Genomic DNA, 288358 nt, shown 5'->3' with positions numbered 1-288358 from the left:
AAAAATGCGTGGGTGGAAAACAAGAAAATCGTATCTGCTCATAGCGGTAACTAATACGTATTTATGTGAAAGCAAACACGAACAAAAAGTTATAAACTCTAAATGAATAACAGAAGCTTCCTGCGGAGCCAGAGATGACTACCACAGTTTCTGTGACGGGCGTTCCGCGATACCTGTTTTTGCGCAGCCGAGCGCGAGTGACGAAGTGTTTTCGCTCTGGCAGCTGAGCCGGCTTGCAGTCACGTGCCCGATAAACCGCTGGCTGACGGAGCACACAGCGCGGCAAATATAAGCTTCCGCGGCGCGGCTCGCTAGTCAGTTCTCAGTCAGCCGCTACTTGGTACAGAGACCTACAGGCAGCAGCATGAAGCTCGAGAGCATTGTACCCAACTTCACGGCGCCATCCACGCAGGGTCCACTGGACTTCTACAAGTGGAAAGGCAACTCGTAAGTCTGATACTATTATTAACCACACTTTTCGTTTTTGTTCAAATGTCTCTGAGCATTATGGGACTCAACATCTTAGGTCATAAGTCCCCTAGAACTTAGAACTACTTAAACCAAACTAACCTAAGGACATCACACACACCCATGCCCGAGGCAGGATTCGAACCTGCGACCGTAGCAGTCCCGCGGTTCCGGACTGCAGCGCTAGAACCGCACGGCCACCGCGGCCGGCTTTCCGTTTTTGGAGTCATCAGTCTTGCCACTGATTTGATGCGGTTTGACATTCATGTCTTGTGCCAGTCTCTTCGCCCGAGATAGGCAATTACACCAAACATCCTCACTTATTTGTTGTATATGTTTCAACCTCTGTCTTCCCCTGCAGTTTTTGTCCTCCATGGCTCCTACTTTCATGGCAGTTATTTCCCGATGTCGTAACACATGTCCCAGCATCCTGTCCCTTCTTTTGGTCCTTAGACAACGGTTGATGTGGACCGCGCATGATGTCATCATATTGAAACCAACAATTCGATCAGCTGACTAGTGGCAGCATCCATTTGCAGCCGATTTCCGGAATACTGATTCATTTATCTTTGAATTGTAGTAGTTTCAGTAAAGATTTCTTTATTTCAATGGTGAAATCTTTTGCGGCATTTAGTTGCATCTAAAGATATGATGTGAGAGTAAGTAACACTTCGTTCCACAGGTAAAGCTGTTTCGAAAATACAAGAAAAAGTTGCGAACACATTTCTCGAGATAAGTTAGTGAATTTACAGGCTGTCGATAAGAATGATAAGGGTCATTATATAACTATCTCGTAAAAATACATTGGTTCTCAAATGTAAATTTCGATGAATTGCGAAGATTTTGAGACGACAGAACGTTAATATCTAATTCACTACAGGAGTTTTCTCTGTAATGTTTTCTAATATACCATCCTCTTTACATTGATGTTGCTTCGGTACCTTCACTGGAATGAGCCAAGTCACAAAACATAAACGCTTATTTTGTGTAAAAAGCAGACATTACCGATAGAAATGTACCTCATGTCCAATAAACGCATGAGTAAACATTTCACAGTTATTAAGTGCTTCCCGCCAAACTGATATTTCGTTTTCTGCTTGTGTGGAAGCGGTGAACTAAATACCTCACAGTGGAAGGAAAACAAGAATTCAGTTAAGATAGGTAATTATGTCCCCTGTAAGAAGAAAGAACTGTCAGCATGATGTTCCAAACTGTCCGCTACTCCTTCAGCTGGCGAAATGTAACAAAGGTAGCCGTCGCATTAGTATTTGGAATTTCGGAGAAATTAGGTTAACTGTACAAAACTGTAAATGTAAGCTCTACTTTGCCTAGTGCGTAATGACAGAAATTCAGCCTTTTGTCTTCTGTCATAGTAAATACGCTGTCAGAAACTCTTATCTCAATTTAAAGCGTGTGTTTTATACTAGCATACCGCTTTTAGAGATGAATGTTCTCTTTTCCTATGCTGCTGTGCTTCTTGCTTCACCCATTAAGCGCTACTTTGATTTGGACGTAGCAGAATTCCTTTACTTTCATCTACTACGTGGTCCCCAACGTTACTTCCGTCGCTAATCTCGTTTCTGCTAACCCTCAATACTATAGTCTTTTATTCTTTTCACTACCAGCCTTCTGCGCTCAATAGACTGATCTTTACGATCAACAGACACTGTAATTCTATCTCAAGCTGTATTTTATTTCATTCTTTGGTTCTCCGATATAAAGATTGTGCAGTAGAGAAGAAAGGTTGCATCCCTGATTTACGACCTTTTTATCCGAGCAATTCTCTCTTCTTTTTCCTTTCTCATTGTTCCATCTTGGTTCCCGCACATGTTCTACGTGACTCATCTTTCGTAAAGTATATGCCTATTTTTCTAAAGATTCTAAACACATTATCCAGCTTTAATTTGATTCAGTATCTAAATTATAAGGTCAAAAGTAGACGATTTCAGCTACTTCTTTTTGTAATAATATTAATGTTAGCTCCTACACACTTGACGGTTGACCCCCTGCCGTAAGAAAAAAGGCTGTACGCATTAGAGCGCATTTTTTTCTTTCACTTCACACTTTTTGTCAACTAACCCTAAAATGAGTTTAATAAAATCTGTTGTTCCCTTTTTCACGTATCTAATATTTTAAAGAAGAAGTATTAGCGGGATTAAGTAATATCCGTTTACATTAGTACAAGCAAGTCGCCGAAGTGGCGTCAACTCTAAAGACTTGCACCAGGCGAACGGTCTACCCGACGGGAGGCCCTAGCCACACGGAATTTCCATTTCCATTGACGCCGCGCCCACATTACTGTGAGCCTCAATTTGATTAAGTCAAACACACAAATTCTGGGTGCTTTTAGCTTTTGTGGGGTAAATTGAGGAACAGCTTGACTGAGAAGTAGCAGTACCGTCACGAAAACTGACATCGGAGTGGAGAGCAGTGTGATGACCACAAGTCCCTCCTTATCCGCATCCAGTGACGCCTGTCGTCTGAGGACGACACGGCGGTCGGTCGGTACAGTTGCGTCTTCCGGGGCCTGTTCGGATGGAGTTAGTCAGAGAAATTAACACTGTTGTGGATTGGCAAGAGAGCCAACCCACTATGAGAGGAAGCCGAAAGGCACGCGTTTTAGCTCACGCAGGCTGGCGTGAGGTCTGGAACAGGTCAAGGAATTTAGACTAGCAAAAAAGGACGTAGCTGTGGAATACTTAACTTTAATCCATAAATGGTGAACATCGCTCTTGACGGTACATGTTTTACAGCATCTGTAGTAACTGGTAATGGCGCCTTGCTAGGTCGTAGCAAATGACGTAGCTGAAGGCTATGCTAACTATCGTCTCGGCGAATGAGAGCGTATTTTGTCAGTGAACAATCGCTAGCAAAGTCGGTTGTACCACTGGGGCGAGTGCTAGGAAGTGTCTCCAGACCTGCCGTGTGGCAGCGCTCGGTCTGCAATCACTGATAGTGGCGACACGCGGGTCCGACTTATACTAACGGACCGCGGCCGATTTAAAGGCTACCGCCTAGCAAGTGTGGTGTCTGGCGGTGACACCACAAACACCAGCAATACAGAAGGAGAGAAACTGGCGTTATGCTGCAAAGTGTTAATTAGATATTATCTCCCAATGAGAAAAAAAAGGATTTGTGTCTCCTACTTTTAAGTTCTAATTGACACACAGTACAAATAATCCACTGATAAATGCGTGATGTTGTTCACAGAAAACATGATATGAAAATTATCACTTTTGCGGTTCACTGACCAGAGGCTAAAAAGAAAAGAAAATTGTTAAAAGCAATCCCATGACATTGTATAACAGCTTCCTTGAAAACAATAAGATCACATAAAACGTTACCTGGGCTTGGTGGTGCAGTGATAAAAAAACTGAATTCCGGAGTATTGGGTACCAAGCAACATCAGGTCAACCTCAAACAGGTTTCACAGTCCCTCTCTAATCCCTCCACGAGTACGTTGCTATAACCACATTTTTCACCCAGTTGAATTTCTCTATCTAATGAGCTGTAGTTGGACAAACTGTTATACATCACCTGGCCTTTTCCTTAATTAAATAGCTCTTGCAACACACCGTGTGTATAAGGGACAGTCAAATGAAAACTGAACACCCGCCAGAACGAGACGATGGGATGGTTTCATTCACAAGTAGTCACCACACACGTCATTACATTTATCCCCATGGGAGACAAGAGCGCAGTCGGCCGCTGGCGAATCCACAACTGCACGCACTCTTGCATTTCCTCATCTGACTGATACCATCGTCCACGCATATATTTCTTTAGGTCACCAAAGACGGGAACATCACACAGTGAAAGATTCGGGCTGTACCGAGGATGTTGCGGTGTTTTCCAACCAAATCGCTGGAGCGTAGCCTTCATCTGATGGGCAGTGTGGGACACATATTTTAACACATGCAGTGGTTACTTTGGAATGGAACCATTTCATTGTCTCGTTGTGGCGGGTGTTTGGTTTTCATTTGACTGCCGCTTACAAATAGATGCGCTCTCAGGTTTCCTTTCTTAATTGATTAATACGGTATTCTTTTAGGTGTTCATTTAGTTGCTGTTTCCATGTTTATTCACAATCGTCCTCTATGTGCTGTCAACTTTGTTGTTACGTGTACTCACGGCCTGGACTGAGTGGAGTCTAATAAGAGAGTATACACCACCACAAAGCTTGTACCCTCCTCATTATATTTGTTTCTGTCTGAAATTTAGCCCAACTTTGCATTCCACTCTATAAAAGCCTCCGTATTACCAAAGTTAAGTATCCACCAAGTGTTATTCCACTTAAACTCGTATGTTAAACTGTGACTAAACAGAACATAATATGAACTGAACTGTAACTAGTCTGAATGCAACTGAAGTAAAACAATTATCTGGCTCTAATCAAAATTTCCACTTACCTCGCGTCTTGAAAATATTGTTCCAGATTTCTCGAAAGGACAACAGCAAACAGCAATCAGGCAGTGGCTAAGCTAGAATTCTATTTCCAAATACATATTCAAACTGTTGACAGTGGTAGTGCGTAATGATAAACAGTGTGGTTGACAGAATAACTGTTTCTATGAAATGATATTCCAAGACAACGATTTTAGAGATATATATATATATATATATATATATATATATATATATATATATATATATTCAAAACGACAGAGTAAAACTTCATGTGATCTTCACACATAATGGTCTGAGCAACAGAATGCTTAACAAAGTGAACAATGATTTGAAAAAGATACAAAGTCAGCAGAGAATTTCTGTAAAAATGAAACAACTTAATCAATTAATATATTAATCTCTAATTCAGGGAAGTGAGGTGGTCATTCTCTCAGCTCCGAGCAAATTAACTGTCTAACAGTAATCATTTCGAGCTGTTCGATGCTGTAGTCTTACCTCAAACTTCTTCTCTTAAAACAATGACATTATACAGAATATATATTGTTCTCACCTTTCAATGTGTACATCATATTCATCCTTACTGTCCTTTCTTCATCTAACAGCCGGCCGAAGTGGCCGTGCGGTTCTAGGCGCTGCAGTCTGGAACCGCGAAACCGCTGTGGTCGCAGGTTCGAATCCTACCTCGGGCATGGATGTGTGTGATGTAGTTAGGTTAGTTAGGTTTAAGTAGTTCTAAGTTCTAGGAGACTAATGACCTCAGAAGGTGAGTCCCATAGTGCTCAGAGCCATTTGAACCATTTTCATCTGACAGATACAATCACAAGTCCATACAGCACTACTAAATACGTCCGTCACCTACCGCACTTCAACCATGAATGTATCAGACAGCACAGAAGCAAAGACTGTGCCACGACAAGAACAAAGATGGTTTAACAGTAATATAACTTGCTCTCTCTCTCTCTCTCTCTCTGACTTGCATATCGATGACATACAAAACTCAAAATGACATGATCATCTTACAAGCTACAGGACCTGAAGAAGACGACTGGGTCGGTCGTTGAAATGTTGTGCATAAAAATGGAACCTACAACTCTGCTGAACATGTGAAAGCACATTATTAATGTAAAAAGATAATCCGCTACAATTTAGATGATTTAAAGAAATGCAGCGCTCATCTATAATACGTATCTTTGTTTCTCAGGTGGTGTGTTTTGTTTTCGCACCCGGCTGACTTCACGCCAGTGTGTACCACAGAGCTGGGCCGCATCGCCGTCCACAACCCGGAGTTCCAGAAGCGAGGAGTCAAGCTGCTGGCACTCTCCTGCGACAAGCTCAAGGACCACGTCGACTGGGTCAATGTGAGTGGTCCTCACTACTGGCTAATGCTGAGTGCATCATAAGATAAATAAGTTCCGTGATACTTCCATTTTACACCAGAGCTCAAGAATATCGCGCCTGTGTTGTCTACAGGACATCAAGTCGTACTGCAAGGACATTCCCGGCGACTTCCCGTACCCCATCGTGTCCGACGAGACGCGCGAGCTGGCCGTCAAGCTGGACATGATCGACGAGCGCGACAAGGACAACGTGGAGAAGGCGATGACGGTGAGGGCCATGTACGTCATCGGGCCGGACAACCGGCTGCGACTCTCCATGGTGTACCCAGCGTCCTGCGGCCGCAACGTCGAGTGAGTACCGCTGCCACACCCTCCACACCCACACACACACACACAGATACACACACAAATACATGTGCACTGCTCTCTGTGCATGGTTGATGACACGCGTGTCTGCTGGTGTTTCAGTGAGCTGCTGCGCGTGATCGACTCCCTGCAGCTGACGGACCGTCTGAAGGTGGTGGCCACTCCCGCCAACTGGACGCCCGGCACCAAGGTGATGATCCTGCCTCATGTGCCCGACCAAGACCTGCCCAAACTCTTCCCTGGCGGCGTCGAGCGCGTCTCCATGCCCTCGGGAAACAACTACGTGCGCACCACCACCGACTACTGAGACAACCCAGTTCTACAAGTCGTAATATTAATGTTGTTTATGTGCCAAATGTATTTGTTTTAAAAATACGTCTTTAATAAAAGTACTACAAATAGTTTTTCTTTTTAATTGTGTTTTTCTTTATTTTTGTGTTGGTTACCCTTGATTAATACTTATAAACTCACAAGGGAGGCATTAAAAAAATGGTTCAAATGGCTCTGAGCACTATGGGACTTAACATCTATGGTCATCAGTCCCCTAGAACTTAGAACTACTTAAACCTAACTAACCTAAGGACAGCACACAACACCCAGCCATCACGAGGCAGAGAAAATCCCTGACCCCGCCGGGAATCGAACCCGGTAACCCGGGCGTGGGAAGCGAGAACGCTACCGCACGACCACGAGATGCGGGCAAGGGAGGCATTATACCCAGTGTCACCGATTATGCTCATTGTTAATGCAACTGTTGGGGATATATACATCTAATAAATACTGCTCTAGTACAATTCGCTTCTCAACCATTTTCGATAGATCATTGCTCAAGGTGTCGTAAGCCTATAGAGTAGTATCTGTGAGCGCCAGGCGTCAACAATCGCCATTAACCCTGTCCCATGTGACTTACAACTCATGTCACTTTCTAGCGTCATAAGACAGTACAGAGTTGAATTCGTGCTCTGGCACCCTGTCTGTGTACCACTTCTGTAACACAGCGCACTCTTTGGGTGTGATAGCTCAGTCTCACTTCCCTCATGGGACAGAGAACATTGACAGATAGTTGCATGGTTGTGTTATTCATTTAGTCATAAGTATGGGCTCTGCTGACGTGAAAGAACATTGCTGTGAGGGTATTGACGGTTATAATCTTGTTTCGTATTGTTTTAGTTAATATAAACTGATATTACTATTGAATTAAGTAAATACCGTAACCTGATCTGATATCCTGACGGGACTCAAAACTCCCACTTTTATTTTGTACATAAATTGTAACAAATATATTAAAGAAATGTTCATATAACAATGCACATCCTGCTTTTTGTTGCTTTGATAACATTCTCATCAAATATTAAATCATTTGGTACAGTTTTTCATAGTTCGGACAGAAAATGGGTAATGGATGGGACCACGGCAGCAGACTAAAAGTGCCGTTACAGCTTTCGAGTCTCGTCATATACTTTTTTTATCTCCCAACAAATACTTGAACCGATACAACAAATCATGTTTCTTTGGAAAGGAACAGTAATGATAATCACAGTGGTAAATTCATGACGTAGTATAGTTGAGGCATAATAAGGAATTATGAAGGGATGATAAACTTATCCATATAAATTTATAGTTATTTCAGTGGCCATGACAAATATAGTTCCTCATCACTGGTAGGTCAGGAGGATTTGACGTGGATTTTATCATAAAAGCAGGGAAAACATAGCGCAGACTTACTACATTCTGCCATTTACATTTGATTTTTAATGATGATGGTTCAAATGACTCTGAGCACTATGGGACTTAACATCTGAGATCATCAGTCCCCTAGAACTTTTAAACCTAACGAACCTAAGGACATCACACACATCCATGCCCGAGGCAGGATTCTAACCTGCGACCGCAGCGTTCGCACCGTTCCAGACTGAAGCGCCTAGAACCGCTCGGCCCTTCCGGCCGGCGCCGGCCGAAGTGGCCGTGCGGTTAAAGGCGCTGCAGTCTGGAACCGCAAGACCGCTACGGTCGCAGGTTCGAATCCTGCCTCGGGCATGGATGTTTGTGATGTCCTTAGGTTAGTTAGGTTTAACTAGTTCTAAGTTCTAGGGGACTAATGACCTCAGCAGTTGAGTCCCATAGTGCTCAGAGCCATTTGAACCATTTGAACCTTCCGGCCGGCTTTTAATGATGATAGCAGAAGCAGTTCTCATTAAGATTTAACCCACTAGGGTCTGAATTTTTGCGCTTTGATTTTGACAAATATCAGTTTTTTTTATTTTTCTATATAGGTTGTAAACTCCTTTCGTAGAAATAAAACCAGAAAAATATATTTTTTTTTACTTCTATTTAGTTTTGGTAAAAAGGGACTTCAAAGTCCCATCAGGTCATAGTGGTACAGTCATTAACATTTCTTCACGAGAAGTAGTTTCTACGACTAGCAATAAAATCTGTCCATGAGCTCCAAGACTTTGGCTGCGAATATGATTTGAATGTGAAAACCCCCTTTTTTCTTCTTTTATTCTGAAAAGAGTTAGAAAATGTTTCTTGTTATCGCTACTATCTTCAAATTTAGTTCGTCCAGCTTCTGGAGAAGAAGTGGAAGTTTTCTGTGGCTTTTTTTTTCGTTTACTTTGTCCGTAAATTGTTGATTTCGAATGAATAAAGAAAATGTTTTGTTTCAGAATCACTACTTTCCTCATTTGACGCATCAATATCAAACGAAAAATGGTCCTGAGGTAACTCCCGTATCTCCTTGTCTTTCATTCTTCTAGCCACAGTCCACCATGCAAAAATATGAAGCTGTAGATCTGGCGTTACTTAGAAGTACCCAATTTTTTATACGAAAGGTTTCCAAAAATCTCCAATATTTTGTGGTTCTAAACAGTTACTAGCATAAATAGACTCACCACGAAATGAGGAAAAAATGAAGATTTGATTTTCACAGCAAACATTCCAAATGAACCACAGAATGGCCCGCTTCCAACTACACACAAACAAATAGGCTGAGATTCAGAGTACTATGGAACCATAGATAATACGTCCATGAAATTTCTGCGATGTGTTAATAATATACCAAACTAAGAATAAGCGGGACGCCGCAATCCCAGGTTATAGAAAAATACATCGCAACGCAGAGACAACAGTGTCACGATTCCTTATTGTACCCCGATTATACCTCGCCGGAAAGTAGTACTTTGAATGTTAGTGTTGTATGATGACTACAAATAAAGACCAATCTCAAACACAGTCTATCGCTTTAGCCAGCTGCGCTAAGGCTGCCGCTCCCATATCGTATTTCACAGGCTAGCAAAACTCTGGACCTCGATTTATTGAAAACGCTGGAGGAGCGCACCCTACTAGAGAAGCATACACTACAGTCTTGTGAAAGATGAGCAAAACCGGCGACCTGTAGGAGTATGCTTCCCTTGTGAGTGGCCGTAATTCGTGGGAAGGGTTGTCCTGTCTGAAATGTGCAGCGTATGGCGCCCGAATGTTGTGCCCAGATGTAATTTATGCCACGACACGATAACTGAGCAGTTCGTTACAGGCACGTGTGAACTGACATGGCAGCACATCACAAGTTAACAGATTTTCGACGTCGATGACAGTTGTTGCAATGTACACTCCTGGAAATGGAAAAAAGAACACATTGACACCGGTGTGTCAGACCCACCATACTTGCTCCGGACACTGCGAGAGGGCTGTACAAGCAATGATCACACGCACGGCACAGCGGACACACCAGGAACCGCGGTGTTGGCCGTCGAATGGCGCTAGCTGCGCAGCATTTGTGCACCGCCGCCGTCAGTGTCAGCCAGTTTGCCGTGGCATACGGAGCTCCATCGCAGTCTCTAACACTGGTAGCATGCCGCGACAGCGTGGACGTGAACCGTATGTGCAGTTGACGGACTTTGAGCGAGGGTGTATAGTGGGCATGCGGGAGGCCGGGTGGACGTACCGCCGAATTGCTCAACACGTGGGGCGTGAGGTCTCCACAGTACATCGATGTTGTCGCCAGTGGTCGGCGGAAGGTGCACGTGCCCGTCGACCTGGGACCGGACCGCAGCGACGCACGGATGCACGCCAAGACCGTAGGATCCTACGCAGTGCCGTAGGGGACCGCACCGCCACTTCCCAGCAAATTAGGGACACTGTTGCTCCTGGGGTATCGGCGAGGACCATTCGCAACCGTCTCCATGAAGCTGGGCTACGGTCCCGCACACCGTTAGGCCGTCTTCCGCTCACGCCCCAACATCGTGCAGCCCGCCTCCAGTGGTGTCGCGACAGGCGTGAATGGAGGGACGAATGGAGACGTGTCGTCTTCAGCGATGAGAGTCGCTTCTGCCTTGGTGCCAATGATGGTCGTATGCGTGTTTGGCGCCGTGCAGGTGAGCGCCACAATCAGGACTGCATACGACCGAGGCACACAGGGCCAACACCCGGCATCATGGTGTGGGGAGCGATCTCCTACACTGGCCGTACACCACTGGTGATCGTCGAGGGGACACTGAATAGTGCACGGTACATCCAAACCGTCATCGAACCCATCGTTCTACCATTCCTAGACCGGCAAGGGAACTTGCTGTTCCAACAGGACAATGCACGTCCGCATGTATCCCGTGCCACCCAACGTGCTCTAGAAGGTGTAAGTCAACTACCCTGGCCAGCAAGATCTCCGGATCTGTCCCCCATTGAGCATGTTTGGGACTGGATGAAGCGTCGTCTCACGCGGTCTGCACGTCCAGCACGAACGCTGGTCCAACTGAGGCGCCAGGTGGAAATGGCATGGCAAGCCGTTCCACAGGACTACATCCAGCATCTCTACGATCGTCTCCATGGAAGAATAGCAGCCTGCATTGCTGCGAAAGGTGGATATACACTGTACTAGTGCCGACATTGTGCATGCTCTGTTGCCTGTGTCTATGTGCCTGTGGTTCTGTCAGTGTGATCACGTGATGTATCTGACCCCAGGAATGTGTCAATAAAGTTTCCCCTTCCTGGGACAATGAATTCACGGTGTTCTTATTTCAATTTCCAGGAGTGTAATTCAGGCTTCTGAGGTCAACAGTATCTAGGGTGTATTTTCAGTATTGCAGAGACGATGTTTCCACCTACATAAAGTGGCGCACAAGACGACCACATGTGTCTGACGAACGGCCGTCCCCTCATACTGGCAGTTTACTTTGAATGAGATTGCTGCTTACTCGAGTCTGGGTCATGAGGAACTCGTTCTGTATGGGATTTACGGAGACAAATGCGATGCAAAGACTTAAGCAGCCGAAGATTGTCTATTGCCCCTGTGCCTCCCAGTTATTATTATTAAGCATATGGCAATTACACATCACTTTAGAAATACAATTAAAATATGTACATGATTTACAAATATACAGATGTACAGGGTGTTAAAGATATAAGTGCAGGTATTTCTGTTGATGACTTAGCACAGTATTCTGAACAACATTAGATCAGTATTTACTTCATTTTCAGACTACCTATTTCAAGTAGTACATTTCCAGGTTGGTTAGCACCTCGAAGTATGCCTGGCACAACCAAGCCATTAATGCTTATTTTCCCCTGAGCAGCAGGTCAGATATTGAATTGTGGACACAAAATGGGTCTATACAGACAGGAGTAGTCAACCTCACACCACATATACGATCATGCAGAAAACATCAGGCAGTAAATTATGTGATGTGTTTGCTGGAAGACAGAGGCAGAGAAAAAAACAACTAATGCACTAAAATGTGTATACAGGGTGAAGCGAAATTCGCGCAATCAGGCTTCGCGGCGCGACTCCTCGCATGCTAGCGATAAAAAAATGTCTCTCCCGAAATTTCGTCTGGCGAGTATATCCGGCAGAGAAAGGACGTTAAAGAGTGGCAGTCTGGCAACACTGCAACCACATGAATGGAGACTACATCTGTCAGCACATATTAGTCGTACACTGTCCAGTTGGTGCAGTGTATAAAGTTTTGGGTTAGCATGCAAGAGGTCGAGGGTTCGCCCTCGGTGGGGGCGCACTTTTTTTATTTGCTAATTTCATTCTGACATTTTATTCTGTAATATACACCATTTCTTAGGTCACGCATATCCTAAATTTTCAACATCTTGTAACGCTGAACATAACAAATACGTGGTTAGGCAAATAAGAAAATAGACAGTTTAAACAAATGTCCTGTCATAGGACAGAATAACTACAAAAACAATATCAGTTTCGAAATGCTGAAGATGACAGCATAGTACAATAACACAACATCTAATTGCCATTTATACTACATGTAATACGAGCGCTCAGACGTCGCACATTAGCAACCAGTGACAATAATAATGTCCACATTAACGACCGCATGACCTTCGCAACAGAATACGTTGTCCTCAGAACAACAGATGCTCAAAGCGACCTCCCTCCACGTCCAAACATTGCGCAACTCGCCGGATCATACAGCTCTGGTCCATACGCACCAAAGGTGCATCCACAGTGACAAGAGCAGCCTGAACATGCGCTACCAATTCTTCCATATTCGTCGGCGGAGAAGAGTACATGTGCTCCTTCAGGTGTCCACAAAGGAAGAAATCCAATAGATTTAGGTCAGGCGAAAGCGGTGGCCAAACAACTGGACCTCCACATCCGAGCCATTTCCCTGGAAATGTTTTGTGCAAATACTGTCGCACAATAATTCCAGAGTGTGGAGGTGCACCATCACGATGGAACCATATCCTCTGCCGAACATGTAGTTGAAAATCTTCCAGCGCATCAGGCAGATAGTTCGAGAGGAATGCACGATACCTTCGTGCAGTCAACTGGTCAGGCAACATGCAGGGCCTAACCACCTGTCGCCTAATATTCCTGCCCAGACGTTGATACCAAAGCGAACTTGATATCCACGGTTGTGGTGATGTCTGGGTTAACTTGACACAAATGGTGGGCATTGTGCATATTGAAGACACGCTCACAAGTGAATGCTGGCTCATCTGACGAAATTACGGTGTTCATAAAGCCATCGTTGGCTTCCTGTTGTTGTTGGAACCATTCACAGAATTGCATTCTCTGATGGTGATGTGCAGGATGCAGGTGTTGTGTGAAAGCATAATGATAGGGGTGCAGCCCATGCTCGTGCAGCATGTCAACGAACGTGCTTTGCAAGACACGCAGCTGTCTTGCTACGCTACGTGTACTTCGCTGAAGTTCTTGGTGTATGACCTCCAGAATAGCTTCCTCCGTAGCTGGGATAAGCGAGTCCGTGAACGACCTCTGCCACGCGAGGATGGAAGGAGACAATCTGACTACTGAAGGCGCAGCTCCAGATGACAAAACATATTTTTTCTGGATGGCGTAGACGAGGATATCTAGCAGCATATTCACGAGCGGCAACAGCAGCCTGGTTATCAAATGCACCAAGGACCAGAAGCATATCCACATATACATCGTTTTTCTATGCCACATGTCTGCCACACTGATTTAGAGATTTACAATGAGAAAATTCGATACGTGTACGCATATACATTGGAGTCTGTCACGGGCGAGTTAATCCGCTCGCAACTAGTTCCTGTCTGGTGGACAGCGCGTACAGTATAAACACGCCGTCAGTCCTGTGCGCTGTTCCACCTAATGCACATTATCCTTGTGACAGATGTTGTCCTGCATGATTCGTCCCGACACCGCTAATTATGAAATGTTCGGTTTCGAATTACACTGTTTCCCTAACGGCAATAGACGTGATGTTTGCACAATCCTATCGATATAATAATAATAATAATTATTATTATTATTATTATTATTATTATTATTATACATTGAGAAACGTACTAAACAGCATGCGGTTACCAGACTCAATGTTGAAAGGCATAATTAGTGGGACCATGGTGATAAGACATACAAATAATAACCGAGTTTGGACATTATTCTACATCTACATTTATACTCCGCAAGCCACCCAACGGTGTGTGGCGGAGGGCACTTTACGTGCCACTGTCATTACCTCCCTTTCCTATTCCAGTCACGTATGATTCACGGGAAGAACGACTACCGGAAAGCCTCTGTGCGCTTTCGAATCTCTCTAATTTTACATTCGTGATCTCCTCGGGAGGTATAAGTAGGGGGACGCAATATATTCGATACCTCATCCAGAAACGCACCCTCTCTAAACCTGGACAGCAAGCTACACCGCGATGCACAGCGCCTCCCTTACAGAGTCCGCCACTTGAGTTTGCTAAACATCTCCGTAACGCTATCACGCTTACCAAATAACCCTGTGACGAAACGCGCCGCTCTTCTTTGGATCTTCTCTATCTCCTCCGTCAACCCGACCTGGTACGGATCCCACAGTGATGAGCAATACTCAAGTATATGTCGAACGAGTGTTTGGTAAGCCGCCTCCTTTGTTGATGGACTACATTTTCTAAGGACTCTCCCAATGAATCTCAACCTGGCACCCGCCTTACCAACAATTAATTTTATATGATCATTCCACTTCAGATCGTTCCGTACGCATACTCCCAGATGTTTTACAGAAGCAACTGCTATCAGTGTTCGTTCCGCTATCATATAATCATACAATAAAGGATCCTTCTTTCAATGTATTCAGCCGGCCGGAGTGGCCGTACGGTTCTAGGCGCTACAGTCTGGAACCGAGCTACCGCTACGGTCGCAGGTTCGAATCCTGCCTCGGGCATGGATGTGCGTGATGTTCGTAGGTTAGTTAGGTTTAATTAGTTCTAAGTTCTAGGCGACTGGTGACCTCAGAAGTTAAGTCGCATAGTGCTCAGAGCCATTTGAATCATCTATGTATTCGCAATATATTACATTTGTCTATGTTAATGGTCAGTTGCCATTCCCTGGAGCAAGTGCCTACCCGCTGCAGATCTACCTGTATTTCGCTGCAATTTTGTAATGCTGCAAATTCTCTGTATACTACACCATCATCCGCGAAAAGCCGCATGGAACTTCCGACACTATCTACTAGGTCTAGGTCTAGGTCTGGTCCTACTGCTAACGTAACGCCCTAAAGCAGGGGCGGGCAAACGTTGCACGCGGCTCATGAGCGCACAGCGCTGCACGTGTGCTGCTCGCGTGCAATCGTCGACTGGAGCAGTGGCCACAGCCGGCAGGTTGCGGCAGTGTAGTACCAGGCTAAGCTGCGGACGTTGATGCGTAGCGACCACTACGTAGTCAACGTAGTATTTCAAGAACCGGAAAATGCAGAGTGAAACAAGGAAACGGAGAAGTGGAGATTTGCTATCATTTTTTCTTTGTGCAAAAACGTGAAAATTCAAAATGTTTAATATGTGGCAGTATTCTCGCTGGTCAGCGGAAGTTTAGTATTGAAGGCCATTATAACAAATTTCACAAGGACGAGTACAATTTATTGTCGGATTCTGAGCGGATGGGGAAATTGACTGAGCTTAAGAAGAGCGATCTGACGATACTAGATGAATCTGTCGTAGTTACTGTAGTCACGAGAGATCTGCGACTTCCTTTCGTCATGTCTCTCATGTAACTGATTTAACATTTTATGGAGCATCGTTTTCAATTTTTCAGGACGACAACAATAATAGCCCAGCGGTACGAGCTTAATATAGCGAGAGCTGGAAAACCATTTGCTGAATTAGTAAGTGTCGGTTAAGAGCAAACATCAGTGATGAAAATTTAAGTAGCTGCTTGCGTTTGTCTGTATGTAGAAATTTTGTTCCACTCCACCTGTGATAATTAAATAAAACGTACCGTAGGTAATAGGTACTCTTTCAAAACACATCTTTAAAGCACTCCTACTAACCTTATTTTGTTCCACTCCACCTGTGATAATTAAATAAAACGTATCTTAGGTAATAGGTAATCTTTCAAACCACGATATCTTTCAAGCACTACTACTACTAATCTTATTCCTACATTCAATAAAGCAAGCTAGGAAACAAAACGCATTGCAGAGGAAGGAGCGGACAGAAGGTATGGTGGGGAGTGGAGAGAAGCGCGTGGCCAGCTTGCCCCTGTGTGCACGCAGAACACCTGTTAACTGCACGCGTGCAAGTGCACCGCACACGTGCAGGATTCCTGCCCGCCCCTGCCCGAAAGGAATGTAATGGACCTGAACGAGGCAAGAATAATAGTTGGTACTAATCCATGGGACTATTGGAGGAAAGTACAAAGGAAACAGGTTTCGCATCTAGTAGATGAAGAGGTGCGAATAAACTCACGTAGGTCACCGCTACGTGAGGCTTGTTTGCTCTGTGAAGTAGGACAAATAATGGTGATCTGTGGCATCTCTGCCGAAAGAGCACAATGCTGGTGCACGCACAAGTGTTTCCGAGCACACCGTTAATCGTACTGCGTTGAACATGGAACTCCGGCCGGCCAGGGTGGCCGAGCGGTCCTAGGCGCTACAGTCTGGAACCGCGCGACCGCTGCGGTCGCAGGTTCGAATCCTGCCTCGGGCATGGATGTGTGTGATGTCCTTAGGTTAGTTAGATTTAAGTAGTTCTAAGTTCTAGGCGACTGATGACCTCAGAAGTTATGTCTGATAGTGCTCAGAGCCATTTGAGCCATGGAACTCCGCAGCAGACCACCCCTACGTGTTTACATATTGGTCCAACGACACCGACAATTACGATTGTAGTGGGCACAGGACCGTCGTGATTCGATCGTCGATCGGTGGAAATTTGTCAGCTCTTCGGGTAAATCACATTTTTGTTACACTAGGTCGATGGTCGTCCCCACAAACGCCGCCATCGAGGTGAACAGCGGCTCGAAGCGTGTAGCGCGCCATTGACGCAGGCTTGTGGGAGTAGTATTATACTGTAGGAGACAATCTCCTGCGCTTGCATGGGACCTGTAGTAGTAAATCAAAGACACGCTGACATCTGCGAACCACCTGCATCCCTTCATGCTTGATGTCTCCCCGAAGGCACTGTCATCTTTCAGCAGTATTGTCCGTGTCTCGGAGTCAGATCCGTGCTACTGTGGTTTGAGAAGCATTATGGTAAACTCAAGTTGAAGTCTCGGCGACCAAATTCGCCTGCTTTACATCCTATGGAACCGTTCCATCTGGGTCGCTGTTGGGCGCAATCACTGCGTACGCAAATCAGCGTCCCGTTATTTACGCGAATTACATGACCTGTGCGTAGACATCTAATGCCACATATATCCACAAACCTAACAACAAACTGTCGGATCCCTGATATGCAGAATCAGTGATGTATTTCGTTCCAAAGATGGACAAACAAGCTATTAAGCATGTGGTCATAATGTTGTGGCTCAACAGTGTATGATGAGCTCTTCCTTCAGGCTGAGTGCCTCCTCTATAGTCTCCGCTTCGCTCATAATATCGCCTACATAAAAATCTCTTTTGAATATGTGCGCAGACCTTTGGTATATTATTCTCTCACCTTCTGCTGGTTGTAGTAGAGATCTTACTGCTAAAAACAGCGCAGCTGCTGTCTGCGTGTGTTCGGAACTGCAGGACAATAGAATATAAGTCATCTCGTACTTTTGGTCCAGTCATCGAGATGTCACTGAAGGTAGGCGCTATACACCACTCGAAGTCTAGCAGTAGTGCGTCATTGTTTAAGCACTGCATGATGTGGCGTGTAATACGTGCGGTTTTCTGTATGTGTGCTTACCAGTTCCATGCGACCCAAATCTTCGTATGGCTCATAAAGCTAACTCATTGCGCCTTTAATTCTGGATGACGCTGTAGCCTGCTCTCTAGGCGCTGAAAACAGCATGTAGCATTGTTTATGGAATCTCTTAGTCTGTATGATTGTTTTTCACTAAAAGTTTGATCATGAATCCACCATTTGCTTTGCTCTGAATGGTTTTCGCAAAATGCGCCTCACGTTATCGCTCTTCTTCCTTGTGTACAGAGCAGACTTCATAATTCAGGAAGTGTTCGACCTGGGCGGTGATTGTGTGTGAGGCATGACAGACAGTACACTTTGCACATTGGACTTGATTAAGTGAAGGAGTATCTTTCCTGACACAATCCGACCGAACGCTGTATCCTGTGAGGTTGGGTGGTTCTCTCTCTTCAGCTGACTAGGCTTCAATAAGTCAAAAAATCGATGCTCCAAGCAAAAGCTCATTCTCATCAAGTTTATTGAATGATGGATCTGTTAACGTTATGTGCTTAAGAGGATGCCATGTGGAATTTTTAAGGGATACTGTTGGGAGTGGCCGTGTTCCACGTGGCAGTGATACGCCGAGAGCATGTGTGCGGAAGTCAGCAACTCATAAGGATATGTACAGCCTCGCAAATTTGCAACCATTCTTCGGTTTGAACGTCGCTGATACAAGTAACTGGTGTCGGGTGCTGGCTGAGCTGCAATCCCATCCGATCTGCTAAGCTACTAGACATGAAGTTCACCTGTAAGGCACTGCCAATAAGTGCTCGATATTGATATACCTTTCATTTTTGTTGGCGATGTTTAGAAGGGCAGATTCAGAGTCCTTTTCTATGTAAATCAATAATGAACTTGGAATTATTGTACATTTGAAGAATCAGATCCAGTGCAACCTTAAAGTTACTACCTGCAACCAGTAAGTTCTCAGTCTGCTTACGAGGTTCACCATAAGCACAGGACAGCAAATAATAATACCGCTGCACATAATTTAAAACCTCATCTACACTGCCGGAAAGAAAATTAGTACTCCTGGAAATACGATGTCGATTTTGATCCGACACTGGCATATGCCAGCTGGGGGATAGCAAAAGTACTGATAAGTGTGTGAACGTCGTCCGCCCACAGAGAGCGTAATGGCATAGTTACTAGAGCGCCATTAGTCTCTTCCCTGTAGGATCGGTGTAGTGCAAAAGTGTGAAGCAGCAAGCAACATGTCACGGAGACGCATTCGTACTTCCTGCAGCCAACTCACCAAGTTTGAAAGGCCTGCGGAGGGTGGGCTAGTCTTTTCGGAGAACTGTTAGGCAATTTGGACGTTCTGCGTCAGATAATGCTGGTATCAGTGGCCACGTGAACATTCTCGCACCCATAGAAGATGTCCTGGACGTCCACATAGCACAGATACCCACCAAGATCGTCCTCTTGTAAGGGCAGCAGTGGCAGATCGTACAGCTACCACAGCACAGATAAGAGGCTTGTGAGCCCAGATGTGTCAACACTAATTGTTGTAAAGTGGTTATTAGCAGTGGGACTACGGGCACGCACACCTCTAGCCCGGCTTCCACTCAGGCCACAGCATCGACGTGCAGTGCACGGCTCGACCGGTGCCGTCAGAGGATCACTTGAAAGATGGAATGGCGCGCTGTAATCTTCAGTGATGAAAGCAGATTCTGCCTGCAAACAAGTGAAGGTCGTTTGTAAGTACGACGTAGACCTGGTGAGCGCTGTCTCGTAGAGCGCATTCTTCCAAGACACACTCGTCCCACCTGAGATCTTGAGGTGCGATAAGCCACAGCTCTCGTTCACCTTTGGCGTTTCTGGAAGGGTCGCTAACCAGCGCTTGGTACGTGCAAAGTGTTGTTAGACCCGTTCTTTTGCCATTCTTGCAACAAGAAGGCGATGTATTGTTCCAACAGGATAATGCTCGCTCACACACTGTCCATGAAAGTCAACGTGCTCTGCAAGAAGTGCAGTAACTTCCCCGGTCAGCACGATCTCCGGACTTGTCTCCAATCTCCCACGTGTGGGATATGATGGGACAAGAAGTGACTTGTACGATTCGTACACTAACAATTCTTGCAGAACTACGTGAACAGGTCGGACAGGCTTGTCATAACGTATTCCAGGACAGTATTCGCCATCTGTACGATCGACTTGGATACCAGAGTCAGGGCCTGCATTGGCACCCCTGTAGGCTACGCCACGTACTAATTTTGGTGTTTCAACATGCTTCGATACCTGGTACCTCAGAAACGCTTGTGCTATTGATCTGTAAATGTAATCATTTCATGTACTCCGTATCCACTGTTGCAGTAATAAGTATTGGGTGAATTGGTAACCTCTGAAAGGATTTACTAATTTTTTTCAGTGTCTGTCCCGGAACCCAGGACTCACTACCAGTTGCAAGCTGCATATCTAACGGCCTCTACGGGCAACAAAAATTTTCTGTTCAATATTTCGCGTAACTATTGACTGAATTAGCAAAAATGTCGTGTGACCAGGGCCTCCCGTCGGCTAGACCGTTCGCCGGGTGCAAGTCTTTCGATCTTACTCCACTTCGGCGACTTGCGTGTCGATGGGGATGAAATGATGATGATTAGGACAACACAACACCCAGTCCCTGAGCGGAGAAGATCTCCGACCCAGCCGGGAATCGAACCCGGGCCCTTAGGACTGACATTATGTCGCGCTGACCACTTTTTTTTGCTTCTTTTTCTTTTCTTTCATTTTTTTCGTTGTTGTCGTTGCGGACGTCATATGACATCCGTCCAAATTCGTTTGTTGATCATTCAACTCAGTTTTTTCATTACTTTTTTTTTTAAATCTCATTTTGTTCGTTGCATTTGTTCGGTGCGGATGTCCCGTGACACGCGTCCAAGTTCAGTGTTCAGCCGTTGACTCAGTTTTTTGTATCACAGAGGGCAGCTAACCCTCTGACCGAACACGCTGAGCTACCGTGCCGGCTAACGACTCAGCTGCCGCGGGCGGACATCGACCGAATTTAAAATGCTATTGCAATCTGTTCATTAAGAGATATACTCCTATGTTAAAAGTTTAACACAATATGACAAGTATAACATCTACAAACTGTTTTTTGTCTTGAGGCAGCCTAACCGACAGCCCGCAAATACCTGGACTTTATTCACACAGTATTTGGGAATGAGAATACGTTGCGATTTCCAACAAACTTTACACATAATTTCAAACGTTTACGAAACATTTTCTCCCTGACACCCTCCCCACTACTAACTCTGTTCGCAACACACTTTGCAGACAGTTTCTACCTACGTCACTGAGTGTACCAACAAAATTATATCATTGTACGACACACAGTTCAGGAGATATGACGTCATAAATACTGAGATGCATGAAAAACTGGTTTTTACTTGAAATAGAACACAAATTACCCAGATTATATTCATCTAGTGTTTCATAATGAGAACATGTAGCGACTTTCAACTAACTTTAAATATAATTTCAAACCTTTTCAAACTTTTTCTCGCTTACATGCTTATCGTCAAATATTGAACACATTAACTTATCTGTGAAGTAATCAGATGTTTGAAGCTGTTGTATACATGTAATCTCGATTCTTTAAAGAATGGGTGGTTTACTGGTTGTTAATAACGAATGCTTTAAAAATATCGAATAAGTGCAGGAATTTTGCAACGCTACCATTGAACTTTGGCATTGAAATGGATAGTTTTTGAGACGCCCTGCTAAACCAGCAGGGCAGGACAAGTAGTTTAAGTTGTGGAAAGGGGCCAAAATAAGCGGCTGTCAGTTACATTCGAACAAACAACCTTTTATTTGATCAAACATTACAAGAGCCAAGAAAACTTTAAAAAAACACACACACACACACCTTTAGTTTTGGAACTTAATTAGCAGCTGAATGCGCCATATAGTTTTATGCCTTAACACCACTTTGATTTAAAAACGGCTGAAAGCCAATAACTTGAAGCACAACCAGAATCAGAAATTTAAAAGGTAGAGCCTTGTCTTAAAACAGTTCCTCAATTAGGTTGAAGGCCCAAAGAATCTGACACTTTAAGAGCAAACAACTTAAATTCAGAATCGGCTGAAGGCTCAATAACATTAATTTTAAAAATGCCAAAGGCTTTATGTAAAACAGTTCTTAAATTAGGCTGAAGCCCCAAACCATCTAACACCTTAAGAGCAGAACAATCTTAATCTAAATATCGGCTAGAAGCCATAAGAGTTCAAACAACAACAACAAACAAGAAAAGGCAGTACTCAGAAGGGCGCTCAGTAGTTCCGAGGACCGACCTAGAATTCAAACACTAACGCTCGCTTAGGCAGTCGGCCCAACCATTATCGATCCGACGACAACCAAATCAACAGATAATCAACGGACCCACCGACAAGATAACCTCCACTTCACCCGACCAGCACACAACAGGGAGTTCAATGGAACAACGTTGAAGGTATTGGCACCCACAACCAATTACACATTGAAGTGTCAAACTACACACCGTGCTGGTCGGCAACAACACGATGAGGAAAATACACTATCAGAATTTACGTCACTGGCCAGGGCAGTTAACTGGAACGTTAACGATCACAAGGCAGAAGATTCCGCTGGTGCACTTCAATTCAAATAACCAAGTACAGTTAAACTCCACCAGAAGGTGGCTAAAATTTGCCAACTTGAAAACACACATTGTTGCTCACGGAAATATGCCAACAGCCGACAACGAACTCCGACCGACACAATGTGACTGGTCGTGACTTGCTGGTAGATTAAGTCAAAACTCAAATTTCATGTCCAGGATCGGTGAACCACGAACCTCGTAGCAATGGGAACAGCACCACACACTCCGACACTACATAGAGGCTGCCAGTGGGCCCAGCAAAACTACACGCCGCAGAGATTTCCTCGCTGCTCCAGGCCAACCGACCATCTGCCAAGGCCCGGAAACGGTGAAAGGATCAAGTATACGTCGGCCGATGAGAAGATCAACCGAACGACCAACCAACGGTAGTCCCACTCCAATCTCCCTCCGTCGGACAGTTCATGTTGTGTTGCCAGCTGTCGGCAAGCACTGGCTGTCGGCGCCTCAACGACGCTCCGTCCCCGACTTCACAGCTGCTGCGTCCCGACTGCACTGCTGGGCCGTCTCCAACCGACTGCCAGACACACGACGACCCGGAGATACTATCGGTCCCTCCAGAGATGGTACGACAGTGCACTTATCAATAAGCGCTGCTGCTGCCGCTCACAGGCAAGTAAGGCACAAAGTTAGTGACGCCAGTAAATGGAATAAGAAAACGAGGTGGCAGTATCTACATCTACATCTACATCTATACTCCGCGAGCCACCTTACGGTGTGTGGCGGAGGGTACTTATTGTACCACTATCTGATCCCCCCTTCCCTGTTCCATTCACGAATTGTGCGTGGGAAGAACGACTGCTTGTAAGTCTCCGTATTTGCTCTAATTTCTCGGATCTTTTCGTTGTGATCATTACGCGAGATATATGTGGGCGGTAGTAATATGTTGCCCATCTCTTCCCGGAATGTGCTCTCTCGTAATTTCGATAATAAACCTCTTCGTATTGCGTAACGCCTTTCTTGAAGTGTCCGCCACTGGAGCTTGTTCAGCATCTCCGTAACGCTCTCGCGCTGACTAAATGTCCCCATGACGAATCGCGCTGCTTTTCGCTGGATCATGTCTATCTCTTCTATTAATCCAACCTGGTAAGGGTCCCATACTGATGAGCAATACTCAAGAATCGGACGAACAAGCGTTTTGTAAGCTACTTCTTTCGTCGATGAGTCACATTTTCTTAGAATTCTTCCTATGAATCTCAGCCTGGCGCCTGCTTTTCCCACTATTTGTTTTATGTGATCATTCCACTTCAGATCGCTCCGGATAGTAACTCCTAAGTATTTTACGGTCGTTACCGCTTCCAATGATTTACCACCTATGGCATAATCGTACTGGAATGGATTTCTGCCCCTATGTATGCGCATTATATTACATTTATCTACGTTTAGGGAAAGCTGCCAGCTGTCGCACCATGCATTAATCCTCTGCAGGTCTTCCTGGAGTACGTACGAGTCTTCTGATGTTGCTACTTTCTTGTAGACAACCGTGTCATCTGCAAATAGCCTCACGGAGCTACCGATGTTGTCAACTAAGTCATTTATGTATATTGTAAACAATAAAGGTCCTATCACGCTTCCTTGCGGTACTCCCGAAATTACCTCTACATCTGCAGATTTTGAACCGTTAAGAATGACATGTTGTGTTCTTTCTTCTAGGAAATCCTGAATCCAATCACAAACCTGGTCCGATATTCCGTAAGCTCGTATTTTTTTCATTAAACGTAAGTGCGGAACCGTATCAAATGCCTTCCTGAAGTCCAGGAATACGGCATCAATCTGCTCGCCAGTGTCTACGGCACTGTGAATTTCTTGGGCAAATAGGGCGAGCTGAGTTTCACATGATCTCTGTTTGCGGAATCCATGTTGGTTATGATGAAGGAGATTTGTATTATCTAAGAACGTCATAATACGAGAACACAAAACATGTTCCATTATTCTACAACAGATTGACGTAAGCGAAATAGGCCTATAATTATTCGCATCTGATTTATGACCCTTCTTGAAAATGGGAACGACCTGCGCTTTCTTCCAGTCGCTAGGTACTTTACGTTCTTCCAGCGATCTACGATAAATTGCTGATAGAAAGGGGGCAAGTTCTTTAGCATAATCACTGTAGAATCTTAAGGGTATCTCGTCTGGTCCGGATGCTTTTCCGCTACTAAGTGATAGCAGTTGTTTTTCAATTCCGATATCGTTTATTTCAATATTTTCCATTTTGGCGTCCGTGCGACGGCTGAAGTCAGGGACCGTGTTACGATTTTCCGCAGTGAAACAGTTTCGGAACACTGAATTCAGTATTTCTGCCTTTCTTCGGTCGTCCTCTGTTTCGGTGCCATCGTGGTCAACGAGTGACTGAATAGGGGATTTAGATCCGCTTACCGATTTTACATATGACCAAAACTTTTTAGGGTTCTTGTTTAGATTGTTTGCCAATGTTTTATGTTCGAATTCGTTGAATGCTTCTCTCATTGCTCTCTTTACGCTCTTTTTCGCTTCGTTCAGCTTTTCCTTATCAGCTATGATTCGACTACTCTTAAACCTATGATGAAGCTTTCTTTGTTTCCGTAGTACCTTTCGTACATGATTGTTATACCACGGTGGATCTTTCCCCTCGCTTTGGACCTTAGTCGGTACGAACTTATCTAAGGCGTACTGGACGATGTTTCTGAATTTTTTCCATTTTTGTTCCACATCCTCTTCCTCAGAAATGAACGTTTGATGGTGGTCACTCAGATATTCTGCGATTTGTGCCCTATCACTCTTGTTAAGCAGATATATTTTCCTTCCTTTCTTGGCATTTCTTATTACACTTGTAGTCATTGATGCAACCACTGACTTATGATCACTGATACCCTCTTCTACATTCACGGAGTCGAAAAGTTCCGGTCTATTTGTTGCTATGAGGTCTAAAACGTTAGCTTCACGAGTTGGTTCTCTAACTATCTGCTCGAAGTAATTCTCGGACAAGGCAGTCAGGATAATGTCACAAGAGTCTCTGTCCCTGGCTCCAGTTCTGATAGAAGATGACAAACATTAAATGGGATAAACGCGAACCGTGCACGGCTCAGTTTTGTTTCACGTGCACTGCATCAACTTTCAGAATGAGGAGCTAAGACAACATTTGAATAATGTCACTTTTTTTATTTAATGTCTAAATACAAGTATTCCAATAACTCATTGACTTCATGATGAGATTCTTCCACATCATTAATCTCTGAGTTTGAATGCCGGTGTATTCATATCTACTTGTGCGATGGGCTTTCAGTAAGTAACACAATACTTTTTTTTCTCCGCCGGTTTTCGTTGAAAATATGCGGAATTTGTTATGGGACACCGTGTAATATACCCGCTTCAACCCCTATAGTTCTAATAGGTGGCGGTGCTATACGTAGTCTTTAATATGGTGTCTGTAATGGAGGTGCGTTCGAAGCAGAGAACTGTCACTGAGTTTCTTTTAGCGGAAAACCAAAGCATCGCAGAAATTCATAGGCGCTTGCAGAATGTCTACGGAGACCTGACAGTGAACAAAAACACGGTGACTCGTTGGGTGAGGTGTCTGTCACCATCGCAACAAGGTCGCGCAAACTTGTCCAATCTCCCGTGTGTCAGCCTGCTGCAAGCAGCTGCGATCCTACAGTGTCGGAACGTGCGGACTCAGTCATTCGAGGTGATCGACGGATCACAGTCACACACCTCGCTGCACAGCTGGACGCTGGACATCTCTGTTTGTAGTTCTGACACAAGCGTTCACCAGTTGGAGTACTCAAAGGTGTGTGCCCGCATGACAGATACAAGGAAGGACCATTTGTCTGTGCACCGTTTGCTAGAAACTCTCCAAACCAATCACATAGTTGGTCTAACATCCCGTACGCTTCTACACTCCTGGAAATTGAAATAAGAACACCGTGAATTCATTGTCTCAGGAAGGGGAAACTTTATTGACACATTCCTGGGGTCAGATACATCACATGATCACACTGACAGAACCACAGGCACATAGACACAGGCAACAGAGCATGCACAATATCGGCACTAGTACAGTGTATATCCACCTTTCGCAGCAATGCAGGCTGCTATTCTCCCATGGAGACGATCGTAGAGATGCTGGATGTAGTCCTGTGGAACGGCTTGCCATGCCATTTCCACCTGGCGCCTCAATTGGACCAGCGTTCGTGCTGGACGTGCAGACCGCGTGAGACGACGCTTCATCCAGTCCCAAACATGCTCAATGGGGGACAGATCCGGAGATCTTGCTGGCCAGGGTAGTTGACTTACACCTTCTAGAGCACGTTGGGTGGCACGGGATACATGCGGACGTGCATTGTCCTGTTGGAACAGCAAGTTCCCTTGCCGGTCTAGGAATGGTAGAACGATGGGTTCGATGACGGTTTGGATGTACCGTGCACTGTTCAGTGTCCCCTCGACGATCACCAGTGGTGTACGGCCAGTGTCGGAGATCGCTCCCCACACCATGATGCCGGGTGTTGGCCCTGTGTGCCTCGGTCGTATGCAGTCCTGATTGTGGCGCTCACCTGCACGGCGCCAAACACGCATACGATCATCATTGGCACCAAGGCAGAAGCGACTCTCATCGCTGAAGACGACACGTCTCCATTCGTCCCTCCATTCACGCCTGTCGCGACACCACTGGAGGCGGGCTGCACGATGTTGGGGCGTGAGCGGAAGACGGCCTAACGGTGTGCGGGACCGTAGCCCAGCTTCATGGAGACGGTTGCGAATGGTCCTCGCCGATACCCCAGGAGCAACAGTGTCCCTAATTTGCTGGGAAGTGGCGGTGCGGTCCCCTACGGCACTGCGTAGGATCCTACGGTCTTGGCGTGCATCCGTGCGTCGCTGCGGTCCGGTCCCAGGTCGACGGGCACGTGCACCTTCCGCCGACCACTGGCGACAACATCGATGTACTGTGGAGACCTCACGCCCCACGTGTTGAGCAATTCGGCGGTACGTCCACCGGCCTCCCGCATGCCCACTATAGGCCATCGCTCAAAGTCCGTCAACTGCACATACGGTTCACGTCCACGCTGTCGCGGCATGCTACCAGTGTTAAAGACTGCGATGGAGCTCCGTATGCCACGGCAAACTGGCTGACACTGACGGCGGCGGTGCACAAATGCTGCGCAGCTAGCGCCATTCGACGGTGTGTCCGCTGTGCCGTGCGTGTGATCATTGCTTGTACAGCCCTCTCGCAGTGTCCGGAGCAAGTATGGTGGGTCTGACACACCGGTGTCAATGTGTTCTTTTTTCCATTTCCAGGAGTGTATTTTGTTCATTATGCGGCAGTATGGAACTGTATCGAATTCCTTCCAGAAGTCAAGGAACCCAACATCTACGTGGGTGCCTGTACTACCGCTCTCTTGGTATCGTGGACGAACAGAGGGAGTTCAGTTTCACACGACCGCTGTTTTCGAAACCCGTGTTGGTTCCTACAGGGGAGATTTTCCGCCTCCAGAAATGTCATAGTAGGTGGGCACAAAACGTATTCCAAAATTCAACAACTTGCTGACGTCAGAGATATCAAAGAAGGCCTATGGGCAACGCCAGTGCCACTGTGGACAACAACATCCCGTAGCCAGAGAAAAGGGCTTAAAGGTGTATCCTGTTCGACGACCCTTCATGGAAACGGGAATGACCTGGTTTTTTTCCACTCATCAGGAATACTTCACTTCTCCAAAGATCTACGGTACACTGCTGTTGGAAGAGGGGCAAGTTCTTTCGCAAACTCTGTGTAGAGTCGTGTTGGTATCCTGTAGGTCCAGTGGCCTTCCACTTGTTGAGTGATTTCAGTTGCATTTCAATACCATGGTCACTTATTTCGATACCAGTCATTCGTTCGTTCGAGAAACGATTTAAGAGAGGCACTACAGTACGATTTTCCTCTGTGCAACAGCTTTGGAAAAAGATGTTTAGTATCCCAGCCTTTTCTGCGTCGTCCTCCGTTTCAGTACCAGTATGGTCACAGAGGTTGTGCACAGATGGCTGATTTAACGGTTAAGACAAAAACGACTTATGATTTTCTGTTAAGTCGCTAAATAGAATTTTACTTTCGAATTCGTTGTATGCTTCACGCACGGCTCTCTTTACGCTAATTTTGTCTTCGTTTAATTTTTGTTTGTAACGCTTTGGGTATTTCCATATCTGCAGTGAAGCTCTGTTTGCTGTCGTAGCAGTTTTCTACCACGATTGTTGAACCACAGCGGGTGTTTCCATCCCTCCCAACTTTTCTAGGGACATACCTGTCTGAAGCATATTGCACAATGCTCTTGAACTTCGTCCATTGATACTCAACGTTGTTAGTGGTGGATATGAAATTTTCGTGCTGACTGCTCAGGTAATCTGGAACCTGTTTCCTGGCTCTCTTGCTAAAGATCTTGCCTTTCTTTGTATTCATATTTATAGTCGTATCCACTGATGACGCAACGGCCTTATCATCAGTGATTCCGTTTTATGCTAACTGAGTTGAAGAGTTCGGGTCTGTTTGTCACCAGCAGATCTAAAACGTTATGTTCACAAGGCAGTTCTCTGATTAGCTGCTCAAGATACTTTTCGGATAAAGCATTTAGAAAAATTTCACATGTTTCTCCGTCCTTACTACCTGCCATAATCACTTGAGTCCCGCAGTCTATAGTTCGTAAATTGAAATTGCCCCCTTAATACTACGGGGTATTCAAAAAGCCTCTCCGCAGTGCCGTATGATTGTTAACCGCGCGTGCCGTATGGCGCAGTGAATACACCGAAATGAAACTCAGTTATTCGGTTATTCAGTTACTGAATATTCATTTTTACTTACAAATTTTCACATTAAATGTTGAAAGTGTCCCTCCTGTTGAATACTCAATTCAATTCTTCTAATCAAGTTTCCAAACACAAGCTGTAACATTTCTTCTGTAACAGAAGCAGTGAAAGTGGATATTGCAGTTTTCAATTCATCGCTGCACCCCAGAAGAAAAAGTCAGGTGGTGTCAGGTCAGGCGATCGTGGAGGCTAAAGACCCTTTGAAATTATGCGATCACCAAAAACATCAGCAACCAGTGACATTGAAACGCGAGCTGTATGCTCGGTTGCGCCATCTTGCTGAAAATAACCGTTTAGTATTTCACTTAACACAAGTTCTCCAATGAACGGGTACAGAATATCAATGCAGTATCGTTGTGCGTTTATTGTTTCGTTGAATAATATGGGACCCGCAATCCGACGTCTAGAAATTGTAATCCAAACTCCTATTTTCACAGAATGAAGTGGTTCCTCATGAATACACAATGGATTTGCAGTACTCCACATATGAGAATTTTGCGAGTTCGTGTACCCGGATAAATGAAACCACGCCTCCTAAGTGAAAAATGTTGCATTAAAAATGTCCCTTCCATTTTGTTGAACGAAATTTTTGAACCATTGACAACAATGCAGTCTCTTGCCGTGATCAGTATTTTTCAGTTCTTGCACGACTGTAACTTTGTATGGGAAAAGTTCTGATTTTTTCCTTACAGCTGTATGGGCCGATCCGACACTAACATCGATTTCCTGGGCGAGTTTTCTTACTGACTTGTTCAGACTCATGGACATTTTTTTCGGAAATATCGAGTAGCTTATCCTCAGACAAAACGCTAGGACGACCACTTCTCGGTGCCTCTGTTACTGAACCCGTACATCGAAATTTGTTAATCAAATCTCGCACAGTGTTGCGATGTGGGAGTGTTGTCTCCGGGTAAACGGAATTAAATGTTGACGAACTGAAACTGTGTATTTACCGCCAGCTTTGAACGCTAGTCCGACTAAAAACCCACGTTCTACAATGGTTAGCTTTTTAACAGTGACAAGAACGAAACAAACGAACAAAGGAATTAAACTTTCACGTCAACACGTAACGACACACACTAACGATACTACTGACGATGGCTGAGATAAACGAAACAGTGGAATGTTGGGAGAGTCCACTTCAAGGGAAGTAACCCAGGCAGGCGAACAATCATACGGCACTGCGAAGAGACTTTTTGAACACCCCGTATAACACGACCAGGAAATTGATGCTATATGTCCTCCAAGTTTCCCACTCCATGTTGTGTCGCTGTATCGTTGAGAGTGCGCTGCTGTTGTGGTGGAATACGCCCGACCGGAACACGGCATCGAATGCAGGACCCTCAGCTATTATCTGCTTGGCTGCTGGCGTAGATGTCTCGTGTTGCGTCGTCTTGTTCACCCCTTGTGGTACTCTACTTATACAGGACAACTCGGACAGATGCGTGCATAAAATAAACACAGAATACAGCCTTGCACTAGCTTTGACGGTAACGGTGCGGGAAAACGCATCATGGTTAGTTATTATTGTCTAGCACAGGACCAGTTCTGAAACTTTTTATTGGCCTTGGTTGTCAAAGGTTCATAAGTCTTGTATATTGACATTCAGTAGTAAGTTTATCTCACGGTTCTTGATAATACTTTTGCACTTCGTGTATAAGAAATCAAACAAAAGAACAGTTTATACACACGTAGGCAGTCACTTAGCGTCTGTCTACTAGTGAGAGTTCGTTTGCATTTTCTATTTGGAAAACATCCAGAGCCGCGACCTTGAATTGTTTACGCAGGCGCATCTGTGGCGGGCGAGGAATGCTGACTGTTGACTGCTCCAACTCACAACTGTTGCAAAAGCACTGTCCATACTTATACGTTACGTCACTTCACACTAGTTTCGCACACCTTAAGTTTCAAACCCCGGTGTCCATTGTCATGTATTGTACTCATTTTGACGTTGCGACATCGTCTTAATTCTGTCCCAGAAAAAGTTCAATATCGCACCATGTCCACTAACCACTGTTTGTACAGTCTCAGGTAGCGCATATTTAACACGGTTCCGAGCCACTAATACACTTTCTTATAAAGTTCATGCTAGTATACTCTACATCCAAGTATTTAAAAGAAAGTGTACTTTGCAAGATTTTCACATAATATAGTGATTAACACGTTTCTGTATACAACAGTAGTGTACAATGTGTAATTCTTTTATATCACGCCATGTCAAATAATCGATCACTGTAACCTGCCTTACAGTCTCTGGCCTGACTTTGCAATAATGTTTTACTTTCATTTGTAGATTATTTTAAGAAATTGTTACTATTTATCATTTGAGATTACATGTCCAAGGACGGCAGCGCATGTTCCTACTGGTAAATCACAACACGAGCCCCAATCCTTAATTACGTAAGAGGTTTGTGTAAATAGGACTTCAGCAAGGAAGCTGTGTATGTAGAAGACATACACCAACCCGACGAAGTTTCAATACTTCATGTGAGGTACAGAAGACACCCGTGGCGCATTCGTTTCCAAATTCTTTCCATCAAGTTTGTTCTGATAAGTGGTTAGTCATTTCCCTCTCCACTATTATTACATGAAATGCAAAATAATCCATAAATATTTATTATAGAAACAAAACAAATTTAATAGAAATACATCTAATTTCTAAAGTTATTTGATTTTTAAGAAAATTACTCTCCAAATTGTATATTAGCTTCAATTTAATATTCAGTAGTGTACTTCAGAAGGCCGTGCAGACTTGTCTGCATAATCAGTACAGTTTGTTAAAACATTATATTGTATTGCATTGTATTGAACTGGGGACCTAGAAACGACGGACAGGCTTCGTCCCCGCCGATGCCTCAGAGGTACAAAACCCCACGAAAGGCTACAGCAGTCAACTCACCCCAACGCCGCCCCACACCGAATCTAGGGTTACTGTGCGGTTTGGTCCCCAGTGGACCCCACCGGGAACGTCTCACACCAGACGAGTGTAACCCCAATGTTCGCGTGGTAGAGTAATTATGGTGTACGAGTACGTGAAAACAGTGTTTGCGCAGCAATCGCCGACATAGTGTAACTGAGGTGGAGTAAGGGGAACCAGCCCGCATTCGCCGAAGCAGATGGGAAACCGCCTTAAAAACCATCCACAGACTGGCGCGCACATCGGACCTCGACACTGACCAGCCGGCCGGATTCGTGCCGGGGACCAGGCGCTCCTTCCCGCCTGGAAAGCAGTGCGTTAGACAGCCCGGTTAACGGGGCGGGCTTTATTAAAGCATACTGACAACAACATATATTCTCACATAAAATAAGGTTTGAGCGAAATAACGTTACTTGCAAATACTATGCATCAGGTTACAACTATTATGTACATATCGTCAGCACAAATACTCCTTCAAATCCTTGTATAAACCTTTGATTTTATTACCTTCCAAGTCTGCTAGTAAATAATTTACCAATGTGGAATACTGATTACCTTGCAAGGCCCTGCAGATAGCAATTGCCACTTCTTATTTTCTTGCTTAAGACTGACGATTTAGGGTGAGACCGCAGAGACAGCTCAGTGATTTCCTGCTCAACAAGTTTTCTTATCTCTTTAGTAACAGATTCATTTTTGGTCCATCGGACGGAGTATGTGGCGAAGCAAAATGTATGAGTTGTATTACCTCAATACGGTACGTATCCCCCTTGGAATAATGTTTTCTCTGAAAATGCTTCTAAATATTTAGTCAACACCTGATTTAGCTCAGATTGCTGGCTAGTGGTCAAATAAACTGATTCTTTCACCTTGGAGGAAATCGATTCATTTCCACCAGAAATATTTTCTTCCTTCGTATCAGTATAATAGAATTCTCCATTGTATACTTTATTGCTAATTTGCAATACTTGTGCCCCCCAACACGTTAACCTGTACTCTGACAGTATTTGCCATGTATCTCTTTCGTCTTTAGCATTACCAGTGAAATTCTCCTACCTGCATTCAAAAAGCTGGGTTTACCATTAAGAGGTCTATATTTGCTTTCCTTTGCGGAGAAACTCGACACTCAGTTAAAGGCCATCTCAATCTAACTACGAGAAAGGTGCATGATATCGCTTCCTTTCCGATCGAAACCTCCACCTATACCTGATGCTTAACTGTTTGTGACTGAGCGCCAATAACACCGGTCACTTTGCAGTTTTTTACTGGCAATTTTAGTAACTTACAGTAACTTACAGTCTCGCTACATTAACCGTAGCGCCCTAAAGTTATTAGGTTCACTGGTATTCCACAAATACTTGCTTCAATCACTGCTTGTACTTATTCAGTGTCTCTCTGTGGACAAGAACGAGATTTATTTAATAACTCTTGTTGTAATTCGATGCCTTCGTTGTACTTAACATTCGTATACTATTGCCTAATATATCGATGTTGCTACCAGTCCGTCCCGCGCCCAACGACAGAGAGCTTATTGCGGCCGAATCTCGTTTGACGTTCGAGACATCCCGGGACGAATATTGTCCGTTACGTCATCGATTCTCACGCTCTAGTGAATGTTTTGCCTTTGAAATCCCTTGTGCGGGACTTTGGCCAACATTATTTTGCATGCTGGTACTGTTTGGAGGTGGTCCCTGATTCTGTTGCCAGTGTCCGGGATAGCCACATCGTCTAAAATTCCCAGTGTTTCTCCACTTCGCCATACTATTTTGGCCTGAGTTGAATCTCCGCTGACAGGTGTCCAAGTAGGACGCATGCCCGTAAAATCGTTACGAGACAGGTTAAAACTGCTGCTGTTTCTTGTAACACGAAGGTTACTCGATCGAAGCAGGCCTGAAGATGACTAATGTATCGTCGAAACTGGTAGCCTAAAAATGAAACCTAAACAACGGCGATTGGTATTGTTTTATTGGATATTGACCAGCCGTAGTCCCACACTCCAGCCAGAAGATGGAGTTACATTCATGGAGTTGAATCCATCCTTATGCCCACGTTTCCTGTTAAAAGGCGGTTGATCATTTCCTCTCTGTGGTCTTCCATTATTATAATTGTACTCGTTTTTTCTTCCATTGCCATTGTTATTGTGATTTGGCGAATGGTTCTGCTTATCAAGCTTGCTCGGAGATGACTTACTATTCTCGTGCTCGAAATTCTGCTTTGTGTCTTCTTGCGTTAAATCAATAGAATCTAAACTGACATGATATGTTCTATGTCATGTTCTGGAACATTAGTAAGTTTCTCTTTGATGCTGTCCGGTAACCGCGCTTTGAGTACCCGAATCATATCGCGATTTGAGATTGGTTCATACCAGTAGCGTGTTTAATTTATGTATCTCTCGAAATATTTTCTCAATGTACTTTGTTTGTGATTATATTACTCTGTTTTCGCGACCGGCCTTGAATGCAGGGAGATCAAAATTTCGATAAAAATCTTTTTCGGATTCTTCCTGTGTATTGCAACTTTCTGCAATTTGCGTTGCCCATAATTCTGCTTCGCCTTGGATATGAGAGATGATAAATGGCGTATGCTGTCTCTCTGTCCGTCCACACACATGGCAGTATGTTCTTAACTCCTCTTACGAATACTACAGGATGAATCGATCTCTTTTAATCCGTGTAGGGTTGAAATTGCCTGTGTTTGATAAGGATTTCCTCTAGTAATATGTTCGATCCTGTAGGCACTGCCCCCATAACTGGCATTTGTTTTTCTTGGTGCAATAATTTACCGACACCCGTATGTATTGTAGAAATTTATTTTATTTTATGAACTTCTATGTGCTACGAGTTCCGGCATCAATAAATTTCTACAATACATACGGCTGTTGGTAAATTATTGCATCAAGAAGTTCATGCCAGCCGTCGTCCCACGATCCATAATGGATCAACGAAGACTGGCATTTGTTGTCTGCTAATCGGGCTAAGACTGCTTGAGTTACAAACGGAGGACTGATCACAAGTACCAGGAAAACTCTGCGCATTGCCGTGCATGTTTCCGCGGTGCACATTACTGTTTGTTCCTTGCTATTTCTTCTCTCCTTTTCATACACACACTCGGAATTGTTATTGTTCCAAGATGGTATGCTAGATTTTACTTTGTTGACTGAGCAGCTTGTGTCAGATGTAGTAAACTCTGTGTTAACAACATTGTTATATGGGAGCTCACTAATTATTCGTTGTATAGTTTCTCTACATGATCTGCAATTTCTCTATCTTTAACTTCTAACCACTGGCTGACCTCTCTTTCAGCTTTCTTTGTCTGTTCAGCCAAATGTTGATCTACGATTTTTTTCGTTTTGAGTTCTACGCTCTCTAAACATTCCGTTATTTTCTGTACATCTTGTTTCACTACATTATGCTCTATTTGCAAAGTTTGCAACTGGCTTGCTACCGGTAATGTACTGACTAATTCGGGTAAGTCTTTACATGCTTCTTTAAGCTCAGTAAATTCACCTTTTATTTCGTTTGGACTCCGCTCTAGTTTTTTATCACGTTTATCCTCTTTTTTCTCTGTCATTGTCTGTAATTGTGCTTGCACTTTAGTGACCAAAGGTTTGTCACGTTTCAAATCACCTTCCCTATCGCGCTCTTTTAACTTCCTTAACAATTCTGCAAATGGGTCTGGAATCGGAAAACAAACTGGTCAACCTTTCTGTTCCCAGAATAACATTCGGTTTCGTAGGCATAACTACCTTTGGTTCCTCCATCACATTACTATCAGTAAACGATATCGGTTCCACGGAACTAACGCCTTCTATTGCCTGCAGTGGAGGGTAACTTATTACCTTCCTCTAAATTATGAACAGTACTTCGTTCAGACATGCCTTGGCTGGCTTGTGATTCTACTGGTTTGCCTAACTTGACCATTCCTAACAATGTAGAATTATATTTCTGACCAGTAATTGCATACAACATTCTTCATTCGATAAGATACAGTAATGCAATATAGATATAAATAACTTTGCCTTAGTGTGAACTAAAAACTTTCTGTCCTAATTTCTGGCGCAGTCACTATTAAAACCACATGAAAGTAGGAATACAAGCGCTACCGTCCTTATCTTATATGTGAAGTTAAGATTTTTGTCTTCCTTTTTAACAGTAATCTTTCGAACATTGAGATCCTTTTCTCCTCAAATTCGTGAATATCTTATACCATTCTCTTCTTTACATCTTATTTTCACGTGGTTTGCATGTAAAAAAAATATATAATATAATTAATATATAATACATATAAATACAAATACAAAAATGAAATTTAGCTTAGTAATTTACGCGAGCCCTGAGTTACTGGGCGCCAAATTTTGATGTACCCGTACTCTGATTAAATTATGTTTATATATACCTTAAAAATATTATTATGTTAATTAAGTATTACTATTTCAGTGCAATTGTCTGTATGTGGCGTGATACGGCTACAATTGATGAAACAGTAAAAATAATCTAGCAAAGCTAATAAAATTATAAGCCACATAGATCGATATCTTACGAACACATTAAAACACAACCAAATGCACCTTTATAATTATTCGTGACAGCTTTTAGCTGTCATTTTTCTTTTCAACGTGCTACGTCAAATGTAATGTTCACTCTTTGTAATGAAAGCTGTCGTCGTGTAGACGTAGTACAGGCCAGGACCTAATTCTACACAATACCTTAAAATGACTGACAAATTCGTCAATAAAACTGTCTGGTCCAGGTCTCCAGCTTCGCTAGAAGAAAAATTATTAAACAATATGCGCTGATATTAATGCGTCTGTGTGTGGGGTGCACACAGGGTTTTTTTAGATTAGGCGACTCCCCATCCAATCCAAATAATGATAGCTATAGGAAACCCGGAAGTATCAGTGTAAAATCAGAAGAAATGCCTACCACAGATGAAAGTATTAAAATCCTAATGGTAAACTGCTGAAGCATTCGCAACAAAGTGCCGGAGTTTGAAGCGCTCATGAAAGGTAGTGAAGTTCCATAATATGTACTAGGTACAGGAAGCTGATTGAAACCTTAAATTGATAACATTGAGATTTTTGGGAAAAATTTAAGTGTATATCGAAAGGACAGGCATATGGGAAATGGAAGTGATGTATTTGTTGCAGTAGACAAGAAGCTCAAATCCATCGAGATAGAAATTGAAGTTGCATGTGAGATTGTTTGGGCAAGATTCAGTATCAGGGGTGGGCATAAAATGATAATGGGATCCTTCTATAGCCCACCAGACTCATCTCCTGTTCTAATCGAAAACTTTACAGAAAACTTCAGTTCACTTGCACATAAGTTCTCCAATCATATTGTAACAATCGGTGGAGACTTTAATCATCCAACAATCAATTGGGAAAATTATAGTTTCGTTGGTGGTGGGCTTGATAAGAGATCCTGTGAAACTTTACTAAATGCCCTTGTACTCTGAAAACTACTTAGAACAGATACACTCCTGGAAATTGAAATAAGAACACCGTGAATTCATTGTCCCAGGAAGGGGAAACTTTATTGACACATTCCTGGGGTCAGATACATCACATGATCACACTGACAGAACCACAGGCACATAGACACAGGCAACAGAGCATGCACAATGTCGGCACTAGTACAGTGTATATCCACCTTTCGCAGCAATGCAGGCTGCTATTCTCCCATGGAGACGATCGTAGAGATGCTGGATGTAGTCCTGTGGAACGGCTTGCCATGCCATTTCCACCTGGCGCCTCAGTTGGACCAGCGTTCGTGCTGGACGTGCAGACCGCGTGAGACGACGCTTCATCCAGTCCCAAACATGCTCAATGGGGGACAGATCCGGAGATCTTGCTGGCCAGGGTAGTTGACTTACACCTTCTAGAGCACGTTGGGTGGCACGGGATACATGCGGACGTGCATTGTCCTGTTGGAACAGCAAGTTCCCTTGCCGGTCTAGGAATGGTAGAACGATGGGTTCGATGACGGTTTGGATGTACCGTGCACTATTCAGTGTCCCCTCGACGATCACCAGTGATGTGCGGCCAGTGTAGGAGATCGCTCCCCACACCATGATGCCGGGTGTTGGCCCTGTGTGCCTCGGTCGTATGCAGTCCTGATTGTGGCGCTCACCTGCACGGCGCCAAACACGCATACGACCATCATTGGCACCAAGGCAGAAGCGACTCTCATCGCTGAAGACGACACGTCTCCATTCGTCCCTCCATTCACGCCTGTCGCGACACCACTGGAGGCGGGCTGCACGATGTTGGGGCTTGAGCGGAAGACGACCTAACGGTGTGTGGGACCGTAGCCCAGCTTCATGGAGACAGTTGCGAATGGTCCTCGGCGATACCCCAGGAGCAACAGTGTCCCTAATTTGCTGGGAAGTGGCGGTGCGGTCCCCTACGGCACTGCGTAGGATCCTACGGTCTTGGCGTGCATCCGTGCGTCGCTGCGGTCCGGTCCCAGGTCGACGGGCACGTGCACCTTCCGCCGACCACTGGCGACAACATCGATGTACTGTGGAGACCTCACGCCCCACGTGTTGAGCAATTCGGCGGTACGTCCACCCGGCCTCCCGCATGCCCACTATACGCCCTCGCTCAAAGTCCGTCAACTGCACATATGGTTCACGTCCACGCTGTCGCGGCATGCTACCAGTGTTAAAGACTGCGATGGAGATCCGTATGCCACGGCAAACTGGCTGACACTGACGGCGGCGGTGCACAAATACTGCGCAGCTAGCGCCATTCGACGGCCAACACCGCGGTTCCTGGTGTGTCCACTGTGCCGTGCGTGTGATCATTGCTTGTACAGCCCTCTCGCAGTGTCCGGAGCAAGTATGGTGGGTCTGACACACCGGTGTCAATGTGTTCTTTTTTCCATTTCCAGGAGTGTATATTAAAATGTGTAGACTTATGCCCTGGCCTGTACTCCGTCTAAAGGACGACAGCTTTGGTAATCATTGTTGCCACAATACCTTAAAATGGGTCCGCTGCTCGTGGTCTGGTGGTAGCGTTCTCGCTTCCCGAGCACGGGTTCCCGGGTTCGATTCCCGGCGGGGTCAGGGATTTTCACCTGCCTCGAGATGACTCGGTGTTGTTGTGTCGTCTTCATCACCTTTCATCCCCATTATAGTCGGAGGAAGGCAATGGTAAACTACCTCCATTAGGACCTTGCCAAGTACGGCGGTGCGGATCTCCCGCATCTTTCCCCTACATTCTCTCAAAGAGAGTGGGACTTCATCATCACCACCTTACAATGTGTGACAAATTCGTCAGTAAAACTGCCTGGTCCAGGTCTCCAGCTTCGCTAGAAGAAAAACTATTAAACAATTAGCGCCGATACTAACGCTCTAGTAAATCAGTAATGTAAATTTTAAATGTGTCGCGTAAAGGCGCCCCACACATAACTATATGCTTGACAAGCACGCTTGCGCAAGCGTGCTCCCCCAAGCGTACTTGAGAGTATGTAGGGTAAATATGTGCAAGCATCAGGACTGTATAAGCAGCTTGATGCTTGATCGAATTTCCATTATGCATATTTGTGCAAGCGTTCAGGCGTGTGTATGCTTGAGCATGTGTACCGACAATAGGGATGCTTGTGCAAGCATATGTCAGTGATCTGGCTTGATTTAATTTTCATTTGGTTCTTTTAAATTACATTCTTTACAAAGGTTGTACTGTACTGTAGGTCAAATTACATAGAGAAAGAGAAAAGAAAATCAACAGTACTGTGAGATAGTTTCCATAGCGTGTCTACCCCGAATAGTTAACATGGGAATAATGTTTTCGTTTCTTTACTCACTCTCCACTCCACATATCACATTTCCTCTCTCTCTCCTTTTCAGAGTGCTTGTCAAACAAGCAGTCATGTGTGTGGCCATCTTAATGGCGGCGGACTTCAACGCTCCAGCGATGCTGTTTGCGCTCTGCTGCAGACAATGATATCATTCTGAAACCTGAGATTATTTGACATAGGTTTCACACTTCTATAGGTAAAACTCAGTTGACATTTTCATTTATTATCTATTCCACATCAGCTCGGTAAATTACGTTACATTACAATTCAGACCTGAATAAGCATTATACGTGATAAAGCTTCGGAAGACAACCACAGTGAGAGAGAGCGACCTATACATACATAAATCGGTTGAAGACCGCAGATGAACACGTGCCAATATAGTGATATCGTTTATTTTTCAAATATGTAATTACTGTCTTTGTTTTTTAAACTGTTAATTTTCGTAATTGTTCGGGTAAAACACGCAGTCACACGACTTTGTTGTAGTTTTTATATATCTCATTTCACTTGCAAAAAATATTATTATTACATACTGATATGGGTACGCTATAACCCGAGAGCGTTGGTCGACAAATTTGCATCAGATACCGTCACAGAATTGTCTGAGCTTCTGGTTTAGACCTTTCACTCTGCTCCAAACCAGAGGACCACCACCGGTTCTCGGAACGGTACTGCAAAAGATAGCTCTGCTTCTACACCTCGGGCGAGAGTAGCTGTCACCAAAACCAGCTGCCAGTGGAACCGAGGATGGCCTCTGGAACCAGGCTGCAGACGTCATTCGTGCCGCCATGAGCCACGATTTGCAGTCAAGTGCACCCAGTGTGCTCAGTCACTGTCAGCAGAGTCTTCACATCTCCGACGAGGACCTAGTGGCAGCCAAACAGAGTGGATACTGGCCTTCTTTCCCGACATTTTCACTATTGTCCTAGCACTGGAGCTTCCAATGATAAGCAGTCCCACCCTCTGTGCTTGTCCGGGCCTCTCAGGAAGATCAGCCATAGTCCCAACAGGCGAGGCCTCCCATGCTGGCTCAGATGTACTTTCAGCAGTAGGCAATACCTCCAGCTTGTTTTTAAAACGTAAGGGGACAACCATGCGGCCGGTATCCAACCTCGCCATCTGCCCAGAGGTTCACGACACCACAACTATTTGCCAGTCACTGTCAGGTGAACGTCGACCGGCCGAGAACTCCAAATCTGAAGACGCATTGGCGTCAAGGATCCCAAGTGATGCTATAGGCTCCAGTAAGACTCCTATAACCTTAGCTGGACTACCCGCCAAGTTTTCACGGAAGTATAGGATATTCATACTTATTTACATATATGTCACACCTTGAATTCAGACTGCTAATTAAATGTATTCAAAAATTCGTCTTGAAAATGGGTGACCACTCAGCTGTGAAACGTACTATTGCAAAAATGGTTTTCCCATGTTTAGATTTCCAAGTGATCCCGAACGAAGAAAAAGATGGGTCATAAATTTCCCAAAAGACAACTTGGAACCGGGACTTGGTGCTCAATTGTGTAACTGTAAATGTACGTTAATAAAAGTAGTTATAAACATGAAACCAATTGTATACAATTACGTTTATTCCCTCAGTCGAAAACTGCTCAAGCAGTTCATCTCAAAATGTTTAGATTCCTGAGGTATTTTCGCAGCTGGCAAAGTGGAGAGCAATAATTGTGATGTATTATACGTCGTTATCATAAACATATAAAGGGCTATTACAAATGATTGAAGCGATTTCATAAATTCACTGTAGCCCCATTCATTGACATATGGTCACGACACACTACAGATATGTAGAAAAACTCATAAAGTTTTGTTCGGCTGAAGCCGCACTTCAGGTTTCTGCCGCCAGAGCGCTCGAGAGCGCAGAGAGACAAAATGGCGACAGGAACCGAGAAAACGTATGTCGTGCTTGAAATGCACTCACATCAGTCAGTCATAACAGTGCAACGACACTTCAGGACGAAGTTCAACAAAGATCCACCAACTGCTAACTCCATTCGGCGATGGTATGCGCAGTTTAAAGCTTCTGGATGCCTCTGTAAGGGGAAATCAACGGGTCGGCCTGCAGTGAGCGAAGAAACGGTTGAACGCGTGCGGGCAAGTTTCACGTGTAGCCCACGGAAGTCGACGAATAAAGCAAGCAGGGAGCTAAACGTACCACAGCCGACGGTTTGGAAAATCTACGGAAAAGGCTAAAGCAGAATGCCAGTTCGGCATTTCTCAAACAGGAGATTGGAAAACCGATGGATCGGTCATGGTGGAGATCATGATCAGCAATTCATGTCATGGCCTCCACGCTTTCCCGACTTAACCCCATGCGATTTCTTTCTGTGGGGTTATGTGAAAGATTCAGTGTTTAAACCTCATTTACCAAGAAACGTGCCAGAACTGCGAGCTCGCATCAACGATGGTTTCGAACTCATTGATGGGGACATGCTGCGCCGAGTGTGGGAGGAACTTGATTATCGGCTTGATGTCTGCCGAATCACTAAAGGGGCACATATCGAACATTTGTGAATGTCCAAAAAAACTTTTTGAGTTTTTGTATGTGTGTGCAAAGCATTGTGAAAATATCTCAAATAATAAAGTTATTGTAGAGCTGTGAAATCGCTTCAATCATTTGTAATAACCCTGTACAAACAAACTGAATAATACTTCACCCTGTTTCTTACATAGGCACTGCAGGATGAGTGATAACTACTATATTTTTGTAGCACATTGGTCATTATTAGGTAACCTGCCAAGTAACATGACCTTCAAAGAATAAACTTTTTACAACTCGGCAAGCAACAAACCTACCATGAAATACACAAAATGAATACTGGTTTGATGATAGATAAAACTATTAACAAAAATTCGTTTCACTGTAACATGAAACTATACACCTCCCTCATGAAACTATACACCTCCCTCCCCCTCTGTACGACAAAAATGCCGCATTTCTTAAAGTACCTACTTGCGATTAAAAAATAAACACCATTTTTACAAGTGTCTATGTATGGGTAAAAACTAATATACAGGCCCAGGTTGTTACTGCATAACATTCGGAATTGTAGGCAATGGTACCCAGTTTTCCCCACATTCCATTAAATGCATACAAATTACCACACTCATTCCAGGCCTACATTTCTAAGGCCGTGTAAAATTGCATTTCAGTTTTGTTTTTATATGAAATAAACTTTCTAAATACCTCTATGCATAGTAATTACTGTTCGGTACGCTTCTCACATGCAGTATCAAATATTTAGTAAGAAATTTTGTGAGAGGTTGCGTGAATAGGTTTTCCCACAAGGTAAACATCGCCGAATCCTCGGAGTTAGGGAAAACAAGGCGGACGATTCAGCTTATTCTACTGAAGAGCCAAAGAAATTGGCACACGTTCCTAATATCGTGTAGGACCCCTGCAATTACGCAAGAATGCCGCAACACGATGTGGCGTTTCACCGGATTCCTCATATTCACGGCACACTCGTGAAATGGTCGTACGGGAAAATCCTCACTTCATCGCTACCTAGGAGATGCTGTGTCCCGTCGCTCGTGCACTGACTATAAGTCCACGTTGAAACTCACTTAAATCTTGATCACCTGCCATTGTAGCAGCAGTAACCGATCTAACAACTGCGTCAGAGACTTGTTGACTTATATAGGCGTTGCCGGCCGCAGCGGCGTACTCTGCCTGTTTACATTCTCTGTATTTGAATACGCATGTTGTTTATACAGGTCGTTGCGCATTCCTATACCAGTTTCTTTGGCGCTTCAGTGTGTAAAGGAGCTGCCGAAACATTCGCCTGAGATGACCCAGCGTCACCCCAGCCCAGTGCAGCAGCCTGGAGCCCGCCGACCGTAGTCAACACAGCTTATGGGCAGATAGTGGCAAATTCCTGCCGCACCCACACACAACAGACGCAGTCACTATCCATCACTTTAATCAATTATTGTCCGAAGCACACGTAATGTAACCCAAACCCAGGAAACTGAACTCACTCAGCACAAAACGAAAACTAAATAGCACTACTAAAAACAGCAAAATAATGAGCAACTATTCACTTCTCCTCATAAGTAAGTGAGAACACCATTAAACTAAACGATATATACATCCTGTGTAACAACGATAAACTTCCGATGTTGCTGACTCCGCCGTCCTCTGAGGCTGGAGCTGTACCACAGAATAGAGAATATGCGGAATGAAAATTCATCTGAAATCTATGCCGCAAAATTTAGCGTGCATGCGCGATGTCTGCCATATTAGCACGGAGTAAACAGCTGTGTTTTAAGCTCAATGCGAGCAGATAGGTTTTGTTTGCTTCATTAATTGTGCATTTTAGCTGCTGGCCTTACCTACAAATAAACAGTTACTGGATGTACTGTAAAAGTAAGAAATATATAATGAGCAGTTGTAACAGAAGAGACCACACGGGAAAGTAATGAATGATTCCCAAGAAACGGCTGATAACATAAAAGGAGAAAAATCCGTTTTCCTATCTTTTTGCTGTAAACAGTAAGAACTCATTAAACTGTACAAAATATTGTATGTAAATGAAGCTCCTGCAGTCAGTTTTTTTGTACAAGTTCTCCTTTTCCTTTAAAAAATTAAGAATGACATGTTTCACATCCTCTTCACCACTGTTTATATCTCCCACTAGGTCCTGAGGAAAATAATCGGCATGTAAAATTGAGTTTTTTCGTATCTTATAGTTTCATATCACAGCTTGCTGATGAAGTGTTTATTTTTCCAATATGTGTTGTAGCTGATGTGGTAATAAATTTCCAAGTACTCTGTAGCACAACATTTGAAGGGTTTGCAGTGAAAAATGTGATTGCTGACTACTTTACGTTTGGTTCATTTTAGGTGTACGTTGGTTTGTACTAAATGCAGTTGACATATCTTAATTGTTTTTAAAGTTGGAGGGAATACCACATCTCACTACAGTATGAAAAAAATTAAAGTCAATTTTATTTGTGTGCACTGCCTGAGCACGTCATGCACGTGCTCACAAGAGAACAGCACCCACCAGTCATCATCGATTTTGTCCAAATTTACAGTGGGGAGCTTGGTTCCAGACGGTAGTGCCATATTATCCAAGAAAAACAATCACTCAATGAGACTGTTTAGTTCAAAGGGAAACTGGACAACAGTTGTTGCAATGAACTGACACATTCCTGATTGGTGTATTCCTCATCATTAAAAAATAATAATAATAATGATAAATATCATCATTTTGTTTTTGTTGCCCTTTGTCCTCCAACTTGGATCCCTGATCTCCTTTTGAGCAAGGGTACAGATTTATTCAGCAAAAAATGGAAAGCACCTGAAAGAAATGGGCCCCCACAAAAATGCAAAAATTCAACACAAGTGCTTCATACAATATAAGATGTTACAGAAACATTTTGTTGAAAATAATTAACTGATTGACAGAAAACTTCAGAAAGAGAACAAAGATACAAAACGAAAAAGTCATATTGTTTTAAAATGGGTTTCTTCATTACATAAAATTACTAGCAATGAAAAATTTAATTTTGCATGGGAGTACAGAGCAACGTAGAGGAGACAACAGCATACATACAAAATCAAGTATGTAACCACCTTAACCAGCCCAAACTTGTTCAAAACGAGCTAATTCATGTGATGGTATCCCCTGTTCATTGGAGTGTGTGCAGCAAGATACATAAAGCCAAATACTCTGATGTTTCATGCAGATCAACTGCCGACCAGACACTTTATAAGCAGATATCTAAAGCTTTCTGGCATGTACAACCATAGCTTTATGAGCCTTACCTTTGTTACATTGAAATAAGTCAGAAAGATGCCAAAAGTCTAGTAAATTATCTCTTAGTGCAACTGGTAGAGGATGGAATGGATATTTAAAGTTGTAAGTCACAGCAGTACCCTTCAGTAGAAAGAAAGAGTTCTACGGCATTGTAGGCTGGGAGACCTCAAGTAGTACAGGGAGAGGATGAAACCCATTACTGACACACAGCTTACTCTGCTCAAACAGCACCAATAGGCTCACCCAGCTTAATGCTTCCATCCGACCACAAGATCACAGACAACAGTGTCATGTGGCCTCAATCCATGAGACACTTCAGAGAAGTTTGAAATTTAATCCAGGACACTGGGAAAACACGCACTGATCAGGAACCTTAGGGCACCACCTCCTCTTGCCAGCTGTATACCGTTGGGCAAAACTTCTTCCATCATCACAACTCAAACAGTCTCCTTCTGAGTCAAGCACCAGCACACAGGTGAGTGTTAACGAGACTGGCTACGGAAGCAGGTAATATTGCTGTGATGGGTGGTCACAAAAGTAGAATTAGTCAATGGATTGTGGCCTTGATTAATTTTGATTGCACTGTAGACTGTGATAAGTACTCTCCAAATTTGGTGGCAATGCGTTCAGTTAACCACAATGTGATGATGGTATTGTTCTTTGTAAATATTCAAGCATCATTCCCACAAAAAGCTTAAGCATTCATCCCACACAATATGTCAGGTAAAATGCCATCTATGCAGACCAGCTATTAAGTTCAAAAAATTATGGCAGATGAACAGAATGGCAGCCAAATATACGTACAGCTAAAAGTAACAGTTGCCTCTGCCTATGGCAGTTTTCGTGACTCAAATTGATGGGGCTGGACTTTCATGGTTCTTGCAGGTGTGATACCAAGAGTGTGTATTGGATCTGAGCCAGACTGAGAGGGAGGGAGGGAGAGAGAGAGTGAGGGAGGGAGGGGAAGGTAAAATGTAAAGGTAAAGGTAAAGGTAAAAGTAAAAGCAATGTTCCCCATCCTGGTCCAACACCAGTCAATTGGGCCCGACCAATTGCTATGTCATCCTCTGCCTGGGGCATGATTGGATGCAATATCATTTTGTATTATCGCAAAATAGGGGAGACAATGTCATGAAAATGATACACGAATTGAGGTGGCAACCATTAAAACAAGATGTTTTCATTGAAGGAGGCTCATTTAATGAAATTTCAATCTCCAACTTTCTCCTCTGAGTGTGAAAACATTTTGTTGGCACCCACCTACACGTTGAGAAATGATCATCGTAATAAAATAACAGAAATCAGGGTGCACATAGAAGATTAAAGTGTTCATTTTTCCCACAAGTTGTTCGAGATAGGAACTGTGAGAAATAGCTTGAAGGTGGTTTGATAAACACTCTGCCAGGCACTTAATTGTGAATGGCACAGAAATTATGTTGATGTAGATGATCGCACAGCACTCTCCTGATCAGTGTCATGTTTCTTGACCCCAGAACAACTACCACTTGGTTGAGTAGCTCCTCACTTGGCCTCATGATGCTGATTGTGTCCGCTACCAGTCCTCCCACCGAAGAAAAATCCCTCCATTGGAGTTAGCCACGTTGACTGATCAACTAAAGAAGTGGATGGAGGAGTAGGGTGGGGGGAGGGAGGGGAGGAGGACTGAATGACAAAATAGTTTTAAGATTTCATGAAGTGTGGTACACTTGCTAACAATCAATATGCACCTGTATATTTTCTGACTTTCTTGAATATGATAGTGGACTGATACATCTGTCTGCCTGCCTGTCTGGGCAAGATGCTTTGAAAAGATTTTTTCCTATAGTGGGAAGGAAATGGGTAGACAGCTGTGCTGTACTGTGCTGTCCTGTCCTGCCCTGACCTGCCCCTTCCTGAAGGTGGCTTTGCATGATGCTACATGCTTTCAGAGGCTAAATCCATGACAGTCTGATGAGGTTTCATGGATGTTGATTGTGCACAGCATTTGCAACAGTTGCCTGAGGATGCAATCATTTGGCACAAAATTAACTGCATTTTAAACTCAATAATGAATCAAAGAATGTTCCCTTCCAGCCAATATGTGGCTGATGAAAACACCCAGGATGATGATGATAAAATCAGGACATTACAAAGGAATTCAGTGACAATTAGTACGATATCAAACATAAATTTTATTTTAAAAATAAAAACTCAACACAAGAACTAACAATGGCTGTATCACACTCTTGCACACAAGGCAGTAGTCTGTTGACTCATCTTACACAGTATTCATCATCTTCGAGCAAAATTTTTGTCCATTGCCATTCCAGACCTCTGAATGTTGTTCATATTTGATCGAATACGGCCTTCAACAGTCTCTTGGGATGCAGCAATTGAAAGTTGCTTCCTGTGAAAATAATAGATTGGTAGATTTGTGTAAGAGAAACACATCATAAAATATGGAGGCGATTTGAAAGAAAGAAAGAAAGAAAATTAATTTGAAAAGTATTGACTCCCAGATTAGTAAGCAAAACATCAAATTTAAAAAGAATATATTTTGTTATGAAACAACTTTACCTTATAAAATCTTTATCAAAATCTTTCATCTGCTTTTTCTCATATTCTTCCTGTGCCTTATTTCTGGCTATGTTCTTGTCCCGTTCTTGTTCCCTCCATTTGGCGTTATCTAACATTTCTGCCCTTCTGCGTTCAATTTCTTCCTCAGTTAATTTCTTTTTTTCCGGCTTCTTCCAGTTCCTGTCAGCCTTGTATTTATCTGTATAGGTTGGTTTATGCTGATTCCTTGAATCAGTCTTTGGGTTATTATGCTCCGTTCTGTCCCTGTCCTGATGTCTGTCCTGTAATAAGTGGAAACATCACTACCTTGAAATCTTTGGTCTGCCTCTTTATGTGCAACAAACAGGGTGTGATAAAGAATGGACACTTGCTCCCACCAAGTAAATCCTGTGTCACTGGAGCTTGTCAGTTCAAAATCATTCCGGCTGTTATGATCCCTTCAAACGTGTATACATGCAAAATGTAGCACCTATACTGACCAGGCACAACATTATGGCCAGTGTCCTAATAGAATATGGGGTCACCTTTGGCATGACATTTGGCTTTAATTCATCAATTCATGAATTCTATATGACATTGAAACATGCCAGCAGACAGAGGACACCAGTTATACAAACTTTCAGCAGACTATGAGGTTGTTTAATGACTTACAGATGATAGAGAGAGTTTGTACCTGACAATTTTGAGGAAAAATTGAGAGAAAATAAAATCAATAAAAAATTACAGGAAATGAAAATAAAGTCCAAACAAAAGGCCAAACAGAATATGAAGGCAGAGATAAAGAGCAATGAAGATGAAATGTCTCGTGAAGCTGCACAAGTTAACAATAGGTGAACAGTGAGGGTGAATATGCTTTGGAGTTGCCATACTTGCAGTATGGAAGCAATGGTGTTGGAGGCAAAATATCCAACAGACCAGAGAGGCAAAATAAATATCCAGGTCCCTACCATTACAATTCAATTCAAAGAATGTTCAGCTATATGAAGTGGGATGTTCTCAGAGAGTTATTTTGTGACAATTCATTGTTCCTAAAAGTTTGTTATCTCCTACAAACTGCTAGAATTACTAGTCACCTGATACAGAATGCTGGCAGTGATTCTGTACATGTTAAGACTGGAAAAGTTAGAATGCTGATGTTATGAGTCCATTGGTTTTACAATGTGGATACATATAAGAAACACTTGGTAGGAAAGCATGTTTAGAAATAATACAACAGTGCCTGACATGTTTGTTACTGAAATACTATGTGGCATACATAGATGGTTACTGTGTGAAGTGTGGGAAACATTTTGTACAGCATTGATCCTATTAAATCAAAGCACGACTGACTAAAATTACAGCCTCAGAATAACAGCCCTTAACTGGTACTAGTTCACAAGAACTATTCAAAATGACGAAAGCTTTTCTCTTATTTTGCTGAAGGGTAATCAAGATGCTTTTATACATCTTTTGGACAAAGTTCTTATAGGTAATTTGGAATGTGAACCTGTCCATTAAATGTTTCACCACAAAAGTCAGTAATAGATCTATATCTGATTAAGGATCATAGCAGAGAGAGAGGATTTAATAAAGACACTGTGGCTGCCATCCAAATTATGATAATGTTGTGCAGTAATAGATATAAAGCAGGCAGAAATGTGCTAAGCTCCTGGAGTTAGGCATTCTTTTTCATCAACAGCGTTTTGACAAGGTCAAGAGAAGCATGTCCCTTTTTCTGAACAAAAATAATGACAAATTTTTGTGTGCACTCAACAGTAAAGATCTTTGTTGTTCTACTATATTTTGATAGCTGCAAGTGCTACTAAAACAGATGAAAGAGTCTTAAATATTCTTTCAAATGTTTCTAAACCTGATGACACACATTTACACAAGCAAATTAATACAATTATAAAATTATTCTATCCAAAAAAATATAGTATAATCAATCAGAAAATTAAGAAAAAATCTAAAAAAGAAGAATGTGGACTGTTAAGGGTGAGCTAACTATTCTACTATACACTCGAATTTCTAGCTTAAATGCCGGGGTCCAGATACCATGCAACATCTTAAAAGCCAGAACAAACTAAATGTCACATCAACAAAAATTAGGAGGCATATCTACACCTAGGTTTACCATTAACCACCTACCAGACTACGAACTACACTGTTTTAAGAATGGAGTTATGGGGATCCATACATCACAGTCATTCAGGGGAAGGAGAGTAATTTTCCCTTGCTGTAGTATAAGGCAATGCATAATTACACTGCCATATAAAGTGATGTCAGAGTGACAAGTGTGTTGTCCGAGTGACCATAGAGACAGATGCCATGGTCCATACAGCTGGTAGCTCTGAAAGCAGCTCACTAGCCCCCACTATTAGCTACTGTTTCAACCACACATACAAATGACTCAAGGGCACAGTAATAACTTGTAGAAGAATGGCACACTGTGTTCCCTGCATGCCTACTTGACTATTATATTGGCTACCTCATTTCCCAAGATTTCTTCATGCGCTAGCTCGTAGTAGAGTAAGATACACTTCCCTACTTCAGCAGGAAAAAGGAGTGCTATATATTTTGCATCATTATCTTTGTTAGGTACAGTTTTGTATTAATTGTAGAGCACTTAGGGAATTAGAGTAGATGAAAAATTTCTTCTTTCAATTATACCTTTTCTACTGAATTGCCTTCAAGATTGCATGCAGTTCACCCATACATACTGTCCTGGAAATTTGCATATTATTTACACTGGGAGTAAAAATAACTGGACAGCAAAAGCTGTCTTTTGGTTTGAATTGGCATTGTACACAATAGTAAAATTGTGCTGCTTGTCTAAAATGTTATAAAGACTTACGTGTGGCACACAATCAGTTTCTAGTGCTGTGAATTTACAAAACAATACTGAAAAATAGAAATGGTTACTTCTTCTATTTTTTACACTGGACAAGTTTCCCATATATGAACACATCAGAATACAACAAACTCCCATTATAATGCAAACATTCACTATTTCAAAAGAGAAAAAACCTTTGCTAAATCATGCAGGCATTCAACAAGAGGCATGTTTGAAAATTTAAATGTCCCCTCCCATTTTATTTTACTTTGTTTATTTATTGTTTCAATTACTACTTTTCTCTCTCTCTCTTCTATTCCCCCATTAGTAATATAGCTTTAATTTTATTCTTTACAGTCCTCAGACATTATATGTACCTTCTTTTGATGATAGTCTTCTTCATCCATTGAACTTCTGTCATGTTTTCTTTTCTTGGAATCTTTTGGCTTGGAAGACAGTTTTTTGTCTTTATCAGTATCAACACAAATAGTTTTCAATACAGCTAGGTCTGTTTCTTTAAGCTTCTCTTTCAATTTCTTGTACTTGTCTAAAAGAACAGCATCAATATCACTATCGCTGTCTTCACTGTCGCTATTTTTCTTCCTTTTCTTCTTTTTCTTTTTTTCTTTCTTTAATTTTTTCGGTTTTGATGAACTACGGGAACTTAGCTGCATAAAAACAATTTTATTTTAGTACTTCTATGTGTTACCTTGGTGATACAACAGGAAAATAGGTTATTAAAGATTAAACGAATACGAAGTAGGTAACAATGTCTTTTGGCTAGAAATGCAAAAGAATAGTGTCATCTTTTCCTCCTTTACACTATCATTAATATAGCATTAATATAACATAGTACAAAATACCAGCTGCTGAAGCTTCTTTAGCTTCACAGGATTTTTTAGTATCTGGCTACGAGTTTCAAGCTCTTTCTTTCGAATAGCAAACAAGGGATCCTCCTGTAGTTTCCTCGCTAGATCAACTTGAGGCGCAAGGAGACTAGCAAATGAAGAATGCTCACCACCTGCTAACGAGAGAAATAAAACATTAACAATCTCTACATCAGCTTCAAAAATTTATAAAGCAAAACAAGAATCAGATTTACCTTTCTCAGCAAGATTAATATCAACTACTGATGAAGATGATGCTGCTGCTTTTTCAGACTCCTGAATTTGCTCAAAGGTTTTGTCAATAGATCTGCCAAGAAGGTACTCTTCTCTGTCCACTAACTCTCCAGGTTTCTTGTACATCCATTCCAGTTTATGTTCATTTTTCTTCCTGAGAAATAAGCAACAAACTAGGTGAAACACTTTCCTAAGTTATCTCCACTACTACTGTACTGCATAACCCACCAAAAAATGAGTGTAGAATCATTTGCCCTTGCCATTTCAAATAGAACTGAATGAGTGACTATTGGTATGCACCTCCATCATTATGAATTAATTTATCGAAATTAATTCACTGACTGTGCATTCCTCAATATCAGCCATTTTATGTGCAGGTCTACTATCTAACAGTGACACAAAAATCTGTGCCAGACAAGGACTTGGACAATCATTAACAACACTGGTCTTGATTCCTCCTTGCCTCATACTCCCTGTTGCAGCGATCCAAGTAATGTTGTAAGCACTAGGAGATGAATTTATTGAGCTACAATACACAGATGTAGACTGATGACATATGGAAGTCTGGGTTGATTGGGTAGAGTGTAGTATAGCCGAATTGGTTACGGTGACTGCTCGTGATAAGCGGGAAATCCAGGTTCGAGTCCTAGCCCGGCATACATTTTAATGTCACTTTGGATAGCAGATTTATGCAGCTGATGTCAATGAATTTGCAATCAGTGAATTGATTTCAAAAAATATTTCATACAGCTGTGGATTGTCAACAATGTCTGTTCTTTCAGACATGCATGTAAGTAATTACGAATTAACTTATGGCCGTAATGTTACAAGCATGTGGCAGTAGGTATTATGTTCCTTGATTTAGTAATCTTGCTGGACACATCTATTGATCACTCAATATAATTACGCATATGCCCTGCAAGGTCGCTAGGCATGGTATGGTACGATACATCTGCCAGCACTTTTCCTGGGCTGTGATTTGGACTTAATTGTTACCTACCAACTATATTTGGCCACCACACAAATTTGTCGGCTTGCCTACTTTGGGGCTGTCTTTGCTTCCCATTCAACGGGTGGTTGTATTTTCAGAAAATGTACTGATGGCATATTGTTGCACCGAGAGCATAGTTCATATCCAAGTGTTTCCCACCCAAACCCACAAACAATGCTCTCAGCAATAAAGTATGAGTTATTCAACAAACATTCAGAATACAGTATTAACCATGAGGTATTCAGCGCCAGAATACTGGCAATGCACATACATCCTGCATACTTGTGTTTTTATTTAAATTGTTAATTGACACTTTCTGACCTGGAACTGAGTTCCTCTGATCATAAAACACACACACACACACACACACACACACACACACACACACAAGAAGAAGAAGCAACACCTAATGGCTGGTTTCCTCCATGTGCTTTATAAGTAGGTTTACATACAAATTTAAGACATTTGTGTAAGTATTAAGTGAAGAATCTAGGTTGTTTTTCTTATACTTATATTTAGTACTAACACATCTACTTGGGGAACTAAAGGTTTTAAGTTCCATCTTTTATCTGTTTTCAAAACATATATGTGCATACGCGATCTTAGGCCTAATTTTTTAGGTCAACAAGTTTTGAGTTTTAACATTATTTCAAGTGCATTACGTTACTATATTAATAGTATACATGTATATTAGTGTTCTACATAACTTTAGTGACTCCTGTGATCTGTAGCTAATAGAATATTACTGTTATTGTCTACATAAATTTTGCAAAAATATTGTAAACAACCATGAACAAGAAGTGTTTGAACTGCCATAGGAAAGTTAGCTTTGGGGTTCTATGCAGCTGTTGTGACAGATGGTTACATTGGAGGGGGGGAGGGGGGGGATGTAGTGGCATGGGAATGGGGACGTAAATGAGTCTCTTCCATGATATTGCAGAGTATGTTCGAGGGACAGGAAAATAGCTGAACAGGGAGGGAAGATTAGAGCCCTTAACGCTAAACTGGATAATGCTACAGAAGAACTCATGAACTTAAGGGGGGAGAAGGGTGAAGACAGGTGGAAATTGGTAGCAAGGAGGAAGGGCCACAGAAAGAGAACTTCTGATAGTTTCATCATTGGCACAAACAACAGATTTGCCTTGCTACCTCAGTTAACTAAGGAAGAGGCTCAGGTAGATGTAAGTGTAGTTAATACTCAACAGACTTTCACTAGGAAACAAACTGTTTCAAAAAAAGTAGAATGTAGGAGGAAAATTCAGTTGTTAAGTAGTAGCCATGGAAGAGGTGTAGGCCAGATCTTGCAGGAAAAATTAGGTGAGAGGTACCAGGTCACAATTTTTTTCAAGCCCAGTGCATGTCTTAGCCAAGTGATAGAAGATGTAGGATCACTATGCAAGGGTTTTTCAAAGCAAGATCATGTTGCAATAGTGGGTGGATCAGAAAACAGTACTGATAGGGATCAGGGCCACAATACTGAGTATGAACTTGTGAAAACAGCATCTGCAACAAACCATACAAATGTCAACTTGATTCCTGGTTTCATGCGGTATGATCGGCCCCAATTGAACAGCTCTGTCAGGAGGGTTGACATGGAGCTAGATCAGCTGCTTCAGGCGCCAACTTTATCAGACATAGGTTTGGTCCCTGTTGGTGCTATTGGCAGGTGGGACTTCACAAGGCATGGGCTGCAGCTCAGTAGGAAACGGAAGGGTAAACTGGCTGGGATGACAGCAAAATATTTAAGGGGGGACACTGAAACTCATGGGACTACCTCTTTTTTAGGCTAAGATCAGTGTCTAATGATTGAACATTGAATGAAGTTAATAAGAAGCTCAGATAGGCAAGTACTAGAGATGTTAAAATATCACAAGATTCTCATAAAATTACAGTGAAAAATAATGTTAGTAGTTAGTATATTGCATCACAGTATCGAGTTTCTTGTTTGTTTAGAAGATTTAGAAACCAAGGGTGGAATAGACATACTATGCCTGGCTAAACATCATATAGTCACAGATTATAGAAAAGGTAAATGTAGGTGGATATAAGTTCTCAGCACATGTAAGTAGAGACACTACAGAGAGAGGAGGAGTTGCCATATATGTTAAAATTTATCACTGTGTGAAAAATTTAGAAACTAAAATATTTTGCGTACAGCAACATATAGAAGCATGTGTGTGTGAGCTAAAGGGCTCCGAAAAGGTCCAAAATCATGAAATGTTCAATTTTTACTTTTCTGCATTTTAAAAATCTACAGATTTTTCCCTTTCAATTGATATATAATTTATTCAGTTCAGAAGACTACAACTATTTTTTAAATATTTTTGAAATATGTTCTGCATGGGCATGGCCCACTGTGACACTGTTAAATTGCTGTCAAATGACTCATGAATCTACATGCTGATCATATACATTTTAGTGATCTGGGAGAAAATAAGTGTTACAAAATAGGTGTTATGGCTAACCTGTGATAGTTCAATACACATCGCTCGTAATCCTGAAAATTTTTGAAGTGAATTCTGTTCACTGAAGTCTCTGGAAAGCCAAAGGTACTTATTATTACCGTAAACAATATAGACGATAACCCTGTGATAGTTCAATACACATCGCTCGTAATCCTGAAAATTTTTGAAGTGAATTCTGTTCACTGAAGTCTCTGGAAAGCCAAAGGTACTTATTATTACCGTAAACAATAAAGACGATAACCCAGTGTGTGAATCTAACCTTGCTGGTACACCTGCCCACTGCAATGAAAGAGAGAAAGAAAGTACTTCGCAGAGGAAGCTTGGTTCAGTTAGTGAAGTGTATGAACGTTTTATGGGTGAATCAGATGTGAATGAAATACTTGATATGTCAGTTCTCAATCAAATTTTTGCAACCTGTGTAAGATGTATTCTGTGTAGTGAAGTCAGCCTGGAACACACTATATAAAAAATCATGTTGGACTTGACAGTGAAATGGATGGTATGTGTTCATACATGACCACTTTTTGGAACAGTGTTGCAGTAGCTCCAAATGAAGAAAATGGTAGCAAAATCTATGAACACAAGATTAGATTTGTTTATGCCTTGCATACACCTGGTAAAGGTGCTACTGCTGGTGCAGTTTTCTGTGGCATGATGACTCTTCCAAATCGCCAGATTAGGTTTATGAACTACAACAGATTTATAGGGTCTAAAGTGGAAGATGTCTGTATGGAATCTATACAGAGAGCTATGGAAGAGGCAGCAATAGAAAACAATGCTAATAGAGACTTGACTGCAGCATTCAATGGTACCCAGAGACACACATCTCTTCATGGTGTAGTATCTGCCACCAGTACATGTAAAGGGAAAGTTTTCAGATGTAGCAGTAATATCTAAATACTGTAGATGTCCACAAAAAAATAAAGGTACACATGAAAATAATTGCACAGCTAACTATAGTGGCAGTAGTGGTGGAATAGAGGTGTCTGGTGTTGCTAGTGTATTTCAATGTTATGTTGCACGTGATAAAGTGCGATATGTGAATTACCATAGTGACGGTGATTCAAACATATTCAAAAACTGAAGTGCTTTGGTGATAATTTTATAGTGCAGAAATTTGAGTGTATTGGACACACACAAAAATGAATGCAATCAAGACTTCAGTGATTGAAAGCTTTGTTCAGAAAACAAAAACTGATTGATGTTGAAGGGTTGGATGGGAAGGGAAGGTTAACTGACAGTGTAATTGACAAAATACAGAACTATTATGAAATGGCTATTAGGCAAAAGACACACAGTGTCATTGAAATGAAGATGGCTGTTTGGGCTCTCTTTTTTTCATACTTTTTCAACCAATGAAAGTCCCCATCATTACTTGTGGCCCAAAAAAAAAAAAAAAAAAAAAAAAAAAAAAAAAAAAAAAAAAAAAAAAAAAAAAGAAAAAAAAAAAAAAAAAAAGAAACAGTTGGTGTAAGTACAACAAGGGATTGCCAACAGGTGAAATGTACACTCATAAACATAAGTCTGCCTGATGCGGTAATGGAGGTGATAAAACCTATTTTCAGAAACTTAGCAGCACCTGAGATGTTGAAAAGGTGTGCTCATGTAAAAACTTAAAACTCTGATGAAACTTTAAATAGTGTTGTACGGCCAAAAATCCCCAAGACTGTGTTTGTTGGAATAGAAACACTTCACTTTGGTGTGTATATGCTTTTGCTACTTTCAATGATGGCAATGTTGTACAGTGCAAAGTATTTCGAAATATGGGAATGAAGATAGGTTTCAACAAGGTGTGAACGATGCTTGCTTTGGACAAGGAAAGTCTTTGGGCTGCTGACAGGGCTGCAAATAGCCTAGAAATACAAGCCAGAGTAAACAGGAGGACAAAGAGGAAGCTGAAGGAGGAGTCTGCACAAGATAAAGATAACTCATCCTATGGTCCTGGAATGCACTAGAAAGGTGATCCAAACTTTGCTGCTCGATTCCCAAAAGTTTTATTTTTTCATACAAATTACATGTTTTCTCAGGATTGAACACATCAATTTGCTTCAGATTTTCAGGAAATGTTACACAATCCCTTCTGCATCATTCAACACAGCCTTTTTCCAAAAACCTGTATATTGTTGAATTTATAAACAAAAAATGGCACAAAAAGGTAGTGAATTTTCATTACAACAGAAAAAATTAATTTCTAGCAACTGAATTCAAATTTTAAAAATCCTTGTCTAGCCTATACTCCAATAAATAACCTTGATAAATTTAATCTTTCTAGCGCAAACACTTTCCTAGAAAACATGTAATTTACAAGTGTTATTTTAACAGCAGGAAGACAGTGTTTCCAGAGCCCTTTAAACTAAAAAATAGTACTTTTGTAATTGTAGCTGTGTATAGGTCCCCATTGGGAAATTTTCAGCTACTTTTGAAAAAATTTGGATTCTTTGTTGTGCTATCCGTCAGACAGAGGGAAGTAAATTATTGTTTGTGGGGATTTCAATGTAAATTTTCTGAAAGAGTCCAACAAAAAGCTTGACCTTGAAGTGTCACTTGGTTCTTTCAATTTGACGTCAGTTATTGATTTTGCTACTCAGGTGGTACAGGAAAGCAGCACACTGATAGGTAATGTTTTTTACAAACCAAGATAAATTTAATCAAATAAAAGCTTTTCCGGTTAAGAATGATCTGTCTGATCATGACACACAGCTAGTTACAGTATATGACATAGCGTCATACAGTAATGCAAAACAGTCTTCCAAAGTAGTGCATTCAATTAACAATTTAACTGCAAACTTAAGAGAAAGCTTTTGGTGTACATCCTGATAGAAGGAGGAAATGAATTGATTCGACATCAGTGGAAGCAGTGGCCACAGCAATATATGAGGAGATGAGTGGTGATGAGCAAACTTGGAGTGCATGGAGAACTGCCCATACATTGGAAATAAACGTGAGCATGGTGCATAAAATCCTACAAAACATCTTTCTTTGTATCCATTCAAAATTACCCATGTGCACGAGTTGCTTCCTGTTGACCTGGTGGCAAGAGAGACCTTTGTTTTAGAATTTCTTGCTCGCATGGAAGTGGACAATGATTGGCTGTGGAAGATTTTGTGGGCAGATGAAGTTCACTTCCATCTGTCAGGATATGTCAATACACAGAATTGTTGAATATGGGCAACGGAAAATCCACATGCAAATCAACCAGTACCACTACATCCTGAAAAGGTCACTGTGTGGTGTGGGTTTACGGCATCATTTATCATAGGGCCATATTATTTCGAAGAGACACATGCTTCCTATTACCTGTACCATCTCTGGTAAGCTCTACGAGTGTCTTTTGTGCAACCATGTCATTCCAGCTCTCCAAAAGCGTGTATATGTGAGTGGGATCATTTTTATGTAAGATGGCGCACACCTGCACATTGCAAAGCTAATTAAGCAGCTGCTGAAGCACCATTTTGGAAATGCTAGAATTATTAGCCACCATTTCCCTACAGCCTGGCCATCCCAATCACCTGATCTAAATTTGTGTGACTTCTGGCTGTGGGGATATCTGAAAGATAATGTGTTCAGTGTTCAAATTGCAAACTTAGCTACACTGAAGGCACGCATTGCGCAACACATTCTGAATGTGATTCTGGAAACACTTCGATCAGTTGTGGAACATGCTGTTTCTCAATTTTAATTTGTTGCAGAAAACAGTGGACAGTATATTGAACATGTTTTGTACCAACATGGAAATTAATAATCTGATTTGATTTTGATTGATGCTTTTTATGCAGTTTTTGGCCTCAGGACAATTAAAAACCGATATGAGTGATGCTTTTTATGTGGTTTTCCTTCTCAGGGCAATTAAAAACTGATGTGAGTGATGCTTTTTATGCAGTTTTTGGTCTCAGGACAATTAAAAACCAGTTTTTCCCATCCAATGTGATATGACCTTGCCGAGGTGGGTGGGCTTACGTAACTAACAGTATCACATCTGTACACCCATGTACACTGAGTAGTTCAGTTTGTTTAATGTCAAACATACACCTTAGGCATTGTTGTACGATTCATTTATCATTTGTAGTCAACCACTATTAAATTATGATGCTTACAGCACCAGCTATTGCTTAATTTTGTAACTACTTATTTTTCTTCTGCCATACCTTTTCCCCCTTCTCCGATGATATTCCGTTGCAATTTGATGTCATTCTGACGAGTAGTGTTATTTCTACAGCAGATTGAAAGTTTAACTTACTCAATTACGCATGCTCGATCAAGGTGGACAGTGTACTTGTGGCTTTAAAGGCTACATTACTGTTCGTAAACAGTTATTAGACCCAAGCTGCAGATGGCTGACTACCATGGGCTGAAACCTGCATTCTGCCCTTGCTGGCAAGTGCATCTTCGTTTGATTGAGCATAAATAAAGGTAAAGCAGAGAGCTGATATGGTAATGCTCTACTGACACATGGCCAGCATCATCTAACAAGTAGCTACTTTAATTTGACTGTGACCCTCAATACAGATGATGTGTTTAGTTGCGAATGAGAAACAATATGCTCTGTAATTGACTAACTTGCTAATTGGATGAATGTGGTATAATTCTTATCACACTATGTTTTAAAGCTGACTGTCTTACTCAATTACGCCCTTATCTTCAGCATATTTCTTTATATCTTCCTTGTCCTTTTCTGCAATTATTTCACGACGCAGATCATTAATTCTTTTTTGCTCCTCATCATGTCTTTGCTCTGCTTTCCATACTTTCTCGATATTTCTTGTAGTAGATGGATGCCATGACTTCTTTAAGTTCTGAAAAAAGCACATGTTGATAAAGTATACAAATATACAGAGAAGTAAGTACAGTATTCCATATGTGATACATATCACTATTTCCTTAAGAAACTGAAAGCCGTACAAAATACTGTTCTGTGTTACTTCTTACTGTTTTATTTTATCTATCAGACACTGCTGATGACACAACTTTATGAGACATGTCATAACATGGCAATAATTTTTAAAAAAAGAAAAATATCATGATATTGAAGTATAAATATGACAAAAATATGCTATCATAATAACAATAAACAATTAAAAGTATATAAACTAATAAATGCAGCCAAAAATAATTAACATATTGTATAAAAGGGAAGGTGTCATGTGTGTCATATCAACAGGTACTGTTCTGCAACAGTATGGAATAATTCAGGAAAACAATGAAGATCAATAACTGAAACTGAAGTCTTCAAATTGGATTTGGAAAGTTGTGTCTTCTCACTGCAAGGTTTAACCTCTCATAGAAATTACAATGCTTAAAGATGCGCTCACAATCTAGTGATCATTCCTTTATGTTTCAGAACAGATGATATTGTTCCTTTTAAACAAGTTCATTTTGACAACCACAAATGACCAAGCTGATGTACTGTGATTACTGTTAATCATCATTTTTAAAACATTTATGCCAGTTAATTACAAAGATTAATTCAGGTGTTGATAGACAAGACTCTTAATAATATATAACATTCACATTGATAGCATCGCATTGAAAAGTAGGCCAATGAAATCTTTTTAAGCAATTAGAATTAGTTGAGATTATTGCTGGTAGTCAATGTTAGTCGGTAGCATAGAGGAAAAATGGTATCAATACTTATTTATATTTGTTTCTGATATTCTAGATTAATCTTGTGATAAATTTGATAATCACCACAGATGATGTTCACAGCAGAATATTTCCACATGAATTCCTTTCAAAATCACTGTTGCAGCACGCTATAAACATCTAGCCATATTCCTGAGAAAGCTCGAGAGTAGTTGCCTACAATCCGTGTAATGTCAAATTTGTTTCGTTAATAACTGTTAATGTGCGGGTAATAATTCTAATCACTTTCTCATTCCTCAATTAAGAATTTCATTTGAATCACTTACCAAATCTCCTCCTCCCATTACAGGTTACTGACACTTTGCGTACACTACAAGACACAGGACTGTTTATTGTTTACAAACTTCGTCTGCAAATCAACATTAAACAATCATCTCTGGTTACAGATGTTGTATAGTGTATCAATATGTTTGATTACGTAAATTAATTTGTGGTATGTATGTGCCATGTCCACTGATGTAACTCCGTCCAACACTCGGGCAAGTTTCGCATATCTTTCGCAGAATAACCGAAATATCCTATTCGATTTACTCTAACAGAAGCACTTCATGTTTGTTCTGCAGAGTAACTTCAGAAATGCACAACTTCTTCCATACGTGATTTTTCCCCGCGAAAGTTTAATATTAACATTTTCAGAGATGGCTTTCTTAAACGTTAGGGGGGAGGTCTGTTTCAGACAATTATCGTGCTCTCAAAATCATTCCCTACGATTTTTCGAATGTCGTATACTTCGATGTAAACTGCTAAACCCCGGAGATCATTACCTAAAAGGACAAATTCTAGCCATGGATAACAGAATATTAATACATTACAATTGACATTATCTGAATGAAAATAGTTACAAGGTGATATTCTGTATCTCTTTGTTTCAGCTACCACGATTTGTGGCTTCATCTCTGAGAAGTGAGAACAGAGAAATGCCAGCTGACTGAAGGAAGGGGAAGTGTTTGTTTTGGGTTGTGTTTATGGTTAGGTGAAAAGGGAAACAAAAAGTAAATTGATTTTAAAAATATCTACGGTCATACGAAATTTGGTACATTTGCAATCGACGAGATTTTATTAAATGTTCTTCTTTATTGTCAAGGTCAGTTTAGATTTGCAGTGTTGCGTGACAGTATTCTGTTTCCTTGCATGCTATGACTGATTTGATACTTTATAATGAGATGTACTGCAAAAAATGCATGTATACGTGCCAAGACAATAAATAACTGCATTCGAAAACATTTGAGTGTTGATTATTTTCACACAAAAGCATTGTGACGTCTCCGAGTTAATTCGAATTTGTAGAATAGGAATGCGTCGGCGTAGAACGTATGAGCCGTTGTACCTTTGATTAACGCATCATAATTAAGATGGACAAAACAGACAGAAAAAAAATATCACAGCGCTCTATAGAAATGCGGACTTAACTTTGGATTTAAATCAATCGTTGGAAACAGTCTCAGTGGGTTGCCGCAAAGTAGTTGAACCCCTGTCTGGACTTTCTACAGTAGAAGTTAATTGTCGAAAGCAATTCGTTACATATTAGCCTTGAGATACCATGTCTCTACAGCAAATAGGTACACAATTATAAGCTTTAACTGTCTCTCCTGTAATAATTGCATCAAGGAAGCGAAAAGTTGTAACTGCTGAAACTAAACATGTTTAGTGTTTATGACCAGAAAACACGTAAAGTGTACAACTTTGGTTTTGATGAATGGCGTACACATTTGAGCCATCGTTTTCTTGTGTGTCTGCTGCCTCTCGTCCCCCCCCCCCCCCCCCCCGGAAACGTATCAGTTCCCAATGCGAAGACTGCTAATTGAGTGACGTTACCTCCACCTTTTCAGCTAGTTATGTGAAACATTTCTTCTTTTTATTATTTTCTATTGTAATGTGATTCTTCATTGTTTAATTACAAATTTGCAACAAAATTAATTAAAACTGAAAATAGCTCATTGATTACTGTCAAACCCCCCCCCCCCCCCCCCCCCCCCCCGGAAACGTATCAGTTCCCAATGCGAAGACTGCTAATTGAGTGACGTTACCTCCACCTTTTCAGCTAGTTATGTGAAACATTTCTTCTTTTTATTATTTTCTATTGTAATGTGATTCTTCATTGTTTAATTACAAATTTGCAACAAAATTAATTAAAACTGAAAATAGCTCATTGATTACTGTCAAAACTTCTGTAAGGAATGTAAAATTGCTACCAAACTGCATATTCGAAGCATGCCTATTAAAGAAATTTTCTCATGAACAGCTTCTGCAGGCTGACTTCTTGGTATCTTGTTTCTACACCTTACCATTACTTCTTGTTTATCTCCTGAATAAAGAATTGTTTTTCTTTGCGTGATCCCCTGGTTTGAAACAGTGCATTGCAATTGACTATATTATCAGTCTTTTATAATATTCTCACATCTTAATTTACATTTCAGTAATGATAAAACTGCCCATACATTTTGAACAGTGATGGACTTGTAATTTAGTAAATATTTTAAACTCAGAATGCAGAATTTAGCTACGTCACCTCCGATTTGTCATATCTGGTGAAATATCTTGGGAAAGAAACTTGAGTTGTGGGTATTGGTGATTCTGATGCCACACTAGTGTTATGATTGGCTCCATCTTTGACCTATGCAAATGTCCTAGGTAAATTTGTGTAAGTTGCTAGTGTGGAAGATCAATTGCTCACCAATGAATTGGGTGCATCATAAAGGACATTGTGTGGGCATAATTAGTTTCCTAAAAGTCTAAAGACTGACCAAAACAATTTCAAATCCAAATGATTTAGGCCTATCGTGTTTTTGCTGGCATCTGTAGATTAAATTATTTCAAAAGATTATGCTAAAGAGCAACAACTAGCGAAGTAAATCATTGCAGCTTGGTTGGAAGTGTTAATATGAGTGAACACTCCTTAGTGTATTCCAACAAAATAACTGCTTCAAAATGAAAAGATTGACCTGCTGGTAAAAAATGATTGGATGGCATACATTGATCGTGACACTGCTTGGAATTCCGGATTTTGAACAGAAACCTGTAGGTAGGTACTAGATAATACTGCAGGCACAACATAAAAAACAACTACATGTAAGTGTGCTGGGAATGTTGTAACTGAATATTGCTATTAATTCAGCCCAAACATCCCTGGTAGCAGAAAAGTGCTTTTACTGCTGGAGTCCTTTCAAGGTGGCAGATTTCAAGCTGTAACTATCAATTTAAACCCCTGCTTTCGACAGAGTGGCTTTAGAACAGAAATGTGTCAAAGAAATAAATGACATAATTATTAAGAGTATATCCTATGTGTAATACAACAACGTCTAAATAACTTTGCTGCCTCTTGGCATCTTTGATATTGTCACTATAAGTGAAAAGAGTTACGCAGACACCCTCGGTTGTTCATTTGCTATGTAGATAGAAACTAAGTCTGAATGTTGTATTCTTAACAGAACTCATAGAATTGTGCTCCATAGCATAATTGCAGGAGCTGTACTGAAATGGCTGCAGGCTCTGAACTAAACGGACTGACTGCTGGACGTGAACTGTCTGAATGCGTGACCGCACTGTGTTTTCTTTTGTGCCTGTCAATGAAAAGATTTCCACCTCCACCAGGACAAGGCAGAAACAATGCAGTCCACAGTTAACAGTGTTCCCTTTGGCAGTTGGCGGTGCTGTCAGCACATGAGTACGACATGCAGATGGATGTGGCACAGGAGCAGAAAATGGTCCAAACTTGTGTGTACCATCTGGAGGCTGCTGCCCAGCACCGAGAGGTGGCAGGTGATTGGTTGTAGAGAGAATAAATGTTATTCTTTTACCATGTTAAAAATCAGTTCTGTAGAGCATAAACTCGTAGCAAGGAAAGGAAACTAATCCCCTGATAAGGAAATTAATCCTCTCTCCCCCCTGCAGGATGATATCTTGTCACCATAATAGAAAGGAGAGTATCACATGAGCAGATTACATTACAGGAATAAGAATATAATGAGAATGTGTGATATCAAGTAAGGCTTCCCTAAAATTTTTTAGGTGCCATGCATCCCTTCATGGCCTTCATAAGTAACAATTAATTGCATATTAACCAAGACCCAAACTCAACCACACCAGTCATAGCCAGTACAATAACTATAACTGATTCACATCAAACCATTTGATTCTTGGTTTCAAAGTTTATGTATTTACAGCTGAGTTAATGTTATAATTTTCCTTCCATGGTATTCCGACAACTTTCGTAGATGTTGTCATCACAGACAAAGTGAGAGAAAGGTTTTCTCCCAACATAGTGATTGGACTGAACATCGGGTGAGGACCCATCTACTGCCAAAGATTTTCCTTAGTGGAAGGACTGAAACTATAATCAGTCATCTTCATGAGCACAATCAAGGAGCTAGAAGAAAAGAACCGCAGTTCAAAGAGTGACACAAATGGCTTGGAGAGCAATGTGCTAATCATATGCAGCTGCATAACAACATAAAAAGGTGCCATTGATACAGGATGGCACAATGATAAGTCATAAGCTCATCATGGGTCTGAGCTTGGAATTGTATTTTATTATGACATGATTTGACTTATTGCTTTGCTGATTTCTCCACTTCTTTGAATCTTTTTGTGCCACGTATATCCTAAACTTGATTTGTTTGTGATGATTCATTGATTATAATAAATCGTTAAATGGTAAATCTGTAATTGCAATATACTAATATATTCCTTGATTCAGTATGACACTGTGAAGTCCTGGGTGGATTAGAAACAGTGGTATGAGAGAAGACAACCACTCACTGACAGAGGAAGTTTTAAACAGTAGACAGATACATCAGTAAAACATGTCCACCTGTGTTTGTCTGATGTCTTGTTAGATTCAGCTGCTGAGAAAATTGTGTGTGTGTGTGTGTGTGTGTGTGTGTGTGTGTGTGTGTGTGTGTGCGCGCGTTCTCATGCAAATCCTATCCTGAAGGACAGCATTCTGGGATGCGGACAGAGTCACCACAACCAGATTTTTTTAGCTTTCCCCTTTATTGGCTTCAACAACTCACAACCAAACTGTAACATTCCAACTTAATTATGGCCTCATAATTCATGACATACTTGGAAAAAAAATAAAATAAACAGTCAAATATTTGTGATGACAGCCAAGAGGAGAATACTTATTTTGATGCTAGAAATTGGTTGCCTCTTGCCCCATCTCTTATTGGTTTTGCCATCCAATTGGCAGAGCAAAACAAATGTATTGCCAACCTAATGGCAGTAGAGAAATACCACCGTGACTGCAACTGGTTCTGAACTGGACTTTAGCTGGATACCTCTGTGAAGTATTCTAGCAACAAATTATGACTAGTGTTAATGTAGTTATACAGATAATTAAGTGAATTACTTCTAAATTCTTCCTTAATATGTGCACTGTGCTTTGTGATGGAAGACAAAATCCAGAAGTGACTAATTGGGGGGCTTGGGGATTTGAGTGACAGCAGTCAGAGATGAAGGATTTTTGAATGTAGATTGTTTCAAGGAAAAAAGAAAAGAATCATATGAATGAGAAATTTTTGTCTGCCATTAGGATTGTATTTTGATAGTATGTTCCATCTAGATGGGAAGTGTAAGTAGAATCAGCCATAACAATATTATGAAAAGGAAAATAGCTATTTACTGTATAGCGAAGATGCTGAGTCACAGATAAACACACCAAAAAAGACTGTCACAAATAAGCTTTTGGCCAGCAAGGCCTTTGTCAAAAATTGCCCCCCCCCCCCACACACACAAATTCAACAAACACACACACACACACACACACACACACACAACTGCAGTCTCTGGCAATGGAAGAGACAGTGGCTATATGACTCCACTACATGGTGAGTAGCAACTTTCCTTTTCATAATATTGTTACATTCCAGCCTGAATTTTCCACTGTTTGATTTAAAATCAACCATATGTATACCAGAAGCTAAAGAAGACAAATTTATTATAGTCTCCATGTATTAGGAAGGTCGTGGTTTCAACATTTAAAAAATGCTGAGCAAAAATCTCTTAATCCATTGTTCTATGCTTAGTGCCTTGATGTGCTCCTAGTAGCCTTCCTTTAGTGTGGTATAAGTTACGTGTGGTATAAGTTAGTCTGCATTGCTATTCTGTTTTCACATCCATGAATAATCATCCTCTTTTACTCTGTGTACCCTAGATTATGATTTGCAAGATAAGTTGTTACAAACTGCTTGGAAGTTATTTTTTTCTTAATGATGGTTAGTATAAGAGCAGAATAAAAAATTTCACCATAGAAGTAAAAGAATTGAAAGTAAGATATTAATACCTAGTGTATCAAAAAATACAGTACAATTTCAATGTGTTGTGGCATCCAAACTAATAAAGATATTCACACCGTGTTTGGCTTATGTGACAATCTATCTCACAAAGTTTTTATGTCACACAATCAGTTGGTACACATACACCTTTGGTGGCACACACAACATCCAGTCTGTATTCAGACTCTATCCACTCTCGGTGCAACATCTTTGCGTCAACTGTGACAATGGTAGCAACAATTCAATCCTTTAAATGACTGATGTGGTTGAAAGTCGTTTGGTAGACTCTGTCCTTGACCCATCACCACGGAAAGAAGTCCAGTGGCGCAATGCCACGCAACCTATGAAGCCAGGGAACTGGACCATCCCTGCCAATCCAATGATTTGGAGACAGCTGGTCTTGACTGTCTTCTACAGTCTGAGCCCATATGGTGGTTCATTATCTTGTTGGTACACACACAAAGAAAACTTGAGTTTATCCCTCACTTAAGCCAAACATGCTGAGAATATCTTAATTAGTTGGGGTGCTTTAACACATTGAAGTTTTAGTGTACCTTTTGAGACACAGGCAAAGGAACTATAAATAGCTGCTACGATGGAGAGAGTGTACTCCAGTCTCCATTGCTAAAGGAATAGTATGGTGTTTTATGTAACTGAAATGTCATCAGACCTTGTTCCAGCTGTGGGCATCACATACAAGCACAGACTGGAATAGGTGCATAATGTCAGCACATTTGATTAAATCATATTATCATGGATGCTCAGCTCATGGGACACTCCATCTCCAAGGATGTGTGGGTCTTAACATTCAACTTCTGCTGTCTCAAGAATGCAGTGTGATTATCTTGATTGCGGGAAACAGGAAATGCTAGTGTCAACCAAGTTGTGCACAGAAACATGTTGAGTGCAGGACGTGCCACCAACTATCATGCATTGTAGCAACTGGCCACAGTGTTATAGATCGCTCACCAGTTCATTGCCAGGGTAATACAACCAACGAGCAAAATTATTATCCATCTCGTTTCTTAACAGGTACTGGAGAGGTCACCTCACATAGTCACTATGGGATACCTACTGACCACATGTCACAGGGCACAAAGTTCGTCATTGGTGCAGGAACATCTCAATTTCACACTAAAATCATAAAAAAATTACTGTTCTGGTGATTCACTGCACTCCTGACTCTGTGCGGGTATAATATGAGTACACAGAAAACTACATGAAGTAGTGATCCTGATTGGCTACAGGACACCATAAAAGTAGGCGGTAGAGATATTCTCATGTGGGAAATATTTCTACAGTATGAAAAGGGTTCTCTGAAATGTCTGCCATTGCTACGAAGTGTAAGTGGAATAGGAACCTACTGCCCATTATAAATAACTGTTTGTTCACCGAGGGCACTCTGTAGGCAACTTGTAGCTACATCAAGACTATGCACCTCCCCCATGTTCCTTAGTTGTGACAGAACAGTTTGAGGAACACATCATAGACCTTATGATCCGTTGGTTTCGTTAGTTACAAAGTAACATATGCTGCTGCAAATCACAATTTTCGTTTACCTACATTATGCAGAACTCCCTATGAGAACTAATTCCCACTATCAGTTGCATTTTTCATGTGTTATGGCATTTTTAGGTGCGATGTTCATAATGTTTTTGCTGCTACATTATTCTGGTGCCCTTACTGCAATATAAAAATACACAGTTTTGTAGTTGCTCAGTGTATCCTTCTCTATAGCTAATGAAAAACTTGGAAAATAATTTTACTGACAGATTTCTTATATTTCTCTTACACAGAAACTTCCACATAGGAGGAAGAAATGAAATTTATAAGTAAATATTATTTCCAAATTCACCATAGAGAAATATATGCCAGTAATTTCAAAATTAAGCATGTTTATATAAAAGATATCAGACTAATCAGGCTCACATGTCACAATCATCATGGCTAAATATGTCATAATACATAAAAATGCACTTGAAAATGAGAATTATATCCTGAAATGCATGATAAGGATAGTAAATAAATAAAAATCATGACTGACAGAGCAAATGTTTTATAACAAAGTAAGTCATTATTTTTACAAACACAGGCTTTCGCCAACTATTTCTAATGGCAAAAAAAAAAAAAAAGAAAGAAAGAAAGAAAGAAAGATAGGGTTCATTTGCAGCCCCTGATGTCAGCTGTATTGGTGTGTCTTTAGTTCCATCAAGAAAGATGTGGATATCTCAAAACCTAGTTCTTATAAATTTTTGCAAGTTGTCAGTGGTAGTTGAGCTGTTGTGGATCAGAGTAGCTTCCTGATGCTTGTAGTATCTCATGTCATCTGTGCCACAATGTATTACTGAAGGACTGCAGGGATAACTAGATAGATGTATCTGATTCAGTGAGTGACTGAAGTGAGATGAAATAAAGGGTTACATTGGACAAAGTAGTTGATAATTGTGCTAGAGAGAGCAGGAAGTGTTGTTTGTTTGAAAAGGTCTGTGGAAGAGAATCTGTTTACATTCATGGAAAGAAATGCATGTGATATACATCATTATGTAACCTGTTGACAAGAATGTTCTGCTCCCACCACTATCCGTCAACACCCATCATGCTCATAGTGAACCCTCTCGTGAACGCCTCGTAGCACCCAGACCCAGCCCAGCTGATGTCTTCCTAATGTCTTCAGTTTACCACATCCTCCAAAACTCCCTCCCAACGCCCCACAAAACCCAGAACCCAAGCACACCCAAAACACTGTCGCTGACTTTTCCTATGAAACCTCAGTCCCACAAAAGTTTCAGACCTTCCAAAAGGCCTCACCTTCAGCCCTACTCCCAAGTTTAACAATATCCAATTTGTCAGTCTCCTTCTCCCGATCCCTACAGTGAAAACATGTATTTGCCACCAGTCCCTCCAACCAAAGCCAGTGGTGACCCTCCCATCCAACCATCCCCTTGTTACCTTCCAGGAACACCTTACCTCCAACTCGGCCTTACCATCCTTACCCAGCTCCCTTCCTAAGAACACTGGCCTTTCAGCAGAAGGAAGGGCAGATATACACAACCTGAAAACAGTTCCTGACCTAATCATCCTCCCTGCAGACAAAGGTACCACCACTGTCGAGATAAGTCACAGTGACTGCCTGACGGAAGGCCTCTGCCAACTGACTGACTTCTCCATCTACAAGCTCTGCCAGAGTGATCCCATCCCAGAAGTCCAACATAACCTGCAATTCTTACTGAAATCCATAGGTCCTTCCCAGGAGTCTATCTCACTCTTGGCACCAACAGCAGTCTGCACACCCACCTTCTACATGCTCCACAAACCCAACAATCCTGGACACTCCATTGTAACTGGCTATTTTACTCCCTCTGGAAGAATTTCTGCTCTTGTTGACCAACACCTCCAACCAATTGCCTGAAACCTAAGCCCCCCCCCCTCCCCACATCAAAAATGGTAACTACTTCCTTCACCGACTTCCCATCATCCCCACCCCTTTACCTCCTGGATACCTGCTTGTCACTGTTGATGCCACTCCCCCTCCCCATACAGCAACATCCCTCATGCCCATGGCCTTGCTGCTGTCAAACACTACCTCTCTAAATGTCCTTCAGACTCCAAACCCACCATCTCGTTCCTTATACACCTTACTAACTGTATACTGACCCACAATTACTGTTTGAAGGGAAGGTATATAAACAAATCTGTAGCACAGCCGTGGGCACCCACAAGAAACTTTCCTATGGCAATCTGTTTCTAGGCCATCTAGAGGAAACCACCTTAACCTCTCAAAACTCCCAACCCCTACTCTGGTTCAGGTTCACTGATGATATCTTCATGGTCTGGTCTTAGGATCAGGACATACTGCCCTCATTCGTTTACAACCTCAACATCTTCTTTCCCCTCCGCCTAACCTGCTCCTCCTCTGCCCAATGGGCTACCTTCCTGAATATCGACCTCCACCTCTCAGATGGCTCCATCCACACCTCTGTCAACAAAAAACCACTAACCACCAATGGTTCCTACGTTATGACAGCTGCTACACCTTCCATACCAAAAATTCCCTCCCATACAGCCTAGCCACCTGTGGATGACATATATGCAGTGACAAGAACTCCCTTGCCCGGCGTGGTAAAGATCTCACAGAGGCGTTCACATACAGGCAGTACTCCACAAACCTGTGCCACAACCAGATTTTCCATCCCATATTTTCGGCTCCAGAGTTCCCACCACTGCCAATAATCAGTTGCAAATTGGAGCACGTGAGCTGTGTCGTTCACCAGATCTTTGATTATCTCTCAACCTGCCCTGAAATGAGAGACATCCTACCCAAGATCATTCCCACCCTTCCTAAAGTGGCGTCCTATCATCCATCCAATCTCCACAACATACTAATCCATCCCTACGCCACTCCCACTCCCAACCCTTTGCCAAAGGGATCGAGATCTACCCAGTCCACCCACCCAACACCTCCTACTCCAGTCCTGTTCCAGGCTTGTCCTACCGCATCGGAGGCTGGGCCACCTGTGAAAGCAGCCATGTGCAAACACTGCACAGCTTTTAATGACAGTATGACTACCAACCAGCTGTCCAACAGGACCAAAATCGTTTTGAAGAACAAAGTTGACTGTCCAGTGGCATAACATGTGGCTGAGTACAACATGCTGAATTTCAGTGGCTGCTTCACAACCAGGACAATTTGGATCATATCCTCCATCACTAGTTCCTCCAAACTAAGCAGATGAGAACTATCCTTACAACATATCCTACATTCCTGTAATTGTTCCAGCCTCAATCACAGGTGACCCACTTTCTCCGCACCCTCCATTCAACAGTTACCTCTACCTCAGCCCTATCACTCCCTCCCAGTTCACATCCCCATGCCGCCCTCAGTTTGTGCTGCTCCTCACGAGCCCAACAATCATGCATTCCATGTCAAGCCCATATATCTGTGCCACCCCTCCCTCACATATTCCTAGCCAGCAAACAGGCTGCCTCTCTCCGAGCTGTTAGCCACTCGTCTCTAGTCCATCTCTCTGCCTCCTGTCACCCAGTTGACACTTCCTCCACCACAATTAGTCAACCTGCCAGAAAATAGTGTTGATCAAGCGAGTACCATGTAGGGGGATAGGTGTGTGTGTGTGTGTGTGTGTGTGTGTGTGTGTGTGTGTGTGTGTGTGTGTGTTTTCATCATCTTAGTTGTACCAAATAAGGTTACATTCATTTTAGTGGAGGTCGCAGATCAGTATAGAAGGTATTTAGAGATAAGCATGAGCTACTAATGTACTTCAAACTTTTAGTTTAATGATTATCATTAGCTGTTGGTATTTGTAATGAGGAGAAACATGAGTGTAAAGGAATTAAAAGTCAAGACAAAAGTATAGATCACAAATTTAGAAGCACCTGCTTACCTATCATTGAAAGTGATAACAGGTTGGGTAGAGAACAAATGGAAATAACACTCTTTAGTTGAATGTAGCACTTTTAAAATTAGGATTGTGTTGGGACTTCAGAGCAATGCAAGATAAAGGAATTTGTAGGATGATAATCCACAGCCCCACAATGCTAGATCAAGAGAAAAATTTGTTTACTCCTGGCTCGCTTTGTATGTCTTCCACAATGAATTTTCACTCCACAGTGGACTGTGTGATGATTTTGAAACTTCATGGCAGATTAAAACTGTGTGCCAAAACCAGTAGCCAAATGTGGGATCTTTATCTTTTGTAAGCAAGTGACCTACTGACTGAGCTAACCGAATGGTACTCATAACCAGCCTTCACAGCTTTATTTCCACCAGCACATCCTCTCCTACCTTTCAAACTTTACAGAAGTTCTCCTGCATACTTCATGTGGCTAGAATAAGTCCAAGAAAGGATATTGTGGAGAAAAGGCTTAGCCATAGACTAGGGTATTGTTTCCAGAATGAATTTTTATTCTTCAGTAGAATGTGTGCTGATTTAAAACTTTGTGGCCTTTGGAATGCAGGAAAGGCAGTACTGACAGAAGTAAAAGTAAGTGTGTGGGTTGTAAGTAATGCTTAGCTCATCCGTTAGCATGGCCAGTTTGAGATAATTGATAATTTTTCTACACATGTGACTTGTTATTTCCTACTCTCCCCCCCCCCCCCCCCCCCCCCACCTCCTCCTCCTCCTCCTCCCAGTACACTTTCACCCGTTCCAGTTTTTGCTACTATTTGTGATACATGTTGGGTGTTCCTCACAGCTTGGTACTCGAAGTGGCCACTATTAATTGTGGTAAATCCTGTATGGAAATCTTACAGTTATGGTGCCCTGAGTGGAAGTTTATGTTGCTTGTGCCTTAAACTGGCCCTGGTTGGTAGAGTACTTACTTGCCTGAAAAATCAGAGATCCCAGGTTTGAGGCAAGTTCTGACCAGCACATAGTTTTAACTTCTATGATTTCTCTATTGTATTTTGAATGCATTTGCTCCACTCTGTTACCTCATTTTTTATCCAGCAGGTGGCAAACAGATACTTTCCATCTGCATATTGTAATATCTTCTCACTTCTCTACGTATTACTTGTAATTTGAAATTAACTAGTTGTCCACTTACACTGCAATAATAATGACGAAGATAATAATAATAACAATAATAATAATAAAATATACAGAATATCCCAGAAGACATGACAATGTAGCAAAAATAATACATCAACAACTTACATAAACTAATACAACAACACGTTCCCACATACAAGTATGCACCACAAAATGTACTGGAGAATGATGAATACAAATTATACTGGAACAGAACCATTATAACAGATAAAACAACACCACATAACAAACCTGACATCATACTCACCAATAAAAAGAAGAAATTAACACAACTAATCGAAATATCCATACCCAATACAACAAATATACAGGAGATAACAGGAGAAAAAATTGAAAAATACATCCAACTGGTTGAGGAAGTCAAGGACATGTGGCATCAGGATAAAGTTGACATTATACCAATTATCCTATCAACTACAGGAGACATACCACACAATATCCACAAGTACATCAACGCAATACAGCTAAATCCAAACGTTTATATATACAACTACAGAAATCTGTAATTATTGATACATGTTCAATTACTCGAAAGTTCCTAAATGCAATGTAACATATACCGTACAGTTAAAAGGAAGTCACGCTTGATCAAGATCCGCGTCACTTTCCATTTTTGACCAGACATAACGTCTGAGGAAAGAAAGAATAAGAATAATAATAATAATGATGAGAAAGGAAAGAAATAATAATAATAATAATAATAATAATAATATTGATTACCAGAAAGCTTTTGATATTGCACCCCACTCATGGTTACTACAAATATTGGAAATATACAAAGTAGATCATAAACTGATACAGTTCCTAAACATAGTAATGAAAAATTGGAAAACCACACTTAATATCCAAACAAATTCAAAAATATCACATCACAGCCAATACAGATTAAGCGTGGAATATACCAAGGAGACTCATTAAGTCCTTTTTGGTTCTGCCTTGCTCTGAACCAACTATCCAACATGCTAAATAATACAAATTATGGATATAATATTACTGGAACATACCAACACAAAATCACACATTTGCTATACATGGATGATCTAAAACTACTGGCAGCAACAACTCATCCAATTACTAAAGATAACAGAAGTATTCAGCAATGATATAAATATGGCTTTTGGAACAGACAAATGTAAGAAAAATAGCATAGTCAAGGGAAAACACACTAAACAAGAAGATTACATATTGGATAACCACAGTGACTGCATAGAAGTGATGGAAAAAACAGATGCCTATAAATATCTAGGATACAGACAAAAAATAGGAATAGATAATACAAATATTAAAGAAAAACTAAAAGAAAATTGTATACAAAGACTAACAAAAATACTGAAAACAGAATTGACAGCAAGAAACAAGACAAAAGCTATAATTACTTATGCTATACCAATATTGACCTTCTCATTTGGAGTAGTGAAATGGAGTAACACAGACCTGGAAGCACTCAATACACTTGCACGATCACAATGCCACAAATATAGAATACATCACATACATTCAGCAGCAGAAAGATTCACATTAAGCAGAAAGGAAGGAGGAAGGGGATTTATCAACATAAAAAACCTACATTATGGACATATCTAAAAACAAAGATGATGTGACTTACCAAATGAAAGTGCTGGCAGGTCGACAGACACACAAACGAACACAAACATACACACAAAATTCAAGCTTTCGCAACAAACTGTTGCCTCATCAGGAAAGAGGGAAGGAGAGGGAAAGACGAAAGGATGTGGGTTTTAAGGGAGAGGGTAAGGAGTCATTCCAGTCCCGGGAGCGGAAAGACTTACCTTAGGGGGAAAAAAGGACAGGTAGACAATTTAAGAAAATTCTTTATAGAACGAGCAGAAACTAGCAAAATACACAAAAGCAATCACTCATATAAATACATCGGCTACACGATTGCAATTTCATAACCACTTCTACTACCCTTTAGATCACATAACATCAACAATACAAAGAAAGTAAATTGGAAAAAGAAAACATTACATGGCAAGCACCCGTATCATCTAACACAGCCACACATCGATCAAGACGCATCCAACACATGGCTAAGAAAAGGCAATATATACAGTGAGACGGAAGGGTTCATGATTGCAATACAGGATCAAACAATAAACACCAGATATTACAGCAAGCATATTATTAAAGATCCCAATACCACAACAGATAAATGCAGACTTTGCAAACAACAAATAGAAACAGTAGATCACATCACAAGCGGATGTACAATACTAGCAAATACAGAATACACCAGAAGACATGACAATGTAGCAAAAATAAAACATCAACAACTTACATAAACTAATACAACAACATGTTCCCACATACAAGTATGCACCACAAAATGTACTGGAGAATGATGAATACAAATTATACTGGAACAGAACCATTATAACAGATAAAACACCACAACATAACCAACCTAACATCGTACTCACCAATAAAAAGAAGAAATTAACACAACTAATCGAAATATCCATACCCAATACAACAAATATACGGAAGATAACAGGAGAAAAAATTGAAAAATACATCCAACTGGTTGAGGAAGTCAAGGACATGTGGCATCAGGATAAAGTTGACATTATACCAATTATCCTATCAACTACAGGAGACATACCACACAATATCCACAAGTACATCAACGCAATACAGCTACATCCAAACGTGTATATATACAACTACAGAAATCTGCAATTATTGATACATGTTCAATTACTCGAAAGTTCCTAAATGCAATGTAACATATACCGTACAGTTAAAAGGAAGTCACGCCTGATCAAGGTCCGCGTCACTTTCCATTTTTAACCAGGCATAACATCTGAGAAAGGAAAGAAATAATAATAACAACTGACACAGCTAAGTAGTATTGGAGAAGGATCAGTGGCTTTTTCAGAGTAGCTGTTTCTCACATTATATTCACTGCTATGCAAAACTTAAGGAAAGAAGTAACTTCCACATGATGTATCAGTACCAAGTAAGATAGCTTGATGAAACTTGGATGCTATATAGAAAAATTTGCTATGGGGTACTACAGATAGTAACTGAAAGAAATACAAAATGAGATGAACAGAAATTGCACTTGTATTCAAAGACAATAATAACACTGAAGGCATTGTGATTCATGCTAGTATCCTCTACATTACAAAAGGCGGCACATGGTTCTTAAAAGGGTGTGTGATCACCACAGATGGCAATGAATGCTCTAGTACATGCTCCCATGCTAACCCAAAGGTTGGTAAGCAATTCTTGTGGTAGGGTGTTCCTTTCCTCTACCCTGCAATACATCTCCCCAATGCATCATACATGTACTCGATGGAATTTAAGTTGGGCAAATGCCAGAATGGGCAGGCCAGTCCATTTGCCAAATGTCCTCTCATTCCAAGAGCTCCTCCATCTGCGCTGTGCAATGCTGATGTGCATTGTTATCCATAAAAATAAAGTCAAGATGAATGCACACCTGAAAATATGCAGTTGAGAAAGTAGTAGTGTCACAGTAACATTGACCGATTAGTGTACCATATTCAAAGATTTGAATGTACACCCTTGCAATTTCTGCTTCCCCACACCATAACACATGAGTCACCAAAATGATCGTGTTCAACAAAGTTCATGGGTGCATTAATATGCCCTCATATGCCGAGAGATGGGAACCCGTAATGCACACAGGAATGTTATCGAACATGATAATTTTGGTAGTATAGGTGCTATAGTGTGGAGGGACATGATGTTTCATGGATGTGCTGACATTCAGATCTTTGAACATGGTATACTCACCAGTTAACATTGTTGTGACATTGTGCTCCTTCCCCATGTGCACCTTTTCAGAGAGGCATTTGACCCTGACTTCCTTTTTATGGATGACAATGTGCAACAAACAGTGCGGGAAGAGGAAACTATGGAATGAGAGGATATTCTGCGAATGGACTAGTCTGCCCATTCCCCTGACTTAAATCCCATCAAGCACGTGGAATGCATTGGGGAGCCACATTGCAGCACATCTACATGCACCAATGACCATCCAGTATTCGTCAACAACACTGACTGAGAAACGGAACACCCTACCACAATAATTATTTAGCAAGCTTGTGGCCAGCACGAGAATATATTGCAAAGCATGCATTGCTGTCTGTGGTGATGACACATCCTATTAAGAATCATGTGGTGCCTTTTGTAATGTCCAGGGGGCCACCATGAATCGCAGTGACTTCACTGTAATTATTGCCTTTGAATAAAAGTGCCCTATCTGTTCGTCTCATTGCGTATTTCTATCAGTTACCATCTGTACTACACTGTGATGGTTCTTCACACCAGTGTGCAGTACACATAAGGGATAAACAGTACTCCATCGTCAAACTTTCAGGGGTTGGTATACCTTCTGAGTATTTTAATATGAGGAATCCATGGTCCCCTGTGGCTCATTAGAGAGTTATCACATTTTGTTTGGTTTCTTGCTGCAGTTAGTTTTTTATCTATATTGCACTGAAAATAGAGCATAGCAATGCACATGCCGGTAGTATGCACTGTGTGTATTGTTTCCATTCATTCATGATACCTGCTGTTGGCAACAGTAATGTCTTTCTTACCTCATTGCCCTCAATTTTACATTCATCACTACATGGTTCTGCGCAGGGTTTTTCTTCATGACAGTATTAGCTGTGTGATTATAGTGACACACAGCAATACTGTGGATGGGTTTACTGATGAAGAGTCAGCTGATATGCATGTATTGCAGCGGAAGAGAGGGACAATGACGCTCTGCTGAGCTCTTCCTGCAGTGATGATGTTGGCCACACCATGGGACTTTTGCATCTATGCATAGCCCCCTATGAAAAACTGGAATCTTTCATGCTAAAATTTAAGACACTGGGTGTGTGAGGTATGCTAGAACACTCGATATGAAAGAGAGTGTGTTAGACACAATTGGTAACAGTTCTGCCTCTAATTGCATATTGCATGAGCTCCAAACACCAGCCAACCAACTGTTTTAGAGTCTAATATTAACAACAATTGCACCCATATCATCCACAGAAGGTGCAATAGTAGCAGCTAACTAACTTCCCATTTTGAGTGGCATTTGAAAATTGTTTCCAAAGGAATGTACAGAAAACACCAGTTTTCTTACTTTCATATTGTTTACAGATGAGTCCATGTTTACAAGAGAGGGCATATTCAACTGTAGGAATAGCCATGTAAGGAATGACAATGTGTAATTTACAGAAGAGGCCATGTTTACAAGAGAGGGCATGTTCAAAAGTAGGAATAGCTATATAAGGCATGACGAACATCCACACACACTGGTGTGTCGATCCTATGAACAGAAATTTGCTGTGAATGTATGGGCTGGTATTGTCAACGATTTTGTGATTGGACCTTTTCTATTTCCTGATACAGTGAGCAGAGTGGTGTACAGAACTTCCTCAGCGTCTCGTACAGTTCCTAGATGTTGTGCCACTGAGAATTCATCAGCTTATGGGGTTTCAACATGTCAGGGCACCTGCACGCTTCACATTCAATATTAGGAACCACATTGAAGAGCAGTTTGGACGACAATGGATTAGTCGCTGTGATCTAGTTCTTTGGCCAGCTCAGACATAACACTAATAGCAAACAAGTCTGCAGAAGTATTCACTGGAGTCTCATTAACTATGCTCCTCACATGTCCGTAGAAGAACAAGGGCTTCTTCTTCTGGGCCCACATGAAGAGCCTAGTTTAAGAGAGTCCAGTGAATACATGCACAGACTTGGTTGTTAGAATTATCACACCTGTGGAAATAGTATGCCAAACTCATGGCATTCTTGAGTGTGTAAGACAGTCAATGGTGTGTTGCTGTGCACTTTGCCATAATCGTAGTGATCAAAATTTTGAACAGTATCTGCAGGGGGGCTGTTCTGTATTTGTTATGTGCTATACTGTACTCTTACAAACCAGACAGAACACACTGTAATAAAAGTGTACGTGTTTTTCCATGAGGGTTGTGACATTACTCTGTGCTACACATTGTACATTTTGTTTAATTTTTGTTACAAGCTTCTTCACTGTTGTGGAGGTATTTGCACAAAAACTAGGGTGATCACAGGAACAAACCAGATATGTCATAACCTCTGAAAGTTTGTCAGTGGAATTATGTTTTACCCTGTATAAAGTAATCTGGAAGTAATTCTCGTAATTATCAATGAATAGATTAGTGCTACTAAAAAATTGTTGTAAGTATACTACACGGAAGCAGCCTTCAGTGCCTGCCTTTGACTGCTGATGTACAACTTAACTTGTTCCACATTCCTGAAGGCTCTTCTTCATTAGGAGATTAACGGAACACAATGTGTGAATGAATGAATGAGTGATGTTGCTATTGTTCAGTGTATAAGTAATTAATATAATGATAAGTACCATTATCAAGTGATAGTATTTTTAGTGGTCCCATGGAATAAAATAATATTTGTATTAAAATAATTTTTATTATATGTCAGAGTTTTTCTACCATTATTCCAAATAATTTATTTTTATTGCTCAGTTTGAGAAAGTTATTTCTGATGAACCAATTCCTTTACCTTCTGTAATGTCTGTGTAATCCTTGTTTTTAAGCATAAAAAATATACAACACAGAAAAAATATATATATTATTACACATTTTTTGCAACCATTTTCAGTACTCATCATACATTTTTATATCCAGTTTTTTCCAGGTGTGATGGTATTGAGTTTCTGAATCACGTTCCAGAGGGTTGACGCAGGCTTTTATTTGAAAACACAGAAAACAGAGAAGATTATAATCAGTTCATAATGACAGCTGTTGAAGAAAGAATGCTTGGCAGCCGGTAGTACAACTTCTTTTTCTGTTTATTGTTTCGTTCTAATTCCCTTGGACGTGTCTGTAAATAGTTCACTCTGATGTTTAGTAAGTAGTTACCAACCCAAACCACTGTTTCACATGTCACATTTGTGACATCTCTGCCCAAACTCTTTGCCTTTACAAATGTCTGCTTGTGTCTGTGTATATGCGGATGGATATGTGTGTGTGTGTGCGAGTGTATACCTGTCCTTTTTCCCCCTAAGGTAAGTCTTTCTGCTCCCGGGATTGGAATGACTCCTTACCCTCTCCCTTAAAACCCACATCCTTTCGTCTTTCCCTCTCCTTCCCTCTTTCCTGACGAAGCAACCGTTTGTTGCAAAAGCTTGAATTTTGTGTGTATGTTTGTGTTTGTTTGTGTGTCTATCGACCTGCCAGCGCTTTTGTGTGGTAAGTCTCATCATCTTTGTTTTTAGATATATTTTTCCCACATGGAATGTTTCCCTCTATTATATTGAGGTCATGAAAAGGAGGATAAGCTATTTGTAACCCTTTGCGGTACTAGGCAATGTCCTAGTGGAGCTGTTTTTCCGTTGCCTTCCTCTGACTGTAATGGGGATGAATGATGATGATGATGATGAAGATGACACAACAATTATTAATTTTGAAAATAAAAAGTGGAATCAAATCCTCAATAATAAGAAATGAAAATATAATTAAAGATAAAAGCAACAGGGAGAAAGTAAAATGGGATGTAGAAAAGTGAATGGTTCAGTTGGTGGTGGGACTTTAAAAATATGGAAAAAAATGTATTTTATGAATAGCTTTTGCTTTAAATGTAAGCAGCAATGCCAAGGTATTCTATTTTAAGTAATTTGACCACCTGTTTTAATTATTTAATGCCATCTCATTTGTTACTATCCTGCTTGCTCTGTTACTTTATAATTCTAGTTATCTTATTGCAAAACAATACATATAAGGCATATATAACATAAAATGGATTTTCAATAATTTGAAATATATGTATGAGCTGTAATTACAAAAACTGCATTTGCTTAGTCTGTACCGTTTCTTTTCTTGTATGTGTTACATAATCTTTCAAAAAAAAAAAAATCCAGAAAGCTAAATTTTTATTTAAAAGCTATCATCTGAAAATGTCTGTGTGAAGAGACCACTACAGGTGCAGAAAACTAATGAATCAGTAGGTCTAATCAGTATTGTTATGGTATATTGTCTCCATGCATGTGAGTGTTTTATTCACACATTTTTGTGTGCCTTGAGTAAGTTTGTAGTTTTCATTTCTGACTGTTTCCTTATAACCATATGAAATATATAGCATATTTCTATAACTAAGATTTTTTTTCTTGATTTGGAAGTGAATACCAGTGGGTTGCATTTTACCATAAAGCTGCATTTTTTCCTTTTATAACTACATTGAAAGGTATAAATATTAAATGAATAAAGTAGAAATCATTGTTTTCAATTATAATTTTAGGATGAACCGCCAAGGCAGTGTATATGACCTGGAAGTAGACCTCAGTTTGAAAATGGCTAATTATGAAGCTACAGTGCGGCAGTTAGACACATACTATGGAATAGGTAAATTTGGAATTTTGTCTTTGTTTTAGTGTGCAGTTATTATCTTCTTCTTCTTTTTAAGTTCGCCATGCTGTTTACTTGTGTCTACCAAATGCACTGGTGTTGCATTGTACACTTTTCGTGTCCTCTCAGTTAATTACATATTATTATCGTTTATTTATTTATTTCATCTTATGTTGATCTCAGATTGTGAGCACATCACAGGAGATGTGGAATGAGTCAGACACAAAGACAGTTATAAAAAATCATGATTTACATTATTGATCTCTGTTTTCTAAAGAATTGAAAAACACTAGATAAATTATGTGTAGGGTAAACCTTCTTTAAATATGTACTATAACAGATAGCAGTACTGCAATTTATGTTATAATTTGGAAAAAAGCAAAAATACATATCCATAAGGAGTACCTGAAGAATCATGTACAGAAGATTTTACAAGATAAGTGTTCAAAGTAGTTAATCACAAAATTAGAGGTATTTCACATTTGTAAAAGGCAACCATCTGATAAGAAATGAAATAAATAATGTATTACAGATGAATAAATTATCATAGACAATTATTTAGTTCCTTCCGAATACAAGTCATTTTTTATGCATCAAACTCTTCTAACGACTATAAAGTAAATGGACAGATAAAAAAATTTACTCACCAAGTGGCGGCAGGGGAACACAAACACAAAAGGATTTAACTTTTACAAACTTTCAGAGCCAGTGACTCCTCCTCCTGGCAGAAGAGTTGTAGGGGGAGGAAGAGGGATGAAGAAAAAGGACTGGAGAGGTTTAGGAAAAGGGGTACAATTTAGAAAAGTCACACAGAATCCCAGGTCAGGCGAGACTTAATGAATGGGATGAGAAGGAAAGGCTGATCGTTGGGGACTGCTCCGGACGAGATCTCGTCTGATTGCAGTAAAGACACTTAATATGTATTCACAGGACAAGTGACCGTAACTGAAAAAATGTCATGATGATCTCTCTATTGGCAAAAGATTTTGGAATAGTGTCCCATTTGGATCTGCAGCAGGGACCTGCCTAGGGAGAGGTAACCGTGAGACAAAAATTGAGTAACCAACAAAAGGACAACATTCTGTGAGTTGGAGCATGGGATGTCAGAAGTTTGAATGTGACAAGGAAGCTAGAAAATCTGAAAAGGGCAATGCAAATTCTCATTCTAGATAAAGGGGTATCCGTGAACCGCTAAGACAGCTGATTTGCTTAGTTGTCTTAGTTGGGTGTGTCACAGATGTTTCTCGTATCTTTCTTTGACTGTTCTGATAGTCTTCCCCATGGAAGACGTGCCACATTAGCATGGAATGTGATACAAGCATGGCTTTTAGAGACCTAGATCATGTTTAAAATTACAAAGCATACTTTTTTATCTTAGTTGAAGGAGAAAAACACACTGTATGCCATGTTTCCACAGGAGTCTACCAATCTTTCCAGTTATTGGACCAGCATAAGCTAAAACTCACTTACCTACCTTATTGTGGCTTATTATCTGGAAAGATCAGTATGAGACCTATGGGAACATGGCATCCAGTGTATTTTACCCTTCCCCAAATACAATTGTGAAACGCTATAGCTGAGACCAGTATTGTGGTGCAAATGGTAAGTTTCTGTGACAGCATAATTAAGGAGTCTATTGAAATAAAGATGTCAGAAAACCCAATAAAGAGGGACAAAGATTTCAATTTAAATAATGCTTGGGGTCCAGCACCTAATATATTAAAATCTTGCTGACTGTCATATCTACCAGAGTTGGAAAACACTGAGGAATGTGATTGCCACAAAATATTGGTTCAAGCTTTGAATAGCAAAGAGCATCAAAAGGCATATTGGGTGTTGGGAATCAAACTTGGCTATTAATAGCAGTGCGACACCGACAAAAGTTCACAGTCAGCTTAAAGTCCAGGCAGATAGTACAAAAACAGCAAAACTTGCAGTGCCTGAAGCATATGGCTGGGGCGGCTGTCGTAATATTGTGCATAAAATGGGAACAACAATTTGGCAGACCACCTGGAATCACACCAAGAAATAAAACTTTTTTCTTTTGTGCTATGTTATTTACATAGTCTTATAAATGAGATACTTCTTCTGTATTAACTATACAGAATTTCTCACTGTACTGTAGTATGATCTCTTAACATCAGCAGCTATTCCTCCTGGTGATGTGTGGATCAAAATATAAAGTTCACTGAAGGACAAACGTTAGAGATTATATTGGATTCACTGTAAATTTTTAATTTTTTTTCTTTGTTTAGTGAAACGTCAGCTTCTTCGATACCAGAGTCCAATTACTGGCCTCTTTCCTGTGTTGTCAACTGATGAGAAGGTTGGGAGTGTTAGGGACAGCATATATTGTGCTGCTGCTATCTGGAGTCTTTATCAGTCATACAGGTATTTTGATTCTCTTACACAAAAGTACAAATTGAAGTTTTAGATTGCTCTTTTTTATTGCATGTATGAAGTTTCCAGGCTCATCGTGTTTTATCTGTGAACTCTTTGTGCAAATTGATAATACCACTCATTGTAAAATATTATAACTGTTGTGATACACTCTGTGTTGTACAAAATTGTTAAGGCTTTCCTGCCCTCTTGTTGACAAATTGCCTATTGGTATCTGTCTCAGGTTCTTCAGCTGACGTTTGTTTGCTGATTTTTCTGATATTTTGACAGCACCAGTGGTTATTTTTGTCAGAGGTTCACCCACCATTGCTGATTGTTGACTGGAGTCAAGCTCGCAGCCACAGATATACGTACCTAGTGCACCAATGTCCAGGGACTTTTCCGTCGTCATTACTGCTATGGTATTCCCCTTGTTACCTACGATGGTCATTTGCTGCAGCACTGGAATACAGGATCTGTTCATCTTGAGGCTGTCTTATTTCTTGTTGAAGCTATTATAATGTTTATGTGTTTCTACAGTTTCACTGAACAAGCAGGTTCAAGGTTCAAGTGGCTCTGAGCACTATGGAACTTAACATCTGAGGTCATCAGTCCCCTAGAAATTAGAACTACTTAAACCTAACTGACCTAAGGACATCACATACATCCATGCCCGAGGCAGGATTCGAACCTGCAACCGTAGCAGTCACGCGGTTCAGGACTGAAGTGCGTAGAACCGCTCGGCTACTGCGGCCGGCTGAACAAGCAGGTGTGATTGCTCTCCTCTACAGCAAGAACTTACACATTGGTGAATTTTACTATGTGGTCGGTCTCATACAGTGCACACTCTGCCATGGTTGATTTCTCCACTTGTCCCAACCTGCAAAGCCTCTCATGTTCAATGATCGATTGATCATCCAGTCAATCCAACATAACTTTTCCACATTTAGATTGTATGTAGTATATTTCTGGCATTGCATGTGTCTCCCTCTGCCACTCTAAAACACTCTTTGATCATCTTTGTTGGCTTATAAATATCTTTACACCTTGTTTGCACAATATATGGCCAATTCTGTCTGTCCATCTAGGAATGTATGGCACAGAGTCCATACCCAACATTTCTTTTTCTGAAGTGTCACTTCGCTAAGTGTTTGATTCTGTGACACTTCCTATGTAACTGGTAGAGTACCCACTGCACCTCAGAACCCTTTCAAGGTGTTGCATCTGGCATCTGAGGTGCTGTGGCTCACATATTTGTCTTCCTTGATGTACAAGCATATTAATCATGCCTCTTTTCTTGCACAGGTTTCTATCTGTGTGTGTCTGTTTTAGATACATGCTGTGTCCCAGGTTTCACCATCCCTCCTGACCAGCACATCTAGAAAGGGTAGCTGTTGGTCCTTTCCTGCCTCCATGGTAAAATTTATGTTGGCATGGAGAATGTTCAGATGTCTTAGGAAGTCACCAGGCTGTTCCTCACCACAGGTCGACACAATGAAGGTATCATCAACATATCTGTACCACACTTTAGGTCACAGGGTGCCAAGTCCAGCACCTGTGCTTTGAAATGTTCCATGAAGAAGTTGGCCACTATTGGACTAAGTGTACTGCCGATGGTGATGCCTTCCTGCTGTTCATAGAAGTTACCATTCCACTTGGAATAGCTCATGGTGAGACATACACGAAATTTGGTAATGTAATGTGGGGAAAATGGAACTGATATACCGTAGAGAATCATTGAGTGGCACTTTGGTAAACAAAGAAACAACATCAAAGCTGACCAGGATGTCATTTGGTCCAAGTTTTAGTTTCTTCAGCTTCTCAGTGAAATGTCCTGAGTCCTTTCCCACTTGCAGCTGGAGCAGAGAGGCCAAGTATTTCACCAATTTGTATATAAGTGAGCCAGGAGCACTAGCAGTTGGTCTTAATGGAACATCATTCTTATGGATTTGTGGTAATCCATACAGCCGAGGTGGTAGGGCTTCTGTATTACACATTTTGAACCACAGGCAGTGGACTTGGCACCTTGTAAACCAAAGATATAGTACAGATACTTCTATGATACCAGCATTGTGTCGAACCATGGTGAGGAATAGCTCGGTGACTTCTTAAGACACCTGAACAGTCTCCTTGCAAACATAAAATTTATCATGGAGGAAGAAAAGGACCAACAGCTACCCTTTCCAGATGTGTTGGTCATAAGGGATTGTGAAAACCTGGAACACAGCATGTGCCCGAAACCGACACACACGGAACGATACCTGCACAAACTGTCAAACTGCCACCTGGGCCAGAAAAGAGTCATCATTAATACACTCGTAATGCAAGCAATGGGTACTCCACCAGTTAAATAAGAAATGTTGTAAAATCGCACACATGGCAAAGTGACATGTTGGAAAACAGAAATGTCAGGTACGGTCTTTCTGCCACACATTCCCAGAGTGACTGACAGAATCAGCCACATCTTGTGCCAACATGCCTTAAAGATTGTTTATAAACTGGCAAAGAAGATCAAAGAGTGTCTCAGATCAGCAAAGAAGAAAAGAGACACACTGCAATGTCAGGAATATACCGAATATCATGTACATGAGGAAAAATCTGTTAGAATGACTGGACAATCAATCAACATCAGGATCACTGAACAAAAGCGGCATTGCAGGTTGGGGCAGGTGAAGGAATTGGCCATGGTGGAGGGTGCACTATATGAGATGGACCACATAGTAAAATTCCCGGACATGGAAGTGATTACTGTAGAAAAGAACTATCAAACTCAGATGTTCAAAGCTACTACAGAAATACACAAACATGACAATAGCTTCCATAAGAAAGAGAAAGCCTCAAGGCGAATGGATCCTGGACTCCTGTGCCACAGCAAACAACCATAGCAAATAGCAAATACCACAGTGGTAATGACCATGGAAAAGCCCTTGGACATTGGCATACCACGTACATATAATCTGTGGTGTGTGCTCAGCTCCAGTCTGCCATCAGCACCTGTGCTGAAAAAAATGTCAGAAAAATCTTCAAACAAATGTTGGCTAGAGAACCTGAGACAGAAGCCTACAGGCAGTTTGTGACACTCTGTGTGTAGTATCATGTTTTTATCCATCCTGTAAGAGGAGTCATCATGTACCACAATTTGTCATTATGTCATACCCCTTTGGCATTGAGTTTCATTGCATGCATGTATTTAAGATGACATATTTCAAAACTTTGGAATCAAGCTGCAAAATTCTTAATACTATACTCTGATTAAAACTGTTCATTATATGGCTATAGTGTTGCCACATTGGCTGTCAGCTGTGACTTAATTAAAGCTCAGATTACAAGGGAGAGGGCTATCAACATTGACAAATGTGTTTTGCCTGCTGCAGCTGTCAACTGTAAAATGAGCTATTAGCAGTTCCCATGCATGCACATTACACTAGTAAGAAACTGCAGGTGAACTGGTGCTTTGTTGTGCCAAGGAAAAAAGTATCAGTTAACAAGTAATTTTAATGACACTATAACTTATAAATTTCTCACTTACCTGTATTTTGACTGCATGAGTAATAAACCCTGAATTTTATCTACATCTGCTTTTACAATCACATAATACTCCATAGATCATTGTACAGAGCATAATGGAGGATACTTTGTACTGTTGTTTGTAATTTTCTTTCCTGTTCCGCACACACATTGAATGAGTGACAAATAAGTGTCTTTTTATATCATAATATCTCTTATTTTCTCCTTTTACATGACTAATGTTGTATGAGGTAGAATTGTTCTGTAGTCTGTCACAAATTGTGAGTCTCTTAAGTTCATCAATAGCAATTTGTGAAAAGATTGTCTTTCCCCTTCAGTGATCCCCATTGAAACTCGTGAAACATTTCCATAAGTGTCTTATACTGGTTGACTCAGATGCTGGTAACAAATGTAGCAGCACATTTCTGAGTTTAATCAATGTCTTCCTTAAATCAGACATGAGGAGGATCCCAAACAGTCAGCAAGTGCTTAAGAATGGTGTGCACAAATCTCCTGAACATGCGACTCTTTACAGATGTACAACAGATTCCCAGAACACTCCCAATAAACTGTAAGTGCGGCCCACCATCCTGTCCCCACCACATCCCCTCCCGTAGACAGCACTACGGCATCTTCCTCTAAATCTGATGAAGGTGATAACTTTCACACTATTAAAAAGATGGCAAGAGCAACAATACCACCGAACAAGAGTAGGCTAACTGAGAAGATCAGCAGCTGAAGTTATTGTTTGAATGATGGGCATGCAGTTTAGTAAAGGAATACCTACATCATGACTACATCTTGTCTTTTCTGTTGATTTGTTCATTCATTCATCTTACACCATATATCCTGTGTAGATGGGGAAACTTCAAAAACGTGGAACAAGTCAGGGTGTACATTAACAAAAAATAGAACAGTTCATAGAAACCAAATCCGTAACCTGTATAATAATAAACACTCTCTGTCTTGCTTAATGCTATTTGTGTTTATGTTAGTTAAATTTTTAGGTAATAAATTAGAGAAAAAGTTGATACTTTGAAAAAAGCTGCTGCTTCCTGTAGTACAACTGTGGAAGCAACTACTTTTTTTTGCCAGGAGTTTGCCTTTCTGAATACACAGTCATGGCAGTACATCTCTCTTATTGCCCAACCACCATAATGACAGAGCTTAACTTCACCATATGCCCTATTTGGGTTATTCAGGCATTATTGGCCATGGAATGAACTGCTATGCCCACGGTAGTTTTTCTAGTTTTTGAAATAATTGTGTTCAATAATTCATTGGCACCAATAGCCAGCATTGTAAAAGACTTCAGGTGTCATTAACCACAGTTACCGGCATATGTTAGCAAATGGATGTTGTTGCTATGAACTAAGATTGTATTGAATGGATGTTGTCAATTTTTAGTTGATATTTATTCAAAAAAACCTGTAAATAATATATAAAAACAAGGCTAACAACTCATCTGAAGGTCAATACAATCTCTGTCAGTATGTTAACATAATCTTGTCAGTTTTTGCTTGACTTTGACTGACCATCTTTGCTTCGACCATGCCCATAACCAGAACTAGCAATCAAACACTCGTCTGAAGGTATAGCAGCTTTATTGCTGGTATGTCATCTGCCGACACCCATGCTACTTGGTAGAAGAGAGATATACTTTAATCCGTTGATCCCTTGCAGAAAACAGAATTGCTTAAAGGGAACAAGTTAATCCATAGTAACACAGTAACATTTAATGAGCAAGGAGCAAAAATGACACAATAAATTCACAATAACAAGGAATAAAAGGAATACATAGAGTAAGAATAAAAAACATAAAAAACACAGCATCCCTTGTGGGTGGGTGTGGAACTGCTTTGACACCTGCAGTTTAGTTGGTTACATTATGTGATACTGTGCTACCAACACTATGTGGACACTTAATTCTGCACTAGTGCATGACAACACTCGTGTCAGACACTACATGCACCCCCTTGGTGGAAGCAAAGTGCTGATGTAGAGGAAACAAGCAGGAAAATGTACACATCATCCGGAATGGGTTGACAGCACCAGTGGTTGTTCTGTGGCGGGTGGTTGTGGTAACTGCAGTACTTGTGGCTGGGGATCAGGCTCTGGAAGATTCTGATGTCTTTGTGGTGTTGTGGACAGTGATGCCTCTTGAAATACATATACAGGTTTGACTCTGTTGAGGGAAACAGTCATTGTCTTGACATTCACCAAGATGTTCAGCATATGCGTACCTCTTCATAACACATGGTATGGCCAGTGTATGGAGGTTGCAATGGTGGTTTAATGCCATCAGTTTGGATCATGATGTGGGAGCAGCTGTCAAGTCATATTCTATACTGCACAAAAAAGATAGGTACAAATAGATTGTATGGATACACTCATGGTTGGCCGTAGCACAATATACCAAGTGTTCAATGAAAATTGCAGCAAATTCCCCTTTGAAAAAACACTCTTGTAAGAATCAATGAAATTTTGCCCATGTTCTGAGACAATAAGTGGCACAAAAGTTCATTTACAGGCATTTTTTGATGATACAGTGGGAAAAATAGACAGCAAGAAAAAGTGCTGTGATGAACTTTGTCTTCGGAGGTTCCTTCATAGATGAAAATCAAGGATGTTTCTGCTATTCAATTTTGGTTTCGCTGCAAAGACAAATGACATTGTATTTTGTAATGTAATCAAGCCAACGAACATTCGGAATCCCACAATACCAGAGGTTATCAATATAGTTATAAAAACTGTGTTAATAGAAATCAGTTATTTCAAGGTTAACTATATTTTGATGCATGTAACAAGGTAGTGTGCTGTGATGGGAAGTTTTCAAAGGGCATATCTGTGCAATATGGTCCCACATATGACGTAAGAATTCTGGCTGGTCTTGTGTAGACGTATGCAGGACAACAGCATCAGTGAATTCACCTGAAGTCTCTTCATAGACTAGCTTCATAGCTGAAGAATCAATGTCAGTTTCATATGTGGTTTGCCAGCCGAGGAGGACAATAGGACGAGCCAATGTCCAAGTTTTGTCATAGCACATGAGCACTTCCTTCAGGGAGCAAGGCCACTGCTCAATCATGCCATTGCTAGCAGAATGGTAACTAGTACTCTTGTGGCTGATATACCCACAAAATTTGGCAAGCTGTCTGAATAAGCATGACTTAAATTTCCAACCGCAACCAATAGTAATATGCAGAAGGCAAACAAATCTCGCTAACCATGTTGACAGAAATGTAGAGGCCAATTTTTCACTGGTAATGTTGTCAATGAGCACTGCCTCTGCTCACAGGGTGAAATAAATCTATCAAGGTCAATAAATGGTGTTGACCATTTTATGGAGGGAGTGGTCCTACTACATCAAGATGAACATGCATAAAATGCATGGTTATATTCAGAAAATCACCAATTGGCACTTGCACGTGGCAAGACACCTTACACCGTTGACATTTTATACACATTCATGCCCATCTTTGACAGTTTTTTTTTTCCATCCCAGCCACTTGAAACATCGAGACATCAGCCTAAATGTGGGACGGACTCCTGGGTGGCACATGTTGTGGACGCTGCCGCAAACTTGTCTTCTGAATGCTGATGCAAGAAACGGGTGAGGTCTTCCTCAGGAGATATCACAGTACAGCCTGACATCTTTTTCCACAATGTCAGTGAGTTGCAATTGTAATACTGACAGCATTGTCAATGAGTGTTCGGAGCTCTTCATCATTTTTTTGTGCTCGGGCCAGTGTGGAGAAATCAATAGCCCCCATCATGCTGCTGATGTGCGAAAGACAGTCAGCTACTAATTATCAATACTAAAAAGTGCTTGATGTCAGTCCTGAATTGTGCCATAAATTCAAGATGGTTATATTTGTGAGGAGAGCAGTTGATATTGTTCCACTTAACTGAATAGGTCATCAGTTTTTGGTCCATGGAGATTGTAAATACTTGTGCCTCAATCTGTTGTAGAAAGAATTTAAATGTCTCATATACAACCAGCAACTCTGGGTCATTGGCATTGCACTTCCTCTGAGATTTGGACAGTTGGTGAGAGAAATACACCAATGGTTGCCTTGAGCCCTCTGACTATTGTTGTAGTGCCACACCGATAGCCGTCTTGTTGCATCCACTTCTAACACTAGGGGAGCATTGAGTTTGGGATGTGCAAGGAATACTGTGTCAGCCATGCTCTGTTTCGCATCCTCAAATGCGAAGCACATAGCCTTGGTCCACTGCACTGAGGAACTACCTTTCACTTTATGTCCTGCTGGTGCCACCGTCAATGGTTCTTGCCATTCTGCTTCACGAGGTAGGCGACAATGATAAAAGTTCAGCATGCCTAGGAACCACCACAGTTTCTTGGTTGTGGTTGGCTTCGATCTTCTCTGTTAAAGATAGAGAGCCCACAGATGAAATTCCGTGTCCTAAGAAAGTAACATCATGTTACTTGAAAACACAATTAGCAGTGTTCAACATGACTCTGTAATGCTCCAGACACTTCCTGCAGGTGTTGTCAATGTTGTTTGGGATGGCTGAAAACATGAGCACATCATCCAGGTATGCAAAAAAAAAACAGAAGGACTTGAATGACAGATTCAAAAAACCTTTGCCATATCTTTGCTGCCTTCCGTAATCCAAATGTTGTACACATGCTCTCAGATAGCCCAAATGGCATTGTAGTTCCAGTCTTTGGGATATGTTCTTTTGCTACTGGTATCAGTATATAGGCTTTTGCACAGTCTAGTACAATGAATATGATTGTACCATGTAATGCCTTAACAGTGGTACAGGATTACAGTCAGGCATTGTTCTCACATTAAGCGCATGATAGTCTTCACGGGAGCATCAGGCTCCATCTTTCTTAGGCACCAGGTGTAAGATGGAGGCCCATGGACTGCTTCACGGTCTGATGATGCCCTCTCATAGCATAGTGTCAAACTCTGTGTTAGCAATAGTGAGGTGGTCTGGTGGAAACATCTAGGTTTGCTTGACACTGGTGTTCCATCCATCGTTTCGATATGGTGCACTTTACTGTGTGGTATTTGCTTAGGTGCTTCTGGTGATCCGGTGAAATCAGAAACAGACTTAGTAAAGAAGTGCACTTACTCTCTTGTGCCTTCGCTTCGCATCGTGGATGGCTGTGCTGCAATGAAACCCAGTGGTAGTTAACCCAGTAATGCTGCCAACCAATCGGGGGTTGACTATGTCTCGCAAGAGGTTGTAATGTTCCAAGAGATCTGTGCTGATTATAGCATCTGTGACAGTAAAATCCCAGATGAATGGATGATGTAATCCTAAATTCAAGTCCATACTCTGGATGCCCAAGGTTGCAATAGTTTAATTTTTGGCTGCCAATAGATGGAAGGCAGTTTGTGGCCTGCAGCAATGTCTCTGAGACCATGGTGAGATACTCAGGTCCAAAGCAATGACCACCAGAAAATTCAGGCCATAGCTTCTGTCACTAATGAACAGGTAACGGGGGTTGCACGCACGACCAACCGCCATCAGCATTGTTTCCTGCACCACCTTGTGACAACAGCCCACCAACCTGCGTGCATAACATTTCCACCTTTGCCAAGAGTGAGTTATAATTGGTGTGTGCAACTGTTGCCGAGACTATCGTACTGCTACACTATGTCACGACTGCACTAATCTGGGCTGGGCTGATGTCTTCCTGTATTTGGTCTGCAAGTTCTGCCATGACATCATATTACATGTTCAATTGGTATGCCACTATTGCCTTTACATGAGTGTGCAATATGTTGTCCAGCACTGTGACTGATCCATCTTGCTGTGCAGATACCATAGATGTTGCCATGGCTTATGATCTCCAATATCCTCTTACATAAGAACTTGGCATATTCTATACTCCTGTGAGGCAGTGACTCTCTGTTTAAGTTGTGCCTTGAGCTTCTCATAGGAACTCACCCCTGGGGGCACGGTGATGACATCCTGCACCTCAGCTGTGGCGTGGTGATCCAGTTGGCTTACTCTGAGTCCAAACTTTGTTGTGTCAACTGTGATTCTGGTGAACAGAATCACAGGACTGGGTTACTGGGCCAAAACTGAGACAAGTAGACCACTTATCTTGACACTGTTGGTTCTTCCACCATCATGTAGACTTGATACAAATCAGTTGTAGTTCAGTTCCTTGCAGTTCTGGATCACATTTGGGTCACCACTTGTCAGTTTCAGCTTGAATTCCACTGACTGACTTTTGCTTTGATGTGCTCATAACCGTAACAAGCAATCAAACACTCATCTGGAGGTATGAGAGCTTTATTGTGGTTACGTTGTCTACCGACATTCTTACTGATCAGTAGAAAAGAGATAACATACTTAAATGCGCTGATCCCTTGCAGAGAACAAAACTGTTTCTCAAAGAGAAGTTATATTTTAGGGAACCTGTTCATAAAACAGATAAGTTTATTGCATTTAAAATATGGATCTTTCTTGTATAAAAATTGTCTGGTATCTCTCCTCACCACTTTGCCAGATCTTGCGATGCTTCTTTCTACTCAAGCTTTGCACCTTCTCTGAGATATTTTGACTTTTCTGAAGGTGGAATCAATTTAGAGAAATGTCTTCCACTGAGTCTATCTACAGGTGAACTGTTTTGAGTGGAAATTGATTCAACCAGACAACCAATGTTCACCAAAGCATCTGCCAGTTCAGTAATGAACTCAACTAGATGTTAGTTAGTCAGCTTCAACTTTTTGTATGAAACATTCAAATTTATGGCCATCATTATGAGACTCTCATAAAAAAAATATAAAAAAAATTCTTACACCACTTCATTTGTTTCCTCTCAGAAGAGTAGTACGCCATTAGCTGGCCACTGTGGTCCACTCCAGCCTTGTTTTTATCGTAATCCAAAATACAGTCAGGTTTCATCTTCTCTGTAATTTCTAACTTTATTCTGACAGTGTCATTAGATGCTGTTGTTTTCTGTTTCATTGTCAAAATAAATACAACCCTAGTCTCTTTCCATTTTGCAGGCAGCAAATGGTCTTGTTTCAAAAACAAAAGTTCATTTTCTGTCATCCTCTGGGCTACTTGATCTTTAGCTAGTCCTTTTTTCACTACTGTACCTACTGCCTTAGTTGTGTTTTCCCACAGATGAGCGAGTGTAAAATTGATTCATGTGTAGAATATGGCATTTACCACAGTAACATTCACACAGTCTGTTTACTACATGCCAAGTGCTGTTATTAGAATTTCACATTTCAAATTGTATCCACTTTCACATAACATAAAAAAATTATGCCATAATTGTTGGGCTTATTTATCATGTAGACCTTGAAAGTAAGTCAGCTGTGAAAAGGACAAATTCCTTCATATGTAGTGAGATTTCCTCCTGATTTATAAGCTTTCGCTGTTTATCACAAATATATCAAAGATGGTTCTCACCTTATGAATAGGATCATGCCCATCATGGCTTTTTGAAATGGAGTTACACTGTTTACAAGATGTAGAATTCACAGAAGTGATAAAAAGCAGTCTTTTGACTAACACTTTCCTGCAAAGGAGGTCTGTAGCATGGGATTCATAGAACAATAGTCTGTCAATTTAGGTTTTCTAACAAGGCACATATGTAAAACCACACCAAAAAACTTATACAGTTCAGTAAGTTTCACAGTACTCCACTTGTGCCAAATTGAGTGCAGCTTCAGCTTCCATGTTGTAACTAGCTTGTGAGTAGTTGTACTAACATGGCAGCTTGTCTCCCATTTTACACTCTTCAACAGTTATTCATCAAAAAAGTGGGTGGAACAATCAAACACAGAAGAGTTCTGATCAATATGAACTTGAATTCCATGTGGTTCTTCAAAAACTGGAAGCCGTGGAGCGATGGTGTTGTCATCGGTTCAGTGCCCAGTTGAAAGAGGCAGATTGATAGATGTGAAACAGAGGGATCTCTGGTACAGCATCAACATCAGCAGCTTCATCTTGAGGGCTCACTGACACTTCTTCTATAACATAAATAACGAAATTTAGCTTTCTGGTGTTCAGTTGACAGTATATAAGGTTACAGAAAAAAAATGCAGTGAAACAAACAGCTTATCATCACTGCTTTAGAAACCAGAAATTTGTTCATCAAGCTCTGAACTATCAACACAAACTCTATCTCTCTATCATTTAAGGCCATCCTGAAGACAAATACAAAGCATGAAGCCGATGACAGAGACAACAATCAAAGCCCTATGCTCTGTGCATGACGTTGTGTGTCCTTGCATTTGTCAACAAGATGATTCAGCACACCACAAAGCAAGTAACTTTCCTTTCTTGCCAATAGGAGTGACAGGTGCCGGCAACTGTATTTTTTCATGGTAGTACAAAAATCATAGAATACCTGTTCACAGACGTCAGAAACAAAACAAACATTGGAATACATTTAGAAACCTGAGAAATGGCTGGTGGTGGTCCTATGTCACTTGTCTTTTTGGAGTAAATCTGTGAGATGCAGGAGCTATGTCGCTCTTCTCCAGTATGTTAACAATCACAACTTACACCAATAGGAAAGATTTTGTCATCCTAGAAAGCTGAAATTTATGCTGTTGAAACCAATGTAGACATTTGTTTGTTCTCATAATCAAAATCTGCTGCGAAATGTTTGGGATCCGGTTAGTCCCTTTGGGAAAAATCAAAATTGCTGGTGCTGGGATCACTTGTGATCAAGCACAGATGATTTAAAAATCATTGGCAAATCCAGTGTGGAATAATGACAGTATTATGAATAGGATAATTTGCTACACACTGTATAAAGGAGTGTTGAGTTGTAGACAGCCTGTCTGCTACTCAACATCTCCTCTATATGGTGAACAGGAATCTATCCTTTCCATAATATTATTGAAGATTTAAAAATGATGCTTTGCTTTACTGATGTTTAGCAATTAGGAATACTGTTATATGTATCTGCCTTCCAATGTCTGATTCACCTGAACCAGTAATTAGGTATATTTGTTTATCAAAATGATGATGAGTTGCTCTTAAAATATGCAACAGCGGCATCTTAGTGCCCAGTTTAAATTATCCCAGGAAAATGGTAAAAACAATAGAGATTAATTGAGAACCTAGAAAATGATGTGGTTTACCACTATTATTATTTAGTATCTATACAGATGGCTCACTCTAAGATTGGAAAGAAACAAACTCCCCTGGTGTTAAAATTGAAAAAAACACATTGCTGCTAACATTATTATTGGCAGATGACTAGATGGTAATGACTGAAACGAAAGATGAGTGACAAAGGTCTGAATACAAACTTCAAAACTTTTCTCATAGGACTATATGAAAGTTTCAGATAGTAAAATGAAGATAATTGGTACAACTGAGAATGAAGAAAAATTTGTGTTAATAACAAATTATTAGAATGGGTAACAGACTTTATTTATTTTGGTCAATATTGTGCAATTTACAGATCAGACAGATATAGAGAAATATTTAACAAATCGTTACCAATTAAATGAAATATTTAAAAGAAACTTTGATAAACAAATAAAGAAAGACATACAAATTAGATTTTACAATGTTGGACTCTCTGTCAAAATGATGAAGGCAGAATAAAACAGCACACAGATAGATGCATGTGGGCACTGAGGGACAAAGTGAGAAGTGAAAATGTAAGAAAACAATGACATATAAAAGAATGGTGCATGATGAACTAACATACCAATTAAATGTCATCAGCTTCTTGTCACGGTGCCAGAAAGTAGGCTGCTATATACAATGCTACAATATCAACCACAAGAAAGAACAGATTTAGGAAGACTATTGCCAATGGATTGAACAGTTTGCGTAGTCGCAGAATGGGAGGTACCCAATACCACTAATGGGTGATTATACATGTAACCTTAAATATGAATACCATAGAATCAATATGCAGCAATATGCTCATTAGTGAGCAATGACATTGATTTTGCAAGTACTGGTACTGTCAGTGTACTTTCATAAACTCACAGTTACTTTTCTTGGCTTTCAGGATTAACAAAACTAACGAAGAGAGTTGAGGTGGTTTGTCCTCCTGAGAAATGACAAAAGCGGTAAACAGTAACTGTTGCAAAACATATACTGCTAAATTTCATCCATCATAAATGATATTTTTGGAAAGTCTGAAACTGTGCAAATAATGATTTAAATGTTACAATTATGGCAGCAGCTATGTAACCACTTCAGTAACTGCTTTATTTAAGTCATATACTGCTGCCAGGATGCTGTTCCCTCTGTGAAAGAGGAAACAGTAGTTTTGAAAAGGTGCCAGCCTTCTGGTTACAGCAGGATGAAGTATAAAATGAAGAGCCACAAGAAAGGATTTTGGATGGAAATAATGCATTACAAACCAAGGCAGAAGAAATGATTTTAATGGGACAAATACTAAAGCATATATGAATAGAAAATTTGATACTGAAAGGACCAGTAGAAATAAACAAGAATATGTGGATGTGGATGTAGATACACATATGAATAGACTAGCGCAAGATAGGAAAAATAGAAGATGACATGAAACCAAACAAAAGATAGATGACTATAAATAAAAATCTTGCTGTAAAAATGTTAAATGTCCTGGTTTAGTTCTCTTACTTTTGTTACATTTTATGCTCCAGCTGCCTTATCTGATCTGAAGGATACCAACATAGTTACTCTTTTAGCTGTGTAGTTTTACCTTTTCAGTCACTTTTCTCTCTCACTTGTTTTAGTTTTGTATTGCATTTGTTATATCTGAATATTTTCTCTCCATTTTTATTACTCCGTTTATATTTGCATGTTCTTTTGGTTGGCTTCAGTTTTACTGTTAAATTACTTCAACAGTTGTTTCCTTGAAAAGTTTTCTCCTGTTTGTAATTTCTTGTTTATTTTGATGTAGTCTGTTGCTTTCCTGTCACACATTTCCCCACCTATTCTGTCCTGTGCCTTGCTGTATCCATTGTTCATACTTACTTTGAATGTGATCCATTACGTAATAACATATTTGGAAAAAAAAATGTTTGTAGTTTTACAAACAAGCCGCAGCCATCAACAACAATGATACTATATAATGCTTCTTGTAGGCGCATTGACGATGACCGAGGAAAATCCCATGAATTGGGCCAGTCGGCAGTAAAATGTATGAGAGGAATATTAGAATGCTGGATAAAGCAATCACATCGCATAGAACTTTTCAAAAAGCAACAGAGCAGCAAATATGCACTTCATTGCAAATTCCATTTAATCACTGGTGATGAAGTATTCAGTGATGATGATTATTCACACTTGCAGGTAAAATATAAGTACCTCCTGTTTGAACACAATTTTTGAATTAAAAAAAAAATCAGTACTGTTAGTTTCATTGAGAAATAAGTATCAAAGGATTGGATCTATTTAGACACTTAACACATATTTTCAGTATATTGGCTCACATTTTTTTCTATCTTGCAGAGAAAAACAACCAGTGTGACATTTTATATAGTGTTTTGTTTTTTGTCTCACAGATTGATGTTGTTTCACTATACCTGTTGTTCCTAGTGCAAATGATAACCTCAGGTTTGCAAATTATATACACGCAAGATGAGGTGGCATTTGTGCAAAATTTGGTTTATTATGTTGAACGAGCATATCGCACGCCAGATTTTGGAATGTGGGAAAGAGGAAGCAAGTATAATAATGGTACCCCTGAAATACATGCCAGGTATATATTTTCTAAATTTTTGGAGCACTTATCATAATTTTCTTGTTTGTTATATTATATTGACATCATAATACGTGTGTTTATTTTTTGCAGGTACAACAGCAGTAATTACATAATTGATGCAAGACAATAGATTTCATTTTTACAGTTAAAATGTTTCAAAATGTAAACATGAGCTCCTGAAATTGTAGACTATGGAAAATCAATGTCTTTCCCTGATGAAACCACACATTTTGCATTATATTTGTTGAATTTTATTTGCACAGTGATTCTTTTTAATTTATATATTTTAAGCTACACAGCCCTATAGCAGTCATTGATAACCAAAAGAAGTTATGTAAGCAAAGATCTTGTTAGACAATAGCTGATATATTTTACAAAATGTTTTGGGTTTGAAAAACCTTTCTATTTGCTGAGTGATTTGTCTGTCGACTGTTGACCAAATACAAATTCAATTGAATGTTGTTCAAGAGTTTCTAGACATGTTTGAATGTGATTCCAGCAAGTTTATTCAACATGTCATAATAGTACGGATTCATCACTAAAGACCAGAGACAAAGGGGTAGTAGAAACAACGGGTAGCGAAAGGTACAAATGTACCAAAGAAATAAAAAATGACATCTGCAATGATTCTCATGATTTAGTGCTAATAGACTGCCTTCAGAACCACAGAACTGCTACCAAAGAGGACTGGACTTCTTTTAATGGCATTGGATGGCTGTCTTAAAAAATTAAAAGATGTTGAATTTGCATAGGCATAACTTATCTTCAGAATGTCCATTTCCCAGAAAAACAGTAGATAACAGTACTCCTTAGCTTTTAGAAATATAGGTTCCTTTTTCAGGGGCAAGAGAGAACTTTTCTGAGGTAGTTGGACAGGAGTGAGACTGGTGTCACTGTGTGTTCGTGGGTGAGGAGGGGGGGGGGGGGGATGCACCAAGAATGCAGGCTATGAGGAAATCCCTTCACAAAATCTGGATTCTTCTTATCCTACTGCGTACCCCCTCCCCTATCAAACAATCTCTAGACAAATGTGTTTGCTTTTGGTGTTCTGGAATATGCTTCCCCTGAATGTAAGCACTGGTTGTCCCATCTGTCTCTTGAATTTACAGGTTTTCTCAGTTGAATCTTCTAGTTTATAATATGAAAATATGTTTGATTACACTTTTGTTCTATTTATCAGGCAATGAATTTTATGAACATCCCTTCTACTTTAGTTTTACTGTTGTGCCAGTGCCGTGATACAGTGTGAGGAGAATATTTCTCAGTCTAACAGTGAAAGTTTGTGTTTGTAAGTTGGAGATATGTTTATTTTTTGTGTAGTCCCCTGTAGGGAAATGTGCTTTGTAAAACATTATTTCCAGTGAATAAATTCCTCCCTTGAAATGCCTGAATGGTCGGCAACAAAGCCTTCTATGGCTACCAAACTATAATAAGTGGATTTAAAACATTTCCCAATCCAAATTTGTTGGGCTGTGGGAATATGTGGAAGGTAGAGGGCATTAAATCAGGTGCATAGGGAGGTGTTTGCAAAATTGATGCTTCAAATCATTCAGTGTTTCCACTAGCAAAAGCAACTTTGTGAGCAGCTGCATTGTTCTGATGAATGATTCTTTTATTTATTAGTAATCCAGGCTTCTTCTTGTGAATTTTTCATCCAGTGAGTCTAGAAGACGTATATTTTGGAATGTAAGAAAGAAGAATAATCTTTCTTGCGTCCAAGTAGGTACTGGTCATTGCCATTTTCACTCGGGTGACAAAAGTCATGGGATACCTCCTAATGTCACGTCAGCCATCCTTTTGCCTAGTATAGTGCAGCAACTCAACAGGACATGGGCTCAAAAAAGTCATTGGAAGCCCATGCAGAAGTACTGAACCATGCTGCCTCCGGAGCCGTCCATAATTCTGAAAGTGTTACAGGTGTAGGATTTTGTGCATGAACTGACCTCTCAATTATGGCCCATAAATGTTTGATGGGATGCATGTCGGACAAACTGGGTTGCCAGATCATTCACTCACATTGTCAAGAATATTCTTCAAACCAACTGCAAACAACTATGGCCTGGTGACATGGCACATTGTTACCCATAAAAATTCCATAGTTATTTGGAACATGAATTCGATGAATGGCTGCGGATGGTCTCCAAGTAGCTGAACACAGCCATTTCCAGCCAATGATCAGTTCAGTTGGACCAGAGTGCTCGGTCAGTTCCATGTAAACACAGCCCACCTCATTATGGGGCCACCACCAGGTTGCAAAGAGCCTTGTTGACAACTTTGGTCCGTGGCTTTGTGGTGTCTGCACCACACTCGAACTCTACCATCAGCTCTTACCAATTGAAATCAGGACTCATCTGACCAGTCCATGGTTTTCCAATCATCTGGGGTCCAACCAATGTGATCACGAGCCCATGAGAGGTGCCGCAGCCAATGTTGTGCTGTTAGCAAAGGCACTTTCTTCAGTCGTCTTATGCCATAGCCCATTTCCACCTAATTTTGCCACATTGTTCTAATGGATGTATCGTTTTACACCACACATTGATTTCTGCAGTTGTTTCACACAATATTGCTTGCCTGTTAGCACTGACAACTCTAAGCAAATGCCGCGGCTCTCAGTCGTTAAGTGAAGGCTGTCAGCCACTGCATCAGATGTGGTGAGAGGTAATGCCTGAAGTTTGGTATTCTTGGCACACACTTGATAGAGTGGATCTTGGAATAATGAATTCCCTAACAGTTTCCAAAATGGAAAAGTCCATTGTGTCTGGCTCCTACTACCATTCTGTTTTCAGATTCTATTAATTCCCGTCATGCAGCTATAATCCCATCGGACACCTTTTCACATGAATCACCTGAGTACAAGTGACAGCTCCACCAATGCACTGCTCTTTTATACCTGGTGTACACAATACTATCGCCATGACTTTTGTCACCTCAGTGTGTTGCAGATGTAAGCAACAATGCCTATTTTGCTGCAAGAACTGTAGGTCCCTCCCTCCCCCCTTGCTTTCATTGCTGTTTCATTTCTGACATCAAGTGCTAGACCTACATTTCATTCACAGTTCCTGCTTTTGAAATCAGTTGGATTTTGTAAAAAAAAAAGTTCAAAAACTGGCAAGAATTTTTTTTTCATTTGTGCCATTCAACAGCTGTGGTGCTCTTCTTGGAAAAAGCATTTTTGTAGTTAATTCAACATGTAAAATATACCATATTATCTTCTTTTATATCTGTGGTGTCAGCTACTTCAAACACCTTGATTACAGTTTTTAGAAACCCATCACATACCTCATTTGAATACTGTACATTTCAATTGAGAGACCCATTTCTTAATTGGAGGTATGAAGGAGTAGAATATTTACAAACTTTCACCAGTCTTAGATGAAGTTACATTGTCTATAAACTGCCCAAAACAAGAGGATTTTATTTAAATTTACATTGACTGTGGTTCAATCCCACATCCGGCCATCCTGATTTAGGTTTTCCATGATTTCCCTAAATCGCTCCAGGCAAATTCCGGGATGGTTCCTTTGAAAGGGCACAGCCGACTTCCTTCCCCATCCTTCCCTAATCCGATGAGACCGATGACCTCGCTGTTTGTCTCTTCCTCCAAACAACCCAACCTACATTGACTGTGGAAGCCTTCACACCTATAAAAGAAGCATTTGATGGCGTGGTATTCTCTTTTATTCATTTGAAGTAAACACACATACTGAACTACTTTGGAAACTGTATAAGCAAAATTATTTCCACATCAAGTTGACACTTTTCTTACATTATTGCACAACATGTACCAACATAACAAAAAATGTGGGGCAAGTCAATAATTAAGTAGCAAAAGATCAGCTCCACAAGTACCACCATGAAATTTATTTTACTTTTCAAAATATGCCCTCCATAAATTTAAGCACTGTCCTATCATTTGCCAAGGCTTTGGAAGCCTGCAAGAACTAATTCTTGTGGCAGCTGTCACATCTTATCAAGTTACTTCTAAGGCTATGTCCTCATCATCTTCAAAGATTGTGTTTAAGGGGTCAAAACAGATGAAAATTGTTGAGGCATTATCATAAAAACAAAAATGCTCTATCACAAGTCCAAGTATTTTACATTGTATGGTCTCTTGCACTTCCCGTGGAATTAGCAGTTTCACTATTAGTCTGAATTTCTATAGTATAAAACACTGTTTGTCCCTAACACAGGACCGATGACCGTTGCAGTCTGGTCCCTTTAATCCCACAAACCAACCAACCAACCCTAACACAGTCACCATAATTCTGTATGTCTATGCAACCACCTTGAACTGTTGTGGTTTAGACTGCTAACAGGTATGTTGTTGCAACAATTTTGTGTGTATTCAGAAGTTGACTGCATTGTACTGTTATATGATTGACATGTGAGAGCTTCTGTTTAGTCTTTGTACTGAGTTTTGATGTCCAGTTTATGACTTTAATGTTACATAATGGGAGTTGGAATGTCATATAAGTATCTGCCTTGACACTGTAATTGAAAAACATCTTGTGCTGATGATGATTAGTAACAATCGAAATTAGTAGCAACGATAAAGGTTTTCATGGCATCTGATGGTGATATAACATGATCATCATAACTTTGTTATGCGTGTAATCCCTGTTGCATTTTTGGTCCTGCTGGTCCTCCTTTGCTTCATTACTGACATAGAAAAATATATTATAAAGGAAGATTATCTTAGTGTAATGTCAATTTTACTCTGCTTTCAGTTCGATTGGCATGGCAAAAAGTGCTCTAGAAGCTATTAATGGATGCAACCTATTTGGTGACAAAGGAGCTTCATGGTCAGTTATATATGTTGACATTGATGCTCATAATCGTAATCGTAGCATCTTTGAGACATTACTGCCTAGGGAATCCAGCTCAAAGGTATTAATATCACCTTCAATTAATTCTTAACACACTTTGCAACATAAGAAAGGCTTCTATTAATATTAACTAATAGCTGAAATGGGAAAAACTGGATCCTGACTCTCTCTCTCTCTCTCTCTCTCTCTCTCTCTCTCTCTCTCTCACACACACACACACACACACACACACACACACACACCTCTCTCTCTCTCTCACACACACACACGCACACACACAAACAAACAAATGGAGAACTGTCATTGAATTTTTTAAATAGATCTATCATCACTTTTACCACAAGAATTTTAAAAAATTATCAGTAGTCCTTGCACTTTCCAGTCTAAATAGAAGAATAGCCTCATATCTCACACTTTCTATTGTCAGGAAGTTTTTATTTTAAGCAGATTCCTGAATAATTGTGTTGAATACGCTAATGCTATCCTTTTCCCTGTGGCTTCCCTTGTGCAATCAACTTGTATATTGCATTCATTTCCCTTTCGTCCTTCTCTGTGTCCACCTATTCCTCCCCCCTGTCTCTATGTCCATCTCATCCTTCCATGTCCATCTGTCTATCTCCTCCTCCCCATCTCTCTGTCTCACCACCTCCTCCACCCACTTCCTCTCTTTGTCCATTTCCTCCATTCCCCTCTCTCTATCTGTCTCCTCCTCCCCATGCTCTCTGTCCATCTCATCCTTCCCCCCCCCTCTCCCCCTCACCCTCTCTCTCTCCCCCTCTCCCTCCATCTCTCCCCCTCCTCCCTCTCCCTCGCCCTCCCCCCCTCTCCCTCCCCCTTCCCCCCTTTCTGCTCAGCTGTGGCTATCTGCACATGTAGTCCTTGCAGGGCATTCCAATACTACACACACAGCATGTCTGTCATGCAGGGAAACCTGTGTCAAGTGTTTAAATTCATTTTTCCCCTTATCTGTGCTCATTTGGGAGCTGGTAGGCTATAACCCCACAGTCCTTATTCTCACATAGCAAACAGTATGTGGTGCACCAAATTTGGTTGAAATCGATGCAGGGGCTTAGGACGAGATACTGGACATACAAACAAACAAACATACATACATACATACATACATACACACATAAATCCTGTTCTGTATAATATTTGTGTATGAGTTTTTGCCCACATCACCATTGCAATTGCAACTATGATGCTATAACACACCCCCACCCCACCCCCCACCCCCACCACCCCACCCAGTATTGATACTTGTTAAGTTTGCTGTGTGTGTGCCAGATTTGATTGAAATCGATCCAGGGGCTTAGGAGGATATCTTGGACATACAAACATGCTGCTTTAGACACACACACACACACACACACACACACACACACACACACACACAAAATTGGTACCGAGTATGCTGAAGAAAATAATATTTCCACTTTCTGTCACCAGGTGAAACTACAGTGTTGTAAGCAGTCAAAAAGTGGTATGGGTGCAAGAAGAAGGGAGGAACTATCAAACACATGATGACAGTGGTTCTGGCATGTTTATTAGGATATAGTCACTAGTTACAACATATGTTCGTTATGGCCCCGTGACTCAGCGATATGGTGGATCCATAACATAGCATGGTAAACTGCAGGAAGAGGGGAGGAACAATCAAACACAAGATAGCAGTGATTGTGGCATGTTTATGAGGATATGGTCACAAGTTACAACATTCATTCAGTATGATCTCCGGACTCAGCTACATGTTCCATTCATAACACGACACGGTTGACAGCTGCTCACAGCATTCTCAGGTAATCAGAGTGATATGTCATCATATGCTATCCTTTCAATCAAGAAGAGTCTGGATACATCCCTGATAGACACCTTCTTTCAGATATCCCCACAATGAGAAGTCACATGGATTTTGGTTGAGGGATCTGGTAGGCCACACATCTTGAAATTTCCTAGAGTTGATGCGATCTTTGCTGGAGGTTTCTCAAAGCAAATCTTTCACTTAGTAAGTGGTGTGTGGTGTCGCCCCATCTTGCATGAAAATAGTGGTGCAGACACAGTTTCGTTCTTGCAAAGCTGCAATTAAGTGCTGCACAAGGAAGTCCATGTGCAGATGCCGCTATACACCTAACAGGCCCACAAGGTTTTATCTCCTCGATGAAAAATGGACTAAGAATGAAGGAGCTTGTGAAGCCACACCACACAGTCACATAAGGTGAGTGCAGTGGATGTTCTTGTGCAATATTTGGCAGAGTGGAAACTCATACATAACAGTCCTCTGCATTCTTGGCACTGTGTTGAGCAAAATGTGGCTCACCCATCCAAAGAATAATCCCCAACCACATGTCATTCATTTCTATGAAAAAAATGAAGGGCAATTCATGGTGTTGTAGCCTGTTTGGGGGATCCATTTAGTGCACATTGTGGTTCATGTAGGGATACCAGTGTAAAAGACACCACAAAATTTTTTGTACCATTGACTAGAGAGATATAATTCCCACGACATGCTTGAGCACTGGATGCAAAATTTGAGGCGTGTGCTGCATGGCCAGCTATAACTACAGCAACTTCATCAACAACTGCCATGAGAGAAGGCCATATCCTGTGTGCTGCACCACCAAATTCACTTATTTCTTCAGATTTCTTGTTCGTATTCTTTAGCTCATGCATTGACATGAGGCCTCTTCGGAGCTGTTTCTGTTGGCAATATTCCCGCAGGGCTGCTATTGCTACCATTTTGATAAAACAACTTTACCAGTAGTGGATGGTCTTTCTTGTTAGTAGCCATTGTATTTCACATGGAAAACTTCAGCCTTTTTAATCCTTTCCACCAACAGTCACTTCACAAAAGAAAGCAATAGATGTCACCAAGTGACAAACAGCATAGTGACATCAAAACAGGAAACAGTCCACATTCTGACTGCTTACAGTACCATATTTTCAGCAGGTGGAAGAAAGTAGAACTATTATTTTTTTCTGTATACTCCATGAGCACACCGATTAATAACTATAGCTATGATGTATTGGTGTCCTGCAATGTATGCAGCCTGCACTGCAGTGCTTGAAGCAACAGAACTTTAAACATAACCACCTGATAGCTAAAGATGTACTTGGCAGCTTGTTTTTCTATAAATTTTATTTTATTTATTATTACATTTCTTATGTAATTTTGTGTACTGACTCATTCAGTGGCCATGTAGATTGGCTCCTCAGTTCAGTCCTGTGAAACTAGATGTGTTAATGAATAAATGAAGAGGAAGGAACAGATAGAAAGTCTTATCTCTCAAGTAATATTAATATTCATTTTTACTTTTATATTTTAATTAACTCAGATTACTCAGATTTTTCTTGTATAAATCTTGAATGCTCCTAACATTTGGTTCATTTGTGTCTTAGGGAGCTGATTCATCATTGATCCCAACAGTATCATTCCCAGCTTTTGCAACCCATGAGGAGGTTTTGTATGAAGAGACTAAAGCAAATATCATTCGTCGACTGAAAGGTTCATATGGGTTTAGGCGTTTTGGACGAGATGGCTTCAAATGTAAACTGGAAGATGATAAGCGAAGATTCTATAATGAAGGGGAGATAAGGGTATTGATAATGTGATTATTAAGTTCTAGTTTATCTAAATCATATACAATAGTATCATCTAAAGATATGACATATTCGTTGATCAAACTTTTGATTTCTTCATTCAGAAAAGATTTTATATATCATTTTATGTATGTTTCCTTTTTTTCTGTCTTTTTCAGGAATTTGAAAATATTGAATGTGAGTGGCCTCTCTTTTACATGTTCATGATAATTGATGGAGTCTTTAAAACATTGCCAGATCAAGTTGAAGAATACCAAAATTTATTGAAAACGGAAATAAAAAGGGATACTAATGGTGGTATGTTGCTTTGTTATCTATGATGAAATATGTAGAACCCATGTTACTGAAAACAGTACTTACTATTTCTTGCCATTTCAATATTATACATAAAGAACAATTTTTTGGGCGCCTGTCTGGGCTGTTGGTGTCATTTTTTTTGCACCATTTTGTAATTACTTCACCAACTGTTCTTTCCAGAATGCATCAGCAGTACTTTCTTATGCATTCCTAGCCATTGCTCAAGGTACCTGAAGAGAACTGGTCACAAGCTGTCTAAATGTTCGAAAATGAATTAAACAAACTAGACTTTCCCAGAAAGCTGTGTTTGAAAGTTCTATTTCCAATTATAGATGGAAACAATCTTTTGTTTGTGTTTTGCAAAATTTTGTTTATTTGATTTTTAATATTCCACACTTTATTCTCAAGACATAAACATATGGGAGTGGGGGATGCTTTACCTTCTTAAGAATACTTATTGATGAAAAACGAAATTTGCTGAAACCCTGTAGTAAATATACAAAAACCATTAATTCAGCTGTTTCTGCTACAAAAATAATTACTAACTTTGAGGGCTTTGAAATCAGTAAGTTAACATATTTTGCATATGTTCAGGCACAGATGTTCTATGAGTTAATATTCTGGAATTATTCATCATTTAGGTAAAAAAAAAAAAAAATTTGTTGCAGAAAAGAAAATCCTTGGAATTCTGTGTTTCACATTTTTCATCTTGCAGGTGTATGTTTAACTGGCTGGAAATATTAACAACACCCTTATAATGCATTTACTCAAACATATACACACATACACAGATTTTATTTATTTTTGTCTTATACCGTGCACAGCTGGTCGGGGGAGGGGGGGGGGGGGTTAGATTCTGAGCAGGTTTTTAGGAAAGTTTCCTTTGGTTATCAGGTGAATGCTGGAACAGGAAATCCTCTCCCAAATATTCCCAATTGGAAACTTCCAGCTTGCTGGGATATTTGGCTGAAAGGAACAAAGTTCTATAACAGTTCATCCTGCCCATATCAGTCTCGATTGGAGAAGTTTTGAGAGTAGTACAAATATTCACAAACATTACACTAGAAGAAGAATTGCTCTGAGAGTTCTGCACATACTTAGTTATGTGTATAAACAGTTCATTCATCCTGGGAATTGAGAATTTCAATGATTTTTTTCCTGTATTGGGGGACCAACCCAGAATCTTTTGCCAGGGGAGAGATCACGGTGACGCCTTTCAATTCAAGGCCACATGTCCTGAAAATCTGTGAAATGAAATGCTAAGGCACAATCTAGATATAGTGAGGGGTCAGTAAAGTGAAATGGAAAGAAGACAAGGATTTCTTGTCAGATGAGTATAGGATAATATCAACAGCAGCAGAAAATGGTGCAACAGGAGTGGGTCGTCAGAGAGTGAATTAATGTGAACAGTTCAGTGATAGTGTTGTTTCATCAGAATTGACAGCAAAACAATACTGACAATGGTAGTTCAGGTATACATTCCAATGTCGCAAGTTGAGATGAAGAGATAGAGAAAGTATATGAGGATATTGAACGTGTAACTGATTGCGTAAAGGGCGATGGAAGTCTAATATTCATGGGAGATTGGAATGTGGTTGTAGGGGAAGAAGTAGAAGAAAGAGTTGTGGGAGAATATGGGCTTGGTAGCAGGATTGAGAGATGAGAAAGAATAATTGAGTTCTGTAATAGCGAATATTCTGTTCAAGTGTCACAAGAGGAGGAGATATACTTGGAAAAGCCAGGAGATAAGGGAAGATTTCAGTTTGATTACATCATGCTCAGGCAGAGATTCTGAAATCAGATACTGGATTGTAAAGTGTACTTGAGCAGATATAGACTCAGATGTAGTAGTTATGAAGAGTAGGCTGAAGTTCAAGAAGCTGAATTGAAATCAATGCGCAAAAAAGTGGGATACGGAAGTACTGAGGAATGAAGAGAGATGCATGAAGTTCTCTGAGGTTATAGGTACTCTAATAAGCAGTAGCGCAGTAGGCAGTTCAGTTTAAGAGGAATGGACATCTATAGAAAAGGCAATCACATAGATACAAAGAAGGTAACTGTGAAGAAACCATGGGTAACAGAAGAGATACTTCAGTTGATCGACAAAAGGAGGAAGTACAAAAATGTTCTGGGACATTCAGGTAAAGAAAAATGCAAGTTACTTAGGCTTGAAATAAATAGGAAGTACAGAGAAGCTAAGACTAAATGGCTGCATGAAGAATGTGAAGAAATCAGAAAGGAAATGATTGTCAGAAGGTCTGACTTACCATATAGGAAAGTCAAAACAACATTCGTCAAAGTTAAAAGCGAAGATGGTGCAATGGGAATTCCACTGCAAAATGCAGAGGAGAGAGCAGATAGGTGGAAAGAGTACACTGAAGGCCTCTATGAGGAGGAAGACTTGTCTGATGATGTGATGCAAGAAGAAACAAGAGTCAGTATAGAAGAGGTAGGGGATCCAGTATTAGAATCAGAATTTAGAAGAGCTTTGGAAGACTTAAGATTGAATAAGGCAGGTGGGACAGATAACATTCCATTAGAATTTCTAAAATCACTGAGGCAAGTGACAAGAAAATGACTATTCATGTTGCTGTGTAGAATGTATGAATCTGGCAATATACCATCTGACTTTCAGAGAAACATTGTCCACAGAATTCCAAAGACTGCAAGAACTGACAAGTGCAAGAATTATTGCATAATCAGCTCAACAGCTCATGCATTGGTGATCACAAAGAAGATGAAGTTAAGGAATTCTGCTACTTAGGCAGCAAAATAACCCATGATGAACGCAGCTGGGAGGGCATAAAAAGCAGACAAGAAATGTTAAAAAGGGCATTCAGGGCCAAGGGAGGTCTACTAGCATCAAACATAGGCTTTAATTTGAGGAAAAAATTTCTGAGAATGTATGTTTGGAGCACAGTATTGTGAGGTAGTGAAACATGGACTTCAGGAAAATTGAAACATAAGAGAAGTGAAGCATTGGAGATGGGGTGCTACAGAAGAATGTCGGAAATGTAGTGGAATGATAAGGTAAGGAATGAGGATGTTCTCTGGAGAATTGGTGAGGAAAGGAATATATGGAAAACACTGACAAGAAGAAGGGACAGGATGGCAGGACACCTGTTAAGACATCAGGGAAATAACTTCCATGGTACTAAAGGGAGCTGCAGAGAGAAAAAACTGCAGAGGAAGACAGAGACTGGTATACATCCAGCAAATAATTGAGGGTGAAGGTTGCAAATGGTACTCTGAGATGAAGAGGTTGGCACAGGAGAGAAATTCTTGGCAAGCCACATCAATCCAGGCAGGAGACTGATGATTGGTTATGGCAAGATATTGGCCTTGGGAATTCCAAGACCTTTGAAAATGTTTAAATTTTAAGTTTTAAGTTGGACAACAAATGACAAAAGAAAAATTTTTCATGTGATATAATAACAAATTAACACTTTTTGGGTTTTTCCCTTTACTTTTGCTATTAATTGTTGCATCATGCCAAATTTCATGATTCTAGATCGAAAACCCTATAGGTTTTGATGAGCAAGTTTGTGAATATCAAAATATGTAACATAAATGGCCATATCTTCTGAGTGCATGGACTTAGTCAACTTAGGAGCATCACTTTATTACACCACCAAGGGACCATAGATGTTAGTGTGTGGCAAAAATTTCTAATTGATATGTATACCCATTCCTGAGAATGGGTTGACAGACAGACAGACAGACGGGCGGACAACAAAGTGATTGTATGATAGTTCCGTTTCAACCGACTGAGGTACAGAACCCTAAAAATGAGCTGCACATCACTCTAATGTATCATGCTTCAGTGCAGAAAGGAGTTAAATACAAATCATTGATAATTTGTTCATGGCAATACAGCAGAGAGCGGAAGTGTTTTGAAACATAGGTAAAAATAGTGTGTATTTGTGTAATTGTTTACAATAGGCTTGCTAGAATTATGTTGTTACATGCTTCTAATTACTCATATTTTTGTATTTTGAGTGAACTGGGGTGCTGGTGTAGCTTAACACAAATTTTAACTTTTAGTTCTTTTCACAAATCTCTACAAATGTAACTCATACTAACAATAAAAATATACAGAATGAAATTTTCACTCTGCACCGGAGTGTGCACTGATATGAAGCTTCCCAGCAAATTAAAATTGTGTGCCAGACAGAGAATCGAAATTGGAACCTTTGCCTTTTGCGGGCAAGTGCTCTACAAACTGAGCTACCCAAGCATGACTCATGACCCATCCTCACAACTTTACTTCACCAGCATCTTGTCTCCTACCTTCCAAACTCACAGAAGCTCTTTTGCAAAACTTGCAAGACAAGCTCTCCTGGAAGGAAAGATATTGTGGAGATATGGCTTAGCTACAGCCTGTGGGATGTTTCCAGAATGAAATTTTCACTCTGCTGTGGAGTGTGTGCTGATATGAAACTTCCAGGCAGATTAAACCTGTGTACCAGACCAAGACTCAAACTCGGGACCTTTGCCTTTCACGGGGAAGTGCTGTACCAACTGAACTACCCAAGTACGACTCAGAACACGTCCTCACAGCTTTGCTGCCAGCAGTACCTCGTCTCAAACCTTCCAAACTTCACAGAAGTTCTTCTGCAAATCTTACGGAACTAGCACTCATGGAAGAAAGGATATTGCAGAGACATGGATTAGCCACAGCCTGGGGGATGTTTCCAGAATGAAATTGTGGTGATGGTGGAGATCACGCATTCTGCAGCGCAATCAGCCGATTGCCAAGTTATGTCAAAGAAGTTCACGCGCTCGCCACCTGGGGCACTGATGTGCTCCCTTATTCCATGCCTAAGAAGAGACACTATTGAATTCTGTGGTTTTAGTTTTTAATATGATTATTCCGTTGTTATCTGTCATAGTGACAAGTTTACTTATCCTTTTCATTTTCAATAAATGTTCCTGCTCTTGACATACACTACTTTCCTATATATAGCTGAGAGTGGAGAGTTTTTTGAATATGGTAGAAAGAATAACGCTTGCATTTGCCGTGTGCTGTACACCCACTTATCACATGCAGTTTAGTGGCTATCTTATAGCCCTATAAGATAGCTTCAGTGGTGATCCTGATGTGATCGTTGCTCAGACGAAGAGTTTGTGACAAGAAAACAGCGATATGCAGTAATAAAATGCCAGATTAAGAAATGCATACACGTGAAGACTGGTGGTATGACTTCCACTGTTCTGGCCTACCATTCCAACTGTCTGGTTGGCACAAGTAGAAGCAAATTTTTTTATGTTCTGGCATAATGATGGATGCCACTAAATACACCCTGGTAGTAAGTCAACTTGACCCCAGAATCATGGCAGAAGTATAAGATATAATAATGACACCGCCGGACATGGTGCATATTCTAAACTGAAGTCAGAATTAATACACTGAGTGTCTGCCTCTCAAGGGAAGAGAGTACGAAAGGTACTTACACAAGAAGACATCTGTGACAAGAAACTCTCACAATATGTACATCTCTTAAGAAGCAAAGTGGACCCTCACACCGAGCCAGACACATTACTACACACAATATGGAGCAGTAGCCTGCCAGCACAAATTAAAGCGATAATTGACTCTTACTGAGATGTCCTTGGATGAAGTGGCTGCATTGGCTGCCAGGATGCGAGATGCTACTGTGCCCACTTCTGGATCTGACGCTATCCTTATGTGCAACAGCACCGCAACAGAAACAAAACCTGATTGCAACAAGCTTTCAAAAAAAGTGACACCATTGGAGCAACAATTAAATGATGGCTGGATGAGAAAAACTGATGCTCTGTCTAATCAACTGAGTGAACTCCTCACTGATCGTGGTGCTAGAAGTAATTACCAATGGTGATCGTGGAGCTGCTCCAGTCACAGTGCCTCCCATCGCGTTGATGTCCAAGTCATGAATTTATGCTGGTATCATCAGCAATTTGGGGATCAAGCACACAAGTGCGATGTGGCATGTGCATATGAAAATGTTAAGTGCCAAGCTGAAGTTGACACACCTGTCTGTCCCTCTTCCCACCTGTATCTCACCGACCGTAAGCTGTGACACGAATTCTTGATAGTTACCTGCTCAGATTTAATTATTCTGCTGTGGGACAAGGCACATAAGTATCACCCAACCACCACCTACAAGATGACAGCAGCCCACTATTCCAGTTTCCGATATTCAGACGTATGGAATACAGCATATGGAATTACTCTTGGGATTGCATCATGCAATAACATGGAAATTCGTCATCACCGATTTAGCGGAACCAGTCATTGGTGTGGACCTACTCGCCCACTACCACCTGCTGCCCAATGTCACTGACACCTGCCTGCTAGACAGTCACCAGGTTGTCAAGAGACCAGATATCAATGTCTCGACATCATGTGACCAACTGTGATGTCAAACTCATCCAGGTGGTGGCAGGCGAGTTCACCAATTACTCGACCAGTTCCCAGTACTTTTCAGGCCTCCCTGGGCCCCACAGCAGGTGTGCCACAATACTGTTCATTATATTAATACCACTGCAGGTCCCTCCGTTTTGTGTAGGCCGAGGCAGTTGGCCCCAGACAGATACGCCATAACAAAGACTCAGTTTGAAGCAATGCTAGCAGAAGTATTAAGACATCTGTACAGTGGTCAAGTCTGCTGCACCTGGTCCCCAAAAAGAATGGTGCATGGCAGCCATGCAGGAACTACTGTGCTTTGAATGCTAGGACTATACCAGTGCCACACTTAAAAGATTACAACCAGCATTGAGTGGGAAATGAGTGTTCAGTGTCCTTGACTGTGCCAAAGTGTACACAGAGATCCCTGTGGCCAAGAAAGACATTCCCAAGAGGGTAATAATTACACGTTTTTATTTGAGAGCCTGTTTGTGACCTCTGGCCTCAGGAGCGTGGCACAAACCTGGGAGAGATTCATTGATTCTGTACTACGAGGATTGCCACATTGTTTTGCCTACCTTGATGATGTTCTCAGCTTCTCAGAAATGCCAGAATTACACCAGCAGCACTGTACTCAGGTTTTCACACATCTCGCTACTTACAACGTTGTCCTAAACATGTTGAAGTGTGTGTTTGGACAACCAGAGGTGACTTTCTTGGCACATAGCATTTCATCAGAAGGCTCGTGCCCACTACCAAGAAAAGTGTAGTGGGTTCCATTGCCGCCGTCCTACTAATCCTCTGTTGGCAACCAACATGTGCCCCTGTATTCAACAAAAACTTGTACACTTTACTTCTTACACCACCCATTATCTCTGCTCATAGACTGGGTGTTGTGTTGTCCACATCATCATTTCATCATCACTGACATCCGAGTCGCCCAATGTGGTGTCACCTGAAGTAAGACTTGCAACCCGGTGGCTGAACTTCCCTGGATGGGGCCTTCTGGCCAACAATGCTACATGATTATTTCATTTCATTTATCTATTACTGCACACTCCACCTCCACCTCTGCATAAGTATTCATTGCATATGATTTTAATGGGAATACCTTTAGCTGGACTTCAAATTCCCCTTGCATTTAATGGCTGCTTACTACCTCCTTGTCCATCCCCATGTCCATTACAAAAACTCTGCTGCTGATACTTTCCATATTGTTCTCCCCCCCCCCCCCCCCCGCCCCCTCCCTGCTATTGGTGACACTACCTCTGTAAGTGCTGCATCCATCCACACCAGTGACACTAAATGTTTGCAGAAAATACCACGTCTATCCCACATTCCTGTTGATACATCAACTTCTTCGCATTCCATCACTAACCTAATAGCAGACTGCAGATCCTTTGGTGCACCTGTACGCACCCTTCTTGACACCTCTGACCGTACCTCCCTCAGAAAAGAATCAAATCCCCTGTGTTCAGCGTCTTGCAACAAAGCTGCATTTGCATGTATATTAACTTTCCTCTTCCTGTCTGCAAAATCTTCCATAATTTTCCCATGTCTCTTCACAAATGCTCAACCTCTCCAAAAACACCTCACACTATTTTGTTTCTTTATCTTTGTAAAAGCCCTTTCTCCTCCTAATCTAAGTTTGCTGCATTCTTTAAGCCCTCTGTACACTTTATGTATTTTTTTTTTCTTTTTTTTTTTTCTTCTCTCACTAGCCACAATTTTGCTACTCGCAACAACTGATTGTCGGTCCAGCAGCCTATCTCCGCCAACGTCCTTTGGTCCTGTAAGAATCACTGCACACCTTCGGATGATTTTCCAGAAGAAGGGAGAATTAATCCTGTGGCAGGTGGATCCACCTCATGCTGTGGTGCATGAAACAATGCTGACTGTTCATTCCTAGATGTCAACCACCCATGTAACTCATACTATCGACTGGCAGCTGCACTACCTTTTCTAACAGTACCAATGATGCTTCTGGCTCCAGCAAGCCGTTCATCTCCGACTCTGCCATTGCAACACTTTTACTCCTCATTAGATAAAATAAGTACAAAAAAATCACAACTCCAATAAATAATTATGAACTACTCTTTACATCATATCATGAAGCACCTAGCTTCTCTACACTTCAATATGACCATACCAACGACACGTATAAATGGGTTAGAGGCATTGACTCTATATATGGTACAATATGCCCAAGCAGATTGCATTGTGTACTCCCAACAGACACCAAATTACCCTTAAACTGGGCCCCACGAGAAATACCAGCCTCGCAACGAACATGTGACACCACACTATTCGGCTTGTCCTCTATACATTGCAATCACTCCTCCGTGCAAGGCCCAAGGCAAACCAATATATAATTGATAAGGTACCCACTAAAAATGGTAACTTTGTCATGTGCTGTCAAGAGCTTGCATGCATTTAAATGTGCAGTCAAAAATTATTAAACTCTTCTGAAACAGCTACTCGCTCCCTGCTGGAGACAGCTGTTGCCACTTGTAAGACCTGCAGTGTCACATTCTGCGACATACACGTCTGGCCTATCTTTCTTGTGGGTCTTGCCTTAAGCTCAGATAAGTCAGTTGGCTCCTCCAGACTAAGCCTTCAAGTTATGATGACAGTCATGCCTTGTTCCATGTCTGTTAAACCAGCCAAAAAATAACAAAATTGTTCATCACATACAGCACTGTGTTGACACAGAAGATCATGATCCCGATACTGTGCTGAGTGACAAAGCTACTGCTAATTCTGACACCAAATTATAGTGCCTTGAGTCAGTGACTTCTACTGGCAGTTCCATGTGGTGACCTCATCTGGCATAGCCCCTTCATACAACTAGAGCTTCGAGACTGAGAGTAATTTCTTTGCAAAATGTCCAGGGCTTATAGCTGACAGCGACATGTTTGTTGTGTGCTTGCACTACTACCAGTCACATATCCTAAAACACCAATGTGGCTGCCAGCGTGGAAATCTTTCTTGCGCTGTGCTGCATGAGTTTGTGCAGTAGCACTGAGTCTGCTGTTTCAGAAAGCTAACCTGCCTCACAACATTGCATCAGTGTTGTTGAATTATTACAGTGACAACATTCCAGACTATCCTGCTTACAGTGCAGCTGGAGTACACTCCTCAGACTCACATTATTATGCCAGTACATGATCAGTGCACTACAATTGCAACAAATACACCACCTCCATTTCTGATCAGCCTATCCTTCCAATATACAGTTAAATTTTCCCCAAAATGTTGCTGCTGTCAGTTTCAGGTTTACCTGCTATTATGTGAGCTTCGCCACATTTTAAGAGCACTTCAAAGCCTGGCATTTTATTGAAAATACTTTGACAGTTGACCAGTGGGATTTGAATACTCTCTCATGTAGGGAGATTATTTCTTCAGATCTTACACTGATACTTCCAGTTCTCCTACAGTTATTGTAATCCGGACTGGGTGGAAAGTCACCTGAAATAAAAAAGGGAGGCCTGGTGTGCACCCCACACGTGGTCAGCTACCTGGATAGCAGCGTCTGATGTGCAGTGCACACCTGACCCATTTAGCTGGCCCTACAGTTGTCAACTGTATGGAGCAAGTCTAGGAAAATCACAGCCTAGGCTGAATCAAACAATGAAAAATCCAGGATGGAATGTAACAATATTAGGAGAAGGAAAGTTGCTACTCACCATATAGCAGAGATGCTGAGTCGCAGATAGGCACAATTATAGCTTTCAGCTGTTAAGGCCGTCATCAACAACACACACACACACACACACACACACACACACACGCGCGCGCGCACATGCACTCACACAAATGCAGTCTCTGGCAACTGAAACCACACTGTGAGCAGCAGTACCAGTGCATGATGGGAGTGACGACTTGTGGGGGTAAGGAGGAGGCTGAAGCAGGAAGGGGGAGCGATAGAATGCTGGGGATGGAAGACAGCGAAATGCTGCAGGTTAGACTGAGAGCAGCGGAGGGAGGGGGGTAGTAGCAGAAAAGGAGAGAAATAGAAAGACTGGATGTGGTAGTGGAATGACAGCTGTGTAGTGTTGGAATGGGAACAGGGAAGGGGCTGGATGGGTGAGGACAGTGCCTAACGAAGGTTAGGGCCAGAAGGGTTACTTGAATGTAGGATGTACGAGTATGGCAGGGAAAATTCCCACCTGTGTGATTCAGAGAAGACATTGTTGGTGGGAAGGATCCTTCCCTGTTGCCATTCCACCACCACACAGCCATCAATGCACCATCACACCTAGTCTTTTTATTTCTCTCCTCCCCTACCCCCCACCCCCATCTCTCTCCTGCCCTCAGTGTAACCTGCAGCACTTCATTGTCTGCCAACCTCCCCCCTTCCCACTTCAGCCTTGTCCTTATTTGTACCCAGTTGCCACTCCCATCGTGCAGCTCACAGTTTGGTTTCAGTTACCTGAGACTGCAGTCGTGTGTGTGTGTGAAGCTACACTCCTGGAAATTGAAATAAGAACACCGTGAATTCATCGTCCCAGGAAGGGGAAACTTTATTGACACATTCCTGGGGTCAGATACATCACATGATCACACTGACAGAACCACAGGCACATAGACACAGGCAACAGAGCATGCACAATGTCGGCACTAGTACAGTGTATATCCACCTTTCGCAGCAATGCAGGCTGCTATTCTCCCATGGAGACGATCGTAGAGATGCTGGATGTAGTCCTGTGGAACGGCTTGCCATGCCATTTCCACCTGGCGCCTCAGTTGGACCAGCGTTCGTGCTGGACGTGCAGACCGCGTGAGACGATGCTTCGTCCAGTCCCAAACATGCTCAATGGGGGACAGATCCGGAGATCTTGCAGGCCAGGGTAGTTGACTTACACCTTCTAGAGCACGTTGGGTGGCACGGGATACATGCGGACGTGCATTGTCCTGTTGGAACAGCAAGTTCCCTTGCCGGTCTAGGAATGGTAGAACGATGGGTTCGATGACGGTTTGGATGTACCGTGCACTATTCAGTGTCCCCTCGACGATCACCAGTGGTGTACGGCCATTGTAGGAGATCGCTCCCCACACCATGATGCCGGGTGTTGGCCCTGTGTGCCTCGGTCGTATGCAGTCCTGATTGTGGCGCTCACCTGCACGGCGCCAAACACGCATACGACCATCATTGGCACCAAGGCAGAAGCGACTCTCACCGCTGAAGACGACACGTCTCCATTCGTCCCTACATTCACGCCTGTCGCGACACCACTGGAGGCGGGCTGCACGATGTTGGGGAGTGAGCGGAAGACGGCCTAACGGTGTGCGGGACCGTAGCCCAGCTTCATGGAGACGGTTGCGAATGGTCCTCGCCGATACCCCAGGAGCAACAGTGTCCCTAATTTGCTGGGAAGTGGCGGTGCGGTCCCCTACGGCACTGCGTAGGATCCTACGGTCTTGGCGTGCATCCGTGCATCGCTGCGGTCCGGTCCCAGGTCGACGGGCACGTGCACCTTCCGCCGACCACTGGCGACAACATCGATGTACTGTGGAGACCTCACGCCCCACGTGTTGAGCAATTCGGCGGTACGTCCACCCGACCTCCTGCATGCCCACTATACGCCCTCGCTCAAAGTCCGTCAACTGCACATACGGTTCACGTCCATGCTGTCGCGGCATGCTACCAGAGTTAAAGACTGCGATGGAGCTCCGTATGCCACGGCAAACTGGCTGACACTGACGGCGGCGGTGCACAAATGCTGCGCAGCTAGCGCCATTCGACGGCCAACACCGCGGTTCCTGGTGTGTCCGCTGTGCCGTGCGTGTGATCATTGCATGTACAGCCCTCTCGCAGTCGCAGTGTCCGGAGCAAGTATGGTGGGTCTGACACACCGGTGTCAATGTGTTCTTTTTTCCATTTCCAGGAGTGTATAATTGTGAGAGTCTTTTTGTTGTGTCTATCTGCGACTCAGTATCTCTGCCTTATGGTGAGTAGCAACTTTCCTTCTCATAATATTGTTACAGGCCTGCCAACCCAAAGTTTGGTACAGATTTATTGATGACATCTTCATGATCTGGACTCACAGTGAAGAAGAACTCCAGAATTTCCTCTCCAACCTCAACTCCTTTGGTTCCATCAGATTCACCTGGTCCTACTCCAAATCCCATGCCACTTTCCTCGACGTTGACCTCCATCTGTACAATGGCCAGCTTCACACATCCATCCACATCAAATCCACCAACAAGCAACAGTACCTCCATCATGACAGCTGCCACCCATTCCATATCAAACGGTCCCTTCCCTACAGCTTAGGTCTTCCTGGCAAACGAATCTGCTCCAGTCCTGAATCCCTGAACCATTACACCAATAACCTGAAAACAGCTTTCGCATCCCACAACTATCCTCCAAACCTGCTACAGAAACAAATAACCAGAGCAATTTCCTCATTCCCTGAAACCCAGAACCTCCCACAGAAGAACCCTAAAAGTGCCCCACTTGTGACAGGATACTTTCCGGGACTAGATCACACTCTGAATGTGGCTCTCCAGCAGGGATTTGTCTTCTTCAAATCCTGCCCTGAAATGAGATCCATCCTTCATGAAATCCTCCCCACTCCACCAAGAGTGTCTTTCCGCTGTCCACCTAACCTTCGTAACCTCTTGGTTCATCCCTATGAAATCCCCAAACCACCTTCCCTACCCTCTGGCTCCTACCATTGTAAACGCCCCCGGTGTCAAACCTGTCCCATGCACCCTCCCTCCACTACCTACTCCAGTCCTGTAACCCGGAAGGTGTACACGATCAAAGGCAGAGCCACATGTAAAAGCACCCACGTGATCTACCAACTGACCTGCCTACACTGTGAAGCCTTCTATGCGGGAATGACCAGCAACAAACTGTCCATTCGCATGAGCGGACACAGGCAGTCAGTGTTTGTTGGTAATGAGGATCACCCTGTGGCTAAACATGCCTTGGTGCACGGCCAGCACATCTTGGCACAGTGGTACACCGTCTGGGTTATCTGGATACTTCCCACTGACACCAACCTATCAGAATTCCGGAGATGGGAATTTGCCCTTCAATATATTCTCTCTTTCCGTTGCCCACCAGGCCTCAACCTCCGCTAATTTCAAGTTGCCGCCCCCCTGTACATCACTTGTCATTCAACATCTTTGCCCCTGTACTTCCGCCTCGACTGACATCTCTGTCCAACCTCTTTGCCTTTACATATGTCTGCCTGTGTCTGTATATGTGCGGATGAATATGTGTGTGTGTGACCCCTGTATTTCCACCTCGACTGACATCTCTGACCAACCTCTTTGCCTTTACATATGTCTGCCTGTGTCTGTATATGTGCGGATGGATATGTGTGTGCGTGTGTGCGAGTGTATACCTGTCATTTTTTCTCCCCAAGGTAAGTCTTTCCGCTCCCGGGATTGGAATGACTCCTTACCCTCTCCCTTAAAACCCACATCCTTTTGTCTTTCCCTCTCCTTCCCTCTTTCCTGATGAAGAGCTTGCGAAAGCTTGAATTTTGTGTGTGTGTTTGTGTTTGTTTGTGTGTCTATCAACATGCCAACGCTTTCGTTTGGTGAGTTACACATAACAGTCTGTAATTTTCATAATATTGTCGACATCCTGCAATTGATTGCATCCAGTTCCCTCAGTGACTGCTGGAACAGCCTCTTCAACATATTGAATGATTCCTATAGGCATACACACTGAGTGCTCATGGTATTCACTCCCATTCCTTGCTGCCATTTACTGTGCAGGTACCATTATTTTCCACAAATTTGAACTGCCAATGATTAATAGACCCCTGACATTCCATTTGCCTCATCTTGACAAGAGTCACAGGGTGTTCCCAACAGGTGAGTCTCACAGGCTCAGTTTCAGTGGAAACAGCACCTTGAATTAGTTAATTAGGATGATAAGTGTGATATCCTGAATCCTGCCCAGTTCCCATCTCCACTGTATAGGGCACCTAGGTCTACCGTCAACACACTACTGACAGTCAAGGGGATGGCTATTGATAGATCCTGTACTTCCAGCAGAGGAGGCAGTGTCCACAGGAGAGGATAGTACTTGAGGTCTCTTTGGTATGTGTGGTATATGATTCTCGTTAGCACTCCCAACACATCCGTTTGCAGCAATTTTCAATCACTTTATAGTAGTCTGGGCAATTTCCATTTGCTTACAAATAGTAACCAACTCATCCCATGTCTCAGAATAGCATACTCAATGGAACTACAGTGTGGCTGGTGCAGTATTTTACAGAACAGTAAACTTGTTCAGTTTCTTTTAATTTATTCGTCTTTTATGCTACAAATATTGCAATTAGCATTCTAGAGCTGAAGTAATTAACCGTAATGGGGTATCTGTTACAACAGAAAAATGTTTTTGAGGTTATGATCACTAACAAATTCAACAATAGTGTCAGTTTACACAGATGTATGCAATATACACTCCAGTTAAGAGAGATATTAGGTAACATGATTTGTCACCTATTCACAGTAACTGCAAATCTTAAGTGGCAGTTTACTGCAAACTGAGTTATAGACAAGACTGACAACTTATGAAAATTCTTAAAAATATATGTTTGCAAGCATTCAAAAATTCTCAAAAATTTACCTTTCTTCATGTAAATATGTTGTGAAATTAGGAAACAATTCTTTTTGAATGAAAATGGTGTTGCCAAAAATTTATAAAAATCACAAAAATTAAATTTACAATTGTCGGTATAGTGTGAGTTCTTAGTGGCACTTTAAATGTTCAGTAGTGCACGATATGATACAGTACACATGAGTACTGACACAATAAATGAAATATTATGTGAAAAAGACACAAACAGTAAAATATTAGAATCTAGACTTTTGAATAGGACGAATCTGGCACACATGGTCTCACACATGGGAAAATTCAGAAGTTGCTTTTACATATAAATAAAAATGTAATTTGCATGGATTTTTTACATATCTGAATTTGTGACACCTTCTACACTGACTTGCCAAAGATGGACACTGTAGTGCTAGTTTATACAGTCAAAATTGGGAAAATTGTGGGTACCAATGATACATGTCTTGCATTTGGCGTAGCTAACAATGCTAAATTGCTAACCGTGATAAAATAAAATGATCAACATGCAACATGATGGTTTCATCTTAATTTTTCATACCTCTGGACACCAGGAAGGTTAATACATATAGTTTCATCCCATTATTTACTTGTTTTGGTGACCAGTCGAACTGAAGCAGCTTCCTTGCTTCATCAATGAGGCCCAGAATTTTTTCCTATCAGTGTAGTCCTCATTCTTTTCCAATGACTTATATAACCATCTTTGTCTGGATTTCTCTGTCGTCTTATCCCTCAGTGTTCCCTTCGAACACATCCCTTATAATTTCTCCATCTCTTCATGTTACGAGCCCATACCTAGTTAACTGCTTTGTTTTAACTTGTGCTACAGTGTCCAGTGTTCCACCCAATTCTGCCATCTCTTTATTTGTTCTTGTTCTCTTGTTTCATCTTGTAAGTGATCAAAAATTTCTAATCTATTATCAGTAATCATTGATGATTCTTTTTTGTTGCATAAGAAGGGATTTTGTAATATTAAGAACTAAATTGCTATAGTCAAGCTTGGCTGTTTCTGACATGATTGAGTTTTGAACCCTTTGTTACTGTCCTTGTGTCATTACCAACTACAATGGATACTGCAAGTCTTGACCAGAAAGATCTGCAGCAGGTGTCAGAATTAATTAAATGGAAAGGGCATATGATTTAGTTAACAACATTTACGACAAGAAGAGCACCTCAGGAAGTATAAAACTGAAACACTATGTCGTAGTGGTAAAGCCAGAATGATTAAATGCATGCAAGTACTTGATAATGACAAGCTGGATTGGGTAGGGGTGTTTGAAATATGGATCATTAGAAAAATAATGGATGCAACACAAACAAAGTAAGGTTGGAAAATGACTAACAGTTTTTGACATTGCCACCAAATGAAAGAGGGCAATCTAACAAAACATGTATTCCTGTATTTCTGGAAAAAGAAGTCAGTGATAACCTGGATCACAGAAATAAGAAAAGAACTGGAAAGAGACAATATCAATGAATCAGGTAGATCAGATAAAAACTCTCTTAAAACTAAGATACTCAATTTACAAGGCTCCCGAGATGGGGGAGGGGGGGGGGGGGCTACAAAAAATGTAACACCATGAACAGAAGACAGAATAGACAAGTTGGGAGAAGATGAAGCAGTGTTGAAAAAAAGTGAAAAACAATTAAAGTAGAGAAACTGAAGTTATGTGACCCCCAGTTGGTCAGTGTAAAGATAGATAAGGTCATAATTCAAGTTTAATTTCACATGTGATAAGACTGTAAATATGTACTTAATTTTATTTCAGACCCAGTTATTCCAATGTATTTTTATGTACCAGAAGGGTACATTGAATTGGAGAAGCAAGAGCCTGGTACACACGCCCGGCAGCCAAGTGCCGAGGGCAGTGGGGGTAGTAATGGTATATACCTTTGGAATCAAGCAATGTTTGTGATAGCACAGTTATTGACAGCTGGACTGCTACACATTAATGAACTTGATCCTATTAGACGATACTTACCTTCATTCAACAGGCCACGCAAAGCTGGAAGATACTCAGCCTTTCAGGTGAGGATGTTACTTTCTTGCAGTATAATCTTTATGATTGCTGGATGTTTTTTAAGTGTTTGCTTAAATCAGATAACTTGTGGTTGCTTAAATTTGAAAAATAACTTAACACAGTGTGAGGAGAGACCACCAGTTACACTGAAAACTTCTTGTAATCTTTTTCATTACGCTGCTCAGCATCGTACCACTTACATGTGGGTCACTTGTTTTGGCTTTTTGCTGGATTCTCACTAGTTTTTTTTCTTTGGGGCGGGGGGTGGAGGTCAGAGTTGATGGTGGAAAATGGTATTTTTTTGCTACACATCAAAAGATCATGTAAAAACATACATTTTTTATTTATGTTATATGAGGTCCAAAGTTTATAATGTAGCGAGTTATTAACATTTTGGAGTTTTCATGCTGTACCTAGGGGTACCTGTCTTTCTATGTATCTAGTAGAGTGCAGCCATTGGGTCAAGGAATTAGACTATCAAAACACTGGTCCATGTTCAATTCTTGATGATGATAATTTCTTTGAAGTAAAATGTCTGAATATGCAATTAACAATCAAATCATTGTACATAATGTATTGATAGTTATTTTCATTGTGGTACATGACGTGCTATGTTAGTACTTTTGTTGTTGATGTTGCTCACCTGACCTGCGCCATGAAAGTAATACCACCAAAATGTACTTCTCTTTGTCATCTGTAGTGTGATGTTTACTTTTCTGACAGGTAAAAAATTTCATTCCATTACTTCAAAATCTTGTGACACCACAGCAGAACAAAGAACTACAAGATAGAGTGGATGCTATCAAAATTCCTGCATTCAACGATAATCAGTTGTCCACACCTGTCTTTCAAGATATGCCTTTTTACGCTTGGTACACGTCCAAATTGATATTGGATGGATTTTTTTAACATTTCGATGTCCAATGTAACAGAAAACATTTCAGTACTGTGAAATTTCATGGGTGTGTTGTGCATGGTGCAAAAAAATTTGTGTTTTGCCAGTTTCTATGGCCAGTTTCACCCACTTATTTTGAGAACACTGATGAATAGATGACTGTTTAGGATCATGCAATAATGTACTTCAGGTGTACTTTTGTACTATGTTTCACAATGAAAATAACTGTCAAAAATTATTTGTAGTTATTGGATTATTAATCATACCTCCCGACGTTTTATTTCAAAAAAAGCAAAGAAAAGTATTCTGACTATCAGAATGTTGTCAGAAACACTGAAAAAAATATCGAATGAAAAAAAAAAGAAAAAAGAAAAAGTAATGACCAAGAATCAAACACGGACCAGCTGTTTGGTAGTCTAATGCCTTGACCACTCAGCCACCAACCTAGCTCTGCTAGACGACTTGAATCACTGGTACCAAAGTTGCTGCATGAAAACACAAAAATGTTAAGAACTCAAATATTATTAAGTTTGGACCCCATATAATATTAATAACATATGTTTGTTTTTAGACGATCTTTCAAGCTTTCGAAATATGATTTTCATCATCTACGTTGACCCCAATTTTTTTCAAAAACAAGGGAGTGTCTAGATAAGAGCTCTTTATTTTCTATATATGTGGGTCTCATGACCCACATGACTGACCCTCCCTTTGTTAGTACTAGATTTGGATTTGCTTAGTTTTGCAGAACTGGAATATATATTTGTGTGAATTAAAGAGAAAGGAAATAGGAAAGAGAATAATTTGGAAAGGTGGGCTTTCATATTCTTCATAGAGACGAGATAAGTTACATAGCACAGATTAATGGAACACATTGTAAATAAATATGAATGATATAAATCGCAGAGCTAGGTGGAAGATGGTTTCTGCAGAGTGGAGAAGAGCAAAGACAAACTAGTGTTGGAAAGGAACTAAGAGAGGTGAAAATAGAAAATAAATTTACAAGAAGCAATTTCAGAAAGGTGACAGATTAAAAGAAGAACAAGAAAAGTAAACATGAATAAAAATAAGAAATAAATAACCTGAAAAAGAAAGAAACTGCAAGATGTATGGATAGAGTGGGAAGTGGGAATCAACAACTAAGTAGAGGAAGCATGTGTTATAAAACCAGTTAAGGTAGGAGAGAGATACATTAGTATCGACAGAGAAAATATTAACGTATGTTTGTGTGCATAGCAGCAGTGGCCACTCATGTATAGAATATCAGTTTCCCTTGTTCTGCTTTCCAAAATTCTGAAAGGTGGGTTAACATGGCCTGAGTTGAGAGAAACTGCTGTTAAGTTCAATTTCTTGTTATGGAACAGAATTGTGCCACAAATTTATTTCCATGTCACCTTGATAAGTGCTGCATAGAACTATCTTAGATATGCTCACTTCTTGGATACTACAAATGTTTACTCCCCCTCCTTCCCTCAATTCCACAGCGTCCTCCCCCTCCTGCTCTCCATAAAGGAACATCATTATGATTCCAGCACTCAGCATGTCATCATTGAAAAAGGTGATGGAGTTTTTGAAAGCTTTCCACAATTTTGTTAGAAGAATGGTCACTGTGTATCACATATTGTGCAGTTTCAGTCAGCTGAAACTAAATGGCAGAGAAGCAGCTGTTTGCTAATATTCAAACATTTAAATCTTAACTACCATTCAGAATAGACCACATGCTGAGATCACAATTCTTGGTGTTCTGTAAGTATGCAGCAGTCCTTGGGGATGTGTAGAATGTTTAATGTAATTATCATTATAATGTGACGTATATTGATAGAAACAAGAATCAATACTATTGATGCATAAAGACTTTGTAGTCAAAGTGTATATCCTCATTGGAAACAAGATCATAAATTTATAACTACCATTACCTTTCATTTTGAAACATATGTGCTCTCATTAACAAGATCTAGATATTAAGTTGTAGCTGAACCATACTGTAAACATGATTCCCCCCCTTAGTTGTAACCTGCTGCTTATTCCTTTTACAAAAGTGCAATATTTATTCATTATTCAACACTCATTATGTTATTAAAGGTAAAACTATAACATGTTTCCATATGTCTTGATGAATTATTATATGTTCTTTTTTTCCATTTTAGGCAAAACCAACTATTGTAAGTACATCAAACTTTGTACACAGTAGATTGTTGCTGCAGAATGTGTGCTTCTGTGGCTTGTTTCTTTTCTCTGCTTTTGAAATTTCTTTTTCATCTTTCACTGACTTTAATGTCCACTTCCTTGTGTTTGGAAAACATTTTAGATGTTTTTCGGAAAAGAGATTGTAAGATGAACATCAGTAAACATAAAACAGTCTTATTGTGTTGCATTGTACTTTACATTGCTGTATTGATCTCTCTTACATCATTTTTTGTACTAGATACTGAAGTCTACTCAGTTTAAGTCAGATCATTTTGCGGGAATTAGATTAGGAAATGAGACACTGAAAGTATTAGAGATGATTTGCTGTTGGAGTAGCTAAATAACTGAAGTAATGTGGAGTTTCAGTAGCAAGGAAAGCTCTGCTGAAAATGAGAAATAAGTTCACATTGAATATATATTTAAGAGTTAGGAAGCATTTTTCTGAAAGTGTTTGTCTGCTGTATTGTCGTAAATGGAAGTGAAATGTGGACATGTAAAGACAAGAAGAGAATGTGGAATAAAAGTTGTAGAGGGAGACTAAGGGTTTAATATAACAAGAATGTCCAAAAGAATGTAGGTTGCAGCAGTTACGCAGAGTTTAAGAGGCGTGCTTTGGTAGACTGTTGTGGTATGCTGCATCAAACTAATCTTCTAAGTGAAGACTAAACACCAAAATATTTAATGATGTTACTACCATATTTTGTGCAGATTAGAAAGTTTATATTATTCCTGCCTGGTGCTTATCAGTTAATCACTCTTTTATCACTGTTTATTTTTGGTTCCAACACAAAGGATTCTATCTATGTTCCCAGTAATACTTTGAGATACAATTAAATCAGAAAGTAATTAATATTTAATTTCTTTCATTTCTACTAAATGAGTTTGTATTAGATTTTGTTCACTGACTTTTGCCATGACAAATATATTTAAGCGAATCCCTATAAATAATGGACTTTCTAATAACTTTAAGACTAAGCAAAGGTAAAAAATTGAACAGCACAGAGAAACAGAGGCAAAGAGATGGCACATCTGAGACTTATACTGACATTAATATCCAATGGTAAATTTTAAATTTAAGTAAATCACTATAAAAATGTACTTTTTGATAATTTTAAGATTAAGGAGAGGTAGCAAATGGAATATCACAGAGGAACAGAGACAAAGAAAGAGTGTGTCTGAGACTTATAGTGACACTGATATGCAAGGGAAAATTTTAAATTTGGGATCTTATGTTGTATGAGTTTCATGGGTGTCCATGTTGAAACCATAAAGTCTTTGTGTATATTATTCTTCTGGCTGGTTATGCTTGGTTTCTTCACAGTAGTAACCTAAAGTTTCTATACGCAAGCTGCTTTTATAGTACCCACCCTTAAGTGGTCCGGATATTGTGATTCTATGAAGTATAATATTCAGTAGATTGCAAACACAACATTGTTTGTTATATGCATCAGAAACCAAAAAGTTATGTTTCTAACACAATAATTGAAACTCTGTGCCCAGACTCCACAGTACAGCATTATGAAAATTTATAACAAATTACAAAGGAAAAACTTCCACAATGTGGAACTAGATATGTGCAACGAAAATTATATGCCACCTTTGTGGGTGTGTGTGTTACATAATTATTAAATCCTAACAGAGCTATCTTTGGCTTTTTCACTGTGTATGTGCCTCAGTTATATTACTTACACATATGAGTTTTGTGTAAATTTAATAAAATCAATAGTTTATGTTAGTAAACAATGAGATAATAAAAATTCTGACTGTTTGAGTTCTGCAAACTTTGTATTGAAGAAAAGTACTTTAGGCAGTGAAATGTAATACTTCTTTCTATTATCTGAGTGTTTCATGACACTCTACCTGTGCTGTATATGGAAATCAACAACTAAAAGATTTTTTCCTCAAAAGTTCGTTGTTATCAATTTCAAATATCCTTGACACAGCCCATTTTCAGATGATGTTATTGTTAAAAACCTTTGTAAAGACAAATAAGTGGGTCATATTTTTGTAGCAAGACAATAGGTATATAAATCATGAATAGGAGCATATAAAATGTGTATATGAAAGTGAATTATGCAACAGGTAGTGCACCTAAATCATAGTGCATAAAATATCTGTGTGTACCAAGTGTAATATTGATGGAGCTCTGAACAAGAAGAAAATTCTTGGAGGGTGTATTTCTCTTATTCCAACTTATAGAATATAAATAATTCTGTGGGGAAAGAGAAACATTCACAGTATAGAATATGTGTTTAGCTGCAGATTGTCATATGTCTCTTTCCACATGTGTATCCACACACATTGCATACCATGGAGAATTAATGTGGGGGATGGGGGGCAGGGAGATGACTTCTATTTAATATAAAAATATTGATGTGCCACTTTGATTTACTTACAAAATTTGTTAAAAGAATAAAACTCATGTTTGAAAACAAAATGACGTAAATGTTTTACAAGAAAGCAGCTAGTTGTATTTAATGTGTGTGTTTCATTTAAATAAAAAGATCATAGTCACTAACATAAGCTTCATAGATGCTCTTACAAAAATACATAAAGGTGGATAAGGAAATTAATTGTTTGAAACAGAACTTCCGTCACTGGTAGGTAAACAAGGATATATGTGGATGGGCACAAATGGAAACAGAGTTTCTCCAGAAACTTGAATAACATGTAATGTAAAGTAATAGGAGGTAAACAAAGTGCAAAAGCTACATAATTATCCACTGTTTGCATTCACATCAACTGTTCATATGGTCTTCACCTTGGTATCCGATCTCAAAATGACAACTTTCTCTAGTCTGTTCTTTTCTCCCATTCCCATTGTAAACCACTAAAGGAGAATGTTTTCACCAAGAAGTTTGTAAATAGAGGCCTTTTTTTGTGTATCAATTTTGGTGTTTGTAATATTTTACATTCTTATGAAATTTCTAGCTTGCACTTGTGATGTTCTGTAACAGGAAGAAAAACAAATCCCTGACTGAATTTCCTTTTTGTATTCATTTTCTTTTAATCTTCTTCTTGCTTTGTGTGCAGAGCACATTGTTTGTGACACTTGCATGGCATGTTTCTCTTCATGTGCATTGTGTCTAATATTTGTTGCTATCTTAGCTTAATAAATCCACTACCGTTAACTGTTTTTCTAGCTTGTAGGCTTCCAAAATCATGAGTAATACACTCTGATTCAGTTCTTGCACTGAAAAAAATTCCATACAGTAAAAACAAAACATCTACTAATGAGACAGTAAAGTTGCCATAAAGATTTAGCATGCTTAATTAATTTGCATTGTGTTTCCACACACCTTATTTCCTTTCAAGAAAATAAGTTAGATGGAGCACAAACTGGTTCTACCTGGAGGAAAGGCCTGTGCATATTTGATATATGGAATCTAATTACCAGGAAACATATTTATTAAGGTAATACATATTCATAATAATTTATGAATATTTTTGAGAACTAAATTGTAAAGTCTTGGTTGGTTTACTTCAGCAAATTATTCTACAATATCTGAATAGCCTTTTTTCCCTTTACAAATGTTTGTCTTCTTTCATTATTCCTGTTTATTTCCTTTCCTTTTCCCATTGTTTTTATCAGTGTCTTAAGAGAGCTGCTGAACTCATCTTCTGAAAACTTTAGAAAAATATTCATATTACTATATGTACATACAGTCTTAAATCCTAAACTGGTCTGGTTATGAGAATAAATCTCCAAAGTAATTTTGTAAATAACTCCTGACATAAATTTTGCTGACTGCTAGTTAGTTTCAGCCCCAGTTTTCAGTTTTATATAAAACAAATAAAATAATTGAATGTTAGTCTCCAGTCGGAATAATTCATAGCCCATACATTTATATCATTATGCTGAAACACCTGTCCTGTGCATGATGTGACGTGTCTGATAATGCTGAGCAATTAAATGAGAAATAGCTGCCTGTTTGAAGAGGTAGTACTTGTGCTGCCTTGGTTAATGTTCATATTAAATATCTGTCTTTTTGTTGTATATTGGAAAGCACTTCAACTAGCAAAAAACTTGATAAAGTATGAAAATCCAAACACCAGATTACTTCTCTATAAGCAAAGGATATAAAGCAACAAAAAGTATTGTAAGTGAAGAGTGATTTGCAAAAAATAGATAAATTGCCATTGTTTTATTAAATGATGCCTTCTGACCTGCTATTGCTTATATATGTTGCTTAATCTTTTGCAATTGTATCTTCTAATTCCTTGTGGAATACACACTTAGTTTAGATCTTTAATAAAATAATTTTCCACTTGACCATTTGATACCTGAACACTACTTGAGCATTGATAAAATACCCACAGCCAAAAAGAAGACTTACCAAAAGGATAGTTGCTACACGCCATACAGCAGAGGTACTGAGTCGTAGATAGGTAACTGTTGTATAAGTCTGAGAAGTTACTCAGTTTGGTGTTCCTAATTCATCATATTCACTAATGACACTATCATTTACAAGACTGATTTAAAACAGTTGAACACAGATCATAAACTCGCAAAGGTAATTTCAATGACATATAATAACTAACATTTTCAGAGAATGCACTCCTCTAAGTTCCCATATACCCAACTTGTCACCAAACTTAATTGGGAACGTGTACTACAGGCTATATTCCAAGATTGAACTCATCTGATTTTTCATTGAAAACGCATTCTCACATTGGGATGAATTTGTAACAAAAACTGGCAACTTTACTTATTTTCACTCTGTAAAATTGCTTGGAATCAGTCTCTGTGGAAACTACTTATATTCTAAAGGGCTTCATTTTTCAGTAAAGAGTGAATGTAATAATATGTAGAGCAGGTCCAAGAACCGCTTGCCATAAACTGTTGAGGCAGTTGAGAATACCTATGACTGCTTCCCAGTGCATATTTTCTCCAACACGTTCTGTTATAAAAAGCCAGACCTCTGTGAAAACAGATCAAAAAGACACCAGGTGCATTAAAGACATCCAGTGTTATTAAAAAATGTTCTTGATGCAGAAATATCCAAAGCATGCTGGCACCAAAATCTTCATTTTGCTTGCCATTGAGCACAAAGCCTTAAGAAATCAAAAATTCCTTTTCACTTCTAAATTAAGACAGTTTTGTTGGATCATTATTTCTATTTAGTTTATGAGTTGAACAAATAATTGAACTTCATAAGCAGTTTACATTTCTCAACTGTTGACATAAACACTGTGTATATAAGCTGGTTTCATGCAAACAATATGCTTATTTGTGTATTTTGACACCATATTTGTATTATATATGCACAATTGTGTGTACTGTTTGGTCTTTAATTTTATGTAGTATTTGTCTTATTATTGTGTATGTGTTTTTGTTTATAACTGTACTTGTTGTTTGACTTAAAGGTAAATTCAGTAGCATCTTCAGTGGAAGTCAGCTGCAGATATAGCAGGGGAAGCATGTAGGTAAAGGCTCTGAGTTGGAGATATCTTAATATACGAGGCTGTGCTGAAAAGTAATGCCTCCAAATTTTTTATCTGAAAACTCTCAAAGCTTTTGTAAATGAAAGCATTCAACATCTTTATTCTTCATGTCCACACATTTATTTCTCAACATAGTCACCGTGGCGATGAACTCATTTCTCCCAACAAGAGAGTAGTTTGTTGATACCATTGGTGAAGAGTGTTTGACTTTGTTGATGGAACCACAACCTCACCTCTGCTTCCACCGCTTCATCACTATCAAAGTGAAGTTCTTAAAGGTGTTCTTTAAGTTTTGGAAACAGATGAAAATTGGATTTGACCAAAGCAGACTGTAAGGAAGATGATTGTGTGGAATAACACTTTGAATTCGAAACTCGATTACAGCATGGTGTTTCTCACACACCCACGTAGTAATGCTACACACTGCCATGTAATGCTACAATTTGGAGTCCTCTAGTGGCAGAGGGCTGCAAATTTGTAAACATGAAGAATAAAGATGCACAATCTTAGTAACACTTGTTTTGTTTAAAAAAATTCTTAAGAATTTTCACATAACAATTCAGAGGCATCACTTTCCAGCACACCCTCGTATATTAGGACATGCTTTTTGATAATAGAACATAAATTATCAAGAAACATTTCAAATAATTTCCGACTGAATTTAAATAATGACCTAGAACTGTTGATGTCAGGTTATGTTTATCAAACAGGTAGGTCTTAAGGTTGCACCTAGAAATACTGGTTAGCACCATGAGCTCCATATGGGGCTCTTTCAGCGTACTAGCTACTAGAAGGCTCAACTATATGAATGTGTGGTGCCTGTTCTTCCAAACATGGAGGACATGGACAGGGATTGTGGCTAGGTGGTGCTGGGTGGGAATGTGGGTTGCCTGGGAGGTGTACGAAGATAGTCCCTGCAGTTGCAATAAACAGTGTGCACGGGTGGCACAGTGGTTAACGCAACTGCTTAATAAGCAGGAGATCTCAGGTTTGAATCCCGGGCTGGTACAATTTTTCACTCTTCACTGCTGATTCCACATCAAGTCCCAATACAGCTGACATCAATAGCCCCTTTCCTCTCCTTTCCTCCCCCCCCTCCACCTCCCATTCATAAGAAGGCTCAGCTATTTGAGTCTAAGGGAGTTATAACTGCTACATGATTGTCACATTCCAATGCTCTCAATAAAGGTGAATCAGCAGAGAGCCTAAATTTTCACTCTCAAACCCCTGTTTCCATATCTCTCTAATATGATTTGATGCAGCATCAATCAACATTTAACTCTAATGTTATGATAGCATTTAATATATATAATATACTGTTTTGTTTCTGGCATTGCCAGTTCTATCCATTGTAGTAAAGCCATGCTAAATTTGTGTATGTGTTGCTAGAATACAGCAACATAAATGTCACCTACTAATGAGAGCCTCAGTAGCAAGTAGATGAAATAACAGTGCAAAACACTTGTGGTAACTTTCAGTTGTCAACAGTTTCCTTGCTTGGTAACATTATGGGAAGCACTGACTACAGAATAACATGCAAAGTTTGACTGTTGTTTGGACAGCAGATGTACATTAGCGTATATTGTTTATTCTTTCACATATTATTTTCGACCGTTCTGTGCTGATTCACTATTTGATCATTGTGTCAGTTAATCATGTTTAATAAAATGTTGAATTCAGAAGTGTTGATTCATTGAATTCGAAAGTATTGATTCATTGCATCATGGAGGAGGAGATGAGTTTTTCACATCCCGTCAACAATGAGATCATGAGAGATGGAGCACAAGCTCAGATTTGGAAAGGATGGGGAAGGAAATTGACCGTGTTGTTTCAAAGGAACCATCCCAGCATTTGCCTGAAGTGATTTAGGGAAATCGTGAATCAGATAGCCAGACATGGGTTTGAACCGCATTGCAGAAAGGAGTGTGAGTACTCCAAAAGCTTGCACAGTTCCTTAACTTTTACATAATTTCTCCTGCCACCACTTGGTGGATAGATTTGTTATCTATCTAATTGTGTTATATTAATATAATAGAAGGAAACATTCCACATGGGAAAAAATATATCTAAAAACAAAGATGATGTGACTTACCAAACAAAAGCGCTGGCACGTCGATAAACACACAAACATACACACAAAATTCTAGCTTTCGCAACCAACGGTTGCCTCGTCAGGAAAGAGGGAAGGAGAGGGAAAGACGAAAGGATTTGGGTTTTAAGGGAGAGGGTAAGGAGTCATTCCAATCCCAGGAGCGGAAAGACTTACCTTAGGGGGAAAAAAGGACGGGTATACACTCGCACACACACACATATCCATCCACACATATACAGACACAAGCAGACATATACAGAGGCAAAGAGTTTGGGCAGAGATGTCAGTCGAGGCGGAAGTGCAGAGGCAAAGATGTTGTTGAATGACAGGTGAGGTATGAGTGGCGGCAACTTGAAATTAGCGGAGATTGAGGCCTAGTGGATAACGGGAAGAGAGGATATATTGAAGAGCAAGTTCCCATCTCCGGAGTTCGGATAGGTTGGTGTTAGTGGGAAGTATCCAGATAACCCAGACGGCGTAACACTGTGCCAAGATGTGCTGGCCGTGCACCAAGGCATGTTTAGCCACAGGGTGATAATCATTACCAACAAACACTGTCTGCCTGTGTCCATTCATGCGAATGGACAGTTTGTTGCTGGTCATTCCCACATAGAATGCGTCACAGTGTAGGCAGGTCAGTTGGTAGATCACGTGGGTGCTTTCACACGTGGCTCTGCCTTTGATCGTGTACACCTTCCGGGTTACAGGACTGGAGTAGGTGGTGGTGGGAGGGTGCATGGGACAGGTTTTACACCGGGGGCGATAAAAATACAAGGGTAGGAGCCAGAGGGTAGGGAAGGTGGTTTGGGGATTTCATAGGGATGAACTAAGAGGTTACGAAGGTTAGGTGGATGGCGGAAAGACACTCTTGGTGGAGTGGGGAGGATTTCATGAAGGATGGATCTCATTTCAGGGCAGGATTTGAGGAAGTCGTATCCCTGCTGCAGAGCCACATTCAGAGTCTGATCCAGTCCTGGAAAGTATCCTGTCACCAGTTGGGCACTTTTGTGGTTCTTCTGTGGGAGGTTCTGGGTTTGAGAGGATGAGGAAATGGCTCTAGTTATTTGCTTCTGTACCAGGTCGGGAGGGTAGTTGCGGGATGCGAAAGCTGTTGTCAGGTTGTTGGTGTAATGGTTCAGGGATTCCGGACTGGAGCAGATTCGTTTGCCATGAAGACCTAGGCTGTAGGGAAGGGACCGTTTGATGTGGAATGGGTGGCAGCTGTCATAATGGAGGTAGTGTTGCTTGTTGGTGGGTTTGATGTGGACGGACATGTGAAGCTGGCCATTGGACAGGTGGAGGTCAACAAAAAAGGAAAGTGGCATGGGATTTGGAGTAGGACCAGGTGGATCTGATGGAACCAAAGGAGTTGAGGTTGGAGAGGAAATTCTGGAGTTCTTCTTCACTGTGAGTCCAGATCATGAAGATGTCATCAATAAATCTGTACCAAACTTTGGGTTGGCAGGCCTGGGTAACCAAGAAGGCTTCCTCTAAGCGACCCATGAATAGGTTGGCGTACGAAGGGTGTTATATTTCTACATATTAATATTTTTCATTGATACATTACATTTTTAGTGTCATTTGCAGCAATTATGATGTGCTTGCCTTAGCTGCACTCTTTCTCAACTTCGTTGCAACTGTGCTTGATGGTAACAAACATGAGGATGAACTTAAGATGTTATTGCTTTGGTATTTTCTTTTCTGGCCATTACTTCTCATTGAACGTCAGAAGGAGTAGTTTCAATGAGACACTGTACTTTCGCCAGAGACATGGGTTGGCGACAGCTTTCAATGATGTGGCATGTATCATTAATAGCTGTACCTGCTTCTTTGGTATCATGGGATCTTTATGATACAGGAAATGCATATTCAACTGCAGAGCAGTACGAAGAAAGTGCTGAAGGCTTCTCTGTTTCTGGTTGTACTCCCCACGTTGTTCCTGTCAATTTTTGAGCATCATTAAACTGATAGCCACTTTCAGTCTTATTTTCAGAGAGTCCTGCTTAAAAGACAAAAAATATGATCATTTGAATTTAGTGGTTGCTAACTGCACAATAACATTGCAAACAGTGGGTCTGAGTATGTGCAACACCTGGAAAATCTCCTTGGCAGAATGCCAAAAATTGTAAGCCCTAACCTTCACAGCCCATTTGAATCTGTCCACAAACTGATAAATTCTGACAGAAATCATGCATTAGTGATCTGTTATATCAGCATTTATATCCTTTTGAAAGTGTAGCCGCATGCCATATAAAGTATGTTCATGGTGAATGACCAGAGAAAATTAGCCATGTAATATAATTAAAAAATTGTGGCCTGCGGCATTCTGCATTCTTTATTCATACCTCTCATCTCCCCCCCCTCCTCCCATCCAGCTTCTCATCAAGATGAGTTATTGCTATTTATATGTGATTAATTTTTGTTCTGTCCTTACTATTTCACTATTGTAATAGCAGTAGTTATACAAATTCAGTCTTACAATTGTTGTTATCGTTTAATGTCCTGCTAGCTACAGATAACTTCTCTGTAAGGTAATTTAATTTTTCAGTTATTAGAACTGCCAAAGAAAGATAAATGCAACAAGCCAGATAAGAAATGTACACTTAACTTTATAGTTCATTGCTTCAAATAGTTGTATATGCTACTCTGTGGAATCCATTGTGTTCATGATGACAATACACTTCCTTCTTACTTAAATTTATAATTTTACTGGCATAAAGCTTGAATTAGAAAAAGAGTAGCTCTGTGCATTTGCCTCACTCAACAAAATAAAAAATTACTAAATTTAAACAAGTGATCCATAGTGCATGTAGTTTAGAAACAATTTGTATGTCAGTTGAGAGTATTTACAGATAATCATATCGACATATCATATGATCACAAATTCCTCATTTATTTTTTCATTTGGCAGTATGTATTCAAGAATCAAAAAATGTTAGTGCCAAACCAGGAATCATTTGCATGACACCATGAAGTATAAGTAATATCATTGTTTATCACACTAATTGGATCATGCTGACAGACAGTCTTGATAATGTTTCATTTCATTAATTGGTGTGAAAGATAAGGAAAACATTTTTTTGAAACCTTAGAGCTAAACCTTATGTTTCAATAACTTTGACATGGTATATGATGGAAAAATTTCTCATGCAGGGAACAGCTACAGATTTGGTGGTGCAAATTGTATTAATTGCAGAATCAATGCGCCTGCAAGCTATGATGGCAACATATGGCATACAGACTCAGACCCCACATGAGGTGGACCCTGTTCAAATATGCTCTTCTCATGAGCTGGTGAAAGTGTATGAACACCTTGGTGTAAACAACAAGTTAAAGTTAAAAGGTCGGCCACTGAGACCAATTGGGGCACTTGGAACCAGTAAAGTAATTGAATTTTGCTATATGAAAGTCATCCTTTACCATACTAGGCATCTTTCATTTATTGTTCAAATTCATTTTGTAATTAATGCATGGTTCTCTTTTCTGAAGGTGTACAGAGTTTGTGGACTGACAGTTTTATGCTACCCTTTAATATTTGAGGTCTCGGAGTTTTATCTATACCGCGATATGGCACTACTGATTGATGATATAAAAACAGAGCTACAGTTTGTGGGGAGGTATTGGAGACTGTCAGGTCGGCCAACAGTTTGCCTTCTTATTAGGGAAGAGCACATGAGGTAAGATAAAAAAATATAATAATCATAATACTCCAGTATACTAAGATGTTACTTAACTCTGTATATCTTTAGAACATTTCATGCTTCATATTCATTTGTGATAACAGAATTTAGTTATTGAATAGCAAGGTAAATTCATCCTATAACCGTTTATGTTTCTGAAATGTTTGGAAAATACGTGAATCAGATACACACATCCAAAAAAGTTTTCCATCACCCTGGTTCCCAGAACTCTTGAAGACAGACATAACTGTGGATATTGTATCACAGACACAGTCCCTTTGACTGTTTAGAGATGTCACTAAATCTGACCAAATATGTAAACAACCATTCAGGAGCAGCGCCTATCAGACAGAGCGGGTCCGACAACCAATCATTTTCAGTCATTCCACCAGGAAGGAGGTACACGGCTCATGTTTTCTGTAGTTCAACCATGCCTAGATGGTCAATACTGCAATTTGATCACATCCACATTATTACTTTCTGCCAGGAAGGGTTCTCAACAAGGGAAGTGTCCAGGAATCTCAGAATGAACCAAAGCGATGTTGTTCAGACATGGAGGAGATACAGAGTGACAGGAACTGTTGATGACATGGCTGGCTGAGGCTGCCCAAGGGCTACTACTACAGTGGATGACTGCTTCCTACAGATTATGGCTCAGAGGAATCCGGACAGCAATTCCTCCCTGTTGAATAATGCTTTTCGTGCAGCCATAGGAAGTCGTGTTACAACTCAAACTGTGTGTAGTAGGATGCATGATGTGCAATTTCACTCCCAACCTCCATGGCAAAGTCCGTCTTTGCAACCACGACACCATGCATTGCGGTACATTTGGGCCCAACAACATGCAACCACGACACCATGCATTGCGGTACATTTGGGCCCAACAACATGCTGAATGGACTGCTCAGGATTGGCATCATGTTCTCTTTACCGAGGAGCGTCACATATGCCTTCAACCAGACAATCATCGGAGACCTGTTTGGAGGCAACCCAATCAGGCTGAACGCCTGAGACACTCTGTCCAGCAAGTGCAGCAACTTGTAGGTTCCCTGCTGTTTTGGGGTGATATTGTGTGGAGCCGATGTACATCTGATGCCATCCTCCAACCAAAAGTGCAACCATATCGGCAGCATATTGGTGAGGCATTCATCTTCATGGACGACAATTCACGTTTCCATTGTGCACATCTTGTGAATGACTTCCTTCAGGATAATGATATTGCTCGGCTAGAGTGGCCAGCATGTCCTCCAGACATAAACCCTATTGAACATGCCTGGGACAGATTGAAAAGGGCTGTTTCTGTATGATCTGACCCACCAACCACTCTGAGGAATCTACACTGAGTTTCTGTTGAGGAGTGGGACAATCTGGACCAACAGTGCCTTGATGAACTTGCGGATAGTATGCCACAATGAATATAGGCATGCATCAATGCAAGAGGATGTGCTGCTGGGTATCAGAGGATCCAGTGTGTACAGCAGTCTGGACCACCACCTTCGAAGGTCTTGCTGTATGATGGTACAAAATGCAATGTGTGGTTTTCATGAACAATAAAAATGGTGGAAATGATGTTTACATTGATTTCTATTCCAATTTTCTGTACAGGTTCCAGAACTGTTGGAACTGAGGTGATGCAAAACTTTTTTTTTATGTGTGTATATTCCTGCCTTCAATGAGCAGATGTTCAAAGAAATAAGGTCTACAAATATTTGCTATGAAACTATTATAATCTCTTTTGTAGAAATTAGTCTCTTGAAACCCTGAGAAGCTGCAGAGGATATTAAAGAGATTCTGAGGTCAAAAAGTTCTGTCCCCTGTATTTTTAATTTGTGGGTCTTACATTAGGCTGCAATTCTTATCACAGATCTGCCCATGGCCTTCAGTAATTGTTGCATGTAAAGTGGTATTCAGTTCTTTCAATATAAATAAATTTTTAGCTTAGGCTTTATATTACCCTTTCTGTTTGCAGAGGTCACTGATGAATTTATAATTTGGGAAGAACCTTCTGTAATCTCAGTAATGAGGTGACTGCAACATGTGGCCCATTATCTTAGTAGACAAAGAAAGAAATTGAATACAGTTATTCACTATACAGAGAAAGCATTGAATAGTAAACATGAATACAAACAAACTCTGTAGAGAACCCATTATGGGAGCCAAACTGAGTGGAAGCCAGTAGGTTCATGTCAGAAGTGTAGGCCGATATTCTGTTTGTTTTATTTTATTTTATTAATTAATTCATTTATGCAGGATCATGGGAGTCCTGACTTCATGCTCATGGTATTACTCATTGCCTATAGCTAAAGAGGATTTTTCTCTTTCTTACAGTTTACCTCAGTGTACAGTAAGTCACATATTGATGAACTCATTGAAAGAAAGTTTTTCTTCCTAAGCAATTTTGTATCAGAACTAATTTTCAGGGAAACACTCCAAACTATTGTGAGTAGTTCCAGCCTGGAATAAAAAGAATGTGCAACATGGAAGCTTTTCAGCTTGTATCAAATCTCATTTGCATCACTTAAATTTTTCATTTGTTTTTCAGGTTTGAAAATCAAACTTGAAAAGTACTGTACACCTTTTTTCCAGTAGGTGAGAAAAGGTTGTCAGAACAAATTTTCTCAAAGAAAGGAAAGAAAGAAATAAAATGAAGAACCCAAAAGACATAAAAATACATGTCCAAGTAGAGATTATTTCCTTGTCTCCATTTTTATATATGGTTGTTATTGCTTCACATTTAAATCTTTCAGGAAATACACTGGTGAGCCAAAACATTATGACCACCATCCACCATGAAATTCAGTGCTGCCTGGTGGCACTGCAAGGATCATGACATGATAAGGAAAGTATATAAGCAGAGTTTAGACAAACGGGGAATCATTCTAGCTACAATATCACAAATGGGGAAATCCACTGACATCAGTGACTCTGACAAGGGGCGGATTGATTTGCCATGGTGCTTGGGAATGTGCATGTCAGAAATGTAGAAGCTAGTTTATACACTAGTGTTATGACCATCTATGGAAAGTGATTTAAGAACAATGAAACTATGAGCAGCTGACAAGGTGCTGTACATTCACGCCTCATCACAGAACATTGAGGTCAGAGACTTGCCTGCTCTGTAAAGTAAGGTAGGTAGCAAACTGTGGCAGACATGATTGCAGAATACAATGCTGGTCCAGGCACAAGTGTTTCAGAACACACTATTCAGTGCACCTTGCTGAACAAGGGACTCTGCAGTGGACATCATCTATGTATTCCCATGTTGACCCAGTGACCTAGTTAGTTAAAATTGCAGTGAACATTGGATCATCAAGATTGTGGCTCAGTGGAAATGTGTTGCATCATTGGATGAATATCTTTTTTGTTACACCATCTCGATGGACATGTCCAAATATGCAGACATTCAGGTGAACAGCTGCTCAAAACCTGCACCGTATCATGGACACAGATTGCGGCGGGGGGATCAAGGGTGGCTTGGTTAGAAGTAGCCCATCTCCCTTTTGAATGCAAGTGCAATATTTTGACTTCTGAAACATAGTACACAGCTACAACAAGAAAGAATGCAATAATTTATTGTTAGCATTCTTCTGTCAGCATTTCCGTTTATTTTATCAGTGAAGATAGATGTTTGTCTTTGCAGTCTGCAAGATGACTGTCTCAATAGAAGAAAGAATTGAAATAGTGGAAGCATATGTGAAAACAGGTTCGATTAAGGAAACTCGTGAAATGTTGGCGGTCAAGTATCTGGATAGGGGACTACCAGCGAAGAGAGAAATATGGAGTCTGTTTAAAAATTGGCACACTTACAGATCTGTGCAAAATTTAAAACAATGAAGAATTGCTTCATTTTGCACACCAGAAGTTGTTGCAGACATTTACTGAAGAATTATTCAGAGCCCAAAGAAGTCTACACACAAATTGGCCCCACAAGCCATGTGAGTGGGAGGATTTGCCAGCGGGTATTGAAAAGTCTTAATTTTAAGTTATATTGTGTAATGGTAGAGCAGGAGTTATGGAAGGATAACAGTCAAAAACGTGCAAATTACTGCATGTAGCTTTTGAATGACATCAGCAATGGTTTGTTAGATCCTTTCTGTCACATCATGAATGATGAAGCATGGTTTCATCTTTCTAGTCATGTGAATTCATAGAACATGAGGTATTGGGCAACAGAGAAACCTAATATTGTGTCAACAACCTCTCAATGATGAGAAAATTGGCGTTTGGTATTGTGTAACAGGAACGTGCATCACTGAACAGATATTTTTTGACACTACCCTCAACATGGTTGCATGCTACACATCTAAGGTATCCCTGGGACGAGTCCGTGATGTCTTCACTGAGGAACAAACTGTCAGCAAACATTTATGGTCATCATGTTCACCGGATCTAACAACATCATGTGATTTTTTCCTGTGGAGACACTTGAAGAGCAAGGTCTATGAAACAAATCCAGACACAATACAGGAACTGAAAGACAACACAGCCATGAAGTGGCCATCATCAACATTCAGACTTTATGCCGGGTGTATCTGAATATGCTTAGATGTGGAGGGGGAGGGGGGGGGGGGGGGACAAACACCCATGAGGATCTCCTTAGCACATATAACACGTATCTATGGAATGAAAAACTAATCTAATCTAATCTGATGTTGCAGGGGGTCACTTTCAACATCATCTATGAATACTTTTTTTTCCCCCAGTGTAGTTTCCACTGTAAATAAATGTTAAATCCATTTTAGTTCTCCATTTCTGTAATTTTGATTCATTTCCTTTATGCTTACTTGGGCTACCTTTATCTGTGCCATCCTACAGTGTGCCATGGATGACATTCATCTGGGCTTCCTAGGGCCCTTTCATCATAATTGAAGGTATGTGACAGCTTGGGAGTACATAAACATTACTGTGGATCACTTGCATCCCTTTGTGTCTTATGTCTTTCTCGACAGCGATGCCATCATCTAGCAGGATAACTGTCTGTGTCACATGATGAGAAACATGTTACAGTGGTTTGAGGAGCATGGTGGTGAATTCATGATGATGTTTTGGCCACCAAATTTGCCTGATGTAAACCTGATGGAATACTTATGGGATGGTGGCAGGTGCCAGGTCCATTTCTATGTCTGCAGACCACTAGCCCTTAATATATGGGAATTGTATTACATGTGCGTAGACATCTGGTGCCACATACTTCAGGAAACGTACCAATGACCTGTCATCCATACCATGCAAATCACAGGTGTATGCCATTCTAAAGGTGGACCAACATGCTATTGAGAAATAGATCATAATGTTTTGGTTCCTCTACATCTGTTCTCTGCAAATCACCGTGAGGTGAATGGCAGAGGGTATGCCCCACTGTACCAAATATTAGGGTTCCTTCCAATTCCATTCACACATGGACCATGGGAAGAATAATGGTTTGAATGCCTCTGTGTGTGCAGTAATTATTGTAATCTTATCCTCATGATCCCTATGTGAATGATACATAGGAATTGCTATTAAATGCCAGTCCTTGGAACTTTGTTAACAGACTTTCTTGTTATAGTTTACATCTGTCTTCAAGAGTCTGCCAGTTCAGTTTCTTCAGTATCTCTATGATGCTCTCCCATGGAATAAACAAACCTGTGACCATTCAGTGTACCTATAAGCATATATTGTTTAAAAAGCTAATTTTGTTGGCTCGTTCATCGTTCATGGTTTTATTTTTGAAACTGTCTGTTGGTAGTATGAAGGTGGTTTGATGTGTGTGGTAAATTTCCATGAAAGAATGAAATGTTTTTGTTGCACCTTCATAATTGGTAAGCTTGATTATTTCAGGGATTGTACAGGGTTATTACAAATGATTGAAGCGATTTCACAGCTCTACAATAACTTTATTATTTGAGATATTTTCACAATGCTTTGCACACACATACAAAAACTCAAAAAGTTTTTATAGGCATTCACAAATGTTCGATATGTGCCCCTTTAGTGATTCGGCAGACATCAAGCCGATAATCAAGTTCCTCCCACACTCGGCGCAGCATGTCCCCATCAATGAGTTCGAAAGCATCGTTGATACGAGCTCGCAGTTCTGGCATGTTTCTTGGTAGAGGAGGTTTAAACACTGAGTCTTTCACATAACCCCACAGAAAGAAATCACATGGGGTAAGTCGGGAGAGCGTGGAGGCCATGACATGAATTGCTGATCATGATCTCCACCACGACCGATCCATCGGTTTTCCAATCTCCTGTTTAAGAAATGCCGAACATCATGATGGAAGTGCGGTCGAGCACCATCCTGTTGAAAGATGAAGTCGGCGCTGTCGGTCTCCAGTTGTGGCATGAGCCAATTTTCCAGCATGTCCAGATACACGTGTCCTGTAACGTTTTTTTCGCAGAAGAAAACGGGGCCGTAAACTTTAAACCGTTAGATTGCACAAAACACGTTAACTTTTGGTGAATTGCGAATTTGCTGCACGAATGCGTGAGGATTCTCTACCGCCCAGATTCGCACATTGTGCCTGTTCACTTCACCATTAAGAAAAAATGTTGCTTCATCACTGAAAACAAGTTTCGCACTGAACGCATCCTCTTCCATGAGCTATTGCAACCGTGCCGAAAATTCAAAGCATTTGACTTTGTCATCGGGTGTCAGGGCTTGTAGCAATTGTAAACGGTAAGGCTTCTGCTTTAGCCTTTTCCGTAAGATTTTCCAAACCGTCGGCTGTGGTACGTCTAGCTCCCTGCTTGCTTTATTCGTCGACTTCCGCGGGCTACGCGTGAAACTTGCCCGCACGCGTTCAACCATTTCTTCGCTCACTGCAGGCCGACCCGTTGATTTCCCCTTACAGAGGCATCCAGAAGCTTTTAAACTGCGCATACCATCGCCGAATGGAGTTAGCAGTTGGTGGATCTTTGTTAAACTTCGTCCTGAAGTGTCGTTGCACTGTTATGATTGACTGATGTGAGTGCATTTCAAGCACGACATATGTTTTCTTGGCTCCTGTCGCCATTTTGTCTCACTGCGCTCTCGAGCGCTCTGGCGGTAGAAACCTGAAGTGCGGCTGCAGCCGAGCAAAACTTTATGAGTTTTTCTACGTATCTGTAGTGTGTCGTGACCATATGTCAATGAATGGAGCTACAGTGAATTTATGAAATCGCTTCAATCATTTGTAATAGCCCTATATAAAGAATTTCAACAGTGTACAGCATACAGGTCATTATTGACAGCTGTCTAAATTGGTCACTGTTTCAACTGTTATTGAAATGAGAAAAAGCTGGGTTTTGTCATGTTATTAAACATTTTCGTTTGAAGGGCTGGACTGCCACACAAATCAAAACAGAATTGGATAAAGTTCACATGGACTCTGCACCATCATTGAAGATCATTTACTTTTGGATTAATGATTTTAAATGCAGTCAGACAAGTGCTGAAGCTTAAGCCCACTTTGTCCATCCAGTTGAGGTCACCACAGAGTAACCATTAACAAAATCCATGATATGGTAATGGAAGACTGTTGAATATAAAGTCATAAGATTGCTTAGACTGTAGGCATCTCAGCTGAGTGAGTACATAATATCCTCCACAGAGAATTGACTTATGTGAGGTGGATACTGCAGTTGCTCACGACTGACCAAAAGCTCATCCAGCACAACATTTCAACACAATGTGTGGCAATGTTTAATCCACAAAACTTTCTTGTGCCAATTTGTGACTGTTGATGAAACTTGGGTCCATCATTACACACTACAGTCAAAACGGCAGTCAAAACAATGAACTAATGTTGGTGAAAGGACACCAAAGAAGGCAAAGACCATTTTGTCAGCTGGTAAGGTGATAGCCACTGTTTTTTTGTATTCCAATGAATAATCTTCATAGATTACTTAAAAAATGTGCAGAACCATAACTGAGCACTATTATGCTTTATCGTTGGATCATTTGAAAAATGTGTTGGCTGAAAAAAGACCAAGGATAGCTTGCAAAAAAATATTGTTTGACCAGGATAATGCACCATCCCATACATCAGCAATAACTATGGGAAATGTGCATGAATTGGGCTTAGAATTGGTTTCTCATCTGCCCTATTCACCAGACTTACCCCAAAGTGACTTCTTCCTGTTCCCTGACTTGAAACTTTGGCTTGCTGTCTAGAAATTTTCCTCAAACAAGGAAATGATAGTTGCAGTCAATAAGTGTTTTGCAAAGTTTGAAAGAACCTATTTTGCCTATGGGCAAAAAAAAAACTGGAGGATCAATAGACCAATTGTATATTCGTCATAGGCGACTATGTCAAGAAGTAAGTTGAGGTGCTTATGAAACAAACATTTGTCATTGCTTTTTTTACCAGACTTACCAAACAGCCCCCATATACACTATGTCTGCTGGAGTAAATCTGGTGGAAATGTGTTTGTTCATTATTAGTTCATCTGCTTGCTGCACTTGTGAGGAGTTTCCATTGAATTTGATTTCAGATAACTTCGTTGAGTTATTGTTTCTGTTACAGCTGTTGTCAGGGAGCTGAATCTCACTTGCAGTATTATTCTTTGTTTCAAAATGCTCCTTATCATATTTGTGGTACTGTATTTTAGTTTATGTGTTTAATGTATGCTTTTTTTTCTTTCTCAACTGTGTATTCTTTTCTTTGCTTAGTGTATGCTTTTTGCTTTTTCATAGTGGATAGGAGAATTTTGCAGTTGATTCATTACAGCGTGTTTTCTGAATTACATATAAAACTTTCTCTTCCTGGCACACGGTATATTAATGCCAGATGTTATCCATAATTTTTCTACTTCTTATCTGTTTTGCTTCTATGTGTCTTGGTGGAATATGTTGTCCGACTCCTCATGAAAAGTGCTATCCCGAAATTTCAATGCTTAGCATCTCCGTAATGCTCTCTTGCCGACTAAACATTCCTGTGACGAAATGTGCCACTCTTCATTGGATCATCTCTATCTCTCTATCAGTCCTACCTGATAGGGATCCCAGATAGATGAACAATACTCAAGAGTCAGGTGAACAAGTACCTTATAATCGACTCCTTTAAACTTCAACACTTTTGTCCTTCTTTTTTGTCTTTCTGTCTCTCAACATCACAATGTTAGGTTTGATTCTTGAAGTTTTCCCAAAGTAGTGAATATTCTACAAGGTTTTGGGATAGCAGCTAGATGATGCTGACTTCTTGCTACAATATTTCAGCTGGCAACTGTCCAACCACCTTCAGGTAAGTGTCCGACACTGGAGACTACCAGTTCATGGTGTCAGATTTATAGCAAAAAATTGGCGCAGAAACATATGCACATTAGCAACTGTCAGAGGAGCGTCCTCTATCAAAATCTGCACCCTCTGAAAATACTTTTCCATCTGTGGCACGCAGGCACATGTGTAAAGGTGAAACTACGTATCCGCCCTCTGTTGGAATGCACGTTCACTTCACTGAAAACAAAAGCCAGATGTATCATTGTGAATAGAATGTTTTCTCTCAGAAGAAATTAAAGAGATCACTGCGTTCCAAGCCTTGTCCAGTTGAAAGCTGCCTTCATAATTTATAACATTTTGTGCTAGACGTATTTCCACAGATTCTTTAATTACTGAATCCCAAAAGAATCTCACCGGGGCCAAGATTTGTGTGGTAGAATAATCCATGGTATGTCCTGAGGTAATACAGTACTCAGCTACGGCCGGCCGACTTACCGCAGTGCGAAAGGCAAGTGTGGCCCTCATGTTCAATGCACATTTCATGTACTGTGCATATTGTCTGACCTGTGTAAGCTTTGCCACACTGGCAAGAAGTTTAGTAAATCCCAGGCTTTCACAGACCCAGATCGTCCTTTACTGAATTAAGAAGGGCACTAATCTTTGCCAGTGGCGGGAAGATTACTGTAACTTGATGTTTCTTTAGGATCCTGCCTATTTTAGATGAAAGGTTGCTGACATATGGAAGGGATGCCATGGACTTGAACAGCTGCTTATGTTCTTGATGTTGTAGGTGGCCACATTTCTTCCTCCTTAGCACTCTATTAATCTGATGTGGAGAGTAACCATTATCTTTGAACACCAACTGTAGATGTTCTAGCTCCTCTGTGAGGCTGTCTCCATTAGAAACAACATGAGCCTGGTGCACCAACATTCTAAGGACACCAGTAGTTTATGAGGGGTGATAGCATCTTGATGCTAGTAGATAAAGGTCTGTATGTGTGGGCTTGTGGTAGACAGAATGCCCTAATGACCAATCCACTCTCACAGTAACCAAGATGTCCAAATATGGTAAGCAACCATCCTTCTCCATTTCCATTGTAAACTGGATGTTCGTGTGGATTGAATTCAGATGTTGCAAGAAGTGTGACAGTTCTTCTTCACCATGGGGCCACACTACAAAAGTGTCATCTACATATTGTGAGAAGGTTCTCAGTTTCTCCAATTTCAGCCAAATCAAGTGCCCTTTCCTCAAGGTCTTCAATAAAAGAGTTTGCTACCAGAGGGAGAGAGGACTTCACATGGTAACACCATCTGTCTGTTCAGAATATTTGTTTTTAAATAAAAAGTAAGGTGAGGAAAAGACATGATGAAAAAGTGCTGTTATATCAGCTGTGAACTTATTGCTCATGAGTGACAAGGAACCTTAGTGAAAAGTGAGATGATATCAAAGCTCATTAGTAAGTCAGTTTCACTGAGTTGAAGTGACTTGTGTATTGATAAAGTCAGCAGAGCTGTGAACATGTTGCGCACACTAACGCACTAAAGGTCTCAGTAGAGAGGCAAGATGTATTGCCAAATCATACATGGGTGCATCGATTTTACTGACGATCAGTCGTAATGAAACCTCTTTTTTCATGAATCATTGGAAGACCATATAACCTGCTTGGCACAGGGTGGTCTTACCAGCAGACAAAGGAAATGCCACCACCATACTGTTTCCACATGAGGTTTATGAACAGAAGATTTCTAAGTTGACCCTAAATAATGAAAAGAGTGAGTTTGTCCATGTGAGTACTAAAAGGAATCTGTTAAACTTCAGATAAACGATAAATCAGTCAAACCTAAAGGCCATAAAATCAACTAAACACCTAAGAATTGCTATTACAAACAACTTAAATTGGAAAGAACACACAGAAAATTTTGTGGGAAAAGCTAACCAAAGACTGTGTTTTATTGGCAGGACACCTATAAAATGTAACAGATGTACTAAAGAGACTGCCTACTCTACAATTGTCCATTCACTTTTAGAATGCTGCTGCACAGTGTGGGATCCTTACGATATAGGATTGAGGGAGTACATCGGAAAAGTTCAAAGAAGGGCAGCATGTTTTGTATTATCACAAAATAGGGGAGAGAGTGTCACTGAAATGATACAGGATTTGGGGTGGATCATTAAAACAAAGGCATTTTTCGTTGCGGTAGAATCTTCTCATGAAATTTCAATCACCAACTTTCTCCTCCAAATGCGAAAATATTTTTTTGACACCAGCCTAGATGGGTAGAAATGATCACCATAATAAAATGAGGGAAATCGGAGCTCGCACGGAAAGATATAGATATTCGTTTTTTTTTCTGTGCACTATACGAGATTGGCCTTTGCTTTCAATATCCTTGCTTCCATCACCCTCCAATAAGTTAACTGAATTTTATGGTCAACAATCAGCACCATTGTGTAGCAATGAGGAGTGTGGCGAAGTACTGTAGCAATGACAAGTGTAGAAGAAGTACTGTTAACTCCAGTGGTAACTATGACTGCTGTATCATTTGAGCATCTTTGGAATATACCCAGCAAAGTTTCTAGATCAAAAATATTTGTAAATCAATTTAAGAAGATCAGAGTTGAAGCTCAAATTCATGTATTTACAATAATGATAATATCAGTAAAATTATTAATAATAATAATCGCAAGAAAACTACCTGATGGTGGTCCGGGAAAAGTAACTGAGAACCACAAAAAAGAAATTAATTCTTCTTCTGTGCATGTAACTTCACAGTTACTGCTATTCTCACCTGTTGTTTATTCTGCTTTTGCAGGAGATCCTACAATTAAGTGGGTTTTTAAAATCTTGGGCAGAAATGACTAAAATATAGAATGAGTTAAGTTTGGCGTTCTGATTTATATCATGATAAAGCAGCTGTGATGCTACTAAGTTTCATAGTTTTGGTGGACTGCTGCTAATGCGAGGTAAATATGAGGGTGAATCAAATATAAACTGGATCTTTTTTATATATTTACTTAAGCTTCAGAAAAACTCATATACCGAAACTTATTTTCTGTATGGTCTCCTGAATGGGAAACACGTTTATCCCATCAGATAGACAGTTTCTTGATCCTATTTTCAGAAAATTAGCATGGCTATAACAGCAGTTGCGCCTGAACACTTTGACAACACAATCAATGTCAAATGTGGGTCCTCCGATGGCTTTCTTTAGTGGTCCAAACAAATGAAAATCACAGGGCAATAAGTGCAAACTGTAGAGAGAATGTTCTAGTGTGGTCAAGAAAAATTCTTACATTTTTTTATTGAGTTCAGTCAGCTGTGTGTGGTCAGTTGTTGTCATGAACCATGATCCATCCAGGGTTGGAAATGTGTGCCTTTTGTGATTAAATGCTTGGTCCAAAGTTTGCAATAGTATGCAGCGTTCACCATACAACATTCATGGAGAAAAATCAATGAGAAGAACTCCTTTAAAATAAAGAAAAGACTGTTGCAATAATCTTCCCCTAGGGAGATGGTTTTAGGCGTTGATAGCTGCAGAATTGCTCGTTTTGCACAATTCCATTCTGCCCCCCCCCCCCTTTCTCTCAATTCTAGAGTGTAGTGGTGTACCCACATTCCATCACATGTCACAATCCGGTGCAAAAAATGTTTCCCTTCAGTTTGGTATCTTATCAGTAACTGTTTGCATACCTTGAGATGATAAAATTTGTGCTCTATGATGAGAAGACAAGGGAACCACCTTGCAGACATTTTCTGGAATCTGAAGTTGTCAGCGCCTGTTGTGTCAACCTCAGTAGCAAATTCAGCAACTGTTATTTGCTTGGTTGTCCTGGCCATTGGGCAACATTGGTGTGCTTCTTTGTCAACTGTTTCTCATCCTCAAAAAACTGCTAAACTGTTTGTAGCATGTGTACACTTAATTATTTCCCAGGCTGTTGTCCCCAAATTATGATGCAAGTCTTTTCAAAATTTTGCATGGTTTACACCCTATGTTGTGAGAAACTTTAATAGAATGTGTTGTGCAACAGGTGACTGTACCACTTGCTCTGATATTGTGATGCTGTCTAAAGAAATGGCATGACAACAGTCACTGGAAACAAAGCAACTACTCTCCATTTACAGAAAGGTGTGCAAAGCAAAATTTCCAGTTTATATTTGATTCATTGTCATAGTAAAACAATTTTTATACTGCTGCCTGTCACTCTCCAACAGGAATCTCCCCTTTCATATGTTAATTTCTGCCAAGAAACAATTCTTTCCTCAGTAGAAAGATCGTCTTGTACAATATTGTCCATTTTCATGAACTGAAGCTACAACAAAGGAACAACTTCTGAACCCTAGGACATATGTAGTAAGCAACAACAAGTGTTGTGGCTGCACGTGCTTTTGCATTTACGCAGTATTATTTACCATATCCAAAACCCATTTCATTCTTTTGCAGTTACACAATTTTTTCATCTATTTTTATCACTGTATCACATCTGTGGTATTGTTTTAGTTCCTTTTTTTTAGCAATTAAAAATTTGTCATTCTGGCAGTAAGAGCAGATGCATTGAGAGTCAAGGACATCAACTGACTGAAAAACCAAAACCAACTATTGGTTAGTTACACGGCATTGCTTCTTCACTGACAGAGTGTATGGTAGAAGAAAAGCAGCTTTATTGAAAAACTTGACTGTTCCTAGTTCTCCTGTGATTTAACTGCTGTTTTTATCTAAATCTTCCAATGGAGCATATATGAAGCTCACACAGATCATTGTCAGTTGTCTACATACTGGCAAAGTCAAGATTTATCTATACAGATATTAAAGTTAAATAGAATGTACATTCTTGAGTCTAGTTATTCTGATAAATTATAGAATATTTGGGGAGTTTCAAATTTCTACCTGATGTTCACTGACAACCTGTTATAGACTTTTGCACCAGAATACGAAATTACATTCTGAACCATAGAGAGGATTGGATCTGTATGGAAATTATTTGTTCATCCATTCAAATCACTGTATACTTTCATTGTAATTCTTCTTTATCATAGTTAAACCTATGATATGTGTTTTTTTCTTTGTTCTACTGTATATATGATATATTAAAAATATTCTCTTGATTTAAGGGATCCACAGTTTACAGAGATGCTAGATTTGCTTGCCATGCTGAAAAAAGGATTCTGTGATGGAATGAAAGTGAGAATAGGGAGGTTACAGAATTTAATATCTTCCTCATGCATTGGTAAGTTGCTGTAACTTCTCAGTTATTAAGCTTACAGTACAGTAACAATTGGATGGTGACACCATATAACTTTATTTTCATTTTTATATAATTATGCTTGAATCAGAAAACTTGTTTTCCAGAACATCTTGATTTCATGAACACTGTAGAAACCTCTGAAATGGTTTTTGAACCATTTAAACAGCTTGTACATGATTACATTGGTTATCAGAGTCTAACAGATGTCCCAAGGGCTGTTGCTTATGATGAAGACAGAAGAAACTATCAGGTAAGTGGCCATTGTTTAAGCTATTTTGTGATAGCAGAATGTCATTTGCACAAAGATCAAATGTGATATCTTCCACAAATTTTGGGAGTATGCTCCTGTTAAGCAATTATTGACTCTGTCCACACGCAGTTTCACTGCAAATCTGTGTTGATGGCTCTTCACAAATGACTATTGTGACTTGTGAGCATTTGTCTCTGTGAAACAGGTTTCTACTGAATAAAGTACATAAATGAGAAACAGGGGGTCAGGCATACAGTAGTGTAGCATATGTAAATTCAACACAACACATTGTCAGTAGAAGTTAAAAGCAGACATTTCCTGTGAACGGTAGGGATGTAGTTGCTGCTCCAATATTACTTTATATAAAGTGTTCCCTCATACTGAGTGCTGTGGCATGTTTACAAGACATTGGACTCACTTTTTAAGGGGGTGGCAGTTCAAATGAAAAAAATTGTTTAACATGAATATGAAAATGGTTTCTTTCTTTCAAAGGGCACACCCAGTTTCTGTCCTCAGTCTAAGCTTGTACTCTGTCTCTAATGACCTCTTCATTGACAGACTGTTTAACAGTAATTCTCCTTTTCTTTCCACTTCATGGACACTTAGACTAATTTAACTTGTTAGTTTCTGCACATTTTCAGTTTGCTTGCTCATCCACAAAATTTGTTTCAACTAATTCTAAACCATGATTCAACACCATTTAATTAAAACTGATTGACTACACTGTAGTCTTACAGACATTTACATTAGAATTGACCACATCTGCATACACATCACATCACCTCCAATGTGTCATTGGAGATTCCTGACACAACATCTTAAAGTGTACACTTCCATGTTGGTGTTTGCCAGTCCTACAATATTAGTAACTACATATGTAATAAATCATTTTAGTACATTGTATAACTAGTGGAATTATCCGAAAACAGATTTTCTCTAAGAACTTTCAACTCACTTGTTTTTGAACATGGGTTCCTTATTTCATTTTGTTGCAGTTGACCTTCTCCATTATTCGTGAACATTTGAATTATCATCACACAAACATCCTATACCTAAGACTTCCTGGGAGATTAAAACTGTTTGCTGGACCAGGACTCATACCTGGAACCTTCACATGCAAGTGCTCTGCCGGCTGATCTATCCAAGCACAACTCATGACTCAAAGTTTGGTGGAGTTAAAGCCGTGAGGATGAGTTGTGAGTCATGCTCAGATAGCTCAGTTGATAGAGCATTTGAATGTGAAAGCCAAGGGTCCCAGGTTCAAGTCCTGCTCCAACATATTGTTTTAATTTGCCAAGAAGTTTCAAATCAGTGCATGCTCTCGTGCAGAGTGAAAATTTGTTCTGGATCCTGTATGTGGGTTGAAGCCACAGACTACTTCAGAGCAACATAATATAATCTCATCATCCATGACTCAAAGAAACATTTTATTAGTAAAATCTCTGTCTTGTTTTTTGGCAAACTAAGTAAATGCAGATATTCTTATATTGTCACATATTGTTAAGTATATTTATTGTATTTATTACAGTCACATGGGAAAGCTGTTCTTCAAGTATAATTGTTTTTTTTTTGTTTTTTGTTTTAGATGGTATGGTTTTAAAAATCACATAATTGCAAACTGCTCAGTGGCCAGAAACAAATCCTGTATATATTCAGTTAAGATGTATCTCATTGCTGTGCTGTGCTGGTGTGTGTGTGTGTGTGTGTGTGTGTGTGTGTGAAAAAATTAATTTTCTTATACTGAATGTACATTTTATTAATTTAAGGTCTTGTGGAATAAACCAACTTGGGAAATTCTAGATGTTCTTAGAAGCACAGAAGGACTGCATGGAAGAGCCCAGCTTTTTGGACTCTTGTTGAAGAGAGAAGGTCCAAATTATGAATTTAATGGCGCAACAGGTTTGTCAATTCCAACATGTTAACAGTAAACAATGAGAGCTTTTAAATAATGTAGTGAGTAAAGGTATCTATTATCCATGCAGTTAAGACACTGAGCATTGAGCAGGCACAAAAAAACTTAAAACATTGCTGAGCCGTAGACAGTATCCTTCTTTTGAGCTAACTAATCAACATAAAAATGCACCACCCACTTTTACACACACACACACACACACACACACACACACACAGCTACATTGTCCTGGTGTTGCAGATGCTGACACAACTTTCAACAGTGCTGTAACTTCTCATTATTTTGTACAGAAATAAGGAACATTGCTCCCATTGTTCTTCTTACCTCCCCAAAAGTGGTTTCCACCACCCAGTTTACCTATGAAATATTTTTGTCCATCCTTATGACACACTCTTTCATGTCATATGAGTCATGTCCCTGTGGGAGACCAGGTGGAAGACCTGTTCTATATATCCTCATAGCATATCATATTCCAATCTTATTATAGGCATATCCTTTCGTAATAGAGGCAGGACCACTGGTGGAAGCATTCCTGTTGTATACCAACCCTGCTGTCATGTCTGCCCAGCTTGTGGGCATGACCACCAATCAGCTACATCTACATCTATGTGCATGCTCCACATGTCCATTTTCTACTGCAGCTAGTCATTCCTTTTCTGTTCTGTTTGTAACTGGAGCAAGGGAAAAATAACTATCTATGCTCTATATGCTCCATACAAGCCTTGACTTTCGTTATCTTGCCTTTGCGGTCATTACACAAGTGATGGCAATAGAACTGTTCTGCAGTCTGTCACAAATGCGACTTCCTCTGTAGTGTTTCTTGATAAGAATAACTTCTTCCCTCCAGGAATTTCCTTTTGAGTTCACATAGCATTTCCATAATTCTCACACATTGATTGAAACTACCAGTAACAAACCTAGCAGCACACCTGTGAATTGCTTCAGCACCTTTCTGTAAACCTACTTGGTGGGGATCCCAAACAGTAGAGCAGTATTCAAGTATGGTTCACATGACTGTTCTGTATGTAGTCTCCTTTATAGATGAGCTAAACTTTTCCTAGAATTTTCCCAATAAACTTAAGTTGAACATTAGCCTTCCCTACAAACAACCTTACATGCTCGTTCCATTTCATGTCAATTTGCTGTGTCATGCCTATATTATCTAACTGACAAGATTGTTACAAACAGCACATCATTAATACTGTATTTGAAGATCATAGGATTGAGTCTGCTACTCCTTCCTATTCCCAGTCAAATGCAAAGTTACCGCCCAACTGTGGCTAAGGACACAATTGATCTCTTATTAACAGAACATGTTACTGAGCACAGCATGCTCAATATTAGTGCTTCTCCTGTCCAGTAGCAGATTCTCTAAATTATGTTAATGAGAACTATCCTTGCAACACATTGTTTGGTCCCATAATCCTCCTGGCCTCAAACTCTGCTAGTTCCTGGGCCATACCATTCTCAACCACTACCCCATACCCCCACCCTGTCCCCCTCGTCCTGTTAATTTAAAATCACACATCCCTCTTTGCAGTCTCCCTCCCTCTCTTTCTTTCTCTCTTTCTGTTCTACTGTTCTATCTTCCACCCACCCCTCCGCCCACCCACCTACACAGTCTACTTTTCTACTACATTGTGTGCTACCCTCAACTCCCTACACTCATTCAGTGTTAAATATTATAATGTCTGCATATTCTTTACACTGAAAGCAGCTGCTTGCCTTAAGCACTTCGTGTCAGAGTATCCTCAACTTCTCTCTAGTGCTCTCCTGACGATCTCTTCTCCTCTCGGAATGTCCTACTGCTGAGTTTTGTTCACTTTTCTCCTTTGACCTGCCAGCTACTGCCATGACGTAATGTCAAGGGCTGCTTGCCTCCTTATTGGCTGTAAATTTACACTATTCTTCAGTGGTTCTTCAGAGGCTGGGTGGAGGGGTAGAGACGCCTCTCTTAATATGGTCACACACTGCGTCCTAAGCCCTGTATTGGCTTCTCACAATGTAGTGCTCTCCCCACCAGAAAGCCCTCTCTCTTTTTCACTCTTGTCCCACTCTCTCTCTCTCTCTCTCTCTCTCTCTCTCTCTCTCTCTCTCTCTCTCTCTCTCTCTCTCTCCATCTATCTATCTATCTATCTATCTCTCTATCTATCTCTCTAAACAGAAGTGCTGTTTGTATATTAACTTTACATCCAATCCTTATCAAGGACCCCATTGTCAGAAGTGTATACAGCACTCTTTGTGCTTTTGTAGCTTTTGACTTGTTATCAAATCCAGTCACTCATCAGCCCAGTGTTGACCAGCCCGCCAAAGGATCTGTGGCTCCTCTCGCCATGTCTAAAGACCTTACTGTTGCCACTTTTGTTATTAACAGTCGCCCGTTTTGTTATTAACTATGTACTTCAGACTTGGCTTTACTCACGGATATAACAATCTCAAACACAACAAACACACATCCCAAAACATTTGTGATAAATTCAGAATGCTTCATCATGCAAAAAAAGGAAAGAAAATAAAAATTCTAGAAAAAGATCAAAAGTTGAGTCATTTTAAAATTCAGCCAGATACACTTACCAAAGAATGAACTGAGCTACAAAACTGAAGATATCCCAAGAGTTTTACTGGCACTCTGCTTACAGCTAATCAAAATAGCAATTTCATTCATAGTTTCCACACTAACAGATAAGATTATTATTTTCTGTATATAAGTGAAATTTTAAGTTTTCATCTTTTTAGTAGTTATATTTTTATATTGTTTTTATTAGCTTCTTTTCTTTGAATATACACTGGTTTGCTTTAACTTTAACAGTCTTGCTGTGGTCGCAGGAGTGTGTGTTTGGATGTCTGTGGAGTTGTGTGCATGAATGTGTGTACTATTGCTAGTAGAAGAGCTAGTGCTTGAAAGCCGGTGTGAATGCTGTATTCTGTCATGTATTACTGTGCCCATGCTTTGATCCACTTTGGGTGAATGGTTGCCTTTCCCTTATTTTGTGTATTACTCCATCCAGGAATTTTCATTAATGTTTTACTTCTCAATTGATGTTTATTCACCAATAAATATTTATGGAATGATGATAGTTATGCCAATTCTGACAAAGGCAGTTACTGACAGGTTTGAACATTACTGTCCCCTTAGTGTAATAAATTGTGATTGGAAAATACTTACACAAATTATCTACAGAAAAATGAAAAACTGATAGAAAACAACCTTGGCTAAGATCAGTTTGGTTTCTGGAGAAATGTGGGAACATGCTGGATAATATCGATCCTTTGACTTACCTTAGAATATAGGCTGAAGAAATAAAATCCTGCAAACTTGTGTTTATAGCATTTGTAAATTTAGAGAAAGCTTTTGGCAGTGTTCATTGGAATATATGCTTTGGTATTCTGGAGATGGCACAGATAAGATTTAGGGAGTGAAAGGTTATCTGGAAGTTTTACATAAATCAGACTGCTGTTATAAGAGTCGAAGGACATAAAAGGGAAACAATAGTCGAGGAGGTAGTGAGGCAGAATTTTAGCTTATCCCTGAAGTTATTCAATCTATACATTGTGCAAGCTTTGAAGGAAACTAAGAGACATTTGTAAAGGAAGCTAAAATTTGGGGAGAATAAATTAAAACTTTAAGATTTGTTGATGACACTGCAGACAGTAATTCTGTCAGATGTTGCAAATGACTTGGAAGAAAAGTTGAACGAAATGAACAGTGTCTTGAAAGAAATTTATTAGAGGAAAATCAGCCAAAGTAAAAAGCAATGGTATGTTGACAAATTAAATCAGATGGTGCTGAGGGAATTAGATTAGGAAATGAGACACTAAAAGTAGTCAATGAGTTTTATTATTTGGGCAGCAGAATGAGTGACAATGGCCAAAGTAGAGAGGATATAATATGCAGATTGTGCATAGCAAGAGAAACATTTCTGAGAAACAGAAATTCAGTAACATAGGGTATAAATTAAATGTTAGGAATTTTGTTGTGAAGGTATTTGTCTTTAATGTAGCTTTGTAGATAAGTGAAACATGGATGATAAGTAATTCAATCAATAAGAGAATAGAAGCATTTGAAATCTTGTGCTACAGGAGAATACTGAATATTATGTGGATAAATTGTACGACTAATAAGGAGGTATTGCTTGTACTATGGAGAACAGAAATTTATGGCACAAGTTGGTTAAAAGAAGAAACTGCATGATAGCACACAACTTGAACCATCATGGAAATGTTATTCTAGTGATGAAGGGAAGTGTGAGAGGTAAACATTGTAGTGGGAGTCCTGAGGTTGACTAAAGTAAGCAGTACAGCAATGTGTTCACATGACGAGCCCTGCAGTGGCAGTTCTTCCCCATCATTCACTATTTAAGTGGCTGCATTGTACTTGTTTCCAAGTGGGTGTGCACTCAGTGATTGCAATCTAACAGAGATATGGCCCCCTCCAAGAGGGTAAGGAAACATTAGGATTAGCTGTGTCATAACACAGTACAAGGCCTAAAGAACAACATTGAGCCTGTGTACATTGCAACTTTATGGTCTTTGCACATGTGTGTGGTTTCCATGTGGATACCCAGGCCATACAAATGTCTGTGTCATTAGGCAAGGTAGTGTTGATCATCTTCAGCAACTTCTGACAAGCTGTGCCAAAGTTCATTCGCCCTCTCTCTCGCATATGCTGCCATATGAACGAAATGCTGATTGGACACACACTTGACAGGTAGTTATGCAGAGATGTAAAGGCCTGCACAGGATAGACTAGCATGAATAGCAGTAGCAAACCAGTCTTCACACTGAATACCATAAAAACAGCAACAATTATCATTGGAAGTATGAAGACTTGTTTTAGCAGTGCTGGGTACGGCAACCACGTAATCCAGATTTTCTTGTCTTTTATTGAATACATTTTCATATATTTTTAAGTATCACTCTTATTTCATTGCTGATATTTATCTTTTAGTGATTTGGTGAGAGAAGACATAATTTAAGTATTATCTTATGTATAGATGAAAATTCTGCGAGAATATTAATGTTATAAGAGGTGTGTTTAAAAAGTAAGGTGACTTTATATGTTTATGCTCTTCACGGGTATGCTGCCAGATATGATCATCTTTAGTACATGATATTTTGGTGATCTTTCTGGTCACCATCTTCAGTTGCAATCACTGAGTACCCAGTCACACTAGAACTGAATGAACATCAGAAACGGCGGCTCCTTTGTACGCCGGGTACAGGCCACAGCGCGTGCACGAGATGTGAAAGAGCTGCCCCCTGCGAAGTGAAGAATTACAGCACTGCCAGCGGTACAAACTGGCGAAAGTGATAAATCGCACTTTAAGCTGTAATGCATTGAAAACCAGACCGTTGTTTTATATCAGATAAAATAGGGTTTCATATCTTGCTCAAAGGAAAACCTTTATCTCTATTAATAATGTCATCAGATAATCATATTTCGATGGATTTCTTGAGCACACAATTCCAGCAACGAAAAGCCAGAGCAACAATTTCCCTCTCTTTAAACAACATGTTATGCCCTTCATTGAGTCAATGTTCAGTGACGGCAGATTTTTCAGGCTGAAGCATACGTATGTGATGCCGATGTTCCACACATTGGTCATGAACAATGCTAATAGTCTGTCCAATGTTGGCCTTTCCTCAATGGCAGGGAATTTTATAAACTCCAGGCTTTCTCAATCGCAAATCATCTTTAACATATCCAAACAGGCCTCTAGTCTTGGCCAAAGGCAAAAATACACTTTTAATATCATATTTCCTGAGAATTCTAGAAATTTCTGAAGAAATACTTCCAGCAAAGGATAGAAAACCAACTGATTCATTAGTGTTCAGTGCTGGTTCACTTGATGGTCCAAACTGAAAAGCATGATTAATTTGATGATCGGTATATCTGTTGAGCTTGAAGACAGCCTTAAGATGATCCAGATCCTGTGTCAAATTTTCAGAATCAGAAATGGCATAAGCTCTCTTGACTAATGTACTTAGAACTCCCCTGCATTGACGTGGTGGATGACAACTCGTAGAATGAAGATAATGGTCCGTGCGTGTGGGTTTATGGTATACACCATGTCCGAAGCTACAATTTTCTTGCCGCGCGGGATTAGCCGAGCGGTCTAAGGTGCTGCAGTCATGGACTGTGTGGATGGTTCCGGCAGAGGTTCGAGTCCTCCCTCAGGCATGGATGTGTGTGTTTGTCCTTAGGATACTTTAGGTTAAGTAGTGTGTAAGCTTAGGGACTGATGACCTTAGCAGTTAAGTCCCATAAGATTTCGCACACATTTGAACATTTTTTTACAATTTTCTTTTCTATGTACTAGAACATTCAAGATGGGTAATTAGCCATCTTTTTCAATTTCCATCAAAAATTTGATGTGTGGATGAAGACAGTTAAAATGATGTAAAAACCGATTAAGAGCTTCCATTCCATGTGGCCAAACAATAAAAATATCATCCATGAATATCCAAAAACGTGTAGGTTGAAGAGAAGAAGTCCTGAGTGCGAGATCTTCAAAATCTATGGAATCACAAGGTGGCCCTATATTTTTATGAAAAAATATTTATTTATTCATGTTATCCCGTTCAAAGTAAACCCCCTCAGATACAATACACTTGTGCAACACTTCTTCCAATCCATGAAGCACTTCTCATAATAACTTTTTGGTACAGCCTCGAGAACTTCCAGTGATGCAGTTTTTATTTTCTCAGTCGTTGAAAACATTCGTCCTTTCATAGGTCTCTTCACTTTTGGGAGCAAGAAATAGTCGCAAGTGGCCAATCCCAGTGAATATGGTGGCTGAGACATGATTGTCGTGTTGTTTTTAGCCAAAAATATCTCTCACAAGCAATGATGAATGAGCGGTGTATTGTCATGATGCAAAAGCCATGAATTGTTTTTCCACAATTCTGTACATTTTTTGCGTATCGCTTCTCACAAACAGTGCATAATGACAAGGTAATACTCCTTATTGACTATACAATGTTGAGGTAAAAATTCATGATGCACTCTAATTGAAAAAAAAAAAAGGAGCAAAACTTTGACATTTGACTGAACTTGGCCTGCTTTTTTCCGTTTGGTTCTCTGGGATGCTTCATTTGGGATGACTGGGCTTTGGTTTTGACATCATAACCATAAACCCACATTTCATCACCGATTATGACCCTTTTGAGGAAACGAAGATCATCATTAATGTAATTCAAGAGCTCCTGAGCAATGCTCATGCGTTGGTTCTTCTGATCAAAATTGAGAAGTTTTGGAACAAACTTCGCTGAAACACGTCTCATGCCCAAAACATTCAAAAAATTGCGTGATATGAGCCAACTGATATGCTAACATCCTGAGCAATTTCTCTTAAGGTAATGCAATGATTTACCAAAACAATTTTCTTCAAAGCTTTAACGTTACCATCTGTTGTTGATTTGCTGGGACGTCCAGAGTGAGATTCATCATTGACACCTTCTTGGCCATCTTGGAAGAGCTTGTACCACTTGTAAACTTTTTTTTTTTTTTAAAAAAAAAAAAAAAAAAAAAAAAAAGAGAGCCACTGTCAACATTTCTCAAGTGTTTTAGAGCACTTGCTTCCATTTTTCACACAAAATTTAAGACAAATTCTTTGCTCCATTTTTTAAATAATAATTGAAAATCGCCTAGCACACTAAAACACATGTAACCTTTCTATCTGTCAATAACAAATGCAGTATGCTGGACACTTGAAACTGTGAACATATTTGGACAAGTGTACCAACATAACAAAAAAAAAAGATCGATAATCGAATGAACATTGCCCATGCACTTTGAAAAGTCACCTTACTTTTTGCACAGTCCTTATATATCTTTATATGGAAGTGTATGTCAATTTCAAATTATCTAATATTTATTGTTAATCACAAACGCTATTCATGAGTATATGTAGTTGCACATTAAGGTAAAAGTGCCAGTGCCATTTAAGAAACTTCTTCATGAAGTGGGTGGGAAATGGCCCCATGTATCTACAGCATCACTATTAAAAACTTGGTGAAACACAGGGAAAAGCAGAAGAGAAAAAGAGAGGAAAATAGCAAACGTTAGATTAGATATATTTTTTGTTCCATAGAGAGTGGATCTACAAAGTTATTAATGTAACATTTCCCTGGATAACATAACAAAAGTGTTAACATTTGTGATTCATACTTTACATAGTCACAGATAGAACAGTCATGTAAGTGTTTCTCACAAATGTACGTTAATTGCATGATACAACAGATGCTATTTGAATTCTGTTAGTATTCTTGATTCAAAGTTCCAACTCTGACTCAGTGATTATGATGTGACATGGAAGCTGTGTTGACTGCTAGTATTAATGGTGTAAGTTACTAACTTCCAGCATTGTTTTAATGTTAGTACAGTACTGTGTAAAGCATTTCCTCAGGAAAGCATTAGAATAAGAATGATTTTGAAAGAAATTTAGGGAGTTTTTGGAGCAGGCTGATGTAGGTGAAGCTGCACTTAGACACAGAAAACCAAGAATGTTTTAAGAGCACTTCATAGTGTTAGGCTTTGGTGCCATGTAGAAAAGCTTTGATGATGTCCATAATCTAACTAGTAGAGACTTACAAGTTGTACTTCATTGTTGGTTCTGTACTGTGACATAATGCTGATCTGTTTTATTTTTCTTACTGCCTATCACTTTTACTAACAATAAGTGATGTCTCTGTTACTCTTGACATCAGCAAGCACTGTAAAGATTTGTATGTGGTAAAATCTGCATTTTTCTCATAGAATGTTATCTATGCAGTAGAAATACAAGTGCAACAACAGAAGCAAATGTAAACATATTACCATTACTGTATAATAAAACTCAGAATTATTTGTGGCACCGCACCAAACCCAAAGAACCATGTCATGACCTGCTTTCAAAAAGCTGTATTACAAAAGCAATATTGCTTGTGAAAATGATGAAACCAGAATACTAGAATAAAATATAAAAACTGTATAATAAATAGAACAGCTTTCTAGGGTGGAAAATGTTCTTTATGCTGAGCCTAGAAATCTCTCATGCCTTCCTACTACCAAATAATTATGATAAAAAAAACTTTAACATATTCTGACAGATAATCCATTATATTCTCTACTATGCAGTAGAAATATTAGGTGCAACAACACAAGCAAATCTGCAGCACAAGCAAAGTTAAATATATTATGAATAATGTGGAGCAGAAATCATTATTTTTTGTGATACCAAACCTAAAGAACTGTATTGTAACCTGTTTCCAAAACTGGGTGTGCTCACCATTACAAGTATTTATTTATTTATATCCCATAAATCCAATACTGCGAGGCATTCACATGGATGTAGGACGTGTTAGAATTATTACAAATAATACAAAAGGAATACATAAAAGTACCTCTTGCAAGAGGATATCTGGTATAAGACAAAATACACATTAACAGGTATAGAAAAAATTACATTGAAAAAATGACAGATCTTAATAGCTAAATGAAAGACACAGTAATGTTAACAGTGATTGTGAGTATCGTAATGCACATTAGCACATCAAATTAGTAAATGAAAAAATCAATTACAGTTAACTCTACTGAAATATTCTTCTACCGAATAGAAGGAATTATCTAATAAATACTGTTTGAGCTGTTGTTTAAATTTGAGAAGCTCGTAGATAAGTAATTTCAGTGATGATGGGAGAGTATTGAACACCGTGCAGCTCATGTAATGGACTCCTTTTTGTACAATAGTAAGGTTTTTTGATTCATAATGGATGTCCATCTTCCTCCTGGCATTGTGGGTATGGTATGAATCATTGGTTATGTAAGATTGTCCATTTTTACCAATGAAACATAACAGGGAGTAGATATATTGGCATGCAATTGTCAGTATCCCTAATTTTCTGAAAAGGTTCCTACAAGAATGTCTAGGCTGGACTCCGCTCATTATCCTAATAACTCTCTTTTGGGCAATGAATATTTTTTTGGATAGTAGCTGATTACCCCAGAAAACTGTGCCATACAGCAATAGAGCATGGAAATAACTAAAATAAGCAGTTTTTGTGGTGTCTCGTTCACATACTGTGGAAATAATACGAAGAGCGAATGTAGCTGAGCTGAGTTTTTTTGTGGAGGTGCAAAATATGTTCAGACCATTTTAGACTGTTGTCAATGTGTACACCCAGAAACTTGGTTGACTCAACTTGTAGTAACTCACTACCATTCAATGTAATACTTAATTGATCCTCAAGTTTTTTCCTTACTTGGAAATGTACAAACTGAGTCTTATTAACATTTAGTGATAACCCATTATTTACAGACCAATTACATACTTCACTAAAGACAATATTGGACGATTCCTCAAGATTGAGGTTGAGAGTTTTGTTGATGAGGATAGAGGTATCATCATCAAAAAGAGTAAAGTGAGTTTTAAAGCTAGTATGCAAGGGAAGGTCATTGATAAAGATGAGGAAGAGAAGGGGGCCAAGTACAGAGCCCTGACGAGCACCACAGCCAATAGAGCCCCAGCTAGATGACACAGAGTACCCATCAGAGTCATTCAACATGACCTTCTGCTTTCTTCCAGCTAGGTAGGATTTAATCCATGAGCCAACTGAGCCACTTATACCATAACATTCCGCCTTTGCTAAGAGGATTTCATGATTAACACTATCAAAGGCCTTAGAAAGGTCACAGAAGATACCAACAGGAGATAATTTATTATTAAAAGACTCTAAGATTTGATGGGTGAAGGAAAAAATAGCTTGTTCTGTTGATACGCCCTGTTGAAATCTGAACTGGCTACTGTTTAATACCTTATAATGCTTGAGGTGTTCAATAAGTCTTTTCTGAACCAATTTCTCAAGAATTTTAGAAAAGGTTGTTAAAAGGGAGATAGGCCGATAGTTGGTAACGTCGGCTTTATCGCCTTTTTTAAAGAGAGGTTTGACAATAGCTCAACTTATAGCACTCCTTCAGTAACCTTGAAGAGATACCATCTATGCCAACAGAATTCTTGCTCTTCATCTCTCTAATTATACTCTCAGTTTCATGAACTGTGACAGGAGACACTTTAATCTTATTAATAGCTTTTTGAAGGGATAACATGGCTTCATTAACAGAACATGTTTTTCCAGTTTGTACTGCTGACGCCAGAAAGTGGTTGTTAAAAATTTCGGTGATTATTTCAACATTGTCATGAATGGTTTCATTTGTTTTAATTTCTATTGTGTTTTCTGCATCAGGGATTTTACCTGTTTCCCTTTTTATTATACCCCATATGGTTTTAATTTTGTTAGAGACATCAATTTCTGATTTTATAGAAATACTCTTTGCCCTTCTTAGCACTTTTTTAAGGATAGAGCAGTATAGTTTGTAATGTTTTTCCTTTTCTGCACTATAACTGGATTTGAGTGAGGCATACAGATTCCTATTCCTTCTGCAAGACGTTTTAATGCCCAGTGTTAGCCAGTTTTTATTAGAGTAGGTTTCGCATTTGGATTTGACAGTCCTTTTAGGAAAGGCCGCTTTGAATAGGCAGATAAATTCATTTAGAAAAGCATTGTACTTGTCATTAACGTTGTCTAAGAGCTCAATCTGGTCCCAGTCTACTACTTGTAGGGAATTACAGAAGCTATTGATAGACTGTGTGTTAATTACTCTGAAAGTTTTACTGCAGGAGTTGTTCTTACAAAGAGGGCTAACATTATCAATTGAAAGTAGTTGACTATCATTGTCTGAGAGCCCATTCAATATACGTTTTACAGTTATGTTTAGAATTCTACTGCTGCCTAAGAAGATGTCAGTTCGACTTGTAGAATTAGCTGTGACTCTGGTGGGAAACTCCACCAGTGCTGTTAAGTTAAAAGAGTTCATTAAATGTGATAAATCATTTCTTCCCATGTTATCTGTAAGAAACTCAACATTACAATCACCTACAATTATAATATCTTTTGTTTTTGCAAAGAGATGAGTTAACAGAGATTCTAACTGTTTTAGAAAAATACAGATTTTGTCTGCAGGAGCCCTATAAAATGAAAGGACAGTAATTTCAGAGAAATCAGTACAGATTACAACTCCACAAACCTCACAATGTTGATCAATACAGTATTCACTTAAGTCTGAAGATCTATAAGCTATTTTGTTCTTAATGTAAATCACCACTCCACCCTTATCTAAAGAATGTCTACACTAAAGAGCTGCTAGATTATAGTTATTTAGTTGCAGTGTGTCACAACCAAGTTTCATAAAGTGTTCACTAAAACAGATTACATCAGCATTATTAATAAAGTTCTTATCTAAACTGTTAATGGATAGCTCATCTAGTTTACTTAATAAGCCTTGTATAATCTGATGGTAAACAGCAAATTTATTAGCACTGGCTAGAGATTTGGGGTGGTTGATTGGGTTAGTCTCTCTTAAAGTATTAACATTAGGCTTACTTGGAGGTGTAGTTATGACACAATTTTCCTTTCGTTGTGATGATACCATAAAAAATTCTCACTACGAACTGCAGCTTTTTTGGACCTCTGGCTCCTCCTCCTTGCAGGTGGCACTTCTCCTTGGGTTGCTGAAGTTTTCTCGTCTGTTAGCTGCTCTGATGGTTCTGCAACAGCTGCAAATGATACTCTGGGTGCTGATGGTGCTTCATCCTTTATCTCTGGAACTATTCTTGATGCCAGTATATCTTCCTGAGGTGGTGCTGGGAAAGCCTCTTCTGCTTGTGGGAGTGATGATATCCCCTCTTCTTCTTCCAAAATTGTTGGTAGGTCTATTCCGGATTCTGAAGTGATTTCTTGAATGACCATTGGAGCAACATTATTTGTTGATGCTAGTACTACTGTTGCAACCACTTCTGATGAGGGTGATTTTCCTTCAGTTGATTCAGGTTTTGCTGCCCTTGGTGAAGTCTCTGTTGTGTCAGCAATTAATCCTGGTAGTGCTGCCACAGGTGTTGGCTCTCTTGAATTTGCTGATGATGGTGAATTTGCTAATGCTATTAATAGTGGGTCCACTGTTAGGAGTTGAGTTGTTGCAGTAATTTTGGAAAGGTGAGATGCTGCATATGGTGGTGTTTCCTGAGGTACTGGAGGTTGAACTGTTCTAGGTGAGTAATTTATTTTTTTGGTACTTACAGGCAGCATTTCCACAATTTTTCTGCAGAGAAGTTTCTTGCCCTTTCTGTTAAGGTGCAACCCATGTCTCGTGAAGCTGTCTCTAAGTAGGAAGTCAACAGACAGAAACAGAGTATTTAGATACAGTTTACATATATTTTCCAACTGTTCATTAGCCTTGGTTATTTCTTTGTTTACGCATGATTCAAATGTAAGGTCATGTCTATGTGGAATTCCCATGACTATAATTGCTTTACTATTAGTGAATGAAGTATCCTCTTCAGGTTTTGGACAGCACTCGACAATTCATTTTTATAAACGTTGTTTGCTCCACCCACTATTACTCCATATTCACTTATATTTGTTGGAGACCCGTCTTTTATGTTTTTTCCTGATTTCATACAAGGGTGCTCCTGGTTTCACATAACTGCAAACTTTAACATCATGATTTCATGTAAGATTTTTGCTAATCCATGACCGTGACTACCCGAGTGGACATTTACCTTAAGAGATTTCTTCCCTGACACACTTTTGTTTGATAATACAGTAGCAAATGAGTATTCACTATTTCTAGTCTCTTCAACAACACTGAAATGATTATTTAACATTACAAAAGTGATATTGGTTGAACAATGATATCAAACTTAAGCTATGATCTGCATCTAATACTAGAGTAAAATTAAATACAGTATAGCACAAAGAACAGCTTTATATGAAAAAAATGTGCTTCATGGTGATCATAGAAATCTCTCAGCCCATCCTACTATCAAATAAAAAAACTTAAAATATTATGACAGATAAATCATTTAATACTCTAAAAGAGTTCTTTTTCTTCATGCACAATAAATAGAAATGTTTTTAAAAGGATTTTAGGTGCATAGTATTCCGTAATTTCAAGAAATCTAATGATGAGTAAAATAAACACTAATTGTAACTCTGTCCTCATTTATAACAAATGTAAAATGTATTTTTAAAATCAAAACTGTAATTTCTAAATGCTATACTTCAGTATTCTTACCTAACAGTGGAAACTCCAGATAGGAATATGGCAGTGCAGAAAAATATAAATTGCTACTTACTTTATAGATGACATGTTAAGTTGCAGACAGGCACAGTTAACAGACACTTACACAAAGCTTTTGGCCACAGTCTTCATCAGCAAAAGAGAAACACACACCATTCATACATACAAGGAAGCACACCTCGTGCACACATGACCGGCACCTTCAGCAGCTCAGTCCAGAATGCAACTATCACATTTGAGTGAGAGTGTGCCGGGACTAGAATGCCTATAAACACTGTGTCAGCAGATTGTGAGGCAGGGAGGTGGGGAATAATGGAGAGAAGCAGGGGAAGATGGTCGGGTGCATTGGCAGAAGGTGGCAAACAAAGGGGATGGGAGACGAGAATGGGGAGACAGAGGAGTTGGAAATTGTTGGGTGGAGGGATGGGGACAGTATGTTACTGTAGGTTGAACCCAGGTTAATTATGGGAATGGAGAATGTGTTGTAATGATCACTTCTATCTGCACAGTTCAGAAAAGAATGTGGTGGAGGGGAGGATACAGATAGCTCTGTTAGTGAAGCAGTGATTGAAATCAAGCTCGTTATGTTCAGCTGCATGTTGTGCCATAGGGTGGTCTTGTTTGCTCTTGGCCGTTCATCCTGGTGGACAGCTGAACTTAACATACTTGACTTCAGTGACTGTTTCAGTATCCGAACCATCTGGACCCTGCCCTCCACCACCAGCTTTTCTGAACTTCACAGATAGAAGTTATCCTTACAACACATTCTCTGCTCCCATAATTATTGTGGTCTCAAGCTACAGTAACATACTGATTGCACACCCTCCACCCGATAGTTCCACCCCCTCTGTTCTCTCATCTCCTCCCCATTATCATCTCCCAACCTCTTTGTCTGCTACCCTCTGACAATGCACCATCTTTCCCCACTCATCTCTTTTCACCCCACCTCCCTGCCCTACATCCTCGTGATGCTGCACTTGCTGGCATTCTAGTTCGTGAATGCTCCGCCAGACACATTCTTCTCTCCCCCCACCCCTACACTACTATTCCATCCACTTCCCTGCCCCCTCCAGATTGCTGCTTCCATCCCACAAGATAGTTGCATTCTGGACCAAGCTGCTGGAGTTGGCAGTCATGTATGCATGAGGTGTGCTTGCTTGTTTGTGTGAAAGGTGTGTGTTTCTCTTTTGATGATGAAGGCTGTGGCCGAAAGCTTTGTGTAAATGTCTTTTAATTGTGCCTGTCTGCAAATTAACATGTCATCTTTATGCTAAGTAACGATCTATATTTTCCTATGTTGTTGATATTCTTACCTAACATATTCAGAAGAATGATTTGTGTCATTTCATGAAATTGTAATACTTTAGGGATTGTGTTGATTATTTGATCTTGCACAATTATTATTATTATTATTATTATTATTATTATTATTACTATTACTGTTAACATATTATTACTATTACTATTAACTATTTTTGTCACATCTGTGTATCATTAACTGGTCACTGAATTAAGCTCTCAAGAAATTAATTTTCGTTATGAAATATCAGTACAAACATTTGTTTTGTAATGAGTGAGAATAAAAATTTGAAGATGTGGCAGTTTCAGTCACTGGAGTCATTTTATTTACCATCTTTACTGGTCCATGCATATACATAAAGTCAAACGAGTGAATTATTGCAATTTTCAGTGGAGGAGCACATAACAAAACTTTATCAACAAGCCGGGAGCCTGCTGTACTGGGTCACTGTGCGATACTGCAGCAGTTTACTACATCACACAGTGGACAGCATCAGTCCATTCATAACAACAGTACTTGTACATGGAAAACAGGTATTTTATTAGTAATATATGATAAAACCACAAAATTATTGATAATATAATGTTCACAGTATCATGCAGCCTTAAAGCTAATTAAAATATTGAAATTCCAGTGAGGTCCTTTTGTTTTTATCATTGGAAATGGAAAAAAACTGACTGCTAAAGTTATTAAGTTAGTAGCTTTTTATACATTCACCGACATAAAATGAAGCACACTATAAAGAAAAGAGCAAGTATTAGCTGAAAGAAATTAAAACTGCCTTCCATTGAAAATCTAGTGACAACTGTAGTAAAATGGTACTGAACAATGTGCACTTCTCTTTCACCTTAGAGCTAGACTCAATGAGATAAATCTCATATCTAAATCTGTAAACAGAGTGTAAAAGATTATTGTGGGTGAGCACCACATATCATTCTTACAGCACATTGTTGAGCAATGACGATTTTCTTCCTGTAGTTGAATTATCCCGGAACATTATTCCATAGGACATCACTGAGTGAAAATATGTTACATTACTGATTTTTCTTTCTTCAAGATTTCCAGTGGTTTGAAGTGCAAATGTGGCTGAAATTAGTTGTTTTAAGAGTTCAAGAATGTGTTCTTTCCAGTATAAATACTCATCATCACGGACACTTAAAATTTTTGAAGTTTCCACCCCAGTTGTTATTTTCTCACCACATGTAACATGTATCATTGGTGTAGTACCTCTAGATGTATATAACTGAATATGTAGCATTTTTTTGAAATTGAAAGTGAGATCAGTTGCAAGAAACCTTTCAATAATACTGTTATGAACATTACCATTTCTTATGTTGTTGTATGCTAGGTTGGACTGATTACAATAGTAGTGAACACTCCCGTCATCAGAGACCGTTGACCTCAGCAGTTTGATCTCATAAGACCTTACCACAAAATTTACCACTCTCATGGTCAAAGCGACATTAGACCTCAATCATTCTTTCCTTATTATCCACTCTCCCAGATGCTATAGTATGTCCCCTTCTCTGAAATAGTTGTCAGATCACCTTATTTGTTTCAAAAAAAGATACAGGTAATATGAATCACCAGCTGAAATGTACAGGCATTTTTGCTCTACTAATACCGAGTGAGTATCTCAGACCAGTCCACTGAAGATAACCAGTTACACAATCACTATCAACTGAGGTCATAGTGTTAAACTCCATTAGTGAAGCACAGGAAAGAAAAACCCAGATCCCAAGTCATCTTACACAGCAGCAAGGGTAGTATTTGCGGTCCAAAAGCGAAGTCCAAAGTGGTCAGCAATATGCAGGGTGTGATAAGCATTCCGGCAAGAGCATAATAATGGTGGTAAGAGTGGCCTTTGGAGCCACTTTCATTGCATCCTGAACTAGTGGCACATTCCTTTGTTATATGGGACTAAGAAAATGAGGTGGGAAGACCATGTGACTCTGCATAGGTTTGCTAATGATGCCAAACTGTGAGGCAGGCTCCAGGTGCAACACATTATGTGCTGCATTGTTCCTGCTGAATAATAGAACCACTGCCTTATACTGAGTGATCCTAGTGTGTCAGTGTCAGTTACAGAATGTAGGAAGAGATAAGATCATGATGGACGCGTGGACCATTAGTGGCAGTTGCATCTCATTGTGATTGGACAATGGTTAGGCTTCTCTGGCAGTGGGTGAAATTCCTGGGATCACGACCCAGGAAAATGACCGTACTGCATAATCAGAAAATCTACGTGATTGTAACCAGATGTTGCGTGGGATGACTTCAGTGGTGATGATGGCTGCTAAAAGGGCAGAGAAATTGTGTTCTGAAGTGAGAATGGTGTGGAGATAGAAGGCAGTGGTGTGTTCTCTTACTGAACAATAACCTCCAGACAGATGTTTGGCCAAGGGAGAAACCAAAAGCATCCATCATGAAATGGCCTTGCTGTAGCATAAATCTGCAGTGATAATGGTGATGGTGGTGGTATGATATTGATGCCACCTTAACTGAGGAGCACAGTGTTAGTTAATTCTGCTTCTGTGGCTGTCTTCCCCATGGGATTGGGCATCTTGAGTTTTAAAGAAGCATACCATCCGCTATGGTTCTTCGTTAGAAGCCAGGTGGAAAGATGCCATAGAGAATTGCTATTGACTCCTGCTCAGTTTGTGAATGATCATTCTGGCTGTTGTTAACAGCTTAAATGCATACATACCACTCTGTCCCTGAGGCATCATTTTGGAAGAGCACTGCTCCCATACTAAGAGACGAATCATCCGCTACAAGAATAAGACAGGAGCCAATTTCAGGCAACCACTAACTTTGGTCAAAGCTGCTTGACAGGCAGTAGGCCATTGAAAATGTGCTCCCTTTTTCTTTAGGTGATATGATGGAAGTTTGTCTGTGGTCACATGGAGTATAAACTTAGCGCAATCATTTGCCTTTGTTTAGAAAGCAGGTCTTTGAATACTAAGGAAAAGGCACTTGGTATCACTGCTATGTGCTGCTGTGTGCCCCAAATACCTGATTCGTGTAGTATGACCACCCTTGAAGAATCTGCATTTGACCAGATTCCGAAGGAGACCTGTCTGGCAAACAGCTACCATAAATGCTGTGGGTGCTGTGCTTGAGTCCTCCCAGATTCAATAATGTTATCTAAACAGTTCACACAATAAGAATCAAGTGTGTGATACCGTAAAAAGTCACCAAAAAAGATTGTCCAATTAATAGCCCTTGGCCAAATGATATACATGTTCCACTTTATAATATGGGAAGCCAAAGTGCTGAAATTCATGGTAAATTGGACTTGAATAAACCTGCAAACAGCTGTTAGGTGATGATTTATTAACCTTAAAGCAGCATCTTCAGGTGGTTCTACTAAGGAAGAAAGCATTCTTGTAATATATATTATAAACTGATTAAGAACAGGCAGTATAAGCATACCCAGGCCGCTGAAACATGTCACCTCAAGGTCACTCCCCAAATGCTGTAGAGTTGGTAATATAACTAACAAACAAGTGAGGAAAGCGAGGCACCACATCTTCTGAACCAATAACAGCACCGAACAAAAGCCGGTTCCGGCGTCATCGCTACCACGTTGCCGGCTTCCATGTAAACATTGTATGTTAGTGAGCGAATGCCTGCTGTTGTGTTGTGTTGTGTTACTGCCTCAACTGCAGTTTTTGTTTGTTAAACAATGTCACCAAAATATGTCATTCACCAAGCGACACTCCGTTGTGTCGTGGAGTATCATTAAATAGTCATGCTTTGGAATTGCTAAGGAGGACGCACGAGTTTTATGAGCAAGAAAAAGAATTTGTTTCTGTTCTTTGGCATGTGTAGATTCCTGCCGATAAAGTTTTAGAGCATACATCGAAAACACTACTGCTCAGTGAAAGAACAGTTATAAGGAAAGGGGTGCTACTTCAAGACTTACAACATAGTGAAGTAAACCGTGTGGAAGAAAGCCCCTGTGGGAGAAACAGTGTGTTTTTAAGTTCTCCAGGAAAGAAAAAAGCAGCCTCGTCCTGTTACAGATATTGATTCTTTCCAATCCGATGCAATTTTTCAGCGCATATATGGATACTATAAAAGGAAAGAATACTCCACAAAAGTGAAGCAGCTAATTTCTTTAAAAGAAAGTGAACTTTTGTCAGGGGGGGAAACATCACTTAATATGATATTAACAAGTATGGGCTTCCATTTTAAAAAGTTAGATGGACGAAAACTGTTACTTGAAAAAGCTCATGTCATTGCAGCTCATACCATTTTCTTACACAGAATTGTAGGAAAGGACACACATTCAGTCATATGGTAAGACAAAACCTGGGTCAATGTGGGAGAATCAGTTGAGAAATGTTGGACAAATGATACTCCGAATAGCAGCGGTCATCAGCCAACAGGAAGAGGATCCCAATTAACTGTGGCCCGTGCAGGATCTTGAAACAGCTTTGTGTCTGAAGAACTTTTAGTTTTTTGATCTAAAAAACAGGTGACTATCATGAGGATATGGACCACCCACGGTTTCTACAGTGGTTTAAAAATTTGTTGCTCCAGCTTAGTGTTCCAACAGTGTTTGTGACGGACAACGCAACATACAATTCTGTGATTTTAGATAACACTCCCACCACTAGTGACCATAAAGAAACTATGGTGCAATGGTTGCAGGCGAGACCCATTGCTGAGGACATTAGCATGACAAAGCTGCTGTTATATTCGCTTGTAAAACAAAATAAGCCTGTGACGCCTAAATATGTTGTAGATGAAATTGCAAGCGAACAGGGTCACTTGGTAATTAGGCTACCACCTTATCACTGCCATTTTAATCCAATTGAATTGGTTTGGAGTGAAGTCGAGGCATACATTAAAAGTAACAATAAGACTTTTACTATAACAGAAGTGGAAGGACTGCTATGTGAAGGTCTTGCTACTGTAGATGCTACCTCATGAAGGAAAAAAGTAGACCATGTTGCTAAACTCATTAGAGAAGCAAAGATTGTAGACGGCATTATAAATGAAAATGAACAATTAATGATTTCTCATAATGATGATGAAGACAGTGGTTTTGGCACCTATTCCTATGACAGTGAAGGAGAACTGGATGGAACTGCGCCGTGGACATCATAAATTGGCGAGTGTAAATGTACACAGAATTAATTCTTTATCTCTGCAATCAGGTAGGCTATGCATGTTTTGCTTTATTTCTTTCTATGAGTGTAGATAGCTTGTTCCTTGGTATGCTTAGGTTTACATTACTATATGACATTTTACATACAGCTATTACAGTAACAATTTGGAATGACTTTTCATAGATATTGTCATTAACTTTGGTTGTTTTTATTTCCTGGTTTCATATACTATCAAATGCTGAATCTCTGTCATCATTCTCTTCATTGTTAGAAGAATGTACTTTGTTGCATTTAACATCCAAACGTTGATTGTAGCTTACATTTACAAAACATATTTTGGAGTTGTGGGCGTGTGTGGTGACAGCTATTGCAGCCTCGCAACCACAGTGTAGCCAACCACACGAGAGCTGTCAAGTGACACGTTTCACCAGCCCAGGTAACCTAAGTAAAACTACTTAAAATAGTGTCACATAGATAAGCACACAGAGACACTCCCAATGTTTGCAGTCACAGAATCCAATCCCTTTGAGAGGGGAAGTTGTCAACAACAAGTAATAACCAGCAGAGCACTGGACGAATAGTGCAAGGGATGAGGCACAAAAACTACTAAGAACTGAGAATGAACATCAGATAATAGGTGACCCCCATTAATAAAGGCAAACCCTGTAGTTTGTTGTCGCAAGAGTAAAGCACTGGAGGCGGTCTGTTGTATAATAAACTGGTGCAGGTTACCATACAACTGAAGTGCTAGTGTGTGATGTCTATAACATGGCCTAGTTCAAATTCAGTGAGGTGTTAATTATGTCGTGTTTGTCACCTTAATGACATTCTTGACTGACATCACTTAGCGCCACTATTATGTGACTGGTGTGAAATCTGAATAAGTATCATCTTTCAGAAGTAGAAACATGCCTAGCAACTTCTGTGTATGTCACACAACTCCTTCTTGCGCTTTCTCTTTCATCAATGTATATTGTCAGACTATCTGTTGACTCATCATTCTTTGCTGTGCTGTTCACCATCATCATATCAGGCAGCACCTGATATTTGGATATGCTAGATTACAAGAATGCTTTCCTTTCTGGGTAGAACCAACTGAAGATGCTGCTTTAATGCAGCAAAACTGGTCACTAATAAATCACCACTTAACAGCTGTTTGTGGGTTTACTCAAGTCCCATTTACTATGTCGTATTATACATTTTAATGCTTTTTAATGGACATATTTATCAGGAGTATGACAATGAGTATCTCCCTAATAACAGAATCAGCGTGTTACTGTCTCCATAGCTTCTGCTGATATAGAGAAAACTAATAAACTGAGACAGAACTGCTGGACCCTTTTCCTCAATAAAGGTGGGTCCCTACCATCCTGGGATCTGAGTTACCTGTCAGTTCTTTTTATCCTCCCCTACCTATCCTGCTCGTCTTCCTGAGGAAGGAACTATTAGTTCTGAAAGCTAGAATGTTGCATCTGGTGTGTCACTTTCACTTTTGTATGTGTGTATCAGCAGTACAACACATTCCATGTACTTAAGGTAAGTACTGGCCAGAAATTCTGTCTTATAATTGATTAGTTTTCTTGATTGAATTCTGCTGACACTGGTGGGATTAAAGCCTCTATGAATTGTGGGACATTGGAAACTGTAATAGTCTTCCAACATTCTTGACATGCAATCAGATGGTAAAGTTACAGGGTTCATGAGAGGTTCCAACTTGTAGAGAAAATGAATTAGTTCAGATTCTGCCAAGCAAGGGGGAAAAAAGAACAAGAACACTGTCGCTTTGGGTTGAGTACCTGGAAAATCATTATGTGCTGGTAGGGTCATTGTAGATATGCTGATGGATCTTCCTTTTCATGTTTATATGTTTGAAACTGAGGTGGTGCCAACATGAAAACAGGCTGTACTGGCTGTTGTGTTTGCATTCTGACATTCCATACTGATTTTAACTTGCATCATAGGGAGTCAGTCTTTGTTTGTAATTCTGTCAGACAACCTGCACCAGCATTTTCCCATTCATTACAATTGTTCGTCCGGACTTACCATGACAGAAGTAGTTCACAAACTACCTCTTTCGTTACTCCCAAAACACACAGAATATGAGTCAACACTTGAAATGTGAGGAATTTATGTGCTACTAATACTGATCCATGGAACGTCTGCCACTTCTTATATACTCATTGCCAATTTAGCATCTAGCTATAGAGCCCTTTACCAAAGCACAGACCAGAAAATCCCAGATATCAAACCAAGTCATTTTACACAGCAGCAGCAGTCACAGTTGTAGTTCAAAAGCAAAGCTCGAGTCAAGATCCAACAGTGTGCACAACATGGTAGATGTTTATTCTGGTATCTCAAAGACTGATTAAATGACAAAAAGAAACTGTAGACATATAGATTTGGCATACACTTTTTGTCACAGACTGTTAATATAAATAAAGCATCAAGGCAAGTAATACACTTAATGTAACTTCAAAGGTTGCGTATCATATGTACACTAACTTACTTTTATCTAAAATCTATTCCAAGGGTTACAAAAGTAATATTTAAATGCTGACCATTTACATAAAGAGTTTTGAACATATATTTACACCAAAAGTAGCTACAGTTTAAGGATATCATTGAAACAGTACGAGCTCCCTAGACTGGAATGCCATTTATTTTGTCTTAGAATTGCTTGGTAGACAAACTGTAGTAAGGCACAACTTTTCTTCGATCATTTCACAACTGGAGATTGTTCTCCTTATACCTTCACTCTGCATTCTGTCTCCTAGCACTAGGCCAAGAAGTGATCTCAGAAACCTCATCTCAGCTGCTTCAATGCTTCTTTAATCTCATTTTCTTAGGATGAGTTTTCATTATCATAGATAAGAGCAGACTTATTTATCACATTGTATAGTCTTAGTGTTACCTCTTTCCTCATAGTTCTACCAATATGCCACCTTATACAACCTTTTGTAGAATTATTTTTCTGTACACTTTGAATCACATCTCAGTTAGTTTTGTTATTTGATATTTTTGCCTCAAGCTATTGAAAATTGACCTGTTTTATTATTTTATTGTTTATCACTATTTTTTTCTTCTACATCCACATCTACATAAATACTTTACAAGCCACTACGTGTATGGCAGAGGATACCATGTACCACTAGTAGTCAATTTCTTTCCTGTTCCTCTCGCAAATGAAGTGGAGAAAATAACTATCTGTATGCCTCCATACAAGCCCTAATTTCTTTTATCTTGTCTTCGTGGTCCTTATGCAAAATAGACTCATTCTCCACTCAGCAGAAAATGCTTGTTATCAGAATTTCTCAACAGCATTTCATGTAAAGTACCTCATCTTCCCCTCAGGGTTTCCCATTTGAGTTCACATAGCATCTATATATGTATCAGTGCTCTTTGGAACTGCTTCAATGCCATTCTTTAATCCAACCTGGTGAAGATCCCAGACATTCAAGCAGTACTCAAGAATCAGCTGCACAAGTGTCGTATATTTGGTCTCCTTTGTATACAAGCTACATGTTCCTAAAATTCTCCCAAAAAAGTGAAGTTGACAATGTGCCTTCACTAGTACTGTCCTACATACTCATTCCACTTCATATCACTTTGCAATGTTATGCCTAGATATGTAATCATGTTGACTTTAAAAAGGTACACTTCAGTAATACTGTATTCGAACATTACAGGACTGTTTTTGCTACTCATCTGCATCAACTTACAGTTCTCTACATTTAGAGCAAGCAGCCATTCAACACACCAGATAAAAATTCTGTCTATGTCATGCTGCAGCCTTCTACTGTCACTCAACAGTGATACTTTCCCATACGCAACAGCAAACAGTTACAGACAGCTGCTTGGCCCATATATTTTATATTTATATTTTTAGGTGTATATATATATATATAAAATAGAGGGAAACATTCCACGTGGGAAAAATATATCTAAAAAGAAAGATGATGAGACTTACCAAACAAAAGCGCTGGCAGGTCGATAGACACACAAACAATCACAAACATACACACAAAATTCTAGCTTTTGCAACCAATGGTTGCCTCGTCAGGAAAGAAGGAAGGAGAGGGAAAGACAAAAGGATTTGGGTTTTAAGGGAGAGGGTAAGGAGTCATTCCAATCCCGGGAGCGGGTCTTTCCCTTAAAACCCAAATCCTTTTGTCTTTCCCTCTCCTTCCTTCTTTCCTGACGAGGCAACCATTGGTTGCGAAAGCTAGAATTTTGTGTGTATGTTTGTGATTGTTTGTGTGTCTATCGACCTGCCAGCACTTTTGTTTGGTAAGTCTCATCATCTTTCTTTATATATATATATATATATATATATATATATATATATATATATATATATATATATATATATATATATAGAGAGAGAGAGAGAGAGAGAGAGAGAGAGAGATAGATAGATAGAGTGTGTGTGTGTGTGTGTGTGTGTGTGTGTGTCATGCTTCCCCCTGTGCACTCCTGATGTTACACTTGTCCATCATGAACACTCGCTGTCGAGGGCAACATAATCAGAACTATTACTTAAAAAGTCTTCAAGTCACTCAAATACCTGGGAACTTATTTTGAATGTCAGACCTTCAGTACCAGTCTACAGTGGGGCACTGTGTAATTTCCAGAAATCTGCAAATATTTAATGTACCTGTTGTCCTTCGTCCATGGTTTGTGGGATATCACGTGAAATAACAAGTTGAGTTTTTATAAGCAAATCCAGCTATGAGGGGAAGTGTGGGAGGCTTGGAGGTTGTTGTTGGACTGCCACTAACCACCACCTCTACAACATCCTCCAAACCTCCCCCACATCCCCTCATAGCTAACAAACCCTGCCCCACAGACCTACTACACTTACCTCACTACTAAAGCTCTTTCCCACCACCATATGGAATCCAGACCCTAAACAGACCTGAAACACAGTTGTGAACCTTTCCTCCAAAAGCCTTAGCTCTGCAGAAGTATCAGTGCCTTCCAAAGGCCTCACCTTTTGCCCCACTCCCAAATTCAGTCATATGGAACTTGGTAGAGACCTTCTCTCCTTCTTCCTGTCCCTACAATAGAAAAACTTTTTGTCACCAACCCTACCAATCAGACTCAATCAGAGACCAATGTTGAACCCTCCCTGCTCCATCCAACTGTGATCCACCCCCACTCCCCCCAAATCATGCCCTGCTAAGCTTCCAGAATTTATAATCTTGAACCTTGCCTCACCATCATTCCCCAAATCCCTCAACATACAAACTAACCTTACCTCCAAGGAACAAACAGCAATCAACCACCTAAGAGCTGATGACAAAGGCTCCACCACTATTGTTTTGAACTGTGAAGATTAGCTGGTGGAAGGACTCCACTCACTGCCAGACTCATCCACCTACAAACCCTACCACATTGACCCCATTTCATAAATCCAACATGATCTCCATTCTCTTCTTAAGTCCTTAGGCTCATCCCAGAACCTCTCCCTGGAGTCCATTTCTCTCCTCACTTCTACCACTCCCCACACTCGTATGTATCTTCCACATGTTTCCTATAATGTCCATAAACTCAACCACCCAGAACACCCCATTGTGGCCAGTTACTGAGCCCCCACTGAGAGAATCTATGCTGTCATAGACCAACACCTTCAGCCTATTACTGACAACCTGCCCTCCTATATAAAAGACACCGGCGATTTCATCCATTGACACTCTGCAGTTCCTGCTCCTTTAACACTGGGTGCCCATGACATTACCACTGTTGAACACTATCTTTCCCAATTCCCGATGGATTCCAGACCTACAACCTCCTTCCTAATTGCCATCACCAACTATATCCTCACCCACAATTACTTCTCCTTTGAAGGCATTACCTACAAACAAATGCGGGGTATGGCTGTGGGCATTGACATGGAACTGTCCTATGCCAACCTATTCGCGGGCCATCTAGAAGACTCCTTCCTAAACGCCCAGAATCCCAAACCCCTCACCTGATTCTGATTCATTGATGATATCTTCAAGATCTGGATTGAAGGTGAGGGCACCCGATTCACATTCCTCCAGAACCTCAACACCTTCTCCCTCATTCGCTTCACCTGGTCATACTCAAACCAACAAACCACCTTCCTCAATGTTGGCCCCACCTTGAAGATGGTTACATCAGTACCCCCATCCATATCAAACCTACAAACCATCAGCAATACCTCCACTTCGACAGCTGCCATCGATTCATACCAAGAAGTCCCATCCATACAGCCTAGCCATTCATAGCTGCTGCATCCATTATGACAAGTAGTCCCTCTTGGAATATACCAAGGCTCTCACTGAGGTCTTCACAGACAATAATTACCTTCCACACCTTGTACAAAATTCTACAAAAACAGATCTCCCATGCCTTATACCTCTGCAGTCATCCACCACCACCCAAAGTCACACCATTGGGCCACAGAAGAGCATTCCCCTTTTGACTCAGGATTACCCAGCACTGGAACAACTGAACCACATTCTCCACCAGGGTTTTGACTACCTCACATCGTGACCTGTAATGGAGATTGTCGCACCCATTATCCTTCTCACCCCTCCCACAGTAGTATTCTGTCATCCACCAAACCTACACAATATCCTCCACCATCCCTACACAGCTCTTGCTCCCAAACACTTGACCCATGGCTCATACCCTGTAATAGACCTAGGTGCAAGACCTGTCTTATACATTCTCCCACCACCATCTGCTACTGTCCATTCACAAGCATCACCAATCCCATCAAAGGCAAGGCTACCTGTCAATCCAATCATGTGATCTACAAGCTAAGCTGCAATCACTGTGCTGCATTCTACATGGGCATGACTACCAAAAAGCACCAACGAACTGTTGTCAATAAACAGATGGACCACCCGATTGCTGAGCATGCTGCCCAGCTCGACTTCTTCATTACAATGACTGCTTTACAGCTTGTGCCATCTGGATCCCTCCCACCAACACCAGGTTTTCTAATTGCGCAGGTGGGAACTCTCTCTTCAATATATCCTTTGTTCCCGTAACTCTCCTGGCCTCAACCATCATTAGTTATCCTTACCCATGTAGTCACAACCTTGTTCCCATTTCAGCACTACATCACCTTCTATTCCATCAATTCACCCACAGTCTTTTTACTTCTCTTTTTTCCTGCTAATCCCCAGCCCCCCATCCTGTCCTCCCTCTAATGTTCCGACTGCACCTAGCTGCCATACCCTCTCTCCACCTTGCCCCTGTATGCTCCAACAAGCAGCACTTTACTGTCCCCCACCCATATCCTGCTTGTGTGTGTGTGTGTGTGTGTGTTTGTGTGTTCGTGTCTGTTGGCTATCTCTGATGAAGGCCTTGTTGGCCAAAGCTAACTCTCTGACACTCTTCTTGTTGTGCTTTTCTGTGATGGCGCCTCAACTATATGGGATGTGGCAACTGTCCTTTTCAAGGAAATTTATTGTGTTCAGTCACAGATTATGTTCTACAATTTTGCAGCATACGAATGTCTAGGTTACAGGTCTGTAATTTTGGGGGTTCAATCATTTATTCTTATTATATGCAGGAGTCACCTGCACTTTTTTCCACTCACTAGTGATTTTATTCTGGTGAGAGATTCATGATAAATGCAAGCTAGGTAAGGGATCAGTGCTGTGGAGTACTCTCTGTAAACCAAACTGGATTCTCTCGTAATTCATTGAGGACAATGGGACACGAGCTGGACATGAAGTACTTCAATAATTAAAACTGAAACCAACAGCTGAACTGTAAATCAGATATTGTTTATTCAAAATGTGCTACCAGTTTCAATGTGAAAAAGCATCTCTTCGGGCCTCAAGTGATATCTGCTGTCAACATACGAACCACAGCGACAAAGACCAACAGAGTCTTCAAATGCAAACAGTGCAGCTTATTAAGTGTGTTATGCCATCATGTGCAACCTAGAAAGATGATTGTAGCAGAGCCAAAATGAACTTCATTCCGTAACTTCCAGTAACAAGCCCACCAATAGTCAGAAAACAATTCCATTTGGAGCTGGAGACTTATTTGTTTTCAACTCTTTCAGTTGCTTCTCAATGCAAGGGACACCTACTTCTATGTCCATCCCCCCCTCCCCCCCCCCCCTTCAGTTTTTGTTTTGCTACCTTTTATTAACATATCAGATAAGTCAATGAGTGATAGGATAGAAGCCTTTGACCCACCTAGTGATTTTACATAGGACCAGAATTTTCTCAGTTTCTTTGAAAGACCCTTTGCTAAGGTTGGATGGTGGAGATTGTTGTATGCTTCACATATCAACCTTTTTATAGATGCATTAATTTCTACTAACTTTTGCCTGTTGACATTTCCATGTTCTCTTCTGACCTGAGAATGCAACAATCTCTGCTTTTCAGCATTTTCTGAATTCTGCTATTAAATCATGGTGGGTCTTTTCCTTCCTTAATCCATGTACTGAGCACATACTGTTTGTATGTGTTTCCTTTCCATTGGCATTATTTTTGTTTTATTTACAGATACAACCATTTCATAACTTTGTAAAATGTTATTCAGTTAAAAACATTTTCTTGAAAGTGCTTAAACTGCCTGTTAGAAGAACTTAGCCTTCTGAAAATAAAACAGTGTTAATAAATTTGTTCCTTCTCTGACATTTCCTTGGGGTTTTAGAATTACATTTGTCTAGAACTTTGTAGATATGTGTGACAATAAGGACTGGTGAGAGGTCACACCCTCCCTTTTTTGTCCCTGGTTCACAGTCGATAACTCTCCATTTATACTAATTTTAGCATTATTGTATAGTGACTTAATGGCATTTAACAAACTGTCCATTCGCATGAATGGACACAGGCAGACAGTGTTTGTTGGTAATGAGGATCACCCTGTGGCTGAACATGCCTTGGTGCACGACCAGCACATCTTGGCGCAGTGTTACACCGTCCGGGTTATCTGGATACTTCCTACTAACACCAACCTATCCGAACTCCGGAGATGGGAACTTGCTCTTCAATATATCCTCTCTTCCCGTTATCCACCAGGCCTCAATCTCCGCTAATCTCAAATTTCCGCCACTCATACCTCACCTGTCATTCATCAACATCTTTGCCTCTGCACTTCTGCCTCGACTGACATCTCTGCCCAAACTCTTTGTCTTTAAATATGTCTGCTTGTGTCTGTATATGTGTGGATGGATATGTGTGTGTGTGCGAGTGTATACCTGTCCTTTTTTCCCCCTAAGGTAAGTCTTTCCGCTCCCGGGACTGGAATGACTCCTTACCCTCTCCCTTAAAACCCACATCCTTTCGTCTTTCCCTCTCCTTCCCTCTTTCCTGATGAGGCAACAGTTTGTTGCGAAAGCTTGAATTTTGTGTGTATGTTTGTGTTCGTTTGTGTGTCTGTCGACCTGCCAGCACTTTCATTTGGTAAGCCACATCGTCTTTGTTTTTAGGTATATATATATATATATATATATATATATATATATATATACCTAAAAACAAAGACGATGTGGCTTACCAAATGAAAGTGCTGGCAGGTCGACAGACACACAAACGAACACAAACATACACACAAAATTCAAGCTTTCGCAACAAACTGTTGCCTCATCAGGAAAGAGGGAAGGAGAGGGAAAGACGAAAGGATGTGGGTTTTAAGGGAGAGGGTAAGGAGTCATTCCAGTCCCGGGAGCGGAAAGACTTACCTTAGGGGGAAAAAAGGACAGGTATACACTCGCACACACACACATATCCATCCACACATATACAGACACAAGCAGACATATTTAAAGACAAAGAGTTTGGGCAGAGATGTCAGTCGAGGCAGAAGTGCAGAGGCAAAGATGTTGATGAATGACAGGTGAGGTATGAGTGGCGGAAATTTGAGATTAGCGGAGATTGAGGCCTGGTGGATAACGGGAAGAGAGGATATATTGAAGAGCAAGTTCCCATCTCCGGAGTTCGGATAGGTTGGTGTTAGTAGGAAGTATCCAGATAACCCGGACGGTGTAACACTGCGCCAAGATGTGCTGGTCGTGCACCAAGGCATGTTTAGCCACAGGGTGATCCTCATTACCAACAAACACTGTCTGCCTGTGTCCATTCATGCGAATGGACAGTTTGTTGCTGGTCATTCCCACATAGAATGCATCACAGTGTAGGCAGGTCAGTTGGTAGATCACGTGGGTGCTTTCACACGTGGCTCTGCCTTTGATTGTGTACACCTTCCGGGTTACAGGACTGGAGTAGGTGGTGGTGGGAGGGTGCATGGGACAGGTTTTACACCGGGGGCGGTTACAAGGGTAGGAGCCAGATGGTAGGGAAGGTGGTTTGGGGATTTCATAGGGATGAACTAAGAGGTTACGAAGGTTAGGTGGACAGCGGAAAGACACTCTTGGTGGAGTGGGGAGGATTTCATGAAGGATGGATCTCATTTCAGGGCAGGATTTGAGGAAGTCGTATCCCTGCTGGAGAGCCACATTCAGAATCTGATCCAGTCCCGGAAAGTATCCTGTCACAAGTGGGGCACTTTTGTGGTTCTTCTGTGAGAGGTTCTGGGTTTGAGAGGATGAGGAAGTGGCTCTGGTTATTTGCTTCTGTACCAGGTCGGGAGGGTAGTTCCGGGATGCGAAAGCTGTTGCCAGGTTGTTGGTGTAATGCTTCAGGGATTCCGGACTGGAGCAGATTCGTTTGCCACGAAGACCTAGGCTGTAGGGAAGGGACCGTTTGATGTGGAATGGGTGGCAGCTGTCATAATGGAGGTACTGTTGCTTGTTGGTGGGTTTGATGTGGACGGACGTGTGAAGCTGGCCATTGGACAGGTGAAGGTCAACATCAAGGAAAGTGGCATGGGATTTGGAGTAGGACCAGGTGAATCTGATGGAACCAAAGGAGTTGAGGTTGGAGAGGAAATTCTGGAGTTCTTCTTCACTGTGAGTCCAGATCATGAAGATGTCATCAATAAATCTGTACCAAACTTTGGGTTGGCAGGCCTGGGTAACCAAGAAGGCTTCCTCTAAGCGACCCATGAATAGGTTGGCGTACGAGGGGGCCATCCTGGTACCCATGGCTGTTCCCTTTAATTGTTGGTATGTCTGGTTTTCAAAAGTGAAGAAGTTGTGGGTCAGGATGAAGCTGGCTAAGGTAATGAGGAAAGATGTTTTAGGTAGGGTGGCAGGTGATCGGCGTGAAAGGAAGTGCTCCATCGCAGCGAGGCCCTGGACGTGCGGGATATTTGTGTATAAGGAAGTGGCATCAATGGTTACAAGGATAGTTTCTGGGGGTAACGGACTGGGTAAGGATTCCAGGCGTTCGAGAAAGTGGTTGGTGTCTTTGATGAAGGATGGGAGACTGCATGTAATGGGTTGAAGGTGTTGATCTACGTAGGCAGAGATACGTTCTGTGGGGGCTTGGTAACCAGCTACAATGGGGCGGCCGGGATGATTGGGTTTGTGAATTTTAGGAAGAAGGTAGAAGGTAGGGGTGCGGGGTGTCGGTGGGGTCAGGAGGTTGATGGAGTCAGGTGAAAGGTTTTGTAGGGGGCCTAAGGTTCTGAGGATTCCTTGAAGCTCTGCCTGGACATCAGGAATGGGATTATCTTGGCAAACTTTGTATGTGGTGTTCCCCTTTTACCGTAATCTACTATACAATTTTATCCCGCCTATATATGCTCAACAATACGTAACCCACTTCCCAACCATAACCAAAAAATATTATTTTCCGCCTTCAACACTACCGCTGCTATAAAATCCACCGTTTCTAGTTCAATAACAGCTGCTTTCACGTATTTAACAACCATTTCGGCTAGTTCTAATAACTTTAACTTTATTTCCACTTCCGTTTTTCGGACTTCACTGATCATTTTAGCCGCTCCCCACAGGTTTCAACGTCATTATTTCTACAATTGTTAGCCCCATTTTCGTAATCTTTCACCACAACACCACTCCTTTAATACATTTTTTCGAAATTTTCTCGAAATTTTCCCGAATTTCTCCGTCCTTTAACGTGATTTAGCGGCAACACAACCACCCAACCTTTTTGCACATCGCTGTCTACCAACCCAAGTTCACCACAGGATCAACTTAACCAACACTTTTTCGTCTTTTTTCATACCAGATCTCCAATTGCTTTCTAGTTCACCTTTATCTCTCCCCATATATTTCTATCTTTCTTTTTCATTTCAACCTCATGTTAAACTTTCCACCTTCTAATACCATGTCACCCTCACAACACCCCCACAATGACCCCATTAAGTTTTATTTACATTCCCTCCGCAAACATGCCTTCACCCTAGCCAGATTACGCTCACATATTTTATTTTCTCAGGCTTGTCTGAAATTTGGCATAACCCCCAAAGGCCTCACACTTAAAGTTCCCATCTCTGGCTGCAACCCTTCTTTCCATCAGTCCCTATACCAGTTCCAAACTGAACAATCCATTGCCCTCACCCACCTAATCCTTCACCTACACATCAACTCAGCCAATGAACACACCCGTCAACTCCTATCCTTAATAAAAGTCCTCAATCTTTCCTCTCCCACATCCACACCGGCTATTCAGAGCATCCTCCTACAAGCCAACCGCCAATTAGAACAGCATGCCACCCTTCACCTCAAAAAACTATCCAATCTCCTGGTTTCCCACCTCCAGAAAGGCAACTCACTCACCCTTCACAACCTTTCCAGCAAACCTCAACCACCTCTCATTGCACACAAACCCAGTCTCTCCCATCTACTCAATCTCCCACTTCCAGCTCCACTCCCTCCAAAACCTCAAAATTCTGATCAACACAATCTGGCACCACAACACCCTAATTCAGTAGTCAACCTTTCCTCCAAACCTCTCTCCCAATCCGAAACCTCTGTCCTATCCAAAGGCCTCACCTTCAGCCCCACTCCCAGATTCAACCAAACAGCCCTCGTCAAAGATTTACTGTCCTACACTCGTACTCTCTGCTGGAAGTATCACTTTGCCATGAAGAAAAATGATCCTAATCCTACCCCTAATGATCCAACTCCCCAAGACACTATCCAAATTGAACCCTGCCTGGAACAGTTCCGTCCTCCGTCACAGCGGGACGCACCTCCTCTTCCTCAAAATCACCCTCTCCAAACCTTCCAGGAATTTCTGACCTCCAGCCTTGCCTCTCAATCCTTCTTAAAAAACCTTAATCCTACTCCCAACATCACCACTGCTGAAGCCCAGGCTATTCGTGATCTGAAGGCTGACCGGTCCATCGTCATTCTTCCGGCGGACAAGGGTTCCACGACCGTGGTACTTGATCGTCGGGAGTATGTGGCTGAGGGACTGCATCAGCTTTCAGTCAACACCACATACAAAGTTTGCCAAGATAATCCCATTCCTGATGTCCAAGCAGAGCTTCAAGGAATCCTCAGAACCTTAGGCCCCCTACAAAACCTTTCACCTGACTCCATCAACCTCCTGACCCCACCGACACCCCGCACCCCTACCTTCTACCTTCTTCCTAAAATTCACAAACCCAATCATCCCGGCCGCCCCATTGTAGCTGGTTACCAAGCCCCCACAGAACGTATCTCTGCCTACGTAGATCAACACCTTCAACCCATCACATGCAGTCTCCCATCCTTCATCAAAGACACCAACCACTTTCTCGAACGCCTGGAATCCTTACCCAGTCCGTTACCCCCAGAAACTATCCTTGTAACCATTGATGCCACTTCCTTATACACAAATATCCCGCACGTCCAGGGCCTCGCTGCGATGGAGCACTTCCTTTCACGCCGATCACCTGCCACCCTACCTAAAACATCTTTCCTCATTACCTTAGCCAGCTTCATCCTGACCCACAACTTCTTCACTTTTGAAAACCAGACATACCAACAATTAAAGGGAACAGCCATGGGTACCATGATGGCCCCCTCGTACGCCAACCTATTCATGGGTCGCTTAGAGGAAGCCTTCTTGGTTACCCAGGCCTGCCAACCCAAAGTTTGGTACAGATTTATTGATGACATCTTCATGATCTGGACTCACAGTGAAGAAGAACTCCAGAATTTCCTCTCCAACCTCAACTCCTTTGGTTCCATCAGATACACCTGGTCCTACTCCAAATCCCATGCCACTTTCCTTGATGTTGACCTTCACCTGTCCAATGGCCAGCTTCACACGTCCGTCCACATCAAACCCACCAACAAGCAACAGTACCTCCATTACGACAGCTGCCACCCATTCCACATCAAACGGTCCCTTCCCTACAGCCTAGGTCTTCGTGGCAAACGAATCTGCTCCAGTCCGGAATCCCTGAAGCATTACACCAACAACCTGACAACAGCTTTCGCATCCCGCAACTATCCTCCCGACCTGGTACAGAAGCAAATAACCAGAGCCACTTCCTCATCCTCTCAAACCCAGAACCTCTCACAGAAGAACCACAAAAGTGCCCCACTTGTGACAGGATACTTTCCGGGACTGGATCAGATTCTGAATGTGGCTCTCCAGCAGGGATACGACTTCCTCAAATCCTGCCCTGAAATGAGATCCATCCTTCATGAAATCCTCCCCACTCCACCAAGAGTGTCTTTCCGCCGTCCACCTAACCTTCGTAACCTCTTAGTTCATCCCTATGAAATCCCCAAACCACCTTCCCTACCCTCTGGCTCCTACCCTTGTAACCGCCCCCGGTGTAAAACCTGTCCCATGCACCCTCCCACCACCACCTACTCCAGTCCTGTAACCCGGAAGGTGTACACAATCAAAGGCAGAGCCACGTGTGAAAGCACCCACGTGATCTACCAACTGACCTGCCTACACTGTGATGCATTCTATGTGGGAATGACCAGCAACAAACTGTCCATTCGCATGAATGGACACAGGCAGACAGTGTTTGTTGGTAATGAGGATCACCCTGTGGCTAAACATGTCTTGGTGCACGACCAGCACATCTTGGCGCAGTGTTACACCGTCCGGGTTATCTGGATACTTCCTACTAACACCAACCTATCCGAACTCCGGAGATGGGAACTTGCTCTTCAATATATCCTCTCTTCCCGTTATCCACCAGGCCTCAATCTCCGCTAATCTCAAATTTCCGCCACTCATACCTCACCTGTCATTCATCAACATCTTTGCCTCTGCACTTCTGCCTCGACTGACATCTCTGCCCAAACTCTTTGTCTTTAAATATGTCTGCTTGTGTCTGTATATGTGTGGATGGATATGTGTGTGTGTGTGTGCGAGTGTATACCCGTCCTTTTTTCCCCCTAAGGTAAGTCTTTCCGCTCCCGGGACTGGAATGACTCCTTACCCTCTCCCTTAAAACCCACATCCTTTCGTCTTTCCCTCTCCTTCCCTCTTTCCTGATGAGGCAACAGTTTGTTGCGAAAGCTTGAATTTTGTGTGTATGTTTGTGTTCGTTTGTGTGTCTGTCGACCTGCCAGCACTTTCATTTGGTAAGTCACATCATCTTTGTTTTTAGGTATATTTTTCCTTCGTGGAATGTTTCCTTCTATTATAACTATATATATATATTTTTAACAACTTCCTTGCCTCCAGAATTTTTCCTCATCACTAAATGTCATCCAGAAACAGCACAAATAACTTTTTCCATTTAATACTAGCATATATTAATAAGTTCCAGTTTTATTCCATCTGCACCTTTAGCCTTTCTTTTTCTAGCCTCCTTTAAACTACTTTCTAAGGCTGTCATTGTGATTTAATTACATTGTCTAACACTCACAGTATTGATGTAGAAAGGCTTATCTTCCTTGGATAATAGCTGCTTGTAATACTGCAACCATTCCTTTCCTGATATTCTATCTGTCTTTGCAATGTCATTGATTTCACTGTGAAATTTTTTGTATATTTTGAGTCCAAACTTTGTAGCTCCAGTCAAATCATGTTCTAATCTGTTAACAGTTCTTTCACAGCTACCTCTGTTGACTTGTCTAGCAAGTTTGTGAACTACCACTCTTTGTTTTGCTGACTGGGTTGCTATTTTCCTGACTTTTTTGTCGTTTCCTCAGAAACCTGACAAGCGAAATCTTGGACCGCCAATAAAAATGATTAGTATCAGTTTCAGCTCCTCTAAACACACTTATGTCCTGGAAATGATCAAATTTTCTCATTTGTTACTGTGTAGCCTATAATAGATCTGTTTCCCCCAACTGACAAAGTGTACTTGTGAATATTTTTATTTGGATAATAAGGTATTAATAATTAAAATTATTGCGCAGAAATCAATAAGCTGCTCTCCATGTTGTCCAGTGGTAGAAGGTACAATTCTGGTACCAATTTTTGTCTTTAAATTACCGGATATTATCAGATAGTTATTTTTTTCCTCGTGTCCTTCAGTGTTCTCTGTGGCTGGTTAGAAAACACCTCTGTTTCTTAATTTTGTCCCTTTGTTGGTGCATATACTCCAATTATGTTGGAATGCAGTTTTCCAGTTTTGAAAATAAAATTATGTCATAATTTGTATGATATGAGAATGAATTAAAACCGTATATTTACAGTATGTGTGATATTTTGTTTTATCCTGGAATTTGTGGATAGAAATCAACTAGACGTCATAGTTTCTAGTATTATGCAGCCTAAACATGAACAATTTGTTTTGTCTGTTTTTCAGTTAACAGTTGGTGTCATTGGGCAGCAGGAAACAGTGTTTGACAAACCAATGACTCCAGCTGAGATACGACAAGTAATATACTCCACAATACAGCCATATGATGTTATTCAAGCAGTTCTTCAGCAAGAGGTAGTTTTGTACTGTGGACGTCTGATTGCCACCAATCCGGAAATGTTCAAGGGTATATTAAAAATTAGAGTTGGGTAAGTTTCACTTCTGTCATCAAAACACAAATATAATCATTGATTTACTAATTATTAGTGAATTTTGAATTACTTCAGTATAACATTTGAATGGATGTTTATTCAGCTCAAAACAAATGATGGAATCTGTTTGTAGCTTTTCATTACTGTGTTTTAGTGAACATTATCTTGGTCTTTGGATTATAAACAGTATCTCTTTTCGACATTAGTGTAGGTGCTGTGAATAAAGCTCAGATGTCGTGATGATTGACATCTTTGCACTGTAAATGGAAAAAACTGTTATTTCTATAAACAAGCCTATTATTTTGTTTAGTATCAGCAGAGCAACATAAAGTGCAGACAACACACAAATTAATATCATTGTAGAGTACACTACTTGACCTAACATTCACATGTTTTAACATTACAAACGCTGGATATGATAGTAAGGCATCTGAATCTCCACTTGGAGGAAGTGTTTTGATATTTGTTTAATTTTAAAAATAATTCAAAGATATAATGCAGCATGTTGATTTGATAAACCAGACTTTGAGCTATTAATCTTTGTTCAAGCTAGATACTGAATTTTGTGTTTGATCTTGAAAGAATGTACTGCTGCAAACACTTTGTGAGCTAATTCTATGTTTATTTATGTTGTAATAAAATCAGATTTGTCCAAAATTGTTATAAAAATATCTCTCAGAGACAGTGGGTGTCAGAGACTGCTAACACACACAAAATAGCATGTTTAAAAATTTAGTAAGCTATTTCAATCTACTCTGTACTCACTATTTAATTTTTTTTAAAAGTACTAATTATAAGTTTGTATTAGAACACTAAGTCAACAACATTACACATATTTTCAAATGCAATAGTGTTAACATTACACTTTAAGAAGTAATCTTAAATTTGAAGAATTTTGCTGTAAAAAGTACCATTGTTACTAACATATCATGTAATGGTAAAACATATTTTGACATTAAATGGTGAATGGTTGTAAATAAACAGTAATCTATAATTATTGTTCAAATAACGTGATACAGCAGCATTTTTTATCACAGGCCATAAATATGATACATATCTCATTTTTTCTTATTACTTATTCTACATGACAAAGCCATAGAATGGATATTCATGGAGTTTTTCAAAAATTTTTAACATCTCCTCTTTTATAATCATCAGTGGTTTGCCACATTTGCTGCAATGTTCTCTGTAAGCCGTAATACTTCTAGCACCAGTTTCATCTTTGTAGGAAACCATTGTGTGCATCAGATGCCTGTACAATTTAGTAAATCATATACCAAATGCTCCCACTTTAAGCTGTGTACACAAATGCAAATACTTAAAACTAAACTGGATATCATCCTGAAACCCATTCCTACAGTCCAACTAGGGTGAGGGATTGTGTCAGGTGAATTGAGTGAGAAGAACAAGAAAGAAGGAAGTGGAGGAATGAAGGGGGTGGGCTGGCCGGTGTGGCCTTGTGGTTCTAGGCGCTTCAGTCTGGAACCGTGTGACCACTACAGTCGCAGGTTCGAATCCTGCCTCGGGCATGGATGTGTGTGATGTCCTTAGGTTAGTTAGGTTTAAGTAGTTCTAAGTTCTAGGGGACTGATGACCACAGATGTTAAGTCCCATAGTGCTCAGAGCCATTTGAACCATTTTTGAAGGGGGTGGGAGGCAGCAAGAGAACAGGATAGGAATGTGGCTTGAGTTAGGTTGTCCTGGTGCAAACTGAGGAAGTTGCCCATTACACACAGAGAATTGAAAGAGTGGATAGGAAAGGAAGTAATTAGAATAGAGGGGGTAAGACAAGTGTGTAGTTAGAAGAGAGGATGAGACAGACTGCGGAGAGAACACTATGGGTGCAAATTAATTGCATGAACTGAGATGCACAGAGATGGAGGTGGAGGCAAGGGACACGGGCAAGGGGAGACTGAGGCCACACAGATTGAAGGATGAAAGGGTGTGTTGTAAGAACACCTTCTTGGCCATGGTTTGGTGGTGGCCATTCAATCAGGGGGACAATTGGTTAATGATCGTGCCCACATAAAGGCTGTACAGAAGTTACAGCAGAGCTGGTGTATGATATGACTGCTTTCACAAGTGGCCCTACCTTTGATAGGACAGGATAAGACTGTGATGAAAGTATGATACGATTTATTGTGTGAGAACATAGGACAAGAGATATGACCCTTGTGGCTATATTTTTGTAGCAGCTGTGGCATTAAGATGAACCATGGTATTTCATAATTGAATGGACAGCTGAATATTCCTTAGGGAGAGGTGCAAAAGACGTTCTTCATTTCAGAACAGAATGAAAGATATTTGAAGCTCTGTCAGAGGATGTGCTAACATTGTTTCATTCTGGGGTAGAAGAGAGTAATGGGGGGTTAAGGGGCATGTGCTCCTTACAGCATATCATTCAATACCATAATCCTCCTGCCTCTATGTCCTCTAGCCCCTCTACCATAGCCAACTCCAAACTTTCCTCATACCTCCTACTTCACTCCATTAATCTGCAGGCACATGTAAACAATAATTAGCATGTGTGAGTTTCTGCATAACAGTACATTCAACATTCTGTAACTAAATGTGTGTCGAGCATAAAATAATAGTGAAGATAAATTTTCATGTGTTTTCTTCACAGTGGAGTTTCTGTACTGTTGCAATAGTTCACTCACAGCAACCATAACATTCAAGTCATCAAATTACATTAAAAATAATAAAAAAACTCATACATTTAACAATATGACTTATTTCCTGCAATGCATTGATTGTGCACTAAATAAATTAATCACAAAAGAGATTGTGACACACAGTAGTAAATGTTCTGATGATAAAAATTAAATCATTATATTACTTTCACAGTCATTCACTACTTTTTTATATCAGTCATAATGAAACCGATGTACTAAAAGGAAATATAAAACATCTTGAAAATTTCATGAAAATATTTCTTATGACTGAGTAAAACACGTGAAGGTATTTGTAATGATTAAGCAGTTCATCATATAACTACTTTATTACAGCCATTCAAAATCTCCTAATAAGATACAGTTGTGAAACATCTGATCATCTTCTTGTAAAATATTTCTCTGTTATCCAAAACCATACAGGGTGCATTCCATAAGTAATGTGACCAAATTCATAAAAAATCATTTATTGAATATATTTTTACAAATAGCCAAAAATTTTCAAAATAGCACACTCTTGCATTGATACACTTCTGGAGGCGGTGTTTCCATGCCTGGAAGACATCCTGGAATGCCTTTTCCGGAATGTGCTTTAGAGCTGATGTAACATGCACCTGGATGCTTTCAATCGTGTCCCAATATTTTCCTTTCATGACTCCTTTTATCCGAGGAAACAAAAAAAAAAAAGGTCAGCGGGATCCAGGTCAGGACTGCAGGGAGGCTGTTAAACCAATCTGGTCTTGCTCCTGGCCAGGAAGTCATTGACAATGAAGGCGCTGTCACTCGGCGCGTTGTCGTGGTGAACTTTCCACATGTCCTGGATGTCACTTTGGCAGCACGAGACCCTCCTTTTCAGTCTTTTGAGCACTTCCAAGTAGAAAGCTGAGTTCACTGTAGTCCTGGCAGGTATGAATTTGTGGTGGACAATGCCTCTGACGTCAAAGAAGTCAATGAGCATGGTTTTGATCCTGGACATGCTCATGCATGCCTTCTTGGGACAGGGCGACGATGGGGTGTGCCACTCCGAGTCATACTCAAAAATCCATGACTCATCACCAATGATAACTGAGTTTAAAAAATGAAGATCATTTTCACACATTTCCTACATTTCTCGGCACCGAAGCACTCGCATGTGCTTGTGTTCATCGGTCAACACTTTTGGGATGAGTTTGTCACAAATCTTTCTCATGTTCAAATCTTCAGTCACAATGTGGAAAACGATTATTTTTGACATGTTTAGAGTTTGTGCTATCACTTGAAGGCTCAACCATCTGTCAGAGTTCAGACAATCGCACACACATGTCACATTTTCATTGATTCATGCGGTTGATGGCCGTCCACTGCGAGGTTCGTCAGTGATCTCCTCTTGGCCCTCCATAAATGACTTGTGCCATTGGAAAACTTATGGTTTGGACAAGCAATCAGTCCCAAAGACATGCTGAAGTAATGGAAACATTTCAATGGCGGACTTCCCAAGTTTAATGTAAAATTTGATAGCATACTGTTGCTCTGTAGAATGATCCATTGTGCCGTGTCACATAAACTCAAAATGGGGTTGACAGAAATGCACGTCCTGACTCTCCAGCAGTTCGCACCCGAATGAGACAAAGAGCATTTTGAAGCTAACATCCCCCTTCACTTAGCCCAGCCAGTTACAAGATGCTGTGGTGTACCGTTGCAATGATTGAAATATTCCAATTACTGTGTAACAGCATAACGTCCAATATCTTCAACATACATCTTGTAGAATATTCCTGATGCACTTCGTAGTAGTTTTCAGAGTTTGGACGAAGATGTGGATTCACAGATATGGAACATGTTCATAAAAATACTGCCTTTCAGTACCATAGATGTCTTTGACAGACAGAAGAAAATAAATTCTCTGACAAAGCAAAGATCACAGAGGACTCTAGCTCCTGCTAACGTAACAGGATAAGATGAGATGGAAATTACAGCAACAGATAAGAACTTAGAAGGTGCAACAAGTGCAGTTGATTTGTCAGAGACAAAGAAAGGAACACTTTTATCAAAATGTACACATGAGACAAAGATGGGCTGTAATAGGAAAAGAGGAGAGAGCAAAGGAAAGAAAAATTAGTATTATATGCAGAGTATAGAATATAGGCAGAGTGGGTGTGAGGAAGGAAAGAATGAGAAATCAGTTGTAAATATGTAGAGGAGGGACTAACAAGGAGAGCTGGTGTGAACTGAGGTTAGGTAAGCACAAGAATAAAGCATGCACTGGCTATTAAGTTCATGCCTACAATATTCTGTGATGCTAGTGCCAGAAGGAATACTAAATTTCCTGTGTGCTGCAACAGGCGATTTGATCATAACTGCCGTACAAAAAAGTGTGTTTTGTCACAGGGTTTGAGTGTTGTGTGTCTGTTCCCTGTCTGTATTCATTTAGCCCACCACAAAAATGTGAACTGAATAGTGAAACAATGGAAACTCCAGGTAGGAATATTGATAGTGTAGGAAAAGGTAGATTGCTGCTTACTGTAAAGAAGACATGTTACGCTTCAGACAGGCACAATTATTTATTTATTTATTTATTATTTGTCCCGTGGATCAAATCAGTACAATGGCTTGTACAACTGATATGGGATAAGTCAATACAAATATACAGTTTACTGGAGTCTAAGATAGTAAACAAGAATACAGAGGAAAGATTATTTTACATTACCTACAAAATTATGTTACTTAAAGTTACAGCTTTACAGAGAATTGTTACATGATGTGACAAAACTGACTTAACAACATTCAGCTTTGATACTTTATCATGCACTAAGACAATTTTGATTCCAAATATTCCTGGATGGTATAAAAGCATTCTTTTATTAAAAGAGATTTCACTGTCTGTTTGAATTTATTTATTTCTTGGATTTCTTGTATAAAAGTTGGAAGATGATGATATAATTTTATTAAAGGACACTTACATAGAGCTTTCAGCCACAGCCTCCATCAGTGAAAGAGAAACACACACCATTCATACACACAAGCAAGCACACCTCATGCACACCTGATCGCCTCCTCCAGCATCTTGGGCCGGAATGCAACAATCATGCGAGATGCAAGCAGCACTCTGGAGAGGCAGGGGAAGGGAAGGGATAGTAGCAAACGGGTGGAGAGAGAGATGAATGCTCTCTGGTGGAGTCCAAAATCAAACACGTTATGTTCAGCTGCATGTTGTGCCACAGGGTGGTCTACTTTGTTCTTAACCACAATGTGGCAGTGGACATTCACCCTGGTGAACAGCCACTGCCAAAATGTGGCCAAGAACAAGTTAGACTGTCCTGTGGCACAACATGCAGCCGAACGTAACATGCTTGATTTCAGTGGCTGCTTCACTACTCAAGCTATGTGGACCATCTCCTCAACCACCAGCTTTTCTGAACTGCACAGATGGGAGTTATCTATACAATACATTCTCTGCTTCCGTAATTATCCCAGCCTCAACCTACAGTAACAAGCCACTCCCAAAACCTTCATGTAACAGTTTCTACCCCATCCATCCTATCATCTCCTTCCCTTCCCATCTCCCACCCTCTTTGTTTGCTGCCCGCTGCCAATGCACCCATCCATCTTTCCCCACTGCTCTGCTTTTTCATTCCTTTGCCCCCCCCCCCCCCCCTGCCTGCCCCACAACCTCCAGATGCTGCACCTGTCGGCATTCTAGTTCCTACACACTCCACCAGACAGCATTCATCTCTTCCCCACTCCTACACTACTATTCCATCCACTTCCATGCCCCCTCCAGATTGCTGCTTCCATCCCACATAATAGTTGCATTCTGGTCCAATCTGCTGGAGTTGTCAGTCATGTGTACATGAGATGTGCTTGGTTGTGTGTATGAAAGGTGTGTGTTTCTTTTTTACTGATGATGCCTGTGAGTGAAAGCTCTATGTAAGTGTCTTTTAATTGTGCCTGTCTGCAGTTTAACATGTCCTCTTTACAGTAAGTAGCAATCTATCCTTTCCTACATTGGCGAACTGAATAGAGGTTGCGTATCAGCTGATGATATTTCACGGTTTGTTTCACAGGTGGGTTTCTCAGTAGGTTCTACCATCTATTTTAGAGTGTGATCTTGTGAGTTCTTGGTTCCCAAGTCATGTCTTATATTTATTAAATTTCAGGTGGGTTTTGGAGGCAATGAAACTGTACTTACAAATGAAATCAGACTCGAAGCCACTGGAACACCATAGCCCTTATGAAGTCAGAACTCTGTTACAGAAAGTCTTGACAGTGAGAGAATGGGCTGCTCAAGAAAAGTAAGTACACCAAAAATAATTTCAGTCCAGAGAGAAGTAAATTTTGTAACAATTTATCTCAGCATGTGGAACAGAAATGAACTTCATTAACACTCATACAGGAAGAGTGGTCAGGAATGTTGCTTGTAAAACTTAGAGCACTGCAATGCTTCCTGCATGATGTACAGGGTTATTACAAATGATTGAAGCGATTTCACAGCTCTACAATAACTTTACTATTTGAGATATTTTCACAATGCTTTGCACACACATACAAAAACTCAAAAAAGTTTTTTTAGGCATTCACAAATGTTCAATATATGCCCCTTTAGTGATTCGGCAGACATCAAGCCGATAATCAAGTTCCTCCCACACTCCCCATCAATGAGTTCGAAAGCATCGTTGATGCGAGCTCGCAGTTCTGGCATGTTTCTTGGTAGAGGAGGTTTAAACACTGAATCTTTCACATAACCCCACAGAAAGAAATCGCATGGGGTTAAGTCGGGAGAGCGTGGAGGCCATGACATGAATTGCTGATCATGATCTCCACCACGAGCGATCCATCGGTTTTTCACTCTCCTGTTTAAGAAATGCCAAACATCATGATGGAAGTGCGGTGGAACACCATCCTGTTGAAAGATGAAGTCGGCACTGTCGGTCTCCAGTTGTGGCATGAGCCAGTTTTCCAGCATGTCCAGATACACCCGTCCTGCAACGTTTTTTTCGCAGAAGAAAAAGGGGCCTAAACTTTAAACCGTGAGATTGCACAAAACACGTTAACTTTTGGTGAATTGTGAATTTGCTGCACGAATGCGTGAGGATTCTCTACTGCCCAGATTCGCACATTGTGTCTGTTCACTTCACCATTAAGAAAAAATGTTGCTTCATCACTGAAAACAAGTTTCGCACTGAACGCATCCTCTTCCATGAGCTATTGCAACCGCGCCAAAAATTCAAAGCATTTGACTTTGTCATCGGGTGTCAGGGCTTGTAGCAATTGTAAACGGTAAGGCTTCTGCTTTAGCCTTTTGCGTAAGATTTTCCAAACCGTCAGCTGTGGTACGTTTAGCTCCCTGCTTGCTTTATTCGTCGACTTCCGCGGGCTACGCGTGAAACTTTCCCACACGCGTTCAACCGTTTCTTCGCTCACTGCAGGCCAACCCGTTGATTTCCCCTTACAGAGGCATCCAGAAGCTTTAAACTGCGCATACCATCGCCAAATGGAGTAGCAGTTGGTGGATCTTTGTTGAACTTCGTCCTGAAGTGTCGTTGCACTGTTATGACTGACTGATGTGAGTGCATTTCAAGCACGACATACGTTTTCTCGGCTCCTGTCGCCATTTTGTCTCACTGCGCTCTCGAGTGCTCTGGCGGCAGAAACCTGAAGTGCGGCTTTAGTCAAACAAAACTTTATGAGTTTTTCTACGTATCTGTAGTGTGTCGTGACCATATGTCAATGAATGGAGCTACAGTGAATTTATGAAATCGCTTCAGTCATTTGTAATAGCCCTGTACTGAAGTTAGCTCTGAATGTCTTATTTGCTCTAATATAAATATTTCTGATTACAGTGCTGTTGTTGCCACAGGTCTTGTAATTGGTCCACATTTTACACTCTTCATCTCACATCTAAACTGTTCATAATAATGATCTGCGTTTATAATCAGTGAAAATTAGCTGCAGTCATACCTGCATATTATAAAGAGAAGTCTGTAGGATGTATACCAAAATTTAACTTTACTGTGTATTTTGATGGGCAGTGTAACAACATAAATTTCCATAATAAAAGTCTCCTCTTGTACTTAGTAAAGCCAGTGGTCATTACTTCCTGTGTTACCCTCATACATGAGTTATTACGTTTTCCAAGAGTATATTTTAGCAACGTAAAGCTAAGCATATGAAAAACCAGAGGACTACTCAGAAATTCACCCACACATTCTGACTTCATGTTATGTAGATTCCACTATAAAGAAAAGCCTCCAGGAATGTGGAGAAAGTTAAGAATACATAAGTACAGAGAAACAGCTGTGTGCTACATTAAATGCACTATCTCCAAAAGTTCACCATAATCAGTAAATGAAGGCATATTTCCTTAAAAGAATTTCGAAATGGTTATAGACCAAATTAAAGCTTAATCACAAGGTAATTTACAACAGTGGCCAAAGAATCTAATTGGAAAAGTTTTGAAACCAACGCTTCATCTTAAAGAGAAGTGACAGATGAAAATGATTGCTTCCACAACTACAGTAAATGTGGTTAACCATAGCTTCCACATGTCCTTGGCAGCAACATGGAATATTCTTTATGAATTAGTTTGAGATCTCCAGTGATAATTGACCCCATTCATGAGAAAGAGCTTGAGCATAGATCTGGTAGAATCTTTAATGTTGGTTATGAAGCTGCAAACTATCTCCACAGTGCATTGTGTACCTGCTCTATATTATTCAGATACAGAGACCTTGCTGGTAGCCCATGTGATACATACCTTTATCTGTGAGAAATTTATCCACCAGTGAAAGTGAGTGACCATTATTGCATTTGTAACTGCTGTACCTTTAAATATTAGCAATATGAAGCCACTTCAGTATCAGTGTTGAGAATGTAAATGCATTTTTTAAAATAATTATTTATTTTTCAACTTAATCACCTGTTATTGATATTCTAATAAAAAATAATAAATTTTTGACAATATATTGTAATTGGATAGATGAAAAATTTGCTCACCAAGCAGCAGCAGGAAAACAGACACATTAAAAAAGGTTTTACTCATGCAAGCTTTCAGAGTCAGTGGCTCCTTCTTCCAGCAGAAGAGTTGAAGGGGAAGGAAGAGCGCTGAAGGCACTGGAAGTGGAGAGATTTACGTAAAGGGGTAGAGTTCAGAAAAATCACCCAGAACCCCATGTCAGGGGAGACTTATTGAATAGGATGAGAATTGTTGGGGACTGCATCAGAGGAGATTTGAAAACCTGAGAGCTTGAAGATGGAAGACAGGACAATATGCAAGACAGAGTTTACTGCTAAAGCACTGTGCACAAGTTAACAAGAATGAAAAGCTAAGTGCATTATACATAACAGATGTGGGAGGGTGATGTCAAAAAATAGACAGTCAAAAAATGAAAAATGTAGAAAACTAAAAGAGAGTGAAGACAGGAGTAGTTAATTTGAAGAAATGCTGAAATGGAAGAAATTAATGTAAATTAAGGCCAGAACCAAGGACATGTTGTAGTGCTAGTTCCTACTTGCGGGGTTCTGAGAAAATGATGTCTGGGGGAAGAATTCAAATGACGCGTGTGTTGAAACAGGCACCGAGGTCATGGCTGCCTTTTTGTAAGAGCATGCTCTGCAACAGAATATTGTGCATAGGCAGAGGGTTATACTGGCACCACACAATATCCTGTTGCAGAACATGCTCTACAACATGACAGCCATGAGCTCGTTGCCATTAGTGGACACACAGTACTGTAGGTGTAGCATATAGACCAACTTCTCTGAGCCCACAGCACACAATGTGAAGGAGAAACTGGAACTCAATAGACACTATAAGCTCTGAGAGACAATTATCTACTGGGTGTCATTGGATTGTGGTCCTATTGTGGGGGTGATTTCCCTCCTTTGATCTAGCACTGACTTACAGTGGACATTTCCTGTGTGAGTCAGAACCATTACCTAAACCTTAAAATTACACTTTGTGGCTAATTCAACACATCTCAAGGGTGCAGTCTGCATTGAACTGTCTCAGGATATTCAAAGATGCTTTCACAAAGATTCTACCCTGCAAAATAGGATCCAGGTTTCATCTTTGTGATATAGAGAAGATTTTGAATATAGTGGTTATAATTTTGAGTCACAGTTGCTGTTCAAACCAGGAAGTTGCCTTCACTGTACAGTTTCTGCAGTTCAGTTTATAAAGAAACATTGGTAGCTAATTTACAGTGGTTGTTCATATTTTCTCATTCAGATTTCCTCAGTTCCTGATTGTGCTTAACTTTAGGACTCTAATAAGTTAATGATCATTGACGATTGTTGCACATGTGAAAGTAGTCAGTATCAGTTGCTTTTCTTTATTTAAGGCTGAGAACACTGCAAGAGAAAAGCTGTCCATAAACACAAGGAATTATCATTAAAAAATAAAAATTAGCTCATGTTGTTTTACTTCTACTGTTCTATAATTTTTATCTGCTACTGAAAACCTGGCAGTTCTGTAATTCAAAGGGAAATAATTACCTGTGTTGTGTAAAATTGAGGCACGTATCTTTTTGTATGTTGTTACTTATCTGAGTACTATAAAGCATTTTTTTATCAGTTAGGTGAGCATGCATCATACATACTGTGCACCAATTCTTACATGTCTTAATAGTGCTCATGTTCTGGTCATCAGTTGGAGTTTTAATGGCACTGATGTTCTGTTCATTTCCCTTCATGTGCAAGGAAGACTTGAGTCACCCAAAGTGGGACGCTGAACACTGGAAAGTGGAGAGAGACTGATATTATCCTTCATAAATATTGGACTGAGGATTTTCCAACCAGATGTATTATTGTCTATTAGCACTTTTAAGAAAGAATAAATAAACATTAGTATTTATTTTTTACTAAATTTGCTCTGAGTCTTTTGCTGTCTTCTGACTACATAGCTATTATTTACAAGGTATTCTGTTTTGTATAGCTCTTTAATCTCTTTTCTAACTTTTCACATAAAATTATTTCCTGACGGAACATGCTACTTTAAGTGTGTTATATCCTTGTTCTGTGGGTAAATTGTATCTAGTTTCTGTTTTATTGTAACAATATTGAAAAGAAAAGTTTCTACTCACCATATAGCAGAGATGCTGAGTAGCATATAGGCACAACAAAAAGACTGTGGCTTCAGCTGCCAGAGACTGCAGTCATGTGTGTGTGAATTGTGTTTGCGTGTGTGTATGTGTACGTGCGTGTTTGTCATCTATTTTTGACAAAGGCCTTGTTGACCAAAAGCTTAAATTGTGACAGTCTTTTTGTTGTGCCTATCTGCAACTCAGCATCTCTGCTATATGGTGAGTAATAACTTTCCTTTTCATAATATTGTTACATTCCATCCTGGGTTTTCCATTGTTTGATTTGTGTTTTATTGTAATGGATATAACTGTTTTTGAAGTAATTTCTGTTAGTTCCCCCTCCCCCTTACCCTCTCCCTCTAAAGTAACTAGATGCCCCACTCTTTCCTCATCCTCCACACTCGTTCAAACACTTTTAAACCATTCAGTCCACTGGTAAACACTTTGCTGTGACAAAACATTGTCCATGTATTGTGCTGAAAGTCTTCTATGAACTGCCACTCCTTGGACATCTTAAGACCAAAAAAAGAAGAAGACTTATTTAGGAATGCTTGTCTTCTGTTGTACAAACAGCGAGTGGTGTGACCACCTTTATATAGCAGTAGCACAAAGCAGATGATGTGATAATGCTACAACCTAACACAGGTAAAGACAAAAGATGAGTGACTGTTGATCATGTGGCAAACCATACACAGACTAGTTGTTGTTCAGCATATTAAATCATGCATAGCAAGGTCAACTTTTGCAAAGTCTTTGTGAGATGGATTCCCAAACAATTTGATGAAGAGCTCAACAGCAACCATGTGAAAATCTGTGAGCACTCACTGGACTGACATGCTAACGAATGTGAAGCATTTCTGAAACCAATCACCACTGGAGATGAAACATAGGTTCATCACTTTGAACTAGAAAGCTAGTGCCAGTGGATGTAAGGAAAGCATCCCGAAGCTCCAGTCAAAAAGAAATTCAAAGAGTCAACTTTCTGCTGGAAAGTGATGCTCACTTTTCTTCTTCTTATTCTTCTTCTTCTTCTTTTCACAAGAAGCAATCCTTGAACATTACCTGGAAAAGGGGCCAACATAAATAGTGAATGTTACAGTGATATACTGAGCTTGTAATTCACAATAAACACTGAGGTCAATTGTCAGACGGTGCTCTTTTGTTAGCTGACAGTGCATGTGCATCTATTGCTGCCCTCTCTGCTCAGATGCTAATGAGTCTTGTCCCATTGGATTATCATATGTTTGGTCCACTGAGAGATATTTTAAGATGTTGATTCAACAGCAATCAACAGATGAAGGATGTGTTGCATATATGGTGTTCTGTGCATCCAAAAACCTTTTTGGCAGAGGGTATCGGAAAACTCGTGCAACAGTGCACCAAGTACATTGAAAAGCAGAGTGACTATGTTGAAAAATGATATCAGTAAAAATTGTGTGCTCTTGTTGCATTAAATTTTAAAAATTGATTGCAGATACTCAGTAACATGCCCTACTATGTAATTTACAGAGTTAGCTGTGTATATATATCATTTAACAAAATCTTTTTCCCTTCCTGTAGAAGTTTAAAGTTTCCTATATATTGAAGCTTACCTCATTATATGACTATTATTGCTATCTGTGTGTTAGTATAATATTTATGGTAACTGATCCAAAATGTCTGCACAGCTCCAGTTCCTTTATTTTCTGGTTTTCTATGACAAAACTAATTTCTAGCTTGCAATCCATATTTTTGTGTCAACTGGAATTAAAGCAATGTTCTCTCCCTCTGTTGAAATTTTATTTATTTCTAAATTGGAACAGAAATCAAGAACACTATTGATTCACATAATTTAGTTACACTGTAAATATAAGTGATGGATGACTTTAATAAGATGTTCTTATTAATGTCTAACAATCCATGTTTAAGAGACCATGGCAGTGTTTGATGTCATTAAAAATGTTTCTTATGTAAATTTCAGGTTGTCTCCTCTTCAACGCCGGCGTCTTGAAGGCTGCCTGTGCCGTGTTCCTACAAATTTCTATAACCAGGTCTGGGATGTTATGACTCGAACTCCACAAGGCATCAAGGTCCAAGGCTATCATCTGCCCCAACAACCAACGCTGTCAAACATGACACGCTCACAACTAAATTTTGCGTTACTGGTTGAACAAATGCTCAATCACATCCAACAGCCTGAGTATAGACAGATTGTAGTTGAGGTATGTTGCTTCAAGCTATTGAAAGTATAACAAATACACACTTTACGTGACACATGAAACAAAGTTCAAATGGTTTATGTTCAAAATTAGAATGTGTTTGAAATTCACAAAACAAATATGTCAGTACAGTATATTACAAGTAACATCTCTGCAGTGTGTGATTAGCTTTGACAGCAATTCAACCCTTGCAGCCGTTTATGATGCTGTTCATGGGCTCCATAGGCAGTGAATGCTGTTCTTCGTACAGAGTTGCATTCAAAACTACTGGTCATGGGAATAGGGCTGTGGAGTGACAACATTCTTCCTGAGAATATCCTAAACATGATCTTCGCGGTGCATTCAAAGAGTATCAAACCTTTTGGGTGGCAGAAATACATGTATTGATTTGAATGTACAGAACCCTGATCCTCTTCAAACAGTTTTCCTTGGTAATGTATACACGTCTTCTAACAGTCTTGCCATTGTTGGAAACACTTGGGGAACAGTTCTTTTGGAGTGGTGACCAGCTGAGCTGTTGCCTTCTGTGTGATGCCTTCTCTTGACTGAAATCAAGTTCTTTTTGGGGGTATTTTCAGTTTGAGAAATGGAAAAATTACATGGAGCCATGCCAGGGGAATAGCAAGTCTGAGTAACCACAGGAATGTTGTGTTTGATGAGGAAAGTCTGAATCAGATATGCAGCAGGCAAATTTCATAGATAATCCTCTCATGCACAAATCATTGCTCAAAATTTCATATATTGATCCAATGCTTATGCCTAACTCTTTCACAAGTTCTCACAATGTGATATGGTGATCTTCCCTGACCAAAGTCTGCCCTTGCCCAGTGACATTGTCATTTTGGCTTGTCGAGCATCTGCTTGAAGCCAGTTTGCTGTCCACTGTCTTGGAGCCGGCTTTGAAGTGGTTGTACCTTTCCTTTATCCTTGTGTTTCTCATGGCGTCATCCCCAAAAGCCCATTGAATCTATTGAATAGTTTCCACTTAGGCATTGTCAAGCTTTTGGCAAAATTTGATACAATATCACTGCCCAATTTGTTCCATCATTTTTCAGCTTACCGGTATCTGTCTTACTACACTTCCTCAATCACAGGCCAACTGCCAGTGAATGATGCTTTCTGATGGTGGCCAGATCATGCTGGGCATCACATATGTGAAAGTGTATATGCCCCAGGACAACTGCAAATTCCAGGAAAAACCGGGGAATTTTTTCATCTTGGAGAAAACGTGGAAAAACCGGGGAATTTTTTAGAATTCCGGGAATTTTTCATTATTTTAGTTTTCAGTTAAATTTTTGTGATGTTGACTGGTAAGAACTGATACTCTGACAAAGAATTTTGCTCTATTCTGCTACTGCATAATAATACTGCAGCAATAAAATATAAATGAGAGGAAAAAAAACAAAATATAACTTAAGTAACAAAGGAAATATGCCATTTACAACAACAAAACACATTGCATACACAAATGTCCGCAAACAGCAGAATGTCTCAAAGGCTTTAGAACGAAGACTATCCAGTACTTCATAATGACAAACAGCTTCCAATGAGCGTGACGCCACAAATATTTACATTAGGTTCGCTTGAGCAGTTGTCAGCAGGCTCATGCGCATGCGCAGTTGAGTCAAATATGAGCAGTACCTTCTCCCACTTCTAGTTTCTTGAAATGGGGCTGTTAGATGTATCAGCAGTAGCAACAAGCTACCAGATGCTACCCAGGAAAATTTTTCTTATGCTCCCAAGCTTCTCCACGTGACCCATGTTTATGTTTCATGATTTTGCTTTTCTTATTTGTTTAGCACTCTTACATCAAATGAAAATAAAGCAGATTTCTGTGGCTGGGAGCTACCAAGTTTAATTATACATTCTCATAATCATGAAATGGTAAAATATGTTATTAGTTTCAGTTTTTTTGTCTCATTTTATCTCCACATTTGTGGCAGTCAAGCAATAATTGCCTTGCAGAACAATAAAGTTATTTTTGTGTGTTAGCTAGAGAAATTTGGCTTTTATTAATCTTTTCCACAGAGGCAGTCGATGTATTTGAAACGAAGTGTTTCAGTCCATACTATTGGCTAATTTCAACTGTTCGCTGAATTTCAAGTGCATGTTTTCATCTTCTGTCACATATGGCATTATGCCATAATAAAGAACCAAACATGAGATAATACAGTACTGGTACACCAAGAAAGCTTAATATCAGATTGGGGCTTCCATTTGGCTAAAAAAACCAACATACTCGCTTATGTACGTAATAGTGGCCCAAGCAAATGGAGTGCTTCTGATAATTCAGAAGTTAGTCTCCGTGGAGTGCAATGTACCGGTACATAGGGTCAGAGGAGTCTGGAACAAGCAAAAGTTGTGTGGAGGGCAATGGGGAGGTTGTTTTTTTGAAATCATATTAAAACAAAAATTTTAGGTAAATTTGAATGATTTTATTTTGCTGTTTTATTTATCTCTGTTTTCCTGTTTTCTTCAAACTTGATTTTTTTCCTGAGAAAGGGAAAGAAAACAAACATACTCACTTTTCTCTTAATTTTCTATGTATTTTGTTTTAAAATTTTAGGTAAATGTGAACTACTGAAATTAGGTGAATTTACCATAGTGATTTATCTGCATCTACCTTTTTTTATTTTCTCTTAATTTTATACAAATTTTATAATAAAATTTATATTTTTTATAATTTTTGTATGAAAAAAAAGTGAGCTATAAATTAAAATTTGAAATAGTAGAAGGAAACTGTAGCTCATGCTAACTTTTTTAAAAGTAAGCCCAATGAATCTGGACATACAAATTTGCATTTTAAGCCAAATTATGCCTTTTAGTATGGTTTACGAAATCCCGATGCTCTTAGAGTATCCTTTGATGTCCCTTTTCTTTTATGTCATAATGTAAGATCTTTTAATGCTATATACTTACAAACATATGGGCTTCCTGCATCATCGTAGTTGGCCACACACAGTAACGTCTGTTTTCTGATGCGCTCTGGAAACTGCTGAAACAAACTTATTTCTAACAGTTTGCTGGAAAATATTGCGAATGGTGGTTTGAAAAGCATTACTTTCAAAGTAAATTTTCTTTTATGAAGATGAATTATGTTATGTGTGTCAGTGTGGGATCAGTTTCTTAAATCACAAAGCGTTTGACTCTCATTTAAAACTTAGCACTTCGAGTACCAGCCACTTAGAGGAACTTCATGTCCAGAAGACCAGACATTTGTTTCATTATATAAAATGTTACTGACATGTTTGTGTAATGTATCGTAAAGGGTAACACGTGCAAAAAACAAAGAAATAAATAAATTATATGTGAAAGCTTAGCTTTTCTTGTAGCTACACTATGTGTATTAATTTAAACCTTAATTCTTCCTGTTTGTGAATTCACACTACTTAACAGTGGTGTTGCTGTTGGCTGATTACATGGTGTGTCCTGTGCTTTGAATATCTGCTGTCATCAGCTGGCAAGACCATGTGACATGAGCTGTGACTGGCTTACAAAACGCATTGCAATCTTGATTTCAATGCCTTGGAAACTAACGTGCTGAGTTTGTACATGTTGCTGCATATCAAAGATCTTTCAAAACTGCTATTTGGGGGGGGGGGGGGGGGCAGTCATTTTCTAAAGCACTGGGAATCTTATCCATTGAGAGGATTGATAAGTTTTACGGTTCCAAGGGGAAGTGTACTGTCACTTGACACGAAAAAAGTGTATGTTAGCTTGGGAAAAGTGTATTTTTAACCGGAAAATCCGGGAATATTTTGTCATTGTCAGCATATACACCCTGTATATTGAATTGTTTGCTGTTGAAGATGTTCATTCTCAGTGTGAATGATCTATGTCAGATGTTGTCATCTTGTGCGTCTCATTTCTTCAGACCTGTTCTGAAACACAATGACTAGCCTACGCATAATTCAGGAGGTAAATTACAAATTACAAATTTAAAATTAGAAAATAATGTTCCTACCTTTCAGAACTGGTATGTTTCTTTCTCACTGAAAGAGACGGTGTCAGTGAGAGTAGAAGATCAATGATGCTACATTGTAAGAGCCTCAGCCAGAGGCGATAGAAGTAGCAGATTGGGAAGTAAAACTGATGTGTTAAAGAGGAAGATAATTGAAAAATGTGATGAGTATTGCAATTAAGAACTAGGAGAAAAAGGGAGAAATAGTTGGGGGAGTGAGGGGGTTGCTGGAGGGCGGGAGGGACCAGAGATAGAGAGTAGGTGAAGGAGAGAGAGGAGAGGGAGAATGAAGACAAAAACTTAATTGAAGAAATAATTATATTCTACTACTGGAGAACAGAGAGATGGTGACAAGGTACAAGAGTATGTCGCCGAGCAAATTCCCATCGCTAATCTTGTTTAGAAGGATCCTGTGGCAGTAGTTCACCACACAGTGTCCTAGCAGTTTTGCATCCTCACAACTTGCTACAGCCGTCTGCTAAAGCAGCAAGTTTCACCCCTCATGCAGTACTTCCATTCACAGCTGTTGATCTTGCCCTGCAACATGACACTTCACGACTATGGTCGCTGACTATCGGTGCAGAACAATAGCTGCCCCCAGTGAGGCTTCCACCGACTAAGTTTACCCAGTCTCTGTCCATCCCTGATATCACCCATCTCAACTGCTGTTCTGCACCCACGCCGTGTGGAACTGCGCAAGTGACGACGCAACTGACACTGGTGTTTTTGCGATGCTGCAAGGTGCCTGCACTGAACCATCTTTATACCTGACACACAATTGCCGAGGATATTGTGTTTTCACTTCACACTCTTGTGCAGGCTGTAGATTGTGCCTTGTTTTTTCTAAGTGTGGTAGTACAGATATTGTGGATGAGTCAACAATTTCTCTGACTGCACTGTTTATACGACACCACACCCGGTTAGTGCATTCGCATCTCACGTGAAGGACTGATTTACATTTGAACCTGAGGCTGTTTATGGTTCTCCTGCCACGTATGGACCTCTCCTTTATGTGTCTGTAACTCTGTGTGTTACTTAGTTCAATAAAGTAAGGAACCTTCCTACACCAGTGTTACCTGTTTCAGTGAAGTAAGGAACCCTCCTACACTGGTGACCCGACAGTGAACTCAGTCAACTTAATTTTCTATTTCAGCACACTTTTGGCCACCTCACCCCATTAGGTGCAAGCTCTGACTCCCACACAAGTGCACACAGCAACTTCCTTTTTTATGTTACGGACACAAGTGTGCTTCGCATCATGATCTCCCTCCTTTATGCATGTTTTGCCACCTCTTGTGGAACTTAGTGACAAATGGGTACCACCCCAGGCCCAATGGATGCCCCAATGCATGCAGTTGCCAAGCCAGCACCACCATGTGCCTCACGGAACTGGAACGCTGCAGTGCCGACCTGCGCATGCATCTCGCAGCGACATGACGGCCGGTGGCCCACGCTGCCCAGCTTGTCTACAGTCTACATCAGCAACTGCAGACACACACCACCACTACTGACGATGTCAGGCCCTCCAAAAATGTCGATGCCACTGCACCGACCATTTCTGTCAACAAAGCCCATGAGACACTCACAACACTACAGCCAAAAAAACTGTGGGAAACTCACCATGCTATACCAGTGCTGCACCTGTCCCACCGGCTGTCGCCAACACAGATGCACAGGATGCTCACGTCCCTGCTACTCTACTCTCCCACAGCCTACAACCAAACCAGCAATTTCCCCTCTTCTGCTGTCAACTGCAAGGTACACCCCCACTGCCTCATCACAGCCCCCAACACTTACACAACAGCGTTATTTCATGTGCTTCCAGTGCCGCACCCTGACCTACCGCCACCTGTCTTGACACCAGAAGCAGAGGTGACTAATGCTTTCAGGGTTTGGCACATACACTTTCAGCTGTAAAATGAGGCTGCCCTGCCAACACCACCTTGCAACCACCCGGCAATGCTGCTGCACCCTCACCATCGCAGTCCCTCTCTGGCAGCTGCATCCTGCACCTGCCCACACCTGTGCGCACAGCACCGAACACTGGCTCAGACTGCCCTGGCATGGCATCATCCACCCCATGTGCCCGTGCACACTGTCAGGCAGCAGACGGACACTATGCCCAACACTTAATGTGTGGCACCCATCACTGCCCCAGGATCAGCATCCACACCATTGACAACATGATCCTCCACTGGTATCAGCCTTCAGCCTTCACCATTGCCACCTCACACAATACCACAGCTCCACTCTCACGAGGAATGGGGGTGTGGTGTGGTGGCCTTTCACCACATAGCTGTTTAAGCAGTTCTGTACACTCACAACTTGCTACGGCCATCTGCTAAGGCAGTGAGTTTCACCCCTCATGCAGCACTTCTGTTCACAGCTATTAATCTTGCCGTATGACAGGACACTTAACCGTTATGGTCGCTGACTACCGGTGCAGAACAGTAGCTGCCCCTAGCAAGGCTTCCACTGACCAAGTTTCACCAGTCTTTGTCCATCCCTCGTAGCATCCACTTTGGTTGCTCTCCACACCTGCACCAAGAGGAAGTGGCCGTATGTTGGTGCACCTGACTCTGATGCTTTTGCGATGCTGCAAGATGCTCACACTAACATGTGTTTATGCCTGGCGTCAGTCACTGAGGATATTGTGTTTTTGTGTCAGGCTCCTGTGCAGGCTATAAATTTTGCCTTGTGTGTCTGAGTGTGGACATCATAAGTGCGGATATTGTGCGGTGAACACGGGGATGAAGCAGTGATTTCTCTGACTGCCATTTCTGCCACACCACACTCATCTAGTGCATTCGCATCTTGAATGAGTGACTGATTTACATTCGAACCTGAGACTATTTGTGTTACTCCAGTAACATGCGGACCTGTTCTTTCTGTGTGTGTAACTTCACGTGTTACTTACGTCAGTAAACTAAGTAACGTTCCTACACCGTGTTATCTGTTTCAATAAAGTAAGGAACCTTCCTATAATCCTAATGGCCCATGTGATGTAGCAGGCACTCTGGTCTCGTGAGTCATGCTGTAGACTGTGCACAGCGGCTCGGTGCTTGATGTGCCCAAATGTGACATTTCTTCATTGTCTGTTCATGTGCTCAGCCAGTTTAGATGTGGTCATTGGAATGTAAAATGCTGTAGCCGCGTGGGATTAGCCGAGCGGTCTAAGGCGCTGCAGTCATGGACTGTGAATACATGATTGTTGTCACACGTTCATCTGTTATCAGCATTGTGGGGTTTATTTGGGGTGTAAATGGAATAAGGCATAGTGGATAGGTACATACATGAAAGTTTTACAGTTGGAATTATTTCAGGAGCACGAACCTTGAGGTATGGACAAAGGTCTGGGGATATCGTGTGATTTCACAATTATGTTACAGACGTTAGGCAGTAGCTGAAAGCAGCAGTGGGTGAGATGGTCTCATTTCAGTTACTGATATACTCACAGGCCTTGGCAGAATAATATATTGAAGAATTTGAGGTTCTGGTGGTGCTGGGTGATGAGTGGGGTATTTATGAGGTTTCTTCGGAACTGGGAGCTGTATTTGTGAGAGGAAAAGACTTCTTTTTTTAGGGCATTCATTAAGTAATGCAGCTCATTCTTTTGTGACCAATTTCAGTTGAAAAGAAATGCAGAATTTATTGTCAAACATCCTACTTCAGCCACTATAGTTTCATAAGTTTCAGTAGGTGTGGTGCTGTATGTTGCCTTGAAAATGGCATCTATAATAGAATCGGTTCCAAGAAGAGAGCTGTTGTTGAGTTTTTCTGTTGGAAAGTCAGAGCATCACAGGTAGTCATAGGTGCTTGCAGAATGTCTATGAGGATTTGGCAGTGAAGAGAAGCATCGTGAGTCATTGGGTTAGGCATTTGTCCTCAAACCTGGCTGATCTCCTGCTTGCTGGTCGGTTGCACACAGCTGTGACTCCTGCAATGCTGGAACATGCACACATTCTCATTCAAGGTGATCGATGGATCGCAGTCAAACACCTTGCTGTACAACTGGATGTCTATGTTAGTAGTGCTGACACATTCGTCCACTAGTTTGGTTACTCAGAGGTTGGTGCCCACTTGGTTCCTCACTGTCTAACGGAAGACCATTGAGAGCAACGGAGGACCATCTGCGTGAAACTGTTTTATGAGGCTGATTGTGACATATTTTTGTCAAACAGGCAAGGAAATATGGGTTCATCACTTTTCTCTGGAAACAAAACAGCGGTCCAAGGAATGGCACCACACCCAGTATCCAAAGAAAAAATTCAAAACCGCACGCTCAGCTAGTTAAGTCATCGCGATGGTTTTCTGGGACTCTGAAGGGGTTATCCTGTTTGATGTCCTCCCTCATGGTGCAACAATCAAATTCAGCATGTTTGTCACCACAAGGATGGAAACAAACTCCTTTTCCATGATAATGAAAGGCTCGCAGAAGTCTGCACACCCCAGAGGATCTCACAAAACTTCATTGGACTGTTCTTCCTCATCCACCCCGTGGCTCGGATCTTGCACTTTCCAACTTTCATCTGTTTTGCCCAATGAAGGATGCTCTCTGCAGGGAGCAGTTTGTGTATGATGGGGGCGTTATTGATGCACCAAGATGTTGTCTATGAAAATGACCAGCAGAGTGCTGTCATGCAAGCGTACAGGCCTTCCCAGTATCCCGCGTCCGGCCATCCTGATTTAGGTTTTGTGTAATTTCCCTAAATTACTCCAGGCAAATGCCGGGATGGTTCCTTTCAAAGGGCACGGCCAACTTTCTTCCCCGTCCTTCCCTAATCCAATGAGACCGATGACCTCGCTGTCTGGTCCCCTTCCCCAAACAACCCAACCCTTCCCAGTAAGATGGCGTAAGGTCATCACATTGAATGGAGATTATGTTGAAAGATAGTGTTTTGTACCCAAAAGAGTGGGGAATAATATGGTGTTTGGAACTGTGAATAAAACCAGCCAGCTTTCAGAAAAAAATGTGTTGCATTACTTATTGAATGCCTCTCATATCTCACATCTGTTATCTCTTATGTATCCATAAAAGGAGCAGCCATCCATTTAGCTGCAGTCCATTGTACCTGTTGGTTAGCCTACTGCAAATGTTCCATTAAATTATTAGCAATGAGTGTGCCCCACTGCAAATGCTCCATCAGATTATGAATAGTGAGTGAGACACACAGGTCTGGGTGCACTGCACACATAACTTTCATTAAGCCCTCTGCACATGTTCTTTGTATCACTCTTTCAGTGTGTCTGATAGGACGACGACAATGGTTGTAATGGGTTCATAGCCACATTTCGTGGAGTGAATAACAGCAAATTTTGGGCACAGATGACATAGCCTGAGTCACCCCGGGTGCACCTGCTCGTTGCCAAACCTGCAGTTGGAAACTGGTACCAAAGTTTTTGAGCACCAGGAAAAGGAGCATAATTCTGCTGAGTCGCAACTGTCTCCAGTTTGCAAGTGAGCCCCTGTTGTAGTTTGTGTAGTAAATTATGTCGTTCACCAAAGTTGGATATCCCAGTGTGATGTTCCTTGTCACACTGCATGTACTTCTGCTCTCTGACATAAGTGATAAATTAAATTTATAAGGTTTTTTGTGAGCATTGAGATTCCCACTTGAACAGTTCAGTTCACACTTAAGACATGCAGGTGATTCAAGGGTGAGGAATCTGACTTTCTGTGGTATAGAGAGAGGATGGCCTAATTATAAATAAAGAAACAAAGATACTAAATGACACAGACTGAGCAAAAAGTTTGTCTTGAGATCATTATTGTTATAGTATTATGAAAGCAGTAAACTTGTTAATTTATGGAGCCACTGACATTTGAATTGTTGTTCAGAAGCAGTCATAGGTTCCTGATCAATTACAAGTAGGTTCTTGGAGCAGTTCAGTTTCAGTTGAGTCAGTTTGAAGATGCGTTATGATCAAGTTGGGCTAGAGTTGCATCTCAAAACTGTGAGTCATGAAGATACTACGGAACTGATTCATTCATGAGTATAGCATTTCAGGCTGCAGACAATATTCTTGTTTGAATTTACAAGAAGTAACAAATCTAGTTTATGAATAGCATTAATTTAATTAAAATTCTGAAATTTTATTCACAAATTTTAATTTCAATCACTCATATGGACCCATTACCCACAACCCATTACCTATGCCTCAGCTCCAAGGACACAAAGGAAAGGAAGGAGATTAAATTAGGAGTGGCGATAACATATCCAGCATGAGCTCACAGTCAAGCTTTCAACAATGTGATGAGGAAATCATAGAAGCCTAATATGTATACCGTATTAACAATAAACTATCACTGTATTACTTAATTTCTAGTCATGCTTATGCTGTCTAAATTTAATTGAGTGAATTGGAAAGAAAGTAGCTACATTGAAAAAAGTTGCTGCCACTTCAGTTTTACTATAAAGCATTAGCAGCTTAACATTTATTTGGTTACAATGTTGTTTTTAAAAGAAAAATGTACTTACATCTACATATTGGAGTCCTTTTTCACTACATTACTATTTGTCACAGATCCTTACAACAAACACTACTACTTAGCATTGAGCTAAGAGAACTTTTCAATCTATGAATCTAGATATTTACGTAATTTTAGGTTGTGTGGCCATTGAGGTGTTTTCTTTCGAATTAGTAGAAATTTGCAATGTCTTGCTTTATATTAGATGGGAGCTTGTAGAATATCTTCCCATCAGAGCACATGACTCCATTTTGAACTGTAGGCATGGAGGCTAAGTCTACATAAAAATTATTTTGATCTAGATCTATATTCTGCGAACTACTGCGAAGTGCATGACAGATGGTACTTCTCATTGTACCAGCGTACTGCAATTAATCTAATCTTGTTCTCACGATCTGTAGGGAACATTCCTAGATCATCATGTAAAGCTGGTTCTTGAAATTTTATAAAAATCCTTTCTCGGGATAGTTTGCATCTCTCTTCAGGTGTCTTCCAGATGACTTTCTTGAGCACCTCTGTGACATTCTTCCACAGGTTAAACAAACCTCTGAATGTATGTGCTGCCCTTCTCTATATATATTCAATATTGTCTGTTAATCCTGTTTGGCATGGAAAAAAAGAAGGAATATTAGGCTTTAACAGCCCATTGATGTCATGGTAATTAGAGATGGAGCACAATCTCAGATTGATTCAGGGACCAGGAAAGAAATTGGCTATTCAAAGGAATCATCTCAGCACTTTCCTGGAGCAACTTAGGGAAATTGCAGAAAACCTAAATCAGATGGCCGGACACGGGGTTAAACCATTGTCGTCCTGGATGTGAGTCCAGAGCACTAACCACTGCATGTTTGGCATGTGTCCCACACATTTGAGTGATTTCTGGGATGGGTTGCATGAGTTATTTGTAAGTAATTTCCTTTGCAGACTGATAGCAATTCTATTGTACCAATAGACTGAAGTCTGCCACCAGCAGTAGCTACAACTGAGCTCATGTGATAATTCCATTTCAGATCCCTACAAACTGTTACTCAGGTGTTGTATGAGTTCATTGATTTCAATGGTGGCTCATTCATTTTCTGAAGTGCGCAGTTTCAATTTTTCAAAAACTGAAAACAAGTTGTCAATCTTGACACTATTTTTAAATCTTATGATGATCTGACAATATTTGTGCACCTTTTACTGACAGCACTTCATTATAGGTAAATGCATCATCTGCAAAAAGTTTGAAGTACTACTAATATTGTGTGCAATATCATTAGTATACAATATGAACAGCAAGAGTCCCAACACACTTCCCTGGACACACTGGAATTTACTTCTATGTCTGCCGATGACTCTGTAACCAAGATAACATGCTGTGTCTGCCAGACCAAAATATCTTCAATCCACCTTCAAATTTTGCGTGATACCCCATATAATTACACTTTTGATAATAAGCATAAATATAGCACTTAGTCATATGTTCTTTGAAAATCGACCCAACTGCCTTGATTCATGGATTTCAGGACGTCATGTGAGAAAAGAGTGACTTGGGTTTCACATGATCAGTATCTTAGGAATCTGTGTTGGTTAGCCAGGATGAGGAGGTCATTCTGTTGGAAGTACCTCATTACATTTGAGCTCAGAATACGCTCTAAGATTCTACAACAAATGGATGTGAGGGATACTGGACAGTAGTTTTATGGATCACTTCTGCTTTCCTTAGTGTAGATGGGTGTGACTTGGACTTTCTTCCAACTATTTGGCAGCACTGTTTGTTCAATAGATATATGGTAGATTATAATTAAAAGAGGGGTTAACTCAACCACAAATTTGGTGCATGGTCTGACAGGGCTTCCACCAGATCCTTGAAATATATTCAACTTTAGCAATTTCAGCTATTTCTCTACATCACTGACACTAATATATATATATATATGTTACTGTCTGGTTTATGTCTTGTATTGTCTGTATGTGACAATGTAAATAATTTTTAGTATCTGCAACAAAAACCATTCAGGAGTAAATGCTTATGGAAGTGAGAGTAAGAATTCCTAGACATAGATCTGCAAAAAGTACTGTTCAGTACTTTACATAATAATCTTACTGTTTAATTCTGCTGAACAGATTCTTTATTTACTTTAGGTGCACTGTCCCAAAAGATAATTCTGTACAAAAACAGGGACTGAAAATATGCAAAATAAGCAAACTTTTCTTCTCAACACAGTAAGAGATGCTTCTAAGAACATGACATACTGAACTGAGCTTCTTGATCAGTTCATCTATGTGTTCATACTATTTAACTTGTTATCCAAATGGACCCCAAGGAATTTTACATTTTAACTTGTTATGCAACTGGACCCCAAGGAATTTTACAGTGGATTTCATTTGATGTATGACTATTAATGTCTACTTCTGGTGCTAACATACAATCTTTGCCAATTTGGATTTCATATACAAACCTTTGTGAAATTAAGCCTTAAACTGTCAGTTGTGAACCATCTGCAGACATGTACAGCTATCGTCTGAGCTGTGTGTGCTAAGCTTGAGTTTGGCCCATTGATTATTATGCTTGTGTCATCAGAAAATGTTACAGTTTTTTAACTTCCTTTTAAAGTAAGTGGAGGATCATTTATGTGAGTAAGAAACAATAGTGAGCCCAGTACTGATTCTTGAACCACTCTACATATTATGTTCCCTGTTGTAAATTATAAAGTCTGAACTCCACAGTTTTATTTGTGAATGGTATATTTTCTCAGGATACAACTTTTATTCATAACTTAAATGAACTTCAAAGAGATTATATAAAAATCAGAATATTTCAGAAAATACCAAGGAATAACACTTTACAGTGAACGCTAAAGCATTCTTCCTTTTATCATAACACTCCCTCCAAAAGGAAAAATAAAACAAATCTGCCAAATAAACAAACAATAAAGTTACTGCTTGACTTCCTGCACACCAGTCTCTGCTTGCGGCAGATTAAAGTGAACTCACTCAAGTGGCTTTGTCAGAAGATCAGTCAACTGGTTCTTTCCATCCATATGTTCCAACATAATTCCATTGCTCAGAAATCTGTCACAAACATAAAAGAGTCAAATCTTGATATGTTTTGATTGATGATAATATTCAGTATTTCTTTTTTTTTTTTTTTTGCCAATTTTAATACACTGTCATTGTCAATATAAAGTGTTGGAGACTGTCACAGCATTTCAACTAATTAACTTAATAAACAGTGTAACCAAATTAATTCTTTGGCTCCTTCACCTACAGAAATAATTTCTGCTTTGCTTGTAGATGTAGCCACAATCTTCTGCAAGTAACCTGTTCATGATATTGTCCCACCAGAGTACTTTTCCACAATGCCAGATGTTGAATGTCTTGTTTACTTGTCTCCAGTGAAATCAACCCCACTGTAAGTTCTCAAATTTTCTTCCCTTTCATAGATAATACTATGGATAAATGTACCTTTCAGGTATTAAAATATGCATTTCACTCAGTTCCAGGCCTCAGTGATTGGTTTTTCCATAGCTCAAGCAGCTTCATTCACTGCGAAAGTTATGTCTGGGCAAGTTGCTATCAAGGAATGCATAAGACATCCAGTTGCCTCGTGATAGGGGACAGAGGATGAAACTGCTTCATCTTGATCATTTTCTTCATATCCAGCAGGAGTTGAAATCATGTTGGATTCTGCCATTCGAAATCTTTCCAGTATTTGTTGATTGTATATATATTTGAAATCATAATTGCTCCGCCTTTATTTTGCATTATTTTTATGCCAATGAAATTCTCAAAGGTCCCCATTGTTATATCATATTCATGTTGTAAAGTGTCCAGAAAAGTTTTAATTAATTCTTTGTCATTGCCAACAATTAGACCATCATCAACTTAAATTGCTGCATGAAGTCTGTTTCCATTGTACTACTACTACTACTACTACTACGTGATCAGGCCCAGTGGACCGCACGCATTCACAAGTTTCCTCCTCCACTGTATTCTGTCCATTGCTGCTATCCACCATCCGTTCACATCTATTGACACTTGGTTTAAATATTCATGGAGTCCATCCCTCCAATGCTTCTTGGGTCTCCCTGGTGGTCTCTCCAGTAGGTGTGAAATCCAGGAGCTTCCGAGGCCATCTGTGATCCTCCATCCAGGCCGCACAGCTGGCCCACTGCATTCGTTTGGCTTTGACAGTTCCTGCTGTGTTGGGCTGCTGGTATAGTTCCTCAAGCTCATGGTTGTATCTGATCCTCCATTCCCCTGTATCTGCATCCAGAACCAGACCAAAGCTCTTCCGGAGCACTTTTCTGTCAAAAACAAGGAGCTTATGCAAGTCCTGTTTCCAGATACTCCATGTCTCACAGCCGTATAGAATAACAGACTGTTTCCATTGTATTTATGATAAAACAAACAAGGGTCTGCAGCACTGTTTTGAAAACCCACTTTATTAATAACTCCCCTAAAATGTTAGTTCCAGCAGCATGGTGCTTGTCCATTCAAAAAGGCCACCTTCACGTCGAATTGTTTCAACACCATCTACTTTGAAGCAGTTGCTACTAATAGCAAAACTTTAATTGTGTCATAACATGCAACAGGAGTATATGCATCTTCACAATCAGTTCCTGCTTACTGAGTATATCCTTTAGGAACTAATCAGGCTTTGAAATGAGTGCTTCCATTAGTTGCAACTTTTTGACATAGAACTCAGCGATTTTACAATACTCTGGCACTTATGTGATGTTTGCCTAATACCCACTTATTGTGTCTCTTTAGTGCTTCTATTTCTTCATTTGACTGCAGTACATCAGGATAACAGTTTGGATCTTTATGGTTGTCAACACTAACTTTTGTTAGTGTGAAAAACTCACTACTTTATATCCAGACTGTCCCCCCCCCCCCTCCACTGTATTCTGCTCCAATGTATCTTCCTCAGAAAATTCATGGGTTTTGGCTTTCAAGAATTCTGTTGATTCTATATTATTGTCATCTGATACTTGCTTCCTCCAACTTTTGCTGTCAAACGTTATATCATAGCTGATATATGTGGCTGCTCTGGCTGAGAACAAATGAGTACTTGCATCAGTCACATGCATAACGCTTTCCATTGTAGCACTATACCATTTATTGTTTCATCTTATTCCGATACAGACTGTTCCTTGACCAAATGCACACATATTAGTACCTTGCTTTCCTAATGAAACAACTTCAGGAACATCAAATTTGCTATACAAAATGAAGTACTGTTTGTTTGGAGTGATATGCTTTGTAGCACCATCATTACAATACCATTTATTTACAGCAATACAATTTCTTCTAGACAAAGCCATTGTGCATGAGATAAATACAGTGTTACCATTCAGTTTCTCTTCTTGCCATGTGTTATTGCACTTAAGAGCATTCAGCGAACACTTCGCTGCCCGATGGCCAGGTTGTTTACATTCATTGCCATGAAATTTTTGTTTTGCTTACTCTTTTGACATCTTCTATTTCTGAGTGTTAGAAACAACAAATGCACTGTGTTCATGCAATTCAGTGGTGCAATTTTTTTCAATAAGTAAGATCAGACTCTGATTTTCTGTTGGTATTGTCTCCCAGAGATCTTTAAAAGTATTGTATTCCTTTCCTAGTGTTGATAACATTTGACCATTTAATATTCCTTTTGGCAATGTATTCTCTTCATATTAAATTAATTCATCATTTAGATCTACAAATAGTATCTGTAACTTAGCAACATGTGTACTAATGTCTTCTGTTTTGTCATGTTCAAGCGTTGCCTTCTGCTGCATACAAATCGTGCTTGTAGTTTGTCCCATATTTTTTTTAGCATTTTTGTACATCAACACAAGTTCAGCAACTCATTTGTTTAACGCACTTGCTATTAGACTTGTTGCTTTCATGTCATTCTTTTGCCATTTTGTGTTTGTTGCATTTTGTTCAGTAGTAGGATCTCAAGGCAATACAACAGGTACTGATGACAATGTCTTCGAGTTCATATGAACGGAGCACCATAGACATGTGCCATTTCCATTCTGCACAATTGTGAGGCCCTTCAAGCTTATCAATATTCACTTCATAATCTCCATTTGTTACTCTGTTCTTACTGTACAACTCATTTCAACAAAAAATTCTGCCAGCACACATTGGATTGATCCCCCCCCCCCCCCCCCCCTCCCCGCTACTGATGTATGGAAATTGGAACATCTGACCTAGCTGTGGGAACATTTAATTTAGTATTCTCTGTGGACTGCTGTATTTAGATCTTATAGAGGTCTATAGTTAGTATCACAAACACTATTCTGTATGCTTCTTGTTCACAGCTGCTCTGCATTGTCTCCACAATACTCGTCCGAAATCCAGAGCTGACCTTTCAGAAGCAACTGGACCTAGACCACCTTATGAATGAAGCATACCATATGTTTTGCAAGGTAATTAATCAATTTTTTTTAGTGAACATTTTCTGTTTAATTTCTAAGTTTATGCCCAAAGCATGAGCATGAAAAAATAAACAACAAATTGGAAATTTGTACTTATTTTATATAACAGTAAATTTGGCAATTATGATTAAAGGCAGTTTCTAAAAAATACTGAGAACAAATTTATATGCTCCATTGCAGAGTATAGGCTGTGTTGATTATTTGTGACAAGTTATAAATGTACACAGGATGAGGCATCTGTCCCAGATATTCCCTTTCACTTATTCCATGACAAGAATATTTATAAATGTGATTGACACTACCATATTGAATAACTCCTACTTCAGTTACAAAATGTTTAAGACTGTAAAATACACCTAAAAGAAATGTGAGGTTATCTTCAGGAAGGCAGTTTTTATAGTTCTTGCATTCTTTTTTATACTTTATGTTCATGACAGTTTTGTGCATTTTCACTTCCATACCACTTGCAGTTAGAACATATTGACATTTTTCCATTTAATGACTGACACATGAAAAAACCCCTTTGCTTTGTACATTTTCACCCACATCATACTTGTAACTGAAACATATTGACATTTTCTTCATTAATAACTGACGCTTGAAAAACCATGTTGCACCTGTAGAAACTAACAAAGGCAGAGAGCTTGATCTGTTGGACAAACTGTAAAATTGCTGACACTCCCTAAAAGCATCTGATGACATGCTAAATGGAAAAAGAAGGAAAGCATCAAAAGTCTGACAGATAGCCATATAGCATTTAAAAGGAAATTAAAAGAATTTCTTAATGGCAACTCCTTCTACTCATTAGATGAATCTTTGGATATAGTAAGTGGGTAATTTCCCAACCCCACAAATAAATAAATAAATAAATAAAATAAAAAAATTAAAAATATTGAGTGTCTTGTAATATTTTGTCTAATGTAATATCTTGTATAGACACCTTTTATTAACTTGACACATTCCACATCATTATGAACTGTCATATTCATGATCTATGGAACAAGTACTAATCTAATCTAATCTCTAAAAACATAATTTAATAATCAACATAATTTAATAAACATAACTTTTTTCCAATTTTGCGAACGTTTTTTGGTACTGAAGGGGAAAGAACCAAAATAATTTACCAAATGAAATCTCTCTACAACATGCTAAAAGAGATAAATGACTTGTGGACTCGATAGTGTATTAAGATCTATGTAATGGCTTGTTGGTTTGTACATCTGTGACTTGTTTTCTTCAAACAGCAGCCATTAACAAAAATCTATATTGCCAGAATGAGTCTTTCACTCTTCAGTGGAGTGTGCATTGTTTTGTAACATCTTGGTGGATTAAAACTATGGGCTGGATAGGAACCCGAACCCAAAACCTTGGCTTTTGTCAGCAGTGCTCTTGCTGAACGAGTATCCTGGCTTGACCAGTAATGCTGTAAGAGTGGGTCCTGGGTAATGAATGAATACCTCAGTTGATATGAGCGAAGTTCCAGGTTTGTACATGGATCCACCACATAGTTTTAAGTTGCCAGAATGTTTCAAAAGTGTGTACACTATGTGATCAAAAGTATCTACACTATGTGATCAAAAGTATCCGGACACCTGACTGAAAACAACTTACAAGTTCGCGGCAGCCTCCATCGGTAAAGCTGGAATTCAGTATGGTGTTGGCCCACCTTTAGCCTTGATGGTAGCTTCCACTCTTGCAGACATACGTTCAGTCAGGTGCTGAAGGTTCCTTGGGGAGTGGCAGCCCATTCTTCACAGAGTGCTGCACTGAGGAGAGGTGTCGATGTTGTTTGGTGAGGCCTGGCATGAAGTTGGCATTCAAAAACATGCCAAAGCTGTTCTGTAGGATTCAGGTCAGGAGTCTGTGCAGGCCACTCCATTAGAAGGATGTTATTGTTGTGTAGCCACTCCGCCACAGGCCTTGCATTATGAACAGGTGCTCAATCGTGTTGAAAACTGCAATCGCCAACCCTGAATTGCTCTTCAACAGTGGGAAGCAAGAAGGTGCTTAAAACATCAATGTAGGCCTGTGCTGTGATAGTGCCACACAAAACAACAAGGGCTGCAAGTCTCCTCCATGAAAAACATGACTACACCATAACACCACTGCCTCCTAATTTTACTGTTGGCACTACACACGCTGACAGATGACGTTCACTGGGCATTCACCATAGCCACACCCTGCCATCGGATCGCCTCATTGTGTACCATGATTCACCACTCCACACAACATTTTTCCACTGTTCAGTCATTCAATGTTTATGCTCCTTACATCAGGCAAGGCGTCGTTTGGCATTTACTGGCATGATGTGTGGCTTATGAGCAACTGTTCAACCATGAAATCCAAGTTTTCCCACCTCCTGCTTAACCGTCATAGTACTTGCAGTGGGTACTGATGCAGTTTGGAATTCTTGTGTGAGGGTCTGGATAGATGTCTGCCTATTACACATTAAGACCCTCTTCAACTGTTCGGTCTCTCTGTCAACAGATGAGGTCGGCCTGTACGCTTTTGTGCTGTATGTGTTCCTTCACGTTCCCATTTCACTATCACATTGGCAACAGTGGACCTAGGGATGTTTAGGAGTGTGGAAATCTCACATTCAGACGTATAACACAAGTGACACCCAATAACCTGACCATGTTCAAACTCAGTTAGTTCCACGGAGCACCCCGTTCTGCTGCCTCACGATGCCTAACGACTAATGAGGTTGTTGATATTGTGTACCTGGCAGTAGGTGGCAGCACAATGCACCTAACATGAAAAACATATGTTTTTGGCGATGTCCAGATACTTTTGAGCACATAGCATTTGTTCAAACAGTAAAGTGGTGAAAGTGATAATGCACAAAAGTGTTGCTGTAAAGATTCACAGTAAGTATATTTTGAACTGAACAGTAAAAATATCTTTAAAACTGTGTTTTAAACTAATGTAAGAAGGTAAGAAGAATTTGTAAGAGTAGTTTTGTAAAAAGTACACAAGTGATTAAAAACTAGTGTAAGAATTGTGAAAAGCCCCTGAAGGTGATCCATTGTATTTCAGATTCATTATGCATTAATGAACATTTTGTGAGGAAATGATTGTAGAGATTGGTTTAATAAGTTTGGTAAATTTCCATGAAAGAATAAACATTTTTGTTGCAAATCTGGATTTTTCCAAGGATCATATAAAGAATATCTACAATGTACAGCATAAAGTTCATTATTTACAGCTGTCTGAATTAGTCAGTGTGTCAGTTGCAATTAAAAATTGAGAAAACCAGGTTTTGTGCTGTTATTAAACAATTTCATTTGAAGGGTTGAACTGCTGCACAAATCAAAACAGAATTGTATGAAGTTCATGCAGACTCTGCATCATCATTGAAGACCATTTACTTTTGGATTAATGAATTTAAACATTAGATAAGGGTACCTGAAACTCGATATGTCTCCAGGCAAATGTAATTACATCAGAATTTAAATGTGGCTGGACAAGTACCGAAGATGAACCACCCTTTGGCCATTCAACTGAGGTCTCCACAAAGGAAAACATCAACAACATCCACGACACGGCAATGCAAGAAATAAACATTTGTGTGGTTTATGAGACTGCAGGCATCTCGTCTGAGCAACTGCATAATATCCTGCACAGGGAATTGACTGTGAAGAAGCTTTGTGCAAGATGGTTGCCACAATTGCTGACAGTCGACCAAAAGAGCATTGGCACAACATTTCAACATAATATCTGCTGATATTGAATTGCAATCAAGACTTTTTTTACCAATTTGTGACTGTTGATGAAACCTGGTTCCATCATTACACACCAGAGTACAGAGGCAGGTGAAATTGCACCGAAGAAGACAAAGACCATTTTGTCAGGCGGTAAGATGATGTCAACTGTTTTTTGAGATTCCCCAGGAATAATCCTCAAAGATTACTTGGAAAAAGGCATAACTGGATCCTACTATGCTTCATGTTGAATCTTTTTAAACATGTTGGCTGAGAAAAGACCAAGGATGGGATGCAATAAAATGCTCTTTCACTAGGATAATGCACCATACCATATATCAGGGCTAACACTGGCAAAAATATATGAACTGTGCTTCTGATCGCTCCTGAGGAAGTGATAGTTACAGTCAACGAGTATTTTGCCGAGTTTGAGAGAACCAATTTTTCTGATGGGATGAAAAAGCTGGAGGATCACTGGACACTGGACCAAATCCCTCAAAGGAGACTATGTCGAGAAGTACGGTGAGTTGTTTACAAGACATACTTTTTTTACCAAACTTCTCAAACCAGACTCATATTCAATACTTCTGATGAATCCATTTTTTAAGGAGTGTACTAGCAATTATGTCACCCAAACATGCCTTGTGGACTGACTTGATATGTCACATGTAATCACTCTTATCTGGTGTTTGTAAAACATTCAAAATGAAAACTGAAAGTCAGCATTAGTGTATGGATACAATATGATTAATCTTGCGTCTCATGGCCATTGTCATTTCTTTGTTAAAATGAACAACAGTTTTAAAACATACCCTTATGTACCATGCAGCATACTTTCCATTCTCATAATCCACACAATGGTGTGATGTGGAGGTCCATGGCTTTTGTTTGTAAGGAGCAGTTTCAAATCCCCATATGATTATTTGGATATATGTGTTTCGTGGTTCCCTAAGTTTGCTCTTATATGTTTCTTTCCCAATACTTCCTAAAAGTCTTTGTATCTCAAAGATTCATGTTATGCAATTTAAAACAAGTTAATATAAAATGCTATAAAAAATAAGGTATTAATGGACATACTCTAAATGAAATATGTGGAAAACACCTTGAGGTTCAATTGGAGTAGAACTTAAAATGGAATCAACAAACAAATAAACTAATCACTAATCAAGACACTTAGTTCAACATGTTTTGATCCTAGAAATATTTCATTTTGTTGTCCTAAAGGTAAGACTGTTGGCTTATTTTCCATGTTTTCACTGTTATGGAATTATCTTTTTGGATCAATATACCTAAAGTAAGTAAAGCATTTACTCACCAGAAGCAAACAGTAACATTATTGTGAAAGAGGATAATGACATATCATTCAGTAATGTTTTTAAGGATCTTGAAATTCTTACACGCACTTCTCAGAACATTTGCTCCATAATACCTTTATTTTATGGTAATACAAGTCATAGTCATAAAGCTATAATTATAATCTCAAAAAAATGAAATTCCAACCATGAAATTTGTGGACATTATTAGTTCAGCTTAGTCTAGTATCACCCTTTGCATCACTTACATGACATAGACATTGTCATAATACTGTGCAGCAATATGCACAGCACATTCTACAAATTTATATAATAAACATAAAATCAGCACTTTACTATGTGTTAAGAAAATTGACACAGTGAACTAAAGTCTTGGTCTCGAATGTGCTCTCTGAACAAGTAAATAATAATTTGACATACACTCCTGGAAATGGAAAAAAGAACACATTGACACCGGTGTGTCAGACCCACCATACTTGCTCTGGACACTGCGAGAAGGCTGTACAAGCAATGATCACACGCACGGCACAGCGGACACACCAGGAACTGCGGTGTTGGCCGTCGAATGGCGCTAGCTGCGCAGCATTTGTGCACCACCACCGTCAGTGTCAGCCAGTTTGCCGTGGCATACGGAGCTCCATCGCAGTCTTTAACACTGGCAGCATGCCGCGACAGCGTGGATGTGAACCGTATGTGCAGTTGACGGACTTTGAGCGAGGGCGTATAGTGGGCATGCGGGAGGCCGGGTGGACGTACCGCCGAATTGCTCAACACGTGGGGCGTGAGGTCTCCACAGTACATCGATGTTGTCGCCAGTGGTCGGCGGAAGGTGCACGTGCCCGTCGACCTGGGACCGGACCGCAGCGACGCACGGATGCACGCCAAGACCGTAGGATCCTACGCAGTGCCGTAGGGGACCGCACCGCCACTTCCCAGCAAATTAGGGACACTGTTGCTCCTGGGGTATCGGCGAGGACCATTCGCAACCGTCTCCATGAAGCTGGGCTACGGTCCCGCACACCGTTAGGCCGTCTTCCGCTCACGCCCCAACATCGTGCAGCCCGCCTCCAGTGGTGTCGCGACAGGCGTGAATGGAGGGACGAATGGAGACGTGTCGTCTTCATCGATGAGAGTCGCTTCTGCCTTGGTGCCAATGATGGTCGTATGCGTGTTTGGCGCCGTGCAGGTGAGTGCCACAATCAGGACTGCATACGACCGAGGCACACAGGGCCAACACCCGGCATCATGGTGTGGGGAGCGATCTCCTACACTGGCCGTACACCACTGGTGATCGTCGAGGGGACACTGAATAGTGCATGGTACATCCAAACCATCATCGAACCCATCGTTCTACCATTCCTAGACCGGCAAGGGAACTTGCTGTTCCAACAGGACAATGCACGTCCGCATGTATCCCGTGCCACCCAACGTGCTCTAGAAGGTGTAAGTCAACTACCCTGGCCAGCAAGATCTCCGGATCTGTCCCCCATTGAGAATGTTTGGGATTGGATGAAGCGTCGTCTCACGCGGTCTGCACGTCCAGCACGAACGCTGGTCCAACTGAGGTGCCAGGTGGAAATGGCATGGCAAGCCGTTCCACAGGACTACATCCAGCATCTCTACGATCGTCTCCATGGGAGAATAGCAGCCTGCATTGCTGCGAAAGGTGGATATACACTGTACTAGTGCCGACATTGTGCATGCTCTGTTGCCTGTGTCTATGTGCCTGTGGTTCTGTCAGTGTGATCATGTGATGTATCTGACCCCAGGAATGTGTCAATAAAGTTTCCCCTTCCTGGGACAATGAATTCACGGTGTTCTTATTTCAATTTCCAGGAGTGTATATACAGTACACTTTGAAAAACACAGTTATCACATCATTTAAAGTTAAAATAGTATACAAAGAAAATATAAATTTACATTGAGAACAGCATGATTCAGATGACAGTTATAAAATACAAGTATTTGTTAGTGATGTAGGGATTCTAAATATTCCTCTGTATTATAAAAACATTTATTTAATGGGTTATTTTTAACTCTAACTTAAACTTTCCCTCATATTCCATTCCTCTGATGCAAATTGAAAGAGCATTATACAGCTTTATTCCCTAAATAATCCACATGATTATGAAGTTTTTCCTCCCTTACTTCTTCTACCAGCAGATTTTTACTGATATGTATATTGTACTTGCTGAATTTATGTATAAACTACTCAAGTTTGTTATTGTTTACAGTTCAATTGTGAATATGTACAAGGCTGGTACTGTATGTATTTTTAACTACATGAATAAGGACCTGCAGTGTGTTTGTGGAGAGCTGTTTGTTATAATTTCAATGGCCCTTTTCCGTAATTTAAAAAGTCTCTCAAATGAGATTCTGTCATACCTCAGAACAATATTCCACTAGATACAATAGAATAAACATAAGCAAAATACACTAATGTCATACACTCTGTGCTGCAAACTCTTTAAATTATTCTCAGTGCAAAACATGCAGAATTGAGTTTTAGGGTTATGTACATGACATGGTCATTCCCACTCAAGTTATGATCAATCCTCATGCCCAAAAATTTTCTAGATTGTGCTTTCTCTCTGTCCTGCTCATTCCATAATAAATGGAGATCATCCTTCTCATTTACTTTACTACACTGTATATAATTTGTTTTATTTCAATTAAGAGCTAACTTGTTAGCATGATACCACTGCTGCACACACTTCAGAACTTTTTATGCTGGAATGGATAAGAAATTTTTTGTCATTACTTATAAATTTACTAGTATCATCTGCAAATAATGTAATGTTGTATGAACTGTTGGGGCTTTTAATGTCATTTATATAGATGAAGAATAATAGGGGGGCCAAGAATACTACCTTGCAGGACACTTACTTCCACTTTCTTAGCGTCTGGTACCTACTTTATTTTTTGACTGTATTGAGATGAGTTCCAAACCTGAGTTCTGTCTTGGAGACAGGAGTCAGACAATTTCTTCCCGATTCCGCTGATGCCTTTTGTCTCCAGTGTGTTAGAGAATTGATGGTTTACTGTATCAAAGGCCTTTGAAATATGTAGGTTGATTCCTACCACCCTTTTGTTATTGTCTTAAATTTCTAACACCGTCTTCTGTATAGGCCTGTGCAAAAACTGTGCTGGCTGCAATTCAGAAGATTGCCACCACTTCTCTTGCAGTTCGTGTTTCTTTCTGAGAGATGTTGTACCACTTCTTTCATTGTTATTCAGACTTTTTCGATGAAACAGGAAATGTCTGTGCCATCTAACCACTATGTTAATTATGTTGCAGTCTTGCTCTTCACTTCCACCAGCTCAGTGTGAATTGTTTAAGCATTGTTCCTGTTTACCTGCAGAAAATGAATACTGCACAATACTATATTTTTTCAATGGGGTTCATCATTTTGATTTGGTTTTTCAAGTGGCATGCCACAGTACTATGGTGCAGGGATTTCAGTCTGTACCAGGACTCCAGACATGTGTCTGCAACCAAACAGAAAATTTGTTCACAAACTGTTACTGCAATTTGCACAACAGCAATGCAATACCCAAACATAATTTTTGTGTAGACTCTGTCTCCTTGTCCAGCATCTGTAAAAGAGTTACATACACTTGTGGTGTCACCGCCAGACACCACACTTGCTAGGTGGTAGCCTTTAAATCGGCCGCGGTCTGTTAGTATATGTCGGACCCGCGCGTCACCACTATCAGTGATTGCAGACCTAGTGCCGCCACACGGCAGGTCTAGAGAGACTTCCTAGCACTCGCCCAGTTGTACAACCGACTTTGCTAGCGATGGTTCACTGACAAAATACGCTCTCATTTGCCGAGACGATAGTTAGCATAGCCTTCAGCTACGTCATTTGCTACGACCTAGCAAGGCGCCATTACCAGTTACTATTGATACTGAGTCATGTACAGTCAAGAGCGACGCTCATGATTATTGGATTAAAGTTAAGTATTCCACCAGCTATGTCCGTTTTTCTAAAGTCTAATTTCCTTGTCCTGTTCCAGACCTCACGCCAGCCTGCGTGAGCTAAAACGCGTGCCTTTCGGCTTCCTCTAGTACCGGTGTTGGCTCTCCTGCCAACCCACAACAACACTAGTGTAAAAGTATTCAACAAGCTCCCATCTGAACTTAAAGCAAGAAATTATGAATCCCTATCAATTCAAAAGAAAATTAAAAGCATACTTCATTGAATGCTCCTTCTGCAAAGCCTAAGTCAGTTGGAGAAGCAGGGACAAGGAAATAGGCCATGTTACTATGCAATAAATCTTCCATCCCAGCATCTGCCTGAAGTGATTCAGAGGAATCATTTTGGGGAAGCTCATCTGCAGTACATACACTAAAAATACAGGAAAAATAACTTGGAATACATGCACAATACATAAGAAACAAGTATATTGTGAATTATTTAGTAACAAGCTACTATTAACTGTCCCATTCTTATATATTTATGAAATTATTATCTTGTACACTTGGCAGGAGTTGTACGCTAAAGCACCAAAGAAACTGGTATAGGCATGTGTATTCAAATACAGAGATATGTAAACAGGCAGAATACGAAGCTGCGGTCGGCAATGCCTATATAAGACAACAAGTGTCTGGTGCAGTTGTTAGATCAGTTGCTGCTGCTACAATGGCAGGTTATCAATATTTAAGTGAGTCTGAATGTGGTATTATACTCGGCACACGAGTGATGAGACAGAGCATCTCCAAGATAGCAATGAAGTGGGAATTTTTCCTTACGACCATTTCACGAGTGTACCGTGAATATCAGGAATCTGGTGAAACATCAAATCTTCAACATCGCTGTAGCTGGAAAAAGATTCTGGAAGAACGGGACCAACAATGGCTTAAGAGAATCATTCAATATGACAGAAGTGCAACCCTTCTGCAAATTGCTGCAGATTTCAGTGCTTGGCCATCAACAAGTGTCAGTGTGCAAACCATTCAATGAAACATCAGCGATATGGGCTTTCAGAGCTGAAGACCCACTTATGTACCCTTGATGACTGCACACCACATAGCTTTATGCCTCACCTGGACCCATCAACACTGACATTGGGCTGTTAATGATGAAACATGTTGCCCAGTTGGACGAGTCTCATTTCAAGTTGTATTGAGCAGATGGACGTGTACAGGTATGGAGACAACCTCATAAATCCATGGACCCTGCATGTCAGCAGAGGTCTGTTCAAGCTGATGGAGGCTCTGCAATGGTGTGGGACGTGTGCAGCTGGAGTGATATGGAACACCTTATACGTCTAGATGCAACTCTGACAGGTGACACATATGTAAGCATCCTGTCTCATCATCTGCATCCATTCACTTCCATTGTGCATTTCGATGGACTTGGGCAACTCCAGCAAGTCAATGCGACACCCCACATGTCCAGAGTTGCTCCAGGAACACTCTTCAAGCGTTTAAACACTTCCACTGGTCACCAAACTCCCCAGACATAAACATTATTGAGCATATCTGGGATGCCTTGCAACGTGCTGCTGAAAAGAGATCTCCACACTCTCATACTCTTACGGATTTATGGACAGCACCACAGGATTCAAGGTGTCAGTTCCCTCCAGCACTACTTCAGACATTAGTCGAGTCCATGCCACATCATGTTGCGGCACTTCTGCGTGCTCAAGGAGCCCCTACATGATATTAGGCAGGAGTACCAGTTTCTGTGGCTCTTCAGTATATAAGGAAAACTATTTTCTTCATACACACAACAGAAGAAACAAATAAAACTTTAAACCCCATTTCCCACCACTCAGAGTGTATGCCCAAACTCTTCAATATGTGGGCATGAAAATTTATAATAAATTAAAGTGGAACAATATTGTTAATATTAGCTGCAATTCTTGTTGAGTTCATACTTTAGTTATAAGTGTCCTATTTTGTTTCCTATTTATTATGTTTCTGGACAAACATGCTTTGCCTATTGAAGCATGGCATCATCAGTGGTCTGTGATATAATTAAAGAAAATTATTTAATTATACATACGTTGTCAGGAGGTCTGTGTGTTTCCTAGCAGAACATTTACATTATCTTGCTGTTTACAAAGACATAGTTTTTATTTATCTCTTACTTTCATTTATCTACTCTTTTCGTGTGTCCGCTGGGTCCAGAAAAATGGAAGTAAGTGATAAATCACAACCATATATTTGTAAATAATTAGATAATTTAAATGTGCTCCCACAAAACACTGTGTACCTCCTAACAAAATATAGATAGTTAAATAGTTCTTTAGACCTCTGATGATGCCTAGTATAAATAGGTGAAACACATTTGGTTAAAATCAAACTATACAGTCAGATGCAAAATGTGAAAATTTGCTTATCTACATGATAAACATCAATAAACTAGAACAATTTGTAGCAGATGAAGTTAGCAGCACTTAAAAGAAAATTATGTAAGACACACACAGGTAATTTTAGCTTGATAAAACTTGTTACTTATCTCACTCAGTAAATGCTGCTGCTTATACTTTGGAGTACTATTTTAATGTTATATTGTTGTTTACCATCATCAAAATTATTGCAATTATAAAGTCAATTTATGATGCATCTCCTGCACACAACCCAAATGGTTCCTAAATGTATATCATAAGATAAATAAATCACAATGCACTTGGAGCACTTAAGCCAGGATTCTGAGATATGGATTGAAACTTTGCTCCTTGTTAAAACAGGTCTATGCAATAATCACTGCACTATCTCACTCACATGTTATCTTCTGAACCTTGGCCCAGTACATAGTTTGATCTCAGAAAGTTTCAAAAAAATGGATGTTTCCTCACAGAACTTTAATGAATGAACTGAAATGTAAATCAGTTACACTAATTTCTGCCAATTTCAAATGTGGTCTTCAGCTCGGTCCTGCACAACCTCCATTGCCCTCCTCAGCCCAGCATGCCCCTTTTGCTGGATGTTGATCATCTCTCTGACAGCTCCATCCATACCTCTACCCATATTAAGCCCACTAACCACCGACAGTACCTGCATTTTGACAGCTGTCACCCCATCCACACCATAAAACTGTTCTCATTTATCACTAATGATAAAATCTGCTACAGTTGTAAAAATTTTTATAACTGCAGCAAATTTAATCATTGATGTTGAATATCAACAGTTGTGGATACCCTGCCATTCTGTCATTTAGCCTGGCTGCTAGTGGGTTGTGCATCTGCAGTTGTTACAAGAATTCCCTTGCACAGTATATTGAAGATCTCATAAAGGCCTTCACAGATGGGCACTATCCCCAAACCTAGTCTGCAAATAGATTTGCTGCACCTCATTCCCACACTCATGTAATCCTCTGCGAAGAAGTGCTCCACTCACCACCCAAAATCATCCAGAACCAAAGCATCGAACTATGTCCTTTCCCAGAGCTTCGATTTTCTATCATCATTCCTGCAAGTGAGGGACATCATATCTACTATTCTTCTCACCCTGCAGTGGTATTCCACTGCCCATCCAACCAGAAAAACAATCCTGGTCTATTCCTACACCATTTCCTCTCCCAGTCCCTTGCCACAGGGGTCAAATTCCTGTGCAAGAGCCTGGTGCAAGATCTACCTGCTTCATCCACTCAGTAAATCCTACTCTAGTCCTGTGTCACAGGATTGTTCTTTCCCATCAGAGGCATGGCCTGTGAAACCAGCCATGCCATACCAGTTTTGCTGCAATATCTGCACTACATTTTATGTGGGCATGACCAACAACCAATTTTCCACCAGAATGAATTGTCCCTGTCATACTCTAGCCAAGAGTGGAGTTGACCACCCAGAGGCAGAATACACTGCTTAGCTCAACATTTTCAAGTTCAGTGGCTGATTCACAAACTGTGCCATCTGGATCCTTCTCCTCAGCAGCAGTTTCTCGTAACAACACTGTGGAGTTATCCTTGTAATACATCCTTCACCCCTGTTATCTTTCTGGCCTCAGTCTCTACAAACCCACTGCACTCACACCCTTTACCCAACTGACTCCCCTTCCTCTGTCCCGACACCCTCTTCCATTTCACACCTCCATGTCATCATCATCATGTACCACACAAACCCACTGAGTCTGGTACCCTTGTGTTGCTTTTCTACCCTGTGCATCTGCTGCCTCTCCCTCCCACATCCCTAACCTTCACACCTCCTGCCTTACTTCAAGCCACCTGTCACCCCTCTCCAACTCCTCCTCCTGCTTCCCATTTCCATCTCTACTTGACCACCCCATCTGAAACAGCGCCAGGCCACTTGCCAAACTGCAAATCCAGCATTGTCTGTCCAGTCGGCACAATGCAGCTCTCTCTCTCCTCTCTCTCCTCTCTCTCTCTCTCTCTCTCTCTCTCTCTCTCTGTGTGTGTGTGTGTGTGTGTGTGTGTGTGTGTGTGTGTGTGTGTGTGTGTGTGTGTGTGTGTGTGCGCGCGCGCGCGCACACACATGCATGGTAAAGGATTACTCTGAAAGCTAGCAAAGTTTTCATTATTTTTTGTGTGTCTGTTGATCTCTTAATGCTCCTACTACTTGGTTAATGGCCTCCTCTGCTGCTAAACTATATACACAGATTGATGGATAAATAACTTTGTTCCAGGACAATAAACATGAGGTCACTGAAGATTTGATGCCATTTTTTTCAACTCAGTACAGCATAACCGTAGGTTATTTAGCACGTGCTGCTGTGAATAATGTTCTTCAAGGAGGTCAACTTGTCACACATTCTGCAAATCCAGAAACTGAAGATGATATAGGTCAAGATGAACCATGTAGGATTTCATAAGACATTGTAATTATCTGTGATAATGGTTACTTCTAACAAAAGCAATGTACAAATCAAAAATGAATATTTTTTCCTTGTATACAGTCTATACTCTTTCTCTAGAAATACAGTTTCTAAACTTTAAACAGGTTGTCACTTTTATTTGTGCAGGAGAAATTTTTGAACTTTGCTTAAATCTTCAGACTTTAACCTGAGTTTGTATATCTGTGTAAATAAAGGACTGTTTTTTAGAAAAAGATCTTATTATTGTTCCTTATTTTGATTTTGCATTAGTAACACAGTCAAGAACATTTGATATATATGTTGAAGGACCTGTTTTCAGGTAACAGTTCAGGTGCCACAGTCTAAGATTTCCTACTGTAGAAAGAAATACCACCAGTTGGTGATCCAAGAGGCATTGAAAGTAAAGCAAAATTGAAATTGATCCACCAGGACATCACTCATAATCTCAATTCACAACTAGCATCCAATAAATATATTAATAGCCATTGGTGCTGTGTAGCACACAACATTAAACTTGTGGCAGTGAACTGAGCCCTAGAGCCATAGCTGTTATCCTAAAATTTGCAACACTGGTCATTGTTTTTGGGCATGGTACAGCTGTGAGCACGACACTTCCGAGGTAACAACATTTCCGCAAGATCTTTCGCACCTTGGAGATGGCACACCAGCATTGTATGTAAACTGCTGTCTGGTCCTGAAACTCTGTAGCTGATGCAAAGTTGATAATTTCACCTGTGTCAGTTTTCTCCATTAGGAGACCCATGGCAGTAGTGAGTAAGTGGAGGAGGAATATGAAAGAGAGGGCTGATAGCTCTATCATACTCATCATCCCTTGGAATTTCTCAGCCATCACACATAATCAGCAAGGTTTGTATTCTTTGCCATACATTTTGAAGAATTTTCTTCTGTTAGCACAACAGATTAATCATAAGCTCTTGAAGCAAAATGTTAGTTACCCCTTCAAAAGAGCATGCTGATCAGTTTGGAACACTGTACATGGTGTAATGCTGGTACCAAGCAGTCAAGGGCACTCCACTGCTGATAAAAGTCATAGCAGTGAGTAGTGTATGTGGGCCAGTCAATGGTATGGAATCAGCACAATAAGATAGGTTGACACAGACATGACAGAAGGGCATAAAGGAGCTACACTACTGGCCATTAAAACTGCTACACAATGAAGATGACGTGCTACAGATGCGAAATTTAACTGACAGGAAGAAGATGCTGTGATATGCAAATGATTAGCTTTTCAGAGCATTCACACATGGTTGGCACCAGTGGCGACACCTACAACGTGCTGACATGAGGAAAGTTTCCAACCGATTTCTCATACACACACAGCCGTTGACCGGCATTGCCTGGTGAAACGTTGTTGTGATGCCTCATGTAAGGAGGAGAAATGCGTACCATCATGTTTCCGACTTTGATAAAGGTCAGATTGTAGCCTATCGCAATTGCGGTTTATCGTATCGCGGCTTTGCTCCTCATGTTGGTCGGGATCCAATGACTGTTGGCAGAATATGGAATCGGTGGGTTCAGGAGGGTAATACGGAATGCTGTGCTCAGTCCCAATGGCCTCCTATCACTAGCAGTTGAGATGACAGGCATCTTATCCGCATGGCTGTAACGAATCGTGCAGCCACGTCTCGATCCCTGAGTCAACAGATGGGGATGTTTGCAAGACGACAACCATCTGCATGAACAGTTCGAGGACGTTTGCAGCAGCAAGGACTATCAGCTTGGAGACCATGGCTGTGGTTACCCTTGACGCTGCATCACAGACAGGAGCGTCTGGGATGGTGTACTCAACGACAAACCTGGGTGCACGAATGGCAAAACATCATTTTTTTGGATGAATCCAGGTTATGTTTACAGCATCATGATGGTCACATCTGTGTTTGGCGACATCGCGGTGAACGCATATTGGAAGCGTGTATTCGTCATCGCCATACTGGTGTATCACCCAGTGTGATGGTATGGGGTGCCATTGGTTACACGTCTCGGTCACCTCTTGTTCGCATTGACAGCACTTTGAACAGTGGATGTTACATTTCAGATGTGTTACGACCCATGGCTCTACCCTTCATTCGATCCCTCTGAAACCCTACATTTCAGCAGGATAATGCACGACGGCATGTTGCAGGTGCTGTACGGGCCTTTCTGGATACAGAAAATGTTTGACTGCTGTCCTGACCAGCACATTCTCCAGATCTCACACCAATTGAAAACGTCTGGTCAATGATGGCCGAGCAACTGACTTGTCACAATACGCCAGTCTCTACTCTTGATGAACTGTGGTATTGTGTTGAAGCTGCATGTGCAGCTGCACCTGTACACGCCATCCAAGCTCTGTTTGACTGAATGCTCACGCATATCAAGGCCATTATTATGGCCAGAGGTGGTTGTTCTGGGTACTGATTTCTCAGGATCTATGCACCCAAATTGCGTGAAAATGTAATCACATGTCAGTTCTAGTATAATATATTTGTCCAATGAATACCCGTTTATCATCTGCATTTCTTCTTGGTGTAGAAATTTTAATGGTCAGTAGTGTATCATGTTTGGATGAGTCCATGACCACCCCAAGTTTCCCAAGTTGTTGGTGTATCAACACATCCTGTGCAGTGTATCTACAAGGAATGGTGTACCACCACAGCCATGTGGCATTTAAGGAAAGCAGATGTAAGAAAACATCATTGACAGAGAGTGTTAGACGTTACCAATTACAGTCAGATTCAAACCTGACTGGCAATGCTGTTGTCAGTGAATGCAGATTCATTCCAGTCAGCTTCTTCAAGAACATTATGAAGGTGACTGCAAGTAATGAACATTTGGAGTTGGATTCCTCACCCCTCACCAAAAAACCATTTCTTGCTGTGACACGGGAAGTTGCATTTTTCAGTGAACCAAACAACTGGGCAGTACGTGACTGGACACATTGTGGTCCAATGAGTCACAATTTTGCCTCTTTTTCAAATGATGCAAGGCACTGAATGCAGCAATCAACAAAGCATTTAGCCTGCAGTGTGCGGAGGTTGTAGCTCAGGCCAGAGGTGGTTCCGTTATGTTTTGGGGGTGTTTTTTGTACCATAACTCAGGGCTTCTCATTCCAGTTGCTGTAAACATGAACCAAGATGTATATCTGAACATTCTCAGTGACCAAGTGTTGTCTTCTGCAGACATTAGCCTCTTCCAAGGCAACAGTCATTATCACAGGGTTGCACACATAAATTTCTGTCTTGGTTAACAGTCAGGCACCTTATTGCAGCTCAGTTGGCCCACTAAATTACCCTATCTTAAACCCATAGAAAATTTCTGGGACTATTTAGAGCAGCAGGGGAGATGTATCAATCAACATCCCCACAATTTGGTAGACTGCACTTATATGGCTCGAAGGACATGAAAGGCAAGCCGTGATTGAGAAGAGAGTGAGACAGAGCTGTAGCCTGTCCCCGATGTTATTTAATCTTTATATTGAGCAAGCAGCAAAGGAAACCAGGAAGAAATTTGGAGAGGGGATTAATGTTAAGCGAGAAAAAAATAAAAACGTTGAGGTTTGCTGATTACATTCTAAGTCTGTCCGAGACAGCAAAGGATTTGAGTGAGCACTTGAATAGAATGAATAAAGTCTTGAAAATATGTTATCAGGTGAACATCAACAAAACATGGGAAAATGAAATGTAGTTGAATGAAATCAAGGAATTAGATTAGGAAATGAAACCAAAAAAGCAGTAGATGAGTTCTGTTATCTGGACAGTGAAATAGCTGATCGTTGACTGGAGTAGAGGAGATATAAAATACACACTGGCTACAGCATGAAAAGCATTCTTGGAAAAGAGGAATTTGTTAACAACTAATATAAATTTCAGTATTAGTAAGTGTTTTCTGAAGTAATTTTTAGGATCATAGCATTGTACGAAAATGAAACAGTGACAATAAGTAGTTCAGACAAGAAGTGTGTGCCATTAGGTAGCACACTCGTTATTAGTCACAGTCTGCTGACTTCAAACCACCTGCCTTGCTGATTGTCCAGTTAGATGTTGCTTGTGAACTGGGAAGAGGACACTGCCTGTACATTGAGGAATTGAGAGAGATGCACAGGAAAAGAAGCTGAGTGTTTCTGGATGGAGTAACAGCATCTTATTCTTCTCTTAGTCTGGGCTGAGAAAGCAGCAATGACGTAGCAGGCAACTGGGGTCTGCTGCGAGTCTGCATGTGGACGGGCATACAGAGTGGTGCATGCGAGCGGTTCCTGGCCCAAAGAGTGTGTTTTGACCTGTCATTTATGAGTATCTCGGTCTGTGGTGTCTTTTAAGCTTTTTTTTCCACCAGTTAATTTTATCAGCACCCCAGTTTGGCAGACATTATTGAAGCCCATCCATTCCAAGACAGAGTTTGAATTATTACTTTTTATTAAGTCAGTTTTAAGTTGTTTGCATTACTGAGTTGTTAACATTTTATTTTAAATGGTCCACATTTTTAAATTGTTGAAGTTTTATTTTAAATTGCTTGAATTACTATATTGTTAAAGTTTTATTTGCAAGGATTATCATGTAAATGAAATTAGCTAATGGTTCACCAAATGTGCTTCGTCACAATCAAACTCTGCCATCCAGCCCCCATCCTAAATAGCTGACTGATTAAACACTGGTAAATATTTTTGGTAACACTATAGGCCACTTACAAAGAGAACAGAAGCTTTTGAAATGTGTGCTACCAAAGACTGCTGAAGATTAGATGGAGGATTGAGTAATTAATATGGAGGTACTGAATCAGATTGAGGAAAAAATAAATTTAAGCTTTAATCTGATTAAAGGAAGGGATGTGCGATAGGATATGCATGAAAGATGAAGGTATCATCAATTTGCTAATGGAAGGAAGTGTTGGGGGTAAAAATTGTAGAGAAAGACCCAGGTTTGAATACAGTAAGTAGGTTCAAATGGATGTTGTTGCAGCAGAGATGAAGAGGCAGGTACATGATAGAACAGCATGAGCAGCTACATCAAACCATTCTTAGGATTGCAGACAAGAATAACAACACCGTAACATCTAATCATCGATGAGTGGCCTCAGCTGGATGTGACATACCTGAAGAATCTTGTGCACTCTTTAACTCACTAAATTGAGGCCATTATCAATGTTAGAGTGATGCTACACAGTATTAACATGATGTCTCCTGGGAATGACCTTTTTTTATCCAGTGTGCATATCTAATTCTGAAGAAACTTAGTTCAACATTCAAAGACACTGTGATTTACTTTAAAATGACAAAGCATGTACAATTTGTAATTTTACCATATTTGAAAGGGCTGTGTTTTCAGGGACACTGTGACTAATGGAAGCACTGGGAATGTCAAGGTGACTGAGAAAGGCTGCTTGGCAATATTTTTGTGGGGAAGAGTCCTAATGTGCAGTAACTAATAGTAACAAAATGAAGTATGATTTCAACACTGATTTTTTTCTTTTTCAAACTAGCTGCATAAACTTTGAATACATGAATTAACACAATAACTGCCACAGGGGGTGACCTAATGTTTATTTAAATTGTCACTTAACAGTGCCAGTTACTAAGTTAATTCATATAATTAAAGTTTATTCAGCTAGTTTGCCAAAGAAACCAAATTAGTATTAAAATTTTACTTCATTGTATTGCTATTAGAACTGCACTCCAAGATCTCTTCCCACAGAAAGAACCCTGAGCAGCATGTCTTGGTTCGCTTGGCACCTTACTGCTTCCATTAGGCATAATATCGCACACACAGGATAGTCTCATAAGTTCGTTTGTTTTGCTCGCATGTTCCATCTATAGCACCTGCAAACCCTGCACCCACTGTGCCCACCGGGATAACACAGTTGCAATTTGCCCAACCATCCCTATGACGCAGAGGTCGACAACCTGACAAGCCATTGGATATGTCAGTGTGTGTTTGTGCCTGGCATTGGATGGAACAGGGCGAACGTGTGTTTACAGGCTATGGAAAGCAAGAAAGAACATTTTTGACATCTTGTGCACTTTTATTATCATAAGGTGCAAACTGTCTCTGCATGCCAGCAGAAGATTTGTGCTTTATACAGGGATGATGCAATAATGGCCCAAGCATGTAAAAAGTGGTTTAGTCGATTTCAGGCTAGGAATTTCTAACTAACAGACAAACCTCGATTTGGATGGCCAGTGGTTATGGACATGGAATGGCTTAAAGACATGATAGTCAACAGTCCATGAATGACAACTTGGGTGTTGGCACTGGAGCTCAATGTTGTTCGTGCTTATGTAAATATTCATGATGTATGGGTTCCTCGTGAACTGAGTGAACGGACTTTGATTCCGCGTGTGTCCATTTGTGACCGCTTTTGATGCACAATCAGAATGCTCCTTTTATGGAATGGTTGGTAACTGGAGATGAGAAGTGGGTTGTGAACAGCAATGCCCAGAAGAGTAAATCATGGCGCAAGACAGGGCAGCCACCATTATCAGTTCCTAAACCAGGACTGTATCTGAGAAAGGTTCTGCTATGCATCTAGTGGCATTACAAAGGCATACCATATTACAAACTTCTTCCGAATGAAACTATCATTTCTGAGAAATACTGTTCACACTTGGATCTTCTCAAGGTATGCGTTGATGAGAAATGACCAGATTTGGGACACAATGTCATCTTTCACCGCAACAATGCCAGACTACTTGCCTCTATGGTGAGCCCTCAAAAGCTGTGTTCTTTTCAGAGGGATGTGTTACCCCAACCACCGTATTCACCAGACTTTGTCCCTTCTGATTTTCATCTATTCCCTTCCCTGCAGAATTTCCTGAATGGCAAACACCTCAATTCATTGGAGTCCTGCAGATTGAACCTCAAAGAGTTTATCAACCTGGAAGCCCCCACATTTTGGAACAGTGGCATTTATAAGGTTCCTGAGAAATGGCAATATATTGTCAACAATAATGGTGTATACTGCAGGAAATAAATAGTTTGTTTACAAAACTGATCTGTATTTCATTATATTATGCACAACTGTGTGTGTGTGTGTGTGTGTGTGTGTGTGTGTGTGTGTGTGTGTGCATGAAGCGTGTAAGCAGACAGGTCGGCAACCACTCCATCGTAGCTGTGCTGTGGGGACATGTGTTCTCCGGTGTTATTTGTACCGTGCTGTAACAAAAAGGATGTGCCAAGGCCTTCTGACTGATATGCTCACTGTCTGTCGATCCAGATACATCCTCCCCCTGCTCCCCAAGGTAGTAACACTTTTGTGAACAGAGCCATAGGAAGACAGAGCTTGTCTTGGTCTCTTCTTCAGGGAGGTCCATTTCCATAAGTGCAGTGCTTGGTGTGGGCTGTTTGGGGCCAGAGGCTGCTGCTGTGGTATTGAATTGAGCTCATTAGGGACATCCTCTTGCTGGTGGTGTATGGGTGCAGCCTGGGCTCTACCGGGCCCATGTGTGGCCACATAATAGGAAGGAGGGAGGTTCAGTGGGGTTGGCAGGGAGTGCCAACGGCCCTCTGGTTGTCACTTGTGGCATTTATCAGGCAGTACCATGGTGGGACCAGAGGCACTGCAACTGCTGCTGCTTCAGGGCATAGGTACAGTTGCCAGCCACATCAGCTGCAAATGCCTGTCATGTAGACAGGCTTAGCTGTGGCAGTGGCATGTTGTAGGTCTTATGCCTAGAACAACTGTGGCTGGAAAAGTGCTGATTGATCACTCTGCTGTGGCCCCGATGGCAGCAGCTGGATTTGAACCTGACACTGCTGCTGGTTGATGTTTATGGTGGGGAGACTGTTGGCACTTCTTGCTGTCGGCTGTGGCTGCTAGCTCCTGTTGATGGTCTGGTGGTTTCTGCTATGAGTGTTTGGATCCCCTTGTATGTAGCTTGTTACAGTGGCGTAGTCTGGTGCCTTCAATAGGTTCACCATATAAGCCTCCACCTGTGGCTCTGGGACACCCAGGCAACTGAAAATCATTCATTATATGTGTGAAACCCTTGGAAAGTTAGCTGGATATGCTGTCTCCTGTCATGCTTCCTTGGCTGCAGCAGATGCAGTACTTATTTAGAGCTCTGTTAGACTTTTGTCCCTTACTGGTCTTGACTTGAAGGTGCTGAAAAAAGAAGTAAGTGCATCCAGATTAGACATCTGCAAAAACACTTTTAATATCTGTGACTTAAAAGTTCTCACAAGATGTTCAGCTTCGTCATTTGATTGTGGATGACATGGTAGAATCAGTAAATGTTGCATGCCATTGTGTGTGCAGAATTCTGTGAAAGGGGCTGACGTGAACTACTACTGTCCATGTCCCTGGCACAAGGTCATCCTATGGCAAATATTTGTGCTAGAGTTTCTACTGTTACATCCACCATACTGGAACACGTGTGTTGTATGTTTTGGAATTTTGACTTAGCATCCGTAACTTTAAGCCATTTGTGCTGTGTCTGCATTTGAAGGTGGCAGATATGATGTTGATATTTATATTACAAACACAAAGAATACAATGCATGGATAAAAGCCACACAGTTTTATTTACTTTATTTACATGTATCCTACCTGGCAATGGCAGATGATAGACACTCAACCTCTCCTGTTGGGGTTACTATGGTTTACCTCAGTGAATACTGTTCTTGGTTCTGATTAATTGCTTATAGTTAATGATGATTGTGACACAGGCATCAACGGTAGGCTTCCAAGGTTTGGCATGTCTTCAGCACGTTTTCTGCCAGATCTCTGCACTTGCTGGCTCATAAACAGGCATGGAATGTTACAGTTTGCTCTGTTGAGCATGTGACCATTAGCAGTGAATACTGTCTTCATATACAGGGTTATTACAAATGATTGAAGCGATTTCACAGCTCTACAATAACTTTATTATTTGAGATATTTTCACAATGCTTTGCACACACATACAAAAACTCAAAAAGTTTTTTTAGGCATTCACAAATGTTCGATATGTGCTCCTTTAGTGATTCGGCAGACATCAAGCCGATAATCAAGTTCCTACCACACTCGGCGCAGCATGTCCCCATCAATGAGTTCGAAAGCATCGTTGATGCGAGCTCGCAGTTCTGGCACGTTCTTGGTAGAGGAGGTTTAAACACTGAATCTTTCACATAACCCCACAGAAAGAAATCGCATGAGGTTAAGTCGGGAGAGCGTGGAGACCATGACGTGAATTGCTGATCATGATCTCCACCACGACCGATCCATGGGTTTTCCAATCTCCTGTTTAAGAAATGCCGAACATCATGATGGAAGTGCGGTGGGGCACAATCCTGTTGAATGATGAAGTCGGCGCTGTCGGTCTCCAGTTGTGGCATGAGCCAATTTTCCGCGGGCTACGCGTGAAACTTGCCCGCACGCGTTCAACCGTTTCTTCGCTCACTGCAGGCCGACCCGTTGATTTCCCCTTACAGAGGCATCCAGAAGCTTTAAACTGCGCATACCATCGCCGAATGGAGTTAGCAGTTGATGGATCTTTGTTGAACTTCGTCCTGAAGTGTCGTTGCACTGTTATGACTGACTGATGTGAGTGCATTTCAAGCACGACATACGCTTTCACGGCTCCTGTCGCCATTTTGTCTCACTGCACTCTCGAGCGCTCTGACGGCAGAAACCTGAAGTGTGGCTTCAGCCGAACAAAACTTAATGAGTTTTTCTACGTATCTGTAGTGTGTCGTGACCATATGTCAATGAATGGAGCTACAGTGAATTTATGAAATCGCTTCAATCATTTGTAATAGCCCTGTATAGCACCACCCAAAGGTCATGTGATGAATGACTAAAAATCTGGAGTCAGTGAGGTGCCCACTGACAGCCAGCCTACTGTTATCTAAGTATGATGGCGTGGCGACTACCGCACATGCCGATCGCAGCCGACGCGTAAAATTCGCGCCTACCACACAGATTATTCTCCACAGATCGCACAGGAGTCACAGATAAGAGAGCCATCGACTGTGATTCTCATACCTACCTTTTTACTCTTTGTTGTTTATTCTCTTTTATGTATTCTCTTACCTGACAGCCTGTTATATGTGAAAGAAATAAAAAAGAAACTTGAGTTCAGACTCCGTTAGTTTCCGATTTCTAACTGTGTTTGCGTGGGTACACACCTACTTACGCAACAATGGCTTTGGAGCAGCATGCTTGCAGTGTAGTGTTCAGTTCGCATGAACACTGCCAGTCTCACATTCCTCCTCCCCAAACTTCCACACCATTGTCATGTAGTGTGATTGCAGGTGACAATGTGGGAAAAGTGTGTGCTGTGGTGGAAGGGTTGGAGCAGAATAAGGGACTATAACATGATGTTGTCCATCCCACAAAACGATATTATCTGTGCAGACTTCAGGAAATTTCTGCCAAAAAACCGGTAATAAAAAGCACAGACACAGGAGATAGTAGCATTGGCACTGATGATGATCATACTAGATGGGTGCTGAGTAGATGGTTGCAACACAGGTGGGGGGAGGGGGGGGGGGGGGAGGAGGACACTTCCATGGGTGTTGCGTGTTGCACCTCTGGGGTTCTCATGGAACTGGACCTCTGACATGTGCAGTGGCTACATACAGGTCCTGCACTGGATTTCAAGTAGCACCTCTGAGGAATGAATATCTATGGTATGATCAGTAGTGAAATTTACAGTTCTAGTACAACCTACATTGTTGCCAAATCCCCCCCCCCCCCTCCCTCTAGACCAGTTGTCCTATTGGTGCAAAATTGTAGGGCATGTGTCCTATTAGTTGATGATACTGGCACTGTCTGCGTGGTTGCCAGGTGATTTCTAAGATGGTGGAACTTTCCATCAGAGTCACAGAGACAAAGAACTGGACGCAAGTATGTGCACTGGATGTAGAGCCAGATAATTTATTACTTTCCTGGAACCAAATCCTCATCCTCCTGTCTGACAGCTGAAGTAATTAGTCCTGAATTTTCTTGTGTGTTAGACCTCTCGGAACTATGAGGCATGTTTTTTTAGTAAGTACCGTTTTGAAATTAAAAAAAGATGTGCTAAGATATGTCAATAATTTTATTTTTACATAAAAGTCTGTACCTTAATCTATGCACTGACGCCATTACAGTCTGATTCTTCCTTGTTTACGTTGTGTACTGAGTGTTTAAGATGCCTCTGATAATCGTGAGTCCCACCAACTGTGAAGTACGGGCTGTTATAAGATTTCTTAGTGCTAAAGGCCTAAAACTGATCGATATTCATCATGAGATCTGTGCAGTTTACAGAGAAAACATTATGAGTGATGGAATGCTAAGAAAGTGGGTGAGAGCATTTAAAGATGGCCACACAAATGTGCATGATGAACAACGGAGTGGGTGTCCTTCGGTCGTTAATGAAAGTTTGGTGCAGGAAGTGAACAATAAATTGAGAGAAAACAGATGCTTTATGATTTCATCCTTGCAGGATGACTTTCCTAATGTTTCTCATAGTGCTTTGTATGGCATTATGACGAAGCACTTGAATTACCGAAAATTGTGTGCATATTGGGTACCGAAAATGTTGACGGATGTGTGTTTAGACAGTGCATTGACTTTCCTTGAGCGGTACCACAACGACGGTGGTGATTTCTTAAGCCAAATTGTTACGGGTGATAAAACATGAATGGCTTATGTCACACCAGAATCAAAGCAACAGTCCATGTAAGTTGAGCAAGGGCATCATTTTGCTGCAAGACAATGCCCATCCACATGTGGTGAATCAGACCAAAGACCTCATCACACCTTTTAGATGGGAAACTCTAGATCATCCTCCGTACAGCCCCAATCTTGCACCCAGTGACTACCATCTGTTCCTGCACTTGAAGAAACACCTGGGCGGTCAGCGTCTTCAAGATGATGACAAAGTCAAAACATTGGTGATGCAGCGGTTAACAAGTCAGACGTCAGACTTCTTGAGATATCTTAGCACGTCTTTTTTTAATTTCAAAATGGTACTTACTTAAAAAACACGCCTTGTAATTGACAGCTAGGACCCTACCTAACCCAAGGATTTTAGGTCTTCCTCCCCCTCCCCTATAGGCTACTTGCCCCATTAGTGAAAATGGCAGAAAATTTAAGGGCAGTTGCTATAATGGTGAAGGAAATTGGCATAGTCTGCATGGTTGCCAAGCAGAATTAACTTGTAGAATCCTGCCAGGTGTGCACACTTCAGATGCCACAGGAGGCAACTGAAGGGACCAGCAAATTCCATTCATGTATGCGCACAGGTTGCATATGTATTGTGACCCCTGTCTGTCATCCTCGCCAAGCAACTTTGTGTATGCTGGCTGCTCCTGCTCCAATGGTACATGTCGTAGCTGCCAGCCAGACACTGGGTTCACCCACTGGTGTTGCCTGCATATGTGCTTTCATCTGCATGGTACCCATCACACATCTTTTTTTATGCACCGATGTAGACAGATTTTTCAGATTGATTTGAGGCATGCTGTTTCAGGATGGTGGGTCCACAGCTGTATAGTACTGAGGAAAATTTGATAAATTTTTATTTTGACCATTTCAATTGCACAATATACAATTTGTTGCTGCAATGGTTATCAGTTTTGGGCTGACTCACCAATTCTCAAACCACACAGCTTGTTAACTACTTACGGTTAATAACTGTTTGTGTGGTTTGAGAATGGGCAAGTCAGCCTGGAACTGGTAACCACTGCAGCAATAAAGTGTATATTTGTGTTAGTTAACTGGACAAAGACTGAGAAAGAATACTACAGTATTCAGAATCCACTTAAAGCATTTGTGAAAGAGCCAACTTGTGCACAACAAGTCATGCTCCCCCATCCATTGCCACACTTTCTACATACATCAGCCTCCCTCCCCCATACAAGTGCCACCCGTATATATGAAATAGTACAGTGCAATAGCTGGATTATGTGGGACAAGGTGTGGCCCCCTTGAACTGGATACCCAGATTAAGTGGCAAGAACGTGGACAGTACCCAGTTTATGTGGTACAGTGCAAAACCGAGTGACGCACATTGGGTGCAGCCTCCCTCTGACAGAGAAACTGTGTAGTTCACCCGTACATACTTTAATTTTTGACCATCCACATACTGACAGTGTGCACATGCAATTTCTGACTTTAACTCTGTGGTAGTTCAAAGTGTCAGTATGTTCTACTCTGAAGTGTTAAACATTCATCAACTTCTTGGTAGGAAGATAAGCCCAGCCTAAGAATGCTTTGGTTTGTTGTTATTACTGGAAAACTTGGGCAATCGTGTTACTGACATCAGTAGCATAAATTAAATCTTTCTCCTACATGTGAATGACAATGTATCCTCTGCCATACTATACAGTGGCTTGCAGAGTACGTATGTAGATGCAGATATAAATGTAGATGTGGATTTAGGTGTAACTAACATCAGACAATGACTTCTGTGTACAAGGGGCTATCAAGGAAACAGTGATGTGATTATGCACTCGTTTGTTGGATTCAGTGGAAGACTGCCTTAACCACTGTTAAACATCATGATTTTGAAGTAAAATTTTCTGATTTCAATCCAAAATTCGTTGAACTGGATGTAAAATTGACTGATTCAGATGCATGTGCCAAAATTTTGGGGCAAAATTCACTGATTTCAACCCACAGTTTGCGCCGTTTCAAACATGTGGAATAATTGCATATAAAGATTGTTTGTTTGTTAAAATGGTAAACTTACCTGTAAACAGTATGGAAGTCACTAACACAGATTCTGACAAAATTGTTATACAGGTGTGTTATAACACTTCAGCCTGACTCTGTTGAAAAACAACTTCAGTATGTTTGTGTGTGTTTGGGGGTGGGGAGGGGGGCGTTCAGGACTTGCATCACTTTTCTATCATTCTTATGGTACCCTATAAGATACTGTAAAAGAATATTTGTATTCTTATTCATTGCCCTGCCTGATGTAGGCTGGTTTCTTTAGTATCCAATAATGATTTGGATGCCTACCTCAACCCGAGTATGTACAAAGTGTTTGGAGGAGCACTTGTTCTTCCAAATGTCTACCCAGAAAAACTTCCATCAACACAATGCCAGCTGTCATAACCAGCCCTTATATACATTCAAATGCATGGATTGTGGCACAGATGCAGAGCATCACAATGTTAATTAGCACTTTGTAGATTAGTGTTTTGACTTTAGCTACCTTAAATAAATATACAGGGTGTTACAAAAAGGTACGGCCAAACTTTCAGGAAACATTCCTCACACACAAAGAAAGAAAATATGTTATGTGGACATGTGTCCGGAAACGCTTACTTTCCATGTTACAGCTCATTTTATTACTTCTCTTCAAATCACATTAATCATGGAATGGAAACACACAACAACAAAACGTACCAGTGTGACTTCAAACACTTTGTTACAGGAAATGTTCAAAATGTCCTCCGTTAGCGAGGATACATGCATTCATCCTCCGTCGCATGGAATCCCTGACGCGCTGATGCAGCCCTGGAGAATGGCGTATTGTATCACAGCCATCCACAATACGAGCATGAAGAGTCTCTACATTTGGTACCGGGTTGTGTAGACAAGAGCTTTCAAATGCCCCCATAAATGAAAGTCAAAAGGATTTAGGTCAGGAGAGCGTGGAGACCATGGAATTGGTCCACCTCTACCAATCCATCGGTCACCGAATCTGTTGTTGAGAAGTGTACGGACATTGCGACTGAAATGTGCAGGAGCTCCATCATGCATGAACCACATGTTGTGTCGTACTTGTAAAGGCACATGTTCTAGCAGCACAGGTAGAGTATCCTGTATGAAATCATGATAACATGCTCCATTGAGCGTAGGTGGAAGAACGAAACTAAAATGAGGTCTAACATGGAAATTAAGCATTTCCAGACACATGTCCACATAACATCTTTTCTTTATTTGTGTGTGAAGAATGTTTCCTAAAAGTTTGGCCGTACCTTTTTGTAACACCCTGTATGTATGCTTATTGAACAATGTAGGAAAAGATAGATTACTACTTACCGTAAATAAAACACGTTAAGTTTCAGGCAGGCATAATTAAAAGACATTCGCATAAAGCTTTCAGCCACATTCTTCATCAGCAAAAGAGAAACACACACCACTCATACACACAAGCAAGCACACTTCATGCAAACATGACTGCCAACTCTGGCAGCTCAGACCAGAATGCTTACTGTACTCTTACTGAGTCTTATCAAAGGTCTCACTCTAACTCTCACCACTGCTCTGATAGGATCTTCACCCATTTCGCTTTCTTTTATGTTGGTTAACGCATCATCAGTGAGTGTGTGTATGTACGAGGGTCACTCCAAAAGAAATGCACATTATTTTTGTAAAAATACAGTTTTCATTCTGCATGTGTGAAAGTTTTACAGTGTGTAGATACATCCTTCCCGCTTGTTTTCAAACTTAGTTCAACCTGTTCTCATGAGTGGCACCTTCACAGAATGTCTTCAAGATGGCTGCTACACTTGACATTCGTCAGAAGCAATCTGCTGTCATAGAATTCCTGTGCTGTGAAAACGAGACAGCGGGAAACATCCAGAAGAGGTTGAAAAAGTGTATGGAAACGCTGCTGTCAATTGCAGTACAGTTAGTCGGTGGGCAAGCAGGTTACGTGATGAAAGTGGGTACGGCAATAATGAGGATTGTTCTCGCAGTGGCAGGCCTCCTCCTGCACACACTCCAGACAATGTGCAGAGAGTTAACAACTGGTGACTGCTGACAGATGCATCACAGTGAACGAATTGTCACGCTATGTTGGGATAGGGGAAGGAAGTGTTTGCTGAATACTGAAAGTGTTGGCATTAAAAAAGGTTTGTGCCATGTGGGTTCCCAGGATGTTGAGAGTGGCTCACAAAGAAACAAGAAAAACGGTATGCAGCGAACTTTTGGAACAGTACGAGAATTGTGGAGATGAACTTCTTGGAAGAATTGTGACAGGTGATGAAACATGGCTCCATCATTTTTCACCAAAGATGAAGAGGCAATCAATGGAGTGGCATCATGCAAATTCACCCAAGAAAAAAAATTCAAAACCACACCTTCTGCTGGAAAAGTTATGGCTACGGTGTTTTTCAATTCTGAAGGACTCTTGCTCGTGGACATCATGCCAAGTGGAACCACCATAAATTCTGATGCATATGTGACGACACTGAAGAAACTTCTAGCTCGACTGAGTGACGTTCGATCACATCAGCAAAAGCAGGATGTTTTGCTGTTGCATGACAATGCACAGCCACATGTCAGTCAAAAAACCTTGGAAGCGATCACAAAACTCGGATGGACAACACTGAAACACCCGCCTTACAGTCCTGATCTGGAATTTTTTATACTTGGAAGGAGAAACAGCATTGGTCCGCAAAATCGATTTTCGGTCACTTAGTGACCATCCTCAGTGCTGTAATACACAATTAAAATTGGTAGGCACTGGTATCAACAAGCTTAGAGGGATCACTCCTTCCAAGAGTATCCATTATCTGGTTGTGGTGCACAGAACACTCGATGGAGTCGCCAATAAAGTCCTGACCTGCCTCCATGTGACTATCATCTCTTTGGGAAACTGAAAGACTCTCTTTGTGGAACAAGGTTTGAAGATGATGACTCCCCTGTGCATGCTGCCAAACAGTGGCTCCAACAGGTTGGTCCAGAATTTTACCATGTGGGTATACAGGCGCTGGTTCCAAGATGGTGTGAGGCAGTTGAGAGGGATGGAAATTATGTGGAGAAATGAAAATATTGTTCCTAAAGGATGTATCTACACACTGTAAAACTTTCAAACATGTAGAATAAAAGATGGATTAAAAAAAAAATACTGTGCATTTCTTTTGGAGTGACCTTCGTACGTGTGTAGATATCAGGGATGGATGCCTCATGATGACTGAAGGCAGTTTGATACCCCAGTTTACAGTGTTTTACTCTCTCTCTCTCTCTCTCTCTCTCTCTCTCTCTCTCCCCTCTCTCTCTCTCTCTCCCTCCCCCCCCCCCCCCGCCCTCCTCCCTCCCTCTCTCTTTCTCACAGAGTGTATATATATATATATATAATGGAAACATTCCACGTGGGAAAAATATATCTAAAAAGAAAGATGATGAGACTTAACAAACAAAAGTGTTGGCAGCTCAATAGACACACAAACAAACACAAACAAACACACAAAATTCTAGCTTTCGCAACCAACGGTTGCCTCGTCAGGAAAGAGGGAAGGAGAGGGAAAGATGAAAGGATTTGGGTTTTAAGGGAGAGGGTAAGGAGTCATTCCAATCCTCCGGAAAGGTAACTCACTCACCCTTCACAACCTTTCCATCAAACCTCAACCTCATCTCATTGCACACAAACCCAGTCTCTCCCATCTACTCAATCTCCCACTTCCAGCTCCACTCCCTCCAAAACCTCAAAATTCCAATCAACACAATCTGGTACCACAACACCCTAATTCAATAGTTAACCTTTCCTCCAAACCTCTCTCCCAATCCGAAACCTCTGTCCTATCCAAAGGCCTCACCTTCAGCCCCACTCCCAGATTCAACCAAACAGCCCTCGTCAAAGATTTACTGTCCTACACTCGTACTCTCTGCTGGAAGTATCACTTTGTCACGAAGAAAAATGATCCTAATCCTACCCCTAATGATCCAACTCCCCAAGACACTATCCAAATTGAACCCTGCCTGGAACAGTTCCGTCCTCCGTCACAGTGGGACCCACCTCCTCTTCCTCAAAATCACCCTCTCCAAACCTTCCAGGAATTTCTGACTTCCAGCCTTGCCTCTCAATCCTTCTTAAAAAACCTTAATCCTACTCCCAACATCACCACTGCTGAAGCCCAGGCTATCCGTGATCTGAAGGCTGACCGGTCCATCGTCATTCTTCCGGCGGACAAGGGTTCCACAACCGTGGTACTTGATCATCGGGAGTATGTGGCTGAGGAACTGCATCAGCTTTCAGACAACACCACATACAAAGTTTGCAAGGTAATCCCATTCCTGATGTCCAGGCAGAGCTTCAAGGAATCCTCAGAACCTTAGGCCCCCTACAAAACCTTTCACCTGACTCCATCAACCTCCTGACCCCACCGACACCCCGCACCCCTACCTTCTACCTTCTTCCTAAAATTCACAAACCCAATCATCCCGGCCACCCCATTGTAGCTGGTTACCAAGCCCCCACAGAACGTATCTCTGCCTATGTAAATCAACACCTTCAACCCATTACATGCAGTCTCCCATCCTTCATCAAAGACACCAACCACTTTCTCGAACGCCTGGAATCCTTACCCAATCCGTTACCCCCAGAAACCATCCTTGTAACCATTGATGCCACTTCCTTATACACGAATATCCCGCACGTCCAGGGCCTCGCTGCGATGGAGCACTTCCTTTCACGCCAATCACCTGGCACCCTAACTAAAACCTCTTTCCTCATTACCTTAGCCAGCTTCATCCTGACCCACAACTTCTTCACTTTTGAAGACCAGACATACCAACAATTAAAGTTTGGTACAGATTTATTGATGACATCTTCATGATCTGGACTCACAGTGAAGAAGAACTCCAGAATTTCCTCTCCGACCTCAACTCCTTTGGTTCCATCAGATTCACCTGGTCCTACTCCAAATCCCATGCCACTTTCCTTGATGTTGACCTCCACCTGTCCAATGGCCAGCTTCACATGTCCATCCACATCAAACCCACCAACAAGTAACAGTACCTCCATTATGACAGCTGCCACCCATTCCACATCAAACGGTCCCTTCCCTACAGCCTAGGTCTTTGTGGCAAACGAATCTGCTCCAGTCCGGAATCCCTGAACCATTACACCAACAACCTGACAACAGCTTTCGCATCCCGCAACTACCCTCCCGACCTGGTACAAAATCAAATAACCAGAGCCACTTCCTCATCCTCTCAAACGCAGAACCTCCCACAGAAGAACCACAGAAGTGCCCCACTTGTGACAGGATACTTTACGGAACTGGATCAGACTTTGAATGTGGCTCTCCAGCAGGGATACGACTTCCTCAAATCCTGCCCTGAAATGAGATCCATCCTTCATGAAATCCTCCCCACTCCACCAAGAGTGTCTTTCCACCATCCACCTAACCTTCGTAACCTCTTAGTTCATCCCTATTAAATCCCCAGACCACCTTCCCTACCCTCTGGCTCCTACCCCTGTAACCGCCCCCGGTGTAAAACCTGTCCCATGCACCCTCCCACCACCACCTACTCCAGTCCTATAACCCGGAAGGTGTACACGATCAAAGGCGGAGCCACGTGTGAAAGCACCCACGTGATCTACCAACTGACCTGCCTACACTGTGACGCATTCTATGTGGGAATGACCAGCAACAAACTGTCCATTCACATGAATGGACACAGGCAGACAGTGTTTGTTGGTAATGAGGATCACCCTGTGGCTAAACATGCCTTGGTGCACGGCCAGCACATCTTGGCACAGTGTTACACCGTCCGGGTTATCTGGATACTTCCCACTAACACCAACCTATCCGTACTCCGGAAATGGGAACTTGCTCTTCAATATATCCTCTCTTCCCGTTAGCCACCAGGCCTCAATCTCCGCTAATTTCAAGTTGCCGCCACTCATACCTCACCTGTCATTCAACAACATCTTTGCCTCTGCACTTCCGCCTCGACTGACATCTCTGCCCAAACTCTTTGCCTCTGTATATGTCTGCTTGTGCCTGTATATGTGTGGATGGATATGTGTGTGCGTACAAGTGTATACCCATCCATTCTTCTCCCTAAGGTAAGTCTTTCCACTCCTGGGATTGGAATGACTCCTTACCCTCTCCCTTAAAACCCAAATCCTTTCGTCTTTCCCTCTCCTTCCGTCTTTCCTGACGAGGCAACCGTTGGTTGCGAAAGCTAGAATTTTGTGTGTATGTTTGTGTTTGTTTGTGTGTGTATCGACGTGCCAGTGCTTTCGTTTGGTAAGTCAAATCGTCTTTGTTTATATATATATATATATATATATATATATATATATATATATATATATATATATAAACAAATATGTCTGCTTGTGTCTGTATATGTGTGGATGGATATGTGTGTGTGTGCGAGTGTATACCCGTCCCTTTTTCCCCCTAAGGTAAGTCTTTCCGCTCCCGGGACTGGAATGACTCCTTACCTTCTCCCTTAAAACCCACATCCTTTCGTCTTTCCCTCTCCTTCCCTCTTTCCTGATGAGGCAACAGTTTGTTGCGAAAGCTTGAATTTTGTGTGTATGTTTATGTTCGTTTGTTTGTCTGTCGACCTGTCAGCACTTTCATTTGGTAAGTCACATCATCTTTTTTTTTAGGTATATTTTTCCTACGTGGAATGTTTCCTTCTTCCACCAAGAGTGTCTTTCCACCATCCACCTAACCTTCGTAACCTCTTAGTTCATCCCTATGAATATATATATATATATATATATATATATATATATATATATATATATATATATATATATATATTTAAAAAGAAAGATGATGAGACTTACCAAACAAAAGCGCTGGCAGGTCGATAGACACACAAACAAACACAAACATACACACAAAAATCTAGCTTTCGCAACCAACGGTTGCCTCGTCAGGAAAGATGGAAGGAGAAGGGAAGACAAAAGGATATGGGTTTTAAGGGAGAGGGTAAGGAGTCATTCCAATCCCGGGAGCGGAAAGACTTACCTTAGGGGGAAAAAAGGACAGGTATACACTCGCACACACACACATATCCATCCGCATATACACAGACAGAAGCAGACATTTGTAAAGGCAAAGAGTTTGGGCAGAGATCACACATATCCATCCGCATATACACAGACACAAGCAGACATTTGTAAAGGCAAAGAGTTTGGGCAGATCTCTGCCCAAACTCTTTGCCTTTACAAATGTCTGCTTGTGTCTGTGTATATGCGGATGGATATGTGTGTGTGTGCGAGTGTATACCTGTCCTTTTTTCCCCCTAAGGTAAGTCTTTCCGCTCCCGGGATTGGAATGACTCCTTACCCTCTCCCTTAAAACCCATATCCTTTTGTCTTCCCTTCTCCTTCCCTCTTTCCTGACGAGGCAACCGTTGGTTGCGAAAGCTAGATTTTTGTGTGTATGTTTGTGTTTGTTTGTGTGTCTATCGACCTGCCAGCGCTTTTGTTTGGTAAGTCTCATCATCTTTCTTTTTAAATATATTTTTCCCACGTGGAATGTTTCCCTCTATTATATATATATATATATATATATATATATATATATATATATATATATACTGTCTGCTTGTGTCTGTGTACGTACGTGCGGATGGATATGTGTGTGTGCGAGTGTATAACTGTCCTTTTTTCCCCCTAAGGTAAGTCTTTCCACTCCCGGGATTGGAATGACTCCTTACCCTCTCCCTTAAAACCCACATCCTTTCGTCTTTCCCTCTCCTTCCCTCTTTCCTGACATAGCAACCGTTGGTTGTGAAAGCTTGAATTTTGTGTGTATGTTTGTGTTTGTTTGTGTGTCTATCGACCAATCCAGCACTTTCGTTTGGTAAGTCATATCATCTTTGTATATATATATATATATATATATATATATATATATATATATATATATATATATATATATACCTAAAAACAAAGATGATGTGACTTACCAAATGAAAGTGCTGGCAGGTCGACAGACACACAAACGAACACAAACATACACACAAAATTCAAGCTTTCGCAACAAACTGTTGCCTCATCAGGAAAGAGGGAAGGAGAGGGAAAGACGAAAGGATGTGGGTTTTAAGGGAGCGGGTAAGGAGTCATTCCAGTCCCGGGAGCGGAAAGACTTACCTTATGGGGAAAAAAGGACGGGTATACACTCGCACACACACACATATCCATCCACACATATACAGACACAAGCAGACATATTTAAAGTCTTTAAATTTAAGGTCTTTAAATATGTCTGCTTGTGTCTGTATATGTGTGGATGGATATGTGTGTGTGTGCGAGTGTATACCCGTCCTTTTTTCCCCATAAGGTAAGTCTTTCCGCTCCGGGGGCTGGAATGACTCCTTACCCGCTCCCTTAAAACCCACATCCTTTCGTCTTTCCCTCTCCTTCCCTCTTTCCTGATGAGGCAACAGTTTGTTGCGAAAGCTTGAATTTTGTGTGTATGTTTGTGTTCGTTTGTGTGTCTGTCGACCTGCCAGCACTTTCATTTGGTAAGTCACATCATCTTTGTTTTTAGGTATATTTTTCCTTCATGGAATGTTTCCTTCTATTATAACCATATATATATATATATGTGTGTGTGTGTGTGTGTGTGTGTGTGTGTGTGTGTGTAATTCATTCAATATTATCAGAAAGGGGTAGAATGACTGATGACAGCGCTGTCTACCGAAGCATTTAATGGCCAGTACTTTGCTACCCTGATCAATTTGCTTCCCACCTTCACCTATAAATGATAGCTGTTACATTGTAATAAGTTTACAATGCTGTTTCTACTTTATCAGAATGTCAATTTCCTGGCTGGATATGTGTGGCACTGATTTGAGCTGAAAGAGTTGTAAAATAAATTCTGCTACACTCAGGCCTGGTTTCGTTTACGCGTCTGCACTATGTGCCTGTCACATTCCTGGACATCCTAAACTTCACATATTGCCCCATATATCACTGTGTTGTAACAGAATTCTAACAAATTGATCCATAGCTCGCACTACGTGAGAATATACGCAAAATTAATAGGGATTTTATACAAGGATATTTGTTTTCTTATTTCTTACTCTACCAGGTGTGGGTTGGTTCCTTTAGTACCCAACACTGATTCGAATTCCCCATCCAAACCAAGTATCTGTCTACATGATGAACAGTAGTATTGTTCAGAGATATCTCTGTTGATTCTTTTCATCACATGAATGTTACTTCTATAAGTCTATTATAATTTGGTGCTAAAAATCATTATTCTTTAATGTTAATCAGATGGTGGCAAGTTTTTTCAAAGGACATGTTTGAAACCTTAAGATCACAGTGTATACATAGCAGCTGCCTTAACAATAAAACTATACAGGGAATAAAATACAAATGGATTGTGTTTTTCAACACTGTGGAACCCTGCCTAACAGACAGTTGTAATGTGTTAGGATACCTCTGTGAACACTTGCTACCATCTATCTGGTATTTTATAACTCTACAACATTGTGACACCTATATCTGTGCCTCTTTACTACTAACCTGGTGTTGGTTAGTTTTTTCAAAGGAGATGTTTGAAACTCTAAGACTGCAATGTAAATGTCATCATCATATTAACCCTTTAACTGCTCTGGATGTGTTAATGCGCGCCTTTGTACCTGTCCCTGTGTGCTCTGAATGTGTTTATGTGTCTATGTGTAGACACATTCAGAGTACCAAGTAGGACAGGTGGCGTGCATAAACACGTTCAGAGCACACAAGGACAGGTACAAAGGTGTGCACGTTAACACATCCAGAGCAGTTAAAGGGTTAAGAGCTGAAATATATAGGTATTATTTCTTCAGCAATGTTACACTTCAGGGTATAAAATGATGATGGATGGTGCTTTACAAACCTGTAGAATACTGTCTACAGGTGCTGAATGTTGACAAACAATGGTGTTGTGTTGGGATACCTCTGGTGACAGCAACTATCACATGCATGACAATTTCATAAGTCTCCTAAATTTTGGCACTACAGTCTTGGTTTTAGCACCACAGGGTTTTGTTGTGGAATACTGTAACCTTCTCAGATTACAATCGTGTGGCTGTGTAATGACTGGAAACTAAAAAGCAATTGTGAATGCATGATTAAAAAAGGAAAGTCAAAGTCATCATCTTTCTTTATAAAATGAATCATTACTGCTTTTATAAGCAAAGGAATCAGTGATAGGGTGACAATGCTGCATAAATAATACAGTGGGAATGGTTTACTTCAATTCTTGTAACTACTACGGAAGAGAGATTTTACAGCACACATTTTAAATATGATACATTGTATAGAACACAGATCTGCAACCAAAAACCCTACACGCCACACATTTTATAATGACTGAAATGTCCGGGAACATTTCAGCAATTAGTCAACGATTCACATATGGGAGAGGCTCATATGAGTGACAATGGAACCCTATACGTGTGCTACTCCATGTGCATATATGAGCTATCTGTTGGTGTGTGCATTGTGTTTATGGAGCTGTGATAGAAAGTCTTAGGTGGTGACGAATTTTGTATATAGTTTAGCAGTTTATTTTCTCGTTGTGATAGCAGCCTACATAGTCAGTGACAGTTTGAAGCTGAGACAGCTTTCTACTTGTGTGTCATAGTTATTTAAAAATTGTTGCTTGCAAATTATATATGATGCAATAGTAGTGCAGCATAATTTTTACTTTGTTGTGTCTATGTGCTGTTCATCATTCAAGACATTGCATCAACAAATATCTGGGATCGATATTATTCCAATCATACTGTATAAATGATGTACACTAAGCCAGTCACTATTGAGTGTGAAAGAACTTTGTTAATATGTAACAGTTGCAACTTGATTACAAATATAGTTACCTAAGCCTTCCTGCAAAGATATGTGCTTATGGATGAAGTTTGTTTAAGTATGCGTATGTGACTTCACCCCGGCTTATATTATAGTTTGAGATTACATTGTATGCAGTGTTGATATGCTAAGTAAATGAAATATCACTGAGACTTTACTTTTACCAACAAAATACTTAGCCATCACTCTCTGCTACACCATTTGCTACCTAATTAGTGTTATACATTTCCATAATAACTAAACATTTAGTTTGTCACAACAGTTGTTTAAACAACAGTATCGGGATGAGGCCTGTTACTGCCCGATTGTGCTAGGTTGGAGATCATTGCCCTGACCTGATTAATAGCTGCGTTCTTAGTTACATCAGTAATCAGTACAAGGTCACCCTCGGAAGGTGGAAAAAATGACGAGTTTTAGTATGTAGTACAACCGAAGTAAAAATGCTTGTATAAAACACCAGTATCTTTCACTGTTTTCTTAATGTAGTTTTGCAATGTGCTACCACCCCGTGGGAATATGTTACATAAAATAATGCTGGCCTGTGGAGGCAATAAAAATTATAATATTATAATGTCTAAAAAATCTGGCTGCATCTGTGCATAAAAAAATATGCAGTATGGATGCCATTCATCTGCACAAACATATGCAATGGTGCAGGTGGATGAAATGTGCCCGGTCAATGTGGCCTGCAGAGGGCTGCTATGATGTGCCCTGTACCATTGGAGCAGCTGGCATACACAGTTGCCTAGTCAATGGGACATCCAAAACCCACATACCTGTCAGGATGCTACCAATTAATTCCACTTGGCAGTCATGCAGATTGTGCTGTTATACTGCAACAACAAAACAACTCTCCTTGAATTTTCTGCCATTTTCACCAATAGGACAAGAGACATGGAGGGGAGAGAGAGGGCTAAAACCTTGGGCTAGATAGGACATTGGCTGTCAATCAATTCAGAGTGGTTTAATACACAAGAACTCCAGGGATCATAATTAATTCAGCTGTCAGCCAAGGGGATGAGGATGAGTATTAGGTTACAGCAGGGTGATAAATTATCCGTCACTTGATTGTATTCATTGTAAGACTACATCCTGTCCTCATACCTGTGTCTGGCTCTCTCTCCTCTTGACCGTGAGGGAAAGTTCCAGCATATTGTAAAATATCTGGCAACCCTCCAGACTGTGCCAGTATTGTTAACGAATAGGAAAACTGCCCTTTTATTTTCCATATATAGAAAAAAATGGTCTACAGTGGTACAGTGGTGGGTGAGGGTGGGGGGATTGAGGTCTGGCAACGATGCTGTCTGTAGAAGAACTGTCATTTCCCCCTTCTGGGGTCAATGCAGTCACAAAATCAAAGTTCATTCTGATGTCATGTGTGCCTGTTTGCTCTGTGATGTATATTTTGCTCAGCTGGTCATCTGAATGACAGTTCCTGAGTCTCAGTTGTGTGGCTTGCCCACACTCAATAGAAGATATTGTCATCTTTGTGAAATCTCATTCTGAAGTATTTGTCTCTGAAATAGTGTATTGAGGATGTAGTAACTGCTTTAAATTGCTCTGAGGATGATCATACAACAAATCTGCTGGGGATTTTTAACCAATATGCATTTTATGCTTCGTACTAAGGAAATGTCTCTTGTGTCTGAAGGATATTGTTTCTACAGCAGAGATTGGAATGTGCATAGAAAGTGCTCAGCTTCACTGTTCACCTGAGGAAAGAATGCAGGCATTCTCATGTGTTGAATTCCATTTTGAGACAGAACCTCTGATATTAGCTTTTTAATATTTAGCTTTTTATTTATCCATCTTTAAGCATTTACATGCAATCAATGTCGTCATGAGTAATATACAATTTACATATTAAGAAATATAACTATTGTGAAGTATCACACAAAGCTAAAGTATACATTTTAGAAGAACATACGTAATAAAGGAATACATTTGATACATAAAGATATCCCACATTACTAAAGTGAGCATTTTAAAGAACATGCATAATAAAAGAATACATTTCATACATAAGGATTTCTCCACATGTTTAAATGTTAAATGTGAAAAAGCTTAGGAATAGGTACAAATAGAGCTGCAAGTTGTTTCGTAAGTCAGGTCTATTTTTGAAGAGTTTTCAAATTCTTTAATGCTGTAAAAAGCTTTGTCTTTCAGCCATTTTTTAGTCTTACTTTTAAATATATTAAGAGAGACACAATGTGCCTGCACAGATAATGTGTTGAAAAGCCTTATTCCCATGTATTCATAACTGTTTTGTGTTTTCTTGAGTTGAGTTGTTGGTATGTCTATCTTAAATGTTTGACGAGTGTTACGGTTATGAATATACTGCCTAAGGTTGTAACTGTTAAAGTTTTCTTTTATGTACAAAAGGCAGCTGTATATAAAAAGAGAAGGGACTGTCATTATCTGTAATTCTTTGAAGTATGACATACATGATATGTTATTTTTGGTAATCCCAGAGATGCTCCTGATGGCTTTCTTTTGCCAAATAAAAATTTTCCTGGACCATGGAGAATTACCCCATAGAAGAATACCATAGCTAATGTGGCAATGAAAGAATGCATAAAAGGAATTAATCAGCGGGCTTTCAGAAACACAGGTGCATAATTTTTTCAGTAGATAGATGACTCGTGAAAGCTTTCGAGAAATGTTGTCTATGTGACTCTGCCAGGTTAATTTTGTATCTAAGTATATTCCAAGGGAGATATGTGTGGATCATTGGAATGACAACTTTAGGTAAACATTTGAGACAGAAAACAGAAGTGAATGCTATGATAGTGCTAGTGCCGCTTGAAACAAAATGATATTTACTGAAAATGTTCAAGATGATTAGCCATTGTGTGTTCCAAAAGGGACCAGCAAAAATCTATATGAAGGCATTGCCAAGGGCCTTGTGGTCATGTCCAATTGAAAAATTCTTGATACAGTGCTGCTTGGTTACCCACGATAGCATGGCAGTGTGAAGTCATCAATTCAGTTTGTTTGTCCATCCCCTGCCAGGTGCAATGTTGGCACACTAGTTGTTTTGTTTCCACCATATCTTAATACTGTCTTCAGTATCTGCACAGATGTAGCAATGCTGATACACTACACTCTCAGTATGGATGCTTCCTGGGGCAACAGTGACTTGATAATAACTGGGGAACAAAACCCCATGGTAGGAAACAAAAACTCTCTGTGTGAGTCAATATACAGAAGGCAGAAAGTCTGTAGATAAATGCATGGGGATAAATTCAGCATATGGCTGGTGTGGTTGGCTGTCAACTGAGCACTTAGCTACAACATTCAGCACAGTGTGGAGGGCGAGGTCTGTGGTAGTTGAACTCAGCTTATGCACTGGTACAACTGGCTTACTGCCACCCACAAGTAAACATAGCCATCAGCAGGTCTGCCCATAGTATGTGTTGTGTGTGCCCTCCATGGCATATTTCCAACTATTCCACTGCACTACACATGCCAACTCACACGCGATGTCAACTGGTGGCTTCCAAGTTAGAAGCCAGACAAAATGGGTGGCAGACAGATGCTGGTTACCATTATGAATGCGAAGGTCTTCAAGCTCTTGTGACCCAATAGCCTATCATTATCAGACACAAGCGTCGTTGAGAATCCCTCAATGGCAAAAACAACTGACAAATGCACAAACAATGGCAGTTGGTATTGTGGTCAGATTGGCTTTGTATGGGAAAACGGAAATGCATCTATCAGTGACAACCACATGCTGCATAAAGACAGACCTGCAAAATCGATGTGAAACCTGCCCCAGGATGATCCAGGACTAGCCAAGGAGAAAACTGGCAAGCAGTGCAGCCAGATTCTGCACACTGGCCCCACAAGCCTGCACCAGATATGCAATATCAAGATTGATTGCCAGCCAGTAGACATGACATTTTAACAGTGCCTTCATGCAAATCATACCACAGTGCAATGCATGCAGCAGGTGTAGTATGCAAGGGTGCAACACTGGAGAGATGACCACTCGACAGCATTGCTCCTCCAGGGCAAGCAAGAGGACACTCTGGACAATGTTAAGTCGATCACATTGGAGAAAAAAAGTATGCGATGTCAGATTCGCTCCCACAAGGACGCGCTTTGGCAAACCCGTCTCGACTGCTAAAGTGATTTTCTGGAAAAGTGGGCCAGCAGCTGTGGTGGTCACGAACTCTTGTACTATTAATGGAAAATCCAGTAGGGTCTACTGCAAGGTATCATCCAAGTAAACATGAAAGCCTTTTGCCTACTTAAGTCCTGGTCAGGCCACACTGTTAACTACAGCAGTGCATCAGCATTGGCAAGCTGTGTGGTAGAGTGGTAACGAATGTCATAATAATAATTACTGAGAAAGAGCATCCACCACTGCAACCAGTGAACACTCCCACCAGGCAGCTTGAAATGAGGACCAAATAAGGAAACTCGCTGCTTTTAGTTGGTGATGAGGAGGAAAATCGCCTCGGACAAGAAAATGTGAAACTTTTTAACTCCGGAAAAAGTAGCTAGTGCCTCCCTTTCCACCTGAGAATAATAAATTACACTGTACTGCAAAAAGTGTCCTCAGTGTGTAAGTGATGTGCAGTTCACTGTCATCTGTGTTCCAATGAGACAGGACTGAACCAGTCCCATACTGGTGCAGGTCACAGGTTTACCTGGGGTAATGGAAGCCAGATAGGGAGCAGAGCACACACACTGCTTGAGAGATTGAAAAGCTCAATTGACAATCTGCAGAATATAAACTTAGTGCCCTTCTGGCGAATCTGGTTAAGAGGATGCCAGATGTGCATGACCTGGGGAAAGAAGTGAATATAATACAAAATCTTACCAAAAAAGACTAGAACTCTGTAGGGTTCTTGGGCATCAGCAGGTTGACAATGGCTTTGATGTGGTCATCAGTCAGGACAAGTCCATCTCTGCCAACCACATGCCACAAAAAATTGCACATTTGGGGAGAAGAAATTGCACTTTTCCAGCTTGCAACGAAGCCCATTCTCCAGGAGGCATGGGAAAACCGACTGAAGATTTTGCAAATGCTCCTCTCTTGTAGGGTCCTTTACCAAAATTTCATCAATGCAATTGATGCAACAGGGAATGTCATGAAACAACTGCTCCAAATACCACTGATTAATTCCCAGTGCAGACAGGATTCCAAAAGGCAATGTCTTAAATTGGTAAACCGCAGAGGGGGTGACGAGGACAAACAAAGTTCAAGAGACTGCATCCAGCAGCAACTGCATGTAGGCACTCCACAAGTCAATGCATGAAAAATACTGGCTTCCTGACAACTTCACCAACAACTTCACTGGCTGTGGAACTGGATATGTATCCTCACTATGTTGAGTGTTGACTGTCCATTTGAAATCACTCCTAAGGTGCACAGCACTGTTGGACTTCTGAATCGCCACCAAAGAGATGGTTCCCTGACTGAATGAAATAGGAGAAATGATGTCTTCATCCCGAAAACACTGCAACTTGGCTTCTATTTGCCCACGCATGGAGAAAGGAATGGGTAGAGGCGAAGAAATTTGGGTACCAGTGATGGCTTAAGAGAGAAATGTGGCTCAAAATTTTCTGCCTAGCCCAAGGTATTCTCAGACAGTGGTAAGGTTCAAATTGTGAAAAGAAATGGATTGAAATGCTAAATGCTCTTTGGCAACTATCTGGAAGCCAAAAACAGAAAAGGCATCTAGCACAATATTATTTTGCTCCAGTGGTGAACTGACCACTAACAGAGTAAATTACCATTGCACAGTCTTATAAAGCCTGAAGACAGAATTGTCACTGCAAAGGAATGTACTGTTTACTATAAGACAAAAACTGATGTAGCAGCCACTACAACTCTGGGCACCCCAAGGGCCTGTACATATCTAAATTAATGAGGCTGACTGTCACTCCTTTGTGAAACTGAAACTAACCAGCCACCCATCCACAACCAACTTCAGTAAAATGAGCCAGGGCAACCTACGGAGGGTGCTGAGTCCAGTGAAAACATGGGCATCCAACCACTGACTTCCAGTTCGCCAGCTGTCACAAACAGTTGTCAAATGGCCTATCAGTTGTATACCCCATACATGGCTGCCACATTTGACCAGTCTCATCGAACATGCAACAAATGACAATCAGGACAGAGGCACGGAGTGGCCCAATGAGCAGACGAAAGTAACACCAAGGACCCAGTTATCTAGCTCGTCTTGTATCAACGTACAGTTACTCAACAACGACACCTTCCTATACACCACAATATCATCAGCAACTGCTGCAGATGCTACCCATACTGTCTGCCAGATCATTAATGTGTATAGAAAATAATAGCGGTCCTATCACTCTTCCCTCGGGCACACCTGATAAGATCTTTGTCTCTGATGAACAATCTCCATCGAGGATAACGTACTGGGTTCTGTTACTTAATAAGTCTTTGAACCATTCACATACCTCGGAATCCGTATGCTCATACTTTCGTTACCACTGTGCAGTAGAGCATCGTGTCAAACGCTTTTCGGAGATCTCGAAATATGGAATCTACCTGCTGCTCTTCATCCATAGTTCGTAGGATATCATGTGAGAAAAGAGCAAGCTGAATTTCGTATAAGCGATGCTTTCTAGGACCATGCTGATTCGTGGACAACGGCTTCTCCATCTCAAGGAAATTTATCATATTCGAACTCAGAATATGTACAAGAACTCTGCAGGAAACCGATGTTAAGGATATCGGTCTGTAATTTTGCAGGTTATTTCTTTTAACCTTCTTATATACAGAAGTCACAAGCGCATTCTTCCAGTCGCTTGGGATTTTGTGCTGGGCGAGAGATTTGTGATTGCAAGCTAAGTAAGGGGCCAGTACCGTAGAGTACTTTTTGTAATACTGAATTGGGATTCCATCCAGACCTAGTGACTTCCTTGCTTTCAACTCTTTCCATTGTCTCTCTACACCAGGTACGCTTATTACTATGTTCTCCATATGGGGTCTGTGCACTGGTTAAATGACGGTATGTTTGTACGATTCTCCTGCATGAACGATTTTTTTAAATGCGAAATACAATTTCAGCTTTCCTTTTGCTATCATATACTGCCATACCAGACTGATCAATGTGCGACTGGATACTAGAAGCCTTAGACCCGCCTAGCGATTTTACATAGGATCATAATTTTCCCGGGTTTTCGGCAAGATCTTCTGATAATATCTTATCAGAAGATCTTGCCGAAAACGGTAGTAGTTGTACCCTTCACGCGTCTATCTTTTTAAAGATTGACGAATTGCTACTAACTTTTTCCTGTTGTCATTTGTGCATTGTTCTTTGAACTGAAAGTGTTTCCTCAGCATTTTCGGAATGCCATTGTTAAGCCGCAGTGGCTCTTTTCCATGCTCAATCCACTTACTCGGCACATAACTCTCCAAAGCACAGTTTACTGTCCATTTAAACTTTGCCCGCAATTCCTCTACATTCATCAAACTGAAAATAAATTATGTCGATTCATTGTCTAAGTGGGATGCCAACAAAGGTTTTTCTGCTTTTTATGACAGAAATACTCTGGTAGCCTTCTTGATTGATTTATGAACATTAGTAACCACAGTTACTTTGATAACGTCATGGTCACTAATACCTGTATCTATATTGACACTATTGATAAAGTCAGCCCTGTTTCTCCTCCGATTGCGAAAACATTCTGTTGGCACCCACCTACATTGGGAGAAATGATAATCACGATAAAATAAGAGAAATCAGGGCTCGCACAGAAAAATTTAAGTGCTCGTTTCTCCCGCGCGCCGTTCGAGAGCGGAACGGTAGAGAGACAACTTGAAGGTGGTTCATTGAACCCCCTGCCAGGCACTTTATTGTGAACAGCAAAGGAATCACGTAAATGTAGATGTACAAGGTCTAAAATATTTCCATTGTGCACAGGCTGTCGAACTAACTGCTCAAGATAGTTTTCGGAAAACGTGTTCAAAAGTACCTCGCAAGACTGTCTGTACCATCTGCCGTGAATCATAGACGTCCTAGCTTATATTTAGTAGGTTAAAGCCACCTCGAACTAATATTGCATGATGGGGGTATTTCCGCGCTATTGACCATAGATTTTCTTTGAATGACTAAAACTGTCACAATGGAACCAGGTATCTGGTAAAATGCTCCAACAATTGACTTGATTTCACTTAGACCTGTTGTGCGTAACTAGATATTTCACTCTCACACTCAAATTCGACCTCAATAGAGACAATATTTTTGTCAAATGCTGATCTGTCTTTCAACATAAGTTCCATGAATCGCTAAATATCTCAGAACTTTCCACTTGAGGTTTCAGCCAACTCTTGGTCCTGAGAATATTCTGAGCACGAGAAATTTCATGGAGGACAGTAAATTCGAGAATTCGTTATGAATACTTATACAACTAATTCCCGTGATCTAAATTTTAGAAGCAGCTGAACACCAAATCCAAGTGTGGTTCACCAGTAAAGAAGACTGCATATAGGACACTAGTGCGACCCATTTTAGAGTACTACTTTAGCGTTTGGGATCCATACCAGGTCGGGTTAAAGAAAGACATCGAAGTTATTCACAGGAGGATTGCTAGATTTGTTACCCGTAGGTACAAAGAACACGTAAGCAAAACGGAAATGCTTCAGGAACACAAATGGGAATCCCTGCAGGGAAGGCAACTTTCTTTTGAGGAACGCTATTGACAAAATTCTATTTATTTATTTATTTGTCCATATAAATCTCTTTTTAAGTACATATATTGTACACAGGATAATGGACTGAAAACCTTTTTAGCTATTGGATTTTCAAATATCGAACATAAATTTTATAAATTTTTTATGACAAATTGGATCCATACAGTTCATAATTACAAATTTTTGTAATACTGGATAACTTATTTCTACAATTAAAGATACAAATTACATGTTTTCTTGCATAAGATACTGTGAGACTGAATAGTAGCAGTTTTTCAGAAGGTAGGATGTCACAGACTTTTTAAAGCTTTGTAGTTCAGTAAGAGATTTTATATGTCTTGGTAATCTGTTGTAAAGTTTTGTTCCTGCATGATATACACCTTTTTGGCATAATGTGGTGTTACAATGATTGACATGTATGTCACTGTCTGACCTGGTACTGTAATCATGGACACTTTTGTTTTGAGGAAATACACTCCTGGAAATTGAAATAAGAACACCGTGAATTCATTGTCCCAGGAAGGGGAAACTTTATTGACACATTCCTGGGGTCAGATACATCACATGATCACACTGACAAAACTACAGGCACATAGACACAGGCAACAGAGCATGCACAATGTCGGCACTAGTACAGTGTATATCCACCTTTCGCAGCAATGGAGGCTGCTATTCTCCCATGGAGACGATCGTAGAGATGCTGGATGTAGTCCTGTGGAACGGCTTGCCATGCCATTTCCACCTGGCGCCTCAGTTGGACCAGCGTTCGTGCTGGACGTGCAGACCGCATGAGACGACGCTTCATCCAGTCCCAAACATGCTCAATGGGGGACAGATCTGGAGATCTTGCTGGCCAGGGTAGTTGACTTACACCTTCTAGAACACGTTGGGTGGCACGGGATACATGCGGACGTGCATTGTCCTGTTGGAACAGCAAGTTCCCTTGCCGGTCTAGGAATGGTAGAACGATGGGTTCGATGACGGTTTGGATGTACCGTGCACTATTCAGTGTCCCCTCGACGATCACCAGTGGTGTACGGCCAGTGTAGGAGATCGCTCCCCACACCATGATGCCGGGTGTTGGCCCTGTGTGCCTCGGTCGTATGCAGTCCTGATTGTGGCGCTCACCTGCACGGCGCCAAACACGCATACGACCATCATTGGCACCAAGGCAGAAGCGACTCTCATCGCTGAAGACGACACGTCTCCATTCGTCCCTCCATTCACGCCTGTCGCGACACCACTGGAGGCGGGCTGCACGATGCTGGGGCGTGAGCGGAAGACGGCCTAACGGTGTGCGGGACCGTAGCCCAGCTTCATGGAGACGGTTGCGAATGGTCCTCGCCGATACCCCAGGAGCAACAGTGTCCCTAATTTGCTGGGAAGTGGCGGTGCGGTCCCCTACGGCACTGCGTAGGATCCTACGGTCTTGGCGTGCATCCGTGCGTCGCTGCGGTCCGGTCCCAGGTCGACGGGCACGTGCACCTTCCGCCGACCACTGGCGACAACATCGATGTACTGTGGAGACCTCACGCCCCACGTGTTGAGCAATTCGGCGGTACGTCCACCCGGCCTCCCGCATGCCCACTATACGCCCTCGCTCAAAGTCCGTCAACTGCACATACGGTTCACGTCCACGCTGTCGCGGCATGCTACCAGTGTTAAAGACTGCGATGGAGCTCCGTATGCCACGGCAAACTGGCTGACACTGACGGCGGCAGTGCACAAATGCTGCGCAGCTAGCGCCATTCGACGGCCAACGCCGCGGTTCCTGGTGTGTGCGCTGTGCCGTGCGTGTGATCATTGCTTGTACAGCCCTCTCGCAGTGTCCGGAGCAAGTATGGTGGGTCTGACACACCGGTGTCAATGTGTTCTTTTTTCCATTTCCAGGAGTGTAGGTTTTCTTTTCTCAGTATCCTTTTTTTGACATGTGTGACAATTTCCAGTATATAAATGCAGGGAAGGGGAAGGATCTTCAGATCTTTAAAGAAAGGTTTCCATGATTTTCTGCTGCTCACTTGTTTCATTATTCTTATAATTGCCCTTTGTTTCCTGAAAACTGTTATGGCCTGATGTACATTTCCCCAGAAAATGATACCGTACTTCAGTATTGAATGTACACGAGCAAAGTATACAGCCCTAACTGTTTCTGCACTAGTACTGTTGCAGAGAATTCTTACCACATAGCTCATTTTTGCTAGTTTTGAATTTAGGGCTGTGATATGAGTGTTCCATTTACGATTTTCCTGGATATGAATCCCAAGAAATTTAGTTTCATTGACAGAACTAATGTTTTGGTTATCTATACATATTACAGGTTGTGCCGGATTTTTATTTTGATCAGTGTGGAAATTCATTAGTACAGTTTTTCGGGGATTAACTATTAGCCTGTTTCTGGTAAACCATTCAGACACTCCTTTTGTAATATCTTTTGCAAATGCAGTAAGATTTTCTTCATTATTCCCTTCAATCAATAGACTGGTGTCATCTGCAAACAGTACTGGTTCAGAATCCCTAACGTGTGATGGGAAATCATTAATGTTGACCAAAAAAAGAAAGGGACCTAAAATGGAGCCCTGTGGAACACCATGAGTTAGTCCACATGGTTCTGAAACGTGTACCTGGAGTTCATTTCCTTCTGTGTACTTAATTTCAGTTACATGAGAACGATATTCCAAATATGATTTGATCCACTGATTTGGCACACCTGTTACACCATACTATTCGAGCTTCCTCAGGAGTATAGAATGATCAATCACATCAAAAGCTTTTGTTAGGTCCAAGAATAAACCTGAGATATTTCTGTGGTTGTCCACTGCATTTAAGACATGGTTTATCAGATTGAAAGTGGCAGTTTCAATTGATCTCTGTGGTCTGAAGCCATGTTGACATCCAGAAATAATATTATTCTTGTCGAAGAATGTAATTAGTTTTGAAAGGAACACTTTTTCAATAATTTTCGAAAACCCTGACAATAGAGACACAGGCCTATAGTTACCCATACATTGATGATCACCTTTTTTATATAGGGGTATTACTTTTGCCATTTTCTGTTGCTGAGGGAAGACACCACATGATAAGGATGAATTGCATATGTCCAATAAAGGTGAAAGTATTTGTCTTGCTGTTATTTTTATAATACAATCTCGAATATCATCAATACCAGTTGAATACTTACTCTTCAGTGAATTAATGGTATTTAGGAGCTCTGTTGGGCTTACTGGACTGAGGAACATGGATATATTATTTAGATGAAAGTTCTTTCTATGTTGTATTAGGTGAATTTCCAAATTTTTCCTTCACTAATTTCCCAGCAACATTTGCATAGTAAGAATTGAAACTATTTGCAACTTCCCTAGGGTCAGTGACATTCTTGCCATCATGTGATATCACAATATTTTTGTGAGTTGTCTTCTTCCCAGTAAGATCCTGCACAGCTTCGAGAACCGAAATTTCAAGCTGACTGAACAACAGTTCTACCGCCACCAACATACCTTTCTCGTAAGGAATATGAAAACAAAAGAAATTAGAGCTCGTATTGAGACATATAGACTTTCGTTTTTCCCTTATTCTATTTGCGAGTGGATCAGGAAAGCAAATAGTGGTACAGAGTACTCTGACCGCCATGCACCATACAGACTTGAGGATTATGTATGTAGAAGTAGATAAAGATGTAACTGTTTGAATGTCTTCTACTTCCAAGCTCGTCCCTATACTCGTGGACTATTAAAACAATCAGAAACGAGTTATCATACGTGCAGTTCATATCGATAGGAAAGTAAACCTAAAACGAGATACGAGTGAATTCGATAGTTGTAATATAACAAAAGCTAAAGTTTACCTAATTTCCGAGTGTTACCCTTATGACAGCTTAACCAAGATTGGCCTAATAACGTATAAAGTCTGCTTTCTGATGTACAGTATATGCTGTAGTATGAAATATTTGACAATAGACACTTCACATACTGGAGCTGCATTCCTTCAACTAGAGCACTCAACGTCATGCTCGAACCCGCCGTTGCCAAACTGCCGCAACAAATGGTCAGTTCACCTCGATTGTTGGGCTAGTGGTGTGTAAGAAAAGGGCGGATGTATTTCGTTACGGTACCATGGTTGCGCATGTGTAGTTTTTGGTGTGGTTGTTATGTCTGATAAGCGAGCAGAAAGGGGTAGGCCCAGGATTCTGGAATCAAACGCGTCTTGGATAGAAAGCGGGGCAAGAAATTGCGTTTGAAATATAATTCGTGATAACTCATGTGTAATGTGCAGGAATACTTTGAGAGGAAAGTGGAAAATGTAAAACCTGTCTGATTGGTTTCTAAAGTAAATGCGTGAATCATGGCTGCGGTTAAATTTACTGAAGCGACCGTACTTCATATTGGTAATGAAAATATGAGAAAGAAAGGAGTGAAGGATAATCCTCTTGTCTTCATACGCTAAGTAAGAAGTATTCAGAAAAGCGTAACAGATCTGGATAATTTCATACAAGAACCGATTCGGCATTACATATACAATTTTTATCGTAACAGAGATCGACCTTCATTAGATAAGCTTAATAGCACATCATGTAAGGCTGAACTTTTTGAAGACAGCAAATCGTCGTTGACTGGTTCTGCAGTATTACGATTTTAAATACAAAAATGTTACAGGTAGTAAAATGTTGATGGAACGAGAAGACAATAGCTACTTGACTATGTAGATTTTTGTGTGAAATATAAGACATTAATTTCGAGGATATCCACCTTGCAGAGAATATAACCGATAAAAAGGCCGTTATTAAAATGTCGTGGTTAGTCTCGACAAGAAGTAGATTTGTTGTTAGTATTCGAGGATGAGAAACAAAACTACCGCTAGATGAAAATCATGTCCCACCTTCTCTCCTCCCAAATAGCAAAACTTAATGGTACACAGAATCTTTGTCTTAGGTGCCTAAACTCTTTTCCAATTAGTAAGCGATTAACACAGAAATTGCTGGTTTGCTGTAACAAAGACCCAGTATGTGTAGAGGTGTCCACCAATGAAAATAAACTCTTGAAGTTTAAGGATATTCTCCAGAAGGAGAAGTAACCTTTGCCGTATATGCCAACTTTGAACGTTTTCCCACTGCTGTAGGGCTGTAAAGGTAACACCACTGACTCATACACCACTCTCAAGGATGGCATGCACCTTTTGTGACAGTGTATTAAGTTGTATGTGCATATGATTTTGCCCTTAAATCATTTTGATTCGCACATTGGGGACGATCCTACAGTATGGTTGCTCTCTAAGCTTGAAGACACACGTTTTCAGCCATATTTTCAGTGCCTATGATACTCACTTCCTAGTTGAGCCTTCCCAAAGAAAGCAGGTGTTGACAGATGTGAAAATTACCGAACAATCAGTTTAATAAGCCACAGCTGCAAAATACTAACACGAATTCTTTACAGACGAATGGAAAAACTAGTAGAAGCTGACTTCGGGGAAGATCAGTTTGGATTCCGTAGAAATACTGGAACACGTGAGGCAATACTGACCTTACGACTTATCTTAGAAGAAAGATTAAGGAAAGGCAAACCTACGTTTCTAGCATTTGTAGACTTAGAGGAAGCTTTTGACAATGTTGACTGGAATACTCTCTTTCAAATTCTAAAGGTGGCAGGGGTAAAATACAGGGAGCGAAAGGCTATTTACAATTTGTACAGAAACCAGATGGCAGTTATAAGAGTCGAGGGGCATGAAAGGGAAGCAGTGGTTGGGAAGGGAGTAAGACAGGGTTGTAGCCTCTCCCCGATGTTATTCAATCTGTATATTGAGCAAGCAGTAAAGGAAACAAAAGATAAATTCGGAGTAGGTAATAAAATCCTAGGAGAAGAAATAAAAACTTTGAGGTTCGCCGACAACATTGTAATTCTGTCAGAGACAGCAAAGGACTTGGAAGAGCAGTTGAACGGAATGGACAGTGTCTTGAAAGGAGGATATAAGATGAACATCAACAAAAGCAAAATGAGGATAATGGAATGTAGTCGAATTAAGTCGGGTGATGCTGAGGGAATTAGATTAGGAAATGAGACACTTAAAGTAGTAGATGAGTTTTGCTATTTAGGGAGCGAAATAACTGATAATGGTCGAAGTAGAGAGGATATAAAATGTAGACTGGCAATGGCAAGGAAAGCATTTCTGAAGAAAAGAAATTTGTTAACATCGAGTATAGATTTAAGTGTCAGAAAGTCGTTTCTGAAAGTATTTGTATGGAGTGTAGCCATGTATCGAAGTGAAATATGGACGATAAATAGTTTGGACAAGAAGAGAATAGAAGCTTTCGAAATGTGGTGCTACAGAAGAATGCTGAAGATTAGATGGGTAGATCACATAACTAATGAAGAAGTATTGAATAGGATTGGGGAGAAGAGAAGTTTGTGGCACAACTTGGCCAGAAGAAGGGATCGGTTGGTAGTACATGTTCTGAGGCATCAAGGGATCACTAATTTAGTATTGGAGGGCAGCGTGGAGGGTAAAAATCGTAGAGGGAGACCAAGAGATGAATACACTAAGCAGATTCAGAAGGATGTAGGTTGCAGTAGGTACTGGGAGATGAAGAAGCTTGCACAGGATAGAGTAGCGTGGAGAGCTGCATCAAACCAGTCTCAGGACTGAAGACCACAACAACATCAGAAAACTTTGATACCGGCTATAGTGACCACCTTTCGCAATTACTGACCATGCCTGTAAATCACATTTCGACCAGTATAGAAAATGTTATCCATAAAAGGATTTATAGTGGGAAAAATATTGAATGCTTCCAGTACCTAATCAGTGAACAATCTTGGAGAGAAGTATATGATACCTCTAATACTAACGAAAAGATGGAACATTTTTTGAACATTTTCACTTTGACATAGCTTTTTCACAAAGGAAAGTTATTTCCAAGAGCACAGATAGATTCAGAAACTGGATTACATCAGGCATCAGAGTATCTTGTAAAAGGAAGCGGGAACTTTTTCTGCAGTCAAAAACTAACAGCAGTCCAGAATTTATTAATTATTTCAAAAAATACAAGCTAGTTTTGAAACGCATCATAAAGGAGCCAAAAATTAAGGAAAATGACAAATATATTATGAAGTCATCCAATAAAACTAAGTCCATGTGGAAAGCTGTGCAGGATCTTACTGGGAAGAAAACTCACAAAAATATTGTGATATCACATGATGGCAAGAATGTCACTGACCCTAGGGAAGTTGCAAATAGTTTCAATTCTTACTATGCAAATGTTGCTGGGAAATTAGTGAAGGAAAAATTTGGAAATTCACCTAATACAACATAGAAAGAACTTTCATCTAAATAATATATCCATGTTCCTCAGTCCAGTAAGCCCAACAGAGCTCCTAAATACCATTAATTCACTGAAGAGTAAGTATTCAACTGGTATTGATGATATTCGAGATTGTATTATAAAAATAACAGCAAGACAAATACTTTCACCTTTATTGGACATATGCAATTTATCCTTATCATGTGGTGTCTTCCCTCAGCAACTGAAAATAGCAAAAGTAATACCCCTATACAAAAAAGTTGATCATCAATGTATGGGTAACTATAGGCCTGTGTCTCTATTGTCAGGGTTTTCGAAAATTATTGAAAAAGTGTTCCTTTCAAAACTAATTATGTTCTTCGACAAGAATAATATTATATCTGGATGTCAACATGGCTTCAGACCACAGAGATCAATTGAAACTGCCACTTTCAATCTGATAAACCATGTCTTAAATGCAGTGGACAACCACAGAAATATCTCAGGTTTATTCTTGGACCTAACAAAAGCTTTTGATGTGATTGATCATTCTATACTCCTGAGGAAGCTCGAATGGTATGGTGTAAGAGGTGTGCCAAATCAGTGGATTAAATCATATTTGGAATATCGTTCTCAGGTAACTGAAATTAAGTACACAGAAGGAAATGAACTCCAGGTACACGTTTCAGAACCATGTGGACTAACTCATGGTGTTCCACAGGGCTCCATTTTAGGTCCCTTTCTTTTTTTGGTCAACATTAATGATTTCCCATCACACGTTAGGGATTCTGAACCAGTACTGTTTGCAGATGACACCAGTCTATTGATTGAAGGGAATAATGAAGAAAATCTTACTGCATCTGCAAAAGATATTACAAAAGGAGTGTCTGAATGGTTTACCAGAAACAGGCTAATAGTTAATCCCCGAAAAACTGTACTAATGAATTTCCACACTGATCAAAATAAAAATCTGGCACAACCTGTAGTACGTATAGATAACCAAAACATTAGTTCTGTCAATGAAACTAAATTTCTTGGGATTCATATCCAGGAAAATCTTAAATGGAACACTCATATCACAGCCCTAAATTCAAAACTAGCAAAAATGAGCTATGTGGTAAGAATTCTCTGCAACAGTACTAGTGCAGAAACAGTTAGGGCTGTATACTTTGCTCGTGTACATTCAATACTGAAGTATGGTATCATTTTCTGGGGAATTGTACATCAGGCCATAACAGTTTTCAGGAAACAAAGGGCAATTATAAGAATAATGAAACAAGTGAGCAGCAGAAAATCATGGAAACATTTCTTTAAAGATCTAAAGATCCTACCCCTTCCCTGCATTTATATGCTGGAAATAATCATGCATGTCAAAAAAAGCATACTGAGAAAAGAAAACCTTTTTCCTCAAAACAAAAGTGTCCATGAGTACAGCACCAGGTCAGACAATGACATACAAGTCAATCATTGTAACACCACATTATGCCAAAAAGGTGTATATCATGCAGGAACAAAACTTTACAACAGATTACCAAGACATATAAAATCTCTTACTGAACTACAAAGCTTTAAAAAGTCTGTGACATCCTACCTTCTGAAAAACTGCTACTATTCAGTCTCACAGTATCTTATGCAAGAAAAAATGTAATTTGTATGTTTAATTGTAGGAATAAGTTATCCAGTATTTCAAAAATTTGTAATTATTAACTGTATAGATCCAATTTGTCATAAATTTATAAAATTTATGTTTGATATTTGAAAATCCAATAGCCAAAAAATGTTTTCTGTCCAATATCCTGTGCACAATATATGTACCTAAAAAGAGATTTATATGGACAAATAAATAAATAAATAAATAAAACAACAGTTGAGCCCTTGGGTGATAACCGTTTGTGGGAGCTCAGATTACTTTCCTGCTCGACAACACAGGGAAATACATTTTGATTTCAAAGGGATTAGCCTGAACTCACTGAAATTTACGCAGGCATCATTACAAAAACTTCCTGAAATGGTTCTTCAGGAGGAGTCAATACTTACTCGAGATACATTTAGTGATTATGCTAAATTTCACCTCATGAGAAGTGGCTCGTTATTGCAGCTAGCCATATCTCATTCATGTATGAGATGATGGGGCGAACTAACATGTTGATGGCAATTAGACCCAATAGTTGCATTTGGAATTAAAATGAATGACCTGTAATTGAGTCCAGTGCACTACTAACTATCTGTGCTTTTTACATTTTGATTCAATTTCCTGCATGCTGTAGTAATTGTTTATTGAGACAGGTAAGAAAGCTGAGTGGGTGCTTGATTGAGAACGCCAACCACCAACTGCAGAGCAGAGAGGCCCTGGGAAACATAGGAGGCATCTTAATAGGCAATCTTCATTACTATTAAGAGATTTTTAGAAGAATGTTGAAAAATATTCAATTCCTGATGCACCATATAGCTCAGAGGAGATGATCAGATTCTGAAGTCAAAGATTGCCTAGATATTACCAACACATTCTTATTGGTCACTGAAGTGATGCTGTTGATGAATTTAAGGGTCTACTGCAAGAGACAGATTTTGTGCATGTGGTGATTACGGATTGCAAATGGTCAAGGACATAATTCTGTGGGGCACAGCGACGACACCACGAAACGAGAAATAATCTTTCACATCGTAATAGTGGTGGACACTTTAAGCTTCATCCACAGAACTATGGGGAGTGGAATAATTCAGATGAACAATGAAGGAACAGTCACAACAGCTTCAAAGTACACTCATGCTCATAAATTAAGGATAATTGCAGAATATGGTGCCACACAACGTGGCACTACACAAAACTGGCGTTAATAGCGTAGGCACATAGGGAACATACACCACATAGATCTCTAAATACACGGTTTTGGTGACAAGTTGAGTAAACCGTCCCGAAACACATGTGCTACAAACGCCACTGTTTCCTGAGCATGTACCCCTACATCAGTATAGGATATGATCGCCATGTGCATGTACACAGGCCGCACAATGGGTTGGCATACTCTGGATCAGGTGGGGCCGTGCGTTTTCATCCATCAGGAGGAAGGTGAGACCCACTGAACCCCTGAATACTTGTGCAAAATGACGTCCCGATAAACCTGACCTGTTACAGTTCCTCTGTCAAAGACATGCAGGGGTGTACGTGCACCAATCACAATCCGACCGCACACCATCAAACTACCCTTTCAAGGACATTAATGGGTTGGTATCTGGTTCCTGGTTCACGCCAGATGAAAACCCGGCGAGAATCATGTTCAGACTATACCTGGACTCATCTGTGGACATAACCTGGGACCACTGTTCCAATGACCATGTACTGTGTTCTTGACACCAGGCTTTACGGGCTCTCCTGTGACCAGGGGTCAGTGGAATGCACCTTGCAGGTCTCTGGGTGAATAAACCATGTCTGTTCAGTCGTCTGTAGACAGTGTGTCTGGAGACAATTGTTCTACTGGCTGCAGTAAGGTCCCGAGCAAAGCTACCTGCATTTCTCTGTGGCTGTCTGCGGGCGCTGATGGTGAGATACCGGTCTTCTTGTGGTGTTGTACACTGTGGACGTCCCGTACTGTAGCGCCTGGACACGTTTCCTGTCTGCTGGAATCGTTGCCATAATCTTGAGATCACACTTTGTGGTACACAGAGGTCCCCTGCTATGACCTGTTGTGTTTGACCAGCCTCCAGTCGCCCTAGTATTCTACCCCTCATAACGTCATCAATATGTTTTTTTTTTTGAGCCATTTTCAACACACAGTCACCATTAGCACGTCTGAAACGTCTGCACATTTACTCGCTGCACCGTACTTTGACATGCACCAACATACCTCTGCGTATGTGGACTGCTGCCAGCACCCCCGTTCGACGACCGCAGGTCAAATGCGCCGCATTGTCACACCTAGAGGTGATTTAAACCTGCAAACCGCCCACCAGAGCGTTGTTTCACCATGCATCAACATTATCCTTAATCTATGAGCATGAGTGTAGTAATGAAGATTATAGACAGGAAGAGAATAACCAGGTGCAGCCATGTCAAAGTGCAGAAGTTAAATTGTGGGGTCCTGATCCGAATATGAACCTAATTATGGTTCCATCACTTCGACATGACTCAGACACTTCATGACCACAAGAAATACACTCATGTTAAGAAAAAACAGAACACCAGTAAAGATAGGACGTTCATATTCACAGGACATGTACATTAGTATGTTCTACAGAAATGATTAGTATTCGAACCATGTCGGCCCAAGTGTTCAAAGTCAACATCGATATCGTGGCGCAACACCACCTACTGGGAAAATGTGCCTGCTGCTCTCATTGTCGCTATAAACCGAAGCTAATGGATCAGTGTAACTTGAGCAGACATGCAGGATACCTCACAGATGTATGTGTGAATCGTACTGTCAAATCAGAGAGTTTGAAAGAGGGTGCTCTTTGGTTTGTGCAGATATGGACTGGCAAGAATGAGCAATGTACAGTATGTGATGATGATGTGGTTGCAGGACTGAATGGCAGAGCCATGCGCAGGATGCACTGATGTGAACCAAATAGCAGCTGCCAACCTTGCAAGAGGGCTGCTGGTGCAGGCCCTGTGAGCAGTAGGATGCAAGCAGTTAGTCACTGTGTTGTCTGGCACACACCTTAGGGGATCAACAGTGGCCACACCACAACTCGCTGACTACAACATACCGTTAGAAGCAAAGCGACATGCCCACACCAGCAGCTTAACTTGTCAAACAAGCAGCCACTCCACAACACAGCTCTAGCACACTCCATGAGCTGACACCAATCTGCCATGGCATGATGGTACAATGCTAAGCCTTTGAAAACATACACTGAGGAGCTCCATAGGGTCCACCTCAGTAGATGTGTGGTCACCGTGGCAGTTTGCTAACTGAAGGGGTCCGTGTTTGATTCCCGGCTGTGCCGGTGATTTTCTCTACTCGAGGTCTGTGTGTTGTGATGTCCTTACGTTTGTATCATCATAATTGACAATCCACTGTTGAGATGGCTGTATGGGCATGTTCTGAAAGTCAATAAAAATTAAAAAACAAAAAGCTCCATAGGGGCAACGACACACAGATTTCATTTTTGGAGGACCCTGAAATAGCCAGGCTACGAGTCATAGTAGCACTGTGCCAATTTTTTTCAGCAAGAACCAATCCTCTACTTTTAACCATGCTTTTAACCCACAGCTTCGAGCAACTACTTGTAATCTGCGCTATGTATATACACTCCTGGAAATGGAAAAAAGAACATATTGACACCGGTGTGTCAGACCCACCATACTTGCTCCGGACACTGCGAGAGGGCTGTACAAGCAATGATCACACGCACGGCACAGCGGACACACCAGGAACCGCGGTGTTGGCCGTCGAATGGCGCTAGCTGCGCAGCATTTGTGCACCGCCGCCGTCAGTGTCAGCCAGTTTGCCGTGGCATACGGAGCTCCATCGCAGTCTTTAACACTGGTAGCATGCCGCGACAGCGTGGACGTGAACCGTATGTGCAGTTGACAGACTTTGAGCGAGGGCGTATAGTGGGCATGCGGGAGGCCGGGTGGACGTACCGCTGAATTGCTCAACACGTGGGGCGTGAGGTCTCCACAGTACATCGATGTTGTCGCCAGTGGTCGGCGGAAGGTGCACGTGCCCGTCGACCTGGGACCGGACCGCAGCGACGCACGGATGCACGCCAAGACCGTAGGATCCTACGCAGTGCCGTAGGGGACCGCACCGCCACTTCCCAGCAAATTAGGGACACTGTTGCTCCTGGGGTATCGGCGAGGACCATTCGCAACTGTCTCCATGAAGCTGGGCTACGGTCCCGCACACCGTTAGGCCGTCTTCCGCTCACGCCCCAACATCGTGCAGCCCGCCTCCAGTGACGTCGCGACAGGCGTGAATGGAGGGACGAATGGAGACGTGTCGTCTTCAGCGATGAGAGTCGCTTCTGCCTTGGTGCCAATGATGGTCGTATGCGTGTTTGGCGCCGTGCAGGAGAGCGCCACAATCAGGACTGCATACGACTGAGGCACACAGGGCCAACACCCGGCATCATGGTGTGGGGAGCGATCTCCTACACTGGCCGTACACCACTGGTGATCGTCGAGGGGACACTGAATAGTGCACGGTACATCCAAATCGTCATCGAACCCATCGTTCTACCATTCCTAGACCGGCAAGGGAACTTGCTGTTCCAACAGGACAATGCACGTCCGCATGTATCCCGTGCCACCCAACGTGCTCTAGAAGGTGTAAGTCAACTACCCTGGCCAGCAAGATCTCCGGATCTGTCCCCCATTGAGCATGTTTGGGACTGGATGAAGCGTCGTCTCACGCGGTCTGCACGTCCAGCACGAACGCTGGTCCAACTGAGGCGCCAGGTGGAAATGGCATGGCAAGCCGTTCCACAGGACTACATCCAGCATCTCTACGATCGTCTCCATGGGAGAATAGCAGCCTGCATTGCTGCGAAAGGTGGATATACACTGTAGTAGTGCCGACATTGTGAATGCTCTGTTGCCTGTGTCTATGTGCCTGTGGTTCTGTCAGTGTGATCATGTGATGTATCTGACCCCAGGAATGTGTCAATAAAGTTTCCCCTTCCTGGGACAATGAATTCACGGTGTTCTTATTTCAATTTCCAGGAGTGTATGTACACTGATACAACACCAGGCAGAGCTACTCTGTTGTTATCATATGCTTTTTGCTTTTCTGTGAACCATTTTGCATCTTCCTGCGTTTACGCAGCATAGACACAAACTATAACAGGCCACAGAGAGTAGGTGCACTCCGTGTATGGTTGCGCTACATAGGACGATAACCCGTCCAATATCCAGTTCTCACAAACCTGTTCATATGCAATAAAGAATAAGAATATGTAATGCCACCCATGAAGCGCTTGTGTTCCCTAGCTGTCCCTGTGCGAGGTGGTCAAAACCTGCCTCTGAGATGTGGTCAGTAAGTCAGTGAATCGGAGGAATAGTTTTACAGAGCCCCTGAAGTTAGGATTGCAACCATTAGGAAAATATACATGATCACATTCTTCACCAAATTTTCAGGTACTGCCATTGAGCAGACATGCAGGATACCTCACAGGTGTATGTGTGGATTGTACTGTCAATTCAGTGAGTTTGATAGAGGGCACACAGTGAGTTCAGCACCTCTAATTTAGGGATATATGCAAAACTTTATATGGACACCGATATGCCCTTGCAGACATATTTGGACGCTTCTGAAGTGATCCATGGAAACATACTTTCCAGGTCCTGCCTGCTACTACACCACATCATTTTTGTGGAACGCCACGTTGAGATGCTGCTGCTTTTTGAACGTGGGATTCACAGAAGCCTTTCCTAAAATATCCAGGGGCATGCTGAGGCAAATAACCCACGACTGCATGAACATTTCAGTGCATCTGGTGAGTTAAGTTACATCGTGTGTTTAGAAGTAAACAACTTATATGGATGCGTTTTGCAAAAATCTCTGCCTATTGCACGGTTTTGATGGCAGCCAGATAAGGAAATCGCCGGATTGAATAAATTCAAAGATGTGATGACAGATTCTGAAAGATGATGCATTTAGACCTAGATTAGCTTGCATCACATGTACATTGATTTACCAATATTTCCAGAATGATGACGTCCAGAAAAAAATTCCCAGTCCGTGCTGTTGACAACATTGGAAAGAAAACAAGGTATACACTACATTATCAAAATCTTCAGCGATGTCTCAAGTTGAGGTTGAAACTGGATAGAGTCACCTATGCTGTTTTTTCAAGCAGCGTCCCTGGTTGAAGGAATAGATTAATTAAAACGCCAAAATGTGGGCTCTCACTATATGTACATTTGGAAAAGTTTTTATAAACTTCTGAATAATGCAATTTCGGGAACACTGTTGTGTCACGTGTAGAGGGTAGGTACTGTCAGCTCCAAAACAATAAAGAACAGTGACACAGTCCTAAAGAAACTATTTATTAATGAATACAAACACTTAACTTGTAGAACAGAGTAATGGAACAAAGAGAGAACAAGGACAATTTGTTTGGTAGTGCGGGTCACATATATTCAGGGTCTCCCCCCTCCCCCATCCCATCGATGTCATTATGAGTTTTCCCCAGCCAGCAAGTAAGTCCTTTCCCCTTCCCCTCCCCCCTCCACCACCATTCCTGCAATATCAAATTTTGTGTGTTCACATTGAGGTACAGAGACCAGCTGACCTAGTTTACAACACCACGACCAGAGGGCGCTGTTGGCACTCCACTCCACTCCGCTCTGCTCCCATCTGCTCTACTCTGCTCCCCTCCACTCCATTACAACGACTTTATACGCACTTTTAACACACTGAAATCGTCCGTTCAGTTTTTCCAACACACAGAATAATGCCATCCATAGACTGAACATGTTTGTAACAGAGGAGTGTCACAGATAAAGGAACGTGTTCTCTGATTCCAAACAAAGTGCTGAGTCATCATACACTGCTGTAATTGAGAGAGTTAGACACTACAGTTAATGTCTGGTGGGGTATGAGTTGGATAATACTCTGTGGTCATCTGCTGATTGATATAGGCCTCAGGATGTTTCATTTCATCCCATTTACGCTCAGTAAACTGCACTTTAACATTTTTTAGATAGATCTTCAATTTCTAACAACACACGCTAGTCATTGGCTTGTACAGCGGCTAGTATACCGATATTATTTAATCCATTTGAACCTGTAGATGTCAAATTGTATGTTGAAGCAAAAAGCATAAGACCTCTAGGTGGAACTGCTCGCTTCTCATCTACAATGTCGACACCTCGTTCTTCTTGCAGTGGCACCAGAATATTCTGAGATGGCTCATATTTGGAAATTTGGGGTAAGGTCTTATGGGATCAAACTGCTGAGGTCATCAGTCCCTAAGCTTACACACTATTTAAT

At 40.6% G+C, this 288358-nt stretch overlaps 3 protein-coding genes across 9 annotated transcripts; 2 read left to right on the top strand and 1 right to left on the bottom strand.

Moving 5' to 3' along the window:
• Positions 1 to 303: 303 nt before the first annotated feature.
• On the top strand, positions 304 to 6993 carry LOC126191274 (peroxiredoxin-6-like). Its single transcript, XM_049932083.1, has 4 exons — positions 304 to 447; positions 6077 to 6233; positions 6346 to 6563; positions 6681 to 6993. The coding sequence occupies exons 1-4, from the start codon at positions 365 to 367 to the stop codon at positions 6883 to 6885; spliced, it is 663 nt and encodes a 220-aa protein (XP_049788040.1). The 5' UTR covers positions 304 to 364; the 3' UTR covers positions 6886 to 6993.
• Positions 6994 to 48275: 41282 nt separating this feature from the next.
• On the bottom strand, positions 48276 to 62106 carry LOC126190723 (pre-mRNA-splicing factor CWC25 homolog). Of its 2 annotated transcripts, none has more exons than XM_049931208.1 (7): positions 61971 to 62106; positions 60685 to 60857; positions 52590 to 52762; positions 52351 to 52511; positions 51865 to 52155; positions 48676 to 48956; positions 48276 to 48505 (listed from the first exon to the last, which is right to left on the bottom strand). In XM_049931208.1, exons 1-7 carry the CDS (start codon positions 61986 to 61988, stop codon positions 48391 to 48393), a joined length of 1212 nt encoding a protein of 403 aa, XP_049787165.1. In that variant the 5' UTR covers positions 61989 to 62106; the 3' UTR covers positions 48276 to 48390. The 2 variants fall into 2 exon arrangements, with proteins under 2 accessions (XP_049787165.1, XP_049787167.1); XM_049931210.1 differs by having other exon boundaries at positions 52351 to 52508.
• On the top strand, positions 58003 to 239222 carry LOC126190722 (probable phosphorylase b kinase regulatory subunit beta). Of its 6 annotated transcripts, XM_049931204.1 has the most exons (23): positions 62582 to 62788; positions 64567 to 64726; positions 81226 to 81367; positions 82835 to 82938; positions 85197 to 85332; positions 99879 to 100086; positions 100299 to 100495; positions 105226 to 105385; positions 108721 to 108918; positions 109080 to 109218; positions 125975 to 126234; positions 129269 to 129283; positions 139999 to 140229; positions 140335 to 140522; positions 154818 to 154933; positions 155056 to 155201; positions 156968 to 157100; positions 172920 to 173062; positions 194228 to 194430; positions 201242 to 201376; positions 208125 to 208365; positions 225092 to 225199; positions 238822 to 239222. In XM_049931204.1, the coding sequence occupies exons 3-23, from the start codon at positions 81333 to 81335 to the stop codon at positions 239005 to 239007; spliced, it is 3282 nt and encodes a 1093-aa protein (XP_049787161.1). In that variant the 5' UTR covers positions 62582 to 62788; positions 64567 to 64726; positions 81226 to 81332; the 3' UTR covers positions 239008 to 239222. The 6 variants fall into 6 exon arrangements, with proteins under 6 accessions (XP_049787162.1, XP_049787160.1, XP_049787161.1 ...); XM_049931205.1 differs by lacking the exons at positions 62582 to 62788; positions 64567 to 64726 and adding an exon at positions 58003 to 58023; XM_049931203.1 differs by lacking the exons at positions 62582 to 62788; positions 64567 to 64726 and adding an exon at positions 62103 to 62183.
• The last annotated feature ends 49136 nt before the right edge of the window (positions 239223 to 288358 follow it).

This window comes from Schistocerca cancellata, chromosome 6 (assembly GCF_023864275.1).
Source record: "Schistocerca cancellata isolate TAMUIC-IGC-003103 chromosome 6, iqSchCanc2.1, whole genome shotgun sequence".
NCBI classification, from domain to species: domain Eukaryota; kingdom Metazoa; phylum Arthropoda; class Insecta; order Orthoptera; family Acrididae; genus Schistocerca; species Schistocerca cancellata.
The sequence above is the reverse complement of the archived record's forward strand: the minus strand, read 5'-3'. Positions and strand labels throughout refer to the sequence as shown.

Excerpts from the sequence above, each read along its gene's own strand:
- LOC126191274 (XM_049932083.1), top strand. The coding sequence starts at position 365 with ATGAAGCTCGAGAGCATTGTACCCAACTTCACGGCGCCATCCACGCAG. Across the intron at positions 448-6,076 it reads TACAAGTGGAAAGGCAACTC|GTGGTGTGTTTTGTTTTCGC; the intron begins GTAAGTCTGATA and ends TTTGTTTCTCAG. Across the intron at positions 6,234-6,345 it reads ACCACGTCGACTGGGTCAAT|GACATCAAGTCGTACTGCAA; the intron begins GTGAGTGGTCCT and ends TGTTGTCTACAG.
- LOC126190723 (XM_049931208.1), bottom strand. Across the intron at positions 52,763-60,684 it reads GAAGATAAGGGCGTAATTGA|GAAGAAAAATGAACATAAAC; the intron begins GTAAGACAGTCA and ends CTTATTTCTCAG. Across the intron at positions 48,957-51,864 it reads AAGACTATCATCAAAAGAAG|GACAGACATCAGGACAGGGA; the intron begins GTACATATAATG and ends CACTTATTACAG.
- LOC126190722 (XM_049931205.1), top strand. The coding sequence starts at position 81,333 with ATGACAGCTGTTGAAGAAAGAATGCTTGGCAGCCG. Across the intron at positions 105,386-108,720 it reads CTAGGGAATCCAGCTCAAAG|GGAGCTGATTCATCATTGAT; the intron begins GTATTAATATCA and ends TTTGTGTCTTAG. Across the intron at positions 140,230-140,334 it reads GGGCACTTGGAACCAGTAAA|GTGTACAGAGTTTGTGGACT; the intron begins GTAATTGAATTT and ends TCTTTTCTGAAG.